This window comes from Myxocyprinus asiaticus, chromosome 39 (assembly GCF_019703515.2).
Source record: "Myxocyprinus asiaticus isolate MX2 ecotype Aquarium Trade chromosome 39, UBuf_Myxa_2, whole genome shotgun sequence".
Classification (NCBI taxonomy): Eukaryota; Metazoa; Chordata; class Actinopteri; order Cypriniformes; family Catostomidae; genus Myxocyprinus; species Myxocyprinus asiaticus.
The window spans coordinates 9,407,710-9,615,000 of record NC_059382.1 but is presented as its reverse complement, the minus strand read 5'-3'; the positions used below and the strand labels follow the sequence as shown (position 1 = coordinate 9,615,000).

The 207,291-nt window shown below is 38.1% G+C and overlaps 2 protein-coding genes and 2 pseudogenes across 6 annotated transcripts; all 4 read right to left on the bottom strand.

The window, feature by feature from the left end:
- Positions 1 to 4,469: 4,469 nt before the first annotated feature.
- LOC127430109 (ETS translocation variant 1-like) lies at positions 4,470 to 25,215 on the bottom strand. Of its 5 annotated transcripts, none has more exons than XM_051679601.1 (13): positions 25,108 to 25,215; positions 24,216 to 24,308; positions 23,539 to 23,638; positions 23,220 to 23,267; positions 17,622 to 17,675; positions 13,659 to 13,788; positions 11,133 to 11,321; positions 10,178 to 10,341; positions 8,195 to 8,263; positions 7,999 to 8,067; positions 7,487 to 7,656; positions 5,761 to 5,862; positions 4,470 to 4,711 (listed from the first exon to the last, which is right to left on the bottom strand). In XM_051679601.1, exons 2-13 carry the CDS (start codon positions 24,258 to 24,260, stop codon positions 4,490 to 4,492), a joined length of 1,362 nt encoding a protein of 453 aa, XP_051535561.1. In that variant the 5' UTR covers positions 24,261 to 24,308; positions 25,108 to 25,215; the 3' UTR covers positions 4,470 to 4,489. The 5 variants fall into 5 exon arrangements, with proteins under 5 accessions (XP_051535561.1, XP_051535559.1, XP_051535560.1 ...); XM_051679599.1 differs by having other exon boundaries at positions 10,178 to 10,425; positions 25,108 to 25,214; XM_051679600.1 differs by having other exon boundaries at positions 10,178 to 10,425; positions 23,551 to 23,638; positions 25,108 to 25,214.
- A 4,515-nt stretch (positions 25,216 to 29,730) lies between these two features.
- LOC127429638 (diacylglycerol kinase beta-like) lies at positions 29,731 to 101,419 on the bottom strand (annotated as a pseudogene).
- An 18,433-nt stretch (positions 101,420 to 119,852) lies between these two features.
- On the bottom strand, positions 119,853 to 166,050 carry LOC127429636 (alkylglycerol monooxygenase-like; annotated as a pseudogene).
- A 483-nt stretch (positions 166,051 to 166,533) lies between these two features.
- LOC127430114 (homeobox protein MOX-2-like) lies at positions 166,534 to 182,336 on the bottom strand. The gene is made up of 3 exons (XM_051679610.1): positions 181,455 to 182,336; positions 173,741 to 173,913; positions 166,534 to 168,206 (listed from the first exon to the last, which is right to left on the bottom strand). Exons 1-3 carry the CDS (start codon positions 181,951 to 181,953, stop codon positions 167,985 to 167,987), a joined length of 894 nt encoding a protein of 297 aa, XP_051535570.1. The 5' UTR covers positions 181,954 to 182,336; the 3' UTR covers positions 166,534 to 167,984.
- Positions 182,337 to 207,291: the final 24,955 nt, after the last annotated feature.

Here is a 207,291-nt window from a genome sequence, read left to right as displayed (position 1 = left end):
CCTGTTCACTTCCATTGTAAGTGCTTCACTGTAACCTACATTTCTGCTTCTTTTTGTTGTTTACAAAAGGAGGGATGAGTCAAATTCAAAGTCAATTTTTATTTTTTATTTTTTTTGTGGTAATTAACATTATACCTCAAATTGACTGAGCTTAACTTTTATCGAACCCAGAATATTCCTTTAATTGGGATCCATAACAATTTCAAAATGATAATGAAAAGAAAATAGAGAAATGAAGCAGGGACACCCTTAACATAATCATTGTTGATGTACACAGTCATATTTTTGTACATTTTAAAATTTTAATGAAATTAAATATTTTTAGCTGAACTTTAGCTTATTAACTTTAGGTCTAGGTTAAAGTTAACTTCATTTTGTATTTGGTTTAACACATATTTTATTTTTTTTAAATTAGTTTGAGAATTAATTTGAGACCCACCTCATTGAACACCCTTGATTTAAACACTAAAATGTATGTAAATATGTTCAGTTTTTAAGCTAACTTGCACCTATACTGGGTCACATATGAGATAAAAGAGATACACAATGCGTTCACCATCATAAATGTTTGTTCTAGCGATAATACTTTTTTAAATTGCTATTCTGTTTATTTTATGTGACTGTAAACAGTCTAAACGGTCATCGTTTTATAGAGCTGTATCGGTCCACCTTTCCAGTGCAGTTGTTTCCTTAAATTACCTCGTGAATGATTTATGCACACCAGCATGGCCCTCAATGACTAAAGGCTAGAAGCCAATAAAGGTTTTTTTCATAGGTAAACAAGCCATATTAAAAGCCAACTTGTTGGGAGGCTTCTAAGATATTTCAGCTACACAGTGAACATTTGGTCTCATTTCACTTGTCAAACATGTGAGTGTCACAAGCACTCAGACAACACAAACCATTTCCCAAAAGTAAACACAGTCAGCCATTAAGCTAAGCAAGGTAGCAGGACACTAAGCAAACATAGACATGGACAGATAGGCCAGATTGCAGCTAAGCTGCTGGTGTTACTTTGCTAATGGATACAGTAGCTTCAAAGCAGCTATTTGCTTATGGAAGGGAATGACCAATTTTTCACTTCAAAGAGGTTAGAATGTTTGTTAAAGACAATTTGAAAGAGGTGTAATGGGTCGTGTTGTTGCATGTGGGGAGTGTTGCTACCATTATGAATTGAAGTGGCAACAATAAAACACCATGTTTTTCCTTGCATGCTCAAATGATATTACCTTAAAATAAACAAAAGGTTTATTCTGTGCGTTCAACATTTAAATAGACCTGAGGATAATTCACTGTTAAAAAAGATAACAGAAAGCCGACATCTGTAGCCCCGTTGAAAGACTTGTTTAACAAGATTAGCATGGAGATTATCAAACCAGGTCTCTTTTTTCCTGACCTCTTTTCAACTCACTTTCCAGTGCACTTTGCCACCAATCCACAACATATTTAGAGCACAGAGGGTTTTTGCATGAGATTTCATTGTTAGATGTTTGAATAAACCACTGTCATTTGTGCTCTTTTGGGAACCGTGACGGTCGTTATAACCTCCAAATTTGACCACTGCAGCTTCAGGCTAATGTATGCGCTTGATTTTATGGGACACGGTTGTCGGGGTCGTTTACCAGTGTGCGTTGTTGAAGATGTGTTTTTATAAGCATACAAAGATGACTGTTTACCTGCATCACTCTGTTGAGATTGCTCAAACGCTTGTAATAAAAGATTGTATTAATCTCAGAGGCACAAGTTTCACAAATCCATCTACAACAAAGCAAGCCAACAAATACGATTATGCAATTTCATTTAATTTAAAATTACTACAAATTTATTAAAATCTCCTGTTTCCACATTTAATACTAAAATGCAAAAGCTATTTAATCTTGCTGCCTTAAATTAATAATTTAAAATTAGTACAAAGTTTAAACATAGTTTTTTTTATGGACACATTTCTTTATGAGTGACAACTGTAAATGAAAAAGCTTCCTTAAATTAGATATTGATTTTTCCCAGGGAATCATTTTGACTATATGTGATGCCACGTGGCAATTGAAAACTGATAGGAATCTGCCATATAGGGCATGTGTCAGGCTTGGATGATGGCACATTCACTACACTGAAAACTTGACAAGTCCCAATTTAAATATACAGTGCAAAGAAATATCAATTGGAAATTTAGAAATGATTAAAATGGTTGGATTTAAATATCATTTTTCAGTGAAAGAAAATACTAATAACGTTCATTAAATATTATAATAATTTCTGTCATTACCCATATAGATTTGGAACCGGAATACAGTCATAAATTAGTTTACAATATTGGTTATTTGATTAGCCATTTTTGAAATGTAATTAAAATGTTGGAATAAGATTCACAGTTAATTCTTTCTTAATTTTCTTGAATTTTTTTCTTTTCTCTGTTTTAATTTTGTGGGAATTTTGATCATTCTGTTAACATCATCACTTATTAACAGCTTATTATTAACATAAATGCCAATAAATAAAGTGGAAAAAAAAAAAAAAAAAATATATATATATATATATATATATATATATATATATATATATATATATATACATATAATGTTAATGCAATAGTTACCAGTAACATAAAATTACAATGAGCAATACTTATACAAGATTTATTAATCTTGGTTAATGTCAAATTCTACATATACTAATACATTTTTAACATTAAAATATATATACAGTATATGTTAACATAATTTAATGCATTATCAACTAACATGAACTAACAAAGAACAATAGCATATTTATGAATTGACATTAACCAAAATTAGTAAATGCTTTAAAAATATTGTATCTAATGCATTAGCTACCGATTTGGAAAAATCACATTCGATCAACTTCTCAGAACCCTCTCAGAACATATTTAGGAAAAAAACAACCCAACTGTATTTCAACACTATTTTATTACAGAAGTGTAGCTATTGCCATTCCCTTCGCAATTATGTATATATATATATTTTTTACATTCAATAAACACTGATGATTTTTTTCCAATGAAAAAAATGAAGAAATAAAATTGTGAACGTACTGCAGGCCAGGGCATAGCTGCCATCTAATCATACGTGACTCAAATGACACGAAAAGCAGCATTGAGGTGCATTAACCTGAATATGAATGTTTATATTTTCAAAGATGGCATGGTGGAGTGGATAATGGACCAACATCCACTTTTGTGTATTCTAATTTAAAAAAAAAAAAGCAATTTGTCACAATCTGTAATAGTGAAAATGCAACTTTACTAGAATGATGTCATAGACATGTGTGAAGCTTGCACCTTGCACAAGACTTGTCTGAAGATAACTATTTGATATCTATAGGTGGTTTTAATCAAAAAGTCATATTCAGTGAAATATGGTTTTAAATGTTTCGTACAAGTTACTTAAGTATACAGTTATTGAAGATGTTTATTTAAATAGGTCTCAAGAAAATTCTGAGCAGAATTTGAAACACCATGTAGTACTACGAAATCATGATGCCATGATTTTTTCTTCTTCCGCTAATTCATTGAGATAAAGGAAAATTTCAGTCTTGCTCATTGAGAAAATTACCTGCATATTCCCTCCTGTGTTCATATGAGAAAATATATGGGTATCACTTAAATATTAGTGTATAATAACCCTTCACAAATAACATGAATCTGTCATTTGTTGTAAATGTGCTAGTATATAACCATCAGAAGTACAGTCAGTAGCCAAGTGAAAATTCTGTTATCATTTACTCACTCTCATGTTGTTCCAAACTCGTTTGACTTTATTTTTTTCCATGGAACACAAAAGATGTAAGGCAGAATGTTAGCCTCTGTCACCACTCTCTTTCATTGCATCTTTTTTCCCCATTCAATGAAAGTGAATGGTCATATGAGTTTGAAATAACATGAACATAATTTTTAATTTTGGGTTAACTATCCCTTTAAGGAATGTTCGCTGACCAAATACAACGTGGATCTGTTTATATATGTGCTCGTTTCAACATGGAGAGTTTAAAGGATTTTATTTCCATAGTAATACACTGTATTATTTACTTAGTTACTCAGTATGACACCAAGGGAGAAAAAACAAATGCGGTGAAAATGGGTGAAAATAACAAAGCGCTCCACTAACAATCCGAGAAGAATTTCAATGGTCAAAGTGGTTGGGAATTATCCACCCATGTGCTCCAGACTCTAACCTGACTAAATAAACCACAACATCTGTCCAGGGAGGCCATTTACCCTCAAGAGTCTTTTGCTGTGAAAATACGGCATGCTGACCCCATCCACTTCAACAGCAACAAAAAACACCAAAAGGAGCATCTAACGTAACTACACCAGTCAGTTTGTAGCTTTACACACTGCCATCCTCTGTCCATAAAGTGCACTCTTTGTCCTGGGGAATGACTGAGAAGGAAATTAGGGAGAAGTCTGAAAGTTCAGAGTGTTTTTTTTTTTTTTTTAATGGCTGCAGCACACTGTCTTGTGTAGCAGTCTTCAGTAGACATAGCCCTCACTGTATGGGTGCGGGTTGCAGTAAGCGCCATCTTGAACGTAAGTCATGCTCTCATCGAAGTGTGACAGCGGTACGGTGTCCTCTTCGTTGATTTGTCGCTCCAGGTCGGTCTTCAGCACTGGACGTTGATTGTCAGGAAAGGCCATGGAGAACAAGGCCTCAGGGTCGCAGACAAACTTGTACACGTATCTTTCACCTGCCACCTTAGGAGTCAAGAAACCACAATATTACTATATATTTCAACAGTGCTGGGAAAATGTATAATGCACAGAGAGTTTCACTTTTTCATAATGCTTTAGAAATGCTAATGAACAAAAATTCCAAAACGAAAAACCTAAATGAACCTTAACTATCACTATTTTCTTTGCCACAGACTTGCTTTAAATAATTTAGCATTATAGCTGTACATTGAAACTTTCTGCAAGGGGCTGTTCACACTGAACGTGTCTTTGCATCTATTTGCTCTGTTTTTAAAAAATAATTTGTTTTTCCATGTAAACATGCACTAGATGGACATCTTTGAACATTGTACTGTATCTCAGTGTTTTTTCAATGTTTCTGCTCTGGAGCGTTGCAATTTTAGATGCCGTGTCAAGATAAAGGCCATGTCCACACAGATTCATTTTCATTTGAAAACTTCGTTTTTTCATGTTCCAGATTTTTAAAGTATGTGGTTATGGACAGCGTTTCAAAAGTCTCAATTTTTAGTGGAGGAAATTGTCGTTGAACTTTTGTCTGCTGCGAAATGCGATATTTCTTCAAATGTGCTTGCGTTTTTTCCCACATTCAGATGCGTTTGAATGGGAGTGAATGAAGTGCGAAGTGTAGTGTGACCGCGGCTTAAGAACATATTGCATATTGAAGTTGCTTATTATAAAAAAGGACAACTTATGCTACATAACTGTGATGCACTATGTTTACAATGTATGTAAGACATTGTTGTACTATTATTCCTATTTGGATGGCATTAGATTATCCAGAGTAGCCAAACACCCAAGTTAGCCAAACAACAGTATGTAATTTGCTCAGTCATTGTTATTGAGGTTGTGTGAGAAAAACAGACTTGTTTGATTTGGACAAGTATGTATGCGAAACATGAATTTTCCTAACATTCATAGTCTTAGTTTAGCTTAATCCACATATTTAAGTCTGAAGTACTTGTTAGTGAGTCTGTACTCAAATATAGACAGTCAAGAATTATAAAGGTTACAAAATGGGGAAAAAATAAAATTTTCGAACTTTGCCTTTATACCTTTTGCATGATGCCTTTTTCATAGTAGTAGCGCAATGATCTGCTTAGTTTGTCATAGTTCATGGCCGGACGATTCTTTTGAATTCCCCAACGTCGTGCCACCTTTTGAAGGAAAGGAAACAAGCTGTAACAAAATGAAGTACTACAGTAATCTAAAACATGAACAAAGAACTTTCTCTCAAATTTCAGACATTAGATCCTTTACAAATGACTAAAATGAGACAAAACACACCTAGCCCACACAGAGGCCCTTCTCAAAAACAAAGCTTTGAAAAGTCTGTAGCTAAACCCTATGTGGGGTGTAAACAGATCTGCACTCTCAAATCGGACACAGCCGTGTATCTACACTTCCAGTCAGAGATGTGTTCATTAGGAACAGCCGAGCATGGCAGATGTTCCTGCACCTGTCCGTATGACCACCCACCTGTGCCCCCCTTCCTTTTCAAATCTTTCTCCCACCACTCTCTCAGAGCTCAGCGCCATGGGCCTTTTCACTCTACTGCAGCTCATTAGCGTCCTGCACTCGCCCGGCCAATCCTAACAGCCCCCAGTCACCTGATGGCATGAATGACTACCCTGTTCCCTACAGCTGCCCGTTGGACCAATGCCAATATGCTCACACATAGACCCATACCCACATCCACACACACACAAAGTGTGTGACACATCACACAAACACACCTCTGTCCGCAATTTCCAAAGACTTTGGGTAGTCATCATACTGTAGCTCTGACTTTTAAAGTCAACATGTTGAAATATTTAATGTTTTTGGTTACAGTCCAGTTTGGGTGGACATGAAAGACTGTTTTGTACAAACAATGTAGGGCCTTTCTAGGAATTAAAACTTGCATGTAAGGTCAGATCCTTTAATAATTGTCTTTCAACTAAAATTAGAAGGACTTTAATATTTTTAATATTTTGTTTACCTTTGGGTAAGTTCACCTAAAAGTGAAAATTTGGTCTTTTTTATTCATTTCTTCCAAGGAACACAAAAGGAGATGTTAGGCAGAATGTTAGGGACTGACAGCCTCAGTCACCATTCACTTTCACTGTATGGAAAAAAGATGCAATGAAAGTGAATGGTGACTTAGGCTAACATTATGCAAAAAATCTCGTTTTGTGTTCATACAGGGTTTATAAAAATATCAGGGTAAGTAAACGATGGCAGAATTTTTATTTTTGGGTGAACTATCCCTTTAACATTGGTCTGAATTTCTTTTTCAATAAAATATTTGTAGTATTCATCCTGACACAGAATAAAAAAATAAAATAAAAAATGTAATTCTGGCAAAATCTCTCACAATTCTGACTTTATTTCTCGCAATTGCCTTAATCCCACCATGGAATAAAAAATACAAATTTAATTCTGACTATTAATTCTATAAAGATATAAAGTCGCAATTGCAAGAAAGTCAGAATTGTGTGTTTATATCTTGCAATAATGACTTTATATCTTTATAGAATTAATAGTCAGAATTAAATTTGTATTTTTTATTTCGTAGTGGGATTAAGGCACCATACAAAACAGCTACTAGTTCTGACACTAAATTCTGATTGGATGAGCTCCATTTGAAGCCATTGTAAAATGCTGATAAATGCACACCTTTGACTGCACATGACTGACTGTATATTAATCAAGATTTTATGTCGTTTGGCAACAATAAATTCACCACATACTGATGAAATCTTGGTTGAAAAACATTACATTGAAATGATAGGCTAGTACCTCTTCAGGCTCAATGAGTTTAAACTCCATGCCCCGGCCAGTCCATGCAATGAAATGTGAGTTTGAAGGGTCGTCCAAAAGAGCGACCAAAAACTGCCAAAGCTGCAGTGAGCCTCGTCTCTGATAGGTCAGGCCTTCACGGTATAATCCCGCCTCCTGCTTTATGTCACCTGCAGGTGGATATTTAAAAAAAGAAAAAGGTTAACTCTCATAGCCAAATCCCAGAAAAAATGCCAACGGGCAAGACAGAAGCATGATGATGCAAGACAAGCAAATCACCAGGTCTTCACAATGCAATGGTGGTTAAAGCAATAGTGCTTTTATAAATAGCTAAATCTGTGATATTATATTGTAATTTGTATAAGTAAGATATCTGGTTGCTCATATACAAGACCACAGATGGCAATAAAGAGTCCACTTAAATAAAAGAGTATTATTTTTTCATGGGAAAGAGTTACTCAAGAAAGAATAATATAACTCTGCAGAATATAAAAATCTGCAGAAAAACATACCTTCCACTTTCTCTGGGACCACGCATGTGTCGTCATAGAAGTGCCTTGCAACTTTGTCGAACATACAGCCTATGGAAATGTGACATTGACACATACAGTACATAAACATACTAAATTGTTCATATTAACAAGAAAATAAAAAAAGAATGTATCAGTATCAGATGTTTTAAATACATTATTCTGTGTAGATAGTTACCCTCTGTTCTGTTAGTGTGGGCCAGATATCCCTCTTGTCTCAGATATACAGAGTGACAGCTAGGCACTTCTAAAAAATATTGAACAAAACAAGCAAGTACTTTAGATTTGGGTTATTATGCATTAGTTTGTCAGAGCATGTTTGTTCTACTGAAGCCTAAAACCATTTAATTATTTTTGTAATAATTTATTTTATATTCATTCAATTCATTTATTTATTTAGTACACTTTACTATCAGGTTGTATTTGTTAATAGTAATCAACGCAATAGTTTACATGGATTACTGTAACAATGAACAATATTTTTACAGCATTAATTAGCATTATTTATGACTATTTTTGGTTAATTTTAATTTCTACATATGCAACTTTTAAACTTGGTCACTGCACTCTCCCAGCAAGTTCAGGTGCTACGGAATTGTAACAAAAATACGAGCAGGTCTGAAAATGTCTTTTATTGTTAGGCAGCAGGGGATTTAAAACAAATGCTTCGGTGCTTGTACATATGCAACTTTCAATTTAAAAAATGTATTAGTATAAGTTAACATTAGTTAATGCAATGAACGATCATGAACAAACAATGAACAATGGTATTTTGATGAATTAACAAGAACCAAGTGTAAAGATTCAGACTGATAATCCAAGATTTTTCTAAAAAATCATTGTGTATTCATTGTTAGTTCATGATACCTAATAGATTAACAAATAGAACCTTTTTGTAAAGTGTTTATTGTTTTGAATATAAACAAAATTTATATTCAAAACAGTAGACCAAAATGTTATGGACAAAAGATTTGTGAGGATTAACCAAACTCGATGTCGTCTGCTCCATGTCACTCATGTTGTTTACTGGAGCTGTGATTCAGTCAAAGCGAAGCAAGACAGCTTAAGTGAATGCTCCATAAAACATCTAACCATGTTCATTTGGATCTATAAAGATCTCTCAGGGTTTCATTCAAGTAATGGGCCTGTCAAGGAAATTACATCTGATTAAATTAGCCACTGACTGCCCAATCCTTATACAGCTCACAACAAACAAGCTCCTTTATGAGGCAGAATAAATTCTTGTAAATGGCTTGAAGGGGATGCAAAACATGTCGATGCTCTCCTCACTTAATTTAAATAAGGAACGTAGACAAATCACTCGTGTTAGTCACATTAGAAGTAAGAGTTTAGAATATGACTGTTGTACAATACCTACAAAATGCGAATGGTGGAAAAAGTTGCACAAAAAGTCATTTTAAAGTGTGTTATTCTACAACCACAATAATAAATGTATTTTTTATTAAAAAAAATGAACTTAAGACTTCAGAAAATGTACTCGGCGAACAAAGTTTCTATAAGTCTAATCCTTGGTGTTGACATCAAATAAACAACACAGAAAAGGCCATATCGTACTCGGGTTCTGTTTTCCAGATTCACATAATGAACAGGAAACAGCTGAGAGGCACTGCTGTATCTCCTGACAGGCTGCTGCAGTCCACCTCCATTTTTTATGAATGAAAACCAAAAGCCTCTTCATTCATGCCAGAGCTGGGCTGACAGCCTGGGGGCCCTAGGGGAGAGATTAGGGGCCCCTTTTCAAGCCAGACCCTCAGGAAATGAGATCAGACCCAAATATTTTAATAATAACGCTAATTCTATCAATTTCCCCAGCCCTAATAAAGTTGCTATCTGAAGTTGTACAAAAAAAAAAAAAAGTGTTTTCCAGAAGTTTCTTTGGCTGACTCCTGTTGGGTTTGTGGTAGGGAGTAGATGCAGTATCTCATTTAAAAATACTGCATTTTTTTGTCTTTGCCATCTCACACAAAGCATGTAATAACCTCTAAAACAATGATTTTCTATTCTCTTTTTAGTGTAACATAATGTTGTAAGGTTGATTCAGTCATATTAAACCACTAATAGTTTTGACAAACAACATTTTAAATGTTTCCATATAAGTGTATGTTTTAGCAGACAGGTAACGGATAGAAATGACACTAACCTGAATCATATGTGAAGTCACGGGGCTCCTGTTTGATCATCATGGAGTGTGCATATGTCTGGGGGATAGGGGCCCCCACCATGGCCGGATGCTCAAAGACGGGGTCTGCGTACTCCTGCTTGAACCCCTGAGGAGGGAAGGGGATGCTGGGCTCTGACATCTGTCTGTGATACATGGGCCGTCCGTCCCGCATTATTGAAGGAGGAGAGGGGAATGAATGACATGGCTCCGACAACTGCCGCCGAAATCTGAAGCAAATAATGCTGAATAGGTCTCATGCATGATATTTACTATTTGTGGTATTCCAAAATGAGTTATTATAATTATCACTAATGGTCGACCAAAATAGTTTTTAAATGGCCAATGCTATTGAATGGCCAATGCAATGATATCTAGAGTTTAGGGTGGCTGAAATAATTAGGATATTTTATATATATATATATATATATATATATATATATATATATATATATATATATATATATATATATATATATATGTATACGTATATTTAATTATGGTAAATACTGCAAGATATGCATTCAAATTTAGCAAGATTGCTAAAATTATCATTTCACACAATATTTACTAAGATTTCACAAAAAAGTGAACACATTAAATGTTTACGATGAATTAATGTTTATAGGTTGTTGAAACTGAAAGAAAAAAAAAAAAACAGCGAGACGCGGCGGAACAGTCAAAGATGTCCGTCTAGAGTATGTTTACATACTGATAGAAAAAAATAATAATAATAATAAAAAAACACACACTTCAGATGATTTGATCATTTTGGCTTTCAAATGTCAATTCCTTGAAAAAGTATTTAGATAAATTGGGAAATATAACTATTTAACTTCCAACATTTGAAAAGCTGTTCTAGACTTTTTGTGTTCCACATCTTTTGTATGGCAGATTTTGTATTGTGTTTTGGTAAGTGTGCATTAATTCCCGGTACCTGTGGTCCATGGGGTAAGCACTGTCAGGGAGGGGCTGGGGCAGTGCGAGGTGAGGGTACGTCCTGTCTGGTTTAGGGGTGGGGGCGGCGGTGGGAGACACATGCTGGCCAGGGGACACGGGTGTGCTGCAGGGGGTAGACACTGGGCTGGAGACCTTCATTCCTGCGGGATGCTTCTGCTCGTAGGCACTGCAGTCACCAGGGAACAAGAGCAGTTAAAGTTAGTTTGTCCTGAAGGGCTTTAAGATTTACATTTATTACTATGGGATTGTGCTAGACTTTATTGCAATTAAAAAACATAAATGAACTGTTTTTTTAAGATATAATTTACATGCAAAACTGATATTTCAAGATCATGGCTGGGAACAGAGAATTCTTTTTTCTGGATTTTGTGTGTTTTAAGGGAAAATACAATACCAGTCAAAGGTTTTGACAAAGCTACTCATTCTTAATTATTACTATTTCCACAATTTAGAATAATAGTCAAGTCATCAAAATTATGAAATAACACAAATGGAAGTGTGGGGATTACTGTATGTAGAGTAGAGAAAACCAAAACTTATATTATTTATATACTGTTCATATATTGTGTAAATTACCCTTTACCTAGATTACTGGTCCAAACTAAACTAAATTCACTTGTTGTCCTTCACTATCCAGTCCAACTAAACCATTAATTAATTAATTTATTTTTTATTAAAAAATTATTTTTTGTTTTGTAAAGCAGTTCATACATAGACATAACAATTCACATTTGTATGTCCACAAAATTATTTTCAAGCATTAGAGCATAAGTATTTATACTACAATGTTTTTTAAGATCATAAGAAACGAAAATTCATTCAAGTGTGTCCAAACTTTTGCTTGGTAGTGTAAATAAATGCACAAAAGTGCTACAAATGAATGGAAACTGTATGACATGCATGTCACGTATTTAATATAATTTTAGCCCTCTGACATGCAGCAGTTGTACATTAGTTCCATTACCTAACAATAATAAAACCTAGCTATACTACAGTTATACATCCACATTTATTCCCATTTAACTCCCTCCCACTGCAACATCTCACAATCGACAAAGTAAAGAAGAGCCACCATCAGATATCTTGTCAGATCTGAACCTTAACGCAATTACACTCCATTCAAAAACACTAAAAGACAAGGAACAGGCTTCAATGGCAGCTCTGAAGAGAACATCATTATCACAGAGGTTGTTGGTTCAGCTCGAGTGCCATCTGCAATACGAGGGCAGGTTGGCTCCGCCGGTGAAATAAAACATCCAAGTGAAATGACATAAATTTAAAGTCAAATCAATAGAAAAATTACTGTAACCAGGCAACCGTGTTTGCCATAGATGCTTGTCCAAGTGGAAAAGCCATTTATTGCACTTAATGCACCATACAGTAATTTCTTTCTTTTCTTTTTTTTTTCTTTTCTTCCCTATTTCCAATTTCAGGTGTATCTCATTCAAGTCATTTCGAACAGCACCTGCTGTACAGTTTCCTCTGAGTAAATAACTAAGGGAAAACTATTATTACTGTACTTTCAATGAATCAAGCTTATATTTAAGACTATTCTTGGCTCTGCTGAAAAATCTGCTTTGGGGTTGTTGAGCTTCTGTTCATCTGACCCTTTTTGCTTTGATTTAGTCTTTTATCACGTATTAAAGTTCAAATTCACACCTATAAAAAAGGAACATTTTTGAACAGTGCATTTATTAAAAGCAAGCAAAATCTGCTAAATTATTATTTATATTTATTTTTCACATAAACATCTGTAATTAGGAAAAAAATATGGGATAAAAGTAGTCTGCTAAACTGTATCATATGATTTGCAAATGTATGTTGACATACAGTATTCGGTCCATTTATCACTTAAATCTCACACCAGCTGCTGAGGCCAAATTTGCAAAAGTTCAATGTGTCTTTGTACTGCTTTAAAAAAACACCTATGTCTTCTGGCAAATTTTGCTTCTTCAGACATTTCAGTCTAGCACATCTAGCGTAGGCTAGGCTACTGCCTGTGTTTTCTTATAACTATGATATAAAATGTAAATCATAAAATAATATTCTATTCTAAAACAAATAGTTCAGACTCTGAATTCTGATGCATGAGCTGCGTTTAAAGCCATTTTAAAAGGTTAATAAACACACACACACACACACACACACACACACACACACACACACACACACACACACACACACACTCTATATTAATGCACCAAGTTGCTACATGGCGACCACAAACAGCCTACAGTTAGGCTTATGAATTATATTACTTGTTGAAATATTGGTTTGTCCTCATTATTAATGTAAATAAATGGCACTGTTTATTGGTATCTTTCATCATATTGCTGTTCATAGTGCTGCCATATGGTAAAATCATGGTGACACATGGTCATGTGTTGCCTATTTCATTAATTTGAAAGATTTTGTAGGAAGTGTGGGAAGAACAGTGAGTGTCTATGTGATTCTGTGAGATTGTGTGTGTATATGGGGGTTTCTGCATAACAGTGCAGTGTACCTGATGTTATACAGGCACTTCTCTCCATAGTGGAGTCTGAAAGGCCTCTCCTGACTGCAGGCTAAGCCCAGATCAGTACACGGACTGTGGGGCTCTCGCTTTATCCTCAACTGCAGCCCGTGGAACGCCACTGAGAGAGAGAGAGAGAGAGAGAGAGAGAGAGAGATAGAGAGAGAGAGAGAGAGAGAGAGAGAGAGAGGGGGGGGGGGGGAACAGAGAGATCAGCATTCAGAATGTTTTTCAGTACTTTTATGTTTAATTTCTTTCAGTGTGAACAGATACTTCGAGACTTATACTTTCATTGATGGCTTGACTCTCTTTCTAAACCTCCTGACATTCTTCACAGCAGTCTTAAAATAGGGACAATGGCTGATTAAATTTGGTCATATTGAGAAGAGATAAAGGCTAACAGGATTAGTTACAACGTGTAGTCTTCTGTAAAGAATTGTGAATGAATGCAACACTGCTGCTGTGATTGTCTGAGCAGGTACTTCTGTTTTTTTTTTGTGTTTTTTTTTTAACCAGTTCCTGGCCATCCAACCATCCATCCATCCATCCATGACACTCTACTAATCAGAAACACTTTATTAATCCTATATTTTGGCCAAATTAAACACTTTCAGTAAGTGAATTCAATATAAAAATCAAAGTAACAAATTCTTCTTAACTGTTGAAAATGTTCCTGGTGCTTGTTTTTTCACAGCATTTTACTGTATCTTGGCATTCTGTAACTTGAATGACAGCTGTTGTCACCATGGCAACAAAGTAACATAGTCATGAGACCTCTGAGAGAGCTGAACTTTCAGGGTCATTGATTAACGGTTAAAGTGAATCCAGGTTAAGATGTTGAAGAGAGATTCACCAGTTAAAAGGAGCCTCAACTATGCTATTTACAAAGTAATATTGGTAGAGTTTAAGAATTAAGACTTGGCACGAGTAGTCATTATTGAACCTGTCAGTCTAAGCTACAACTAATTTTTTTTTATTTGAAATATTTTAAAATGATATTTTAATACTGCATGCAAAAAAATTTAGAAAAACAAAAATTATAAATAGGTACTACTAAATTGATTTGGTTGCGTCGATCTTTGTGTGTAATGTATATGTCTTTCTTAGAAAAATATTAACACCTAAAGTACAAAATTGTAATATATTTGGCACTTTTTTTGAATAGCCCATTGCCTTGTTAAAATGTTCATGATAGTAGAATGACAAATTAATAATTCTAGCTCTTGAAAGACCAGATTGAGAGCTACGCAGACAGAAAAAAAAATTATTTTACGCAAAGGAATAAGAGTAAACAAATCAATACAAAATCTTTTAGCAGTCTCTTCTCATTTTGCAGGACGTCATACACGCAGAATGTCATTTGAGGATTGCAGCAATTACACATGCATTGATTAGTGTTAATGGACAACATATTGAAGAACTCATTTATGGCATTTACTGCCATTATTTGGATCCTTGCAATTTATGACATGCGTTTAAAACCTCATGAGCACATCAAACGTCATTTTAAGTGTGCAACTCCTCCTCCAAAAAAAAAGAAAAAAAAAAAAAAAAAAAAACTAGAATAAGAGCATTCAAACATATCATTCCTTAAAAAAAATTGCTCTTATTAAAACAAGTGGCTGCCTTGAGTATAGCAAAAAAAAAAAATTTCATATCTTATGCAAAATATCAACAAATTATTTTTGTCATTATGATATAAAAATGGAAAAATCAAACATTCATGTTCCACACAAAAAAAAAAAAAAAAAAAAAAAAAAACATTTGTCATCATTTACTTAGTCTTATGTTATTCCAAATCTGCATGCTTTTGCCTTCTACCATGCAACACAATAAGAGATGTTAGGAGAATGTTTGTGGCTCAGTCACCATTTGCTTTCATTGTATGGAAAAAAGATTCCAAAGATTCCATCAACATTCTTTGAAATTTCTCTCTTTTGCGTTTCACGGAGGAACGTCGTACAGGTTTGGAATAACACGAGGGTGCGTAACTGACAACAGAATTTTCATTTTTGGGTGAACTACCTTTAAAGCTACACTCTGATAGATTACATTTTCATAAATCAATAGCTACTTGAACTCAAAGTGTCCCATTTAACACTAAATTTAATACAAAAAACAACTTTCCACAAGAACAATGCTTCTCCACAAAACCCTATTTATAGCGCTATATAAGTCCATTTTCACTCTACCTTGTGACACATACTGTATAAAGGGCATTGGAGAAACAAGTGTTTCTACGTGCTCTAGTGTGTCTTTTCTTTTTTTTGTAATGGTCGTGCTTTTTCACACCCTCGTGCCTTTCTCACTTTCACCTCTTCGCTGACTGTTATTCACTGATAATAGATTCAGTCGTACCTTCTTCTTAAACACTCTGGGCTTGAATTATGATGGCCTTTACAAAAGGGCAAATAACTAGCAAGTAAAATAATCACTGTTTGATCACACTTCATCCAGCCAGCAAAACACTGTGTTAAAAATTATTGATCTTTTTATGAGTACAATACCCATTCTCTCAGTGATTTAAAATGCAGATGAACATTTAAACACATAAGATGTTATTTAAAAAAAAATAAAAATAAAAAACATACAGTGGAGTCCAAAAGTCTGAGACCACATTGAAAGCGTGGGATACAAAATCTCATTTTTAACCTGGAAATAAACAGAATTTTCAAAAATGTAAAAGAAAGAAATGATATGCCCCGAAATATTTAGTATTAAATCAGAAAGATGCAAAATAGAAGCACTTTCACAAGTGGTGTCAGACGTTTGGAGAGGTGTATCTTTACTGGGTGCTCGTATATCTCGTATATCTTTCTTTATGCTTTTTTAGGAATGGGCCACATGAAATGGAAGTGATTCATTGGCATTGTTGACTCACACCCATATGGGAGGGCCAGGATGCCCGTTCAGGAGCCCCACCACCATTTCCTCACTCTCCCTCCATCTGCCTGTCCCTCCTCTCCTCTCCTCCCTTATCCCGCCGACTACGCCAACTAATACACTGCAGCATTATTTTAACCCTTTTGTTTAAATTTACGTACACTTCTACATTGAGGAATTATGCAGTACTCTTGATGAGTGTTACTCAAATAGGTGCATTGAGAATTTTTTTTTATTTTTTTATAATTCTTACTATATTATATATTTATTATACTTACCATATACATTATCTAAAAATGTTATCTGCTACAATTTTAGACTACACGGCCATTGTAGGTATATGGACACAATCAGTCGCACAATAAACAGGTAAATAAACACGATTATAGTCTTTCTTTTGTGATTATTTTACGTGATCACTTTACTGATGGACTACACACAATAAGTCTAGATCACATTATGGAAGGAGTATAGGACAATACCCCATTGTCAGCAAACAGTTCTATATTTTATTTAGCTGATGAACTTGACTTCTGTAGAAAGACAAAGCCCCCCTTTTCTCTTCTACATCCTCTGTAACAAAGTCTGTTTTGGCTCCTCTTTAAAACATAAGCTGGACTCGCTCCCCATTGTGCCTCATTCAGCCCATGCCACTTCCAACACTGGCACCAGCTCTGCCATGACCACTCTGCGCCAACTTTACTTCCTATGCCCATTTAAAGGCCTATTGCTTCTGGCTGCACTCACTGAGAAGGTACACAACCTAGAGAACACACGCCGCTCGCTCACTCCCTCTGTTTATTAACAGAAACAACAGCGGTGAACGACAACATGTAGTAAATGACAAAAGCAAATTGAGAGGTTTTGAAATTATATAGCTCCATTTGTGAAGTTATTACGCAAACGTTAAAAAAAAAACCTCAATTAACAAACTTGAGACTCTTATTTTAGTCAGACCCTTATACATTAGTGTGATGTTTTGATATATTTTATTAAAATAGATTTTTAGTACATTAAAGAGCCATAATTTGTTTTTTATTTAATAATTTTAAAGTTAAAAATTACACTTACAGTTTTCACTCTGAAAATCTGGAACAAACTGCTCATCATTGTCAGGTACTTGAGCTGTGGAGAAAAAAAGAGAGAGGAAATGGTAAATAAAGATTTTTCTTTCACAATTATTGTGTTTCATTTCCAGTGGCTAACAAGTATAGCTAACACAATCTAACTTCAATATCGCTTAAACTAGTCATTTCCTATAATAATCCCCTGTAATTGAAACACTAATGATTTGAAATTCTCAAACCAACCCATAAATACATTTATTGGTTTAAAACAGAGAAAACATATCCTCTAATTATGTCCATAACTTAATTTTAACTTAATTTGCAGGGCAAAGCAGGCTCTTGCGTGTGAAACACATTCCAAATCTGTGTCTCTCTGTCTGTCTCTCCCATTCTTTCTAACAATCTACTACAGAATATGTTGGTAGTTTATATACATTCATTTTAGGAAGACAGTTGACCAGCTATACTTCATCTAAAACTTATTTTATATATCATTTAGGTAATTCTTGTACAATTGTTTGTAGTTTTTAGGACCTCATTAAATGATAGACTACATAGAATATTTGTACTTTTAAAGATCACTTATCACACTGCATGAACAAATGGTGATTAAAATGGTGAAAAACTCAAAAGTAATGGTGATTTAAAATTGTGATATTAATAAACAAAAGCTCATGTTATGCATCAGCTACCAATATGTATTAAAATACTGACAGAATAGAAAAACAAACAATAAACACAAATGTAGATTGAGATAAAAACCAGTCAACAAAAGATTTCAAACATATTTTCCGTTCACAAAGAGACATTTTGATCATGTATAATTACCAGTTAAATACCAGTCAACAACAACAACAAAGAAAAATCTAACAGATTTTCCCTTCACAAAAAGGCCTTTTTTATAGTTGTATAGTTACCTGAAGAAAAAAAATAAAAACTTTCAGAACTGAAAAACAAACACAAATTTAGACTTTGAGATAAATGCCAGTCAACAAAAAGATTTTAAACAGATTTTTGTTTCACAAAGCAGCCTTTTGATCATTTGTGCTCTCCACAACTATGTTGTGTCTTCAGAAGGATAGCCATGCAACGAGAAAACACCTATTGTTCACACTGTCTAATTGGGACACATCCCCTCTGGTGAATGCACCTGTCCCTGCAGCGTCGGCTGCCGTTCAAACAGCACACGTTCCCCTACCTTTGCCTCTCTCATAGCTAATGCTAAAATAATGAAGCTTTCATATTGAGCTCAATTAAGCATGTTCATGTTTATATCACATGCATTTACACTCTTGCAAGACTTCTATTGTTTATTGCATGTTGAAAATGCACTGTGGTAGAAGAGTGCAAGAGCCCTCACCACACGGGGCTATTAGCACATTTTTTCCTCTGCACTAAAATTGGATTTTCATTTTCACAACAACAGTAACAAGTCGCAACACGCACAAATCAACATTTGCTATTTGTAAGGCAACAAGTTTTGCTTGGTTGGCTTTTGTGCTCTCTTTCTGGCAAAAACATTTAAGTGTTTTGAGATACTGAATGAGACAAACTGTGTCCTAAATTCCATCTTTGGGCAGTTGGCATTAAATACTTTCAGAAAGTTGACATGTCCTGCGGTGTGACATGCTAAATCCATCTAAAACTATTTATGACAGCATGTTGCTAATGCTTGTTATTTACATATTTTATGACCTCATACTAATGAAAAGACTATAAGACTATATTTTTACTTTTTTTAATTATTTGTCACATCATAGGACCATTTAAAATGAGTATTGATGGTGAAATGAAATGTTTTATTATGTTTTTTTTTATTATGTTTTTACCATTTACCAGTAAAGGAAATGGTGACCAGTTACAGGACATAAGAATTTTACTCTTATACATTCAAATACATTTTAACCTAAAATGTTGTTTAAAAAAGATTTATTGGACATGTTTTGCATCAACAAATCCTGTCTACTTGCTTTTTCTGTGCACAGCATTAACACGTTCATATCCAATGTCAATCTGAGAGTACTGGTGAAACTCAAGAAACATCACAGCTGGTACTAAGGTAAACAAAATCAAAATGTTTCACAGTATCAGAACCGTGAGCAACAGAAATGAAAAGAGAGAAAGACAAAGTGCATGAGGAGCCAGAAAAGTAGAGTAAACGTCAGTTAAAAAGAGAAAATGTGAAAGAGAGAGAGAGAGACTGAGAGGAAGTAGGGAGCTGCAGCCAGTATTCTCAGCAGGGTGAATGAGGCAACCTGTGAATGGGACAGCTGATCCCAGCACCACTCCTGAGGCTAGCTAAGGTGTTGGAGCATGTCCACCAGTTAAAGAAAAAAAGGGGAAGAGTGGAAAAGGGACAAAATGCTGTGCTTCAAACACATAACAGGCCTGGAATTGTGCAAATTAACTACAAAAAGAGCGACGTATAATCACCACTCTGCCTAACAAAGGGGATGGGATAGAGAACTCAGATAAATGTCACACTACTAGATAAAATACAAGCAAACAAAGGATTAAAAAAACATTAACCTCAACTGAGAATAAAATCTCTTTTTGTACATTTTCTAAAAGATGGGAGATTCCCAATAGTGGGGGACACTGGGGTAAGTTGTCACACTGGAACTTACCATTTTCATTTCAGAAAAATTTAAACAGTTCAAGAAAAATAAAACAGTAACTGATGGACCAGCAGAATGTAAAAGGTACAGTAACATACGAAAATACCAAATGATTGTTTTGGCCAACAAATATTTAAATTAATGAATTGTATAAATGTATAACACATGTGACTACTTGCCCCTATAAAATTGTGACAACTTGCCCTGACCTGACCTTTATAAAAATTGTAGTTTTCTTGTGAACACATTTAAAGCATTCAGTAAAAATCTATTTTTATTGTATAGTTGACCCTTGTCTGAATGTATGCCAGTGTAGTTTCATTGTGTTCGCTTGTTTATTAGTTACAGGATAAATAAATTATGATACTGGAATTTTAGTGTGAAGAACAGAATTCACCAAAATCATTCTAATTTAAGAGGACTCCTAAATATGTGTTTGAAACCAACTTACAAAACCAGTGCTAGAGGAAACCCTTCCCCATGTGACAACTAGCCCCAGTCTCCCCTGATAAATGACTGCAACCTGTCTCTGGCAGAAATGACATGTGTATGTCAAATGACGACCTATCAGCTCTTCAGTCTACGTTGCCGGAAATTCTGTCTGTTGCTCATATGTCTTCCTCTTCTTTCCAATTACCTGAGCTAATAAATCTCTAAAATGAAACCACCAGGTCTTCGTTTGGGTTCTAATGGACAGGAAGTCATATAATAAATCTATCTACAATTTATCTCTAATCTTTGGGCGCTGGGGCTGATGGATGTAAGACAAGTTGAATTGTACTCCTCACTGTAATATCTACTCCAGCGACTACTTTTTTTCCCAACACACTTTTTTCCTCCCTCCCGGATATACTAAAATATTTAAGTCATGTCTTATTCTTTCAGAGGCCCTGGGGTGGATTTGGCATAATCAAACTTGCGACAAGGACAGTAAAGTCCGAAATCTGTTCTAAAGCGTACTTTTAATTTTAAAATCCACAATTATACTGCAAGCATTTTTAAAACATTAAAGAGCAAATGAAAGCGGTCTATTAAACACTGAGATTCTCTTTTCCTTTGCAGATGCCAAGTTATATTTTACTCAACTGGACAGATCTAGTTATTATTTCCTTACATCTTAGGCTCTTTACAAGATATACAATACACACAACTATGTCCTGTAGTGCAGCTGTGTGAAAATACATTTAATTTCTACTATGAATCACTGTTATATTTAAATTCAAGGTCATTTCAGAAGTTTCAAAATAATAAAATGCTTCAGTTGAAATAGCCAGATCTTCATGTGGTATATGTCCTATTGTCAAAATTTCAGTTACACACAAACCAGATGGATTGTGATCACTAAAAGAAAACAGACACTCAAATTCATTTCCTCTTTTTGTCCAAAATGCAGGCAAATGCATTCCATAGATTGAAAGCCACCTGCACACATGCAAAACACTGGCTTCGGTTTTACAAACTGCTTTGCATGATATTCAGCTGTCCAGCTACTTTGTTTTTTGTTGTTGTTTTTTTTCCCTTCAATTTGCAACCAAACTGCTCGCACAATAAATAGACAAAAAGCTGTTATGTCTACCCTGATAGGTTTGCGTTATATGCGTAATAGCTTGCACTGCTTAAACTAATTCATGCCGATGATACGACATTTTTTACATTTTACTAAAAATGCAAATGTCACAAAATTATTTTCACCAAATATTTTCAAATATTTAGAAAATATTCCAAAAGTTAGAAGTTATTTAATAAAAACTTTAAAAAGACTGATTTAAATCATTGCAACAGAATTAATGAACTGTTAAATCAAAAATATCAATTCAAACACAATGACATTTTATATTTACACAATCAATGCATATTTTTCCACAAGTGATCAGTGTTAATCCTCAAAGCCCTCAATTTAAATTTTTGTTTGGTTCTCAAAAACATTTGACTGAAAAACCCTCTAAATCGTTCACTTTTTGCAGCCTCAGAGTAGAACTCAAAAAAACAAACACTAATTCTGTTACGTTTACATCAATTTGCAATACTAAATATCACAGTTTACAGTAATACTACAAGCACCAATTTACTAACTTTAAAGACAAGAAAAATCCTAACATCAAAACTGCCCATTGACAATTTGCCTTTTAAAAAACTAGTTATATATGTTGAAAATAAATCACATTAAAAACACATTTCTACACATAGAGAACACACATTTACAGTATAACCAAGCCAAGAGTGCCAGGAATCTATTTACTAACCTAAAGGTCGGTGCTGCAAGCAAGGTGGGAAGAAGACACTCGCACTTAACTCCTGAAGCATCACGTTTGCGTTAGACCACAATCAGCATGTCTTGCCATGAGAAACAATAAATTGCCAAAACAAACAAAAAGTTAGAAAAACAAATGAGTGCCAAAAGTTGAGACTCTGGAAGCAATCTACCTTCAGTCAACTCTCTCTCAAAAGAAGTCCATTTGTTTTACCAAAAATTTAAAAAAGTACAACGACAAAGTTCTATAGCTGGCAATTATAAAACTTAAAACGCTATTTGAGAAATATCAAGCAGGAAAGAAAAAGAATACGAGTGAGTGAGAGAACGTGTGCGCGTATGTATGTGCGAGAGAAAGAGAGAGAGGTGGCGGTGCTGGTGGCTCGTCTGCTGTATCTCCTGCCAAAAGCGGAGGAGAGGAGCACAGAGTGAGCAAGACTGCAAGTTCTTCTGGTAATCTGTGATGACACTCAGTGCAGAACCTCCTCAGTCTCCCCCTAGACTCCTACTCTCTCAAGCTCTAATGTATGCATGACACACCAAGTGCCTTTGCAACAGATGCATTAATTGGACTGCAGATTAGGTCTGTAACTAGAGGCATATTTGTTCCCTACCCCCAAATTTCCCAGTGTATCTCCCCACGTGCACTCTCTCTTCTTCAGCTTTTAAACAAAAGCCTGATCATCCAGTAACAAATCTTCAGCAAGACTCAAGAAAAAAGACAGGAGCTTACCTTCTGCGAGCCAGGTCTCCTGGAGTTGACTGAGATCTTGAAAAAGCTCTGAAACAAAGACAATATAGAGTTGAGATTGTGAAACAACAGGTACAAAGCTTTAATTATGAGCAGACAATCAAGGCAAGCTCGAGTTTCGACACTCAGGCTGAAGAACGCATCTCGATTTGAGCTTCTGAAGAAGTCCTCAGGAAACCGGGCTTCTTCAGTTGAGGTGATTGAGATTTTAAAGCCCCGAGTTGCAGGTGGCAACAAGCGATATTGCATTTTGTGAAGTGTTAAGAAGGCGTGAAATGAACATTGTCTTTTTTACCCACACCTGAGCGCTTACCCTCGGTGTCCAACGCCAGGTCTGAGTTAATGAATTTTCTCTTCCTGTCTTTTGCTGCTCTCGTGTTGGACGTTTCCCCCTGAGGATTCTAAACAGAAAGCTACAGATCAATTCTCTCAAATGAAGATGGAGTATGTGCTATCTTTTAGAGACAGGTCACACAACTTTTGCTTCATGCATCATAGTAATATTTGCCTAACCTAAAAAAATGTGCTTCATGCGGTAACATCTAAGTTAACCGGCTTTATTCAAGTCTTATCTAAACATATCACATCATTAAAATCTCTCTTGCAGCATCTAAATTAACTAGCTTTATTCAAATGTTTTTAATTTGACTGGATCAACCCGACATCATTAGGGTTACACCAACAAAAGTCATTTCTAAGGAAAAGATTAGGTAGAATTAGCTCCTTAAGCAAAAAATAAAATAAAATAAAATAACTTTATGTTGAACTATCAATATATATGTATATATATATATATATATATATATATATATATATATATATATATATATATATATATATATATATAAATAAGAAAAAATAAATAAATAAACCTAACTTTACAAACCTATCACTTAAGAGTTTAAAAAGAAAAAGATACATCAACATCTACTGTATTTACAATCAGGGAGTGCACCACTTTACCATCATCAGACTTACATGAGAATTTATGAAAGGCACTTGTTGGTCGTAAAGTCCGTCCATTCTGCAGGGTTAGGATCCTCTTGAATTGATGTGCGCTGTCCGATCACCCTTTAAAGCAGGAGAATGACTTTAGGCGATTTATTGGAGATGGAGAGGAGCATGAATGAACATGCTGCGCACTGGAGCGCATACAGCGGGACCGTTTATAAACATATAGCCTCCAGGGGCGACCATAAGGCAAAATAATTTTTGTTTTTTTGCTTTGAATTTTTTTGAGTGGAACTGGTGCGGGAGTTATATTAAGTAAGCTAAATGTCGGTTATTGTTACTCAAGTAAGTCGTTATTTTATATAGATGGACTGAACTGTTGAAATCTTAAAAAAGAAAAAAAAAAAAAAATATCTGTCGCCTGTTTAGAATCAGAATTAGCGATTCGCAAATGACTCACTCTTTTGAGTCGGTTCTTTTCGAATTTCTCAAAAGCGGTCTGAATCGGTTCGCGATTCGCTCGGAATCATTCGGACGCCTCCTGCACCGACTAAATCGTTTGAAGTGGTTTCTCACATCGTAAGAAGGTGAGGGGATAATTTAGAGCATGAAATACCCATATCCATACCCTCAGCCCCTTATGTTTTCAAATCCTAGAAACGCCCCAGCTAGGCTCTGTATTATGAAACAAGTATTAAATAAAGCAGATTCACAGTAGGTACCAGGTAAATAAAGTTGCAAGTACTGTAAAGTTTCCAAACCTAAATATGCCACGGTGTCACGCGCGCGTAATGCCCAATTATTTTACGCGTAATGTAAGGCGCTCCTCTGAAGGGACTGGACTTTTGGAAACTGTTTTTCTAGTAGCGATGAACAGAAACGTCAAAGGTAGTAGAGAACGTAAAGCATATTCACTCACCCCAGTCAAATGCACCGCATTCATTCATGGATATGGATGTGTCCCCGGCACCCGCGTCTCTCCTCCTCTGCCGGCAGCTCTTGCGCGAAAGTCAACACACGCCCGCTGCCTGCTGCTGGTCCAGGGGCCTCCCTTCACAAACAGCAGGCACGCGGCTTCCCATTGGCTGTCAATGTCCTCCAAAGGATCAGATTTCCTCCCGTCAATTAAGAGGCTATGTCACTCTTCCCACATTAATAGCAATATGCAGAACTGATTGTGTAATTAAAAGGTGTTTATTTATTAGAAACTTATCCCATTATTATAATCTCTCTTGTGCCAAGATGTCATGTGCCAATCATGTGTGTAAAAAGTGCGCAACATCATTTTATTCTCTAACTAATGTTTACAAATGACCTTATTGTTTTTAACATGGGAAAAAAAGTAAAAAAAATCAAATAAAAAAAACCTCCGAAAAACTTTCTGAGAAGGAAATACGTAAAGGGAATGCTCATGGTAACAGAGTTCCAAATGGAATCATTATTTGTAGTCATTTTTTAACCAGTTTGAAACAGTTTTGCTATGCGCAGCCAACATCAAGCGGTGACCCAACACAGTATTAAAACAATATATTATACTAAAAGTAAACAAACATGTGCGTACAATTTAAATATATTAAAATTACTATGGACTGCATAGGCCCAAACAAAATGCCTTTATAATGTGACATAGGCTGAATAGTAAAACTGACAATTTTGTAAATGCACAAACATGTAAAGTAATTTACCAGCCAAACACATGGAACAAACATTTTTGACAGTTTTAATTCTGAAGTGACATTCACCAAAGTGGCATTCAACTAATCACAAAATATAGTCAGGACATTACTGATGTAAAAAACAGCACCATCACTATTTGAAAAAAGTCATTTTTGATCAAATCTAGACAGACCCCATTTCCAGCAGCCATCACTCCAACACCTTATCCTTGAGAAATCATGCTAATTTACTAATTTGGTACTAGAAAATCACTTGCCATTATATCAAACACAGTTGAAAGCTATTTGGTTCATTAAATTAAGCTTAACATTGTCTTTGTGTTTGTTCTTGAGCTGCCACAGTATGTAATAGGCTGGCATGTCTTAAGTTCAATATTAGGTCAAAAATGGCAAAAAAGAAACAGCTTTCTCTAGAAACTCGTCAGTCAGTTATTGTTTTGAGGAATGAGGGCTATACAAGCTTGAAATTGCCAAAAAAACTGAAGATTTCATACAAAGGTGTACACTACAGTCTTCAAAGACAAAGGACAACTGGCTCTAACAAGGACAGAAAGAGATGTGGAAGACCAGATGTACAACTAAACAAGAGGATAAGCACATCAGAGTCTCTAGTTTGAGAAAGAGATGCCTCACATGTCCTCAGCTGACAGCTTCATTGAATTCTACCCGCTCAACACCAGTTTCATGTACAACAGTAAACAGAAGACTCAGGGGTGCAGGCCTTATGGGAAGAATTGCAAAGAAAAAGCCACTTTTGAAACAGAAAAACAAAAAGAAAAGGTTAGAGTGGGCAAAGAAACACAGACATTGGACAACAGATAATTTGAAAAGAGTGTTATGGATCTTAACCCCATTGAGCTTTTGTGGGATCAGCTAGACTGTAAGGTGCGTGAGAAGTGCCCGACAAGACAGCCACATCTATGGCAAGTGCTACAGGAAGCGTGGGGTGAAATGTCACCTGAGTATCTGGACAAACTGACAGCTAGAATGCAAAGGATCTGCAAAACTGTCATTGCTGCATTAGGAGAATTTTTGGAGGAGAACTCTTTGAAGTAGTTTAAGTAGTTTTTTTTCAAATTGTAATATACATTTTTCATGCTATTAATGTCCTGACTATACATTGTGATCAGTTGAATGCAACTTTGGTGAATAAAAGTGAAAATTCTTTCCATAAGAGCAAAATCTGGACATTATTCTAAACTTTTTTATATATATATATATATATATATATATATATATATATATATATATATATATATATATATATATAAAAAGGAAAAATATGCACTAGCTATCCACCATGAGGATTATGCAGGGATCAAGCACTGAGCAAAGATAATTTTTTCCTCATAACACCTGTAGTTATAGATACATGTGTCCACACCTAAACTGACCTATGAGATACAGTTCATTATATCCATTTGCATGCAAAATATTTAACACAAGCAAAACGTATCATTCCAGTGGTTCCTTGTGTCACAGCTCTGCTGATGACATGATTAAAAAACATCTAACATGTCACTTTTGCAGGATCAGGTAGCCTAAAGAGCCACATAAACAGAGGGATGTCCATAATGGCAACTGTTGCAAACATAAACTGACATTTTAAGTCATTCACAGTGCAGTGTATAATCCTGTGAGCTTTAAGAAATGCAGGACAGGTATAGATGTTCATTTGACAGGTTAACATTAAAAGGTTACAGCAATAGGAATCCATTTGATGTAAGGTCAAAAGGTGAGCTGGTAAGCTGGTGGGTTCAAAAGTGTGTTTGTTAGAGTTAAGAATGAACAAATTACCAGGGCAGCATATGGCATAAGATACTTTCTTTGAATAAATGAAGAAAAATGTTGCTTTCAGCCAATCTTCTTTTTAATCATGGAAATTGTCCAATACTTTTAAATGTGGTTCAAAGGGTCAAAATGTCAAAACGTTTGTCCGTTTTGCCAGTCAGTTTGTTTTTCTAAACAATGCACATCTCCGATCCTGTGGAGACCTCTCACTTGGAGAAATTATGTTGATCAAATATGATTGCATGAGTTATAGGTGAGACCGAGGATAGTTGTCACACCTCCTATGTCTCAGTAACCTAAAATGTTTTGAGTTCAATTACACAAACACTTGTTTTTTCTTGCAGTGGTCTTGTACGATGGTTTCAAACATCTAAATCAAAACCCTCATAAATTTGAATAATTTTGTGAATTTTATACTCCAAACTACAATTTCAACATCATTATATTTTTGCTATAATTGTTGGGTAAACAAGTGAACACAATAAATCCACTGTGGCATTCATTCAGGCAAGGGTCAACTACTGTACACACTGCCACTATAGGGGCATATTGTCACAAATGGTCAATGAGTGTAAGGTGTATCTTATTTCCTGGGCAATTACTTTTAAGGTATGTAATTTTAAGGTACTGTATGTGCCTATACAGAAATTGACTTTCAAAACCAAACCTACCCTGAGAAATATTTGCTGGAGTAAATATGTGACAACTTGCACAAATTTCCATTCCATGTCAATTTCAGTTCAGAAGAAGATTTCGGTCAATCAAAGTGAAATCTCAATCTAAAGCTCTAATTAATTTGAATTTCCCTTTTAAACCACTAAAGATGTTAGATGTCATGTCTTTATGTACGTAAAGAGCAACGGCATCAAGCAAATTAGTCCATTGTCCGAGTTCATTGCACAAAGCATGAACTGTGGACTAAATGGGGTTGAGTACAGAAAAAACAGGTCAGATCAGCCACTTGATACTTCTGTTACAGGTATGTTTAATGGTGTCGCACATCATTGCATGCTTCTTTCACAAGAAAGGGAAAGGTGTAGTCACACGTTTGCTTTAGCTCTGGCAGCAGTGCATTGCAATACATGAATATTCATGAGCCAAAGCACCCTGTGACCATGACAACCATGTATCACAAAGAGCACAACAAATACAGTTTACGATCTGATTCTTGGTCAAAAAGCTTTGGCATAAAGCAACTTTTGAACAAATTGCAGAATATGCATTTGAGCACCATAAGAAATGGAAGCTGCATCTAACAAAAATAAGTGGACACACAGCATATTTTACAAAGATCATACATGTAAAAACATAAAGATGAGGTAAAAATGAATTTGCTTGCGACAATTCTTGGCCTCTCTAATTAAAATCAGTTTCCCTAAAACATGAATGCACTCCTTTTTCTTTTTGACAAATCAACATTTCAAATTATAAAGTTTGCACTACATGTGCTTATTCCTTTGGAAACGATTTCTATAACTGTAAAAGTGACTTGACCCTGTTTTCTTACTCAAGTAGTATTTAACAAAACACTTACAAACCGTACCATGTTTAAAAGATTCTATTAATCAGGTAAATGTTTTTGCAATGGTATTACCCATAAACCTCCAAGATTCCTATTAAAACCACCATTCATCCATCTTTCAATTGTACTTTCAGTTAAAAATACGGTTAAAAAGCTGCCCCAAGGATGCTGTTGTCATTTTCTTCCAGTACTTGGTTGTACAGTATAATGACAGTTTTATCAAAGAGCTGAAACACAAAATTAGTAGCTAAAGCATTCTGCTGATTGTTCCTAAAGCTCAACTGGTAGAGCATGCAACAGCAAGGTCATAGGTTAAATTCCCTGGGAACACCATTTCTGAATGTATCCCTTGGATTTACTGGAGTTGTTTTGAATAATGCATTAAAAACGTAACCACAGCTGACAGGAACTTCAGGACCCTTTTCACATGGTACATTTCCCTCAATCACCATTCACCAGCTGTATACATGGGGGCAGAGTTGAACTCTTGTGCTGTGGGTTGTCAGATTTTGGCATGGGGTCTTCTTCAGTCTTTGCTCTCTTTGCGGGCCCGTCAAAAGGAGGAGAAAAAGCCAGAGCTTTGTGGAGGACGCATCAGTATATGGGCCTATTTCTGGTGGACAATTTTAATCTGGCAGACACAGAAAATACAAATGTGATATGGAACATGTTTATGTTATAAATTTATAACAGACTGTTAGGTGAGGAATATATTTGCAGAATTACACAAATGACACCCTACTTCATAAACTTTATATGTAAATAAATTCATATAAAGCACACAGAAAACATGTAGTTCCAATTTGTCATAAGGCATGTTTCACCATTTTTTTCAAGGTAAAGTGTGTATTTTATTTTTAAATATTTTTAAATCCCAGATTAATGTGGACTAGTGAACTATAAATAAGCCATTTAAGCACTGCAGAACTATTAAAACTCGCTCTCTTTGTCTGAGCATCCCGACCAACTCAACAGTACAATATTGGCTCAACCAGTGAGGTTGGGGTCATCTGTTTGTTTGACCAATGGAAGATGGGGGAATGTTTTTATTTTAAATTTTTATTTTGTTTAGTGCTGCTACAGAGCACAACAGTGCCTGCCCACTTTTCTTTTCATAGGGATTTCATAAAATTCTTCATAAAAGAAGAATAAGCTATGAACCAAACCAACCAGCTCCGAGGTGAATCCTAACATTATAAAACTTTTTTTAAGCAAAAAAGAGCTTGAAAATCTGTGAAAAAGCCAAAGGTACAAGACTTAAATTTACGCCTTTCACAGTGCATTATAGAAGTGGATGGTAGCTGCATATAGCTTTAGTGTGCTTTGTGTGTTGCAGTTCTCTGGATCTTTCTCCGCAGGATCATAGGGTTGTGTAGTTCTTCATCACAAATTAGACTTTTAAATGAGATTTTTTTTTTTTAAAGTAAAAAAAAAAAAAGAAATAACACGGACTGATGGCTTCATCAGGATCATATGCCATCGATTAACAGCCTTGGAGGTCATGGTATGTCTCTTTTTATTTTTTATTTTAATCCCCTTTTCTCCCAATTTGGAATGCCCAATTCCCTATCCTCGTGGTGACACGGTTACTCACCTCAATCTGGACGGAGGACAAGTCTCAGTTGCCTCCACTTCTGAGACAGTCAATCCGCGCATCTTATCACGTGGCTCGAGTTGCATGACAAAGTGGAGACTCCGCATGTGGAGGCTCATGCTACCCTCCGTGATCCACGCGCCCCATTGAGAGCGAGAACCACTAATTGTGACCATGAGGAGGTTACCCCATGTGACTCTACCCTCCCTAGCAACCGGGCCAATTTGGTTGCTTAGGAGACCTGGCTGGAGTCACTCAGCACACCCTTGATTCAAACTCTCCAGGGGTGGTAGTCAGCATCAATACTTGCTGAGCTACCCAGGCCCCCCATGGTATGTCTCTTTAAAGGTTTACAAGTTATTGTTACAAATCAATTCCTCTATATGGAAAAAAATTATGGGATTTTTTTCCTTCGTAGCCAGACTGTAGTACTCTATCGGTGCAGAAATTACACTCTTCTCCAACTTACATAGACAACATGACATTATGCAATGTAAAATTGCATAAAAAAGGCACATTGCATGCCAGTGACTCAACTCAAGATAGTTTCACACTAAACAAGAATTATTTTTCAGTAAACTAATGGCCTAAAGTGTAAGTGCCATTAAAAATCTTATTAACTCTGGACCTACCACATTTAATTGGGTGCTGAATTCACTATTTGAGGGTCAATTATAATTCCACATCAAAGGAAATGGTAAATATCAACCTCTTCTCTTTTAATGAATAGCAAGTAATAGCAATAAGAAGGTAAATGGTACAGAAGAGCTTAAAAAGGGAAACCTTTTGAGCTTTTAAGTTTAATTACGAGGACGAGTCAATATGGCATTTTTTTGAACATGTGGGGTGAAACTGAGTGTTTATATATAATGCAAATTTATTGGAACCTTGCCATTTTACAGTCTCTCTGGAGCAATCCAGAGAGAAAAAGATTACGCGCCATTTGATCTTAGTAGATATTTCTGAAAACTGTACTTTATGATTCTCTAAAGAATACAGTTATGTTTAATTGATAAATGATGCAATGATCTCAGCTGTAAGGTTTAAGGTAAGAAAAAAAAGGTAAATAAAATTAGTAGTCTCCAAATAATGAGAATATTAACAACAGTTTGGGGTGTACATGCACAAGCAACCTCACAAACACAACGCAGCACCACCTAAAAATGAATTAGCATAATCGTTTTTGCGGAGGATAAGTTGGAACACCTGAATATTTATTGACTGTAGTGTCTCAAAAGCATTTCTTATGTTTGCCGACACTAATTAAGCATAAACAAAGCTAGAGGTTGCCATGGAGATCACCTGCCACAATAACAGTTTTGCTGGTGTCTACCCTTAGCCAGAGTTTTAATCTACAGGTACAAGTGCTCATTCCAATTAATTGTGTTGTCATGCTTTTTGGATTCCAGGCATCGACAGAATGAAGTATATGTAAATGAACACGGCACTTCAGAAAAGATGCTTTCAGAAAAGGGAAACTTTAATTAAAAGCAAACAAAGATTCCATTCTTGCAAATGAGGTGGTCGTTATGGGCTGGAACATATTTTCAGCTTTCTTGTAAGATGCAGGCATGGTTTTTATACAATCTAAGGGTAACCGATCAAAGCTACTCTAGGAGGAATGATTGTAATCTGCACCTATAGGAAAAACAATTTCCACATTTCAAAATTCAGAAAAGGAAGACACAAGTAATATAGTCCCTATACTTAACAACGTAGCCTTAACGGGGTAGTTCACCTAAAAATGACATTAGGCAGAATGTTAGCCTCAGTCACCATTCACTGCCACTGTATGGAAAAAAGATACAATGAAGTAAATAGTGACTGAGAAAGAAAGAAATTCAAACAGGTTTTGAACAACATGAGAGTGAGTTTACAGTATGATGACAGAATTGTTATTTTTTGGTGAACTATCACCAATAATTATAAAAAATTTTTAAAGTAAGGATGTAATACTTACAGTGCATGGGCTCTGCATCCAAGGCTCACCATCTATTTGCATAGGGAGGGGTTTACTGGTTCTGTCAAAGGAACATTTTTATATAATACGCCGTTGGACCTAGTTAACATTATCCACATTCACTACATTTGGAATAAGAATTCAGAACTTTACCACATTTTTTGCAAGATATTGAGATCATTAGGATTCATTTGAAAGAGCTATTATATGGTGACATTCACAAAGGTTCTTGCAACACCTGATAGAGATGGAGGAACACTGGGCCAGACGTCTGCCAGCACTCTTCAGACCCATGTAAATCTGCCCCATTTCCATGTACCCTTTAACCCCACCACCTCCAACAGCTGATCAGAGGGGTCTAAGACAGAGAGAAACAGTGAAAGAAACTGATGAGGGTACATGAAATATCTACAAATAATGCAAAAATAGCCCAGGTGCAAACAAATAGACTTAAGTAATATGACATTAATTTGACGTACAAGGCTGTGAGGGATAGAAGTCTGTTCAAAATGTCAATACATGTTAAGGTCATTGTACTATAAAAACATACAGTACTGTAAGTTTCAGAACTGAAAACTTCCTCCTTGATAGAAAAAGAGCATTTATTTAAACCAAGTTCTAGAAATGGGCCATTTGGTATTTTTGGAACTTGTGACATCACAAGGACCAAATACATCTGCATATGACTGCCTCTTCAGCAAGACATCAACACCTATTTTTCATCAGTGCACTCTTGGCCCTGCCACTGGTAGTCACAGTCAGTCACAGGTGAGAGGAGAGATATGGGCATCAATGACTTACACAGGACACCTTCATGCGCCTATCTGGATTCAAATGTTTTTCAAAACTAGATGAACGTGTTTGACCATTATCATTCATTCATCTCGCGTCAATCTTAAAAGACGTAATGTCAAGTTATAACTCTAAAAAGGAGACATCCATTGTGTTTCATTAAGCTTTGCTGTTTCTTGCTGTTTTGAAAGCGTCCTGGACCATTTTTGCACCCATCTGTGCTATATTTAATTGTTAGTCTTTTGTAAACATACACTAGATGGATGTCTTTGATAGTTTTGATTAGTTTCCGACAGTACAAGCGCAACTTTTAAAAATGCGTCTCATTTTTCTGCTGCCACTGACTGGGAGAAACTCATGCTGTTCTGGGTGTAAACAAACATGGAAGATGTGACATATGAAGACCAGCGTCTCTGCTTTGGCTTGTTGAAGCCAGTTGAAGCACCCAACATCACCATGGATAATATTACGTTTGTGTATTCAAAACATTTCAGCGTGGATTGCATGTTTTCGCCTTAGATCAGCTTGGGATTGCTTGTGAACCAGTCACTACATGATTCAAGCTTTGCAAACGAACTGTTATTGAATGAGCATTATTAAAGATGGGGCAGATATTGGGCCTGATGCAAAACTGTAAGTAAATAGTTTAATTTACAAATATTTAAAATATCATGACTGTTTCATTGTTAATGTGCCACTGTGCTTAAACGTATTTGGATGCAATGTATTGGGTGAACATTATGTGTAAACCCTTAAATTTAATTTCATAATGTTGTGGAGCTTGTTGTTAATTTCTTCAGATTGAGTTTCAAATATATTGGAGGGGTTGCACGATGTTGGCCAATCATAACTGTGGGTTATATATTAGTCTTAAAGGGCCAGAGAGCTAAAAACCGAGCATTTCAGACAGAGGGCCGGAGACAGGGTGGGGAATTATTATATATTACTAAATTATGACTGTTTTGGTGCAAAAAAAAAAAAAAAAAAAAAAAAAAAAAAACTTTACTAACATTATAAGTGGACCTCAGGGAAGATAATACAAATATTTAAAAAAAAGAGTATGTCATGACCCCTTTAACTAACTTAATCAAACAAGACTACTTTGGTCAACTAGCTTCCACCAGTTTTGGAAGTGAATAACATTTCATTGCTGGTCCACTATTTAGACCAGCACCAAAACAGCATTAAACCATCAATAACCAACACAAACCGACCTAGCCCAGCCCGAGAATTCTGACTGGAGGAAGCTGGATGTTTTAACAGGGAATTTGTGAAAAGACACATTTTCAATGTTAAGTCAGCTGAATGATCAACACCCAACAACACAACACTAGGAAAAATAGAATGGACTGTATTTCTGTTCCTCACAGTCTCATTTTCATTAGCATCAAATTAAAAGCAATTTTTCCGGTGTTCAAATACTTTCTTTCCTTAATATGTAGAGTCAACTATAAAACACCATTTGTAGGTTGATTCCACTGTAAAATGTAAAACACTATCAAAACATTGCTCTATTTATTATAGTATTCCAGGAACATTGGCTTAGTTTGAGGTGGGGCAATCTGTTCGCCGACAAATGGAAGACAAGGAGAGTGTTTCAAGGAAACCTCTTTGAAAACAGTTATACATTTTGCAATTCTGTTTGGTGAGTCAAGAAGTGCAGAAATTACACACTTCACCTTTAAATAAAGTGTCTACTCTGGCTAAGGTCTAAAAACTACAAAATGGCCTGCCAATTCCTCTAGATCCAAACAATGCAGAATCTGATTGAATGTTTCTGACAAGCAAAGTGACAAATCTTTGAGGCCATACCCCCAAAACTCTGTAAATGCAAATGCCTGAAGTGAATTATTGAGCATTATCATTCACATATGCAAGATGACACAATCTGCAGAAACCAACACTTCCATACAGACGGTCTTCTCCTACCAAAACACCAAACCAATATCACTATCGCTGTCAAAATGAGTTAGTCTGTTATATCATCTGCCTTCTAGCAAACTCTCACGGCTGACCCATGTGGAAAGTGTGGGGGAAAATATTATGAGGAGAAACACCAAAAGAGAAGATGAGGAGCAGACAGTGGAGGTGTGTTTGGGCGGAAGGGGGGTGGGGGGCAGTTAGCGTGTGAGAAGGAGAGAAAAAAAGCAGACAAGCTTGATTTGGAATCTTCACAGTCTGCCTTCCGCTCTAAAAAAATATAAATTGTCACCGTTGGAGAAATGGAGGGGAGAAAAAAAACACCTACATCCCACAAACAAAACACCTATTAATTAGAATGTGACACTGATGCAAAGCAATCTTGTGTTCCTCCATATTTATTAATTTCTTTTTTGTTTTGAAGTTATGAGCATTGATTTTTCCTCGGTCGGAGGTCCAGTGTCGCGCTGGGACCATCTGTTCAGGAACAGCTCCTTTGAGTTTTCCTCTCCTCCTCCTCAAACACACACACAAGCAGTGTCATTCAGTCCGCAGACAAGCAACAGTCGACTACAAGCACAAATAAACATTGCTCAGTGCAAGGCCCGAACATAAAAATATTTCCTTTATTTAATTTAAATTTGGGACTTTTCACCACTTTTATTTTTAGAGTTTGTAAAGAGATTGAAAAGGAAATGTTGCAAGGCAGATTCAAACCTTTGCCGCCCACATAAGCATCACGGCTTAATGTTACAGAGCATGTGCATGTGAACTGCTAGGCCACGTCTCCGAACTTAACTTGTCAAGTTATCACTAAAAAACAAATATACAGCTGATGGGCCATTACTCGCATATTGTACTTTGAAATAATCTACCTTACACACAGATATGACATATTTGACAACATCTGCTGTTGTCAAAGTGACCTGTGAATGAGACCTTACTGGGCTCTAAAAAATGTGAAAAATAGGGTGGGTGTGTGTTGTGCATGTGTTTGTGTGCACAGCAGAGAGAGAGAGAGTGTCGATCTAGTAGTCTTGATCTTGAGACCTCTCGAGTCTACATTAATATAGTCTGGATATGGGCCTCGGGAGTTTTAGTCTTGGTCTGGATCTGTACCTCAAGGGGTTTAGTCTTGGTTTAAATTTGTGTCTCAAGCAGGGTTCCTTCCCTTTTTGACCAATTAATTTTCATGTCTTTTCTGTGACTTTTCCAGCTGTTTCTGATTACTGAAAATGGAAATTTGAACTCAGACCTATTGGTTAATGAAGCTTTTTCACCTACACTGGTGGCCAAAAGTTTGGAATAATGTACAGATTTTGTTCTTATGGAAAGAAATTGGTACTTTTATTCAAGTGGCATTCAACTGATCACAATGTATAGTCAGGACATTAATAATGTGAAAAATTACTATTACAATGTGAAAAAAATGTCAGAACTTCTTAAACTACTTTAAGAGTTCTCATCAAAAAATCCTCCACATGAAGCAATGTCAGCTTTGCAGATCATTGGCATTCTAGCTATCAGTTTGTCCAGATACTCAGGTGACATTTCACCCCACGCTTCCTGTAGCACTTGCCATAGATGTGGCTGTCTTGTCGGGCATTTCTCACGCACCTTACAGTCTAGCTGATCCCACAAAAGCTCAATGGGGTTAAGAGCCATAAAACTCTTTTCAAATTTTCTGTTGTCCAGTGTCTGTGTTTCTTTGCCCACTCTAACCTTTTCTTTTTGTTTTTCTGTTTCAAAAGTGGCTTTTTCTTTGCAGTTCTTCCCATAAGGCCTGTACCCATGAGTCTTCTCTTTACTGTTGTACATGAAACTGGTGTTGAGCAGGTAGAATTCAATGAAGCTGTCAGCTGAGGACAAGTGAGACATCTATTTCTCAAACTAGAAACTCTGATGTGCTTATCCTCTTGTTTAGTTGTACATCTGGCCTTCCACATCTCTTTCTGTCCTTGTAAGAGCCAATTGTCCTTTGTCTTTGAAAACTGTAGTATACACCTCTGTAAGAAATCTTCAGTTTTTTGGCAATTTCAAGCATTGTATAGCCCTCATTCCTCAAAACAATGATTGACTGACAAGTTTCTAGAGAAAGCTGTTTCTTTTTTTGCCATTTTTGACCTAATATTGACATGCCAGTCTATTGCATGCTGTGGCAACTCAAAAACAAACACAAAGACAACGTTAAGCTTCATTTAACGAACCAAATAGCTTTCAACTGTGTTTGATATAATGGCAAGTAATTTTCTAGTACCAAATTAGCAATTTAGCATGATTACTCAAGGATAAGGTGTTGGAGTGATGGCTGCTGGAAATGGGGTCTGTCTAGATTTGATCAAAAATGACTTTTTTCAGATAGTGATGGTGCTGATTTTTTTTATATCAGTAATGTCCTGACTACACTTTGTGATCAGTTGAATGCCACTTTGGTGAATTAAAGTACCAATTTTCTTCCGAAACAGCAAAATCTGTACATTATTCCAAACTTTTGGCCGCCAGTATATTTGTGAACCATTTTGACTAATTCATTAAAAAGAACTGACTCAAAAGAACGATTCACTCACAAATCGAACATCACTATTGCGAAAAAGTATTACCCTGTAGAGCAACACTGGAAAAATGTATATTAACTATAGAATTTGCATAACTTTTCTATGACTTTTATGATTTTATTAATTTCCTTGACTATTATAGGTCTGGAAAACACTATTTCAAATTCCCTGATATATACATGTTTTCCAAAACAGTGGGAACCCTGCTCAAGGGGTTTAGTCTTGGTTTGTATCTGTGGCTAAAGGGGTTTAGTCTTGGTCTAGATCTGCCGCAAGAAGTTTAGTTTTGGTTTGGATCTAGGCCTTGAGGGGTTTACTCTTGGTCTAGAGCACAGCCTCAAAGGGTTCAGTCTTGGTCTGGATCTGGAACACAAGGGTGTAACAAGTTCTTTAACTCTTCAGGGAATGAGAAAGCGGGAGACGGCGTTCTCAGTCCAAATAACTACAATTTTATTAACAAAGACTTCGCTTTCCAGTGGCTTCTAAAGATCACACACACACACACACACACACGAGACACACACACACACATACACACACACACACACACACACACACACACACACACACACACACACACACACACACACACACACAGGATCAAACTCGTCTCTCTCTCATCTCTGGGCTTCTCGTCTCCCCTTTTATCTCCCCAATGCTGCTCACTGAAACACAGAACAGCTGTTAGGGAAATTATACACAGGTGCGAGTCCTTACCATTCATTTGTCCCAGCCTTGCTATCCATTCACAAACCACGCCCCTGCTTCCACAAAGGGGTTTAGTCTTGGTTTGTATCTGTGACTCAAGGGGTTTTGTCTTGATCTAGATCTGGGCCCCATGGGGTTTAATCGTGTTTTAGATCTGGGCCTTGAGGGGTTTAGTCTTGGTCTAGATCTGGATCCCAAGGGGTCTAGTCTTGGTCTGGATCTGGGACACGAGGGGTTTAGTCTTGGTTTGTATCTGTGGCTTAAGGGGTTTTGTCTTGGTTTAGATTTGGACCCCAAGGAGTTTAGGCTTGGTCTGGATCTGGGCCGCAAAAGAAGTTTAGTCTTAGTTTGGATCTCAGCCTTGAGGGGTTTAGTCGTGGTCTAGAGTGGAGCCTCAAGGGGTTCAGTCTTATTCTGGATCTGGGATACAAGGGGTTTATTTTTGTTTTGTAACTGTGGCTCAAGAAGTTTTGTCTTGGTCTAGATCTGGACCTCAAGGGGGTTAGTCATGGTTTAGATCTGGGCCTCAAGGTGTTTAGTCATGGTCTAGTTCTGGGCCTCTGGGCTTTAGTTTTGGTCTAGATCTATGCCTTAAGGGGTTTAATCTTGGTCTAGATCTGTGCCTCAAGAGGTTTAGTCTTAGTCTAGATCCATGCCCCAATGGGTTTATTCTTGGTCTAGATCTGTGCCTCAAGGAGTTTAGTCTTGGTCTGGGGCAGGTTGCATAAACAGCCATTAACTGAAGACTTTGTCTAACAATTAGTCTGACTAGCTAAAGACGCCATAGAATGCCTGTTGCATAAAAGCTCACAATTGTCTTTAGTAATTTTCTCGTTGCATTGTGGGAAAATTAAGACACTGAACAGTTAAAAAAAAAAGTCCAACTGTGGACGCCCAATGCAGTTATCCTTTGCTGAAAATATTTGTTTATTAGAGCTTTGTTTGCCTATGGGTCTGCAGGCATCACTGATATTGACCTGTTTCATATGATGTCACTGTATAACCGCGCCACCATGTTTGTGACCAATATTCCATATACCTTCATTTTGCTGCGCTGTAAGATGTGACAAAAATCTTCATCAGGAGTTAAAAGAAGCTCTTACAATCATACAGACAGGATCATCACAGACTTTTTTTTAATATTGTGACTAAATCAGACCAGAAAACGACACAAAAATATTTGTAACTTCTGAATGAGAGATGTTTACGGTGATGTGCCGGTGGGCATGTGAACTCGTCCGGTCACACATCAGACTCGCCTGCGTCCGTGGATGAATTGTGGATAAAATATTTTTAAATGTCCGCAAAAGTTCAATTTGGCAATATTTGTGCTGTCCTCCGACCTGTATGAACTTTTCCTGGGACTTGGCATGGATCAAAAACAATTTTTGATGTTTTTCTTGATATAATTCTTCAGGTGTTATTCCATTCACCGTCATTGTTTCCTCCCACTAATGGTCACAAATATGGTGGCTGCGGGGAAAAGTGACGTCACTGAAACAGGTCATTAGGCTCGTTTGAGATGCCAAATGCCTCGCCTGAAAGTAGACGAGAGTAGGCGGGTGCAGTCAGGGAAGGAGTGAAAAAAGTGCAGTCAGGTCAGACAGTTCTCTCTTCTCATAGTGGATCAGCCGCTACGAGATCAAAGGCAGATATTGCGTCACGTGATTGATGTTCATGTGCTTTGTTGTTAATAAAGTGGATGCCATTTAAATTCTGTTGCTTTTAAATGAAAATAAATATGATGAACAAGACACACAATGTACCTGTTATTTATTCCCCCATGAGATGTGTCTTTCCATCCATGTTTATTTTAATAAAGACACATATTTTAGATATTTCATTCAGAAACATAATACCAATCACATATCCCATACAGAGATTGCACTATCAGAGTGTTGGCAATATTGACATATAATTTATACACATAAAAACATGATATTACAGATAAAAAATCAAACATTTTAAAAGAGAACGAAACATCACAGTTTTGTGAAGGTCTCGCTGGAAAGTTCTGGTTCTTCAAAAAGATTGTGGATGGCCCTTTCCTTGACCTCTTCTTCCAATTGTAGGAAACACAGCTCTTCAACTTTGCCCCTGAACAGCTGTTTATTCCCATGCAGCCATTTCACAACTATTTTGAGGTCTTTAATTATTGGTAGCTTCTTCATTAGAGAAGAGTAAAGAATAATGTAATTATTGGTTTCAATATTTGCAACAACACCTGTATATACAGTATATTTATGTGTGTGTGTGTGTGTGTGTGTGTGTGTGTGTGTGTGTGTGTGTGTGTGTGTGTGTGATATATAAATATTTGACACATATCTCATTGCTGCTGGGAGTGCCTTGTTCTCCTCTTGGAAGTGACTCATGAACAAATGCTTCTGCCTTGTAACATACATTTTTGGTTGATTTGGAATTGTCGTTCAGGGGGTGGATAGTGTGGTCTGGTGGGAAATAGGGAGATACCTTTCAGAGATAACTCCAAAAGAATTAGAGTCCTCCATTTCTATATAATGGGAAGGTCACACTTGAAGACAGAAAAAAAAGACCATTTTTAAATATCATGAATAGCATGAAGTCCAATTTAATTCTTGAAGTGGTAATAAATTACTTACAGAAGCAAAATTAAAGGGTGCACCCAATTTGCAGAACATACTGAAAAAAACAAAACAATAAAATACAATTTCAAGAACAGTTCAAAGTGCACTAAAAGTACTATGCAAATACACTACCTTTCAAAAGTTGTTTTTTTTTTTTCTTCTTCACATTTTAGAATAATAGCAAAGTCATCAAAACTATGGAATAATAGAAATGGAAATATGGGCATTATGTTGTGACTAAAACAATCCAAAATAAATCAAAACTGTGTTATATTTTAGCATCTTCAAAGTGGCCACACTTTGCTTAGATTTTGCAGACATTTACTCTTGACATTTTCTCAACCAACTTCTTGAGGTATCACCCTGGGATGCTTTTTAAACAGTATTGAAGGAGTTCTCATCTATATGCTGGGCACTCATTGGCTGCTTTTCTTTTATTTGGTCCAAGTCATCCATTTCAAAAACTTTTTTTTTTGTTTTTTTTTTAAATAAAATTTTATTTTGTAATTAAATAAATTAATATGTTGGCACAATTATATTTTTGTCTACAAAACTAATTTCAAACTTTTAAGCATATGCCTTCAGATCAAAAGGTTTTTAAGATCATGAGAAACATTTCAGGCAAGTGACCCCAAACTTTTGAAGGGTAGTGTATGTGTTTACAGTATCGTATATGCCAGGTTAAACATGATCCATGCTCTACCAGTTGAGCTACAGAGCCCCTGCATTTCAACCGGTAGAGATAGAGAAAGGATGTTAGTAACGACAATGTTTTGGGTTCCCAGGAATTGCATAAATTTATAAGTCAATAGATTGAAGCACTGTAAGTTGTTTTCAGTAAAAGCATCTGGCATCTGTCCTTATTCTTTCTTTCAACAAATACTTATAAAGCACACCAATTATAGGTTTATTTATGTCAAAAACATGATTTCTCATATTCTTCACCATTATCATGATAACCCCACAGTCTGACTGCTGGTGCGGTCACTGTTGAACTGGTGGTTGATTGTGTGTCTCTGACTGCTGGTGTAGGCAATGTTGGTTGATAGTGTGTCTCTAACTGCTGTCGTGGGCACTGTTACACTGGTGGTTGATGGTGTGTCTCTGACCGCTGGCGTGGGCACTGTTGCACTGGTGGTTGATGGTGTGTCTCTGACCGCTGGTGTAGGCAATGTTGGTTGATTGTGTCTCTGACTGCTGGCGTGGGCACTGTTGCACTGGTGGTTGATGGTGTGTCTCTGACCGCTGGCGTGGGCACTGTTGCACTGGTGGTTGATGGTGTGTCTCTGACCTCTGGCATGGGCACTGTTGCACTGGTAGTTGATTGTGTGTCTCTGACCACTGGCGTGGGCCCTGTTGCACTGGTGGTTGAAGGTGTGACTCTGACTGCTGGCATGGGCACTGGTGGTTGATGGAGTGTCTCTGACCGCTGGTGTGGGCACTGGTGTTTGATGGCGTGTCTCTGAATGCTGACGTGGGCACTGTTGCACTGGTGGTTGATGGTGTGTCTCTGACCACTGGCATGGGCACTGTTGCACTGCTGGTTGATGGTGTGTCTCTGGCGTGGGCACTGTTGGTTGATGGTGTGTCTCTGACTGCTGGCGTGGGCACTGTTGCACTGGTGGTTGGTGGCATTTTGGCTGAAGTGGGATGCTGTTGTGAATGATTTTCAAAATCGTACTGTAGTTGCTTAGTACAGACAGTGATAATGGAGTGGTGCTCTACAACCCAAGCCACATCTGTGAAAAGTAAAGTAAATATAAATATTTGTGCTACATATCAACTCAAGATGTTTATATCTCCATTGACAACTGCCTTGGAGTGGCTTTGGAGATGCAATTTTAATTTGTCCAGTCTTGTCTGCTTAAACACGCTTGCCATGGAAAAAGGTTTTGCATTGCTGCAACTGAGGTCATTTTTGACCTCTACGAATCGTAATATGCCTCTACAAGGGGAAAAATGCACAACACGCAATGCTCAATTTCGGGAACTCTGACCAACGCAACAAACCATCGCTCAAGAGTATTTGTAAGCTACCAATAACTCACAAACCATAGACCTAAACAAAAACTAAACAAAAGAGAACAACCCATATATATATATATATATATATATATATATATATATATATATATATATATATATATATATATATATATAAAAGCTTCAGTGACTTTATGGCAATGCCTATTTACAAAACCAAAGGGTCATCGAAATGTCCCCAGAAAAATATTTGATTTAATAAAGTATGACAAAATATTCAAGCTTCAATTACAATAACAAGAAACACACCTAAAGATTCAGTAGTAAGCAGATAAAAACTAAGCATTAATATATAGATTCATTGTTCACCAAATAATGATAGATTTATTAAGATATTACGAAGACAACAACTCACCGCCATGATTGTTGTTTTGTCATTAGCGCCACCCTAACCTCCGGCCTGAGACTGCTGGCCAGATGGATAACATTGCAATGATCTGCTTCAAATACAACACTATGAGAACGAGCAAAATGATTGACAGGTGGAAAGCGTCAATGTCCGAGGTCTGCGGACACATTTTTGTTTGCTGTTTACAAAGTATACAGCTGTCACAGAGACTGGTGAGATATCTCAGGACAATTATTTCAATATCTTTAAGGAAGTAGGAACCTTTTTTGCATACTTTCCATGAAAAAAATCACTTACAGCACCTTTAAATTAGACCGATCTAAGTTTTTATGCAACTGACTGAAAAAGACCAACATTTTAGACGATTAAGCAGTAAGACTAGTCTAAAAAAGTTTTATGCAACCGGCCCTGGATCTAGGCATTTAGGGGTTTAGTCTTGGTCAAGGCCATCTTGGTCTGGATCTAGGTCTCAAAGGGTGTAGTCTGGGTCTTAGGTGGTCTGTTACTGGTATGGGTTTTGGAGGGACAGGTCTTGACCCCAACTCTTAAATTTAAAACTGAAGTGTGTAATTCAGCAAGTTTTTGCGCCACTATCGTTACCATGCTGAATTTCAAATAATAATGACTTCAAAGAGGTTTTCTAAAAACCACCCTACCACACCCCACCTGTTGCTGGACAAACAAGTAGTCCGCCTAAAACACACGCCATTAGTTGAGCCAATGTTTCTGTGTCGGGATGGTCAGGATGCTCAATCAAACAAAGCAATATTTTAAAAGGACCACACAGCCATGGTGTTTTCACTTTGGTGGAAAATCAATCTAGGAATCACTTATTTATGGTTAAATATTAAGCAGGGATGGGAGAAAGCATTTTAACATTGGAAAAAATTCACAAATCACCACTGAAGCCTTCCCTATTCCACCCAGACCTTCTTTCTTTGCACATGCACACACATAACCAAGCCGTGTGCACCTGATAATGGTGTTTTCTTGTCACCTGTTGTTTTTTTCTGTGTGAACGAACAGCTCGGCTTCGCTCCTGACGCACACGGAGTGACAGGCATAGGGAGGGCTGAGGTGCGAAGGGGGGGGGGGGTGCTTGGTGGGGGGGGGGGGGGGTTGGGGCTTTCACACAGTGTGTCAGGGGACATCAGTACCCCCAGTGCAGCCCACGTCCATGCTGAATAATTCAGCCCACCTCCATTACCTTCCACATGAGGAGGCCTGTCTCCTAGCGTCACCAGCGGGGCCACTCAACTGCTCCCGAAAGGTCAGCCTCTACCCCATCTGAGAGCCGGGCCTCAGGGGCTAATGCACTCCCTATTTTCCATCCAGAAAATGCTCCCTCGTCTAATCTGACAAGCCCAGGACTCTCACCTTCAGAGCTCCTTCAGCTGAAGGCATATCTGGAAAGGCTTTCAAAACCACCAGCAATGCGTCCAGGCTAAGTGCCTTCTCTGGTCCAATCATGGGCTCGCAGTTGCCTTTTCATGCCAATCAATTGATCTTTTCTTCCAGAGTAAATGGAATAGAATGGAGCATAAAGGGTTGAAGCTGAGCCCTGCTTTGATTTTTCTGGAAGCCGATTTTATTTCCGAAGCACCCCGCTCCCACTTTGGCCCATTTGAGAGACGTAGCAAAGAAGCCAAGATGCAGCAGGATATTAGAGCAAACATGCATGATACAAATGGATGCATTTATCAGCAGCTGACTCGTATTAACTGAAATTAAAGAGTGCAAGGGGCTGGGCGAACTGTACAAATGGCCACAGACTAACGACACAAACCCTGAAATAATGGATCGGTTCTTTGGGTTTAACTGAGGAGGACAGATTAAGGAGTTTAATGAATGAGATACTATGGCCTGATGTAATGTACAGATATTGAAAAAAGATGATAGGAATGAGAATACTCATAGTTATACTATAGGCCAGTGGTTCTCAGCTAGGATTACTTCAGGACCTAGATTTTACATTGGGCAATATAGTGGTGACCCAACACGTTACCAAAATTCTTTATTGTACTAGATTACACAAAAATATCAATAAAATCAAAAACAGAAATTGAATATTACTGTGAACTGTATAGGCCGAATTAAGAACACGATATAGGCTGAATGGGAAAACTTAGTTTTTTCAGTTTTAGATTGAGCATTTTACATGCATGATCTTACACCGATTGTGCTTAATAAGCATTATATTTATTACCACAAAGATTCAATTTTGACTTGCCCCTCCTTTTCTGCCCCTCCTTCTCTTTGAAAAAAGCAAGAATATGGGTTACACTGAGGCACTTACAATGGAAGTGAATGGGGCCAATCCATAAACATTCAAATGCTCACTGTTTCAAAGGTATAGCCACAAGACGTAAACAATATGCGTGTTAACATTACATCATTTATAATTTAGTGTGATAAAATTGCTTACTAAACTTTTCTGTGTAAAGTTATAGCCAACTTTACAACTTCATTGCCATGATGATGTAATGTCAACAAACCCTAAAACGACTGTAAAACTGTTGATCTAAACAACTTTACAGCTCAAATAATACATGCGTTTTAACAGAAGAATTAATGTTAGTACATTCACTAATTTATAAGCTTCACATTTTGGCCTTTAAACCCTCCAAAAAAATTGCCACATGCCATTCTATTCCATTCTAAGTGCCTCACTGTAACCATTTTATTTATTTTTTTTTAAAGAAAAGGAATGAAGAGTTGAAATTAACTTTTGAGGTAATCAACATTATGCCAAAAATGCTGTGAATTGAGCTTAACTTGTTAACTTGAACCCGGAAAATTCCTTTAAGATAAAAATAATTTTCCTTTTTCTTGTTAAGGTCATAAACGGTTAAAGCAAAAACAAATGGCACACGTACATTTTAATCAATAACCCTGAATTCGTATTGAATGTAAACACCTTAACTAGTGTACTTTACGGCTTATCCATTGTGTGCAAGTGTTTATGTTTTGATGTCAAACAGAGTCTCATGAAAACATGGGTCTTGCGTTGTCTGATTTGTTTTTAATAAGCTGGTTTTGGTAATTATCAGCATCTTAGATTGCATGCAAACATACTCACTGTCTTCATAGTTTATCTTCAAACATCATACTTACCGACATTCAGAGTTTGTTTCTAAATCTCTCTTGAAATTTTATAGTTTCATGTTGTTGACTGCCAATAGTTCACTACACTAAACACATTGTTTATTCTTTGCAGGTAAACCCATATTTAATGTAGTCTGGGTTGTTTATTTTTTCTCCTTTCATACAGCAGTTCCCTATCTGTCACTCACTCGACGTTGTGTCGATGTAGTGACACAAGGGGTCACTCTTGGGAGCCCGAGACACCTCTGGTCTTTGATAAAAGGCCAATGAAAATTGGCGAGTGGTATTTGCATGCCACTCCCCCGAACATACGGGTATAAAAGGAGCTGGTATGCAACCACTCATTCAGATTTTCTCTTTGGAGCCGAACGGTCATGCTCATTGAGCTGAATATTACTGTTCATTCACCTCTGCTGGATCTGATGGCACGTTTCAGCGGCTTCTCCCTCCTCTGCACTGGTGCACTGCAGAGAACGCCCCTGGGCGCTTCGGCAGAAAAATAAGAGAGTATATTTTCTGTAAGAGCTTTTCCTCCTCTAAAAGAGTATATATTTCTCTAAAAGAGCGGCACACATGGAACGTCTTTTTAAAGATGCGTCTTTTTAAAGATGCGTCTTTTTAAAGATGCCTTTTTATTGTGTGTTATTCCTGGTTGCGATCATTATCTCTCAACTTCGGATGGTCATGATCGCTGTCTTTTGTGTCGGGGCGTGACACCATGGCAATGTTGTGGTCGCGGCTTGCTTTCGTAAGAAAGGTCCTTCTACCTATGGGTATGAGGACAGCACGGCTAGAACTGGGGGCGATTTGGGGACCCCAATGGGATCGTCTCCGCCGGGTATCCCCCCGCGGACCTCCCATTCCCCAGCACGCTCATCTGCCCCAATCGGGCTTCCGGATGAGTTCTCCGGCTTGTCTCACGGCGAGTCTGGCTTCTTGATCGGAGCCCGCGAAGATGATGAGCTCTCGAACGCAGCATCGGAGAGCGGGCTTGTCCAGTCGGATGCAGAAGCCTCAGCTGGGCTTACCCTTTCGGGGACGATTGCCCAGTCACAGGCCGAAATGATGGACATGCTTTCCCTGGTGGCCACGAGCGTCGAGTTAGAGTGGAACCCTCCACTCTCCCCTGAACCCTCATGGCTTGATGATTGGTTCCTGGGCTTGTGGCGCCGCTCAAAGCAGCCATGCCCCGCTCCAGTGCCATTCTTCCCGGAAGTGCACAAGGAGCTGACGAAGTCATGGGAGGCACCTTTTACTGCCCAGCCCCGATTCCGCAGTTCCCCTGCTCTCACTACCCTCGATGGCGGGGTGGCCAGGGGCTATACGGCGATTCCCCCAGTGGATAAGGCACTCACGGTGCACCTATGCCCGCAGAGTGCCGCCACCTGGCACAGATGCCCTAAGCTCCCGTCCAAGCCCTGTAGGCTCACGTCGTCCCTGACGCTAAAGCCTACAGTGCTGCTGGACAAGCCGCCACTGCCCTGCACACCATGGCTCTCCTGCAAGTCCACCAAGCCAAGGCATTGAAAGAACTGCACAAGGGTAGTTCTGCCCCAGATTTGATGCAGGAACTGCACTCGGCGACCGACCTTGCTCTCCAAGCGACGAAGGTCACAGCTCGGGCGGATGATGGCCACACTAGTGGTTCAGGAGTGCCACCTTTGGCTCAACCTGGTCGAGATGGGCGAGGCCGACAAGACACGGTTCCTTGCAGCCCCCATTTCCCAGGTGGGCCTATTCGGCGAAACCATCAAGGACTTTGCCCAGCAGTTCTCGGCAGTGAAGCAGCGGACGGAGGCAATCCGGCACATCATGCCCCAGCATGGCTCAAGATCCCGCACCCCGTCTGCTCATTGCCACGGGTGTCCCCCTGCGGTGACTGCACCGGCTCCGCCGCAGCCCTGATCCGGACCGTCTGACTTGGCTACGCGATTCAGTTCACCAGGCGCCCGCCCAGGTTCAGCGGTATTCACCTTGGTCAAGAGCGAAAACGCTGCCACCTTGCGTGCGGCGATTGTTACCCTCCTACGGAATGGCGCGATAGAACCTGTGCCTCCAGCCGAGATGAAGAAAGGGTTTTACAGCCCCTACTTCATCGTACCGAAAAAAGGCGGTGGGTTGCGGCCAATCTTGGACCTGCGAGTACTGAACTGGGCTTTACACAGACTCCCGTTCAAGATGCTGATGCAAAAACGCATTCTGGCGAGCGTCTGGCATCAAGATTGGTTCACGGCGGTAGACCTGAAGGATGCGTACTTCCACGTCTCGATCCTTCCTCGACACAGACCTTTCCTGCGGTTTGCATTTGAGGGTCAGGCGTATCAGTACAAAGTCCTCCCTTTCGGCCTATCCCTGTCTCCTCGCGTCTTTTTGAAGATTGCAGAGGCTGCCCTTGCCCCGTTAAGGGAGGTGGGCATTCACATTCTCAACTATCTCGATGACTGGCTAATCCTAGCTCACTCTCGAGACATGTTGTGCGCACACAGGGACCTGGTGCTATCACACCTCAGCCAACTAGGGCTTCGGGTCAACTGGGGAAAGAGCAAGCTCCTCCCGGTTCAGAGCATCTCTTATCTTGGTTTGGAGTTGGACTCAGTCTCCAGTCTCCTTACAAACGAGCGCGCCCAGTCGGTGCTGGCCTGTTTGAAGGCGTTCAAACAGAAAACAGCGGTTCCACAGAAACTTTTTCAGAGGCTCCTGGGGCATAAGTCACCCTCGGCGGTGGCCACCCCGCTCGGGTTGATGCATATGAGACCGCTTCAGCACTGGCTCCAGACTTGAGTCCCAAGATGGGCATGGCGCCGCGGGACATATCGCGTGGCCATCACGCCGGTCTGTCACCGTCTTTTCAGCCCTTGGACCGACCTCTCGTATCTACGGGCAGGTGTTCCTCTAGAACTGGTCTCCAGGTGCATCGTGGTCATGACAGATGCCTCCAAAACGGGCTGGGGCACTGTTTGCAATGGGCACACAGCCGCCGGCCTCTGGACAGGCCCGCGACTGCATTGGCACATCAACTGCCTGGAGTTGTTGGCAATTCTGCTCGCCCTGCGGAGGTTCCGGCCGTTGATCCAGGGCAAGCATGTGTTGATTCGGACAGACAACACGGCAACGGTAGCATATGTCAACCACCAAGGCGGTCTGCGCTCTCGTCGTATGTCACAACTCGCCCACCGTCGTCTCCTCTGGAGTCAGCAGCACTTCAAGTTGCTGCGGGCCACTCACATCCTGGGAAACCTCAACACTACAGCGGACTCACTGTCACGGCAGGTTACCCTCAGGGGAGAGTGGAGACTCCACCCTCAGGTGGTCCAGCTGATTTGGAGTCAATTTGGATGGGCACAGGTGGACCTGATCGCCTCCCAAGAATCATCCCACTGCCTGCTCTGGTACGCCCTCACCGAGGCTCCCCTCGGCATAGAGGCGCTGGCACACAGCTGGCCCCCTGGCAAATGCAAATATGCATTTCCCCCAGTGAGCCTGCTTGCATAGACCCTGTGCAAGGTCAGGGAGGACGAGGAGCAGGTCGTCCTGGTAGCACCTTACTGGCCTACCCAGACATGGTTCTCGGACCTCACGCTCCTCACGACAGCTCCCCCCTGGCGAATTCCTCTGAGGAAGGACCTTCTTTCTCAGGGACGGGGCACCCTCTGACACCCATGCCCAGACCTCTGGAATCTCCATGTCTGGCCCCTGGATGGGACGTGGAAGACCTAAGTGGTCTACCACCTGTGGTGGTAGACACGATCACTCAGGTTAGGGTCCCCTCTATGAGGTGCCTGTATGCCTTTAAGTGGCGTCTGTTCGCTAAGTGGTGTTCTTCCCGACGCGAAGACCCCCAGAGATGTGCAGCCGGATCAGTGCTTTCCTTCCTGCAGGAGAGGTTGGAAGGGAGGCTGTCCCCTTCCACCTTGAAGGTGTACATTGCCGCCATAGTAGCACACCATGACGCAGTCGACGGTAAGTCCTTAGGGAAGCACGACCTGATCATCAGGTTCCTAAGAGGCACCAGGAGGCTGAACCCTTCCAGACCGCACCTTATTCCCTCATGGGACCTCTCTGTAGTTCTTCAGGGTCTACAGAGAGCCCCCTTTGAGCCTTTGCCGTCAGCCGAGCTTAAGGCACTCTCCTTGAAGACTGCCCTCCTGACTGCGCTCACTTCCATCAAGAGGGTAGGTGACCTGCAAGCATTCTCTGTCAGCGAAACGTGCCTGGAGTTCGGTCCGGGTTACTCTCATGTGATCCTGAGACCCTGACTGGGCTATGTGCCCAAGGTTCCCACCACCCCTTTTAGGGACCAGGTGGTGAACCTGCAAGCACTGCCCCAGGAGGAGGCAGACCCAGCCCTGTCGTCGCTGTGTCTGGTGCGCGCTTTACGCATCTATTTGGATCGCACGCAGAGCTTTAGAACCTCTGAGCAGCTCTTTGTCTGCTTTGGTGCACAGCGGAAAGGAAGCGCTGTCTCCAAGCAGAGGATCACCCACTGGCTCATTGACGCCATAACTATGGCATATGCCAGCCAGGACATGCCGCCCCCGGTAGGGCTACGAGCCCATTCTACCAGGGGTATAGTGGCTTCCTGGGCCCTGGCCAGGGGTGCCTCTCTAACAGACATTTGCAGAGCAGCGAGCTGGGCAACACCCAGCACCTTTGCAAGGTTCTACAACCTCCAGGTGGAACCGGTTTCGTCCCAGGTAATGGCATGCAACACAAGTGGATAAGCCCTGGATAGCCGGCCGGGTGTATCGCTTGCACATAGCGCCTTCCATCTCCTTTTGAGCTGAAGACGTGCGCCATTAATTCCCAGTAGTGTTCACAAGTTTGTTCCCTGGTTGACTTCCTCCGAGCCCTGTGGCAGTCGAGTTTTCGGAGAGATTTGCTGATGGCCCAGTACATGCGCTAACTAAGAGTCCTGTTCTAGGGTAGGTGCTCCGCATGTGGCGGTTCCCTGTAAGGCTAACCCCATGCGATATATATCTTCCGCTAATTCGTTTCCCTGTTGGCAAACTGCATCATCCTTGGGCAGAGCCCCTCTGCCCCAGTCTCCATATTTGTAGTAACTCCTCCCCCATTGGGCAGGATCTACCTTGAAGACTCTCCACATGGTTGGAAAGACCATGTGACGTATCCTTCCACTTAAATTTCCTCCCCTCTCTTTGGGTGAGGTGGGGTCTCCGCTGTGTCTTCCCCTTGGGAGGAACACCCCCCAACTAGACCTGGCGGCCCAGTCGGATAATCCCCCTTCTTTTTTAGGGAGTGGAAAAAGAGAAGGGGAAAAGAGGCCACGACTGGGTTAAGCCTGTCTCTATCTTTTGGGTAGTCGACTTGTCCCGAAAGGGCCGTTCGACACTCATAACTATGTTGGGGGAGGTTACGTGTCGACCTGGTGTGCTGGCTATGAGGCACACAGTAGTCTGCCCACCACACACCGCCAGTTCATGTAACACAGTTCAGCCAATTGTGGTATAGGGACCCCTAGTGTCACTATATCGACACAAAGTCGAGTGAGTGACAGATAGGGAATTTCATGGTTACTTGTGTAACCTCTGTTCCCTGATGGAGGGAACGAGACGTTGTGTCCCTCCTGCCACAATGCTGAACTACCTGCTGAAATGGCCGGACCTTATATCGGCTCCTCAGCATAAAACCTGAATGAGTGGTTGCATACCAGCTCCTTTTATACCCATATGTCCGGGGGAGTGGTATGCAAATAACACATCCCAATTTTCATTGGCATTTTATCAAAGACCAGAGGTGTCTCGGGCTCCCAAGAGTGACCCCTTGTGTCACTACATCAACACAACGTCTTGTTCCCTCCATCAGGGATCGGAGGTTACACAAGTAACCATGACATTTTGTTTATGGCTTTCAAGAAAATCATGCAACCTATCCATTTTTAAATCTACCAATTTCGGCCTGTTTCTACCAATTGAGAGTTGAATTTGCAACAAAATACTGTAGAATTTGATTGGACACTCATTTTTTTATGTCAACCACAAATATATCTGGGAAGCTTATTTATTTTGATTTTCCATAACTTCACCACATTACATGGTTTGTTGCATTTTATTCTTAGTTTTTTCCCCTACTGTACATGACCTTGTCAGAACAGACTTGTGACCCATTTTTGGGTCACGGCTCACCAGCTGAGAATGACTGCTATAGGTTTATATCCTTTTAACCCTTATTGACTGGAAAAAGCTGCAAAACCAGGGATCACAGGTCTTAAAAAGCACAAAGTAAACTCTTCTACCTCCGGAAACAAGAAAGTCTTTGTCTAACTGACAATCTCTTTCAAATGGGTGATTTCTCATAAGGGAACCTCAAGAACTCTGATTTTAAGAGTCCAACAGGCTCTGATGTTTCACCCTTCACTCTGCTCTTTGTGATCCAAAACATTCCCATGATAACACCCCAAAGAGATTCTGTAAAACAGCAATCAATGCTCTCACAGCAGGCACGATACATAAACTTTCCCCAAAGTGGTGACAACCATCGTACACATTTTTAGATTAGTGAACAGGGTTCTGCCTCGATAATCCTCCAGAGAGGGAACATCTATCTGTTTATCTCAACAACAAGGGTCCTTGCTAGTTCTTTGCAGGAAGAGCAGCCAACAAGTGCATAGCATATATGGGAACTTCATCAATATTGTCTAAAAAGCATCCCAGGTGGAAACTTCATAAAGTTGGATGAGAGAATGGCCAGAGTGTGCAGAACTCTAATCTAAGTGTGGCTACATTAAAGAAGGACACATTTTGTGAGAGTTTTGATTTGTTAACATTTTCTGATCTCTACATGATTACCATATTTCCATTTAGGATTTCCATTCTAATTAATAGTTTTGATGACTTTATAATTATTATTAAATGTAAATATTAATTTTGATTTGTTGTGTACATCCAAGTGTTTGCTTGAACTTCACTTGAAAACCGAACAAATGTTGTGTTATGTAAAAATGTAATTTGGATGATTGATTATGGCAGTAATTTTAGTCCTGTAAAAACTACCCTCACGCACGGCTAGTAGACTAGCTACTAGACTTATGTGACTGAAAGTCTGCTATTTTAGAAAGTACAGCCCTGCAGTTATTGAAATTACTGTGGCGCATTTGAGTCAGCTCTGATCAGACAGGTCTGTTCACCGACCCTCGCACAAGCTTTTACAGAGCAACTGACAATCCCAAACATTGACATTAAACTGGTCCTTCATTGCAAAAAAAAAAAAAAAAAACACTTGCAATGATTCAATGTGTCACTGGTGAAATATTCATCATGAAAGAAAAGTTTCCCCAAAGTTGCCTTTGATTAATTGGGAATGAGGACAAGGACTTTGCTCCAACACATTTTAAACCTTTTCAGAGGACAGTAAAAGGTTTTGTTAAAGGTGATCCTTAAAGGAATAGTTCACATGTGCACAGAGCTCTGTACGTGCACTCTGCCCATGTACATGCACTCTGTGCATACGTCAAGCGCAAGGAAGTGTAATCGAGCTCCAAATCAGGATTGCGCCTAGGAAACTGCAGAAGGCACGATTTATAGTGAAAAGGAGCTATATTTTGGTCTGTTTCTCACCCAAATCGCTTTAGAAGACATGGGTTAAACCACTCGAGTCGTATGTATTACCTTTATGTTGCCTTTATGTCCTTTTTGGAGTTTGGAAGTGTGGACCCTATTAACTAGAATTGGATGGATATATTCACATCATATTTAAATCAAAATATCTTTGTTTATGTTCCATGGAAGAAAGAAAGTCATACGAGTTGGAGTTTAGTATGGTAAGTAAATGATGAGAGAATTATAATTTTTGGGTGAACTATTCCTTTAATAACTTTTTAATAAAAAACTATATCAGTAAATAGATTCAATACACAATGAGCCGAAACAGTTGTGCCACTTTTGTATGCTGTCAAGTCAGTGCTATTTGATATTGATCATGGCAGCTGTAATTCATCAAATGATGAAGAGGAGATTTATAAACGTTTATGCACATATCCAGATGAGTAGACGAGCACAGTATCAATATTTTAAAGAGCTGGTTCAGGGGTCTGGATCACACTGGTGGAGAAATGCCGTACAGTCCCAGTAAAGTGTGCCAGATCTCAGTAGTCGGTTGCATCCTCCACAATCTATCGCTTAGAACCGGCCTGCAAGATGGGGAATTGCGTGTGCAAGTTGCATTCAGCACAAATGTTTTGGGGCAAGTTTGTATTGTTACCTGATGTGCATCTTGCATGAATTCTTTTAGTTAATCAGGTGCTAAAACATCCCAGACCCAGCGTGCAAATAAACCACGCTATCAGCGAGTGTAACTCATTCTTAGTGAATTCCCCCCATTATGTCATATAAAGAGTATGTGTGTGTTACCTTGAACAGCAAACATGAGTTCTTTGGGGTCAACAATTGTGGTCTTCTTTTCTGGAAACGTATTACTTGTTCAACGTTGGCCTCTCTGTTTCTTGCTCTCTCCACATAGGATGGAGCCCCCGTGTATGCTGGGAATGATCAGGACGGTGATACCCTCCAATGAAATGTTGTTAAGGTTCATGTTGATACCATCACACTTTACAAACATGGGCAAGAGTGGCAAGACAGTGTAAGACAACCCCAAATAAGCATACATTTTGATTTTGTATATGCATAATGTTAAATATTTAGTAAATTAATTAATGGTAACACTTTACAGTAAGGTTCTATTTGTTAACATTAGTTAATGCATTAGGTATCATTAACTAACAATGAACAATAAAGTATATTTGTACAGAATTTCTAATTCTTTGTTAATGTTAATTTATAAAGATACAGTTGTTCATTGTTAGTTCCTAATGCATTAACTAATGTTAATATATACAACTTATTAAAATATTAGTGTTGTTGAAACTAGCACCAACTAAGATAAATATCTGCTGAAAAAGTGGTTCATTGTTAGTTCATGTTAACTAATGTAGTTAACTAAAGTTAACGAATACAACCTTATTGTAAAGTGTAGTCTTGTAAAGATTCAGTGAGAATCTAGACAAATAAAATTTGTAGACAAACTTTGAGGTTGGCTTGAAAGAGCATGGTCTGAAAGTTCAAAAAAAAAAAAAAAAAAAAAAAAATTAAAAGCTTAATTAGTTTGTAAGTTAGTTAGTTAGTTAGTTCCAGACAGACAGACAGACAGACAGAAAAGAAAGACTGATAGACTTATAGATAGATAAACTTATGGATGGATGGATGGCATGTTTCATCACTTAGCATGGTCTTGCTAACACATTTTAGAATGATATTAGCATGTTGCTAGCATGTTTTATAACTTAGATACTTGGTTACTAGGGTGATATCAGTTGGTTGAAATGCAGTTACCAGGGTGATACTCGAAAGGCTCCTTGCTAGCCTGAGTCAAATGTGCCAACCCAGAAGTCTCTACGATGTTCTGGTGTAGAGATATGTGTTTTGCAACTCGGTTGCTAGGGTAAACCCCCTCTGGCTGCTAGACATTTACCGGGGTAATACTCAAAAGGCTCCTTGTTAGCCTGTGTCAAATGACCCAACCCAGAAATCTCTATGATGTTCTGGTGCAGAGATATGTGTTTTGCTAATCTGTTGCTAGGTTAACCCCATATTGTTGCTAAGCAGTTACCAGGGTGATCCTCAAAAGATTCCTTGCTAGCCTGAATCAAATGACCCAACCCAGAATTCTCTATGATGTTCTGATGCAGAGATATGTATTTTGCTACTTGGTGTCTAGGGTGAGCTCATTTGGTTACTAGGAAGTTACCAGGGATCCTCAAAAGATTCCTTGCTAGCTTGAGTCAAATGACCCAACCCGGAAGTCTCTACGATGTTCTGGTGCAGAGATATGTGTTTTGCTAATCTGTTGCTAGGGTAACCCCATCTGGTTGCTGGGCAGATACCAGGGTGATACTTAAAAGGTTCCTTGCTGGAGCTGGATATCTTGCTGGATATCTGTTATAGTATTTTTCCTCCTGTGGGGTCAAGACTAGTTCAGAAGTTGCCTGGGATATCAAAGGGTGTGTGTGTGTCTGTGGGCGGGTTTGGGTGGTTTACGAGGACATTTTTTAGGTTACAAACTGGTAATTACAAGGGTATTATGCTATAAATGTGGTTTATGAGGACATTTCTAGTGTCCCCATAAGGGATTCAAATCGCTTAAAAAACATACTAAACTATGTTTTTTTTTTTTGTTTGTTTTTTTTGAAAATTTAAAAATGCAGAAAGTTTTTTGTGAGGGTTAGGTTTAGGGGTAGGGTTAGGGGATAGAATCTATAGTTCGTATAGTATAAAAATCATTGCACATATGTGCTCATCTAATGGTTGGACAGGCTCCTGAACACTTTAACTTTTTTGTAACCTCATCAATTCATTCCTAATGGTCGGTCATTTCTGACCTAGAACACCACAGGTGTGTGTGTATGTGCACATGTCCGAGCACACACAAACTCACCAACACACCCCCACAAGCTCTTTCGATTCCCAGGCCACCACTGAACCTTTGCTGCATAGGTAAAAATCATACAAAACTTGCCTAGGAAACCAAAAGGTGTGTGTGAATGTTTATGTGAGTGTATGTGTGTGGGTGTGTGTATGAGTGTGTACACATGTCCAAGGAGTTTATGTGTGCAAGTACACATGCACATATGTGCTCATCAGATGGCTGGACAGGCTCCTGAACACAATTTTTTTTTACTTTTTTTGTAAACAATGAATGGGCCCCGCCCATTAATAAAACCTATAAAATGTAAAGACAATAGTCCAGATTTTTTGTTTTCAGATACCATGTGTGTACAAAGTCAAGGAATTTGATTCTAATTGGATTAAGTAAAAGAAACAAACAAAACAAAAAACAATTAAATTCATAAAAAAAAAAAAAAAAAAAGTAGTCAGATACATAACAATCGCTAGTGAAAAGATTCCAACATCTAAAAGAGATTATCAGAGCAATTCAGGATCTTACGTAAAATGAAATGTTTTGTGTTGAAGACCGTATGCTACAGATTTGTTTCCAGAGGTTCTGCAGGGGGTGTGTAAGTGTTAGAAAAGTGAGAAGACATGTGGAGTCGCACTCATTCTCATTACCTCCACCTCAACATAATAATGCAGCTTCTTGCAGGTGGCTTAGAAGGTCTCTGCGGTTCCAAACTCAAAGTACCAAAGTTTATTCTTCTTACTAAAAACAAGGAACACATGAAAAGATGTCAGTATTTAATGTATGAGGTGTTATCTATGGATCAGGCAATCATTAAGGCAAGGGTTGCTGTGGTATAATGGTTAAAGAACTGGTTCTTGTGTGTGACTGATTGCAGTGTGTTGCAATGTTTCGAACTGAATGGCATGAGTTGAGTTTTGATAGCTACGGCAGAAGGGAAGATTTCCAGTACATAACGACTCAAAGTTCTGTCTGTTCCTCACACATCCCTTTTGTATGTCTTCACAAAACTTGGAATATAGCACAAAACAAGGACTACTTTTATTATCCTTCAACAACATAAATGACAAACAGAGTTTGATTTGATTTAAGTTGATACACAATGGTTGTCTGGTCTTCATCTTTGCATGTGAAAAAAACAAAACAATGATAAGATATTCAGGTTGACTCAAAAAGTGAGACTGAAGCACATGGCAAAGACCCCTATTATCTCAGAGCCCAGCTAGGACCCGCAGAGGGTAATCTAGCTGCCCCTTCAATTAAGAGTAAGCTGTGGAGCCGGACCCCTGTCCCCACCCCACCCCACACAAAGTCCCTCTGGGACCAAGATCATGATCAGTGACCTCAACTGAACAACTCACCATCTGTTTTCATTACCAACACACACACACACACCTGAACCTTAAGCAGCAGGATCCAAACCACAAAAACCAAGTGTTTTAGAGAATTAGAGAATTACACAAACCCAGTCATAAAAAGGGAATCTGATTAAAATAAAAAGTATCATAGAATGAATAGAACATTTTAACTGGTGTGAAAAAAACAAAAAACAAAAACAATTAAATACATTAAATAAAATTCCTATTATGCGGTAAATTGCCATGCCCCCATCATATGTCTTAATATTTTGGATTTAATAACAAGCAGTCAATATTTAAAGATGGAAAGTTAGTTATCTTTAATTCACAATACCACAATAAAGTGAACAAAGGGGTTAATTTTAAATAATTTCACTAGTAGTTTGAGCAGATGTTGCCATTTTTGCCTTGTCTCCCAATGCTTTGCAATAACTTCTAAAATGAAAAACTGTCAAATTATTGAGTAGTATTACAGCCGTTTCTGTTCCATAGAAATGTTTCAAACAAAACATGTTTTCTTGAGAACATCCTTGTTTTAACTGATGCATTTCATGTAATAATCATGTTGGGAAAACAACAGCACCCACATCAATAATTATTAGTCAAGTATTCAAATGAATCAGTAAATGTTCATAAGTAAGTTTATGAATTGTAGTGTGCAATAGTTGGTTTCTCACTTTAAAACATTTCATCTTGTTCGATAAAATACTGAAATCTGTATAATATCAAAATTTCAAAAGATTGTAATAAAAGACATAGATAATCTTTTATCATTTACACAGATTATCTTAAATCCTGTTAGGTTCCATCCTGTTAGCCATGCCTTTTAGGCATTTTCTTGCCATTGTGTAAATCAAGTTCCCTATCTGTCACTCACTCGACGTTGTGTCGATGTAGTGACACTAGGGGTCACTCTTGGGAGCCCGAAAAACTTGATAAAAGGCCAATGAAAATTGGCGAGTGGTATTTGCATTTGGGTATAAAAGGACCTGGTATGCAACCACTCATTCAGATTTTCTCTTCGGAGCCGAACGGTCGATGTTCATTGAGCTGACTGTTCATTCACCTCTGCTGGATCTGACGGCGCATTTCAGCAGCTTCTCCCTCCTCTGCACTGGTGCACTGCAGAGAACGCCCCTGGGTGCTTCGGCAGAAATAAAAGAGTATATTTCTCTAAAAGAGCGGCACACACGTAACGTCTTTTTAAAGACGCGTCTTTTTAAAGATGCCTTTCCGTTTGTGTGTAATTCCTGGTTGCGGTCGTTATCTCTCAACTTCTGATGGTCACGATCGCTGTCTTTTGTGTCTGGGCGCGACCCACGCGGAGACAGCTTTCGTGGATGTGTCATGTACTCATTGCGAGAACATGACCATGGCAACATTGCGGTCGCGGCTTGCCTTCATAAGAAAGCAAGTCAACCCAGCGGCTTCCCACCTCGGTCCTTCTACCTACGGGTATGAGGCCAGCGGGGCTAGCACTGGGGGTGATTTGGGGACTCCAATGGGTATCCCCCCACGGACCTCCCATTCCCCAGCATGCTCGTCTGCCCCGATCGGGCTTCCGGATGAGTCTGCCGGCTCATTTCACGGTGAGTTCGACCTCTTGTTCGGAGCCCGCGAAGCTGATGAGCTCTCGAGCACAGCGTCGGAGAGTGGGCTCATCCAGTCGGACACGGAAGCCTCAGCTGGGCTCCACCCTTGGGTACGGTCACCCAGTCACAGGCTGACATGGAAATGACGGACATGCTTTCCCAGGCAGCCACGAGCGTCGGGCTAGAGTGGAACCCTCCGCTTTCCCCTGAACCCTCGCGTCTCGATGATTGGTTCCTGGGCTCGCGGTGCCACTGACAGCCACGCCCCACCCCAGTTCCTTTCTTCCCGGAAGTGCACGAGGAGCTGACAAGGTTGTGGGAGGCACCTTTTACTGCTCGGTCCCGATCTTTCAACTCCCCCGCCCTCACTACCCTCGATGGTGTGGCGGCCAGGGGCTATTCGGCGATTCTCCCGGTGGATAAGGCGCTCGCGGTGCACCTATGCCTGCAAAGCGCCGCCACCTGGCGTGGGCGCCCAAAGCTCCCGTCCAAGGCCTGTAGGTTTATGTCGTCCCTGACGGCCAAAGCCTACAGTGCCGCTGGACAAGCCGCCTCTGCCCTGCATGCCATGGCTCTACTGCAAGTCCGCCAAGGCGCTAAAGAAACTGCACAAGTGTAGTTCCACCCCGGGATTGATGCAGGAGCTGCGCTCGGCGACCGACCTTGCTCTCAGGGTGACAAAGGTCACGGCGCGGTCTCTTGGGCGGGCAATGTCCACCTTGGTGGTCCAGGAGCGCCACCTTTGGCTCAACCTGGTCAAGATGGGAGAGGCCGACAAGGCACGGTTCCTTGCTGCCCCCATTTCGCAGGTTGGCCTATTCAGAGACACCATCGAGGACTTTGCCCAGCAGTTCTCGGCGGTGAAGCAGCAGACGGAGGCTATCCAGAACATCCTGCCCCGGCGTGGCTCAAGATCTCGCACCCCGCCTGTTCGTCGCCAAGGGCGTCCCCCTGCGGTGACTGCACCGGCTCCGCCGCAGCCCGCCCCTGCGGCCCGGCCCCGGCGTGGAGCCTACCGCAGGAAGCAGATGCCCCCCGTCTCATGGCCGGTCCCCAAGAACCCACGAAAGGCATCGAAGCGCCCCTGAGACGGGCGACCCAGGGACGACGAAACCCACTGCTTTGGAGCTGGTAAGCAGACCACTCCATCCCCTGGTGGAGGGCCGGGAGGAGAATCTTTTGTTGCCTTTTCATTTAATTTCGCTGCATGCCCAAGTGGCTGCGGTACCCAAGAGTTCAGCAAAAGAGCGGTTTCTTTGTTTCCTGGGTCACATACCCAGTGTGCACGGCCGTCATCATGACCACCATCCACCATTCCCACCGTCCACCATTCCATTTCCATTCATAACAGCATTGGGGGAGGTCACGTGTCGGCCTGGTGCGCTGGCTATGAGGCACACAGTGGTCTGCCCGTCACACACCGCCAGTTCACGTAACACAGTTCAGCCAGTTGCGGCGTTTCATATGGGGACCCCTAGTGTCACTGTATCGATACAACGTCGAGTGAGTGACAAATAGGGAATGTCCTGGTTACTTGCGTAACCTCCGTTCCCTGATGGAGGAAACGAGACGTTGTGTCCCTCCTGCCACAACGCTGAACTACCCGCTGAAATGGCGGGACCTTGTCTCAGCTCCTCAGCACAAAACCTGAATGAGTGGTTGCATACCAGCTCCTTTTTACCCGTATGTCCAGGGGAGTGGTATGCAAATACCACTTGCCAATTTTCATTGCCTTTTATCAAAGACCAGAGGTGTTTCGGGCTCCCAAGAGTGACCCCTAGTGTCACTAAATCGACACAACGTCTTGTTCCCTCCATCAGGGAACAGAGGTTACGCAAGTAACGGGGACGTTATATTTAATAAAGTAAATGACTGAGCCTGATCAGAGCATAATAATAATAAAAAATAAATAATAAAAAAATAAAAATAAAAATAAAAAAACTGTATTCCCTTTTATAGAAATGCTTTCTTATATTACAACACAAGAATATTTATTTAAAAAACGTTACTGCATAACAGGCTTTCATGGCTTACATTTTTAGTATTCACTGACAAGGATGTAGAGAGCAATGGTGATTCTTGGCGTTGAGTTTGAAAATCCAGCCTGATCTCATTAATATAAGTAGTTGTTTGTACATTAATATTTGTAAAATTTAAACGTACATGTTTGTATGTTTGGATAGACACTAAAACATACAATAAGGATGTTTGAAAGCATCTAAAACGTAAACTAATATGTAACATTTTTACGTATTTACAGCTTTAGAAACGTAAAATATTGACGAATCCATTATAACTATATTTGAATTCATGAATCGATTATGAATCGGTAAATTTTTACTGTTTTATAGATATTTTAGATCCCTTAACCCTACCCCAGCCTCTAAACATAACCACATTTTGACAATATAAAAACATGGAACAAGTTGATTAATGTACAGTAGCAATAGTTTGTGCTACAATATATTAATTTATATATATATTTGACAGCCACTAATTCAACACCTACTCCTAAACCTAACCATAACCATTCATTAAACATATACTGTAAAATACGTCAGTTAAATTTATTCACTATAATTTATTCAGGAAAATACCAAAATTCAGTATAGTCCAAAGGGCGATGGCTGCATCCAGTGTGCTCCCTGTGCGGTGGAGAGTAGAATTTCAATTATTAATGGTTGTAAATCGTCTCCTGATACACTCCATAACGGAGCTGTCATATCTCATTCAAACATATACATGGCAGAATACGGCATGTCGCAAACGGTCAAGTGACATTTAAGAGCCAATTAGCATTCGACATCACTGCCATAAAACTGCTGGTCGTAATGCTTGAGGTGGCAATTTTAGAATTTTGAAAACGAAACCAGCGCGGGTTGACGGTTACAGCGGGCGTGACGGGGCTGCGGCGGATGGACAAGCAGATTGTTGAATAAAAGGCTTGAATTTGGGTCTGTTCTTCACAGAAAGAAGTCTGAAGATTCAGATTATTACTAGCAAATGTATGGATTAATTTTATTATTGTTTTATGGTGCCTTTTGTGGTTTATTTAGTTTTTTGGCATATTCTGAAAACTCCATTTGTGTCCCATGGCAAACAAAAATAAAATTAAATGCTTAATAAATGATTAAACGATTACAGAGTTTTTATTCATTTTAATATTTTAAAGTTTAGGCTTGGTTAAAGTTATGTAATCCTTTAATACATTGTATAAGGCAGCAGAAATCACACAGAACTGAATAAAACCAATAAAATGTCATATCATAATGTCAATTGCATGAAATAAATGTGATGGCATTTAACTAATCTCATTGATTATAAATTAAATGTAATTAACTGATTAAATCTATGAATTATTCAATATTAATCAATTCAAACAGGACACGTAAACATTTGTATGTTTCTATAGGTGTTAATACTTAAAACGATGCTTAGATGCTGTCAATACGTCAATATTGCTCGTTTCGGTATCTGTGCAAATGTAAGAGATTGCATGTTTGCTAGAACTAAACTGTACGAATACATACGAATTCTCATGAGATCACGTTGCAGCATCAAACATTTACTGTACAGCAATATTGCAATAAGGAAATAAATCTTTTGAACATCAATCTATGCGTCTTTAATTAAAAGGGAGGTGACAGGTATTTTTCCCCTAATTTCACACAGAATTGATTAAATTTATATTAATGGCAGCAGCACCTCTTAAGTGTGCAAAACCTCAATAGCAGCAAAGCATTTATGAATCTGATCAAAAATCGTACTGTAGCATCAGTTGCAAATCCACAACAGGTTATCAATCAGCGGGGGGGTGTTGTCCTTTTAAAACACGCTGATGTGCAGAAACTGCTCAATAAAAAATGGCCCCCTCTTTGTTAGATTTCAGCCTCAACAACCTGGATCTATTAGTATAAGCAGGACAACAATCGCTGAATTATTGATTTCCTCATTAGACTTTTTGTCAGGACCATTAAGCGATGTTAAAAATGAGCTTTCATTAGCCACTTGCAGGAGAACCACGCCGCCTTTCATTTATAATGTGCAACATGGTCAATAGACAGGGAGAGACGCGGAGGAGATCGGGTGTGAGAAACACAGCACACACGCAGAGAGCGGCATCTATATGTAATAACACACACCTCAAAGTGTGAATTACATGTACACACACACACACACACACTACTTCATAGCAGGGTGAGATCAGCTGAAAACTCTCCGCTTAGAGTGTACTTAATATTATAGCACACATTCAGGACATAGCGGATCCCTGATTTAATATATGGACCTATATGTACTGTATGGATAGGACTGCTGATGAAAAGCTGGGTATGGATTAAAACCTAAAGCAGAATGAGTGATAGCATGCTAGCACAAACCATACTTTGTCTGAATGAGAATGGTAACAGTCACAGGTAACTGGCCTTGTGTTGGTCATGAACCTTGCCCAAATAGCCCATTAATTTCAGATTTTTCAAGGAATAGTTCATCCAAAAATGAAAATTCTGTCATTATTTACTCACCCTCATATTGTTTCAAACCCATATGCAGTTTTTTTCCCACAGTGGAATGCAAAAGGAGACTTTTTCGAAGAGTCTTCACACAGAATTTTCCATACATAATTTGGAAAACATTCGCAAAGTCACAATGCGTTAGGCTGTCCATTTGCCTCAGGCTTCACTGTGTGGCCACCAGTTAGCGGATCGATTTTTTGACGTAAACTTCATCTCTCTAAACTTCAACATTCAGAAATTGAAAATTTTTGTCAACCAGTATTCATGTAAAATTAACAGCAAGGACTCCGTGCTGGTTCTTGTGAACCACTTTCGGAACGGCAGTGTTATTGAGGCAATTCGCGCCTATTTTTATTTTTAATGGGTTTGTATTTTTACGTGTTTTTCCCATGTAAACTTCACCGTAAGATTAGTTACTAGATAGTTAGCTAGTGGAGATTTGATTTTGAATCATCATGTAGGCTAATCGTAATATTTGATACCCTACGTGTATTATGTGTTTGCTGGGCTGAACGCTAACAAAATGATTCAAAATGCATGTCTGCGAGCAATGTTGTCTCTTTCTGGAGACCATACATTCTTTTAATAGGTTTGCAAAGGGGCACAACTTGGCAAACTTCAGGTTTTCGTGTACTAGGCTATGTCTGAATCACAACAGCACTGCGGTAAAGATAGTTTGCGGTTTGAAATTCAGATTTCGATTGGCTATATATACACTATGCACTGTCGTAGTCATGTAAATGATGTTGCATGTGATTCTTCATGATTTCTGAATTCGGATGACATCATCCTCTGCTCCGCAATCGGTCATTTACATTTTACGACTCTTCATTTTCTAATCCAAATGGCTTCAAAAGTTGAACACCTAGAAGACTGAAACCACTCTCATCTTGATCGGTCTGATTGGTGAATTTTTTTCACAGCAGTTTTATGGTTTAAATGACAAAAAATTATCTGTGAAAAAAATTTACATATCAGAATGTTCTGTTTAAGCCTAGTGTGACATGTGCTCATTTTGTAGAATTATAAGATGTTTATTGGTTTTATGGCTTAGAAAATTAGTATTTCACAATGCAAATATACAAGAAGCCATCAAACTGAGTAAATTCAATCTGTGAAAGTTTTCACAAATCCAGTTTGGTGTGAAACTAGTGTTTTTCTATCATAATTATCATGTGTTTGCAGAATGTGCCCTCTCAAAGCCTGTAACACTGCTTTTTCAGGTAAACTGTTGACTACAGAACTCAAAAAAGGGATAAGAGACAAAAACTGATCTGTGAAAAAATTTACAAATCAAGGTCTTTTTGAGCTTACTGTGATGTCTAGGTTGTCATCTTTTAGAATTATAAGATGATTCTCTGATGGCTTTATCCATTGACACAGCCTATATTGTTATTATTACATAAGACAATGGGTGTAGAGCAGTAAGACACAATCAAAGGTAAACAAATGCGATTGTGAATTCACAAATCAGGCTCTATCTTATACAAGTGAATTTGCATTAACCCAGATTGCATGTTTACTGGAAATAGCATTAAATGTGAAGAGTTCTTATTTTCACCAACCTGACTCATGGACTTAAAAAGATTTGACAGGAAAACAAACTGCTGTGAAAAAATTCACAAATCAGACTGGTCATGGTGAGAGTGGTTTCAGTCTTCTAGGTGTTCAACTATTTGGATTAGAAAATGAAGAGTCGTAAAATTTAAATGACCGATTACAGAGCAGAGGATGATGTCATCCGAATTCACAAAACATGAGTAATCATGTGAGAGCGAGTAGTCATGAGAGAGCTTGAGAGACTGCTTGCAGACGGTGTCTGAAGAACATGAATTTGAATGTCTAAATAGTAACTGTAAAAATTATTATTTTTGATTGAGGTCATCCCTTTCATCACAGAAGAAATCATAAATTCAGCAAAAAAAGAAATGTCCCTTTTTCAGGACACTGATCATTTTGTAAAAATCCAAATAACTTTACAGATCTTTATTGTAAAAGGTTTAAACAATGTTTTCCATGCTTGTTCAATGAACCATAAACAATTAATGAACATGCACCTGTGGAACGGTTGTTAAGACACTAACAGCTTTCAGACCGTAGGCAATTAAGGTCACAGTTATAAAAACTTAAGACACTAAAGAGACCTTTCTACTGACTCTGAAAAACACCAAAAGAAAGATGCCCAAGATTCCCTGCTTATCTGCATGAACATGCCTTAGGCATGCTGCATGGAGGAATGAGGACTGCAGATGTGCCCAGGGCAATAAATTGCAATGTCTGTACTGTCAGACGCCTAAGACAGCGCTACAGGGAGACAGGAAGGATAGCTGATTGTCCTCGCAGTGGCAGACCACGTGTAACAACACCTGCACAGGATTGGTACATCCGAATATCACACCTGCGGGACAGGTACAGGGTGGCAACAACAACTGCCCGAGTTACACCAGGAACGAACAATCCCTCCATCAGTGCTCTGACTGTCCGCAATAGGCTGAGAGAGGCTGGACTGAGGGCTTGTATGCCTGTTGTAAGGCAGGTCCTTACCAGACATCACCGGCAACAACGTCACCTATGGGCACAAACCCACCTCGCAGGACCAGACAGGACTGGCAAAAAGTGCTCTTCACTAATGAGTCATGGATTTGTCTCACCAGGGGTGATGGTCGGACTCGCGTTTATTGTCAAAGGAATGAGTGTTACACCGAGGCCTGTACTCTGGAGCAGGATCGATTTGGAGGTGGAGGGTCTGTCATGGTCTGGGGCGGTGTGTCACAGCATCATCGGACTGAGCTTGATGTCATTGCAGGCAATCTCAAGGCTGTGCGTTACAGGGAAGACATCCTCCGTCCTCATGTGGTACCCTTCCTGCAGGCTCATCCTGATATGACCCTCCAGCATGACAATGCCACCAGCCATCCTGCTTATTCTGTGCGTGATTTCCTGCAAGACAGGAATGTCAGTGTTCTGCCATGACCAGCGAAGAGCCCGGATCTCAATCCCATCGAGCACGTATGGGACCTGTTGGTTCAGAGGGTGAGGGCTTGGGCCATTCCCCCCAGAAATGTCCGGGAACTTGCAAGTGCCTTGGTGGAAGAGTGGGGTAACATCTCACAGCAAGAACTGGCAAATCTGGTTCAGTCCATGAGGAGGAGATGCACTGCAGTACTTAATGCAGCTGGTGGCCACACCAGATACTGACTGTTACTTTTGATTTTGACCTCCCCCTTTGTTCAGGGACACATTATTCCATTTCTGTTAGTCACATGTCTGGGAAACTTGTTCAGTTTATGCCTTAGTTGTTGAATCTTTTTATGTTCATACAAATATTTACACATGTTAAGTTTGCTGAAAATAAAAGCAGTTGAAAGTGAGATGATGTTTCTTTTTTTGCTGTTTAAATGTTCTACTAGAAATCTATCTGTGCAGAGGCCTGAGCTTTTCACTGTTTTTCCAGATACAATTTGATGACTTGATCTGTACTTCCTTGGTGCACTATCTGATTTTTTCACTAAAAATAACAAATTTGGGATCATATGGATTCAGAACACTTGCGATATATAGTGTTTACGTCATTTAGACTAATTTAACAGAGCTTTTTGTTTGGTCCTTTCCTGAACTTCACCGATCCTTGAAAAAAAAAGAAGAAGAGAGAAATAGGTTGGCAATGGTGATGGAATAATTTTAGGTGAGTAAATGATGACAGAATTTTCATTTTTGGGTGAACTAACCATTATGAGAAAAGCTTCCACATTTACACATAACTAAGGAAAACACTTTCGAATGCTTTAGCAAGATTAAAACTATATATATTTTTATTTTTCAGGGGATCCAATTCAGCCCCGTAAATAAATGAATGCTGGCAACTGAAAGCAATGTCAAAGGTAAGCACATCTTTTGATATGTCATATTTTATTCTGTTAAAAAGCTTTTTATATTGATAGAGGTGATATACAAATTCTGTCATAATTTACTCATCTTTATGTCATTCGAACCCCATATTAATTACTTATGCTGAAATCTTAAAGGATTAGTTCACCCAAAAATGAAAATTCTCTCACCATTTACTCACCCTCCTGCCATCACAGACATGTATGACTGTCTTTCTTCAGCAGAACTCAAATGAAGAGTTTTGAAAGAATATTTCAGCTCTATAGGTCCATAAAATGCAAGTGAATGGGTGGCAAATTTTTGAAGCTCCAAAAAGCACTTATAGCCATCATAAAAGTAACCCATATGACTCCAGTGGATCAATTAATGTTCCACTTCAGCGTTTTGCTTCAGAAGACATTAATTAATCCACCGGAGCCGTATGGATTACTTTTATGATGGCTATATGTGCTTTTTGGAGCATCAAAAATTTGGCACCCATTCCCTTGCATTTTATGGACCTACAGAGATGAGATATTCTTCAAAAAATCTTTGTTTGTGTTCTGTTGAAGAAAGAAAGTCATACAAGTCTGGGATGGCTTGAGGGTGAGGAATTGATGACAGAATTTAAAATTTTGGGTGAACTAAACATTATGAGAAAAGCTCCCACATTTACACATAACTAAGGACAACACTTTTGAATGCTTTAGCAAGATTAAAACTATTTATTTATTTATTTTTTCAGGGGATTCATTTCTGCCCAGTAAATAAATGGATGCTGTCTATTGAAAGAAAAGTCAAAAGCAAGCACATCTTGTAATATGCCATAATATTTAAATCTGTTAAAAAGTTTTTATATTGGTAGAGGTGATATACAAATTCTGTCATAATTAACTCGTCCTTATGTCGTTCAAAACCCATATGAATTTCTTATATTGAAGACAAAAGGAGATATCTTAATAAATATCTCTAGCCATCTTATCAATACAATGGCAGATGACAGTGCCTTCATGCAGCTTGTGCATCATATTCCAGGTCTTAAGTGATATGTTCACTTTGTGTGATTAACAGAATAAAATAATATAAATAAATATTAGTTTGGAGTGACATTAGGGAGAAATGTTGAAAAGCAAATGGTCATGTATCGTAGAATATTTATTTATAATTTATTTCTAAGGTTCATTGTGAGGATCAATCCAGACTCCAGGTGCTCCAGAAGTGGCAAGACGGTGCAAACAAAGAAACTCTAGCCTGAACCCTTGTGTTGCTTCCTCCAACCATCAGGAAGTTTGTTCATTTGAGTTATGAAGTTTATGTAAGGAAGTTTTTTAAGTGAATGACTGCATTTATTCAGGAGTGTTAAAAATTAAACAATTTTGCACAAAGTTGAAATGTTATTGCAAGAATGAAAATGCATGCATACCTGTGAATGAGGTTCATTATTAGTATGGACATGCAGAAGTGTTAAGGAAGAAGCCACCGCTCCAAAACCACCATAAAAAAGCCAGACTACAGTTTTCAAGTGCACATGGGGACAAAGATCTTACATTTTGGAGAAATGTTTTCTGGTCTAATGAAACAAAAATGTAACTGTTAGTCCATAATTACTATTGTTATGTTTGGAGGAAAAAGGGTGAGGCTTGCAAGCCGAAGAACACCATCCCAACCGTGAAGCATGGGGGTGGCAGCATCATGTTGTGGGGGTGCTTTGCTGCAGGAGGGACTGGTGCATTTCAGAAAATAGATGGCATCATAAGGAAGGAAAATTATGTGGATATATTGAAGCAACATCTCAAGACATCAGCCAGAAAGTTAAAGCTCATCGCAAATGGTACTTCCAAATGGACAGTGACTTAAGAACTTGGCTTAAGGACAACAAAGTCAAGGTATTTTGTGGCCATCACAAAGCCCTGACCTCAATCCGATAGAAAATTTGTGTGCAGAACTGAAAAAGTGTGTGTGAGCAAGGAGGCCTACAAACCTGACTCAGTTACACCAGTTCTGTCTGGAGGAATGGGCCAAAATTCCAGCAACTTATTGTGAGAAGCTTGTGGAAGGCTACCCAAAACTTTTGACCCAAGTTAAACAAAAGGCAAAGCTACCAAATACTAACAAAGTGTATGAAAACTTCTGACCCACTGGGAATGTGATGAAAGAAATATAAGCTGAAATAAATAATTCTCTCTACTATTTTTCTGACATTTCACATTCTTAAAATAAAGTAGTGATCCTAACCGTCCTAAGACAGGGAATGTTTTCTACGACTGAATGTCAGGAATTGTGAAAAACTGAGTTTAAATGTATTTGGCTAAGGTGTAAGTAAACTTCTGACTTCAACTGTAAGTTTAACAGGATCTAAAATCTGCAGAGATTCCCAAAGAATTAGCATTTACAGTGCATCATCCTTTTGACTTCAACTCCAGCATTGCAGAATTTCTAGCAAAAGATTAGGATAGATTGAGCCAAGATGGCTCCTTAGTCGATTCCCTCCACTTAACCTAACAAGAGTGCTAAAGCGACAAATCAAGCCGATCCCTTTGCTCATTAGGTAATTAGGAGCATCTCATCTCTTCAATCGGATTCCCATCTGTTCCGTTCCCTTTCACCAGTGCACACAAACAGGGATGATAGACAGGGTCACAGCTGCACTCGAGACTGGAGGAAAGGTCCATCCTGACACTAATTGGGGGTTGAAGTGAAATTATGGATTGTCCTTAATTGAAACAGGTGTAAAACAGGTCACTGATATGACCATGTTACATGGGTAGTTGATGCATAATGTGTTAATTATGCATGTACGCAATCTAAAACTTTATATATTGAAAGTATTATACAAGATGGTTATCTAACAAAGTAGTGAGAATGTACATAAATGGCGAATGTTGGGAAGTTGCCTTTTAACTTCTATTGTGTTTTACGGTACTTGCAGATTAAAAGTGGTATCAAATACAGGTCTTGGGGCAAAATGTCACGGTGGCGTAGTTAACCTGAGGCTACTTTGCTTCTTGCTGCTGTCTATTGCGTATAAGGAAGGTAAACGTGGCTTTGCCATTGATTTTTTCCTTTGACACATAATCTAACCTGCAGTGATCTACGACCTCATTCTCGCACTAATTTCTTCTTTATCCAAGGTGATAAATATCACGTTGATAAAACCACCCCTGTCAGCACTGCTCTGATGCACTGGTTTGTAGAACATGACACTAAAACAAGAACAAAGCGGGTGAGAGAGGAAGAGAGGAGCTGCTGTTAAACAAAAGTACCAAAGTTTAAGTAACATCAGTTGTTACTGGGGTTTGGGTTGATTCTGATTTTAGTTTAATATCAATGAGTTGAATATCATGTGTGTTATAAGAGATATCCAAAATGTGCAATGCTAATTTTTCAATGTTAAAATACTTTTTCTTATGCCAGGTTAATATGCAAAGACAATTTTAAGAAAACCCATAGTGTAAGCTGTTTGAAAACAATGTTTATTTGTGCAATTCCGATTGGTTGTGTGAGCTTTAAAAGAAATTGTAGAGTAATTAATTTAACTTTTTCTTTAGCTTAAACACAAAGCAATTATTCAGTGAATACTGTATGTTAGAGCTGAACGTAACAATAAAAGTCTATATTCAGTGAAGAAATTCCAATGACTTTGTAGATTTACCTAATTTCCATGACTTTACCAGGCCTCAAAATCACAATTTAAAAATTCTTTGATACAGTATTTCCAGGTTTTTCATGACTGTGGGAACCCTAAGGTTAGAGAACCACTGCTTTCGGACATGTAGTCAGGGCTTTTACCACCATAGAATAAAATCTGTATCTTGAAATGTTAATTAATCTACAATACGCTATATTTCCAATTGAATCAAACACTCAAAACTTGAACGACCGGCACTTAGTGTTGTCACGATACCAAAATTTCAGTAGTCGGTACCAATACCAGTCAAATTTCATGATTCTCGATACCAATATCGATACCACAGCAACACAATAAATCAATAAAACAAATAAATAAAATAAATGCCAGTATGGTAATGTGTTATTGAACACACTCCTTTAAACTTTTAAAAAGTTACATTTAATAATAATAAATGTATTATTGTAGCAATACATTTATTATTAGATTTATGATAACATAATACATTTATTCTTAAATTTACTATGTAATACTTATTATTTAGAATGTCAATAATATATAAAAACAAAAGCATGTTTCCTTCAAGTGGTTCTCAATGAAGTATGCATTGCTTAAGTGTTTTTATGGAGGGGCCTACTGAAATCTGCTTTATATTTTTCCCAAACCCTGTGTTTTCCATTATATTTCATTTTTTTAGAATTCCATATTTTAAAGTTTAATTTAATTTCATTATCAAAATAGTGTTGAATTAAATTAATTCCTAAGACTTTTAACAAGTGAAAATAAAACAATTCCTTTTCAATATGCCATTGCATTTTATTCCAAACTTTTATTTAGTACAACAGCACTCTTGTTGATATCTTGATAATTATGATTATTATTATTATTATTACTATTATTACTACTATTATTATTAATAATCATTATTATTACTACTACAGTGAATATAACAGTTTACTAAACAGTTGTAATATATTTCTGTCGCAATTACATAAATTTCAGGCATCTAGATTTTATTTCGAATCGAGCTTTTACTTTGACTCTTGTTTTTGGCAGAAGCTTCACACCGCTGGATAAACAGTTCGCTACATGGCCCAGTGTGATCATCAGAACGCAAATGCTGTGATATATAAATATATAGTCTACACGTGCTGCACGCTTTACAGTAGATGAGTGCTCTGCTTTGTCATCTCATATAACACAGTGCGCATGATTCTGTGAAGTTTAGAGTTATGAGCGGTCTGCTTCACACATTCACTTTAAAGCACACAGCTTATGCTGACTATGATTGCAGTCTTTGTGGTTTAATTTTCCAGTACTGCAGAAACACTAGTATCATGACATCTTTTTTATTTTAGTACTACTGGCACTGCACGTGAATAGTTTAACTGTAAAGTAGGCTCTCCAGACTCAGGGTGATGGTTAATGGCTGGAGAGTGTGAAGGAGGAGAGGTTCCCTGACAGCTGGCAGCCCTGCGGGAATCAGGGCCTCCACATGGGGCTTTGGGTACTGAAGAGGTTGCCGTTAAGGCGGGGGAGAACTCGGCTGGAGAAGGAGGCCTCGCTAGTACCACCCCATCTAACTCAGCAACAGCGGCGCACCAGCCAAAAGGGCTAACCACCTATCAGCTTAAATTTGATGTCTGATCACAGCTCTGTTCCTTAAAGGAATAGGTCCCTTTATAAAAAAAAAAAAAAAAAAAAAAAAAAATAAACAATTCTATTAACATTTACTAACCCTCATGTTGTTCCAAACGTGTATGACTTTCTTTCTTCCATGGAACACAAATCAGATACAGTATTAGGCAGAATGTTAGTCTCAGTCATCTTTTATTTTATTGCATAATTTTTCCAAACAATGATGGTGACTGTTAGTTATTCTGCCTAGTCCTTTGGTGTTCTGCGAAAGAAAGTCATAGAAAAACAGATTTTAGGTTAAGGTTAATTATTCCTTGTGGTCATGATACATAACAGTCATTGACTAAATATTGCAGCATATATACAGCAAGGGTACAGTAAGGGTATTCCCTGTGGAATTCTGTCCCAGTAAGGATGGGGATGGAGGCCGACATCTGCCAACTGAGTTTATGAGATGCAACAAAGGTAATGAGATGACAGCAAGTCCTGGCACGTCTACAATGTGAATTAACTGACTAAACTGGCTGCTGGCCATCAACCTGAAATCAAACATAACGGGTCCAATGTGATTTAAGTGTTTTTTTTTTTGTTGTTGTTTTTTTGCATAGATTAATAGAATTTTTTAATAAATTACAACCTTCGGATTGTTAAAGGAATAGTTCACCCAAAACAGTCATCATTAACTCACCCTCATGTTGTTATAAACCTGTTTCACCTTCTTTCTTTATGAAGAATACAAAAGGAGATGTTGTGCAGAACGTTAGCCTAAGTCACCATTTACTTTCATTGTATGAAAAAAAAAATGCAATGAAAGTGAATGGTGTCTAAAGAGATTTTGGTGAGCTATCCTTATAAGAATGAAGCCATGCAAAAAAGAAAGGCAAAGAAAGAAAGAACGAACGAAGCAAGCAAGCAAGCAAGAATGCGAGCAAGCAAGCAAAGACAGAAAGAAAGAAAGAAAGTAAGAAATAAAGAAAGAAAGACCAAGCTGTTCTCCCAGCCTGGCCAAGCAGGTGTTTACCTGGTTTAGTGCCCAGAAACCCTCTAAAACCAGCAAAACAGACCAACCTGACCAGGCTGGGAAACCAGCAAAGGTCATCAAATAGGTTAGGATAGTTTAAGCTGTTAAGTATTTTTTATTAGATGAGATATGCATTTTTTCAGTGGTTGATCCTTAAATTACATTTGGTCCACTCAAAGTCCTGATAGGTAGTTACATTCTAGTATAAAAAATTAAAAAAAACCTTTTCCCTTAGTGTGATTTGTAGTGTTTCAGTGTGTGAAGTGCTAAACGTCAGGTGGATTTAATCTGCTGTTTCTGCCTTATGTTGGGTGTGAACATGAGGAGGTGTGTGGGTGGAGCTGGGAGGGGTTTGAAAGTCCAGCAGGGATGGGGACAGGGCCACAGGTGAGATCTCAATAAATTACACTCTGAAGTGGCCATTAATTATAGATGACACCCCAGTCAGACCAACCATTTCATTTGAGATGAGGAGCAGTGTGCATAGCAGTGGTGCCCAGGGCTCTGGTGGGATGGCTTATGTGTGTGTGTGTGTGTGTGTGCGCGCGCACAGTGGGTCAAACAGTCTTTGCTCATGCAATAGCTTTTTTGATGAGGACCCTCATTACGCTAAACGGCCCTCTATGGTTCAGCCTCCCTCCGACTTGAGAAAAGGTTAAACAGAGAATAATTAAAGAAGAGAGCCTCAGGCTGAGCATGTCACCCTTAAGGTGAGTCTCTGGTCAGTGGTAAGCAGTTTCAAAGACGGCAGTAGAGTTTGAGTGCCGCTTCTTGGTCAGTATCATACGGCTAATATAAATGACACATTAATGACACTTTAATTTATTTCACACTTGGCGTGAATGTTGAAATGCCAAACCTGCAATAATTAACATCTGGATAAATAGGTGCAAAAGTTTTGAACAAAATTTTTATAAAGTCTTGGGGGAACATTTTGTCATTAAAAATTCTGTCACTCTTATGTCCTTCCAAAAACATACACTATGCTGTTATTTTTTTTCTGTGAAACACAAAAAGAAATAATTTGAAGAATCTTTATGAAGCTCTTTTGTAAAAAACTAAACATAACTCTATAGAAGAAAAAACGACTCCAAAATAACTAGTAACAATGCAGTAAAAAACAATAGTCCTTACAACTCGTGCACTGTACAGTATTTAGTCTCCTGAAGCTGTACAACATCTTTGAAGAATAGAATGAAATTTAACGGGACAGTTCAACCAAAAATTTAAATTGACATAATTTACTTAGCCTCACTTTGTTCCAAACCTGTGTGACTTTCTTTTTCCCGTGGAACACAAAAGGAGATCCACGGTAGAATGTTCCATCATGGAAACAGAAAGTCCTTCGCATTTGGAATGACATAAGGGTGAGCAAATTAAATGACATAATCTCTTTAAGTCATCGTTTACTGATAATCTTCAACTCTGACGAAGCACTGAAATCTCATCCACATCCACATTCAGATTGAAAAATGCAGTGTCAACACCGAAATTAAAGAGTAACATAAAGATTCTTTAGTGTTCCATGGAAAAATACATGCATATGGGTTTGGATCAACATGATGGTGATTAAATAATGACCGGATTTTTATTTTATTCATATGTAAAGACGGAGTACATAAACCTCCCCTATAAATAAATTTACCATGGTAACCATAGGTGTCATTAGAGCACCATTATTGTTTCTATGGTAAAAAAAAAAAAAAAAAAAACCAATACATTAATAGGAAAACTCATGCTACTAAGGTTCACATAACCAAAGACAACTGAGAGACTTTCTTTTCTTCTTTTACACTTCATCTTGAAGCTAAAGATTAGCTCGGAGTTGCATGACTGATCATTGACGAAAGAGTGTACTTTAATGAGTCCGCGTGATGCTGTCACACTGATTGTCTGCTTTTAATCCTCGACCTCATTATCACCCTCTGGTCTTACTCCAGCAGTAAATGAATCTGCAAAGTGTCAAATCTTCTCACCTTCCTCCTGGTAATCACCCGAGGTGCAAATAAAACCAGGGAGCTGAGTTAACTCAAGACTCTCATTTGTTATGAACAAGACAATGCCGCGTTATAATTAAAAACCAATTGACCATTGTTGGGTTGCTCATTAAGCTGATCAAATATTTGTGGCTTTGCTAAGGTCATCGCAATGACAAATACAAAGACAAAGTGCGAAATTAAAAAATGTTTCACTTAGTAAACAAAAAGCAATAAAAATGACTTTAAAGTTAAGAAAGAGACTGTCAAAATTGAGACTTAAAGTTGCAGTATGTAATGTCTGCAAAACAAGCGTCACCAAAAGAAATGGCAAAAATAATGACATACAGTATTTTATTTTATTTGTTTTATTTTTATCCGTTGAAGAAAATGCATTGTTAAAATTTGGAGTAAATTTGGTCTTTGAGGTGAACTGTTTAAATTCTGTACCTCTAGCAACACCAATCAGGTTTTCTGGACACCCGTCTACCCAACAGTATCTGGATAGAATTAACTATAATTAAATTAAATAAAAAATAATGTAATTATATAAAATAGAATTTAATTGAATTAAATTTAAATGTATACACTGAAATTAAATAGAATTGAAATGAATGAAAACAGAATGAAATTTAAACTGACATTCATAAATCAAAATATAAATAACAATTTAAATGAATTTAAATAGAATTACACATAATTGAATAGAATTAAACAGAATTACATTGAATTGAATAGAACAGGTTAAAATAAGTAGAAAAGAATTAAATACAATTAAGTAACATTTTATCAATTGAAATATCAATAGAATTTAATTGTATACAAGTAGAAAAAATAAATTGAATAGAATTAAATACAATTATATTAAATTGAAAATTTAAATATCAGTTTAAATGCATGCCATTGTTTGAGCCAATGTCGCTAATTCAAGCTGGGATGCTCGAACAAACAGAGCGATGTTCTAATAGTGCCACAGAGCCACGGCTCTGGGAAATTTCTTTTCTAGGAAATCAATCTCCAAATGGTTTACTTACAGTGTGTCTCTGCATATTAGGCTGGGATAAGAGAAAATATTTTAACATTGACAAAATGTCATAAATCACCTTTAAGCTAAATAAATGTCAACAGTGTGTACCCATGTTTTGCACCACGAGTTCAAGTACAAGAAATACAAAAAAAATACTTCTAAAGGGACACATAAAAGTATATTCTTATATTTTTAGGCCTAAAATAAATGTACAAGAGGCATCAGCTTGCAAGCTAGCACACCTTGCTAATAAGGCTAATGGTCTATAAACATTTACATTAAGTAATACATGACACCAAGTCAAAAACCTTGAACAAATGTTACTAGATTTGAAACTGGGTTGGCTATTGTAGAGGGTATAGTGTCGAAATCAATAAAAAAAAATTAATAATAATAATAAAAACTGATTCCATTGCTATTAACTGTATGCAAGATATGCATTGCCTTTTGCTTCCGTAATATGATGATATATTAAACAGCAATATATTTGTAAAAGATAGAAGACCTAGATAAATCCAACAAAAAAATCTGCAATACCTTCCTAACTATGGTCATGCATTATTAAGAGAGAAAAGATACTATGTAATAGAGAGATCCTAAACCCATTCTCTCATGTGAATTATTTATCAAATTCAAATAACAGATGGTATAATTTTCTTAAAATATCTTAATCATTATTCAAAAGCCATAGTAGAATAAAACAGTTTCTGCACTTCCTGTACACATGCTTTTGTGTGATATGAATATCTTCTTTGTATGTCTCACACAGATATGAATAAATATCAACACATTCCCATAACAAAAGCATTTATGCCATCTCCTCTTTGTATCTCCTGACGGCTTCTTAATTCTGGAAATTAAAATGTTATCTGCTCAAGAGGTTTGAAATATAGTATCACACGAACAAAGTATAATTATCATTTGATTATTAAAAGACTCTCCTGAAGGTCTTGTGTCATCACGGTGATGGAAAAATTATGTCAAACTACCCAAGCAAATTCAATTACCCAACCAATTACTTGCCTGTGTTCATACTGAATTATTGGGACATTAAATATTAATGGGAGCATAGATATCAAATTTGCTCATCATTAGAAGGTGCACACATTGTGGGCTAATCACAGATGTTCCACATCAGTCAGATCCCTTCAGTGAAGAATAAAATGCTCTACCAGCACAAAGGAGCACCTACATCTGTTGCACATCCATACATTTCATAAAGGTATTTAATGACGTAAAAATGATTTTTATACATGCATACAGTTCGTGTAATGCAATACAAATAATTCAAAAATATGTATATATAAAAATATATAAAAAATATAATTATATAAACAAATCTGAGCCACAACCACCACAGACATTGAGGGCATGCCACCATCAATATTCATACTAGTGGTTGACTGATATGAGTTTTTAAAGGGCTAATTGTCCAACTATTGCAATGAATGTTAAAGACTCCATAAAATCAAAATAGGAGGCTTTTAATTCATGTCTGCTATTTTTAAGGCCATCTATATTCTAGTGTACTCCTAAAAGTTGACAAAAGTAATTTGCTTTTAAAATGTACTCTCTTCTGGAAAATGGACCAAAATTATTGATGACTCATCTTGCACTAAGGGGCGTGCAAACAATTTTGTCCAGTAAAATGCTTGCTAGAATGAGAACGTTTCCTTCCCCTAATACCACCAGCTTCTGATTAGCAATAACAAGTTCACAGCTGTCACATCAGCTAAAGGCAATTTGCCATTTATAAAAGTGGACTAGCCCTTGAAAATGTTCTAAAGAGAATCTTAAAAAAAAAAAAAAAAAAAAAATGCAAACAGGTGCATTTAGTCACCTCAATCCTGAATAGGTGGTTGCAGCCTTGATAAAACACAACTCTTCACAGTGCACTTAAGTAGTTTTCTTCAGACTTCTAAGAAGATTTCTGTATGTAGTTCAGGATCAGATTTTGGGATCCATCAATAATTTTAGGGAATAAAAGCATGGCAGAAGTCTTCGAGACACACCTGAGGGGAGAAGGAGTGGTAGTGGGGCATTAACTCACTGTAAACCCAACAGACACGCTGGAGAGCTCACAGATTGAGATGACAGCAGAAACAGTGGGAGTTAAGATGCAGTGTTGCTGAAGTGTTTGGTGTTAATACACACAGTGAGAGAGAAGTACCTGCTGTTAAACCTTTCTGGATGTTTCTCTCTCATAATGCAGAATCGATGGGCAGTGGAGGCATCCAACAAAAAAAGAAAAAATAATTCAGATGTTCTCCATGTTTACTGAAATTCCATCCTTGTGAGGGAGATCGAGTACTGCTGTAACCCATTCTGTGTTTTTCTTTCTTTTTTTGGGGGGGGGGGGGGGCTATTTACCTAATACTTGGATATAATATTCCTATATTCATGTGCTACATATTGTAGTAGTTTGAAATCAACTACTTCTCCCTAAACTGTGTAAATTAGGGTCAGATAAAAAGAGTGAAGTTATAATAAACTACTGCATTACTAGAGTGGGTTGTAACACTAAAAGAAAACATAAAGGTTTAAGATTTTGTGCACTGATTTATTTGGTAATCAAATTTACTTGTTCAAAAATATTGTTATGCCCACCCCCATTGACCTTCAGTAAAAAAAGAAAAAAATCTGTGTTACTTTGGCCCCATTCACTACCATTGTAAGTGCCTCCAAAAACTGTGTTTGTGGTAATCAACATTTTGCTTAATGTTGTACATTTGGAGGTAAATGAACCAGGAATTTTCCGTTAATTCAAAACAGCAAACAAAATGATCTCAGTCACAGAATAAATAAACAAAACATAGGCTAACAATTTTAAACATAACAGACAATGCAAATGTATTAGTCACTCTTACAATTATGGCAAATGTCGGCCTATACACTATCCCATTTTGTGCAGTCTTCATGGGCCCAAGAAATGCTCTTTGGAAAGTAGTGTTACAGCCCTTCCTGTCTGGTTAGCCATGATAGTTATATTTTTTAAACGAGAGAACCTGCTGATTCATATCTGCTGATTCATTTCTATCATATAACATTCATTAACATAAAATTTTACTCTCTTACCTCAACATTGTTTGCTCTATAAATCCATAATTTTTTATGAATGTTTGATAGCGATTTTCACCCCTGTAGCTAATTTCTAAACTGGTGGTGTTACAACTCACACCGGTTCCCCCTATTCCATGCACTGGATCTGCATGAGCTTTTGACAATGGTTCGTTAAGAGCTTTTGACAAATTACACTCGTGTGTCAAATACTCTCATCATTAGCTGTGCATCTGGGCCTTAAAATCCTGAAATGATCAAAACAGCTGTGTGAACATGAAAAGACAACAGACTGAGGATTTTATTTAATCGTTTCACAATGGTTTTATCATGGACCATTAGCTATAAACAAAAGCTCCACGTCAGAGGCGTCTCAGACAGAGACATGTGTATTTTAAAACCAGATGAATGTATTTTAAAACCAGACAAAACTCAGACAAATGCTCAAATTCCTCCCCCCCAAACCAAGCTCCAATTACAGGCCTGATCGCCCTTCCACACTACTGGAAACAACTTGGGATCCATGCATATGTATGCGTTTTAACAGATAAGGTATTTGCGATTCTTTGCTGGGGCTCTAGCCAACGAGTATTGACAAGTGGACTGAACACATGATTCGGCTCCTCTACGCAGGCTAATTAATCAAACACATCTCACGTAATCAGAGTTGCAGAAGTAAACAGGATGCAGTGGCAGGCCGTGAATTTAAAGTCTAGGTCTTCAGTGTGATTCAAGCCATTAAACACAGTTTCACAATGAAAAAGACATCCTATGCCTTTGGGCATCATACATTATGTTGCAGCTAACTAGTAATAACAACTGACATTTTAAAACACGTCCATGCACGAAAGCCAGAACTTGAAATGACACTTTATGCTCAAGCAAGCCTAATTTTAACTGCAGCATGAATGTTTTGTGAAATGAACATCTCCCGAACAGACATTAAAAAATCATAATTTTTCATATGAATCTACCAAGGAGGTCTATAATACCTGGAAAAATCTATCTAATAATGTTTGCGATTTAAATGTTGCTTGCAATAAATTTCATTTCGTCAGTGTACACGGTTATGCTGCGTTCCATTCAAGTTGGATGAGGGATATTCCTATTTGATATCTCCGACCATAAATGAATTCCATTCCCTGATATTCGGAACTGCAATGCTCCCGTTAGCTTAGCAGGGGTTTGACTTTCATTAGAGATGTCTCCTAGCAACCCAACTGATAAACAGTGCTGCAGCGCTAGTATTTGTGCTTCAGGTGTACGATTATCAAAAGAGATTATAATGTTTTATACACCTGTTTCTGCAAGCATTTGTATAAATAAAGCTTTAATATCATGTAATGTGGAAACAAACTCATTTATCGATATTACTTAATAAAGTGAATGTTTATCACTTACTTTGTATATCTCCCTGAGTGTCGACATGTTTGTGTGACATCATGCCCCTGCATCTCAGCGAAATCAGGGTTGAGAATTTCTGCACGAGCCTACAAGTTGTAATTCTGACTTAAAGATGCATTCCATTGCACTTTTCCTAGTAGGAAGTTGTAAAATCTGACTTTCCGAGTTGAATGGAACGAAGCACTACTTTTCAAAACTTGATCCGACACTGAATGCTCAAGCAACATAATTTACACTTAGAAAACTCCTGATGTTGCTATAACAATGCAAAAAGCACTAACCAATTTACTTGAAGTGAAAATCAGTCCTCCTTTCCTGTTTAATAAATTAAGCAATCACACAGTAATGCAGAACATCTCGTGTTTTTAAATCCATAAGGGTCTCTTTCACAACGGCGATAGCGGCAGCTTGATCTCACGCTCTTCGTTTTCAAATTACGTACATCACTTAAAGCGTGATTGCATCACTCAAGGCCAGCTAGAAGGCCTGGACTGGGACATATCCTAAAGATCACACCCACCAAGAACAAATAAATCAATCTGATTGGCTGATGAATCTGACAATCTGACTTTAGATGCGCATTAATTTGCACTGTTGAGGGATTCTGTGGAAATTCTGAAAGCCTGAGGGGGTGGAGCTCATACTCACGCATTGCTTCAGGCATGTGATTTGTGAAACAGTTGTCACACTTGTAAACATCAAGGAATAAATTCTGACTAGATAAACTTTTCATTTTTCTCTATTTGGTTGTAGATTAATTAAGAGTGGAAAGCGATTAAAAATACATAGGCAAAAAGGTGATTGAGAATGAAAGGATGAAAAATATTTATTTATTTGGCATGTTAGGCCAGCAGAGAAGGCTTTGCTGGCCCTGAGAATTTGCCACTGACAGGATGCTGGCGGTTCTACATTCAAAATCTACTTGGCTCATACATTTCTAGGTCTGTGGCTAACTGAAGAAACCACTGTATGTTTAGCTTACAGGATGAAAAAAAAAAAAAAAAAAAAAAACAGAATTTGGTCAAAAAAAGCATTTAGAAAGGTTTATCTAAAAAAGAGTCGACTATTCTGAAGATCATACGTTCAGAAAAAAAAAAAAGTACAAAAAACAAAACTATTTCTGAAAATGAAAAAAAGTGTAAGTGAACTTGGGTGTGCTCCAGAAAGAGAAAAGACAAAACTTGCAGAAACTTTTTTCTGTTTTGTCTTCCTCCAAGAGGGCCTCCCTATCTTTCCCCCAAGCCTTTCTGAATTGAGCCCCTCCAAAGAAACCACCTCCACACAGAAGACACCCCCTGCTAGCTCACGGCTATTTTGGAGCAAGCCAAAAAAATCAATTCCTTCACTGTTGACATCTTTTAAAGCTGCTGTTAGATGAAGACCAAAGGGAGGCACCGGGTCCCACAAGGTTTTCTTCAACGCTAAACAAGAAGAAAGGCTAAATGACAGGTGTATCTAAAAGATTGTATTTCTCTTTTCTTACAAACTGCACAATAAATAAAAACACGAGAGCAAAGGTATGGTCTCCCCTCGGCCTGGCTCTGGTTTGATGCCAGCGCTAAAATGAAGGCCGCTTTCATGGAGACCATATCGAGAGACGAGGGCCATGATTTCCTTTCATTGACTCTGAAGTCAAAGTTACACCAGTCCGTCACTCGATATATTTAATCTGCCATCGTCCACCCCTCCCCAATAATTACCACTGCAAAACTCCCATCCCCAATTAATAAAGGGACATGTGTAATGTTCTCCCATAGTTCAACATTTAGTCCAATTATGGCTTGTCCAGCAGATGATGTGCCTTCACCGGGAGAGTAATGACTTTGACATGAGCACAGGGTCATTAGAAGTCAGACTACATGATCTTAGGCGATCCTGTGTGATTAGGGACTGTCTCTAGCTTCTGGATTTGACTGAAATGATAACACCCTCTGTCTAACAGAAAGGGATATTTCAACTTTGGTACTTAAATGGTACTTAATTACCCAAAATATGAGTTGACAAGGCAATCGGTCAACGAGACAGGGCTTAATATGGAACAGCTTTGATTTGAAAGGTTTTTTTGATGTGGCTCTTCAACAAACGTTCCTAATAGCAATTGCTTTAAATGTGATGTTACTTTGATCGATGTTGTTATTAAGCATTATCACAAAAGCAAGAGTGCAGTTGAAGCGAACAAGATACATATCATTTTGCGTTAAAGTTTATGTTAATTTAGATTTACGCTAATTAAAAAGTTAGGTATCACTGTAATTAAATTAAACTCTTATAACTTCTATGTGATGCAAAAGACTTAAATTACCTCCCTTCTTTAAAATGTTTTGAAAACCATCTTGTTTAAAAACAGCTGCATTTGTTAGCTGCTAAGTTCCTTAGTGCAACATTTTGTATACATCATTACGGAAGACATTGTTTTTCATTTGCATAATTTACAAAGTAATTATGAGCATGACTTGCTCTGTAATCTCTATTGGTTTACAGTTGTTATTAAAAGGAATTTGTGTTTTGATGTAAAATGTGATATGAAAAATAACACTTGGTTCCACCGAGATTTGCACTTCTCCATAATCCAAACAAATAACTAAATTTGTCAACACACTGGAAATTAAATTTCATTAACACAGTACTGAATAGAAATAGGCCTTGTTATTACTAGATCTGACTGGATCTGAATTGAACTTGATTATTGTTCTGTCTTATACTCTAGTACTATGTACTACAGTATATGTGCTATACAGTACACACACACACACACACACACACACACACACACACACACACACACACACACTAGAGTGCATAAGTTTGCACCCCCCTAGAAGAATCTGCAAGACGTTTATCATTTCCCTGAAAACAAGAGGGATCATACAAAATGCATTTTGTGTTTTTATTTAGTACTGCCCTGATCAAGCTATCTGACATAACAGATATTTACATATATTAAAAAGACAAAATAACTGAATTTACACAAATTATCATGTTCAAAGGTGTAAATCCCCTTGGTTCTTAATATGGTGTGTTGCTTCCTCAATGCTCAATGACTCTTTGTATCTTTTGTTATAGCTGTCCATGAATCCCTGCTTTGCCCTGAGCAGTGAAGCTGCCAAAACTTCCAACAAAAATCCTACAGGTAATGCAAAGAACTGTAAGTTCTTTGCTTTCCCAGCATCTTCCGCACATTTTAGTCTTTCCTGACAGTGGCAGCTTTTGACACTTGAGGACAACTGAGGGACTCAAATACAACTATTACAAATGTCCACTGATGCAGAAGAAAGCAACACACTCTACTGTATTAAGAACCAAGGGTATGTAAACTTTTTAACAGAATTCTTTGTGTAAATTGTTTTTATTTTGTCTTGGGGAAAATACTATATGTACATAAATATCTGTTATGTTGCTTCTGAAGTGAAGTATTAAATATGTTAATAAATATGATATTTTTATCTCTAGTATCTGTATAAATTCTGAAAGGAGTGTGTAATCTTATGAGACAAAAGGGGTATGAATACTATTGCATTCAACAGTATACCCACACTAACATATACTGTATATATTATCTGAATTTTTCTCAATTTCGAGCATACAGTATTGTCTTGATGTGAACATTACTGTATATAAACATTTAAAGTTTAGTTTACCCAAAAATGAAAATTCTGCCATCATTTATTCTCATGTCATTCCAAAAACATGAGTTTTTCTTTCCGTGTATCACAAGATAAATTATTAGTGCTCATAGTTATAAGATTTAATTACAGGAATGTTGATGCTAATCTTTTTTTCATGCAATGAAAGTGAAAGGTGACTGAGGCCTGTCAGTCCCGAACTTTTTGCCTAACATCTCCTCTTGTGCTTCACAGAAGACAGAAAGTCATAGAGTCTTGAAACAACATGAGGTTGAGTAAATGATGACAGAATTTTCATATTTAGGTCAACTGTCACTTTAAATTTGTATTTACAAATTTTCATTCAATTTAACTTACTTAAACTAAACCTTTATGATAAAAACATGAAAACCTTTTGAAAAAACAAAAACCTTTATTATCATGTATCTCTCGCTCCCTTGCATTATGTAAATGTGATCACTGGACTGAAAGTTTCATAAATCAAAACGTATATCCCAAAATTCCCTTATTAACAAGACATTGACTAACATTTGTGCAAGCATGTCTCCCTCATTACAATGTCTTATTCCTTTTTCCTAAAGACGTGTACATATCTAAAATAAAACAGAGCCGTCAAACCCGTAAATGTCAATTACCATATTTCCCTTGACATTTCTGGATAATGGGTGACATGCAGTCGCTGTAATAAGCATCATTAGATTTCAGACGGCCCAAGATGCATCAACACACGACGTGCCTGATCGCCGTGCGGTAAGACGAGAGCCCTGTAACATCTGCAGCATTTTTCATTGTCAATTGGCAAGCTTTGCTCCTCACCGCAGTGATGAGCAATGACTTTGTTAATGTAATAGAATGCTCTTGGCATTTCAAAAAGCACTCAGCCCTCTTGATTAGCTCGTTTAGTCTTATTACTTAGGGGCCTTATATACTTCTTCATTCATAAACTCCACTCACAGACATCACATACTGAATTTTGGTTATGGACTAGACTAGTGCACTGGCCAGACATGTATTTGTTAGTCTATGTCTGTTTGTTGTGGGTCTGTAGTATATATTTTGATTTTGATTAAATACATAGTCTAATTTTCTTGTACAGTGGCTCTAAAAAGTTATTTTTCCACAGTGCTCTCTCATATATTTTTCTCTTCTTTTAGTTCAATAGGTGCGTAGATCTAATAGGCATACGTCATATCCTGATGATCTGCATGCAGATGATAAATTTCTATCACTTTATTACATGTTATGGGGAAACATGTAACATGTAACAAATTAATACAAGTGTATCATCTGTGTGTGGATCATCACCTCTGTATATGACCTAAAAAGTACTTTGACACAAGCCAGACTTAACAATATATGGATGCCATTGCATTAGATAACTTTCAAAAATATATTTTAAGGAAGATAGCATGACATATTTTTCAACATTTCACAAAAAAATAAGTAAATAATCACACACACACACACATATATATTTATATATTTAACTTATATAATTTTTACTTATTTTTTGTAAAATGTAAATATATAATATATATATATATATATATATATATATATATATATATATATATATATATATATATATATGTTGGTGAAAGGTAAAAGGCGACATCAGTTGTTTGCAAATGCCACTTGGTTTGATATTTTCTAATCTCATGTAATGACATTCATACATTTTTAAGTGTGACTTGAGTATCCAAACACTTTTTGGGGCCACTCATATAAATGTTACATGTGGATGAGAAAAGGATCAATATTTAAATCCTTTTTTACTATAAATTCTCCACCCTGCCCAGTAGGTGGCGATATGCAAAAAATATGAGTCACCCAAAAAAAAAAAAAAAAAAAAAAAAAAAAAGAAGGACTGTTAGGAGATAAGAGTGCAAAGGAGGGCTGGTGAAAGTAGACATTTATAGTAAAAAGGGCTTACTGATCTGTTTCTCACCCACACTTATATCGCTTCTGAAGACATATGAGTCTTATGGATACATTTTATGCTTCCTTTATGTGCTTTTTGGAGCTTCAAAGGTATCTTAATCATTCACTTGCATTGAATGGACCAACTTAGATATTCTTAAAGAGATCTTTGTTTGTGTTCCGCTGAAGAAATAAAGTCATACACATCTGGGATGGCAGGAGGGTGAGTAAATGATGAGAGAATTTTAATTTTTGGGTAATCTATCCCTTTAAACAGGATGTGTTCATTCAATGAAACCACAAGTTTTTATTTTTACTCATATACAGTATTTTAAAATTAGAAGGATTTATAGTGCCACAACACAAGCAATGCAAATCTAAATACTGCGACTCACCATGCCAGTAGAGAAGTAATTGTTTACGATGCTGTATGGGGCTGGATCTCCTCCCCCTTCTTTGTCTAGTAGAGTGATGTCAATCTTCTACCTGTCCAACATCACTTCAGAACTGTTCTCAATATCCTTCAGGATCTTCAAAAGATTTCCTCCCTCGTAGCCTAAAATCCAAAGGTCACACTACAGATCCTCAAACTACACTGATATGGTGTACCTAGGTTTGGCTCCAAAGGGCTGCTGCTATTTATACTCCATGCACTGCTATGACAGAAATATTTTGTTTAAAGTAGTCATAAATGAGAATATGATATGCAAACACAACGGCATTAAAAAATAATAGTTATACTGGTACAGTAACATGACTCCACATGATTTCCAAAAGCCTCACTTACATGGCACCATCAAATGAAAGAAAAATCAAAATCACTTAAATTACCTCCACCAACGCAGGAACCTGGCGAGGTCATTTCCTGTACCATAAGGAAGTATACACAGGAGGATCCTGTTCAAATTGGGACACTTTTTCCATCTCACTGCCAAAAAGTGGCATAATTTACTTTAATTCACCCTACATAAATATATAGTACAGTCAAATCCCTATAAATGTACCTTATTTCTCCCTATACAGTATGTGTATGTACATCAAGGTCCAAAAGTCACATTGAAAATGAGATTTTGGTAATCTCAAACTTTGCAGTAAGGTTGTATTCATAAATATTAGTTAAATACATTAGTTAACATGAACTAACAATGAACAACACATTTAGAGCACTTATAAATCTTGGTTACTGTTAAATTGAACAAATACTAATGTATTTTTAAAATGAACAGTTCTATATGTTAAATGCATTAGTTAATGCATTTTACTAGCGTGGACAGTTATTAATTTTATTTTCCTAAAATCAACAAATATTAATAAATGCTGGGGAAAAAATATTGATCATTATGATTTAATAATACCTAAGGCATTTATTAATGTTAACAAATTCAACTCATTGTGCTACCAAGATTTGCTTTTGTTTTTTCATTTACACCTGCATTTATTTATTTTTTTAATTATTATTATATAATTATGAAATACAAAATAGAAGCATTTTCACTGATGGTCTAAGGGTTTTGGACCCCACTGTGTATGTATATCTGTATGCATATGTAGAACTAAATAAATGGCAATGACCAAAACACAAAGCTCACAAATTTGTATCCACTCTGGAAGCATCCAAACATAAAAATCTATTCTCCTGTCTTATCTATGGCCTTATCATTCTCAACATTTTCCGGTCTATTACTCGCATTTTGTTTTGATTGAAAAAAATGGAGGCAATTTTTGACAAAAAAGGACTAAATGAGGACACAGTCATCTAAAAAAATCACATGCAGAGTTTTTTCTCCAGATGATATAAGTAATATGCCATTTCTTGAAGAAAGATAATCATCCTATTTGCTGCCCCTGAAATACAGGTACGAATGTAATAGCTTTAGTTCTGCAAAAAAATAAATATTTGACTATTTCACCAGATATAACAAAATCACTTCTGTATAAAAATGAAAAGAAAAAAAATGCATGGGAAAATGCATTTCTTACAGATTTTTTTTTTTTTCTCAAGATGTCTTTAAGTTATAAAGTTTACTTTGGCTTGCTGTTTTTATTAAGCCTATAATAAAAAAACTTCCTGGATTTAAATTTACAACAAGGCAACAATATGGAAGCCTAGATCCACATGACTCCAGCTTTTAAATGACCTAAAGCCCCGTTCACACCGCCAGCGACATCGCGCGAGACAGCGACACCATCCCATTCATTTTCAATGAGAGCACAGTGACGTCCGGTGACACGAGCTGTCTCAACCATTTGATCGTCATGGGGAGTGACAAGACAAGTTGAGAAAATTTTAATTTTATGCAAATGACGAGCGACATTTGCGAGCGACTACCAATGAGAGTGAAGACAGAGGAGCTTACGTCATCTGTCTCCAGGCAGGGGGAGTGTGAGATACTGGAGTCGACTCGAGTGCAGGCAAGACGGAGGAAAAAAAAAAAGTTTCTGTGAGCGATTTCACTGTTCTATATCATTTGTCTATAACCATATACATAGTTATGACCTAATAAAATAATGTGTAGAAACCGTGTCGGTATTCTGAGTGAGTTCATCTTTTTAAATGATATGATGCATTAAGCACTGCTGCAGGTTATATAAAACGCTCTACCATGCAGAATGTGCATTTTTAGAGGCAAAAGAACTGATTCCTTGTAAAATGAGTATGATATCTCAGTTTTTTCGGCAGTATGATCTGTAAACAGCATTTCAAACACTACTATGGCAGTTGTGCAGTCCACCAATAACGTTAGAGCGGCAGCAGCAGTAGGAACACCCACCAGTGACACAGATCGCAAAGTCTAGCGACATGCCGCCCACGGTGTGAACGGGGCTTAAGAGATCACTCATACATTGTGAGGCCAAAGCAAACAAACAAACACTGAGTGGGCGTCTTACAAGACAGAAATTTTAATTTACTCAACTAATGGCTCTCTGTATTCTTTACCAAATGACCAGTGCTAAACATTTGAGTATTTTGTGTTTCAATATTCAAAGAATCTGAAAACACCAATAACGTCCAGGATTTAGCCAACGCTACCATCTCCAACACAGGCCGAGACTCTGAAGTCTGGAACATCCCGAAAGAAATGTAATTTGAAATGAAGAGTGTGATTGGAATCAATAATATCCCATGTGTTAGTCATTCATCCATCCATCCATCCATCGACTCACGTACCCACCAATCTATCAATCATTTATTCAGCCATAAACCCATCCATCCATCCACCTTTCCACCTATCCATCTATCCATCCATAAACCCATCCATCCATCCGTCCATCAATCTATCCATCATCCATCCATCCATCCACAAACCCATCCATCCATCCACCTTTCCACCTATCCATCCATCCATCCATCCATCCATCCATCCATCCACAAACCCATCCATCCATCCATCCATCCATACATCCATCCATCCACAAACCCATCCATCCATACATACATCCATTCAACTATCCATACATACATACATCCATCCATCCCTCCATCCATCCAGCTTTCTACCTATCCATCCATCCATCCATCCACAAACCCATCCGTCAATCCATCCATCCAGACATAAACCCATCCATCCATCCACTTATCCATCATCCATCCATCTATCCATCCATCCACATATCCACCTATCCATCCATCCACCTTTCTACCTATCCATCCATCCATCCATCCTTCCACAAACCCATCCATCCATCTATACATCCACCTATCTATCCATCCATCCCTCCATCCATCCATAAACCAATCCATCCATCAATAAACCCATCCATAAACCAATTCATCCATCCATCTATGTATAGTATGGCACGCAAGCACTGCAAATCAAATTAAACAACAAAAAAAGACGACTGATTACATAAAAAACTTAACTGTAGATGTTTAAAAATGAAGAAACAAACACCTAATTTGCTCAAATTGTGTTTCACTAGGCTGTGACAGATAGGATAGCACATAGCCATAACTGAGTCACCTTGAAAAAGCAATAAGACATTGTCATCACTTGACTATGCCAAGGTTATGCATTATTTCAACAGATGCAACCGTGAATGCATAAAATCTAGATCTTTATTTTTCAACAGCAGAAAACATCAATACATAGGCTATAACTGGCCTAGTCAGAAGGACTTTAAAAGATGTCATAATCATTTCAAAAGAAAATTGGCTGATAAGGTCACTAAATGGTGTGTCTTGGCATTCAGTGGGGTGTATTTATAAAATTATCGCAACCCAGAAAAAAAAAAAAAATTTGATCAGAGGTGCAGGAGGACAAAAACCTGCCTTTATGCCCGTCACATTTAAAATTTCCACTCAGGGATCAATAAAATCAATAAAGGTCCATTTGTCTTGAAAATCATCTTTAAAAGGTGAAGTGTGTCATTTCTGTACCATTAGAATAACCAAACTGTATTGCAAAAAAAGAATGCGTTTTCTGAAAAGAAAAAAAAATTCCCACCTCAAACTTATGCAATTGGTTCAGCCAGTGTTGCTACCTCAAGCTGTAGTTGGAAGCAATGTTCTGATTTTGACATTGGAAAAAAAATAAGACAATTTTCTATTAAGATTTAATGTTCCTCTAATGTTAATCTCGACACAACAGTAATGCACAAGGTTGAAAGATAATGTAATCTACAGAGTTCTGTATAACTTCCATGGCAACATCTCACAATTACATTTTTGCTTTATTGCTCTGTAGAAATGAATTTTCAAAATATAGCTTCATTGAATATTGTCACAACCCTGACCGCTGTGAAATTAACTCAAAAGTGACTACATATCTGGCATACTAATCACAAATTCAGTCACTCATCACAGAGCCTCATGGTGGTGCTTGCTTGATTGACACCACTGTTGGTATGTGTGATCACACAAGGCCATGAGAGTGGAAACACACTAACACTAACATGTATCTATTATTACCAGCTGACTGTCAGCACTGGAGACATGCACACACTGCCTTTTCTCTGCTGTGTTTGTGATGGGGGAACTAACCCTTTAATAGTGTTTGCATATACAGCTAACACAGAGAGGCAGGGGACTCTTGCATGAATTAGTGTGTTATTACCAGTCAGCTTCTGAATATACAATATACTGTTAACATTGGGTTGAACATTTTTGTCTAAAAGGAATAGTTAAACAAATAAACAAAAAAACTAATTTAATTCTGCCATAATTTTTTTCACCTCATGTCTTTCCAAATATGCATGACTTTCTTTTGTGGAACACAAAAGAAGACAATTTGAAGAATGTACTGGTTAATTTTTCCATGCATTTACAAATCAGTAAACCCCTTAAATGTTTATCTGTTCCTCACATAAAGTTATTGTAGACTATGGGTTAAAATTAAACTTGGAATACAGTATAGTGCACAAGTTATATGGACCACTTAGTGCTTTTGCATCCTTTTTGAAGCTTGAAAGCTCCAGTCACCATTTTTTGTAATTGCACAGAAAACAGCAACCAGTACTTTTTTCAGAATTTCTCCTTTTGTGCTCCACGAAAGAAAGTCACTCATATGGACACAAGGGTGAGTAAATGCTGACAGAATTTGACAGCATATTAATTTACCTGTTATCACCCTAAGCTGAGAATGTGACAATACATTTCCCTGAAGTAGACTGTAACTCACCCAGGCATGGGGCCGTTCTTGGCCAGGTTGTACACTTGACGTGGGTTCAAGAGGTATTGGAATTTTCGAAAGATCCTAGCCAAATGGACATGGCAGAAGTTAGGAACAAATTAACTTCCAAATTTATCTAGTCACTTCTTTTACAACTCCTGAAACCCTTGGATTTGAAATATAAGATATAAAAGAAAAAAAAAGAGTTTAGATGAATACACACAAAAGAAACTGTGAATTTGGTCATTTGGTCACCTAATAAAATGGAAAAGCTATATAAAAACATATTGGCCACCAAAACCAGCTCATCAACATGGCAAATGCTCCACTGTGACCTAGGATCTGACTGGATCCTTAAGATGTCAAAATGGAATTTGAATTAAAACTGACCTAATTAGATCCTGCTTTTGGATACAAAAAGCTCTAAATGGATCCAAAGAAAGACAAAATTAGAATTTCAGTTGCAACTGCTCTGGCAAGATTCTCCTTTAAGATCCAAAAAGCTCTACTGAGATCTATAGGATGCCAAAAAATGAATAATCGGATTCATAGGATGCCAAAAATGGAATTCAAATTGGAACTGATCTGGTTATCCATTCAAAAATTTATATTCTGATCCATAGGATGCCAAAAATAGAATTATAATTGAAACTGACCTGGTTACATCCTCCTTTAGGATCAAAAAACTCTAATCGGATCCATAGAATGTCAAAAATGTAATTCAAATTTAAACTTATCTGGTTAGATTCTCTTTAGGATCAAAAAAGCTTTGATAGGATCCATATGATGCGCAAAATTGGATCCAATCTGGTTAGATTGTCCTTTAGGATCCAAAAAGCTCTGATTGGATCCACAAGATGCCAAGAATTTAATCAACAGAATTGAAGTTAATCTGATTTGATTTTTATTTTTGGTCCCAAATAGTAGAACTTGGAATTGTAACTGGAAATTTGATACAAAAACATTCTATCTCAACCACAAATGCATCCAGTATATTGCTCAATTGACTGATGCTGCAGATGGTATGCGGTTGGTATCAAGCAAACTGTAGTGACTGATAATACAGAATGACTCAAGACTGCAAAATATGCAGACTGACTCAAATGTTATATGTAAATAACTGGGTTGTAATCTTCTCATTAAGAGGTGACCACATCTTTATCAGTTCTCACCACTCTCCCTGTTTGCCTCCACATTTAGGGTTGACAAAAAATCTCATCAATGGATGAGATCTTGCAGACAATGTATTCTAAAGATTTGAGTAACAGAGAAAGCATTGTGAGTTACAAGGATAGTTCACCCAAAAATGAAATTTCTCTCATCATTTACTCACCCTCATGTCATCCCAGATGTGAATGACTTTTTCTTCTGCAGAACACACATAATGATATTTAGGAGAATATTTCAGCTCTGTATGTCCATACAATGCAAGTGAACAGGTGACAAAATGTTTACGCTCCAAAAAGCACATAAAGGTATCATAAAAGTAATCCATATGACTCCAGTGTTTTAATCCATATCTTCAGAAGTGATATGATAGGTGTGGGTGAGAAACAGATCAATATTTAAGTTCTTTATTTGCTAGAAATTCTTCTCTCTGCCCAGTAGGGGGCGATATGCATGAAGAATGTGAATCACCAAAAACACAAGAAGAATGTGAAAGTGAAAGTTGAAGTGGAAATTGACTAAGCAGGGAGGAGAATGTATAGTAAAAAAGGACTTAAATATTTATCTGTTTCATACACATCTGGGATGGCAGCAGATATCGCTTCTGAAGACATTGATTTAACCACTGGAGTCTTATGGATTACTTTTATGCTGATTTATGTGATTTTTAGAGCTTCAAAATTTTTTTGGCACCAATTCACTTGCATTGTATAGACCAAAAGAGCTGAGAAATTCTTCTAAAAATCTTCATTTGAGTTCACCAGTACACATCTGGGATGGCATGAAGGTGAGTAAATGATGAGAATTTTGGGTGAACTATTCCTTTAAGATTCTAGAGAAGTAGTTTGCAAATGGTTTTGTTTCATGACCCAGATTTTATCTCTCTCTTCTTCATAATTATAGAAACACAAGCATACTACCTACAGTGTAACACCACTGTGAGACTAATGGGGTACTTTCAGCTCAAACAGATCTGAAAATAATACTTTATTCCAAGATGTTGTACAAACTTATGATGCACTACCCATGAAATCAAACGTCATAAGTTGGAGCTAGCAAAGTAATCAGCTCTATATTTAATCATTAACGACAGGCTTTGAGCATGTCACTTTTCTGCATGAATGCCGCAAGATTATTGTGGGGTTTTGGAACAGACGACACACGCACAAACTAATCCAGCGAGTGTGAGTTGTCTTCCGGTGAACAGTGACACAGATGAAGCGCTTAAAACAGGACCCATCGAAACAATCCCAGCAGGCCCAGGTGAATTAATGAGCTGCCCGTCCGGCAAGGAGTGATCTATTACTTCCTCTAATTATAAATAATAATCCTGATTATTATACTGGTTAGCTGCTGCCAGGTAAGATGGATGACCCAGGACATGATTAGTCTTTTTCCTTCTGTCATTACTATGTTCAGACAACGCCCAGTCACAGCAGGTCAGTACAGCATAACTGTTGCCTCAACCAAGTTATGATTTATGAATGCTAACTATCTTCATGGCAAATGTGATTTTCAGATGCAAACAGGGCTGTAGCCTCCTTAGACATTGAGAGGGCGAATGACAGACAGCATTAAGGAGTATTACATTTACTTTTTACTTTTAAATTCACTCTTTAGAAGCACAGTTTTATTTAAATTTTTTTATCCCCTTTTCTCCCCAATTTGGAATGCACAGTTCCCACTACTTAGTAGGTCCTCGTGGTGGCGAGGTTACTCACCTCAATCCGGGTGGCGGAGGACAAGTCTCAGTTGTCTCCGCTTTTAAGACCATCAATCCGCGCATCTTATCACGTGGCTCGTTATGCATGACACCATGGAGTCTTCCAACATGTGGAGGCTCATGCTACTCTCCACGATCCACTCACAACTTACTATGCGCCACATTGAGAGCGAGAACCACTAATCGCGACCACAAGGAGGTTACCCCATGTGAATCTACCCTCCCTAGCAATCGGGCAAATTTGGTTGCTTTGGAGACCTGGCTGGAGTCACTCAGCACACCCAGTATAGTCAGCGTCAATACTCACTGAGCTACCCAGGTCCCCAGAAGTACAATTTAACTGCATGGTTGTTTTTGTCTCAATTTAATTACTATGTAAACCACAAATGGAAGTATGGGAATTATGCAGTGACCAAAATGTTAAACAAATAAAATTCTTATATTTTAGCCTCTTTAAAGTAGCCACCCTTTTCCTAAATTAAACTTTGGTCATTTTCTCATCAACTTTCATTAAGTACCCACAAATCCGAATTGAAGGAGTTCCTTTTTATGTTGGGCACTTTTTGGCTGCTTTACCTTCACTATCCATTGGCAAAATGCATCTTTCTACAAAACTAAGTTTGCACATTTAAGCATTAGCCTTTAGATCAAAGGGTTTTATAAATCATAATAAATAAAAATACAGTCAAGTGTGTAACGTTGACTGGTAGTGTACATTTGGGACTGTCTTTTCTTAATAACATCCCACTGTAAGTGTCAGAGTGTGGCGTTCACCTGTAACCTTCCTCCATCCACTGACACTGAACTGGTCCTTTGTATTTCCCCCCAGTCCTTCTGATTGGCTGGAGTCTTTTCTCACAGTGGACTGCCTCTCCTGTAGTTAAAGGTCAAATGCTAGGTCTATAAGAGCTGAGGTTTATGTAACCACATATTCCAAAAATAATATATGAAAAGAAATATGTAATATTACAACAGGGCAAACTGTGTTAGGAGAGAGTATGTGATCTCTCAGTGATCCGCAGTCACATTCGGGTTTGACATGTGACACGCACTTGTTGAGTAGCTGCAGGAAAGAGGGGAACCATCACAACAGATGAGATTACTTACAGCTATCATTTACATACAGACTGGTGATCATACATATTTTCATGTGTATGCTGAATCTGTCATATTGGAGAAAATGGACCCAGCTTCAGCAGTGGAAACATTGCAATCTATACACAAATGGAAAAAATGAAACAGCATAATATCTAAAATGACATGTACATAATAAATAATCTCTCTCTCTCTCTCCCTCTCTCTCATATATATATATATATATATATATATATACAGTATATAATATTACATTATATATAATTATATAACTGTGACGTTACCTGTACAGAATATCTAAAATTGCATTGTGTGCATTGCAGTAGTTGTACACTAATAACTCAAGACACTATATACTGAAAATTACAAAACATTAATAATAGCAATAATACTAACATTGTAATTAATATTACAATAATTTAAACCCTCCAGTAATAACAGATGGTCCTAATTTGATGCATCCAAAACTGTAATAATAATGTATAATCAGACTAAAGTTGAAAAACTTACAGTTATCTGGCACCAGATGCAGTGAAGGCCTGTTAGACTCTGGTAACATTTGCTGGTTTTGTGACACTTAGCGCACTTGGCTGGACAGTTTTCCAAATCCAGAAATGATGCAAAATCTATTTAAAAAAGGCTTTCATTAACACAAAAATATATATATTTTTTTTGCTTGCGTGTGTCTGTGTGAATTTGTGAAGAAATATACACATTTTAAAATGTGAAGGGAGATAATATAAATGTCTATAGGTAGATATAACAGTCTCTCAAGAAGACAAGAAAGAAAGAAAGAAAGAAAGAAAGAAAGAAAGAAAGAGAGAAGTGTAACAGACAAATGAGCAAAAGCTTTGATTAAGACATTGCTGTACTCTCTTTAAACCAGGTTAATCTTGTAATTAGCAATGCTGAATTTGTTTCTAATTTCATTAGCTGAAAAGAAGCTCTTGGTCTAAGCCCCGTGAAGCAACGGTGATCCAAGCGTGCTGGTGTTTAAACAATACAATTCGACAAACCTCTGTGTTTTTCTTGGATTTAACATATGATTTGATGCATAACGGTGTACTTACAGACTATAAAAGAGAGGGACATGCAACAGTTTTCAGTAATGTACACTGGTTTCAAATAATTTGACATCTACATAGCTGGTATCTTGGCAGTTAAGTTCAAAATAAATGAAATAAAAAATAAAATACTTTTATTTTTTATTTTTATTTTTGCTTCATTTTTATAAAACTTTTCAAAACATTTCTTTGTAAAGTGTAGGAAAATGTATTTTAAATTGTCAGATGACAATATTATCCCACCTAAGTTCTTTGAAATTGATTATCTAAAGTTGGGACATTTTATAGAGGCCACACTTCTTTATATTACATGTAAAAGTATAACACGATCTGTGCTGTGTGCGCTCTTATCTGTCTATTTGTGATTGTATCATTTATATTTAATAAGACAAAAATAACAAGAAACTGATCTGTTATGCAAGTTAATGTTATAAAATATCTGACTGGTGCTGTACTAACAGAAGCAGCAGAGGCCTTGCTTGCCCAGTCCAATCAGCATATTGAGACAAAGGTTACAGTATGTTGGTTTACTAAAGTGCTTTAGTTTCCACACATGCTGTCCGTCATCTTTTACATTCTGCAAGACAGAGAGAGGATGTGAGAGAGAAAGACTTGAAATGCTGCAAAGACTTGACAATAACAATATGACTACGAGAAAAACAGGATATTCTGCACATACAGGGTTTTCTAAAACTCCCCTGTGGAAGAAAAATGAATAAGTTTAAAAAAGCATTTTCATATCTGCATCTTTAGCAAACAGTACGCCATGCCGATACTGGGCATTTATCAGACAACAAGCTATAGCTGACAGAGCTACAAGACATTTAATATGAGTGGAGGTCTCCATCTAGTGGGCAAATACCGCTGAGCTGAATTCTTATTCAAGGATGGATTGATGGATGGATGGACTGTTGGGCAGACAGACAAATACATATGAAGATATAAAGTACACTCAGTAATCACAGTTTAAAGTCCAAGCAGCACCAGCAGAGGTAAGGTGTTCAGGCTACCCTGGACCCACTCTTCAAGAGAAATCTTCCCGTCATGGTCATAGTCAATCTCCTGCATCATCTCCTCCAAAATCTACACCCGGCAACCACAAAGTAAAATGTTAATGATTAATTCCAACCAGGGGCAGTGCCAGAAGGGTGGCAAAATTAGTCCATAACAACTCTGCCGCAGACAATCCCGTCAGGAGTGCCACTGAGCACCTTTGATTTAAATAATGCAAACACTACACCACTAGGTTCGTTGTTGTTGTAACAATGAAAATATGAACTGGAGACACAAAGTTAAGGTTTAAAGAGTTACGGTAAAGTGAGTTAGGGATAGAATGGAAAAGAGAGAGAGAGAGAGAGAGAGAGAACAATGTTTTCTTGTTACATTATTCCCTGATGAGCAATTGGTTGTATATTTTGCAGTCTTGTGATGCCGTTAGCAATAATACTATTTCTGCCTTAAAACTCCAGGGTGAAGAATGAAGCAAAACATAGGCCTATATCATTTTTTATAATAACCAATAAAAAAAATTGTCCTCTCACAGTAACAATGATTTATTTTCCCAGTTTTTGCTAATGATTAACCACAATAACGCTATTTATACAAGAAAGATTTATTCATCTAAAAACCATCAAAATACAGTATTTGAGGTCAATGCAATAGCATTTAACTGGATACTAAGTCATCTTGTTTTAAATAAAGAGAATCTTTAAAGTCAGAGTGCAATCTAAGCTCTTTTATAAGGCATCCTAAAAAAGGTGTCACCGTGAAAATCAACAACTAAGCCAAGGACAGAGTCTCTTAAGAAGACAATTCAATCAAGTTTAGTACAATTTAATAAAAACTAGTCTATTGTTGTGAATGTGTAATATTTTTGAAATAGCCTCAACAGCATTTCACAAGCAAGCATTCTTGCATTGTATGAGCAAGACAACAGCTCAGGCAAAGGTTATCAACATTTGCTACAGTTCAAACCCAGGAATAGTGTCTGCCTTTTGAGACAGGACTCTGAGATGAGCAACCTAGAATTGCAATGATAAAATCATTTTAAAAAATGTGACAAAGAAAGGAAATATGCTAAACTAGTCAATAGATGGCAGCACAGCCTCATATTCTTATATTAGTGTGGAAACCAAGAATGCAACTTCTCTCATCATTTACTCACCTTCATCCCATCCCAGATGTGTATGACTTTCTTTCTTCTGCAAAACAAATAAAGCTCGATTACACCTCTTAGTGCTTGATCGCCAAGGAGACTGCTGTCAAGATTTATAGTGAAAAAGGAGTTACATTTGGTCTGTTCTCACCCAAAACAGATTGGATTGCTTCAGAAGACATTGATTAACCCACTGGAGTTTTATGGATGAATTTTATGCTGCCTTTATTTGATATTTGGACCGTCAGAATTCTGGCCACCATTCACGTGCATTATATGGACCTACAGAGCTGAAATATTCTTCTAAAAATCTGGGATGGCATGAGGGTGAGTAAATGATGATATAATTTAAATTTTTGGGTGAACAATCCCTTTAATATTTAAGATTTGAATGGCCATATAATAACCATCATTGACACTGTGAATTGACAATATTCACATTAGTGGTTTAAACCCCCAAAACCACCTTTGAGTAAGGCTCTCAAATTCAGGTTACTCTAGGGAGACTTTGCCTGTAATACGTGTACTGTAAGGTGCTTTAGATATAAGTGCCAGCTAAACTTCAAATTAACTTGTAAATAAAGTGTCTTTTTCATGCAATCCTAAAAAGCACTTACATTCTAGTTTGTCCTCTGGTCGACTGCCCTCCAGGAGAGAGAGGTAGCAGATCATCACTTTAAAATGGATTGTGCTGAGAGGTTTGGACAGGGATGTCACCTTCAGTGGAGTGCAGCTTCCCTTTACCATCTGTGGTAGTGGGGCGTGGTTGAGCGCCGATTTGTGAATGGAGAGCAAGATCAGGAGATGGGAACGGTAAAGATCATCACCTGTCATTGATTGTCTCTGACAGCTGTTTGTCATTGCAGTGAGAATGAAGATGGTTTAAAGAGCAAGCCAGATGCCAGTGGAGGGAGAGAGAAAGCTGCACAGAGCAGAGTATGCACATGTGCAATTATTATGTTGTGCTGAAAAGCATTATTTGAGTTTGATGTACACTGTAATGTGTGGGGGAAAATAAAGCCCCTTTTTAGTTGGATCTTGCCATCTCCCGCTTCCTTCTTTCCATGAAAAATAAGAACTTTGTTACACTGGTGCCGAAACACGGGACTGGAGGAACATCGCCGCCATGGATGCCTCACCTCTGGAGGACGTAATCAAGACCCTCGCCAGCATCTACCAGACACAGCATCAGGCCCTCCTCGAGCTGCGCAAGGAGCAAGAGAAGTGGTTCCTCGCTCTGCTCCAAGCCCAAGCGGAGGATCGGCAGGTGCTCCGGAGCTTGCTGCCCCAGGAGGTGTGGTTGAGCGCCTATTTGTGAATGGAGAGCAAGATCAGGAGATGGGAACGGTAAAGATCATCACCTGTCATTGATTGTCTGTAACAGCTGTTTGTCATTGCAGTGAGAGTGGAGAGAGAAAGCTGCACTGAGCAGTTTTCATGTGTGAAATTATGTTGTACTGAAAAGCATTATTTGAGTTTGATGTATACTGATAAGTGTGGGAAAATAAAGCCCCTTTTGAGCCGTCTCCCACTTCCTTCTTTCCACAAAAACTAAGAACTTTGTTAGACCATCTTAAGACCTCGTAAAGGCACAGTAAATAATATTTTATACATCACTTTTTGTATTAACTATGCTCTGGTCATAACTGAACCTGAAAATCCCAGGAAAATAATTAAGAAACTTAGTCTCTTCGTCTGTAGTTTAACAGATGCCCTAAAGTTAAGGAAATAAGGCTGCATGTCTAAGTAAACTGTATTTGTGAAAGTGTTGTACAATTAAAATGGAATTACGGTGAATATGGAATACACAATATATTTCTGAGTTTGTATGTGCATACAGTATGTAGCCAACCTCAGTGTACAGTGTATATACACAGTATAAAGATAAATATCCTGATAGATATACCATATAAAAACTAATTCTCCAGGAAGGTATCCATGGAGAGCTTGAGGCCCTCAAAGACAATGTCCTGCTGAAGGCAATTCCCGCTGTTACTCCCATTATACTTAATACTCCTAGTAACAGTACAATCCAGCTGTAAAACTGAAAAATAACCTTACTGAGGATTTCCGGCTTCTACGAGGCATAAAATTACAAGTAATTGAGATATTCAGTAAATGGACACCAAACATTCATGTAAATCACAATGATTTCATTACCAAATACTCATCAAATGGCCCTCATTTCAGCTTATTTCATCTCATCATAACACAGTCAAGTATAGCATTTTGAGCTATACATAATAATATAGTGTGCTTGACAAGATTTATGTGATATATATAATCAGATAGAGCATAAAGAGCTGCTGTACCTCTTCAGTGTTATACTTGGCCAGAATCCCATCTCCATGAAACTCTTGAAGAACATCTTGTGCATCTACAGCAGAGCTATAACACAAGAGGAAAACAGGTGAATCATGGTGAAAACAATTTAGAATGCAATACCTACCAGAGGTTAAGTTCAGACTTTAGAAGAGTGGCTATGTTCAAAATTGCATAATACTACACTACTTTACTATTTCTTACTGTTATTGCATACTGTGCACATTTTCTGTGCATATGATACACAGATGACCAATTACAAAATGTACAGTACAGAACAAGAACACTGTATCCTACTATGCAATGTGCTTGAATTTACCTCCTATTTCCAGTGTGAAGTAAACTAAAACCATAAATTTAACATACATTTCATGATTTTTTTTTTTTTTTTTCACACAAAATTGGATTAAAAATCTAAATCACCATTTTTATTTCCATGATGAAATGTGGACTCCACTCACTGAACTAACATGCTATGTAATGAGGTTATTTTAAAATGTTTATTGTTTTATAATAAAACAAGTCTGCCAGTGACAAGTCTGCATACAGATGGGAGGTTGAACAGCTGGCTGTCTGGTGCGGTCACAACAACCTTGAGCTGAACATGCTCAAAACGGTGGACTTCAGGAGAAATCCCCCCGCACTCCCCCTCACCATCCTGAACAGCACTGTGGCAGCAGTGGAGTCATTCAGGTTCCTGGCCTCTACCATCTCTCAGGACCTGAAGTGGGACACCCACATAGACTCCATTGTGAAGAAATCTCAGCAGAGGTTGTACTTCCTTCACCAGCTGAGGAAGTTGAACCTGCCACTGTAGCAGCTGATTCAGTTCTACTCAGCCGTCATTTAGTCTGTCCTGTGTACATATATAACTGTCTGGTTTGGTTCAGCCACCAAATCAGACAGAAGGAAGCTACAACAGTCAGGACTGCCGAGAGGATTATTGGTGCCCCCCTGCCCACCCTCCAAAACCTTTACGTCTACAGAGTGAGGAAACGTGCAGGTAGAAACACTCTGGACCCCACACACCCTGCCCACTCCCTTTTTGAACTGTTGCTCTCTGGCCGGCACTACAGAGCACTCAGCGCCAGGACATCCAGGAACAATAACAGTTTTTACCCTCAGGCCATTTACCACATGAACAATTAAACTGCCTTCAGGACTCCCATAGTGCAATAATGTATAAATATGTCATGTACATGTAAATTCACTCATCATGTAAATTCACTCATATTTAATTCAATAACTGTACATACCCCTACCTTGCACATACTGTATATTACCACTTGCTCATACACCATTCTGTTGTACTATTTATTCTCTTACCTTGTTTATTCTGTCTCACTGTAATGTTCTGTGCACTTGCTTGTTTCTCCTATCACCCAAGTGTACGCGAGCACACTTGGCAATAAAACTCATTCTGATTCTAATAGCTAATATTCAATTCTGAACAAAATCATTTAAACAGACCTTAAGTGCTGTAGATGGATGTTCTCAATAGAAACCATTTTTGAACAAACCAAATGTTACTCAAACCAAACTTTAAACAAAGACTGTAACAAAACATATCTTATTCCACTACTTAAAACAGCCGTTTCACCAGATTGTCTATTTGAGATCAAATGATCTTTATCAAGGCTGAAGATGGTAGAACAGTTCAAACAGAAACACCTAGCAGACATTCAGCTCCAGGAAGATTCACACAATAAAATGACTCAAATTATAATACTGTGTGCACTACCCAGTCAGAATGTGAGAGATGGCCTGGCCTAACACAGAAAAATAAGGGTCTGTGAGTATCAATAATTCATATTACTCAGTTAATGAATGCAGACAATCTCTGTTCTCTGCACTGACAGGCATGTAGATCACCACTTATTTTAATAATGTGATGCCTGGTTAAACAGTGTGTTTGATTTATTCTGTTAAATTAAGTAAATGATTTATGTACACAGTTCAAACAGGTTCAAATAATCACACAGGACAAGTCAACTTTAAATCTGTGTTTACAAAAAAAATTGAAGTATATGCACATTGCACAAGGGTGCACACTTTGCTACTACCTGCTAAGCCATTTTAGTCAAGTCCAACTCAACTGTGATGTGATGAACTAGACCACAGCAGCATTCACATATGCAATCAGGCAAAATGGGAGCTAGTCTCTTGGCTCCACTTTTATACTTTTTTTGTTGCCCGGCAGGAAATTGGACCATACCATTTTAGTCAGACATGAGGGACCCTCATTCACTGGTTCATAACTTTTTGCATATCAGTGTCATTATTATTAAAGTTGTATGTTTAATTAAATGGGTATTATTTGGGGGTTTGTTTTTGTTATTACATTTCATGCTAAATGCTTTTATTGCATACTTACCTTCCTTAGATTATTTTTTTAATAATGGGAGAAACGAAGCTTTCTGAATCTTCGAATGAATTGAATCAATTGCTTCGCAAAAAGACGAATCTCTCAAAACACCATATGCTAAGGACATCTGCTGGTCGCAGCCATGTAAAAGAGTCAAGAGCCGCTACAAATTTATTAACTGCTACATATTTTTTTCATTTAAGACCAGCTACAAAACCCTGGATTACATAGATCAGATTTTTTTTCAAAATAGGTAGCCCTGGAATATAAATTGGCCTTTTTCTTGGTCGTCATGGATAGGATTTAAATACTATATATATATATATATATATATATATATATATATATATATATATATATATATATTGCTGCAAAGTAGACTAAATTAATAAATGTAGGCCAAAATATTTTTTGAGTGTACTTCTACCCTATGATCTCACAATCTTGGAAAAAATTACATTCAAAATATTAGCTCCATTATACTGTATCTGCATATTTGAATATAAGAGATTCTCTTGTTGATAGTTTATTTGTTATCACTGAGGGATGGGTGCAGTCAAAAAGTGTTTGTTTTCTCATTTTTATTTGTATGCCAGGTATTTACATCAAGAATGTGGGGATTTAGATAGATCAAAAGAGTTTTAATCCAGATTTTTGGATTGGTGTGTAAACATGGCTGCCATTAGACTTTTGTGTGTGTGTGTGTGTGTGTGTGTGTGTGTGTGTGTGTGTAGCTACAACATGTCTTTTAAACTGTAAACGTAATACAGAATGGTATATTTTAGCTTGATTTGACAGATAGCATGGAGCATGGTGTTTCCTTCCAAAAAAGGTCAATCAGACTGACTGCCACATCAGTATTGCCACTCAAAGGAATCAACGTTCATAATGGATTATGTAATTAGGAGAATTAATAACTGTCAGTCAGAATTTTCTCTCTCCTCATGGTCTGTTAATGACTGGATTATATTGAAGTCTTAAGCTTAAGCTCCAGACATGAAATTATATTTCCTTAAGTGACACATTGCTCCATGACACATGCACAAACGGTGATAAATGGTTCGATTTTCATTCTGTGAACTTGACGCCTGTCAGTGTTAACATGTCTCCATGAGGATATTTAGTGGGTGGAGATATTGAAGTGTAACCTGTGAATGATAAATTGAAATCTTGAATGAATAATGGATTGGATGGATTCCCATGATCAGAGAGGAAATACGATGAAAATCTGATTTTCGTTAACATTTTCTCTTCCATTTTTTTGTTTCATCTTTATAGTAGTCCTTCACTATATATAGTCCCTCACTTTGATTGCATCTTTTTTTCCATACAATGAAAGTGATGGCTAAGGTGCCTAGTTGTGACTTTATTTCTTGTAATTCTAACTTTATGTCTCACAATTGCAAATGTATATCTTGCAATTTTGACTTTATTTCTGATATGTACGAGATATAAACTCCCAGTTGCAAGAAAATAGTCATAATTGCTTTAAATTACAACAGAATTTTCATTTCAGTTTTTGTTCAACCAAGTTACTATAAATGAATTGATTTGCAATAGTATCTGCAGAGCATGTCATGCAACAACACTGGAATATAGCAATGCAAATACAGTCAAGAGCTCTATCATGTTGTCTTTAGTAAAAAAATGGAACGTCATTATTTCTCTTGTACCCTCACACTCACACACACCAGAATTCCACTCACCTGATGCTTCTCAAGTTTTCAGCCACAATCCATCAGGCATGTTAGTTTCTCTTTACTGCTTGCTGCATTGCGTGCAGTGGATGTCACATAGCATCCCTCTCCGTTGAATCAGGGAGTGCCACTGTGTTTGTGTCTATCAGAAAATCAGCTTGAGAGTGCAGAGTGATGGAGAGAGGCAAGTGATCTGCTACTCATCTGCAACAATCATTTCTCGTGTCTCTGCTCACATCACACACACACACACACACACGCACACACAATCTCCTCATCCCTTCCTCTTTCATTTGGTGGGGATCTATTTGATCATTTTGCAGGCAGTGGCTCTAGGACGCAATATTGGAAGGCTATGCTGCACGGTGTTGTGCTGTGACAGTCTCACGTGGGCTTGATGAGTTTAGGGGGTCATTCTCGAAAGCTTAATTAAATTAATGATTGATGTTCTATCATGTATTTAGCCAAACAGATAGCTTTTGGATCTAATAATATACACACTGATGCAGTAAAAAAAAAAAGAAAAGTGTGGGTATACACACTCGTCTTGATACTGGGATGCTTGCAACCATCCACACAGAAAGAACTAAAAAAGTCCATGCGTCAGGATTCATGGATTCTTTTTAGTCTATGGGTGAATCTCACAAAAACATGTGGGTAGGTCTTTTCACCCCAAAATAATAATAATAATAATAATAATAATAATAATAATAATAATAATAAAGAATGCACTGGTAACTTTTTTTATGCATTTACAATGAATGGAGACTGGAGCTTTCACACTTCAAAAAGGATGCAAAAGCACCATAAAAGAATGATAAAATAGTCCATACAACTCGATGCACTATTTTTCAAGTGTTCTTTTCTCATACGATAGCTTTGTATTAGGAACAGATTTAGTCAGAAAAGAGCAACCAGAACTTTATTCAAAATGTCTCCTTTTGTGATCCATGAAAGAAAGTCATATGGGGTTGGAACGACAAGAGAGTGAGTAAATATTAACATAGCTTTACTTTTTGGGTGAGCTATTCTTTTAAATTAATAGCTGTTTGGAAGCAGTTAACTGTCAACAAAGGCAAATTACTGCCAGTTATGAACATGTGAGTCTGGGCAAACTCACATCCGGGACCCTCACTGTTAGCACTGGTGCTCCTCAGGGATGCGTTCTCTCTCCACTGCTCTCCACTACTCTACACGAATGACTGCACTGCAATGGACCCCACGGTCAAGCTCCTGAAGTTTGCAGATGACACAACGGTCATCGGCCTCATCCGCGATGGTGACGAGCCTGCATACAGATGGGAGGTCTGTCTGGTGCGGTCACAACAACCTTGAGCTGAACACTGTGGAGGCAGAGGCGTGGTCGGGTGCCATGCTCTGGAGAGTGAAGCAGAAGAGATGAGTGGTGAATGATTTCCACCTGTGCTTAACACCTATCTTGTGTTTCAGTGAGGAGTGATTGGGGGCTTTTAAAGAGAGGAGACAGCTGCAGTCGAGAGAGAGACAGCCCAGCTGAGAAGCTGTTTGTGTGTTGGCCGCTGCCATTTTTCAACATTTGAGTGTTTAAATTGAAGCTTCACCGTTGTGCTTTAAGCAAATGTGTTTATTTTCTGTTAATAAAAGTGACATTCCTGAGTTGGAATCGCCATCTCCTGCTTCCTCATTCCTTGAACATCATTACACTGGTGCTGAAACCTGGGACTGAAGGAGATGCATCGTCATGGAATCCTATCCGTTGGCGGACATCATCAAGACCCTCGCTGGCATCCACCAGATTCAACACTAGGTCCTCCTAGAGCCTTGAGCGTAACCGGAGCAACGTTTCGAGGTGCTCCTGCAAGCCCAGGCTAAGGACCGTCAGGTGATCCAAAGCTTGCTGCCGTGTGGTACTCCAGCAGCGACACCGGCTGTGGGACTCCCACCTCAGATCACCCTGGCCCCAGGATGACCCCGGCTGCTGCAGGGTCGGGCTAGCCCCAGATGCAGTGGGCAGTCCGCCTGCTACCACTTTTGTCTGGGGAGGCTCAGCTCACGGCCCAACAACTGCCAATGGCTAACCTGCTGGATTACCCGGATCTGAAGTGGGCCATCCTTCAGTGGGTCGGCTGGAACCCTGAGCAAAATCATCAGCACTTTCGGGCACTGACCTATGGGGAATTCAGCCACCCATTTGCTTTTGCCTAGCAGGTCCGGGATGCTTGACGGAGGTGGTTGCTAGCAGAGGACTGCGGCGCAGTGGGAATCATCAACTTGGTGGTGCTGGAACATTTAGTCGACCGCCTGCCAAAAAAGGACCACGGAGTGGGTCCAGTACCACCACCCGACATTGCTGGAGGATGCAGTCCTCCTGGCTGAGGACCACTTGACGGCATATCCGGGAGAGACGGCCAAGCTTTCTCTCTCTCTCTCTCTTCTCCTGCTGTCTCTTCTCCTCTTCTACCTTGCCCTTTTCCCATCCCTGCTCCCCGGAGACGGGGGTTTATTCCCCTAAACCCCGCTCTGCGGGCCCAGGGGTTCTGGGCACCTCTACCCTACCTTCTGTGTCTCCTTCCCTTTCCTGCCAGGTTGGAGAATCAGTAGCCATATGTGCAGGGGGAAAGTTTGGGCTGGTGTGCTGGCACTGCGTGGAGCCGGGCCACTTCCAGGAACAATGTTCAGTGATGGATGTGGGCGTGTTGCTCCGGGTCCCCGACACGCCACATACCGCCCCCAACCGAGCAGGGATGAACCAGATAATTGTGAGTATTCAAGGGATACATACCAAGCCTTGATGGATTCGGGTTGTAATCAAACCTCGATTCACCAATGCTTGGTTCAACAGGAGGCTTTGTGTAGAGCACGTAGTGTGAAGGTGAGGTGTGTGCATGGGAACGTTCACAAATATCCCTTAGTGCCTGTGACTATTCAGTTTCAGGGGCAAAAATATAGAATAGAGGTGGTGGTTAGTCCTCGTCTCACCCATCCACTGATACTGGGTATGAATTGGCTGGCATTTCAGTCAATATTGGGGAGATAAAGTCCTTGTATTACTATCCACATCAAGCTCTAAATTACTCACAAAGTGGAAAGGGCCCTTTGACATCACACGGTGAGTTGGGGAAGTCGATTATGAGGTAATGCATACAGATAGAGGTGGAGCATGTCAGATTTACCAATTCAACCTCCTAAAACTATGGAGATAGGCAATCCCCGTGACTTTGGTGATGGTGGTTCCAAAGAGGGAGGAGCTCGGTCCAGATGTGAATTCAAAAATCACAGATCGAGTCGCCCCGGTTCCCTGTGGAGACCACCTCTCACTGTCACAAATCGCAGAGGTTTCCAGGTTGCAAGGAGAATTATCTGATGTGTTCTCGCCTCTTCCCGGGTGTATGAATCTCATACAGCACCATATCGAAATGACCCCAGGTGTAGTGGTATGCAGTCATCCCTACCGTTTACCCGAACACAAAAAAAAGGTAGTGTGGGAGGAATTGAGGACTATGCTTGATATGGGGGTAATAGAACAATCCCACAGTAATTGGGCCAGTCCGGTAGTCTTATTCCCTAAGAGTGGCACGTCAGTCTGGTTTTGTGTGGATTATAGAAAAGTGAACGCGGTGTCTAAATTTGATGCATACCCAATGCCTCGCGTTGACAAAGTGCTCAATTGGTTGGGTAGGGCTCATTTTTATTCAACACTGGATTTAACAAAGGAATATTGACAGATTCCCTTGAATCCCATGTCCCGAGAAAAAAATGGCTTTTTCCACTCCGTTTGGCTTACACCAATTCGTTTCTCTTCCGTTCGGTTGTTTGGGGCCCTGGTGACAGTTCAGCGACTCATGGACAAATTCATTTGCCCACACACTGCGTATGCCTATCTGGATGATATCATCATCTGTAGCAACGATTGGCAGCAGCACATCCAGCATCTGAGGGCTGTCCTGAGGTCGCTGAGGAACTCATGGCAAATCCGAAGAATTGTGCAATTGGGTGGGTGGAAGTACTGTATCTGGGCTTCCACTTGGGTCACGGACAAGTGTGTCCCCAAATTGATAAGACAGCAGCCATTGGGGCTTGTCCAAGGCCCAACTCCAAAAAGGGGGTGAGACAGTTCCTGGGGTTGGCTGGCTATTATCAGAGGTTTGTGCCTAATTATTCGGAGTGGTGGGAGTATGTGGAGAAGGAGGCATGACTGAGTGCCGTGCTGCGGAGAGTGAAGCAGGGGAGATGAGTGGTGAATTATTTCCACCTGTGCTTAACACCTGTCTTATTTTTCAGTGAGGAGTGATTAGGGGCTTTTAAGGAGAGGATACAGCAGCAGTCAAGAGAGAGAGCCCAGCTAAGAAGTTGTTTGTGTGTTGGCCGCTGCCATGTTTCAACATTTGAGTGTTTAAATTGAAGCTTCACCGCTGCGCTTTAAGCGAAGGTGTTAATTTTCTGTTAATAAAAGTGACATTCCTGAGTTGAATCACCGTCTCCCGCTTCCACATTCCTTGAACCTCATTACAAACATGCTCAAAACAGTGGAGATGATAGTGGACTTCAGGAGAAATCCCCCCGCACGCCCCCCTCACCATCCTGAACAGCACTGTGGCAGCAGTGGAGTCATTCATGTTCCTGGGCTCTACAATCTCTCAGGACCTGATGTGGAACACCCACATAGACTCCATTGTTAAGAAGGCTCGGCAGAGGTTGTACTTCTTTTGCCAGCTGAGGAAGTCCAAACTGCCAGTGGAGCTGCTGACACAGTTCTACTCGGCCGTCATTGTGTCAGTCCTGTGTACATCTATAACTGTCTGGTTTGGTTCAGCCACCAAATCAGACAGAAGGAAACTACAATGGACAGTCAGGACTGCTGAGAGGATTACCGGTCACCCCCTGCCCACCCTCCATGACCTGTATGTCTCCAGAGTGAGACTTCCCCATAGTGTAATAATGTGTACGTGTGAACACTTGGTAATATAGCTCATTCTGATTCTGATACTGTCTAGCTGGAACACAACCTAAAAAACACTTATTTTACAAACAGTTTTGTTGCAAGGCTAAATGAGGCCAAAAATCCACAATACCTGTATATTTTGACATGGTCAACATCCCGTGGATGAATTTCATTTCAGGCTAGGAAGTGTTGGGCCTCATGTACTCAGATATGAGATAAAGGCAGGCCTACATACAGTCATAAAGCCTGACTGAGGCCGACATACATTCTGATAACAAACAAAGGGAGTCCAAAACAGACTACATATCCCATGAAGCCTTGCTCACTTTACACCTATGTGTGAAATTCTGAAGGATCGAACTTTCAACTCCTATTGGATGAGGCGCATGACAGAATGCGTCCCTCAACCATAATGTCATTGGGAGTATAAAAACCTTGGAGATCTTTCTGGGCATTTCTTCCAGCGACAGTATGTACCTCTAGATGCAGCTCTCCTGCTCCCAGGTGTAGCCTTGTTGCCTAAGGAAGTAACGTACGTCTCGCTGGATGAGTTGAGATTTCTCCGTGTTCTACCGAGCACGCTAATGGATCTGAAGGAGACCTCCGAGCAATCCGCGTTTTCACCCTTTTGCCTGCAGAAGTGAAGAAAAATATTTATTTTCCTTCTTCATCCGAGTCGACTTTGCTGTTTTCTCCACCGACCCACCGAGAATCAGCTGCTGTACCGCCCACCGACAGAACGAGGAAACGGCCTCCCGTCATCACCCGAGCTTTGAGGAACTGAGCTGGAGTCAAATGACGGACGAACACACATTCTACCCACATCCTCACGTGATACAAGTAAGAGGTTTACGTCTGGGCAGAGATAGATTATTATAGTGTGTTATTCTTGTGTATCAAGGCTATTGTACAGTTTACGGACCACCGAGTCCACTCATTGCTGCTAATTATACTCAAGGTATTACTGTAACTTACTGTCACTGCGTCTCTAAATGTGATAAACTAACAGTTGCCTTCTCAACCACGATCGCTAAAACCGGCTTCAGTGCCTTTACCCTGTTCTCTCTCTCTCGTACTAACCGCACACACACACACACGACCCCTCACAAACATACCTACACACACATTTGGCGAGTAGATAACTTGGCAATAAAGCTCAGCTTTGTCCCTAACTTAATAACCAGCGGAGAAATGCGTTAAATGGGCAGATGCCATTAACCAGTCTCTCCGCCCACATTCGCGTGACGTACTCTCCACGAGAGCCACGTCCACCATTTTGTGCCCTCCTTCCCTCCTTACACACACACACACACACACACACACACACACACACACACACACACACACATACATACCTTCCTCTCATGTATTATAGGCTTATTTGTTACCATATCTAAACATGTTACTGTTTAGTTTGTAGTTGGAAGTCAGAAGTTTATTGACTTCATTGTATTGGTTATTAATTGATATTACTGCATTAATCAACTTTGTTATACTTTAAAGAGAAGTGTTTTTGTATTGTTCTGCATGCACCCATGCCAAGGGCTGGCAGGGGATATCAGTGCTCGGATTCAGTCCTGCATTGTTTTCGTTTTGAATGTTCTCCGGATGTCGACTTTCCTAAGAGAACAATCCTATAATGAGACTGCTATACATTCTGGTTATTAGTCCCTGATTCCAGGGTGGTGACCCAGAGATATTAATTCTTATTAATATTCTATTGATTTTGATAATTTTCTTTGATGATTGTTGATTTGAAGGATCAATAAGCTAGTGTTAATTCTAATCAATGTTCTATTGATTTTAATAATTAATAATTATCTATGATAATAATTAATATTCTATTGAATTTGATAATTGATGATTATCTTTGATGATTGATGATATAAAGGATTAAAAAGCTAACGTTGATACTAATCATTGTTCTATTGATTATAATAATTAATAATTATCTTTGATAATTATTAATTATTGATAATAACCAAACCCGCTCCTGAACAAAGCACCCACCAGAAGCATAAAGGATGGGCCCATTAATTTTTAGTGCTGCCAATTGGTGCAAGCATTCCAATGCTAATCTGAACATTCCGGCAGAAGAATATTACATTTGTGAGCTTAAGAGCACCCATTTCCCAATTCGATGAACGCTTTGTGGAGGCCAGCCCTGTTATTTTCACAACATTATACATTTTACAAATCAAGTTTTTGAATATTGTGTCCATTGCATTGTATATTTGGAATGCAGATCTTATATTCTGTCCTTAATAGTTTGAAGGGTTGGCAAAATATCTGCGTGAAAGAGGTTTCGGTCATTGCTGATACGAGTTATTCTCACATCAGTGAGCTTTTTTTCATGGGCTTAATTCAAAAGCAGACAGAAAACAAGCAGTCAGTGAAAGTCAGGAGATTTGTGTCAACCAATCATAAGCTTTTGTGTGAATAACTGACCCCTATACTGTAGCTAGACATAGACTAGTTTACATAAAAAGTATCACTCAGTGCATGTTCCTAGTTATGATTTCAAGGATTAAAATTTAAACAAATGCGGTGTCCTTCAAAAGAATGGATGACACAATAAGAATGATGTTTTAGACCAACTCTGAAAGAAATGGGGGATTTAAAAAAAAAGTAAGGAATTTTTAGTTACAGCTACTGCAAAAACATAAACAATTAAAGTAAAGTATACAAGCGTTCAGGAGCTGTCATACGTGGCAAATGCAGAGTGTGTCAAATATTAAATATTTGTAAATACTATGCCTATAAGTGTTATGCAATCAATTAAAAGTAATATAAAGCTATTATGACTTTTAGAGCTTATCATTGATGGTAGGTTTCACCATCTTGGTACTGAAAACATTAAATAATATTCTACTTATTACTGCTAACATTTGTTATTCACTTAAACTATTGCTGCTGCTGTGTCTTTAATGAACAGTAACATTTAAGTAACAAATTCAGCACACCACCACTGACATTAATTATTCACGCCACTTAAGCACACCACCTCATTTAAACCCAAGTGGAAAAGCAGCTGTTATGAAACAGTAAAATAGTGTATTAAGAAATTATGGAAAAGTGACAAACAAGTCATGATGTTATACAGCTGCTTAAAATAAGATTAATATTTGACTAAGAAAATACTAGTAGTATTACTTATTGTATAAATAGTTATATCCTCTCATGGGAGCTTGCATGCTAAGCTTGCCATGTACTGTAATACATTATACAGTATATCATTTTATGATACTCTATTAAACACATACAGTATGAGCATCTATGGTATTAAATAGCAGAATTATGCATAATCTAGCAGTTCAATTTTTAAAAATACACCATTAGGTTTTCTTATTAAGTACTGTTGTTTACTTTTTATTTTTTTAATGATCTGAATTAAACTGAATTAAATAGAATACAATTTAATTAATAATTTAATCTGAGTCTGTTTAATTCTATTATTTTTCATTATTTTCGATTTAATAGCTTCAATTTAATTTAGCTGTCTTAAGAGCTACAAAAAATGATCACTTTTCTTCATCTAAGTGTCAATGAAATTAGCTACTAATAACCATATGTACCCTACTACTATAAAGTTTAATCCAGATGTTTTAAGGGGCCCTGCTAGTGCCACCTTCTGGTTACTTGTAGAATTGTAGGAGACCAGATCACAACTACCAGTCAGTTCATTACTTTATTCAGACAGCTACAAGTTGTTGTTAGAAAAAAAAAAAAAAAATCTAAAGAATTATATATATATATGTATATATATATATATATATATATATATATATATATATATATATATATATATATATATATATATATATATTTACAGCACATATATAGATATGAAAGATTAAATGTTAAAACTACATTTAACTAAATAAATTTTGGTCCTTCATTTTGTCAGTAAGAACCATGTTGGTCAGGTAGATTATGTATTACAGGTTGAACATTTTTACACAGATCTCTCAAAATACATTGTGCTACTGTCAAATATTTCTTATAATGGTATGTATGCAGATACAGGAAAAGTTACAGTTAATATAACGTCCTGGTTACTTTCATAACCTCCGTTCCCTGATGGAGGGAACGAGACGTTGTGTCAATGTAGTGACACTAGGGGTCACTCTTGGGAGCCCCAAGAATTGGCGAGTGGAATTTGCATGCCACTCCCCCAGACATACGGGTATAAAAGGATGCAACCACTCATTCAGGTTTTGTGCTGAGGAGCCGAGACCAGGTCCCAGCCATTTCAGCGGGTAGTTCAGTGTTGTGGCAAGAGGGACACAACGTCTCATTCCCTCCATCAGGGAACGGAGGTTACGAAAGTAACCAGGACGTTCCCTATCTGTCACTCACTTGACGTTGTGTCAATGTAGTGACACTAGGGGTCCCTATACAAAACGCCACAACTAGCTGAACTGTGTTGCGTGAACTGGCGGTGTGTGACGGGCAGACTACTGTGTGCCTCGTAGACAGCGCACCAGGCCGTCACGTAACCTTCCCCAACGCTCTTATGAGCATCAAACGGTCCATCAGGAACAAGTCGACTGCCCAACTATAGGGAAAGGCTAGCTCAGCCGAGGCCTCTTTTCCCTCTCTTTTCTCCCCAAAAAGAGTGGAATTTGTTAACTGACGGGGAGCAATAAGTGTCTGCATCAGGGGGTGTTCCTAACAAGGGGAAGACACCGCAGAGACCACACCCCGCCCAAAAAGGGGGGGGGGGGCTATTTTGAGTGAAAAATGTCACATGGTCTTACCAAGTCTTGTCGGAAGTACGTCATGTGGAGAGGTCCCATGGTAGGTCCTACCCAAATGGGGAGGAGTTTCTACAAAGCATGGCGACCGGGGGCAGAGAGGCCTCTGCCCAAGGAAGACGCAGTTTACCGAGAGGGAAACGATTTTGCGGAAAATATCACATGGGGTTGCCTTCAGGGAACCATCGCATGCTGAGCACCTACCTCAGTACAGGGCCTCATTAGCGCACTTACTGAGCCGGTAGGGAGTTTCTCCGCAAACTCAACTGCCACAGGGCTAAGGAGGAAAGTCATCCAGGGATCACAGTCTGTGAACACTACTGGGAGTCAAGAGCACACGTCTTCCCTCAAGGGAGGGGAAAGGCGCTATGTGCAAGCGGTACACCCGGCCAGTTGTCCTGGAACTTACCTGCTCGTGCCTGCCACTACTCGGGACGAGACCGGCTCAACCCGGAGATTGTAGAAAAAATGCAAAAGTGTTGGGTGCTGCCCAGCCCGCTGCTCTGCAGATGTCTGCCAAAGAGGTGCCACTGGCCAGGGCCCAGGAGGCCGCCACACTCCTGGTAGAGTGGGCTCGTAACCCCGCAGGGGGTGGCACGTCCTGAGCGTGATATGCCATCGTGATGGCGTCAATGACCCAGTGGACGATCCTCTGTTTGGAGACAGCGCTTCCTTTCCGCTGTCCACCAAGGCACACAAAGAGCTGCTCGGAGCTTCTGAAGCTCTGCGTGCAATCCAAATAGATGTGTAAAGCTCGCACCGGACACATAAATGCCAAGGCTGGGACTGCCTCCTGGGGCAGCGTTTGCAGGTTCACCACCTGATCTCTAAAAGGGGTCGTGGGAACCTTGGGCACATAGCCCGGTCGGGGTCTCAGGATCACGTCAGAGTAACCCAGACCGAACTCCAGGCATGATTTGCTGACAGAGTATGCCTGCAGGTCCCCAACCCTCTTGATGGAAGTGAGCGCAGTCAGGAGGGCAGCCTTCAAAGAGAGTGCCTTTAGCTCAGCTTACTCGAAGGGCTCAAAGGGAGCTCCCGTAGACCTTGTAGGACAACAGAGAGGTCCCACGGGGGGACGAGGCGTGGTCTAGAGGGATTCAACCTCCTAGCACCTCTCAGGAACCTGATGATCAAGTCGTGCTTCCCCAAATACTTACCATCTACTGCATCGTGATGCGCCGAAATAGCGGCTACATACACCTTCAAGGTGGAGGGGGACAGCCACCCCTCCAGCCTTTCTTGCAGGAAGGAAAGCACTGATCTGACTGCACATCTCTGGGGGTCTTTGCATTGGGAAGAACATCACTTAGTGAACAGACGCCACTTCAAGGCATACAGGCGCCTCATAGAGGGAGCCCTAGCCTGAGTGATTATGTCTACCACCACGAGTGGTATGCCACTTAGGTCTTCCACGTCCCGTCCAGGGGAGAGACGTGGAGATTCAAGAGATCTGGTCACGGGTGCCAGATGGTGCCCCGTCCCTGAGAAAAAGGTCCTTCCTCAGGGGAATTCCCGGGGGGGGGGGGCTGTCACGAGGAGCGTGAGATCCGAGAACCATGTCTGGGTGGGCCATTAGGGTGCTACTAGGATGACCTACTCCTCATCCTCCCTGACCTTGCACAGGGTCTGTGCAAGTAGGCTCACTGGGGAAAGTGCATATTTGCATAGTCCAGGGGGTCAGCTGTGTGCCAGCACATCTATACCAAGGGGTGCCTTGGTCAGGGTGTACCAGAGCGGGCAGAGGGAGGATTCCTGGGAAGCAAACAGGTCTACCTGTGCTCGACCGAATCAACTCCAAATCAGCTGGACCACCTGAGGGTGGAGTCTCCACTCTCCCCTGAGGGTAACCTGATGTGACAGCGTGTCCGCTGCGGTGTTGAGGTCGCCCGGGATGTGAGTGGCTCGTAGCGACTTGAGGCACTGCTGACTCCAGAGGAGGAGACGGCAGGCGAGTTGTGACATGCAATGGGAGCATAGACTGCCTTGGCGGTTGATGTATGCTACCGTCGCTGTGTTATCCATCTGGACCAACACGTGCTTGCCCTGAATCAATGGCCGAAACCTCCGCAGGGCGAGCAGTAATGCCAACAACTTTAGGCAGTCGTGGGCCAGTCCAGGAGCTGGCGGCTGTGTGCCCATTGCATACGGTGCCCCAGCCCATCTTGGAGGCGTCTGTTGTAACCACAACACACCTGGAGACCTGCTCTAGGGGAACCCCTGCCCGTAGAAATGCAAGGTCGGTCCATGGGCTGAAGAGGCGGCGACAGATCAGCGTGATGGCCACGCGATGTGTCCCGCGGCACCATGCCATCTCGGGACTCGAGTCTGAAGCCAGTGCTGAAGCGGCCTCATATGCATTTGAGGATGTCATATGCCCCAGGAGCCTCTGACTGTGCATGCTCATTCGTGAGGTGCGCTGTCATCAAGACCGAGTCCAACTCCAGACCAAGAAAAGAGATGCTCTGAACTGGGGGGAGCTGAAAGACCAGGACCGGGCAGTAAAAGGTGCCTCCCACGATCTTGTCAGCTCCTCATGCACTTCTGGGAAGAAAGAAACGGGGGCGGGGCGTAGCCGTGGGCGGCGCCCCGTGCCCAGGAACCGATCGTCGTGCCGCGAGGGTTCAGGGGAGAGTGGAGGGTTCCACCTGGGAAAGGCCACCTGGGAAAGCATGTCCGTCATTTCCGCGTCGGCGTGAGACTGGGCAACCGTTCCCAAAGGAGGAAGCCGAGCCAATGCCTCTGCGTCAGGCTGGATGAGCTCGCTCTCTGATGCTGCGCTCATAACTCATTGTCTTCTGGAGCTCCGAACAAGAAGTCGAACTCGCGCTGAGAAGTTTAGCCTTTAATTGGAAGTACCATTCTAAACACCAGGAGACATATTGTCTTTCTATGTCTTTAGTGTGATAACAATCTTAATTCTTTCTATTTTAGAGACCTTTGCTAAACTAAAAACAAAAACCATTATTATTATTATTTAATGTTTTAAACAAGTTATAGGTGTTTTAGAGTTTGTTATAATCTTAGAGAAAATTGTATGTGAGCATTTGTTTCCCCTGTAATATGAGAAATAATATCCCCTGTAATGTGAGGTTGTTGATGTCAGATGGTGTTTTATTTAGTTTTGTTTCTTCATTTTCTTAGTCAGCTGGTTCACACACTGTAGACTCCAGTAGACTGCAGAAATTAAGACAAAGGCCTGCATAAAATAAAAAGATGTTTAGGTTTAAATTTATATGAAAAATAGATTAACATTAATAGACATATAAGTGCCTGTATATGAAATATGGTTCACAAAATACATTGTTTAACATTTTATCCAGATGCATACATTTTTACATTTTATTTTATTTTACTACTAACTGCCTAGTAGTAGTGTTGCTGATAATGCATGACAAATAGTATATGTATTTAGAAAGCTGTAAATGAGAGGAATAAAGGTGATTTGCGTGAAAAGGAAGATGAAAACATATCCCAAAATACAAGCTGGTAAAAAATGCCAATATATTAAGTTTATGTTACAATAACATAAATGCACTAAACTGATGTTTTAAAAATTCAATTGGTCAGAATATTTTCTGAAGCAAAATAGTATGTGAGACCTAAATGTCACATACCAGGAGAATACACAAAATAGAAAAAAAGAATGAAAGCCAAAATGTCAAGCAAGTGGCCAAAGAAACTCCCATGATGCATTTGAATCATATTGTGGAGTTCACAGAAGCCATTGTGGAACTAAGCCAAAAGTGACATTCTGCCAAAAATACTGTAATCGTAACCGCCCCTCCTTCCTTGCGTTTTAGACCATAAACTGCATCTGAGCTCTAAACAGAGTCCAAAGTCACATTCTATCTATCAGAACTAACTCTCTGATGGGAAAGAATGAGAGTTTCCCAAGGAGCAGCACAGCTGTGTTCCTCTGAGAGAAGAGAGAGAGAGAAAGAGATCCAGAAAATCCAGAGAGAAATAGAGAGAGAGAGAGAGAGAGAGAGAGAGAGAGAGAGAGAGCAAAGGATGAAGTGAAATTAATACCCCAGTGCTTTCTGACCTTGTGCTATACCTGAAGCCACCCATCAAACCTTGTCTATCGGAAAACCCATTTCTTCTGTCTAAAATGCCAATGCAATGTTTTTGCCAATGCATGCTGTTCAAACTCTCAAATGCTATTAAATGACAGGACCCATAGGAAAGAAAATCTCTTTAATATCTTAGTTTTGTTCTAGATACCAATGATGTTAATAATAAAATAATAATAATACATTTTATTTGTGGGCGCCTTTCAGGACCCTCAAGGACACCTTACATGTACATTAAAATACACAAACAATAATTGCATAACATTATCTAAAATGATAAAATAAACAAATACAAATACACAAACAACAACAAATGCAATCCTTAAAAATCAGAAATAAGATAATCTAAAATAATGGGTTTTGAGACGTGATTTAAAAGTTAGCAGAGTAGGGCTATTTCGTACATCTTGTGGTAGACAATTCCAAAGACAAGGAGCAGTATAACTAAAAGCTCTAAACCCCATAGTAGTTTAACGTATAGAGGGTAAAGTAAGAGTAAGGGAAGTAGAAGATCTAAGGGATTGGTTTGGTGAGTAAACATGAAGAAGATCACATAGATATGAAGGGGCTAAATTATGAAGTGCCTTGTAAGTGAAAAGTAAAATCTTAAATTCCATCCGGTATTTGACTGGCAGCCAATTAAGTTGTTGGAGTACCGGAGAAATGTGCTCTATTGAAGGTGTTCGCATAATGATCCGAGCTGCAGAATTTTGGAGCATTTGAAGTTTGTGAAGAAGCTTTTGTGGGACACTGCTAAGAAGAGAATTGCAATAGTCTATACAATATGTGACTAACGCATGTACAAGAACAGCAGTACCATTAGCTGTTAGAGATGGTCGAAGGCGATTTATGTTACATAAATGATAGTACACTGAACGAATAATGTTATTTATGTGTGCTTCAAATGATAGAGTACTATCTAATATGACACCCAGACTCTTAACCTGAACTGAAGGAAAAACAACAGAATTTTCGATAGTCAGTGAGAAGTATTTCAATTTTTCAATTTAGATTTGGTGCCAACTAGTAGGATCTCAGTTTTGTCGCTGTTAAGTTTAAAAAAATTACATGTTAACCATGATTTAATTTCTGATAAACAGGCCAATAGTGACACAGTGTTGCGGATCCTTCTGACCAACCTACCAATTTCACTCAACCCTCTCACTCCCCTGAGTACTGATCACCCACACCTGCATCCAAACATTGCATCAATCAACCCCTCTATATAAACCTCACTCCCCTTCCATTCTGTGTCTGGTCTCAACTTTGTGTACAGACTCACTTACCTGTATCTCCAGCATTAAACACCATCACAATTCCTCTCCAGCGACTCTTCTACTCCAAACGTTTCCACTCCAGTGTCCATCTCATCAACGCAAGCTTTGTTGTTGCACACCCTCCACCTCAAGGAAAGTCACCATCTCTATCAGCATTAGTCTTCATCACGTAAACTATCACCACTGTAACCCAGTACTGTCACGTCATCACTTACCTGCTATCTTTGTTTGTGTGTCAATAAATACCTGCTTGGGTTCAAACATCATCCTCGAGTCTGAGTATACGTTACACATAGGCTGTAGAATTGAATTTGGCTTAGAAGAAAAATACAGCTGGGTGTCATAAGCATAACAATGGAAATGTATTCTAAATTTATGAAAAATATGTCCTAATGGTAAAAGGTAAATAATAAACAAAAGAGGGCCCAAGACTGAGCCCTGAGGCACACCAGTAATCTCTGAGGTCCGTGATCTAAAACTTTTCATTTGAACAAACTGGGTTCGACCTGATAGATATGATCTAAACCAAGTAAAAGGAATAACAGTAAGACCAATGGAAGCCAATCTCTCCAGTAGAATGCTATGTGAAACTGTATCAAAAGCTGCACTTAAATAAAAAAAAAAAAAACTAGTAATGATAGAAGTCCAGAATCTGCAGCCATCAATAGATCATTAGTAACTCTAATTAGTGCAGTCTCTTTGCTGTGAAATGGGCGAAAGCCAGACTGATATTGCTCATAAGTTATTATCTACAGTATGAGCATGTACCTGCATGAGCATGTTAAATATAATTAAATCTAATATAATTAAATCAATAAAATCATTAATGCAAACAATTGGTCTCCCATCCAGGTACTGACCAGGCTCAATCCTTAATTAAATAGAGAATTAAATAGAGAGCAAATTGATCTTTTTGCTTAAAGGGATAGTGCAGCCAAAAATGAAAATTGTCTCATTATTTACTCACCCTCATGCCATCCCAGATGTATATGACTTTCTTTCTTGTGCAGAACACAAACAAAGATTTTTAGAAGAACATTTCAGCTCTGTAGGTCCTAACAATACAAGTGAATGGGCACCAAAATTTTGAAGCTCCAAAGAGCACATAAAGGCAGCATAAAATTAATCCATACAACTCCAGCGGTTAAATTTATATCTTCAGAAGTATTGTGAAAGGTGTAGAGAAACAGATCACTATTTAAGTCCTTTTTTACGATAAATTCTCCACCCTGCCCAGTAGGTGGTGATATGCACGAAGAATGCAAATCGCTAAAAACAAAGAAGATTTGGACTTAAATATTGGTCTGTTTCTCACCCACACCTATCATATCGCTTCTGAAGACATGGATTTAAGCACTGAAGTCTTATGGATAACTTTTATGCTGCCTTTAAGCACTTTTGAAGCTTCAAAATTTTGGTACCCATTTACTTGCATTGTGAGGACCTACAGAGCTGAGATATTTTTCTAAAAAAAATGTTTTTGTGTTCAGCAGAAGAAAGAAAGTCATACACATCCAAGATGGCAAGAGGGTAAATAAACGGTGAGAATATTTTCATGTTTGGGTGAACTATTCCTTTAAGTTTCCTCCTTCTCAGATTTTTCTCCTATAACCTCACTTGTGTGTCCTTTAAAGTTTCAGAAGAGATCTCAACAACGTCACAAACTGTGCTCAGATTGGTCAACATGGGAAGTGCTGCTGTTTTAATACTCTGTTCAGCATTATATAATCTAATAATGTTTATGTTAAAAAAAGTTATTATTAAGGTATATCTATGGTTTGCAGTTAAGAAATATATGTAGTTTCTTTTTTAACTATCAACGAAACTAGTTTTAACAGTTTTAACTTGATTCAATAGGCCTGTATGATTTATTCATATATTAGGTTGATGAATGCACATTCTCAATAATAATTTTTATTTGCATATCCTTGCTCAAAAAGTATGTGCTGAGGTGGTGGCACATCCCATTAGATATTATATTTGTATAAGATCATCATTAGATCATATTTGTCCTACATCTGTCACAGCGATGGCACTTTGGAAATGAAAAAAAAAAAAAAGCTGTTTGTGAGCAAAACTAAGCAGGATTGAGCCTGGTCAGTTCCTGGATGGGAGACCAATTGTTTGCATTAATGTTTCTATTGATTTAATTCTATTAGATTCTACTAGATTTAATTCTATTAAGTTCTATTTAATTATACTCAGTTCTATTGGAATTAGTTTCATTCTATTCTATTTCATTCTATTTCATTCTATTCATGTGCTAAATTTTATTTAATTTTGTTGTTTTACTGAATTAAATTAAACTGAGTTTAATTCTATTGAAATAAATTGTAATTAATTCTATCAAATTCTATTGAATTTAATTTGTTCTTTATTCAATTCTACTAAATTCTGTTGGGTTCAATTCTACTCAGTTCTATTATAACATATTTGTTTTTTATTTAATTCTATTGTAATTAATCCTATTAATTTAAATTCTATTAAATTCTATTTAATTCTACTTAGTTCTATTGTATTTATTTTTAATTCTAATGGATTAAATTAAATTTCCCTCCTGGGGAAAACTAACTTGCTGCTGGAAGATGTGTTAGTGAGGCCAGAAGGGGGTACTCACCCTGCGGTCTGTGTGGGTCCAAACTCCCCAGAATAGTGATGGGGACCCTGTACTGTAAAAAGGCACCATCTGTCAAGGTTCTGCCCTTAGTTTTGGGTTTTTTTCCTCTTTGTGACAGAGCCCTGACATGCACGTGTTCTATGTCTGTTTTATGTCTTGTGTCTGGATTCAGCCACTTTGGTTGGTTTGATTTATTTACTCTGTGGCTGAATCCAGGCATTTGTGTTTTGTCTCGTGCTGTGTGAATGCACTTGGGTTTGTGTTTTCTCATTCCCTTGTGCATTCGTGTCTGTCTTTAGTGGTAACCCCACACTCTCATTTGCCTTGTTATCTGTCTGATTATTAGTTGATTGCTTTCACTTGCCCTCCTCATTATCTCCTTGTTTTCTTCCCTGTTTAACCCCATTGTGTTTTTTGTCTTGTGTCAGTTCATTGTGGGATGTTGCTTGTTTTTATGTCCCCTGTTAGGTCTCTGTCAGTTGTGTTCCTGTCCAGTTGGATTTCTGTTGGTTCCCTGTCCCAGCCTGTCATTGTGTTGTCACCCTGGACTGTGTTTGTTTTTCCCCTTCGGGGTAGTTTTTGTTTGTTTTTGTTTTAGTCCTGCCATTTCCTCACCCCAAACCTGACACCATCCTTGGGATGAGACATTAAACAGAGGTCCTGACACTCTGTGGTCATTAAAAATCAAAGGCACTTCTCCTAAAAAAGTAGAGGTGTAGTCCTGGCAAAATTCTCCAATTGGCCCTTATCAGTCATGGCATCCTAATAATCCCCATTCATGAATTGGCTCTATCACTCTACTCTCTCCTATCCACCAATAGCTGGTGTGTGGTGAGCGTACTGGCACACTATGGCTGCCGTCACATCATCCAGGTTGATGCTGCACACTGGTCGTGGTTGCGGAGAGTCCCCTGTTCACTATGTGAAGCACTGAAAAGTGTAGTCTCAGAAAAGCACTATATAAATGTAACACTCACTCATTCATTCATCATTTTTGCGATTCCTTTGTGAACAGTTCAAATCTACCAACAATTTAATTGTTCTATTTAATTATTTTTAACTTTATAAACTTTTATTCTATTAAACTTCATTATATTTAATGTATTTAATTGTATTACATTTGATTATATTCCAATTAATTGTATTTAATTATATTTAATCCAATCCAATTCAATTTAATTATTTTTAAGTAGCAGTTTTTGGTCAATTAACAAAAAGGACAAAATCTTTGCTGTCACCTCTGTGATGTATGACTTGTGATTGGACATTTTCAAACCATGAACTCCATATGTGAGAAACTCAGCACCACACAGGCATCTGAATCCCATTATTACAAATTAGTCATATAACTGATATATTATCCAAGTATTATTTCTACAAGGATGGTCAACCAGAAGCAACCAGGTGGGCAAAATTTAAAGTGATGAGAGGCAAAATGAGTAAATGATGTACTCAAGGGCAAAATGGTGATATACTGTATGGTTCATGGATTTTCCCTTTTAAAGGTTAGAACCTAGTACCTCTCAGTTACCAATCCAGATCTTTAACCAAAAAGCTACAACACCCCCAGTGCCATGACACATAACACACCAAACACCATACTGCACCTTAAAAGTATAAAAAGTATTAGAGTTCTGACACCATAAGAGCAATGAATTCTAGCTTTGAAATGTTGTAGAACAAAGTATAACTAGAAAAATGTATATTCACTACTGAAATGCCCATGACTTTTCCATGACTTAAGATTTATTCATTTCCATGACATTTCCAGGCCTGAAAAATCAAAATTTTAAAATTCCCTGATACCAGGTTTTCCATGACCATGGGAACCCTGAAGTATACTGTATGTGTGCTAATAAATGTGAAACTCATTGTGGCAGCGGGGGCGTGGTTAAGCATCTCTCCGGAGAGAGAGAAAGCGGTAAGGGCGCTTACACCTGAGCTAAATTATGTCTAACACCTGTCTCTAATTTCAGTAAGCACGGGGAGAGCGGATAAATAGAGCCACACCGCAAGTAGAAAAGAGGGAGAGCCTGGGCACCACAGAGCCGAACAGGAAGCAAGAGTTTTGTGATGATGAGAGTTTTATTTTGATGTAGCGGTGTGTGATTAAAGTTCAATACTGCAAAGAGAAAAATAAATCCTTACCTGAACCAGGAAAGCTGCTTCTCGCCTCCTCTTTACACTGGTGCCGAAACCCGGGATTGAAGTTTGGGTTGAGAATGGATGGAAGTCGTCCCATAGAGTCCTCCCAGTTGGCGGAGATCCTCCAAGCCCTCGCCAGCCTACATCAGAGCCACCAACCGGCACTGCTTGAGCTCCGACAAGACCAAGATCGCCGGTTTGTCGAGCTCCTGCATGCTCAAGCCGAGGACCAGCAGGCGATCCGGAGCCTCCTCAGCCAGGAGGCGTCCTCAGCCACGACCCCGGACGCTCCCACGCCGTTACCCCCACCAGCTTTACAGAAAATGGGGGCGGCGGACGACCCTGAGGCCTTGCTGGATTTGTTTGAGCAGACCGCCGAGATCTGGGGTTGGCCGCTCGGCCAATGGGCGGCCCGACTGATCCCACTATTGTCCGGGGAAGCCCAGCTCGCGGCTCAACAACTACCAGCGATGAGCCTCCTGGCCTACGGAGATTTAAAGAGAGCCATCTTGCAACGGGTTGGTCGCACTGCAGCCCCTCCCCTTCTCAGGGAATTCCCTGACAGGGATTTCCCTTTGGAGCAGTCACGAGACGAAACCCTCAAACACGCCTTTGACCAAGTGAGACTTATCGATGGTCAATGACTCCAGCCGGACATCGCCCTCTCATAACCTTATTTTGCAATTATAAATGAGCGGTTGTATAGAGTGACACAGGACACTCGAACCAAAGAGGATACAACCCAACTCTTGATTCCAAGGAGCCGTCGGGAAATGGTATTCCAGGCGGCTCATTATAATCCCATGGCGGGTCACCTAGGAGAAAGGAAAACACTGAACCGTCTAATAGCCGTTTCTATTGGCCGGGCATTGGCGGCGATGTCCGCAGTTGGTGTGCGGCATGCCGCGAATGCCAACTGGTTAACCCACCGGCCACCCCAAAAGCGCCATTGTGCCCTCTCCCTTTGATCAAGGTCCCCTTTGAGAGAATTGGAATGGACCTCGTCGGGCCATTAGAACGGTCAGCACGCGGACATCGCTTTGTATTGGTCCTAGTGGACTATGCAACGCGATATCTGGAAGCCGTGCCTCTTCGCAACATCTCAGCACGCAGTGTTGCGGAGGCACTCTTCAAAATAATCTCCCGGGTGGGGATTCCGAAAGAAATCCTCACCGATCAGGGCACAACATTTATGTCACGGACACTACGCGAACTGTACGAGTTGTTAAATATTAAATCGATTCGCACCAGTGTATACCATCCTCAAACGGATGGCCTGGTGGAACGATTTAATAAAACCCTCAAAAACATGATTCGTAAGTTCGTACACGACGATGCTAGAAATTGGGATAAATGGCTCGACCCCCTGTTATTTGCAGTACGAGAGGTCCCGCAAGCCTCCACTGGCTTCTCTCCATTCGAACTGCTGTATGGGCGACGCCCACGCGGCGTGCTTGATGTATTGCGAGAAGCCTGGGAGGAGGGACCTTCAAACAGTAAAAATGAAATTCAGTACGTTCTTGATCTTAGAGCAAAACTCCACACTTTGGGACAGCTAACACAGGAGAATTTGCTCCAAGCTCAAGAACGACAGCGCCGACTGTATGACAGGGGAACTCAGCTAAGGGAATTTGCACCGGGAGATAAAGTGCTTGTATTGCTTCCCACATCGAGCTCTAAATTACTCGCCAAGTGGCAAGGACCCTTTGAGGTCACACGACGAGTGGGAGATCTCAATTATGAGGTTAAACGAACCGATAGAGGGGGCGCACGTCAAATATACCACCTCAATCTCCTGAAATTGTGGAGGGAGGCGGTTCCCATGACGTTGGCTACGGTAGTTCCCGAGAAGGCGGAGCTCGGACCGGAGGTGAGTTCAAAACATAAACAGTTCACCCCAGTCATTTGCGGAGACCACGTCACCGAGCCAACTCGCGGAGATTGCTAGGTTGCAACAGGAGTTTGCAGATGTGTTCTCCCCTCTACCGGGACGTACAAACCTCATCCATCACCACATCGAGACCGAGCCGGGGGTCGTGGTACGTAGCCGCCCCTATCGATTACCCGAACACAAGAAAAAAATAGTTCGGGAAGAATTAGATGCAATGCTTGATATGGGGGTAATAGAAGAATCCCACAGTGATTGGTCCAGCCCAGTTGTTCTAGTGCCTAAGAGTGACGGGTCTGTACGATTCTGTGTGGATTATAGAAAAGTCAACACGGTGTCTAAATCTGATGCATATCCAATGCCTCGCGTTGATGAGTTGCTCGATCGGTTGGGCACTGCTCGTTTTTATTCGACATTGGATTTGACGAAGGGTTATTGGCAGATCCCCTTGACACCAATTTCCCGTGAGAAAACCGCCTTCTCCACACCGTTTGGATTACACCAATTTGTGACACTTCCGTTCGGTTTGTTTGGGGCCCCGGCTACGTTTCAGCGTCTCATGGACCGAATCCTCAGACCACATTCAGCTTACGCCGTTGCCTATTTAGATGACATCATCATTTATAGCAATGATTGGCAGCGGCATATGCAACATCTGAGGGCGGTTCTGAGATCGCTGCGCCGAGCGGGACTCACAGCGAACCCAAAGAAGTGTGCGATTGGACGGGTGGAGGTATGGTATCTGGGGTTCCACTTGGACCACGGGCAGGTGCGTCCCCAAATTGACAAGACAGCGGCGATTGTGACCTGCCCGAGACCCAAGACCAAAAAGGGGGTGAGATAGTTCCTGGGGCTGGCTGGCTATTATAGAAGGTTCGTACCTAATTATTCAGAAGTCACCAGCCTGCTGACTGATCTCACTAAAAAGGGAGCTCCAGATCCGGTCCAGTGGACGGAGCAGTGTCAGCGGGCGTTCACGCAAGTTAAAGCTGCACTTTGCGGGGGGCCGCTTTTACATTCACCTGACTTCTCTCTCCCTTTTGTTTTACAGACAGATGCTTCAGACAGGGGGCTGGGGGCCGTACTCTCGCAGGTGGTGGAGGGGGAGGAGCGCCCGGTGCTGTACATTAGCCGTAAGCTCTTGTTAAGGGAAACTAAGTACAGCACCGTGGAAAAGGAGTGTCTCGCCATCAAGTGGGCGGTCCTCACTCTCTGATACTACCTGCTGGGGTGGGCCTTCACCCTCTGCTCGGATCACGCCCAACTCCAGTGGCTCCGCCGCATGAATGATACTAATGACCAGATCACCCGTTGGTATCTGGCTCTTCAGCCGTTTAAGTTCAAGGTGGTCCACAGACCGGGGACGCAGATGGCTGTCGCCGAATTCCTTTCCAGGAATGGGGGGTTGTGGTAGGCAGGCCGGATGCCACCCCGGCCTGAGTCGGGCGGTGGGGATATGTGGCAGCGGGGGCATGATCAAGCATCTCTCCAGAGAGAGTGAAAGCGGTAAGGGCGCTTACACCTGAGCTAAATTATGTCTAACACCTGTCTCTAATTTCAGTAAGCACGGGGAGAGCGGATAAATAGAGCCACACCGCAAGTAGAAAAGAGGGAGAGCCTGGGCACCACAGAGCCGAACAGGAAGCAAGAGTTTTGTGATGATGAGAGTTTTATTTTGATGTAGCGGTGTGTGATTAAAGTTCAATATTGCAAAGAGAAAAATAAATCCTTACCTGAACCAGGAAAGCTGCTTCTCGCCTCCTCTTTACACTCATATTTATACAAGAACCACCATACTATTAAGAAACACCAGCTTTCCACACACACAAACAAAGATGTAGAAAAAAACATGTTAAGCAGTTAGACTACTTGTGTGTGACTCTGTTAGCTGATGGGGCAATAGATAGATATATAGATGGATTAGATGTAGTGACCCATTTCTGGAACCCCCTACTGCTTTTGGCAGCCAAACAAGAATTGGTTCTCTGAAACGAAGCTGAGAGACCCCAGCCTGGTTTAGTCCAGCTCTGAGCACTTTGATGCAGGAGTGAAGGGTGTTGTGGGGGCCGCATGTGATTCTCACTGCATTTTCTGTAAATCAGTTCAATGGGATTCCAGAGACCAGGGTGAAGATGGATGGGGCACCTTGGCCTTGTAAGGAACGCCCAGTGCACCATGGCAGCATTTTTGTTATGTACATAATAATTCTGATTTTGTTGCATCGTAGTGGAAAAAGTAAACATAAATGTACCAACTGGCCCGGAATGGCACGGAATGACATCTGCAACGAGGACCGTCCGGACCGATGGTGGAGCGCCTTTTAATAATACAAGCATTGTGGCACTGCCTATAATTTGAGTAAACTTATGTTATAATTTTTGGTGCCAAGATTTCTGTGCCAAGAATATTAAAATACTTTAAAATAAATTAAAATACTATTTACTCAATTCAATTGGATTTCATTCTACATTCTACTCATTTATATTAGCATTAATTGAAATCAATTTTCTTCTATTCGATTTATTAATAAATGTAATTCATTTTAAATCAATGTAAATCTATATACTTTACCTCTGATTTAATCAAGTTGTATTCTATTCTATTTAATTCTATTCAGTTTAACTACTTGATTGCATTTACTTCTATACACTTTAACACAATTATTTTGAAATCTATTCGATTGCACTCAATTCTATTATATTTGATTTTAGGATTTAATTTTTGGATTTAATTCAATTAAATTCTATTAGATTCGATTCTACTCAATTCTCTTGAACATAATTATATTAAAGTCTATTTAATTCTACTAATTTCTTTTGGATTTAATTCTCTTAAATTCTATTGAATTCTAGTCAGTTCTATTTTATTTAATTATATTCAATATATTGTATTTTGTAATTTTATGTAATTATATTAGATTCAATTGAATTTGCTGGAATTCTATTCAATACTATTAAATTTGACTCAATTCAATTGGATTTAAGTATAATATATTCTACTCAATTGTTTGTATAAATGTAAATCTATTTGATTTAATTCAATTTATTTGACTTCCTATGTGTAGGTAATATGTAATTTAGTTTAATTCAAAGTAAGTCTATTCTCTTTCCTTCAATTTAATCAAATTATATACAATTCCATTTAATTTAATTTTAAGTTTGGATGTAATTCTATTAGAATTAATTTGATTAAATTCTATTTAATTAAATTAAATTGGAAGTAATGGTATTCACTTCTATTCAATTTTATTCTATTCAATTCTATTTAATTCTACTCAGTTCTGCTGGATTTAGATAACTTCATTTCTTTTGAATGAAGCTAACCCCATCCCCTAACAGTGGAAACCAATATTTCCAATCACCTGAAATACTCGCTAATGATCTCCTTATCGGTCTAATTCAGGGTCTGAACTCCAGAGTTCATCTCCTGTCATGTGCTGGTGGGTGTCAGGTGCTGAGGAAAGATAAGCCAGCAGTGGTGCTGACTAGAGCTTTTGTATGAAGCTGATCTTGATAATATTATCTTAACCTTTTCTTTCAAAAAAAGTGGGGCAGGTCTTTGTAGCAGTATAATTTTGTTTTGCCCTTGAGAAATGAGGTGAACAAATATTAGCTTTGATGGGTGGAAAAACAGAGAATGGAAAGAACATGGGCAGGAATGTCATCGACTAACTGAAATAAAGAGCTTGGATGAGCATGGAACTGACAGGGCAATTTTTAGCTACTTGTCATGATTCTAAAGACTACTTAAAGGGATAGTTCACCAAAAATGAAAATTCAGTCATTGTTTACTCACCCTTGTGTTGTTATAAACCCATATTACTTTCTTTTTTTTTCTTAACACAAAGGGAGAAATTGTGAAAAAAATATTGTGCTCAGTGATGTCATACAATGGCAGTTTAAGCTTCAAAAGCACACAAAAGTATAATTCAGAAGCCTAATAAATTATTTCAAGAGACTCATGATTGTTCTGAAAGCATACGATGAGGTTTGGTGAGAAACAAACCGAAATCTAATGATTTATTTAGTGAAACTGTTGACTGACCGTTACTCTCCTCTACACGTCATATGGGGTTATAACAACTCAGGGGTGAGTAAACAATGACTGAATTTTCTTTTTGAGTGAAATAACCCTTTAATGGTATTACTGCAAATTAAAAAAATTAAGGAATGTGAACGGTTCAATAAACGTTAAAGGGTTAGGTCACCAAAAACGAAAAATTCTTAAAAGTTTATTAAAATGAATCAATACTAATTAAATATTCAATAGAACAAAAGAGTAGCCTATTCAGCCATATGTAGTTTATGGTTACAGTTCACATGGATACATTTATATTACAAGCCGTGGGGACTTTTCCTAAAATGTTATATTATCCTTTTGTGTAGTTCTATATTTTAATAGAATTAAAACTGTTCTTCGGGCATTTTCAGCACCTGAACTTACAGATGCACGCTAACACAGTAAAAGGAGCGATTCAGCACTCATGTGTAAATCTAATCAGCCCTTTCATGGTGAGCCGCAGACGTGGTTAATTGATTCCAGAAATGTTGCTTTCGCGTAAAGCTGGGATGATGAGGAGAGGGAGATGGAGTGAGGGATGGATGGAGGGATTGGGAGAGGTGACACACTCATGAAAGGTCAGCTGAGATGCACGGCCTGCACTGCAAGTGCCAGAATCACACACATAGCAATTTTATGGTCAATTTGGCCATGCATCTGGAGTCATACATCACTGAGGCATGCAGCTAGACCCGGTGCCAGATCTGACATACACAAATGCACAATTGAACACACATATTGTACATTCAGGATCAAGTTAACTCTAACACACACATAGTCTGATCAGCTCTGTTTAAATATCTAAAAACCTACACACTCATATAATCACTATCCATCACTCGTATAATCACTATCCACTTTCCCTTTTCTTCCAAATATATCATACACACACACAGACACATATACAGTCTATGCACGTATACTATATACAGTATATACATATATAGAAAATGTGTATATCCACAATATGTATACATCCCCCATATATACAGTACCTCCCTTCAAATCATATATAGGTAGGTAGGTAGGTAGGTATATAGCCCCTATGTGTACCATTCCTTCAAAGATTTAGTTCAATAAACAAAAGGTAATATAATCAGGGTTTTTTAATCCAACTGCCATTATATGATGTAATATTATAAATCCAGTTATCTGCTAAAATAACCCATACTATTGGCTAAAAAGGCCAATAGTATGGGTTGCTCATAGTTAAATGGGCCAGGTGTATTAGAGTCATGCATTTGTCAGTTAAACCTACCTCAGTGGGAAAAGCCAATAGAGGCACCAGAGGCTTAATGTAACTAAACCGATGAAGAGCCATTATCACAAGACATCTCAGCAGCTCCCATTCAGCTGCATTAACCCTGCAATAAATACACATACATGTGACAACAATATCCTTGCAATTACAACTACAAAGGGTCTTCCTAACTTAAAGGAATATTCCAGGTTCAATAGAAGTTAAGCTCAACTGAACAGCATTTGTGGCATAATGTTGATTACCACAAAACTTGTCCGTCCTTTTCTTTAAAAAAAGCAAAAATCTGGGTTACAGAGAGGCACTTACAGTGGAAGTGAACAGGGCCAATCCGTAAACGTTAAAATACTCACTGTTTCAAAGGTATAGCCACAAGATGTAAAGAATATGTGTGTTAACATGATTTTAGTGTGATAAAATCGCTTACTAACAATTTCGTGTAAAGTTATATTCAATTTTACATGACAGGACAACGTAATGCTGTAAACCCTAAAACAACAGCTCAAATAATACACAAGTTAACAGAAAATTAATTGAAGGTCCTTTATTAAATTGTAAGCTTCACATTTCTGCCATTAAACCCTCCACAAATTAGCCCCTTTCACTTCCACTGTAAGTGCCTCACCTCACCTAACCTTTGTTTTTTGTTTTTTTAAGAAAATGAGGGACGAGTCGAAATTATTTTTTGTGTTAATCAACATTATGCCACAAATGATGTCGACTGAGCTTAACTTATATTGAACCTGGCATATTCCTTTAAAATGTTTCTTGTTTGGCATAAAGTAGATAAATGAGCCATACCTCTGGTCTATAATGAAGCCTAAGCAGGTAAGAGACAATAATACATAGGCCGTCTTGTGAGGTACAGTCATCTCAGAAAGTATCTATAGGAGAAAGATGAGTTAGAATTTAGGTTTGTCACCATAGCAACCCTGTTTTGCCTTCTTATGCAGATTTGACAAAAGCATCCTGTATATATATATATATATATATATATATATATATATATATATATATATATATATATATATATATATACATATACAGGATGAATATTGAAAATAGGCTCTAAGTGACATGAGTAACAAGAGCAGTTTATTTTTGGTTATTGTGCAGAAAAACTTCCTTTTGTCTGGCAAATACATCTGATTACAGACATTAAATCAAAACATCGACTTCTGCATGGAAAATAAATAATTTTTAAGTAAGACAATAATAACATCCAAAGGTTCCAAAAATTCAAGGTCATCCATTAAGGAAGTATCATGTTCGTGTTTGATTTTGCATGCAAATATGGATGGATTTACACTGAGCAAAAATCATAATCTGGTGATAATTTGAAGTTAACACATGGAACAGTGTTAATGAGGTTTATCTGGCCTTGCTAACCCAAATTATACAGCAGTGGTCAGGTGTCTGGTGTCAGGTGAGTGACCTCATAATGTCTTTGATATGACACCAGCAAACAATTATCAACTTTTCCCCAGTCTGACACTAGACAGATCCCAGATTTTCGCCCAATAGGAACTGGCTAATTTTTCAGCAAATAATAAAGGGGGGAAATCTAATTTGATTTGTTAACATTTAAAGCCTTTCCATATCCAGTTTCAACAATAACAAAGCTAGAGGGCAAAGGGAAAAAAAGCAGCAAACCATCTTCAGAAATTTGCATTTTCATAGAGGTCAACGCTCAGACCTTCCATTTTTAACAGATTGCTAGTCCTGCATGGATGATGCAACTAAAAGGTAAATTGGTCTACACTAAAAAGAAATGTTTTTCTTCTTTTTGAAGTACCACTAAGCTGTGCTGTAGCATCACTTGTCAATGGAAGTACTCAAACATACACAGAGGTAAAAATACACACATTTGCATTATTCCATGCTAAGCCCATAGGTCTTGGTTTATTATTTTTCTTGGAAAGACTGATTGTGGCAAAAGCAAGGTTTCCAGAGGCTGGGAAATCAGTCAGCTTGGCTCTCTGATCATTTGTATTGGTATTTGGACCACAACTGCTGTTTTATTGGCTGGTGGAGCTAGGAAGAGGGGTCTAGAGGACACTTCCTCAAGGGGCACAACTGAGGAAGCACCACAGAGGTAAGAATCACAGAAAAATGGGCCATTTTATTTCAGTGGGGAGGCAGGGTGGGGCCGCACATTCTGGCTAACCAAAACTATGCCTGGGGAACACTGACTTCCAAGGATAATGGTCAAGGGTAACTGAACATCTCTCTGAACCTTTCTGAACCTTTAAAGGTACTGTGGATGACAATGAAAGATGGCATATAAATTATGGCCTTGGTACTCAAGGGGGGGGGGGGGTGTGCATAGCAACCAAAGTAACTGTCTGCTTCACTTTTAGAAATTTATTTTTTGGGAAATTATATTTTAAGGATTTTGGCTGCTGTGCAAAGAAATTGTAGCCAGATGTTTAAAACAACTGCTTTAAGAGCCAGCAGAAGCCTCTGGCAACTGGTCACGTCCGCAGTGATCACGTAAGTGGTAATCTACCACGGCCAGTGCCAACTGCTTTTCATCAATGTCAAAGTCAAAGTTGAATGAACAAAACAAAATGAGGTTCCTTCAGGAAATTAAAGTGCAACATTTATCATACTTCCAAACAGACATATGACACAAAGTGAGCAGTAAGACACAATAAGTAGTGGCTAAAGATTAGTTATCATAACGTTATATCACCTAATTCATATTCATGAACCAAGCTGATAAGATTTATAATGTATAAATCTTTATAACCCCCCCCCCCCCCCCACACACACACACACACTTTTAATGTGGATTTCAATTGCAGCAGGAAAAGTAACAGAAAACACACATACATTTTGTCCATTAATAAGTTGTTGTACACATCCAGCAGAAGTATGAACTGTTTGAACACATAGGCTTGCAGTGCAGGGGACCATACTGGATCATGAGGTTTTTCCTCTGCTGTAACAGAGAAAGAACATGATGAAGTTTTGCAATGTGAAGAGCTCAATTGGTAGAGCATGGCTATAATAATGCCAATGGCATGGCTTCAGTTCTCAAGGAACACATGGACTGACAAAATGTTTACCCAAAACGCCCCCTCCCCCCATTATTCGAATCAGTGGTCAACTGTTTTGTTTTTTTTAATTGTATTATTGTTTTCAGCCAACCAGATGGTATATGGCTTACATAGTTTCTAGCTGGTCCAAGTGTGCTTTTCCCAACAGCATCATAAGTGAACAATGACCGCAAGTTCTGTTGTTACCAACATCAACGATTTGGTGTTTCTTCATAACATCTTAGAACTGTGGAAATCCTATCTTTTGGAACTGTTGAGGCTCTACACTAAGAGCTAAAACTATTTGGGCTATCCAACAACTTCCCATAAAATCACAGTACATATGACAACTGCATCACTCTTTGGATCCTGACCTAACATAACTGCTTCATATAGCTTCACAGCTTTTTTAGGACATGAATCATTGAGAATTTGATGATTGTTGATTTCCTAAGAATTCCTGAGACTGTCTCAGTGGCAGCCACGTATGGGTTTGCCTCACGCCAGAACCCTAGTGGCTACACCACCATGGTGTTCTGTTTTCCCTCAGAAATCAACACATCCGACCTGCCTCCCCCATTCCCTCTCTTCTCTACTCCACAGGAGAAACAACAGACACACCCCAGTCTTCATCACCAAGGGCCTTTCAAGATATTTCTGTCAAATTCCAGGACTCTCCACATGTGTAGGATCACCAGGGCCCACTTTGAGGTGGCTTTAATTGTAACATGGAGCGTCAAAGAGAGAGAAAGACTTTTTCAGAGTGTGAAACTGTGAGTCTGTGAGTATGTGGCGCAGTCAGACATTTTTCAAAGCAAACCGCCGCTCTCCTGATGAGAAGACTTCAAAACCTTGTCACAGGCTTGCTGTTTGATCGGGCCCAAAGAAAACAGCTTTTGAAAGACGAGTAAAAATGAGCCTATTGTGCTTCAGTCCGCAAAGGCAGTTAAGACTCATTTGGCCTTGGCGCACACTTGTAAAGCCCATCTGAAACGTGAGTCTGTTTTTATGTAAGAAGTCAGTGAGTCATTTGGGAGACCTTTATCCCTGGTACAAAAACAGCAGGTAGTAAACGAAAAGAAAAGGAGATGAAAATTCTTAACAAGTGAGCTTCAAATTTATGACCCAATTTAATCAAAGCAGCCTACAAACATTTAGGGACTAATTAGACTGAAAAACTTCCTATACTCAGGTTCATTGAGAACAATGGGAAGACAATTACTGTACTTGATACAGTTTCAATACTTCAATACTGTCTACCAGGGTTGGGCAATTTTTATTTTATTTTTTATTTTTTTTATTCAGGAAGAAAGCTGTTCAGTTTGTAATTCTTAGGCCAGTCATACCTCAAATGTTAAATTTGAAACTGCTGTTTAAAAAAAAAAAAAAAATTGCGAAGAAGCTGCTAAATAAGGACTACTTACCACAAAGTAGGGATGGCCGATATCACCAAAAACGTATATCACGATATGAGTAATTTTATATCACCATAACAGTATATCATGATATAGTACATTTTTGGGGAAAATCAAGAAAAATTGGCTTAGCCTATGTATTAAATAACTATATTGTAATGTCTATTTTTAGGTAATTTTGTCAGTAAATTAAATACTATCAAATATTTCCTCATATAATTTTCTCTTTATTTGGAGCTTGACAATAGTCAAAAGTAAAAAAACAAAAACAAAAAAAAAAACAAAAAAAACAACAACTTGGTTTTAAATCATTTTTACCATAATGCTAAATTTCACATTATGCCACATTTCAGTCTGATACGTTGTTGACCAATATTATTATAAACTTTCCTCAGGAAACTCACGATCTTCCCAAAGCAATACAACATAGAGAATAATACATAAGTAAAAAAGAAAAAAAATAATAATAATGCAACGAAAATAAACACTACATGCAGAAAATTTCCAAAATGATGTAAACACTTCTTGTAGAAAATAAATATCAAATAAATATAGACATTTCTTGCAAAAAAAAAAAAAATTATAGCCGAATTAATGCGGAGCGCATCTTTTGGCTTACATAATATTCTTTTGCGTGCATCATTTTGAGGTAAAACAGATTGCTTGTATCACGATTATTGTCGTGCAACACAGATTGCATATTATATTTTTCTGCTCCGTGTTGGGTTTTGTGAACCTACACCACAGATGTCGCACCTGCTTTAATAACAAGCTCCTCTTCATTTTCTTGACTTGTTTAGTCCCATTCTGTAGAGATGCTTTTTCAGGGTTTTTCCAGGGTCAAAAATGATTGCGTAGCACAAGTGATCCCGTTCTGCGCTCTCCTGTAATTATCATGAAGCATGTGGACTCGCGCGCACTTGCATGCTCCAGAGATAGCGCACACGACACTCACAAGAAACACAGATGCACGTGTCCGATGAGAAGAATTTTTAGCGCTTATGAAACGCTGAACACAAGTTGAATGCAATTGAAATTGCTTGGATAGCTGCCGAAAAATTTTTAAGCCCTGTCCATGTTTCTTAAATCTCTCAGTATCATGTGAAGTCCTGCCCACTGATGAATACGCCCGTGCTGCGCACACGGATATTTACATATCGCCATATTCACAATATAGCAAAATCTCTAACGATTGACACTTCGTATCGTCGCCACGATATATATCATCATATCGCCCAGCGCTACCACAAAGATGTGAGTTTATGTGCTTGACAAATCAAACAACCATTGTAGTTTTTAAGTAACAACTTGTTAACAACTTACATCAAAAAAAGTTTTAAAGCATCATGTTTTAGGTATAACTGTGTTTTAGAACAAAATGTGAGTCTCTTCAAGTAATGTTAACAACTGACCAGAAGAAAGAAAGTCAGAATGAAAGTTTGGAATGACACAAATGTGAGCTAATAATGACATCATTTTAATTTTTGGATGAATTATTCCTTTAAATTCTGAATTGCACACAACCCAGCAGTCTACTGCCAGAATAAGAGACATATTGATACAGTAATGTAAAAAATGTGTTTCCCACCTCGGGAATATTAGCAATGCCTCCCAGTCTTGGTTTTGCTGGATTCCAGCCTGGCCCTTTAAAAATGTTGGACAGCTTATTTGAAATTCCTTCAGATTCCCAGAACCTCTGCCACAGGTATGGGTAATAAAGGAACTTCAGAGGAAAGAGAAGAGGAATGAGTTTATAAATTAAACACGCCACACTCCATGCACCCATTAAAGTAAGCAACCCCCTTAATGCTGCACTTAAAGGGACAGTTCACCCAAAAATGAAAATGCTGTCATCATTTATTTACCCATATGTTGTTCCAAACCCATATTAATTTCTTTCTTTGGTAAAAAAAAAAAAAAGAAAAGCTAGGCAGTATGTATAGTCTCAGTCAACATTCACTTTCATTGCATTTTTTTTTTTTTTTTTTTTTCAATACAGTGAAAGCTAATGGTGACTGAGGCTTTTGTGTTCCATGGGGGGGAAGTCATGCAGGTTTGGAACAACATAAAGGTGAGTAAATAATGACAGAAATTAAATTTTTTTGGTGAACACATTTTTTTTTTTTTAAAGACACCATGAAATTGCGAGCACAGTTTTTTCCCCCTTTGTTGACATATTTCCAATAATGACATTTTCAAGGTATCGTTACAATTTTTTAATTTTTTTTTTAAATAAACCATGATTTGCTTGCTGACTTGCTGTTTGGTTGCAAGTGGCATTATGGAAAGGAACATTCCCATTCTAGAGAGCATTTGACTGAACAAAAATCTGTGTAGTGCAGGATGAGTCATCAATATTTTTGGTCAGTTATTTTTTTATTATAGCATATAGATGGCCTCAAAGCTAAAACACATGTGCTAAGAGCCACAAAACTCTCATTTTGATTTCATACGGTATTCAACTTTGATGTGAAATGTTATCCTTGACCTTTTGACTGGTATTTTAATCATTTTTCAGATATCTCACTGTAAATTCGTTTCACAGCTTTACATAGCAAAATCACGCTTCGTATTTCACAGTAAGATAAACGGTTATTTATATTCATTTTGTCATTTAGTCTTCATGTCTAAATGCTTTTTGTTACACACATTAGACCGCTCTTACTCTGGGACGCCACAGGAGAGCACAGAGAAAATAATCAAACACGACTTCCATTTGGTTTTGCTGGACTCTTTCACCTCTCCTCAGCCATTTGTTTAAAGTGAAGTAATAATGTTATGGTTACAGCATGGTTTTTCCACGAGCACAGTAACGTGAGGAGAGGCCCGGCTCCCATTGACTCTGGCCAGATATTTACATCTCTAAAATTAGGCCGGTCCGATATGCTAGAAACCCATTAGGTGAACCCAATTCAATCGCTGTGTTGATATTTTCACCAGTTACAGGTCTTGATAGAATGAGGGGGCAAATTAATCTAAACATTCTGTTTATGTACAATGAAGAATTTGCTTATATAATGTGTGGAGTGATCACTGGGGAGCCCATGTATGTTACAATAACACTAGTATCCAGCCCTAGTTAAAAGGCTAACCCCAAAACAGCCCCCAATAAAAAGACTTCCTCTAAAACAGGACTTAAAGGGATAGTTCACCCAAAAATGAAAAGTCTCTCATCATGTACTCGCCCTCATACCATCCCAGATGTGTATAAATTTATTTCATCAGCAGAACACAAACAAAGATTTTTAGAAGAATATCTCAACATCTGTAGGTCCATACAATGCAAGTGAATGGTGATCTGCACTTTAAAGCTCCAAAAGCACAGACAGTCATGGTAAAAGTAATTCATACAACTCCAATGATTAAATTAATATATTCTAAAGCAATATGATTGATTTGGGTGAGACACAGATCAATATTTAAGTCCTTTTCACTATAATTGTTTACTTCTGGTCGCTTTCCAATGTGTGTCCATGAGGGGAATCAGTCACGCTGCCTCCCGTGTGATGTAAGCACGTTGGCCTGTTCACACAAAAACCGACGCGATACAACCAAAAATGCAGCTCGATTTGTTTACAACAGAACGCTGTACACAAAACTTATTGGTGTTGCTTTCATTTGAAAATGCCAGTGTGCTTACATCATGCGAGAGTCTGTGAACTGATTCCCATTGAAGAGTGACCAGAAGTAATATAGTTCAATTATAGTGAAAAGGTTTCTCACCCAAAGTGATCGTATCGCTTTAGAAGACATTAATTTAATCACTTGAGTTGTTTGGATTACTTTTCCTACGACTGTGTGTGATTTTTGGAGCTTTATAGTGCTGATCATTTTGTGTTCTGCAGAAGAAAGAAATTCATACACATCTGCGAGGGCATGAGGGTAGTAAATGATGAGAGAATTTTCATTTTGGGGTGAACTATACATTTAAAGGGATTGTTCACTCAAAAAACGAAAATTCTGTCCTCATTTACTCACCCTCATGTTATTGCTAAACCCATATGACTCTCTTTCTTCCATGGAACACAAAAGGAAATGTTAGGCAAAATGTTAGTCTTCATTCACCACCATTCACTTTTCACTGCATCTTGTATCCATACAATGTGAATGGTGACTGAGACTAACATTCTGCTTAATATCTACTTTTGTGTTACACGGTGGGTAAATGATGACAGAATTATTATATTTGATGTGAACTTCAGAAATTCCAAAAGAGATGAGTAAATTACAAAAAATTAAGTTTATTGTCAATAGAGATCTAGAAATTAATGCCAGTCCGGACAGTCCAGTTTTCATATGTGTTGATTGGATATGTGAGCCCATAGATAACTGTATCACATTCCCGAACGTACATACCTGTGACAGTAGAAGAGCAGAGAGTTTTGCAATTGGTCAAAAATGCAAATCTCAACAGAAGTGCAATTTACAAGCAAAATTTACAACAGAAATGCTAATGTAATCTATTTTCTACAGTAGCATTAAATGTCATTTGGGTGTTAGATTCCAAATTTCTATTCTATTCTTTTCTATTCAATTTTTTTTATTTTATTTCATTTTATTTTTTTCATTTGGACATTATTACTTCTTTATTTACAGTGTATAGACATTAGAGAAAGGACTGTAAGTTATGAGGATAGAAATAGTTGACAGAAATCTGGACATGACAAAGATCAGATTCAAACCTACATTTCCCACATGAGCAGCTCATGTGCTAACTGCAAGGCCATAGCTCAGAATAAAATTTTCATAATTTTAATAAAGAATAAAAGGCACAAATGTATTGGTTACTTACCAAACATCCTGTCCCAAATGATCAGGATACCGGCATAATTCTTATCAATGCAATAGGGGTTTCGGCCTGCAGATGCATTATCACATGTTAATGATTTATTAATTTTTTTTTTTTTTTTTATCCAAAATTAGAATAAATTTAAGTGCAAACTTATTTATAAATGTTTATTTCTGAGTGAAAACAGGTTTTGGACACAAATGCATGTGTACACACAGCTAGTGAATGAGAACCACTATGCCGTCAAAGATTAATAACTCTTACCATGCTGGACTCTATGGTGGCTGGGAGTATTCAGAATCTACTCCTGAGGTCCAAGATCTTTGACCAGCTCAAGATGGAAACATAATTTTTTTTCAGGGTGACAGATAATCATTTTAGACAGTTAATATCATATCATCATACTAACTTTGATAACAACTATGTCATTTAATGTACAAAAGGGTAACAGCAATGTATCTTTTATACAGTATGTAAATCACAGACAAAACACAAAGACAAATGATTCTGGGTGAGCCTATTGTCCACATTTTCAAATTTTTCATATAGACAGGCAGACTGAAGCTTAATATTAGTCTTACATACAGAATGTGATTAATTATCCCCATTGAGTGCCTTGTCTTTATTTTGGCTTAAGACTCTGAAGAAATACGCTCTTTAGGGACAGTGAAACCTAGAATGGTCCAGTTGTTCGCAAATGTATTCGGAGACATCATTAATACATAATGTTTTCTTATCTGATGAGCTTGCTTGAAACTCTGCTAACTGCGGAAATAAAAAGGTGGCCAAATTTTCAGATGGAAAGAACAATATCGTTACCTTGTAAGTAAAAGAAACATTAAGTTGGAGTCAAGTAGCCAAACTATGAAGAAGCCAGTAAGTCAGATATTACATACCCACAAACGTATACAAATTGTGATGCCAAGAATCAATACTTTGTCAGATATATTTAGTAAAATAGAAATCGGCCACCATTCAAACAAGCGCATGAGAAGATGAAACATACTAAGGCATTAGGTCAACTCAGTTATTCTATTCAATCAAAATGTAAACTCGGAACGAGCTAAGAATATAAGTCCATATTTCGCTTTATGTTCATACAGACCTTCCATACAGCTAGACTGCAAGTGTTTTCTATGGCTATATGATGAAGTCAAGCGCGAAGTTTAGTCCTTGTTGCACGAAAAACCAGTCCAATAATGATGAGTAAAAGATCACAATACATACTATAAAATAACGAAAAAATAGTATAGTGATTTTATCATATCACGACCCAGATATCGATATAATATTGCATCGCCAGGTCCCAGCTGAGCTGATTCCCACCTCTAATGCACACACTCCAAGCCCTTTTTCCCAGGAGGTAAACATCCATTTGAGCTTGATGTAAGGCATAGATCACACAGGTGTTAGGGCTGACCATCAGGTTTTTAACTTGAGCGTTTGATTTTTGACAACTGCAAAATGGAAACAGCTCAGCCTCAGCATAATTGAACACCATATTTCAGTGGGCCATTATTTCCATGTAATGAGAGGTCTGGCAACAGCTGAACTTTATCTTAAATAAAAAGAGCTCCCTCATGACTTTACTTGTGTTCTGTTGGATCAGGACTGGGAATTCAATGGCAATAAATTACATGACATCAAAAAAGCCTATAAAGGGAGCATAAATTATACCCTTCAGAAAATTTTAGATGTTGAGACTGTTTTCACTAATAGAGCTCAACAAGATGGAAGTGATTCCAAATCCATTTCCTCGAATGTAAAGCTTATACTACAGCTCACATAAATGGTAAAAAGCAAAGTTGTGCTTCTGTTTGGAATATTTCATAAAAACTCAAAATCTCATTAGTTACGTTTCAGGGCGGTATTCCGAGCCACAGATCGGGCAAAACTACAAACCTACAAAAGCTTAGAATTTTGAAAATGGCTAAGTCTTAAGATCCCAAGTATAAAGTAAAGTTGTGCTTCTGTTTGGAATGTTTAATAAAATATCAAAATCTCATTCTTTATGATTAAGGGTGGTATTCAGAACCAGAGAATGGGCAAAAATACAAACCAACAAAACCTAGAAAAATTTAGAGCTTTGGCAATAGCTAATCTAAGTTCAGTCATGACAACTCTCTGAAAGATTTTAGCATGTTAATGTGGGTATGACATACTGACAGTATATTGGTCTTGGCGAACTAGATCTGCTACACTGATCTATCGCCAATACTTGTGTACTGCTGCTGCTCCAAAGAGCCATGTGCACCGTGTATGCTAACTAGGTGTGCCTATGGCTACTGGTCAAGCGGTGTACCGCAATTCTGTGTGCCTCGGCCTGCTTGGCCGAATAGCTGAAATGGCTAGTGACCTAATTCATAATGCAACCTAACTCATAAAATAATCTGAGCAAATAAAATTTTCAGAGAAAAACTCTTGCCTTGCGCTGTAGTGAAACCAGCTTGTCTGCAAAATTGAGCCATTTAAGTGTTACACAAAGAGACAGACTGGCTACCCAATTAAATGTCAAAGGTCCAATCAGCTTACCTGTGCGAGCCAAATGGCTTAACATGTCACATGTAAGCGTGCTGACTCGCTAACAAATAACACGTTTAAGAACCAGCTTGCATCACATAGAGTTTCATGGCTGAGCTTGGGTCATTATTAACATCCCGGGCTCTATTTTCGTGATCACACATAGTGTAGTGCTATGCGTAATGACCGTGCGCAATGTCTTATCCAATTTTCATGAGAGCACTAACTCTAATCGCAATTTTCGTGCCAGCACAAACCACAATTGTGCGTGGGTGGTAGTGTTTGCGCTATTGTGGGTACATGCGCGCAAACTTTTGGTGTATCATATGGTAATGAAGTGGCGCAAAGCGCAAATTGCTATTTTCCTGAGAAATAGGTCATTGCGCTAAGACGTTTGAAAACAATGTCTTAACTCAGCACAAAGTTTAAACTCAGTTCCTGCATTACTACCAGAAGGTGGTAATAAAGTTCATGTTCAAACTCTGAAAATATAGTGGAACATCAAATTATGTTCCTGACGACCAGAGTTGTAGCCATCCTATATGTAACAAAACTTTATGAAATTTGTGTTATCTATAGGTCATGGTTTATTTCTTAATAATTATTCTTATGTTTATATTTACGATCATTTGTGGTACGAATGTTCATTTCACTTTGATGTTCACACAGTATTTCTTCTTTAAACACATCTATCCTATAGCTAAGTAATTCTCTGAAGGTTCTGGCATTAAAAGCATATTTTCAACAGGAGTGTTTCATTGATTCAGTGTCATAATCTATGTGAATCAGAGAACCATTCATTCAGTGAAATCAAAGTGACTCAGATGAGGCAGATGGCAGCTCATACCCATGAGAACTGCTGGGTGACAGACTGGTGAAGTGCTGTCGACAAATTATAGTGTTCAGAGCTATGGTGAACCTGATGAGCTGCCCACAGGAAGTTTAACTCTGAAACGCAAACAGAGAGACAAAGGCAGTTTTAATTATACACTTTCTTGGAATTGCTTATATAAGCAAACCTATAGCCATGGCAAAGACCATGGCAAACAATTTGCAAACACCCTACACTTTACCAGTGCAGATACCATATGGCACCTGTAGCTCTTCCTGAGCCACTGAGACTGTTTTGCTCGTTCAACATACAGTGGTAATTAACTGTAGTACAGAATGCTGTCAGTCATGGCAGCCACTCAATAACATAAGAAGAGCAAGTAGTCATTTAGCAGACACTTTATACATATTGACTTACAGCAGAATTATTACAGAGGTTAAGTGATAGTTAATGGACTGCTCATGGCAGGGTTCAAACCTACAATGTTTGGGTTAGTAGTCCAAATTTTTTACTGCTACGGCAGGCCACCTTCATAAGTGATACACTTCCACTGTGTTATGATTTCTGTTACATTAATCATTGTAGTCTACCAGCTCTTAAGTTTGGGTCTAAAGAATTATACTTGTTAAATTTCAAAGGACCCTAATGTATATCCAAAGTAATAACAAAGTCTCTTGCAAGGCAAGTCAGTTCACTCTGCGGCCATCTTTGGAACGCTGCTGGGCAGCTATATTCAATGGACACAAGCAGCATAAAAGTACAGCTCCTACCTACTTGAATAGGAACAGGCAGAAAACTCCAAAACGGTTGGTCAAGATTACAATCAAAGAACATATTTAAAAACAGCAGTAAAATCTGACAACAATGTAGGGCTGGGCGATAGGATGATGTTATCGGATATCGACAATGCCTTACAAAGATCCGACACTCAACTGACAGACGATGATCAACAATAATGGGAAATTTCAAAACCATGGATCTAAGAAGCTGCCAAATATATTAAACAGTAGCCAAGGTGTGAAACTTGCACCTGCCACCCACAAAATGCAACAAGGCTGAATCCAGTTTGCAAGCTCCTTGTCCAATTTTGCTCATCTACCCGCAACATGCGGGTGACCTGTAAGATGTCTTGGAGTGACACATGACAAGAAATGCTGTTAGTCACAAAGACACATGCTTGAAGAAACACAGTTTTTATTTTATTTTTAAGAACAGACCAAAGAAAAGCCGTCAATGCTTGTGTGTGATTCTCTGTTTGTTCAGAGGCGTGCTGCACGAGCCTGCCATGTGGAATGCACAAATGTAAAGAGTTATCACTCTTTTTTCTCTGTTTCATTCATCTGAAAACTGTTTGCTAGAATAATGTGGTCTATGAGAATGCTACAAATTATCTCCGATCATCTCAGGAGGTGCTGTGAGTTTAGTTCACTTTATTTCCACGTGGTTAGCATGCATTGTGAATGCAACTCTGCAGGTTCAGTAATATAAATCTTTGTATTGAAGAAACAAAGATGAAAGTGATTAAATCATAAAGTAATACAAGACACGTTCACCTTGAACCTAAAATTGAGTTCTATTTTATTTTCTTTAGGCAGCATTAACTGTATTACCAAAACACAATACAAACACAAATTCGATAAGAACACACATTTGGCAGCATTATTTTGGGAACACTAGGGCATTTATTAGGCTTATTTATTATGATTATTATTGTCTTACATTTATAATTGTCTTTAGTTCTTAATCTGTAGGCTATTAGTAATTTTCCACCTGTTGTCGTTGACGGATGCTTGCGTGATGGCAAATAAAGCCATTGGAGATGGTAAATCTTTGGATTTGGGGAGGTGGTTAATAAGAATTTTTTGATCACTTTGTTATTGTATTGCTTTTTTCATTTGATTTAAAGTGCAATTTTACTTTAGAAATCTTAGAAGTCTTTTGTTTATGTTTTTCATGTTTCAATAAATTAATAAAATTTTTAAAGCAAAATCAATAAAGCAAAAAATTCACCGACCCTCGGCAGGGGGTTGACAATATAATCATATACAGGGAAACCTAAAGTGTAGCATTTCTAAATTAGATTGCAAATCATGTCAAATCTCTTTAGCATTTTTCTCTGAGATTGTCAATGTCCTTGTGTAGGTGTGAGGTCCATGAAATCAAAAAGCTGGTGAAGTTCCCGGTAAGATGCCGTGATCCAGCTGAACAAACACACTGTGGTGAGAACATAAGAATGGAACCTTCCTCTCCGCAAACTGGTGCTCTGCTGAGATATTAAAATCACCAGGCCAGAGGCAAAGTGAGCAGTCAGAGCTCTGTATTGAGAAAACACCATCAACCAATTCACTCAATCCAGATAGCAGCACAAAGAAGAGATGGTTCAAGTCCTTACTCACAAGTCAAGCAATTTTCAATGCATTCTATTTGTAAATTTAAAACATACTAAAATGTTTTCACACAAAAGGAGATGTTAGGCAGAATGTTAGCCTCAATCACCATTCACTTTCTTTGTATGGAAAAAAGTTGCAATGGAAGTGAATGGTGACTTCATACTCATAGGGAAGTGCTTCTTCATTCTTCGCTCAGAGCCAAAAAGAAGTTTGAAACAGCTAAGCAATGACATACTGTCTGTGAACATTCAGACACCCGCCACGCTGCTGTAGGAGGCATTTTGAGGTACATTTAAATATGAGGATGCTCAAGACAACATGTAAAACTTCAACAAATATGACATTGAAATGATCAGTAAAAGAAGCTGTTTTAACCACTCGATGATGATTTAAAGTAATAAATGCACTAGATATGGTGTAATTTGTCATGTTTACCTTGTGCATTCATGGCGCTAATGCACTAACACACTATACACGATCATAATATGCGCCGATTACACTCTGTTATTGTAATTTATGAGGACACTGTTACTACTGCAATAATGGATGTATAAAAGAGTGTTAATGGGCAGACTACAGACGAATGATGATATCTTACTTTGAGCAGATGTGTGAAGGCCTTTCGCTGCAGATGAAGCAGCATATCAAACAACAGAGTGAATGGGCACTTAAGAGTATTTGAGCAGATTTGATTCCTTTTGTAGACTTATTAAACAAAAAAATAAATCACCTGACACGTTCTTGGAAAATGTCTCTATGCAAACGATCGTACAGATGTAGGTCAATTTGCACCAGCTCGCTAATAACTTTGTTCAAGATGACTGATCTTAACTGACTGTTACTAGTTGGAGCAATGGCAACAAGAAGGTGTTTAGCAGCTGGTACAACATCCTAAAAGTTTGCACTGGCGAGCTGCTACAAACCACCAAAACAAACTTAAAAATACCTTCTCTTTGGCCAGATTTTGTTTTAAATAACATCACACCCATTCATTCTTCGATTGCATAGGAAGTGTGCAGGGGCCTTTAGACTAACATTCTGCTGAACAGCTCCAAAAGAAAGTCATACAGGTTTGGAATGACATGAGGGTGGGTTAATTAAGACAGAATTTTCATTTCTGAGAGAACTGTTCCTTTAAATGAAGGATTGCAAGAGCTACTTCATTATCAGTGCTTTTTTTTTTTACTTTCTGCATAGGCTCCAAATCAAGAGATAAAATCAGAGATTTATTTTTTCTTAAAGTACACCCACAGAGGTGCAGTCAATGTTTGAGTGTGTGTGAGCCTATGATTTCACCTCCCAGTGTAGAGCTGTATAAGATTGATGTGGGGTGTCACCGGTAGGAAGTATGTACAGCTAGGCCTCATTGCAATCCGTGTCCTTGTGCGCCGGGCTCGACTGGAAGCCGCATAGTTTGGCAGGCAGAATTCAGAGGGGAAGAGCTTTAATGATGAGAACCGATGCCACAGAAAAGACTTTCCCATCATGCCTGAAGACCACGGTCTGCTCAGACACAGAGACTCTGCTTTTTTCTCTAGAATATAGGGGTAAACAGCAGAAAGCAGTGTGTACTATAAATGGACAAAGAAAAACAGCAGTCGGGTCTCAACATGAGCTCAATGAGAGGCATTACAGGAAGATCTACAGCAATGTTTGTGCCATGAAACCAACACCTTTCCTAAATGGCTGTTGTAGTTTAATTTCTCTTGTATCACTCTGTGGTCTCCTTCTTCAACTCAAATCAATATTTTACGTTCATTTATTTATTTGTTTGGTGAGTAGCCATGTAATAAGCAGGGTAATTTACACACAATCAGTATTACCAAATAAAAATAAACCTCTGATCTCCAAGTCTGAGCTTGTTTTGTAATAATGACCAGCTGACAGTATATTGTCCCCTATACACACACTTTGTAAAAAGTTAAGATTTCATCAACTAAATGTAGATTTATTTTGGTGTTGGTGGTGGAGTCGTGAGTATGTGTGGAGTATGTTAATAAAATGATTGAAACGATGCCATGATGGTTTAACAAATGGTTAATATCAACACATTTTGGAACATTTAATGCAAAAATATTAACCATCTCAGTTTAGGGTCTGCTATCTATTATCCTTAAAATAAATGCTTATCTGTAATCTAGACACAAAGTACAGGCATAGAATCAAAGGTAAAGACTCATGAAAAATTATGTCCCGTTAAATCTGTAACTACAGATATAAATTGGGTGAGAGGCCTTCACACACACTACATAAGCTGAAAGTTTAAACTAAATGGAAAATATATTTTACCACTGTGCATTACACTCACCAATGTGATCTAAAATTACATCTAAAATACAGTTCAGAAACTTTGAAGCACAATAACTGTCACACACTAAATGCACAATACATCAGAGCTAGATGCTGTTCTGTTGTTCTGTTCAACTTACTTTTTTAAATCAAAATCCAGTCAAATTGCAATAAAGTCTAATTCCAAGATCTCTTCTTGCAAATTGGTTAATGCATTTTTAATGTGATAAATATCTGCATGGTCCAGAAACATAATTATAAAGGACCCAAGTATGGGACCAAGAACCACTGGCAGTCAACAAGTTCTTTTCATCTAACATATGAAGGCTGTCTGTGAACCCCTTCTGATATTCGGCTTTAGTGCCACCCTCAGATTCTGTCCCACAGGGTGGCACAGGACGGCACAGGACTCTATGAGCCATTTAGCCTCTGCGTGGAGTGAGACTGCATGCCATGTCACTCAGGTTATCAATGAACTGTGAATGTCTGGGCAGAGCGGACAAGCTGTCGGCTAAGAAGCAACGCCAACAAAAACAGTCAACCGTAGCAACCAAACCCACTTCTGTCACCACAATACTTCAAAATGTCTTTACTCAACAGTTAAAACTGCTCCTTGAGACATTTTTAAAAGGTGCAATACATGTGGGACAGCATGCACATGAGGAATCAGGTAAAGAACCCAAGAGAGTTTAGTGGGAACATGTAAAGTGGTCACTCATTGGAGGAAGACACTTGGATAATTGACATAACCTGTTAATTGTATTTTTATTAATTTTAAGATTTTAGATTAAAATTAATATGAATGAATAAGGGAAAGTGTATATTTAAGGTGCTGGCACTTTTCATTTATTTTTTCAATTACCATTTCAATTATGCAGTGTGACAAATACAGTATATTTAAAAATATTCCATGTAGTCTATAAATTAATATAAGCTTACAGAACTGCATACACAAAAATTATAGGCTAGTGTGTGTGTGTGTGTGTGTGTGTGTGTGTGTGTGTGTGTGTGTCCATTTAGTTTGTTTTATACAAACTAAATGGCAAAAGTTTGTCAATAACAAAATCAACTTGATATTAACCAAGCATCTGCTGAGTACCCTAAATGGAGTGCTCACAGCAATTTAAACACATGTATGGCTTCACGCTTACACACACAGCATATGGAGGCAGTAGAGTCTGATCCTGCAGGGCCAGTGAATCTTTGACACAGCAAGAGACATCTCTCAGACTCAAATACACACGCCTACAAACGCAAGTGGCTGATTTGCTGGACATTGTTGATATTATTGCAGGGTCCTGGGGGCGCTCGTTTCGAGCCTGGGCTCCACATCCTGACTGCTCTGATTCTTTTGTACGCCCTCCAACCTGCACGGCCGGGGACTTCCAGAGGCAGGAGAAGATTTATGAAGCCCCCGTGGCCTGGGGTTAACCCCCACCACCTTCCACCATGAGGATTCCTTTTGAAAACAATAACATCCAGTCTCAGCCTCCTCTGGGACGGTCCGTGGCAGTGTTGACGCAATCTGTTTGTCTTGACAACTGCTGCTGTCTGTATAAACGCTAAATGTATGCCACCGCTGTATCCTGAACGGCCAATATTGAGAGGTTCCATACGTACACACACATGCTACTGCAACATCTTGCTACTGAAGAAAGCGCAGTCTTTTTGCTTTTAATTACTTTCCTAATTCTAGTTAGAACTGTAAAAAAATATAAAGTTCAATAAAGGAATAATCTGGGTTCAATACAAGTTCAGCTCAATCGGCAGCATTTGTGGCGTTATATTGATTACCACAAAAAATAATTTCAACTCTTAATTTCAGTTTTCAGTCCATCATTTAATAAAAATCACAGTTACAGTCAGGCATTTACAATGGAAGCGAATGGGGCCAGTCCATTAACATTAAAATACACATCTTTTCTAAAGTATAGCCACATGATGTAAACATTATACGTGTTAACATGATTTTTGTATGATAAAATCTTTTTTACATGATTGTATTGTGATAAAATCGCTTATAGGGTTTACCAGCATTGCATCGTCATGGCAACAAAGTTGTAATATTAGACATATGTGATGCCCCTGTTCTACCCACTCCGTACGGGACTCAAACCGGCATCTCCAGCATGGGAGGCGGGTGCGCTAACAAGGAGGCTAAAGGCTACAGCCTCTAGCATCATACGCTAGTGCACCTTCTGAGGTCAGGAGAGTGAGGTTTATACACATTGCACAGCTATCTATCAGCTGGCTCCTATTACACATAACTTTACACTGATAAGGGCTGTGTTTCCCAAAAGCATCGCAAGCTTAAGTTGATCGTAGAGACCATTGGCGGCAAAAGTTTCTACAATCTGCTTAGGCTTACGGTGCTTTAGGGAAATGCAGCCAAGGTTAGTAAGCCTTTATCATGCATAATGTTTACATTTTGTGGCTATACTTTTAAATCTTTTAACATATAAGAGGCAATTGCTCTATAAAAACATACTGTACGTTTCAGAACTCAAAATTCCTACTCACAGCAAAACAAGCATTTGTTGAAGCCAAGCTGCCAAAATGACTCGTTCTCTATTTCCTCCACATTGTGATGTCACACTGTGGTAGACATTTGCATATGACTGCCTCCACAATGCCTACTTTACCCAGTAGTGGTGAGCAGTGATATGGCAAGGAGAGAGCAGGTCAGTCAAGATCAGAGAGCCAATCATAACTGTGGGCGTTTACTGTCAAGTCTTAAAGAAGATGCAGAACTGAGCGTTTCTGAAAATGATCATGTTTTACAAATATATGACTAATATTATAAGTGAACCTCAAGGAACATTTGAAAATAATAGAAAAGGCATGTCATGACCCCTTTAACATCGAAAACGATAACACACTTTACCTTTAAAGTAACTTCACCAAACTCCCTCCTCTGTACAACTTGCAAAGGTTATGTAATATTTACTTATTTTGTCCAAAGCACTCACCATGATGCCAGCCAGAAAATGGCAAAGTCCACTTTTGGAAAACCCAGTGGACCAGGTGCCATAAACACCTTTTCCACTGTAAAACACTAGGAGCAGGGTGAGGTGATAAAGAATGCAACATTACGCACTGCCTTCCATTACATGTTTACAGTTTCTCTGTGGCTTTATGACCCTCTCTGCCCCCAATCTAAACGTATAACATCTAACCTCACCAAGACCTCGAAGTAAGTAAAAGAAGGGCAGCTCATGACACTTCCGCTAGACTGTCCACCAGATAAAATCGTAAAACACTGAGAACATGAAATCAAGTTAATTAAGGCTCAATTTCTGAGTGGATCAACTAAAAGTTTCCCAACATATTATTCAATGTCTTTATGTTAATATGACTAAAAAGGAGTGGGAAACAGGGACTTAGAGGCGCCAAAATACATGTTGCGTTAAAAAAAGTAATTGGGCTTACAAGTGGGTTGCCTGATCCAAAGACCTGCAGAACTATTGTAATTAATCTAAAAGCACCAAACATCTTATGCCAAAATAATCACCAAAGAGCTAATGATACTTAGGTGAGTGAGCCATCATAAGCACTCCAATCAAAGTGTGTTCTTTTTAGGCAGCAACAAAACATAGCTATTTACAACAGAAAATAAAGTTGAATTTCCATAAAGAGATACACTCACTGCCATACAAAATTTGGAAATGATTAACTGAATTTATGTTTCTCATGACCTTAAAATCCTTTTGATCTGAAGGCTTATATGTAAATGCTTACTTATGATTTTCTTTGCAAAACTAACAAATAAACAAATATAAATATATAAATAAACAAATGAGTGGACAGTGAAGGAAAAGCAGCCAACAAGAGCCTACATGATACATGCGTGGGAACTCCTTCAATACTGTTTAAAAAGCTTCCAAGGTATATACTTCATGAAATTATTTCATATTTTTAATTACTTCACAATAATAAAAGAATCTAAAATGTACAAAAATGCAGAAAACTGTAAAAATAAAAATAAAGAATGAGTAGGTGTGTCCAGACTTTAGACTGGCAGTCTAAAAATTAGAATTTCCAAACTGTCATTACTCATGTCTCATATGTCTGAGATTGAAGACCTTGATGAAACCCTAACGAAGAAGTAACCGTGACCCTGTCCATCGGGCTACATCAGAGTTTATGAATGGAGGGTTAAGCTGGGGTTTTGGAGGAGCTCTTTGGAAATAGCAACAGATGGGGACCAGAATCACTGTTTGTCAGCATGCATGAGAGAGAGAGAGCATACAGACCTACCACTGCTGTCAGCAAGCTGGCCACATCTAATCTCTCTCCTACTGACTTCAGAAACATCAACGGTAGTGAGTGTGGAGCCTCTGATTATGTTTACTGATCATACACTAGTAAAAATACACTATAAACTAAAACATCTCATTAAACTCTGACCGTGACTGTCCAGTGATAGTTTATATTTGGCTTTCTCATCTATTTCTGGCCTTTTCCGTTATGTACATTTTTATGTCTCCATGTACTGTATGTGTCTTAAAATTTTGGATAAAATATTAAACTCACGATTTGTAAAGATGGGAATCATATAAGTTACTTTTCTTTCAGCAGATTACATCAATTAAGAGAATATAGGAGTTAATTTTAAATAATTTCACTTCTTTGGTTTGAACAAGATTTTGCCATTGTATATCCCTGGGTGCCATGCGCTCATGTCTAACATGGAAATATGCTTCAAAATTTGCTACAAAATATCCAAGTTTCTTATTTTGCTTTGTCTCTAAGTGTCACTAGATACTTCATGAAATTACAACAATAAAATAATCTAAAATGTAGTAAACGGTAAAAACAAAGAATAAGCTTGCAGTGAATCTGACTTTTGACTGTAAGTAATAGCAATGGATTTGATGAATTATGTGATGTTTCGTGATAATGGTTGGTTTGTCTCACATTAAAGCATTCCTTTCTGTTAGATGAACTACAGAAAATGTTACAAATGTCTATCAAAATTTCAAAAGATGGCAAAAATATTAAAATTACCTTCAAGTTGACACCCGCATGTCAGCTAACTCCATCACTGAGCTAACTTTAGGTCTTTTTGTCCATCCTGTTATTTTCCACCCTGTTAGGCATCCTGTTGATATTCTTGTCATTGTGTTATTATAATCAAGTTATAATGAATGAATTTTACATGCCTAAACTTGACCAGAGCATATTTTTGAAAGTTTGATATAACTCGAATAGTGCTGATTCAAATTTTAGAGCTCAATAGGTACAGAATAACAGGAGTGACCCATTTCAAGAACATTTCAATATTAGCTGTTTAACCAAAATGGCTCATTCTAATACAAAAGCATATCTTGCAGACAGTGCAATCATCCATATACCCTATATTGTACACTGGGGACCACAGCTATTTTAATACACTGTTCTGTCCATGGATAAAAAATTTAAAACCATTAGCCTAGACCGGGCTAAACCATAAACCTCGTCTGGCTAGCGTTGCCAAAACCGACCATGCGGTCGGAAAGTCATCCCTGCTACAGTGGAGTGTGGCATTGCTTTAGAGGAAGACATGGAAAGACCAAACACAACCAAGAGTTGCAATAAAGGTTTGTAGGCAACTGGAAAATAAGGCAACATGTGGAAAAAATGCAACAGAGAATGGCAGAAGAGTGTAGAACGGATGCATGCAAATAGCTCATGCACAGGGAGACGCCTGGGCAACATCAAACGCTTCCAAAGCCAAACACTGACTGTGATTTATGAGGATATGATTTTCTAACAATATTAAATGGCTACTACACAGGGAAAAACACCTATGTTACAAAAAGGTTTTAAATTTAATCTTGAATTTTATTTTAAATGTCATTTGAGACGTCTATGATAAATTGGTTAAAAACTGGGTTACCTATCTTAAAATATTCCAAAAATTGAACATGATTTCTATATTTTAAATGGGTTAACAGATATGTAGCATGTTCACTGTATCATGAGGAGGACTTTTTTTTTTTCTATTTTTTTTTTCTTGAAAGAACTTTTATATTTTCACTAACAGTTAATGGGTTTTTTTAAGTTCTTGACCTGCGTAAGGGAACATGAAATTCATAAAGATTTGTTCAAATTTTACAATGGCACTAATTAGGGTCAGTATAGTTTTATGGGGGTCATATTTCTGCTGTTACACGCTGAAGATTACTTTTTCCTATTAAAATAAAGATTTATAGCTTACAAGTCAAAAAAGTATAGAGCTTTAGATGCAAGCCTTTGAACCAAAATTAAGTATGAAAATTATTCAGGGATCATTAACAACAAGGAACTGGGAACTAGAGAGCCCCACATTTAACATCTCAAGTCAGTGGTCAATCAATGAAATCTGAGGTCAAATATTTTTGTAGAATGCCTACTAAACTGTATATTTGACTGTTGTCCCTGGCAAACAGTTGCATGTCTCTCAGAGCACTCTGTGCATTCTCTCATCATACATACAAAAAAAAAATAAAAAAATAAACTCAAATAAATATTACATGTTTATTTAATTACACATTTGTTGCCGTTTATTAAGGAAGATACTGTACCGTTACCCATCATCTCAAAATAAACCCCAAAGGGTCTGGGTCCTTTTTGCCATTGCAGATGAATTACAAACTTGCAATATCAAGAAGAAGTCATCTTGGACAATGATGGACCAGAAACTAGACAAATAATTTCCTCTGACTTCAAAAAGAACAAATTAGACACTGGAGACCTCTGACATGAAAGACATTTCAGACTCTCTAGGCAGGAACTTCGGACAATGGAAAACATAACATGACTGCCACAAGCACCTCATCACTTTTAGGGTCCACAGTGAAGTCTGGAGAGATGTAAAAACGTTCTGCCCATCGTATCAGCATTAAATCTCAAATGGATGAAATTGGTGTAGCATATGTTAAGAATGCTGCAGAATAAAGGGCAGTAGCCTGGTTGTACTTTTTACACTGGTAAGACCTGAAGTCTATGCTCTGGACTCTCACACACTGTGGATGTTTACTGAGAAGAGGGCATGGAGCAAAGTATTGAGCAACATGCACATAACAGAGAATGTGCTGATCAGTGGTTCTCAATTGGTGGTCGCATGTCTGATGTGATAAGGTAGCAGAAAGCAGGGAAAAACAATCCTACATGCAAATAATTAAAACTGACCATAATTGTGAATAATTAGGATAGCAAAATTAATAGGAGTATCAACTTCTAAAAGGGAGTAACCCAGTTTTAAGGGCTGTAACATGTTACTTTGGTAAACTTAAACTGCAGGAATCAACTCTGAACAGGGCTATGCCTTCTTGCTTCCAACAAGTTCACGACCCAACATCTCAAGAAAGAGAGATGTTGAGAAGTAGATTTACAATCTTATGGTAACAAAGTATGTTTACTGGCAATGCGTTTTGCAAAGGCTGCTATTGAAGAAAGAAGAAAAACACCACAGCACTCAAAGATTACAGCTGTGACAAAGTTTTCTTCTGTTTGGACACATGTCTTACGACTCTCTGCCTCAACTCTCATGCTACACAAACATGTGTGTCTTTAGCAATTTCCTGCGTCTTGACAGATTGATATTTTTGTTGCTCCAGATAAGAGAGCAAATCACCTAAGACTGTTACAGTCCAATTTCCCCTTCTGGCTATTTGACAGAATCATATATGAATTTGTTTATTGAAATAAGGGGAAAAATCCTATATGCAAAGCATTAACATGATTCACTATAGCATCTGCAGAGTCTGATCAAGTTACTAGCTTTTCCAAGGTTTTAGCAAAAGTAGCAAGAAAGATGATGCATAAAGACACAGGGGGCCAAAACAATATTATCATGGAACTAAACCAGCCGTTATGCAATGAAATAAAACTAACATCCCCATTTTTGATTTAAGAAACAAATAAAGTTTCCTACAGCAGTTAAACTGAATCATCTACATGTGCAAAGCTAATTTTGAGACATTTTTGATTGCTTTGTTTGTTGCATTTATGTATAAGCTTGTGTTGTTTTTCATAATGTTAAAGCATTTACATTTTTTTTTTTTTTTTTTTTACATTAAAATTTACATTTCCCACGGTTATCTGACTTATACTGACACATAACTGTGTGGATTCAGCATCACTCAAAAGTGTTACCGTTAGTTTACAGTTACCAATGCCATTTCACAATCGCAGAAAACCATGATTAATTTATTTCATGAGCTAAATTGTCAGATAAAATAAAAAATATTCTTCTGGGCATGTGATCTCAACATGGTGTCACCCATAACACTACTCACTCCATGTAAAACAAAACAGCTTTTATTAGGCTATTGGTATGACTGGAGACTTCATCTCAGGCAAATGTACATTATTTTAAACTTTTGAATATTTTTCAAAAGTACTCTTCAGTTCTTAAAGGGTACAACTTTTTTAATGAGGAAATACTGTGCACCTTTAAATAAAAAAATATTTTTTAAATCCACAAGTATGCTGCACATCCCATTTAAATGTAAAGGTTACGACATGCCGTTTTAACATAAAGTGTAGTACTTTAAAGCAGATGGCTGCACATAATATCAGTGCATTTGGCAGGAAAATGACATACCATGGGCAAATCGATGAAACCAGTAGTATACCATGTCCACACCAAGAAACGCAAGCCACCATTTCCAAGCAGAATCCCAGGGAAGCTCGTACACACGGAAGTTGTTCCAGACATAGATATAGCTGACAGTACCATGTTTCTAATTATAAGCCTAAGAAAAAAAAACAAAGAGCCGGATTAACTCAAATGTACAGTGAGGTAATCTGCAAATAAACTATGTGTCATAATCTATTTACTGCATAATTCATTAAGAAATGTAAATATATATATATATATATATATATATATATATATATATATATATATATATATATATATATATATATATATATACACATATATATATATATACACACATATATATATATATATATTGGTTTTGCTCTTATGTCATTATGTCATCAGAATCAGGTTATGCTACATAACAATGGAAAATGTAACTACTTGTAAAGATTAAAAGGTAAATCAGAGTTTTGCTATTAAAACCAAATAGAAGTATTTGTTGACTCACTGAGGGAGACGTGACATCATTCATGCTGAAACAGACGTAATTAAGTCCAATGAAGTATGGTGTGGCCTACACAGCACAGGCAGAAAGTATAAAAACTAGTAATAACATAACAGTCACTATTTGGTGTTCTTGAAATAAAACTTAACGTTCTAAAAACGTGATATTCCTGTGCGAGAAGCTGAAAAAACAGTAAGATTCATTGCAACAGTCAAAGACGTCTGTCTAGCACATTTACACTGGAAAAAACTATTGAAAAACAGCACAGATGGACAGAAAAATGCAATTGGTGAGAATGGCCCCTAAGATTGAATGGAACTGAATGGTCACACACAGACTGTATAATGTATGATGCCTGTGAAGCAGCCTAAAAGTCATTCATAACCTCACTAAACTATCATTTTCATCTTCACAGGACCAGAAAGAACAGTTCCATCTCTCTGGCAAAGATACTGTTTAATAGGTTTGGTGATTCTGTAATGCATTTAACATGACAGTCATTTTGTCATTAACTAGCTGTATTTACAGTAACTTTGAAGATTTGATGTAAAGGATGCTTTTCAAGCGTACCTAAACTTGGATTACTCATCAAAACCTGGAGCAAATCACAGAAGAACAATCAAAAATCTCACGGATGTGGTGCTGGCAGTACTCAACAATGAGCTCGGGGTCACTCTTTGCAGCGTGAAACTTGAGACTTGAGACTTCTCACATGCAAACACACACTATAGTTCTGTAGGGGGCAGGGCGCAACAGTATAGAGTAGATTTACAGGTGGAACAGTAAGTGTGTGTGTGTGTGTGTGTGTGTGTGTGTGTGTGTGTGTGTGTGTGTGTGTGTGTGTGTGTGTGAACGTACAGGTTTAACCTCCATTGTGGGGACCAGTCATCGGTCCCCACAAGGGCAATGGCTTAGTAAACATACTAAACAATGTTTTTTTGAAAATGTAAAAATGCAAAAAGTTTTCTGTGAAGGTTAGGTTTAGGGGTAAGGTTAGGGGATAGAAATTATCATTAGATCTGATTAAAATCCATAGAAGTTTATGGAAAGTCCCCACGATCATATAAAACAAAACGTGTGTGAGCGTGTGTGTGTGTGTGTGTGTGTGTGTGTGTGTGTGTGTGTGAGAGAGAGAGAGAACCAGAACAGAACAGACCACTTGGGAGCCTCTATCACACGCAAACCTGGCCACATCTGGCTGCCGACTGCAACTAACAGCTAGCTGCAAGTTCTATGAAACATATTCTACTTATACGAATCCTATAAAGTGACTTTTTATTTAGCCTACTGTATATAAAATTCTACCTAAATTGCTTTAGCTCTCGCCCCTCTTTTATGGCAATACATACTTGAATTAGATATTTTCACATCAATAAGCTGAGCTGTTTTCAACCACTAAAATATAATATGCGCGTCTCAATTTTCAAGGTTTAGAAATTGTATTTTTTTTTGACGAGTTGTTTTAACTAGCACAATTTTCTCAATTTTGTGTGCTTTGGACAAAACAAAGAGAAATTAAATGAAAAGAGCTATTAGCCCGGCTGTGACATATTTCAGGTTTGTGAAAACTATTGAGAGACTCTTAATAGTTGTATATAAAGCTGTGATTGTGGACTTCAATCTGACTAGGGGAAAAAATTACATTTGTGAAGCAGATGTTAGTATTTAAGTTTTTTTCTTCAGCTTTTTTTGGTCAGGTTCTGAATGGTTCGTGTTACTGTTATTTTTACTTTGAAAACACAAATTTAGCCAAATCACAAAACAGATCCCATTACGGAACGTACTTTATACTAAACCCTCTCACATTACACACAACTAATAAATAATTTTTATGAGTAAATGACAATATTCCAAACCCCGCCCTTTTCTTATAACAATATATAACAAATTAATCACAGAACAGCTTGCTTTTAACAATGAGTGCAAAAGAGTGAAAGTGTTAAAATATATTGCTAAAGTGAACTGATGGCAGAAAATATATAAAATGTCAAAGGCCAGATCTGGCTATTAAGAGAGAAGAGGAACTATAGAAAACAGAATTTATTTTGTTTCATGCACACACATCAAGAGAAAGAAACTTCATATAAAGTTGTGTTGGGATAGTGAGTGAGACAATTTAACAAGTGTATGTTTTTGACTGAATTGCAACAATTAGGTTTCCTGCTGTGTGGTTAATTGCAATTTCTCTATTCATGTGTTTATGGAGGCCTGTTAAAATTTGAGTGTTTTACCTCAAATAACAAACATGTGTTGATTTGAGTGCAACCAAACCAAAAAAAATACACACATGGGTCTGTTAAAAATGCGAGGAGGCTGGTAGGGCTTAAAAACCTGAACAGGTGGTAGACATATTTTCCAGTTGTTGCAGGCATGGTGTCCACTGTTTTTGCACATTGATGAAAATAACGAGACCACACTATTAAAGGTACAATATGCATTTACAGTGTCATTTAAACCTCTGGAATTAGATTTGTTGTTAGAAAACATGGGTGGAGTTGTGTTTAAAGTAAAAAAGATAAACCTTGCAGAGAAGTGTGTGTGAAAGTGTTTAGTAACGCAGTGTAATCAAAGCCCTATCATGAACCAACCACAATTACAGTATATAAATGTTTTGCATATATCAGTATATTGACCATAGGACACTGGCAAACATTTTTTAATAAATTCCCCAAAACTAAACTTTTGAAATACATAGTGTAAATCTACTGGTAACAGGGCAAACATGTTTCAGCAGGTGAAAGGCCAACTCTAGCATAATTGTTTTCTACTTTTTTTCTCCCCAGAGCTAGTATTGATGAGCAGCCTATATTATAGAAGCATCAAAACAATGCAGATGTTCAAAAGAGTAGTAGGTACAAGTCTAGTACATTGTACAGAGTGTAACATCAGCAATAAAAACTGCAGTTATACTATAGCAATATTATAGTATAAAAATGTGTGCTTTAGTAGGCTAAGAGAGTATTAGAGTTACAGTTTTAAGAGTACAGTTTTTCATTGTGCAGTACAGCATCGTTCTGTTCTATATATATATATTTACCGAGAAATCTCTCTCTCTCTCTCTCTCTCTCTCTCTCTCTCTCTCTCTCTCTCTCTCTCTCTCTCTCTCTCTCTCTCTCTCTCTCTCTCTCTCTCTCTCTCTCTCTCTCTCTCTCTCTCTCTCTCGTTGTAGACACTTTTACTCGTTGTAGGCTAGCTAGCTGCGGCTGTGTATAGATTCCAAGCTGTTTCCTATTCTACAACAATGTGCTAATGCATTATGACGTCACACTTACCTGATTGACATATTTCGGCACCTCTTCCACAGTCGCGAATGATGATTCATTAGGTGTCATTAGACTGAACAACATATGAACACCCTGGGAAACAGTAACATTGTTAACTTTCACTCGCGCCATGTTTGTAAATGTGGTCAAAGTGAAACGGCTCCTCTCACAGCCGGATGAAAACAGATTTTCCTGTCTACTGCGGCTTTTATGTAGATCTAAATGTTTTGCTTACTGTAACGCTATCGTGAAGAAGGATGTGAAGCAATCACATGTCAAGCATGTTTAACGATGCATATTGTATAGCTGTGCACAAGTAGACCTTTGGGTTAAGATAGATAGATAGATAGATAGACAGACAGGCAGACCGACAGATAGATAGACAGACTAACCCCTAACCCTAAATCTAACCCTAACCTTCCCTTACAAAATCAATGGTTTTACTACAGTACGTAACCATAGTATTACCATGGTATTTTGTAGTAAAATCATATTAGCCACACAATTTAACATGGTTACTATATTAACACCATGATTAATTGCTTTAAAACTATGGCTTCCTCCAAAAACATGGTTACTACAATATTACTATAGTAAAACATTGGTTAATTTTACCTATATCAAACCTTTATCTAACCTGAACGATCTTCACAGTGACCAAATCACTGTGATTAAAACAATCTTTATATTAATTTATATTTATTATTCGAAGCAGGGTTGGGGAGTAATGGAATACATGTAACGGGATTACGTATTTAAAATACAAAATATAAGTAACTGTATTCCACTACAGTTACAATTTAAATAATTGGTAATTAGAATACAGTTACATTCAAAAAGTATTTTGATTACTGAAGAGATTACTTTGCATTTTAATATTTAGTCTTTCATATGGAAAAATTAAAATGATGCGATCCAAAGTGCATTTGAACAGCGGTGAAACACTTTCATATGTTGTGTTACATTCATACGAGCAGACAGAGAAGTACGTTTGAAGTAAGTTTAGAGCAGAAGAAATAGAAATAAACCTTGTGTAAATTGTCAGCTTTATGCTAATCTAAAATGCTATTTCTAGCCATTTTACATGCACATGTTACCAGGCACGATCATATTTTTTTATTAAGAAAATTCACTTTGGATCATAATTTCTTTTTTTCTAGTAAGACCTTTGATATTACGGCAAAAATCATATTCTTGATAATAATTTTTGTATTGTTTTCCTGTAAAAATATCTAAAAATCCATAAAACAAGATCAATGTGATTGATCTTGTTTTAGAAACAACACTGCATAGATTTTTAGGTTTTTCAGAGAATGTATTTTTAACATGTGCATTTTGTCTTACTGTACTGGCAGAGTTTTTATGGTCAAAACAAGTGAAAAAATCTACCAGTGCTGAAGAAGTAATCCAAAGTATTTACAATATGTTACTGACCTTGAGTTATCTAACAGAATATGTTACAAATTATATTTTACAGCATGTATTCTGTAATCTGTAATGGAATACATTTCAAAAGTAACCCTCCCAACCCTGATTATAAGTAGTATAAAAGGAAATATTAAGAGTGGAGACAGGAAACAGGATGGGGAAAAGTTGGACAAAAGGGGAAATCAAACGCGGGTTGTCCTAATGAAAAAAGCACAACAACAGCATCTTTACAGACTATGCTATTAGAAGCACTCAGGGGTGCAGTTTGTTTTTAATTTGTGTTTCCACCAGACTACTTGTGCAAATAGGCGCACTGCTGTGTGGCAAGTGCTATTTACATTAAGTGCAAATAGTTACTCCGATATTTTTTAAAACAGCAGGAAAAAACTATAGAAGTCAAAGAGCAGTAAAAGGCTTATATGTCAATATGCAATAAAACACAAAGAGTTGCATGAATTTGTGTATCACCTCTAATTCTATTGTGCATGAAGTTCCAGAAATCTCCTTGGTGTTTCAAAAATATTCAGACAAAATATCTTTTTTGTGGTTTGTTCTGTCAAATTCAATTGAAGTTAAAACTGATTCTTTTGGCAGGACCCACAAAATCATTGATCCTAGTGAGCAAACGTGTGTTGACTCTCCTGGCTTACATTATGCATTAGAATGCAGGCTCACTCTGTGGCGAAAGCAAGAATGGACCATAACAATATTTCAGACACAATTTTGTAATAGAATATGATTTGTTTGCTCACCCACCTCTCAGATTAAGGAGCAAGTCCTGACCCTGCCTGGAGGAAAGGCTGAATTTAGCATACTCTGTTTCACCAGCACCCTGCCCCTTCCTTAATGACTTATTCATGTAAGCTCCTCTCTCAGTCTTGGCATCTATTAGCCTCATAATCATGGTGATGAGTCGCAGACCCTCGCTGGATTTCTCTATAGGAGCATTCATCTTAAGGCGTTTAAAGTTGCTGAGGGTTAGAAAAATGTTCTTGACATATTAGACTAACAGCTGAATACACAACAACGGTTGTGTATGAGCAAATAAGGACCAGTCCAGTTGCATGCAATTAAGCTTCAGAACTTTTTCTCCAGAATTCCTTATTGCCCAACAAGGTGGTTTTTGTGAGCGATATTGAGAGGAGATTGGCAATGCATCAGTATAGATTACTGACTACTAGACGTAGTAGAGATTGTCTCCATAAACCATCATTGATATTTCGAAAAATATGTTTAAATTCATGTACACTTACGTGAGCTGAAGACTCCTGTCATATCAGTAGCCAAAGAGCTACTAAAAGCTGTATAATTTTGAATATAGCTGTGCTGGATCATGGGGGGTGCCATATTGACATCACATGACCGGCCAAATACTATTACCATTAAAGGAATAGTTCACCCAAAAATTAAAATTCTCTTTTAATTTATTCACCCTCATAATGTTCCAAACCTGTATGACTTTCATTCATATGTAGAACACAAAATAAAAAAAAATAAAAAAATAACGAATATCATATCCCGTCTTTCCAATTGCAGTTGATAATGATTCACTTCAAGACTTTAAAAAGTCCCAATAAAAGTAGTCCATTCAACTAATGCATCTTATTCCAAGTCTTCTGAAGCCATATGATACAGGTAGGTTTTGGTGAGAAACACCCCAAGTCATTTTCAGCGCAAATCTTGTGTCTGTTGCATGTTCATGAGCACTGTGAGAGAAGCTTGTTCGCTGCTAAAAACAATTTTATGTTCTCGCGTACACACTTGAATTGCATCAAACTGAGTTAATAAACAAGATTTAAATTATTAGATACAGGCAATCAGTTCAGTTCACTGTAATCAGTAGCAGTTTTCTGAAATCATTCTCCCAACAATGTCTTACACCAGTTCAACCCAGAGAAAGAATCATCCATGCAACATAAGAAAGTTTTATTGTTGAAGCATGTGGTATTGTGTGCATATGAAACAGTTGTTAGACCATTGCAAATTTAGAATACTGATATATTTACATGACATAATATTAGATGCAATGTTTTTGACTCTCCTGCATGCTTGAGTGATTGATTTCGAATGCATTAAAATTGTATAAAAACAAACAGTAGAAATCAATTTAGGCACATAATTCGACAGTGCAAACTAAAACATACACCTGTGTTCTCTCCCATGCCAGACCGGAATGGAATGTTGTTTTGACCAGATTCAAGCAATCATTTTAATTAGTGCTAGGTTCCACCTTTCAAGTAAAAAAGCAGTGGAAGGGTATTTTACAGGTGCTGTCAGTGATTTGTTTTTATGGAATACCATGCATATAAAAATCACAACTGCCTGACAAATATCACTGAAATAGTTGTCCTGAGAATGCACCCCTAAATGTGACCCTAAATCTGACAGTGGGACATCATTGTATGACCGACTTTAAGGTACTCTCTGCCTGTCAGCCATTTTGAGCATTTTAGGTTGCTGAAATGTCTTAGGAGGGCGGGATTTTGAAATGGCTAACATACGGCACCTTCAATGCAGCACATGAAAAATGTGTATAGAAAATTCCCAATCCGTCAGACTACTAGCATAGCTCTTTCCCTTTGAAAATACTGATGTCAAAATACCACACATTTTCTGTATCATTCAAGTACACATATAAAACAAAAGTCCTGTGTACATTTATACATGATTATTGAGCATTTCATCTCAGCTAGTAGGCTAGCTACTTTGAGCCCTTAGCAACTGTCCTGAAAGGGGATGTGGTGCAGTTTTTTATTTATTTTTTATTTATTGTTTGGCGAGTACAGTCTGCTGTGCAGTCCTTGATTGTTTGTGATAAATGTACTGCTCTTAAAATAATGCCTATCTTAGTCCGATTATAAGCATCAAATGGCTGATCTGTGTGCATCATAAATGAGTGTGCTCAGAGCTCTGGTCACTGTCGTGGCTATCCTCATTGTTGACAAGAGAGTCCCGTGTGTGGTGGAGTCCAGGAATGCCCGAAAACTCGGAGGGAAGCAACGTCCCCTTTTTCACATTCACAAGCTCTTTCTCTCTCGCTACCGCCCCCTGCTGGCCTCCTTTCACACGCTTCCACTTCATGCGTCTGTTCTGAAACCACACTTTCACCTAGTGGGTAAAAAAAGACATATGAGAGACAGTGTTATCCACTCAGTGAAGGATAGAGTACAGAATACACTAGATGGCTGATCCCACTAAGGCTCTTGTGTCTGAAAGGGAGCAAATCCCAACAGCTATATTCCAACATCTAGTGGCCTTCCCAGAAGAGTGGGAGCTGTTAGAATGGAACAACTCCCTATTAATGTTAATGGTTTTTAAATGAAATGCCCAATGAGCACATATGGGTGTGGTGTTCTGGTGCCCAAAAAGTTCAGCAAATTAATTTCTATGTGTGCCCCCCCGTTGGTGCAGATGATCTGTTTACTGTGTTTGCTGGCAGAGCAGCAGGAGAGGTTGATCAGGCCATGACTCAACTCCAGTAAGCTAATATCCCTTGATCAGGTTCAAATGTGCCCTGCGATCAGTTGACCACCCTGCTATTCCGAGGCATGAACCGCTAAGTTTGGAATTATGTTTCTCTCAAGAAGTTTGGGAAATGAGAGGTTCCAACATGGCTTCCGAAAACAATTGGTTGACTTTTCTTTAGCTAAAATCAGTCTGTGTCTTGCTGAAATTCGAAACATTGCCCCCAGTGACTAAAGCGGTAAGTGTTGTTGGGTGTTTGGGCACATGGGAGCTCCATTTTCCGGGTGGAATGTCCACGGAGGGGCACCAAAAGTGAGTTGTGAAGAGAATTTATTTATTTTATTTTTTTTACTGAACAGAATAATACAGTGAGGAGGAATACATAAACTGTTCCCTCCAACCCAACCCCCAAACCTAAACCTAACCATTAGTGGAGTTAAATGTAAAGTTAGAGGGAAAAAAGCGACCAACGAATTGCATTTGTCACTGATTTATGTAAACACGATTACTTCCTGGTTTCAACGTGAGATCCAAACCCTAGGCTCCCACACTGCTGACGCAATGCACTTCTGGCCGCTTGTTAGCGAGTCAGAATTATATGTCTGATGCATGGGTACCGGTACTCTCGGAAACAACATGCGACTTCCCTTGTGATCATGTTATTCAAATACAGGGGTGGCTGGGGCCAGGTTTGGGAGGGTTACTTTTGAAATGTATTCCAATACAGAATACATGCTGTAAAATGTAATTTGTAACATAGATTACTCAAGGTCAGTAATGTATTCTAAATACTTTGGATTACTTCTTCAGCACTGGTAGATTTTTTCACTTGTTTTGACTATAAAACTCTGCCAGTACTGTAAGACAAAATACACGTGTTAAAAATACTTTCTCTGAAAAACCTAAATATCTTTTTTAGTGTTGTTTGTAAAACAAGATAAATCAAATTGGTCTTGTTTTATGGATTTTTAGATATTTTTACAGGAAAACAATACAAAAATTATTATCAAGAATACAATTTTTGGCCTAATATCAAAGGTCTTTCTAGAAAAAAGGAAATTATGATCCAACGTGAATTTTCTTGAAAAATAAAATAAAATATGGCCGTGCCTGGTAACAATTTACACAAGGTTTATTTCTATTTCTTCTGCTCCAAACTTACTTCAAACTTACTTCTCTGTCTGCTCGTATGAATGTAACACATCATAAGAAAGTGTTTCACCGCTGTTCAAATGCACTTTGGATCGCATAATTTATATGTATAAATGTTTTCCATCTGAAAGGACTAAATATTAAATGAAACAAATGACAACAAAATGCAAAGTAATCTCTTCAGTAATCAAAATACTTTTTGAATGTAACTGTATTCTAATTACCAATGATTTAAATTGTAACTGTAGTGGAATACAGTTACTTATATTTTGTATTTTAAATACGTAATCCCGTTACATGTATTCCGTTACTCCCAACCCTGGCTGGGGCTATAGTTGTCACAAAGGGAAGGGATATAGCGCAGTAACTCTAGCAGTGTTTTTTATGTTGGTTTCAAACTTCTAGTCCAAACTGCCGAAAATGTGAATTTTGTTGCAAATTCAGTATATAAAACTAAATTCCATTATCATCCTACTTTTGTAAAAGTTCTTGGGTAAATAAGTGAACATAGTACACTGGCAAACATATAATGAAGGTATATTTTAACAATGTGTGTTTTAAATGTTGTAATTTAATAGAATTTATTAATTACAATTCTTGTTGGCCAAAACAATAGTTTTGATATTTTAGTATATTACCTTTTAAATTTTTTCTATTTTATGAATCACCTATAGAGAAATTGACTAAAAATGTGTGACAACTAGCTCCGGGCCCCCCTGTATATCTGGGAGTTATTTCCAGATCAGCAATAACGGCCTGACAAACTGAGCCCATCTGTTCTGTGGCATCAAATGTTTCCTTCTTTTCCTTGCAAGTTAAGTCAGATCCAGTATTTATGACTCCCAGAATGATGATTTGGCTGTTTCTTAAACGGTCGCTTTAGTGCAAGTAAGGCTTGCTGGGGGACCAGGCCACCATACACTTAAATTTATTTTTGGCTGGGTATAATGTTGTAGATGAGGGTCACATGATATGGAAGCTTGTAGTGCAAACATTAATGTTTGGTTTTGGGGCAAGTGTGCCTTGCCATCGATCGCAACGACTTGGGGAATACCAGTCAATATTGCTCAAATCAGTAAACTTATCCAAACTGGAATCAAATTTGTTGGTTGATGATGCCTTTTTGTTGCATTTTTTTTCAAAATCACATTTTTCATTCAAATTGCAGGCCTTGTAGGCACAATTAAGTTTTAAGTTTATGTCTTAAAGACTTGCAAGGAATCCTCTTAAGACATACATTGATGGAAATGTTTCTTCCAACCTTAAAAACCTTTTGATTTTTTGTTATGGATAAGTTGGACTGGATAATGCTGACTTATTCATATGTATTTGTACGAAACGTTTAAACATACACATTTGTACGTTTGGATAGACACTGAAATGAAGAAAATTGACGTTTTTTTGTATTTGCAGCTTTGGAATCATGATATAAGTATTGTAAAAGTGATATTTTTACTAATTTATAGATATTTTAGATCCCTTAACCCCTCCCCCTAAATCTAACCACTTTTCAACTATATAAAAAGCGTAACAGGCAGATAAATGTGCAGTGACAATAATTTTAGTAGCAATATACAATAGTATATGTACCGTTAATAGTAAAATACAAAGTAAATGATTAAGTAATGATTAAAAAATTACAGAATTTTTATTAATTTGAACATTTTCAAGTTAAGTCTTGGTTAAAGTGATGGAATCCTTCTAAACGAGTTGAACCAGAAATCACATTTTTATAAAGTGATTTATAAATACAATAAATATAATAAAATAAACTGAGTAATTTCATGAACTCAGTATTCATGGATTCAATAAGGATTCATAAACATTTGTACATCTTTTAAAGTTGTTAATTCATGAAATTATTTATGTTTGTAAAATGCTGTCAACATTTTGTATGTTTCATTGTCTATACAAACATAAGCAAATGTACATGTTACAATTTAAATGAACCACATTTAAAAAAAAAAAAAAAAAAAAAATGGCTATCGAGCATGCATAGAAACTCTTTTAATATAGTTTTAAAAATGAATTTGGTTGTGAGAATGTCCAGAGTGTGCAGAGCTGTTATCTATATATGTCTAAAATATAAGACATATACAGTATAAAACATTTTTAGTCACTACATAATTCCCATACTTCTATGTGTGTTATTTCACAGTTTTGATGACTTTATTAAAAGGTGGAAAATACTAATAATTAAGAATGAGAAAATGTGTCCGAACGTTTGATAAGTAGTGTGGTTAATTGTATTTTAAAGTCTACTCTATGGTTGAAAACCGTTGTTTAATTGGCCACCTAGGTCCCTTACTGTCAGCATTGTCTGACCGTATCCCTTAAAATATATCTGCAACATTTGCAATTCTTATCTCACCATGGAGATAATGTCATATAAGTTACTGCTCACAAGCTCATTTCCTCTTGCCAAGTCATTAGACAAAATGCAGGCAAAATTTAAAAATAAAGTTAACCAAAGATCTGGTCATTTTGATTGGGCTGTGCAAAATTATTATGACTAGTATCGTTGTGTGAATAGTGAGCACAATGTTGGTGGCCCCTATAAAGTCATAATATTACTGCTGTCACGAAAGTCCCGATCTCCGCAACAGGTTCACACAAGGATCACGTTGCACGAGTCGGATTGCTTACTTGTCGTGTGGCAAGGTTTTTAATTCTAAGCCTAGGGAATGTATCCCCAGATAACTTACCATAATTTAAGGCCGCAGATGTCACTGCCTTGAGTGATAATGGGCAAGCTGCAAAGCTCTATGAAAATTTGGAGGTATGACGAACTGTGATGAAATAAACTTTTATTCTAAAATATTACAAATTATTACACGCTTTTCTGGAATAATTTATTTTAATTGGTGACTTGTGGCATTCTGCTGTGAAATATTTGTATATTTATGACCGCTAAACTGCGTATCTGACTCTTATATGAATGCCATCCCATTTGTTTATGACTTTCTTTCTTCTGGGGAACACAAATAATTTTTTGGGGAAGAAAATCTCAGCTCTGTATTGTAGGTCCATAAGCAAGTGAGTGGTGACAAGAACTCTGAAGCTCCAAAAAGCATATAAAGGCAGCATAAAAGTAATCCATTCGACTTCAGTGGGTAAATCCATGTCTTCAGAAGTGATATGATAGGTGTGGGTGAGAAACAGATCAATATTTGAGTCCTATTTTACTACAAATCTCCACTTTCACTTTCATATTCTTCTTCTCTTGTGTTTTTGGCGATTTGCATTCTTTGTGCATATGGTCGGGGCTGGTAAAAGGTGGAGATTTATAGTAAAATTTACTTTCAAATAATTAATTTAAGTGACCATGAAATAAGAGGAATAATGTACAGTCAGCCTTATCATAACATAAAACCTTTTTTGGATGATTCTTTGTGTTGAGGTACTGATCACCCCGTGTCTGGTTTTATTTTGCTATAATGACTGGCTTATCCCTTACGTGTTCAATATCCTATCAATTTCAGTACACATATGGCCCTTGGAATAGTTAATAATGCTCAAAGCTTATAAATGGTGTTTTGAAGAAGGTCTGAACGATCTGACAATGATGTAATTTCAAAAACAGCAAACATTATGTCATTCATGTCTTCAGGAGTCAATAAACTTCAATGGTTTAATAAGATTACAAAGTTGTTCTGTAAAACATCAATGTTCCAAACTTCCCATACTTCTTTTGTTCCAAATAAAACGTAGGTGTGCTATTTATTTCACATATGGCTGTAGGAAGTGCCTTCCCACACAGACCAATTTGTACTACAGAGCGGGAAGGCGGAAGTGCCCTGGTGGACAGAACTTCCTTTGCCTCTCCCCTTAATTGAATATAGCCAAAAAGAGAACAATTGTAGAAACAGTTGGAATATGACAGTCCCACTCTATAGCCACAGCTGAATAGAGAAGAATTCAGCCAAAAAAAAAAAAAAGAAAAAAAAAATATTATAAATCAACCCAGCAGTTGCCTCTGACAGAATGATAAATGAACAGGTATGAATCTGCAGTCAGAGACTCACCTGCCTTTCCGTGAGATCCAGATTTACAGCGATTTCATACCGCCTGAGTCTCGTCAAATAGTTGTGATGAGCAAATTCTGCCTCCAGTTCTCGGATCTGTTCTTTGGTAAACGCGGTTCTCTCTTTTCTTGGCTTGCTGTTGACGTCCGTTTTGTAATTCCCATCTTGGGACTCTTAAAAAAGGAAAAAAAGAATTAAAGAAAATTGTTCTGTACACTCTGACACACAAACAGCAGTAATGGTATGCAGTCACAAAGGCTTTTGAACCACAATCCATTCCACAACAAGTTTGTGCTTTAGAACTAGTGAACAAAATCAAGGGGCAAAGTCGCTAAACAGTTACACCAGTTTTGCTATCAGTATTTCAGTGGAAAAACCTGCAACTTATTCACCTGCAGTGCTGTTTCAACAGGCGCTTAATATGCTGAAATGGCTGCACTGCACTGAAATTTATTTTTTACAGTAGATTTAAACCCTTCATTTTGAATAAAATAAGATGAGAGTTAGAATACCTACAAATTGTATCTGTTTAAAACAAATCCAGAATCAGGGGTTTTATTCAAAACTTTTTTTTTTTAGGATATAGGCCTAAAAATCTGCTTGAAAAATGAATGGAAAATCCTGACTTTAAAGGGATAGTTCACCCAAAAATGAAAATTCTCTCATCATTTACTCACCCTCATGCCATTCCAGATGTGTATGACTTTCTTTCTTCAGACAAACACAAACGAAGATTTTTAGAAAAATATCTCAGCTCTGTAGGTCCATACAATGCAAATGAATGGTGATCAGACCTTGGTTGCTCCAAAATAAAGGAAACATAGAAGTAATCCATTAGACATCACATCTGAAAGTGAAAGTTAAAATGGAGATTTAGAGTAAAAAAAAATAAAAAAAGACTTAAATATTGTTCTGTTTCTCACCCACACCTATTATCTTTCTTCCAAAGATATGGATTTAAAAACTGGGGTCAGATGGATTACTTTATGTGGTTTTTGGAGCTACAACGGTCTGATCACCACTCACTCACCATTGTATGGACCTTCAGAGCTGAGATATTCTTCAAAAAATATGTTTTTTGTTTTTGTTTTTTGTTTTTTTGTGTGTGTGTGTTCTGCTGAAGAAAGAAAGTCATACACATCTGGGATGGCATGAGGGTGAGTAAATGATGAGAGAATGTTCATTTTTGGGTGAACTATCCCTTTGATTGAAAAGGTCCCCGCATGTATCCAGGGATCAGGTTGTCAAAGAGACTTGGGGATGGTCTCTTTTGACTTGGGTCAGTAAGCAACCATCTTGCAACTATTTAGTATCGCCCTAGCAAACGCCTACACTGTAAAAAAAAAAAAAAAAAATGTGGTTGCCAGAAATTCACCGTAAACAATATGGTAACCACATTTCAGGCTTTACAGAATGCAGTTTTGATGCCTATATATTTTATGGTGCATTACCGTCGTTTATATTATTAAATAATAAACTTCTTCTGAAACTGTAAAAATGCGCTTTTCACATTATAATGTATTGTTAATCGCCGTAGTAATTACAGAAGAGCACATGATGACATGATGCTCATCAATAGAGACCCTTTCCAGGAGAAATGACCAATAAACATGTAGTGCTCAGTGTCACTCACAAAAACACTAAACACCATCAGGGTAACACACGTGAAATTTAAATAATGTAATAAACATTAACTAAACTACATCAGATATAACACAGAACACCCCAATATACATAACTGATATTAAAAATAAGAAGACACATAACTATTCCCATAAAATATAAAGAAATTAACTGGGTCACGCAGGGAATTCTGGGAAAGCCCGATTATTGTTTTTTACCGTAATTTTAACAATAATTTACAGAAAAAGTACATGTACTCTCATGTTAAACATTAACATTTACTGTTAATTATACAGAAAATCATAATTTTTACATTTTAAAAATATATATATATATTTATACGGTAAAACTACATGTATTGTCTTTTTAAATATATTTTAAAAAATGTACCGTATGTTTTAAGGTAACTACCCATTAACCAATTAACGTTGTTTTACTGTAGCATTTTTACAGTCTTTTACAATTAAAATTATGATTTTGTTTTACAGTGTATCACCACCCTAGCAATGCCCTATAATCACCCAAAACAACTTGACATTGCATACTGTAAATATAAACAAGTAACATACAAATGTAATTAATTTTTTGTTCTTATTTATTTATTTATTGTTGTGGGGAAACCAGAGGCATTTTTATCAAGATTAAGATTAGTTTTCACTGTTTTTTTTTACCCAAAAAATTACCCAAATATAACAGGTGGGTTAAAATAGGTCATTGACATTCTTTTTAGCACAAACATGACTGATTTCTTTGTTAATTAGGCGCATTATATATTGCACCTAATTTACACACGGCTATTTGCAAATAATGTATGTTATTTCCAAATTTCACAAATAGCAGGAGTTAAACTTAATGCATTTCAATTCAATCTCTCCTATTTTAAAAATAGCAGGGTTACAGGGATGAAGTCCCAGAAATGTCATAAAGAAAGCAGAGGAGATTAAGGAACACTGCCAATCATCTTTTATGATAATGCTTTTGTTAATGCCAGCTGTTTGTAAAAGAGTTTTCACATGCCTGTTGCTGTCTGCTATACTGATATATACAGTACATTCTCACAGTGAGTTGGCTCTCACCAGAGCACTTTCCAAAAAATGTATTTGACTTACTGTTAATGGAATCTGCTACCCTTATATTTTAATATGGAACAAAACAGTACTGCAGGATATGTACAAATATATTTCCTTAGTTTATTTACCTCGAACTTTTGCAAGCGTCTTCCAGGGCTCACAAGCTGCCAACTCACAACAATTTTCAGTGGAGTGTTTCCCTTTTTCTCTCTCTCTTTCTCTGTCAATTACAGTGAATTACTTTTCCTAGCTTCATAGTTGACAGAACATGAACACATTAAAGCATATATAGAATTGCATGTGGATATTGTAAGTGTTGGACTAGGGCTCAATTACGTCAAGTCAAATCTTGAATGGGAAACTCCAAAGGTCAGTGAGGAAATGTCAGATTAGAACAGCAATCCATCCTACCATTATCCCTCAAAGACATGCTCACTTCTGTTGTTTTTGACAGGAAGGAAATGTTATTCTTATTTCTTTTTCATTTTTTTTAATTGTAAGAATAAAGAAAGACATATGCAGGTGTTTCTTTAACTGAACACTTGTATTGCCAGGGGTTGATTTTTATTCAAACTAACATGTCACATTAAAACTGTGTAGTATTTTTTGTATTTACCATGCTTTCTTAATTTAGTCTTTTATGAGTTATTGTTTTATCCTTTTCCCACACCCAGACATTGAATCATTAATAAATAAATAAATAAATAAATAAAAATAATTATTACATTTGAAACTACAATAATCTAATCAAAGAGTGCAATAATCTTTTCACATTTTTGTGAAAATGGTTTATATAAATTTCTATACAAATTACGAATGTACCTCAGTCGTGGCATCAATTCCATCATGACCAAATCTTCTGTCACTTATTGCCACTGTTATCAAAAGTAAGTATACTGAGTTACCAAGGAGACAACAGCGTCAGGGAAGAGCATGTTAAAGATGAAATTTGAGACGAGATGTGTGAGAAGAAAAAAAAAACATTTCAAATCAAAATTCAAATTTAAGTTTCTATTTATAAAGATTTAGTTTCATTTAAATATTTATTTTTCACATATGAACAATTTCTGAAGCCATTCAACAATAACTATTTTTTTCAACAGAATATGGTGTGTCATTCCAGTCAAGCTGTAATTTTGTCAAATTATGCAAAAATGTGAACATGTTATTTAATTGTGTGTTTTAGGGTACTGTACATAAAATGCTAGCTATTAAACTTGCCTTAGCAAGACAAATCTGCTCTTTCATTAAAACATTTTTTTTAAACATTTTATTTTTTATCACAGAATACCATCAAACACAATGCAGAATTTGAAATGTCTTGAAAATGACGTTTTTTAAAACGTCATAAAAATTTAAATTCCCTGTCGTGCGTGTATACACTTATTGGACATTGTTATTAGACAAATAATCTAATAAACTAGTGAGTGATGTGTTATAATTTTTTATTTTTTTTTCACAAGGCCACAAGGCCAAAAGTGACAGCTGAAGAAACACCCATGTTTTTCTTGTGACTAGAAGACACTGTAGGGTTTAAAAGGCCATACCACACTTGCGAACAGCATATCAGGCTAACAAAGCTTTTGGGCTAATTTATCTTTGGGTGTGGAGTGAGTGCTAATCCAACAGGCAATCCAAAACCCAGCTGTAAATAGAGTCTACTTTAATACGCAAATGCGAGACGTGCTCTCCCATTTCAGCACGGAGCCATTAGAAAACCTGTGCGATATTTCAAAAAGAGACCGTTTAAACACAAGTACAGTGCAAGACTAATGTTGGTGGATGTACAGATGAAGTGTCAAATCACTGCTGTTAGCTACGTCATGATGGCTATAAACACATGCCAGGCGTGTTATTAAACATATCATTTACAGGTCGAGATTTGCCCAGGCACCCATACACAGAGGGTGAAAATACCAAGAAGACACCAAGAAGTACATTGGAGCCAAAAACTATTTGGACACTGAATTCAGACTTAAAAATGTATGAATGTCATAGCAAAAAGAGGATTTTTAAATGTTTTTTTTTTAATTTATTTTATTTATTTTTTATAAATATTTTTTATAGTGTTCAAAATGAAAAGTATTGTGACACTTTCTGGTTGTCCATAGTTAATGTGATTAATTAAACCTGTAGTTATTCTATGAGGGTGCCAGTGTAAACTTGAGGGGAACTCATTTTATACATCCACTAAATATCACCAGTTTGTTAAAAGTCTTTGTATGAATGACTGTAATTGTAAAGTTCAGAGAAAATGTCTACTAAGGCAGTATTATTTGTTTGCAGATGACACTTGGTTTAATATTTTGATATCTAATGCAATGAAATTCAGACATTTTTTAACAAGTTTAAAAGAGAGTTTGAGAGAAATTGCAAAAATTGTGACTATATGATCATCTTACCTATTTTCATCCGAAATTTCTTTGATTTTGCCCTACACAGCATATGGCTGCAAAGAGTTTGGATGAATGTGGGTCCGCTTAAGCTAAAGCAGAAAGACGCATTTACTGCGGGTTCGACACAGCCATTGTGGAGTGAGGAAAACTAACACGAGCAGCTTTTTGTGAACAGAGCTACTCCGAGTCTAGGCAACTTTTTCCCAGCTTCACGACATGGTGGTTACACCACAGCAATTAGGTCTGTGCCTTAACTTTTATCTTTACTTTTAAAAAATCAGGGACCTGGAAAAAAATTAGTGGAAAGGCCTCAGCTGCTTTCAAAGATGATTTTAAAAACTACAGTTACAATGAAAATGAAGACATTTACTTTAGTATTCTAGTTACACACATTGTGGTTGTGCTTTATTGGCGAAAAAAAGAAGAAAACCAAAATAAATATCATGCAAACCCACATGAAACAATACATGTAGGCTGATGTCTTCTAGCCAGACCAGTCATGTGTTGTTTTATTAGATAGGCAAGCTAACAAAGTCAAGTGGGATTTCTACACATGCTTTTTATAAACCAGACAATATTAGAATTTGTTTAAAAATATTTGAGTATAATTTCACTTTTACAAGCTCACATCAATCATCTATTGTTGCATTGCATGATGTTCATTTTAATTATAATGTAATAACACTACAAAGCACAGTCTTTCTCTTAACTATGCAAGATGAGTGACAGTTCATCTTGACAGAAAGCATGAGGATATTAATATAGGCCTATTTAAATGACATGCAAAATTGTTAAATAGCCACAACACTGGCAGTGGGATTTTCATTTAGCTCTCGGGACGTTGTCATAGCGGGTTTGTCAAAGTTCTTTAACAAGTTAATAAAACTATCAATAGCTCTACACAGTATAAAGTGAATCTTTAATCTATAAAACATGTTGATTAGTTACCCAATAAGGAAGACATACAGACAGACAGACAGACAGACAGACAGACAGACAGATAGATAGATAGATAGATAGATAGATAGATAGATAATAATTGCAGTTATGAATATAAGTTTCTATTTATAAAGACTTAGTTTAATTTAAATATTATTTTCACATATATGAACAATTTCTGAAGCTGCACAACAATACTTTTTTTTTTTTTTTTCTGAATAAATGTGATTTTGTAGGCCTGCAGGTTCAAGTAGGCCTACCTGATGTTATAATGCACAAATTAGTGCAGAGTATTCCCATTCTGTAAGACCTTTCCAGCCATGGTGCAAGTGTATTTGTTTTATGTTAATTTTGGGTTGGCACAAATGAGAATAATTCAACATCTGCATTCGTGGAGAGCTGTGGCTCTCATGTGGACATGAACTTTGTTTTAAAGGGCAGAATGTAGTTAAAATTTCCTTTGAAGAAACAAGATCATAAAAATCCATTTTATGATCCATTTTATGCAGTGTTAAATTGATTTTTGACAGTAGTGGCAACTATTCCAGAGAAAACAAATATGAGAGTTTTTGATGCCCATCAGATAAAAAACTTTTTTTGGCAGTACCTAAACCCTTTAATTTCTCATATCTCTCTGCCCAAGAATAAAGTAACTGTATATTCCCAACTGTATATTCAAACGTATGAATAAATTATATTCAAACAGAAAGCTGCTTGCAGCACATCTGACATCTAACGTTTTTCTTTTGGTGTTCAGTGCCAACACAGCCATCCGTGTTCTCTTTCTCAGGCCATGGCATTCGTTTTTGCACCGCAAGCCTCATTTTCTGCTTGCCAAAAAAGTGAGGAGATGAAACACATGAGACTCAATGTGAATCATGCATGCAGTTAAATGCCCACACAAGAGTTCCAATCTGCCCTTTGCAAGCAGAAGTAATTGCTTCTGTGCGTGTAAGCCAACACCTACAAAATCCTTGTGCGCAAAAACACCACTCCGTGTTTCCGAACAGTGGAAGAATAATTTTCCGAAAACACTAGCGCTGCACTCAGCCTGATTGTGAGGGCTGTTAAAATGGATTGTGACTCATTAATCTCTTCTTTCAATTACAATAAAAACAAATGTAGCTGCATTAATAAAAATCTTTTGTATTTAAGAAACACAATTAAGCAATCAGTGTTGGCTAAAAAAAAAAAAGAGGTTACATTCAAGAAAAATATTCCAAAGAAGATTAATGAAAAGGCATGATGTAGTAATATGCCCTTGATAATGCAAAGAAGACTTGTTTCTAAACAATGAGAACCTCTTTTGTAGTTAATGGATAATACTGCATAAACATGATTACCAGTAAGTGATGGTGAAATAAGTGAAATTCTGGAAAACATTCAGAATAAAATTTATTATAAAGCATGATGTAATATGCTTCTGAGATAATGTAAATGATAAAAGGCAATTTTTTTAGAGAATGGCACTTTATGAAGGATTTTTGATACATTTTTGATTATTCTTTAAAATAATTTTTACTATTTTAATTATAAACATGAAGATACACCACTATTCTGAACAATATTTTGAGATACAGTCTGAAAATATTTTTTAGAACCCCCCAATAATAAAAAAACAATTATATTTTGATTTCAAGCTTAAGATTGTTTAAATCAAAATAAAAAAATTAGCCTATCTCTTACCAGAGCAGTCACTTCTCCGTTTGTTATTCCTTTTCTCTGCTTCGGCCGGGGACATCGTATGACGCCCAAAATCTCCACCGGGCACACAGGAGGCCCCTGAGGGCACCCCTCCATTGAGGCTCGGCGTACTGGCACAGAGGCTTGGACCCCCGGGACACATGTCTGATGAGCCTGAATCAGGGGCCGAGATGCCCAGTCCCAGGCGAGCACTGGCGGGCGAGGAGCTGGGCGTCTGGGGTATGTGCCAGCCCGTTTGCTGTGGTTGGGGTAGATGGTGATGCTGCTGGGAGATGGGTGGCCCTCGCTGGTGCCCATGTCCCCCATAGAGTCCCCCTTCCTCACCTGGGTAACCGCTCACGATGCAGGTTGAAGAGGAGTTGGTGGAGAGGTCAGGGTAGGTGGAGAGGTGCTCGGAGCGTCCGTGAAGGGCGAAAGCAGGGTGCAGGGCCTGCGGAGGGGTGTGGGGGCTGCGCAAACAGCCGAACAAAGTGTGATCCATTGCATGCAAGGAACTGGTCCAAGGATGAAGCAAAAACCAGAGCAAAATTTCCTAAAAAGAGTGACCAAAAAAAGTGTAATTAAAAACAAAACACAACAAAACAAAACGTTCCACAAAATGCTCCTTCGCTTCTCACTTCAAAGAATGTTAAAAAGTTAAAAAGAGAAAAAAAAGTTTGTGTGTCTGATAATCCTGTGCGCATAGAGACCAAAATTTGCTCGGCAGCACCAGCTAAACAACCAAGCCACTCAGCTCAGCAACAGCTTGGAAGATGAGAGATGGAAACCTGAACCTGAGAACCTGAAACATCTGACTGTCTAGCATAGACTGTGGCCCAGCTGAGAGGGAAAGGTGCTTCCTAACAGCAGCCGGGGTTTTGGGCAATGGGCTGGGACTGCAGAGGGGAGTCTGTGGAGGAAGGAGGGGTGGGAGATTTTATAAATAGGGCTGTAACATGAGAGGTAGGCTGGGTCACAGAACCGCCACAACTGTCCACATGCACAGAATCGAGTCCAGTCCAACAACATGATGAATCTAAACCATTAAATCCTTGTGTCAGGAAATAAAAGGCGGTTCATTTCACATTTTGGCCCTCAGAACCTTTTCCTAATCTCTTTGCGTAATCTTTCTGTTGCTTGGGGTTTTCAATTATTTTGTCCCAAAAGACAAAAAGGAGATTTGTTGAGAAGGTCAGGGGTAGCTGAGTGGGGTTAAAAGTGTTAATGGATTGTTGATCTTCACACACTTTCTCCACTGTTAAAGATGATTTAGAGGACAGGGGCACCTTGTTAGAAGCCACTTGGCTGTGGATCTTTTTAAAACGGGAGTACGACTGCAAGCTCGATGTGCCTCTACGATATTATTTGTGCAATCTAAACCTTACAACATTGACAAAGAGTTAAAAACTGAACAATTAAATTATAAAATAACTTGTTTTACATGTAACTTACTGAAAAATTACTTTTCAAGAAACATCTACTTATTCTTTTTAGAATACACTGAGTCATTTAGAAACTTAAATGAAATGTAATTATTAGTATCCATCCGTCCATCCATTCATCCATCCAATAAATTGCATTTACATTTTTGCATTTTTTTTTTCGTTTAGCTTTTAGAGAGATGCAGATTAATATTTTTCCTCTTAAAAAGGGTGATCAATATGCAAAACATTATCACAAATCAAAAGCAGAATAAACAACATTTTAGAAACTCACAAATTCAAATATTTTAATAAAAGATAATGACACACTAAAATTGTTTTTACATGATAAATATAACTGAACTTAACTCTTCAGCTTTTTATTTTTTTTTTTTTTTTTTACTGTGCAATTCTGTAGCTCCATGGAACTTTTTTACTTGTTTGATTAGATTAGTTTGCTAAGATGAATCCTTGTTTTATTGTTTAACAAAGTAATTTATATATTGATCTTAATCAGTATCGATATTCTTTATCATCTGTTATATTGTATTAAAATTTTTCCAAATGATTACCAAAATGACATCACAGTAAACACTTCAGTCTTTTGCTTTCAGTATATTTTTCTTGCAGTATTTTGACACTAAGTGCATTCTCAGCTGTCAAAAAATAATTACATTTACCGTGCAATTTAATACAGGACAAAAGCTAACTGTATTAAAATTATGTGATAAATTAAGTGGCTATAAAATATTTTATATGCAGGTATATATATTTGTGTGTGTGTGTGTATATATATATATATATACACATACACACACACATACACACACACACACTGGTGGCCAAAAGTTTAGAATAATGTACAGATTTTGCTGTTTTGGAAGAAATTGGTACTTTATTTCACCAAAGTGGCATTCAGTTGATCACAAAGTATGGTTAGGACATTACTGATGTAAAAAAAAAACAGCACCATCACTATTTGAAAAAAGTCATTATTGATCAAATCTAGACAGGCCTCATTTCCAGCAGCCATCACTCCAACACCTTATTCTTGAGTAATCATGCTAAATTGCTAATTTGGTATTAGAAAATCACTTGCCATTATATCAAACACAGTTGAAAGCTATTTGGTTCGTTAAATGAAGCTTAACATTGTTTTTGTTTGTTTTTGAGTTGCCACAGTATGCAATAGACTGGCTTAAGGTCAATATTAGGTCAAAAATGGCAAAAAAGAAACGGCTTTCTCTAGAAACTCATCAGTCAATAATTGTTTTGAGGAATGAAGGCTATGCAATGCTTCAAAGACAAAGGACAACTGGTTCTAACAAGGACAGAAAGAGATGTGGAAGGCCAGATGTACAACTAAACAAGAGGATAAGTACATCAGCGTCTCTAGTTTGCGAAATAGATGCCTCACATGTCCTCAGCTGACAGCTTCATTGAATTCTACCCGCTCAACTCGGGGGTACAGGCCTTATGGGAAGAATTGCAAAGAAAAAGCCACTTTTGAAACAGAAAAACAAAAAGAAAAGGTTAGAGTGGGCAAAGAAACACAGACATTGGACAACAGATAATTGGAAAAGAGTGTTATGGATCTTAACCCCATTGAGCTTTTATGGGATCAGCTAGACTGTAAGGTGCGTGAGAAGTGCCCGACAAGACAACCACATCTATGGCAAGTGCTACAGGAAGCGTGGGGTGAAATGTCACCCCAGTATCTGGACAAACTGACAGCTAGAATGCAAAGGATCTGCAAAACTGTCATTGCTGCTAGTGGAGGATCCTTTGATGAGAAATCTTTGAAGTAGTTTAAGAACATTGAAAAAAAAATTCACATTGTATTAGTAATTTTTTATGTTATTAATGTCCTGACTATACATTGTGATTAGTTGAATGCCACTTTGGTGAATAAAAGTAAATATTTATTTCCATAAGAGCAAAATCTGTACATTATTCCAAACTTTTTGCCACCAGCTCGACCACGGCCTCACCTCCACAATAATATATATATTGTCGTGGGGTGAATGAGTCATAGACACAAGTCAACAGGTAAGTTCAACAGTTTACCCCAGATGGGTTGTGTTTATTCACAATAGTGGTGAAGTGAGGGGTGTTGAAGAGCTTAGGCGGGTGCAACGTGGTGTGGCATTGTCGCTGTGGCTTGTGGCTGTGAGTGGCTCCAAAGGAAGAAAAGGGCACAGGTGACACGGGGTAGTGAAGAGATCGGCACAGCGTTTCGGAGTTCCGTCTGGGCTCAATCGCTCTCTGGGGGAAAAAGACAACACATTAGTTGGTGTGTGGAGAACTGACTCACCTTCCTTTTAGCTGGTGGCTTTTTATATCCTTGCTGATTGAGGCCATTAATCTCCATCAGGTGCATCTGATTAAGACACTCTGCTCTCTTCCGTGTTTATTTATGATGGTTGCCAAGGGCGACGCTGACACCCGCATGGTTTGCTCGCTACAGCCCCCCCCCCCCCCAAGCATCGACCTTGCCCCTCGGTTATATGTGGTGGTGGTGGGGGGGGGGGGGTTTCTCTCACCAGAGCTGACAGTTGTCAGTATATCTGTGAGAGGCCATCCGCGTTACTGTTGATTGCCCCGGCTCAATGTTTCACTTGAAAGTGGTAGTCCTGGAGTGACAGAAACCAGCGGGTGATTCTGGCATTCGAGTCTTTGGCTCTGGCCATTCACTGTAGAGGGGCATGATCCTTTAGTAATGTAAATCTGTGGCCCAAGAGGTAATATTTCAGCTCAGCCCACTTCACTGCTGGAGCTTCCCTCTCAACTGCTGCATAGCGTGTTTCTGCCGGGGTCAGCTTCTGACTGATGTACACCACTGGATGCTCTTCACCCTAGAACTTCTGGGAAAGGACAGCCCCGAGCCCCATTTCGGATGTATCTGTCTGTAAAAGGAGCGGTAGAGAGAAGTCAGGAGTGTGTAGGAGCAGTTCCGAAGTTAATACCTTTTTCAGGAATGCTGTTTCGGCTGCTTCCATCCACTCAACCTTCTCAGGCTGTCCTTTCTTAGTCAGGTCTGTGAGAGAGCAGGCCACTGAGGAGAATTACCTGAGATTTAGCGTTGGTCATGGGAAATCTTGGACCGCTTTCAGTTTGGTTTCCAGAGGCATTACCAGACATCTGCCATTCCTGAATCCCAGGTAACGTGCCTCGGTAAGTCCCAGATGACACATACGGGAGTTGGCTGTGGGCCCAGCTCATTGGAGATCTTCCAGAACCTTCCGGAGGCAGGGTAAGATGGTCTTCCCATGACTCCGAGTGGATGATGACATCATCAAAGTAAGCAGCTGCATAGGACTTGTGGGGTTTTAAGAGGCTATCCATCATGCGCTGGAATGTAGCAGGTGTTCCATATAAGCCAAAGGGAAGAACCTGATAATGCCAGTGGCCACTGGGGGTGCTGAAAGCAGGCTTTTCTTTTGCTGATGGGGTTAATGGTAGATGCCAGTAGCCTTTTGTCAGGTCCAGGGTGGAAAAACAGGCCTTTCCCAACCGTTCAATTAGTTCATCCACTCGGGGCATAGGATACCTGTCAAAGGTGGAGACCTCGTTAAGTTTTTGGAAATTGTTGCAAAACCGGAAGGTGCCATCTGGTTTTAGGACTAATAAGATCGGGCTGGACCATGGGCTGTTGGACTCTTTAATGACCCCCATCTGCAGCATATTGTTAATCTCCTCTTCGATGGCCTTCTGGCGAGCTTCCGGGACTTGATAGGGTCGTTGCCTGAGGACTACTCCTTCTGGTGTGCGTATATCATGCAAGATGACATGTGTCTGCCCGGGGTTTCCTAAAAAAAGACATCGGAGAACTGCCGTATGAGACACTGTACCTCTTTTTTTTGTGATGGTGACAGAAGTTCTCCTAGCTCAACCACAGGGGAGTCGTCTTTAACCAGGGCAGCCAGGCAAGTGTTGGGCTCCAGCCACCGCTTGAGAAGGTTCACATGATATAGCTGTTCAATCTCTTTTCCCAGGCTAACGTACTTTGTACATCACGGGGCCCACCCTCTCAATGATGGTAGAGGATCCCTGCCAGGAAGCTAGAAATTTAGCATTAGTAGTTGGAATTAAAATGAGGATCCGGTCACCCGGGTGGAACTCATGTGTTTGTTCGGGCGGTTGTAAAATCGCTGCTGGGCTTGCTGGGCCTCTTGTAGATGTTCTTTGACCAGAGGCATGACTCGATCGATCTGTTCTTGCATGTCCTGCAGGTGTTCTATGATGGAGCGATGGGGGAGTGTTGCTGTTCCCAGGCTTCCTTAGCCACGTTGAGCTGACCTCATGGTTGGTGGCCGAACATTAGCTCAAACGGGGTAAACCCTGTGGACGCTTGAGGAACTTCCCTTACTCTGAACAGGACATATGGTAGCATGAGGCCCCAGTCACGCCATCCTCCACAAGGACCCGCTGAAGCATTCTCTCCAGCGTCTGATTGAACCGCTCAACCAGCCTGTCAGTTTGGGGGTGGTATGCGTAGGTTTTCAGATGATGGATTTTCAGAAATTCTGCCATGAGTTTGGACATAAACAGGGTGCCCTGGTCGGTGAATATTTCCTTCAGGACCCTCAATCTGGTGATGAGCATGAACAGCTCCTTAGCTATGACTTTTGACATTGCTTTCCAAAGGGGAACTCCTTCGGCATATAGGGTGGCATAATCCATGATCACCAGGATATATACAATATCTCTTAACATCACCATCTAACCCTGGCCAGTGGAACCGGTCCCTGATGCATTGGGCTGTGTTCTGCACCCCCAAGTGTCCGGCCAGGGGATGAGTGGGCCAAAGTGATGACTGCCTTTTCATCTGAGGCACTACCAACAGCCGCTTTTCTTCGCCCCTTCTATTGGCCATGCAATATAGCAGGTCCTTCTCAAAAGTAAAATGAGGGGAATGGATAGGTCCTTCCTGTTGTGGTGTCCCATTGACGACTTTCACCTGACTCCAGCAGTGTTTTAATTTATCATCCTCTCAGTGTTCTCTGGCGAATAACCCTTTGGCTTGAATCTGTTGAAACAAATCAGAGAACACCATTAGAATCTGGGACTCACCTTCCCTCTCACTCACTGTGGCCAATAACACCGGTAGCTCTCTGTCTCCTCCGACCAGAACGTGGTGGTCTCCGGGCCTCTGGGGGCACTGTAGTCACTAGCAGGTGATTTAACCCCAGCCAAACTTGTCCCAATAGTAGAGGCACGGGTAGATCGGGAAGCACTCCTAATTCCACCTTCCAAGTTCCAGGCCCGGCGGAGATAGCGGCTTGGGCAGACGGGACATATTTGGTGTCTCCATGGACGCAAGTCAGGGATCAAGGCTTTTCCGGGTCTTTTCGGCGCAAGGAGACCCAGCTGGGTGAGGCTAATGGTGCTTCCGGAGTCCAGCACGGCTTGCGTCCATTTCCCATCCACCCGTACTTCTCCTATTGGAGTGCCCGGAGGTGTAGCGCACATCCAGCAATCCATGAAAAGCTTAGGTGGGTGCAATATGGTGTGGCGGTGTCGCTGTGGCTTGAGGCTGTGCGTGGCTCCAAAGGGAGAAGAGGGTACAGGTGACACGGGGTAGTGAAGAGATCGGTGCAGCATTTTGGAGTTCCATCTGGGCTCAATCACTCTCTTGGGGAAAAAGGCACAACACATTAATTGGTGTGTGGAGAACTGGCTTACCTTCCTTTTAGCTGGTGGCTTTTTATATCCTTGCTAACTGAGGCCATTAATCTCCATCAGGTGCGTCTGATTAATCTGCTCTTTTCCACATTTGTGGTGGTTGCCAAGGGTGACGCTGATACCTGCATGGTTGGCTTGCTACAGTATAAATATACATATATATATATATATATACACAGTATATATACAGTATATATATTGATCTTACAAACACCGTAATGTTGATTATTCCTTCAGAGTGTTCTACTTCATTAAAATCTTAATAATTATAATCCATTATAATTGCATTATCTTTTATTTTAAAATATGTATCCAACAACTTATCATTGAAATGAATATGTTTTTTAATGGAATATACATTAGCTGTGATTTGCTGTCCTAGTGAATAATTGTTCCAATAGAACAAACAGTAATCATCACGGCCCACACTACTCAAACAGAACAGAGCAGCATCGCCATTCAAGATGTCTCAAAGGTTTCACCCATAGAGACAGATATGGTTGTAACGGCACAGAGAGCAGGGACTTTCTCTGCTCATGGGTGAAAGAACGAGAGGAAATCAGATGCCTTCTTGTGGGAAATAGCTTTAGCAGATGGGGAAAGTGTCTGGAGTCAGGGCCTTATTTAGAGAGAGACGAGAAGGAAAGAGACGGTCATTCTCATCTCTCAGAGCGCGAAGTCACACCGCCAACGTCTCGGGTGAGTACCCCAAATTCTCTGTTTATCTTGTTCATTATAGTCAAATTATCAAGAGGGTGGCTGAGGTGTGTGGATGCTGTTCACACAAGGTTTGTTTTCACATGTGGTTTCTCTATCTGTCATGCTCTCCTGCTTACGGAGGTGCCCTGTGGCAACAAGAAAACTTTGAGAAGGCTGTGATCTGTACTGAAGATTTGAGGGGGTTTTCATTTTTGAAATGACAGACAGGGAAAGGCTGGCATTTGGAGACAGACAATAGAGGGAACGAGAAAAAGAATGTGGTGAGAGAGAAAAGACATAAATGTCTATTAACTACAAAGATGTCTAAAAAGAATATTTGACAGGCTAAATTAGTCACAGTACAACACAGTTAACATGTTGGATCTCTAATGATTGAGAGAAATAACTTAATTTAGAGAAAAATATTGCAAATAAATTATCCCCTTACAATCTGAGTAAAAAAGCACAACATCTATCAAAACAAAAGCCATTTACATTTAATTTAATTTCACTAATAAAAAAATAAAAAAATCATAGAGAATTCTTGTTATTGTGGTGCTCAATTTAATTTCAAACCAAGGAAATCAAATCTGTACTATGCTTCATAGCAAAATTCCCTTTGTACTGTATGTTTTAAATACATGCGAAAATTATAAGACGGAACTTCACTATAAGCTTAATATATATATATATATATTTCCATAGGAGAATGAAGATTTAAAAACAGCTGAAACATTTTAGGATTAATAGGATTAAATTATGTTTATTGTCTTTATTTGTGAAATCATATCTGTTTTATTCACACTGTCATATCTGCAACCAATTTGCAAGCATGGGTAAATGGAATTGCAAGCAGACTTTGAAAGGATGTCTCATATCAAAGAAACGTCAACCATTTAGTTTGTCAGACTGCTGAGTGGTATGAACTGGATTTATGGTCAGTCATGAGACAATCTCTGGATTGTCCTGCCAGTGTAAAGATCTACTGAGCCCTCAAATGTGCATTATTGGCCATTTTTCATTTCATTTCATGTGGTCAGTGAAGAGAAGATTTTGGTAATTATAAGATATATTTGGACATTACATATTTTGATGTACAATATATTAGTAATCTTTTAAACTCCATTGCTTGTCAAAGGGTGTGTTAACTTTGAATACAAGTTATTACTGTTTTATTAATTTGATTAATTACTGTTTATTAAATTTATAAATGTATTAATTATAAAAAATGTGATGAATTATTGCTGTGGATGCACTAAAATAGAACATTTTGAAATCTCAAAGCCTAGTTCAGCTGACTTTTTTTAAATGCAGGCTTTACGGACAATAGAAATTTCACTTCTAAAGAAGAACACGTTTTTTTCTCCCTTGCACCCTTGATATCTGTTCACTGATTTTGTAGATAAAACCACTTTTAATATTTATTTTTTTCTTTAATTTATCAATGCTCTTTAAACACTGTTCTTTAGATAAAGTATGCAAAAAAACATCTCACAAGACATTATTACATTTCTACATAATTACAGACATTAACTGCGACATACATCTTTCTGTTCAGCTGAGACACCATTCATTGCTGCTTGCAGTTACTGTATATTATATATTTGTCCAACATCGGGCAATTTAATCCTTTGTAATAAAACCCCTTAAATTTGCACTGTTTTTTTTGTACAATATTTGAAAATAATGTTCCAAAGACGGCTGGATCATAAAAATTTTGCTTTGAATTTGTGCATTTAAAGCTGATATCATTTTTTTATTTAAACTACAGATTTGTGTTCCACATTTAACTCAAGCAGCAGGGAAATTGACAGCATGTAATTTTAATATCATTTTAGATTTTTATTTAATAACCTATTCAATACCAAATTGTATAAACCTCTAAACAGGATTTTTTTGTGTGTGTTTTACATAATTTACTCTACAATAATTTCAAACAAAATCTCTAAAAGCACAATTAAAATTGTTTAAATCTTTAAGAAAAGCTTTCAAACCTGATTATGTTCTGTACAGCGGGTCACACAATAATGGTACTATTGAGATCTGAAGTGTTCAATGTATTATAAAAATTTCAGAGAACATCTGTTGGACAGTTTTGCCATCCTGTATGATTCTCTGGACTGTGATGATTCTCAAATAATACATTGAGAATCGTTCAGTCCTGATAAAGTATCACCACAGCTTAAGTTGCCTTTACTTTCTCAATGAAATAACTGTCTTGTAGGCTTGTTTATTTTAAAGTTGAAAGGCAATCTTCTTTTTTTCTTCATCTGGAAAATTCAACTACATTTATTATTATTATTATTATTATTATTATTATTATTATTATTATTATTGTTATTTATTCAGAGAATAAAAGGGGCACTTTTTACCATGTAAATGTTTTTTATTATTTTAATTATTATTATTTTAATTATTATAAGTTTTTTTTATATGTTTTTGTTGAACAACCATACAAGTGTACTTGAACTGAATTTAATTTGAATTAAAAATAGAAAACAAAAATTGAACTATTAGTAAATAAAAATTGGCAGAGAGGGAGTAGTGTTGGCGTGTATGTACTTAGCTATAGTTTTGGGACAAATTGTGTTCGCAAAAGTGAGCTAAATCTGGCAAAACCTTCCTTCAGGAACATTCAAGGACATCCTCATTTTAAAGAATGATTTATCAATAAAGTAAATAATGTTTATATATATATATATATATTAGGCCCGTATATAAGATTACGTATATATATATATATATATATATATATATATATATATATATATATATATATATATAATTTTATTACTGTATTATAAAAATGCAAAAAGATTCATTTTAGGGTTAGAGTTTGGGACAGTGATAATCATAATTAGCTGTACAGTATGGTAGAAGTCTGTGATATGTCCTCATTTAGATGAAGTAAGTGATTGTGTATCTTTCTGTGCATTTGTGTCACAAGATCCAATACATTCGAGACCAAACTGAAATTTACACCAAGCATATCTTAATGTCACCTCAGATGATATTGGGATGCACGCTAATATACACTAAAAACCCAGTACCCATGGATTCCACTCCTCTACAGTACAGTAACATTATATACATCAACACATATTATTTGGGAGGTATGGTTTACACGCCTCCATCCTATTTCACTCCATTGACTGAAAGCAGTAAAAAGCAGCCAGCTATTCTTTGTGTCAGTGGTACAATTTGTGTCGAATAAATCATGAAAGAATTTTACTGTAAAGTCCATCTCTTTCTGCTGTTTGTCAGACGGTCCAATTAGTTTTGTCGCACCCACAAGCTTCTTTGGCTGCAAAGTACGGCTTGAATACTGCAACAGCCAATTGTACACTAAAAGTCTTCTGAACCCCCCCAGTCCACCATACTGTTTTAATAAATCCTTTCATTTCAAAATGTTTAAGTCAACATTTTATGATCTAATGGCTACCTTCTCGCTGTTGGTGCTTATAACGAAGGCCAAATCCCAGAGAGCTGGAGACTCCCAGTCTTTAATAGGGGGTTTGGGAAGTTTCTTCCTATAGCAGACTAATGGATTCTCAATGTGAGGGTAGAACTTCATCATGAAAAACTCACATGTGATATCGGACTCACTCTGGATTCATTCTTCCAAGGTTAATGCGCCATTTAAATCTAAGTGAGATGGACATTAACCTACAGGCCTTTGTCCTGGGCTCAACTTTAACTAGTATAAATAAATCACAGTACACAGTGTTCAATGTATAAATGAACTTGCTGACACCTACTGGTTTGTAGTTCTGCCAGGTTACACTGATAAATATGGGAAACATTTAGAAGAAAAAAATTCTTCTTCATCACTATTTTCTTATATTCTAACTTGCGAAAGAAAAATTATGAATATTTTGTATTCCTTAAAAGACTTCTTATGAATGTTTTTCATGAGTTGCACTTAAGAACATTCTAACAAACCTCTTAAAAATGTATCCTAATTCTTAAGATGATTTTTGATGAAAAATTTTAATTTATTAAAGGAATGTTCCAGGTTCAATATAAGTTAAGCTCAATCAACAGCATTTGTGGCATAATGTTGATTACCACAAAAATTAATTTTGACTCGTCCCTCTTTATCTTTAAAAAAGCAAAACTGAGGTTACAGTGAGGCACTTACAATGGAAGTGAATGGGGACAATTTTTGGAGGGTTTGATCCAAATAAAAGCATTTTCAATTGTGCTTTTGGACTTTTGGACACCACTTTCTGAAACTTTAGATGCAAAATGTTGTTGAATAATCATAAAACCAAATTATTATTTTTAGTCAATAGACCAACATCTCACATCCCTTTGAGAATTTTATGTTTATTTTATGAATATTATTTATGCCATTTCTTTAACGCAGTACATTATTAAAGTTTGTTTATGATAACTATTTTGTGGATTTCTTCAATTCATCAGCGCTGATCTGTTTTATTTCAAGCACCACAAAAAATAAAAAGCAAAAAATATCAAGAAAAATATCAAGAAAATATCAAGAAAATAATATGATATACATTGACAGCATAATTATGTTTGTTCACAGTGGTGAATATGGTACCACTAAACGCCTCTTTGCTATGGCGAACTTAATTTCCATTTAACTGATGTGCAATCACCCGTGAGGAGAGAGCCAAGCTAAAATGGCTGGTTTACCTCCTCACGCTGTCAGTCATATTTTGATCCAGCCCAACAGAACTTTGTGACCCCTGCAATTTTTGTACTCACTGGGGTCAAACACACACATGCACAACCCACACACATACACACAGGCATTCTCAAGGGAGCCGTTACTTTGGCCGCTCTTGCCTGAGAGTGGGAAGTGGAGCTCTTGAGCATTTCCCTATTTTGCTGCAGGACAATTCCATCATCCTCTAATCAAGCCTCTGGTTTGGTAGCCAGTTCTGTCTCCATCCCATCTCCATCCTCATGCAGGGCTCATGACGCAGGCCCAGGACAATAGAAGGATATTGAAATACTTCGACATCCACTTGTGAGTCCCGAACTCCTCTGCCAGATCATTGAGTGGGGCATGGTGCTGTGTTTGGGTCACCTCTGACTGCGTTCTGCAAGAAATGTCAAAGTGCATCAGAGAGTGTGTGCATGCTTATTGATAGACTTGTACATATTAGCATAATTCATTTATCTACAGTATTCTCATTATGATATACTATGGGAAATATCTCTAAATCTCATTGTGTTTTAAAGGTTCTTGGCTATTACGAAATAGTATCTGAATGTAATGTAATCTGAAAAATCACACCATAATAACATACAGAATGAGAGATTGATCCTTATATCAAACAACTTGTTAACAGAAAAGTGATGTAACTTTCCGATGCATGAATTATTACAATTACATTATTATTATTATTATTATTATTATGTTTCTTTTCAATTCAAAACAAAAATATAATCTCAATCTTGGTTTCTTAACCCTCAGAGACAGGCATCGACATTGAGGATGTATTTTCATTTTTGCTCCTTGACAGTGTTTTTAGAATGCTACTGATTACAAAATCTTGGCTTTTATGCATATTTTGCTTTGGGTTGAATTTTGTGTGACTTAGGCAAACAATGCCAGTCAATGGGGAAAATCCCATTACATTGTGATTTTTTGTGATATAAGCAAGCTGACATTCAATCTGAAATTTTTTCTCACCAAAACTTTTGTGATACAGTTCAGAATCTCAGCTACTGGTATGTGTAGTTTTTATAATAATAAAAATGTTTTATTATTTAATTGCTTTAATCAAAAATGTCAGTTTTGCTATGCTGGGTCTACGTATTTTGAGAGAGAGTAAGTTGCTGTTCAGGATTAATTCTTGTTGAAATGCAAAGGAATGGAACAAAATATTTCAGATGCCTCGAGACTTAAAAAGTTGACCTTTTAACTTGACAAGATCTTAAAAATGTGGCGAACAGGGCTGAAGACGCTGAATAAATGGTGTGACGCATTGCAGCGGTCAAAAATGTCCACCTAGCTCAAAAACAATTCAAATACAGCACAGATGGATGCAAGAGTGTGTCCTGAATCAATCAGTTAATGTCTTCTGAAGCAAATCGATAGGTTGGTGTAAGAAACAAATCGATAATTAAAATGTTTTTAACTTTAAATCGTTACTTCCACCCAGTGCTGTATTACTGTTTGAAATGAACTAACCGTTGCATGACGTTCATTCCTCTGTTGTGTAAAAAGCGCGTGCTTCCGACTTAGGGGTGAACACGCCATAGCGCTTATGTCACTAATTCTTCAACTGCTGGCAGAAAACGATTTTTTAAAGTTAATAAGTTTTCATTTTCTATTTGTTTCTTACACCAACCTATTGATTTGCGTCAGAAGACATTAATTGATCGACTGGAGTCGTGTGAATTACTTTTATGCTGCCTAAATATGCCTTTTGGACCGTCAAATAGCCAGCAGCCTGATGGCACCCATTTATTTACATTATAAGGACCTACAGAGCTTCAACATTTTTCTAAAAATCTTAATTTGTGTTCTGTTGAAGAAAGACAGTCGTACACATCTGGGATGGCATCAGGGTAAGTGAATAATGAGAGAATTTTCATTTTTGGGTGAAATATTCCTTTAAATTCATGTGCTCAGGCATGATATGATAGGTGTGGGTGAGAAACGGATCAATATTTAAGTCATTTTTATCATAAATTCTCCTCTCTGCCCAGAAGGGGGCGATATGCATTAAGACTGTAAATCACCAAAAACAGAGGAAGAAGAATGTGAAAGTGAAACTAAAGAGGAGATTGACTGAGCAGGGAAGAGAATTTATAGTAAAAAAAAAAAAAAAAGGACTTAACTATTGATCTGTTTCTCGCCCACACCTATCATATCATTTAAGAAGACACTGATTTTTACCACTAGAGTTGTCTGGAGTACTTTTGTGTTGCCCTTATGTGGATTTTGGAGCTTCAAAATTTTGGCACCCATTCACTTGTATGGACCTACAGAGCTGAGAAATTCTTCTAAAAATCTTCATTTGTGTTCAGCAGATGAAAGAAAGTCATACACATTTGGGATGTTATGAGGGTGAGTAAGTGATGAGAGAATTTTCATTTTTGGGTGTACTATTCCTTTAAGGTCTGTCCACTATAATTGCATCATAGGGTTAAATATCAATTAAGTAGCTGTCATAAAATGAAGACATGACTCTGAAGTTTTGTATAAGCAAACAGTCATAACCGCTGAATAGATGGACGTTTCACCCATTTGCTTCATATTAGTATCAAAATTATCGCATGGTCTTTTATTGACCAAAGCTCTTGCCTAAGTATTTAAACACGATGAGTGTCCGGCGAGTTCTCTCAAAGCGAGTTACATAAGCAGGGTGGGAGAATGGAGCGTAAGGTTTAAACGGAAGAGACAGATCCAGGTCCAGCCCCAAACCAGACCCTCTCCAGAGATTCATTATTGACAGAGAGCAAGAGGAAGAAACTTCCTGTGTGACCCAACATCTGCCTGGCTGCTGAGAGAGAAGTAGAGAGAGACATTTTGAGACTTATGAAATGATTTTAGAAGTGCAAATTCTTTCCGTTTAAAATATCCTTGTAATAGGTAATTTCCTTTCATCCCTTATACACTGCATACTGTATGTATATAAAGTATTGTGCCAGTATCACGGTTGGTTCAGTGATGGCATCAAATGGTAATACTATGGTACTTTGATATACACCATGGTACTGAAATTCAAAATGGTATTTACACTGTACTCCAAGGTAGTCCAAAACATACAATAGCACTACCACAATACATACAGTACATACTTTTAACAAGCGGAAACGTAATTTTCCAGAGATATCCCTCATTGTTTGGCTGACTTTTAATATAATTCACGATTTAGGGAACAATAGGGAGTTTCGTCAGACAGACGGGTGTAGAATAACTTCTCACCGGAAAGCGAAGTGTAGGACGATCTCAAAGGGACATGAGTGTGCTTCATTAGAATTGCATTTTGAAACAATGAAACAAGAGTTCCCTCTTTGGCTGGAGATTGGAAATTTGAACAGATATGTGTGCCAAGCATGTGTTAGTCCTCTTTCCACAGTAGAACAAAAGAAAATCGAAACTTGAGAATCAAAGACATTTTATAGGATATGGACACAACCACACGTGTATGTGGTGGAAATGCTGGGGATCACAAGGGGTGTGTAAAAGCGCTCACCCAAAAGTAAAAAAAAAGCTATAATGGCAACCGCAGGGTGTAAATTTGAAAAATTCGGACAGCTCGGGCTAATTTGTCATGACATGGCCATTATAACATCTACTAAAACCAGAAGCAAAACAAAAAAAGGTCAGAATTGGAATGTACCTTAAGAAATGTTGCATATCAAATTGGAGAAAAAAATTGTCAAGTAATTATGCACATCCAAAATCCAAGTTGGGCTCAGGTGCAAGAAAAAAAGAAAAAAAAATGTAAATGAATTGGATCCATGGCTTAGGGGATAGTATATAAGCTCTAGACTCATTGAACTGTGGTGATCATATGGGAGTCCTGGGTTCAAGTCTGGCCCCATTATTTTCTGTTATCTCTTGACTTTGTATATCAATAAAATGTTATAAAGCCCCTCAAAATTATTCAGAGTTTTAAAGGCATTGTTCACCCAAAAAACAATGACAGTGAATGGTGATTGAGGCTGTCAGTCCCTAACATTCTACCAAACATCTCTATCTCACTGTGTTCTATTAATAATAACTGTTCTAGAGAAAGTAAACTTTTTTATTTTTTTTATTTTTTTTTGCATAATTCCTGCCTTGAATATTGCAGATTCTCCCTCCCAAAATCTAGTGTTCCGTTCCTGAGAGAGCAACAAACTACACTGACAGTCTCACAAATCAAGCGGTTGAATTATTTACTGTAACCAGGGGTGTAATGTAACAAATTACAAATACTCACGTTTCTGTAATTAAGTCGTTTTTCCCAGGAATTGTACTTTTTTAGTAGTTTAAAATGTTTATACTTTTACTTGAGTACATATTAAGTACTGTAACTGTACTTTTACTGCGCTATTTTCCCACGATCTGTGTTCCCTACTCTCCTGTCCTGATTTTATTTTTATCCATCAACGTGATTGGCTAGGGAGAGTCTCACTCCCATCAAATCAAATCACTCGTAAAAAACTTGAAAGGCAGCTGTAGATCAGGTGCCAACTGTTATGGATATGGAGGATGCCTCAAGCACAGTTCAACACTTGAACATCTACGGCCGCACCTGAAAGGGCTTTTTGCAATGAAAAAAGCCAATTGCTTGATCGTGTCATGTGAGTTTAGTTTGCTCATGCCAGATATCAGCATTAATCCTGCCTCTAATTTGAAGAAACATATAGAGGTCAATTTCATACTCCTGTTTACTAGACTGAAAAAAATTATGTGCTGGGTTTGCTTAAAAATATAGTGCATAATTTTTGCATCCTGCTTTTTAAGCAAATTCCACTAGGAATTTTAAGCAACGTTACCTAAAAAAAAAACATATTTGGCTATGTCTAAATTAATCAGCTTCCATTAATTTTTTTTTACTTAAAATACTGTGCCACACCAGCTACCACATTTAAGGTTTTTTTTAAAAACCACATTTAAGGTTTACCCAACTATGCATTTTAAGCTCATTTAGCTCAGTTTTAAGTGCTATTAACAGCTTCAAATTCTAGGTTCTGTTCATTTACTTTCAATTAACTTTAAATATAAAATGAACTGAAGAAATAACAGACAACTAGTGAATGTCTAGTGAAGGTTTTTATTGTTGTTTACAAATTTACAATCAAACATAGATATTCCTGATCTCCCTGAACCTAAATACATTCTCAAATACAAAAATAGTAACAAAATCATGACGATAAACATAAAACATAAAAATAAGTGGGCTGTGCAATGATTTGAAGAATTTCAGTAAATATAAATAAACACAATTCAAAATGCATTTTAACAGAATGCACACTGCAGAAATATACATAGGTAGGAGAAAACTCTCTGAACTAATACTGCAACAAAAACACCAGAAACAGTTTGTATTTATAAATGAAACTATTTATTCAAAATATATTTTATTTAGCCAGACCTTGCCATCATCAAGATTCAACACCACTTACTGTATGACCTCAAAAAAAAGAAAGAAAAAGTGTCAGCTTCTTTGGGTAGCTAATGTAATGGCTATAAAGTAGCCCAAAAGTCAGTGCACTAACCCAAGTTTTGACAAATGTCCCCAACTCATTTTCTAGGACAATCAATACATCCAGTGGGTTGAAAGGCAACTTTCGCTCTTCCTGCTCCACAGCCATGATGGCATCTGCTCTTGTCTATGCATGGTCAAGATTGTCTTCCTAAATGACCCAATCCTGTTAGACAAAAAAACAAAAACAAAATGAATATAATTGTAACTGACAAGATAAGCATTTAAGATTTATGACGAGACAATTTTCAACCACTGCAAACCCTGCTACAAATTGCAACAGTATTATACTTATATTATGACCCTTTTTTACAAACCAACTTACACGTGTTGATATCAGGGTGTGTCTTAGGGGCAAACCAAAAAGTCTTGTGACTTTTTTTTTTTTTTCTCCCCTTTTCTCCCCAATTTGGAATGCCCAATTCCCAATGCGCTCTAAGGGTGTGTTCACAATTGTAGTTCGGTTCTCTTGGTCCTCTTGGTCCGGACCAAAAAAGATACATTTAGTCCTGGTTCGCTTAGTGTTCACACTGGCATTTTTAACACTGAACCTAACAATACAAAACAAAAGGCATCAGGAAAACGTCACAACCTGACTGGATAGCTTTTATGACGTATATTTTGCGACGGAACTTGCCGAACATCCAAAACAATGCTGGCTGCTGGGCGAAATGCACTCGTTATATTTATATGTATATATGGTGGTATTTTTACCAGCTGAGAACAATGAAGAGCTAATAAAATGTGTAAAGGAGTCAAAACAGCCCCAGGAATTCCTCCGTTGCACACACAAACGAAGATATACTGCAAGGACGGCTGACGGCGGTTCCGATGCCTGTACCGAACTGTAATGGGCAACATAGCTCCTATGATGAGAAGAACCAGGTATATTTGAGGTCAGTATTAGGCAAATAACTTCCTGTTTTTGGTCCATGTTGCATTCATATATCAATCGAACCGCACCAGAGTTCGTTTGGAAGCGGACCGAGACCCACTATTCAGGCGGTCTCGGTCCGCTTGTTTGGTGCGCACCAAGGTTCGGGTGGCAGCGTTCACACTTGTTCAAATGAACCGCGCTAACAGAGCAATCGCACCAGAGTTCGTTTTAATCGAAACAAACCTGCCCTGAACACACCCTAAGTCCTCAATCTGGGTGGCGGAGGACGAATCTCCATTGCCTCCATGTCTGAGACAATCAATCCATGCATCTTATCACATGGCTTGTTGAGCGCGTCACCGCGGAAACCTAGCGCGTGTGGAGGCTTCACGCTATTCTCCACGGCATCCACGCACAACTCACCACGCGCCCCACTGAGAGCAAGAACCACATTATAGTGACCACGAGGAGGTTAACCCAACATGACTCTACCCACCCTAGCAACTGGGCCAATTGGTTGCTTAGGAAGCCTGACTATAGTCACTCAGCACGCCCTGGATTCAAACTTGCGACTCCAGGTGTGGTAGTCAGTGTCTTTATTTGCTGTGCTACCCATGCCCCCCCCCCCATTTATGCAGTCTTATGCCATGTCAAACTCATTTGACTTTCTTCAGGGGAACAAACAAAGATTTTGATATGGATATACAGTATGATGTGTGTTTGTCAGTAAGGTTAAAAACTTTTAAGATCCATAAAGGCATCATCAATGTAATCCATATGACTTGAGTGGAAATTTTGGTTTGTGCTCCACAGAAGACAGAAAGTCATACAAGTTTGAGAAGGCATAAGGGGTGAGAAGGCCAAATGACAAGAGAAATAGCATTTTTAGGTGAACTACTAAAATAATTTGATTAAGCTAAAAAGTGAACATAAACTAACACTCAGCTAATGTAAGCTGGTTTCCATTTAAAATGAAGGGGTTCAATGAGACATTTGGACATTTGCATTAAAACATGTTGAAAAGCGATTTACTTGTTGGAGTTACCTGTTGACTGCTGAGTTTCTGCTGCGTGAGTGACGCCTGAGCAGCGGTTGAAGATTAACTGTCTCTCAGGTGAAAAATCCATGGGAATTCTCCGCCACTGCCCAACAATGAGAAAGCACAGTATTTTCGCATGGGAAAAGTATGGTGTGAGCGCCACATACAGAATATTAATTATCATCATTGACAACCCCAACGTCGTTTAAGGCAAGCGGCAACCACAACAGTGAAACTCATTACAGAGACCGAAATTTATGCTTCACATGATATTGATGTATGTAATGTTTCAAGATGTACGGTTTGAAGTTTGCATTAAACATTTTAAATTGGTGTAGAAATGTGATTAACTTGCTGGAATTACCTGTTGTTTGCTGAGTTTCAGCGATGCGAGTGAGGAGTTGCAGCTGCCGCATGAGTGAAGGTTGAAGATGAGGAGTATCTGCCCGGTGAAAAAATGCACAGGCTCCTTTGTGTTTGTTCGACTGTGAAGATGTACACATCTAATTAGCCTCATGCAGACAAACATTTAATATATTGTAGATTTGCAAACTAAACGTAACGTAATTTAACGTAACTTCTTTAAAAGATAGAAACTTGAATACAAAGAAAATTGATAGCAAAATAGCAAATAAAATACCTCTACTGATTTCACACTATGTTTAAAGTAATTTACCTTTGAACTTTTTGGCAAAAACTTCCTGTTGTCCACCACGTGCTCTCCTCATCCAAAATGGCAGCCAGCCCCATATGCTTGCTTGAAATTCAGTCATATTCTGCATCACGTGGTTTCCCATGGAATCTTAAAAAATTAGGTGGGGTTTACTAAACTTCAGATTATTGTTTTTTATTGTATAAATAGGTGTCATTAACTTTCCTTTCATTAGACTACTATGATAATTATTAATACTTTATAATTACTCTAATTAATAAACTAATACATACATAATACACAATAAACTGTTAAGCATTGTATAGCTAATATGAGTGTTGTAATGTTCACGTTAACACATTATCTAGTATTACCATATACCTGTATAGCCTACATAAGAATTAATTGTTATCTCTTTTATTTGTGTACTATAATTTGTTTTTCTGTGAATAGTGAAATTGATTTCCTACTTAGAAATATAAATGAAAATGATTTGATATCACGAGAAAAAGGCACCACCGACAGCAGTAAAAGGCAAAAAAGAAAAAAGAAAAAAGACATTTGATGTAATAATTACAGGATACAGTTGTCCAGCATCTGTGAAGAGAATCAAAGACTAGTATTTTCACAACGTTTAATTGCATAAGATAATTTAAATGTATAAACGTATATATGCATTTATGTTTAGCATGGAAATAAATTTACAGCGCAAATTATGGTTACTCATTGGCTGCTTGTGTATCATCATTAGACGTAAATGTCCCGCCCCTTACTGAAACGGAAAATATGATTGGTTAGCAAATATCCAATCGCATCTGAAATGAACGTTCTGATTGGTGGATCAGCTTAGTCGGACTGTCTGTCTGCTGGTGCCATCAGTTGCGCTCCCGCCTCCAGCAACTCCGTGCGTGTTTAGAGAGAATCTCCGTTCACTTAAAGCTACAATATGTAACTTTTTTTTTTTTTTTTTTTTTTGTGTGTTTTTTTGTTAAAAAATAACAAAATATTATTAATTAGAGAGTGTAACAAAAATCCATCTTCCAAACCGTGTCTTTAACCAAGTACACTTTGATAAACCTATAATAATGATTTATATTTTAGAGCTGTCAGGACGGATTTCGCGGGAAACTGTATACATACGTCATTCGCCCGTGCGTGTTGACGTCATATCCGTACAACAGAGAAAATAAGCTCTGGCTACTGTAGCGTGTGTATGTATGGTGTGGGAGTAGCATGAAGCTGAAAGATTGTGGTCACAACGAATGAGAAAAATTGACCATAGATCATTCAAAAAGGCAAACCTCCGGGGAATCACTGGTTGTAAAACAAAGAAACCCTGAACAGAGCAGAGTCTTTAATAAAAGGATTTAAAAGTGACCCAGAGATGTTTTTTTTCTTACTCAACAGGTAAGATATTTAATTGACATGGTTTATGTACTGTATAGTTGTGTAATAACACACACACACACACACACACACACACACACACACACACGTGTGTGTGTGTGTGTGTGTGTGTGTGTGTGTGTATGTAGTGAAATACAATAATTATACTGTAATCGGTGCAGAACTTTTCACATGCTAGCACTTAGCTGCTCAGATGACATGTTTTCGGATATCCGTTTTTTCCTTTCTTTTGTTATTTATTTGTCCATTCGCTCTGATAAGATGTCCTGTATCCATGTGTACACCGGTGCCTCGAACCACATTCATCCGGGCAGAGGAGCAGAGCTGAAGCTCAACCAAAACAATGTTCTTTCGCAAGACGCATGCAGTTTTATTTTTTAACCAATAGAGGGCCAAAAGTTACATAGTGTAGCTTTAAAAAAAAAAAACACAATTCACTCAATGGTGCTGCGGCATCGCATTAGTAGATTGAAAGTTCCGGGTCAAAAGCCTACTCTTTGTTCTGGCGGCCATACGTATCATCACTTATTTTAGGTGGGCATACACAAAAGGAAGATAGGTGGGCATACGGCTTATTCCTGCATATGCCTTAGATGACACTGCTAATTAAAATCTGTTTATTTAATGAGCAATATTTGCTGAGGCAAGGAATAAATTTTTACAGTGTAGATTCTATGTGTCAATAACAAAGCCTGTTTTTTAACTATCTATCACTGAGATTACTGGGTTGCTGTGATAAATTAATGCAATGTTATCAATAGGGCTGGGTGATAAAATGATCTTTTGAAAGGAACATTAATGACACCTATTAATTGGTTTAATTGGTTTATCGTGAAAAAAGAGATGCCCTCTATCGATGGTAAACTTTTGAGTAATTTTCTATACTTAGCTTATGTTCTACATCTAGACCAGGGTTGTTCATTACATCGATTGCGATAGCAAGACAACCACTGGTTGGTTGATCTAGATGAAATATAAAAGATTGACTTTTTATTTCCTGGCATCTGTAGCTGCGTGCTGTTTGATTGACAGGTGACTTATGTTTGTGCGCTGAGCTTTACGTGCGTGTGTTCCGAGAGCGCTATTGCGGCGCTATTACGCACCTAAACAGTCAAATACAGTTTACAATTCCGCCGATGCCTGTCTTGGTGATGCATTAACCTGTTGATGAGCATTTATGAAGTTTGTTCTAATGCCTTGTCAACCTTTATAGAGCAATACTTAAGGCAGAATATTCCACCAGTCACAAATACACTTCAGGAAATTGTGCATCATGCATTAGAATGAGAACTTAACTATTTCTGGGCTTAAAAGATACAAGAACAAAAATAAAGCAGAACATTGTATCTCAAAAGGAGTACAATGCGGCCCCCCATGTACTACTTACAGAAATAGTTCACCCAAAAATGAAAATTCTCCTATCATTTACTCACCCTCATGCCATCCCAGATGTGTATGACTTTCTTTCTTCAGCAGAACACAAATTAAGATTTTTAGAAAAATATTTTAGCTCTGTAGGTCCATACAATGCAAGTGAGTTGCAAGTGAGGTGCCAAAATTCTGACACTCCAAAAAGCACATAAAGACAGCATAAAAGTAATCCATATGACTCCAGTGTTTTAATCCATTACTTCAGAAGTGATATGATTGGTGTGGGTGAGAAACAGATCAATAATTAAGTAAATTTTTACTAGAAATTCTTCTTTCTGCCCAGTAGGTGGCAATATGCATGAAGAATGTGAATCACCAAAAACACAAGAAGAAGAATGTGAAAGTTAAAGTGGAGATTAACTGAGCAGGGAGGAGAATTTATAGTAAAAATGGACTTAAATATTTATCTGTTTCACACTCAACCTTTCATATTTCTTTGGGAGACATGGATTTAACCATTGGAGTCACATGGAGTATGAATTAATGAATGTTACATTTATATAGCACTTTTCTGACAGTACACTCAAAGCGCTTTACACAGTGAACAGGGGACTGTCCTCAACTACCACCAGTGTGCAGCATCCACCTTGATGATGCAACGGCAGCCACAGTGCGCCAGTACGCTCACCACACACCAGCTATTGGTGGAGAGGAGAGAGTGGAGTTATAGAGCCAATTAGTGGATGGGGATTAGGCTACTTTTATGCTGACTTATGTGATTTTTGGAGCTTCAAAATTTTGGCACCCATTCACTTGCACTTTATGGACCAAAAGAGCTTAGATATTCTTCTAAAAATCTTAATTTGTGTTCTTCTGAAGAAAGAAAGTCATACACATCCGGGATGGCATAAGGGTGAGTAAATGATGAGAGAATTTTCATTTTTGAATTATTTTATTTTGTAGTTTATAAGCTGGCAGTCAAAAACACCTATAAAATACCTATATTTTTTATTCTTTCGGCAAACAGCCATAAAAGGGAATGTAAATTACGGTATCTCTGTGCTACATTTTGAAAATGCAGCATGCGGTGTTTATTATAACGGGGTATAGCTTTCGCAACTCAGTACTAAATACTTACTACTCATGAGTACTTTTAAATGAGCTACTCTTTTACTCTTACTTGTGCAGTTTTTAGGACAGGTACTTTTAATCTACTCACACTACATCTTTGGGAAGTAACAGTACTTTTACTTGAGTATGATTTTCAGTATATTTCCACCCCTGACTGTAACATGAACTCTCACACATTCACATAAGTCACAGAGCACACAAAGGCGAAGTCAAGTCCTGTTGCTGTGCAATCAAGACATCATTATCCTTCCATCTCCATAAATAAATACTGTTTAAAGAGACAGGCGGAAGAAGTTAATGAATGTGTCTTTGAGTGTGAGAGCGTGTATCGAAGTCTGCCAAGACACAAAGGCCTCAGAAACACACAATGCTCCTGCCACACTTGCAGCGAATTGTGTAAATAATGTTGATCAAACGTCCCTCTTCGCTATTTTTCTCTCTAAATGGACTGTATCACATTTATCAGGCCTGTTTATCTTTTGACTGAAATAACTATTTTTTGATTACTCAAGATGAAATGTGCTTATCACAGATTGAGCTATAGTTTAGCATTTATCAAACTGCAAGAGTGCTCTCCAGCTAAAAGTTTGCTGACCCGGATGTTGGTTAAAGTTGGACTGGCAAATATTAGCAAGTTTCCAATATTCTGTGCAATGGAGGTTTGTTTTTCTTTCTTTTCTTTTTTCTTTTTCTCCATTTGCGGTTACTTTGGTTGGTATGCTACTTTTTGAGAGAGGAAATTACTGGGCAGAGAGTAGGAATGAGATCAGGACCCAGCACAGGCCAGATTCAAACCTTTGGTTTGGTAGCATTTCCCACATGAGCACCACAACTCAACATGTATAAGGTCAAAGGGTCCCTGTTGTAAGTACACAATCTGGACCCGAACAGCATCTTTCATATTTGACATCAATTTAAAGGTGGTCTTGCCATAGACCTTTTTTCTTGGAGGGCTCCTAAAAGTGTGAAATGGACTTGTATTTCAACATGATAACACAGGGAATTGACATATTGCTTCTGAAAGTTCATGTACCCTGAAATCAATCCCATACTGCCGAATTACTGACAAGTGCCATCTCCCACGAGACATTTTGAACAATTTCAACCATGGTCACCTTTTCCTCTTGGGCTATTGATAAAGCATTGGGTAAGCAACCTCTGAAACACTGGTTCTGGTCCCGTGGGAACCTGGAATTAATCACTTGAACAATAGTGAGAGTCATTCGGAGGTTGCATTTTCGCTTATTACATTTTTACTCCACTGACTGTTAGGTTTAGGGTTGGGTACTGGGTTAGGGGGTAGAGTTAATAAAATATGCATTCCTGTTGACTGTATTACATCATTTACAACTAAAAATACAGCTCACCTTTGACGCC

Coding starts and splice junctions, on each gene's coding strand:
- LOC127430109 (XM_051679599.1), bottom strand. CDS start 24,260: ATGGACGGACTTTACGACCAACAAGTGCCTTTCATAAATTCTCAT. Junction 13,789..17,621: donor AGATTTTCAGAGTGAAAACT/GTAAGTGTAATT, acceptor TCTCTCTCTCAG/TGGCGTTCCACGGGCTGCAG. Junction 5,863..7,486: donor AACTCATTGAGCCTGAAGAG/GTACTAGCCTAT, acceptor TTCCTTCAAAAG/GTGGCACGACGTTGGGGAAT.
- LOC127430114 (XM_051679610.1), bottom strand. CDS start 181,953: ATGGATCACACTTTGTTCGGCTGTTTGCGCAGCCCCCACACCCCTCCG. Junction 173,914..181,454: donor ACGGAGAAGTGACTGCTCTG/GTAAGAGATAGG, acceptor TCCTTTTTTAAG/AGTCCCAAGATGGGAATTAC. Junction 168,207..173,740: donor TGGATCTCACGGAAAGGCAG/GTGAGTCTCTGA, acceptor TTTACCCACTAG/GTGAAAGTGTGGTTTCAGAA.